Consider the following 216,815-nt stretch of genomic DNA (forward strand, 5'->3'; position numbering starts at 1 on the left):
TTAACTCAAATGTCATAAATTAACCTCCCAAAAGCAATGACATCATCATTTGGGCATTTCAGTATATTGATATACATAGTAATCTTTTTCATCCAGACGTCTATATTTGAAGAAAGTAAATTAAAATGTCTCTAAGCAACTGTTCGTCTCTTTATTCTCAGATATACCGATTAGAAATGATCCAAACTAAGATAAAAAAGGAAAAGTTACGTCTTTTTAATTGTCAGACTGAGGGAAAAAAAATTACGCCTAACTGTATAATCTACACTCCTCATTTTGGGAATACATTTCAGCATTTCAGAACTTACCATCCCCACCCCCAAACAGGATTTCAGGATTTTTTTTTTTTTCCAAGTATTACAAGTTCAGACCAGTTTGTGTTGATGTAAGGTCTACAGTCTCTGTAGGCATCCATATTTAGATCCAAATGCCAACTGAACCCAAACAGAGTCCTGGGCCGTGTGTCAGGATTGATTTCTTGTCGTGTGCGGGCAAGTCGAGTGACGTTTAAGCCCGTTAATTAATTTTGGGGATTAGGCTTACAGGCTGAGGGATGCTGGAGAGGAGTCATGCTGGTTCACTGGGCTATACGTGGGACCGGGCGGAAGTTGGAGGTTGCTTTTGTCAGCTACTTTGCCTGATCTCTTCCTGAAACTCGGCTACATTCCTGACTAGCCCACATGGAGGATTATTCATAAGCCCTTAACACAAATTTAAACTCCTGAGAATTTGCAGGGCCGAAGAAGCCGCTGCTACTGTTAGGTCTGTAGTGGATTGTTTATAATTTTATCTACATTGAAGTGTTATTTGTTAGACAGGAAGCGCTTTGCCTGTAGCGTGTAGTTCCGCCTTTCGACCGGATTCCTATTTCATTATGTTAGGTTGTTGTGGTCCGTTTCCGTTGTTTCACCTGGTTCCCTCACATTTGTCATTTTTTTCAGCGGCACAAGTCTTCCTCACTCAACTGCTCCTTACTCCAAGAACAATTGCCCCAGGATTTAAGCTTTCTGTTCTTGCCACTCTCCACTCGATTGTCCTGTTGTTCCCCCGTAGACTGTGGCTCTAATTTGGGTCAGCTTGTAAGTGGTCATTTCACCCTGAGTTAATTAATCAATGGAAAATGGGGAAAAAATGCTCAAGACAACCTGTGGTTTCTATACCAATCTGTTTCTTGTACAATAAGAGTTAAAAGCTGATATAATGTCCCATTAAAACAAACAATCATGTTCAGTTTTAAATTTATTAAAAAATAATGACCGTTTTTGAAGCTGTAGACAGCCTTGTTAGCCTGTCGCCTGAGCACAACCATTACAAAATCTGACTGCTTTTTTGATTGGCAGCTGTGAACAGCGCTAGGTTGTCTCTGACGCTGTTTCAATATTCAAATTCCACCTTCTGAGGAAAATGGAAAACACCATATTAATTTTTCATGCCGAGTGACCAAGCTAACATTGTTCTTTTCTACATTTTATGCATTCAAAAAAAGGAAGTATCACAAATAAAATCAGAAGTTGTGCAGTTCCATGTGTGCTGGTCGTTTCCCCTTTCTCCATTTCATACGTTTGTAGTTTTGGATACAAGCAGTGAGTTTAATATTAACTCTAAAAAGTAAATATAAATTAAATATAATTAAAGTAAATCATATGTAGAATTGAATACAACTATCTACAAACCTGACCACAACTGAAAGGGAAATGATATTAAAAAAAAATGTCCAACTCAAATGTGATTTATATACTTTATATTTGAACTGAAAATACTCATAAGGGGAAAAATATTAAAGTGTGCACAATCTCAAGCTAACATGTTGTAAAAGCACCTTGTAATTCAGAAACAGCATTCAGTCTTAGAGGAGACAGTAGATGTTTATGAAGATCCCACATCTTGACTTGGTCATATTTTCACTCTCTCTCTATCTTGCAGTAGTTTTCCACACTGTGAAGTCGTGAGACATCGACAGCCCACTTCAGCCAACATACTTTCTGCTCTGGACTGTGACTAGGGCATACCTGAACACTGATTTTCCTCTAGCGACGACATTCTCTTGTTTATTTAGACGTACAGTCGAAACCAGGAGTCTACATTGAATAAAAACACACATTTCATAACACAACCGCTTTGGCTGGATGCTTAGGCTTATTGTCCTTTTGGAAGACCCATTTGTGGCCGTGACGTCACTTCCTGACTGATGTCTTTAGATGTTGCTTCAGTATTTCTCACTTTTTTTTTTCTCCTCATGATGCCATCTGTTTTATGAAGTGCACCAGTTCTTCGTTCAGCAAAATAGCCCCACAACATAATGCTGCCAACCCCTATACTTGACAGCCGGAATGGTGTTAGCAGATTTACATCCATTCCCATTTTCCTCCAAATGTAACAACGGTCATTAAGGTCAAACAGTTTCACTTTAGCTTCACCGTACTGCAGAACATGAAAAAGTGAATATATTTGTCACACTGTACATTTGCAAACCGCAATCTGGCTTTTTATGTTTCTTTTAGATTACTAGCTTCCTCCTCAGCCTCCTCAGTCGGTACAGGACACACTTCACTGTTAACGCTGACATTTGCTGATTTCAAAATCTATGCTTTGACATTGTGAGACAGTTTTTTTCTGTTTGTTTTGGTTGGTTTTATAAGATCTTAACACATTCTCCCAGAGATTTGAGAATGTTTTAAACAGGCCCAAACTTTTTCATTGGGAGCTAAAGCTTCTTTTTTTTGTTGTTTTTTTCTCAGTCCTTCTTAATCCAGACTCCAAAAACTACAGGAGCGTTTCGTCTCATGTAAAACATGACCAGCCCTTCCCAGGAACTCCTGCAGCTTTGTCAGTGTTGTTGTTAGCCTCTTGGCAGTGTCGCTGATTAGTTTCAGTTCAGCCTTTTGAATAGTCTTAGAGAAACATCAATGTTATGCAATGTCAACATTGCTGATGACAATTTTTACTGTGATTATTTTATTTTTGTACCCTTTTTTGTGGTAAATCTTTGTATAATTACATATTTTTGATCCAAACCATGGCTTTATTGAATTTATGTGTCTTCATTTAAATTCCCTTTGAGGTCAGTAGTGAATATCAGAAAAAAATATATATATACTAGTGCTTGAAGATTTTTCAGATAGAGCAGCTTCATTCCAGCTAATGTTAGGTTTTTGGAGCAAAAGCTGCATAACATCTTCACACTTTGCCCTGAAGTTATCATTTTACAAATTTCAGTTGAATGTCACATTAATGGTAGACAGAGTTTTTGAAATGATTTATTATAATCACTTTTTTTAATTTTTTTTTTTTTTTTTAAATCACAATAACTTAAAGTCTAGCAGTTGCAAAATGCACACCTTTTGGACCCGGTGTGTCCAGAGAATATTTCCTTTAAGGCAACACATGTATGCATGATGTTGCATCATTTGTTGTACTCTTGCAGAAACCTCGCAACATGCAAACAGCGACCCGCCGCGAAGGCTTTGTTATGCAATAACTGAGACGGTGAGGCGGCCTCTTATTTCTTTAGAAGCCATGGCGTTGCGACCTCTAAAAACCTTCAGCACCGGCTGCATGAAAAGACTGGTGCAGCTTCTTGCGGAGGGAAAGACGGAGTGAGTGAGTAATGGCTGGATCAGTAGTAGTTTCTGTACAGGGTTTCTTATTATCTACCAGAGCCCGCGGGCGGAGTCACGGCGGAGTCATGGACGTGGGCGGGCTTTTTCCTGCGAACACACCAGCGCCGGTGTCCATATATGGGTCTCGACGTCACTCACCGGAGGTCCCATTCACATAAAACCGATCGGCCGGAATCCCCTTGGAGGAAATGTAGGCACAGACTCGCACTGGGCTCGCTGCTCGCCCACTTTCGCATCTAGCTCAGTTGTTTAAGGCAATAACAACAACAACAACAACATCATCAACAACAACAAGAAGTCTTCAAAATGAAGGTCTCCAGCATTGACTGCCGGCGTCTAAAGAAGATCATCAGGAAGGAGTGCGGCAGCTGTCTGATTGTGGACTGTCGACCCTATTTTTCATTCACGAACTCCAGTATCAAAGGGTCCGTCAACGTCAATCTCAACTCTCTGGTGGTCCGGAGGTCCCGGGGAGGGCCTGTGCCTCTGCAGTTCGTCATCCCGGACGAGAGAGCCCTGTTTCGGCTCCGGGAAGGGAGCATATCGGCGATCGTGGCTCTCGATGACCGGACGTCCCACTGGCAGAAGCTGAAAAAGGACAGTGTAGCACAAATAGTAATAAACACCCTGTCGCATCTAGCGAGCGGGGCAAGCATCTGCTTCTTGAAAGGTAAGATTATTATTATTATTATTATTATTATTATTATTATTATTATTATTATTATTATATACCAGTTTGTTTTTGGTTCAGTTTTGCTAATTATAAATAATTTAATTCATGAAATCCAAATTGAGAATCTGAATGAATTTTTCCTCATATTACATGGTTTTGTTGCCTGTTTCAGGCTGAAAGTCGTAACCATTAATAAAGTAACAAGGATATGATATAAATATCCAAGATTTGCTTGACATTATATTATATTATATCATATTATATTATATTATATTATATTATATTATATTATTTTTGTCATAATTGGATGCATGCAATCTTACAAAATCCATGAACTAGCCTACGCGATTCACCCTTAAAATAGCTTCTTCTTTTAAAAAAATAAAAAAATTTTAAAAATTGGTTGACCAACATTTTGGTAACATCACCATCACTTCATTGCTTCATCGAACCGATTTTTCTCTCACTTATTGGAGAAATGAATGTCCTGCGTGCGTCAGTAGAGCGGATGAGTCAGTGCTGGAGAGACGCAGCTTGATGCTGCAGCGACTTTCGTTGGCGGTGAAGATGCCGAACCAACCTCGGTTCCTTCATCGGAACCCAATATTTACTATATACCGTAGTAAAGTGTAGTAGGTTCATCTCAGGTCGTGGCAATGTGATGGGAAGCGCATCCATCTCCGTCTGTCAGGAGGCTGGCGTAAACGGATTACCGGTTCCCTTGGTGAGGGGCTCCTGTAATTAATTACGCGTCTGTAATCAGGTTATAAACTCTCAAATCCCGCGCTAAGACTGTTTCATAAACACTGCCATTTCACAAGAAGTGCGTTCTTGTGTGAGGCCAGAAGTGGTGTTGTAATTATTCTAAGCTTCTTTTCTAAAAATGCATATCCTTTCTCTCTCTGTGTGTGTGTGTTGCTCGCTCAGGAGGATACGTAAACTTCTACTCTCAATACCCTGAACTTTGCACTGAGGTGAAAACCATTGACCAGAGCGGAACTGAAACCGAGAAAAGAGTCAGCAGCCACAGCGAGAAGCTTTCTCACCGCAAACCAGATTATGATCAGGTATGGAAACACCCCTCCACTCCCACACAGCTGCAAACTGTCAGGTTTTTATATATGGCACACACAAAACCACGCTGGTATCAGAGAGGCTTATATTTGACATCAAAGCCACATCGTGATATTTCCTGACCTTCAGTGCTCCTCATTTCTTTATATATATTGCAAAAAAAAAAAGAGAAGCGCAACCCCTCACTGAGGCTTTCATCTGCAACCTTTCCTCTGTCATGTGTACTATAAATAGAAAGCCTGAGAAAGCCTCAGATCTGAATGAACTCCTGTGTCTCTCTGACTGACACGTTATGAGGTTCTACTGCCCTTAATGGCTCCATTCCTCCATTTTCCAACACACTGTTTTTGTCTGTAAATGAACACAATGTGCATTTTCTCAGGGTTTTGGGTGGGTAAAAGCTGATGGATCAAGGCTGGCGGTGGATGTTTTGTCTTCTCTGAGAGGCTGTGTGTTCTTGCCCATTAACACCTGTCTTATGTTTCTGTTTTTGCTGCGCTCTAGGGTAAACCCGTAGAGATCCTTCCTTTCCTCTACCTCGGCAGTGCCTACCACGCTTCCAGACAGGACTATCTCAGCGACCTTCACATCACAGCCTTGCTCAACGTGTCGCGTCGGGACCTGCATCCGACCAGGGGCCACTATGACTACAAGTGGATCCCGGTGGAGGATAGCCCCATGGCCGACATTAGCTCACACTTTCAGGAGGCAATAGAATTCATTGGTGAGTGGCTGGATATTTTCATGACAACACTCTTGGTAGCTAAAATACTTTAATCCCTCAAGTCTGCAAAGATGCTAAATTAGGACGTTGTACAGGTTTAACGGCCACAATATTCAAATCTTAAAAATACCCAGGCTGAGATGCAAAAAGACTTACATACCTATACATAGGCATTGCTATTTTTGAAAGGCATCTTGAAATAAGTCTCCCTCTAGCTCAAGCCTGCTGCCATTCACAACTAGAAAGCTTTGAGAAACCCAGCGGTAATCAGTTTATTGTCATCACAAGCCTTCAATCCCTCACCGATATAACCCAGCCAGACTTCTGTCAGTCAGGATTTCCTCTCTGGCCTTATACCCTTCCGATCTCCTTCCCTCCTCCTCCGTCTGAACGCATAGATGGCTCTCCGATGCCGTCATCAGCTTCGCGGCCAAATCTCTGTGTTGCCGGGTGTGGTCAGTCAGTGTGACAACTAGGTGAACTGTAGCAATGGGGTCAGAATTTGTAGGCTGACTGAGCCACACAGCACAACAAGCTATTATTTGTGATGACTGGGTGGAGGGTACATACTGGGTGACTAATGCACAGTAAGAGAGGGGTTTTTTGTCCGTACGAGATGGAAATTACTGATGGCCCCGCGGCCAGCAGGGCAGCAAAATCTGTTACAGAGGGAAGCACGGCATGTAGGACAGGTAAAGAGGCTGCTGCATAACGCTCCTAGTAGCAGTAGCAAAGATAATACACAATGGGATATTTATAGCTTGGCAGAACCAAAGACACAGCTCATCCACAAGCAGCTAGCCTGACCTGTATTGTCAGTACCGTACATTGTTTGGGGACGTGGTTCTGCGTAAGCCTGGTTGTTACATAAGGTATCAAAAGTGTTCCTGGGAGCAGGTTTAACCTACATTCAAAAGCAGCTTCCGTAATTTATCAGCCATTAGACATGCAGGGTACACAAATAATCACAGCTGTTGGTCTTAAATTACAATCAATCAGCAAATCCCAAATGTGTCTAACTGATGTAACGGTGAGACGGCGGAGGATAATGAATATTGCTGACCCACTGAAGTATGTCCTGTTAATTCAGAGCAAACTTCGGTCATTAAAACACCCACAGATCCTGTCCAGCTCAATTCAGGTTGGTGTCGCTCTCTTAGCAAGAGGGGCTCTCTGGAACAGATAGAAGTGGCCCTCATAGTTCCTGTGACACAGACAGACGTGTAGGTGTGCACAGTGGCTAATGAAACTGCTGTCTGCAACCGTGGGTAGAACAGACTTGCACGCAAGGCGAATGAAAGTACAGACCTGTAGGTGTTTGGAGAATTTCTAAGAATTCTTGAAGCGTTTAAGAAAGGACATTTAGAGAGATAGGTGAAAGTAGATACGTGTGGAGGTGGTAGAATGCACCGGTAAAACCTGTAGGAGCGCGGCACGTATAGGACACACATCTGTGAGTATGGAGGCTGAATGCAGCGCCCCCACATTAGTGCAGGAGCTGGTGTGCTTTGTGACTAACACCAGCAAAAGAAGTTTTCTCCTTGCGCTACGAAGGCTGGTGTCTTTGTTTGACCAGAGTAGCTTTGGATATGTATGCTGAGAAGAAATGTGATAATTATGAGGCTAAACTGTGAGAGTTTTTGCTGTTAGGCCTCCTAACCCTCCTAAAAAAAAACGGATTTCAACAAAGATTTCTTCCTGTCTTTCCTTTTTAGATCAAGTGAAGCAATCAGGAGGGAAGGTACTGGTACACTGCGAAGCAGGCATCTCACGCTCGCCCACCATCTGCATGGCGTACATCATGAGGACCCAGAAACTGAGGCTTAATGAAGCTTTCGAGGTCATCAAGCAGCGGCGCTCCGTCATTTCGCCGAACTTCAGCTTCATGGGCCAGCTGTTGCAGTTCGAGTCCGAGGTCTTGTCCAACGCTCCGGCCATGGGTGCCACGCCCGAACCTGCCACTCCGTGCGTCACAGAGTCAGCCTCGTTTTTTGCCAATGACTTCTCCGCCACTTTCAGCACCAAAAACTTTGAGCCATCCATGTTCACCCTCCCTACCTCTTGCCTGCAGTCCCCAGTACACCACCCGTTGAAACTGAGCCCAATAACTGCACTGCCTTAAAGAAAAAAAAAAGAACTACGATTGCTTGGTAGTATTACTTGAAATTTTAAGAATCAATGCTTTCTGCGTGCCTGATGTTGAAACCAGCAGAGCGGGTAGACGCAGCGGAAATCAGCAAGAGACACAGCGAAGAGTTAAAAATAACAAAGAACTGTGTTCAACTGAAAGGTTTTCCCGTCTTTTGAGCTGCGACGATGAAACAACACAGCACAGTGATTAACTGCAATATACATGCCTTAGGTTAATATTGTGATTCACTTGCCTATTCACAATTACGGTTAGGCATTTAAACCTAATTTATTTAAAAACAATGGTCTGTTTTTTCAATAATGTAGGAAATTAAATGTGTTTAATAAATATTTTCACCACTGAAACGTTGTAATTTTTATGTATTTGAAGCAAGAAGTAAAACCCGATGATCATGTGATTATGTCCACATGAAGTGCTAAAAGGAGAAGCAACAGTGACACCTGCAGAGACTTTGAGCCCAGATAATAAGTCTCATTTTTCTGAATAAAACTCACGCTCCATGTCTTCCCAAATTGTGGTAGTTACACAAGCCACACATTATTTATAAATTAAGGTGAGAATAAATCACAGGTGAAAAGCTGAAAAATGTATTACTATTATCCACAATTATCTTGATGTTGCCTCATGATCAAAGCCCTGCAGCATGAACCGCCACCAAAAGGAAGCTTCTGAGAAAGAAAATAGAAATAAGACAGAATTAAAACGTGACTTCATTTTGTTTTGACAGTGTGGGCAATGCTACATTTTATTAGCTGCGATTATAAAACAAAGAAAAAAATATATTATTTTCAGAAATCCCTATTTTACTGTTTCATATCTAGGAATGACTAAAAGAGTCTCAAAATGTTTTTTTTTTTTTTTACAATACTCAATTTTTATTGTTAGAAGTCGCCTCTTGTATCAAGAAATGACCTGGTACACAAATTGAGCATTTTCTAATTGCATGTCAGGAAATTTGTGAGATTAGTTTTTTGTTGGAGTTATGGATTAGGCTGCAATTATCAATACAAGCTAGGGATAATATATTTGTTTCCAATTAATATGTTTGTACACTAAGCAGAGCCATGTTTGGAAATAGAAATACTATGTGTGCATCAAAAATTTTAGTTTATTTATTACCTCGACACCTAGGCTAATTGTTTCTTGTACAGATTATTTCTATATAACTACTTTCAGCAATTCATAAATAAAAAAGATAAATAGCCTACAAATGGCTGGACATGCAAAAAAAAAAGTTTTACTTTAACTACCACCAAGTTTTAAGGCAGCCATTTTGGATTTTGAGGTCCGCTTGACATTTTGATTTATGGGACATCTTTTTGTTATTTCTGGCTTGAATATCGGAAATGTCCACTTCAAAACAAAAACTAAATGCATAGATAAAAAGGAAAGCGGAGCATGCAGTCCAAATCTTCTTTAAATGACCAAATAAGCAGACAAAGTCAAAGTCTGGTTGCACTAAATGTTTTAAGACAGCTTCTCTAAACTGTGGTACATAAATCTTTCTTGTGACACATCTCATAATTCAAATTCTGAAAACATGATTAATCCGTGACATGGAAAGAATAGTCCCACAGGCTTCGGTGTTTTATTTTAAATTGCGATAAAGAATCACCTTTTTGTTTATGAATTTAGATAACCTATTGAGGAAACTCCTAAAAACACAATGCTCTAAGCAGCTGGTTCAGATAAAACAGCAGGGAAAGGAAGAACTGTAATAATTTTGTTTGGCGCCCAGAGGAGAAGTGTCGGATTGTACCAACTGTTTAAGGAAGGCGATGTGAATACCAATAAAGCATTTTGGAGCCAAATTAGACACGACTGTGTCATAGTTAACATTTTAATACTTAAATAGAAGTCCGTAAACTTTAAGAGGAAGATTTTTCAAAATACACACAATTTATCCGTGCCTTTTTAGCTACGCAGACCCCGTTTTCACTAAATGGTACGAGCCGCTCTATCCCGCCCCCGCCGCCATTTTCCATGTTATTCTCTGTTAGCATACACTCCATCATTATTATTTTTTTTATATATGCAGCAGTTGTTCTATTGTTCCTAATTTCTCGGGTTGTTTTGTTTAGTGTGCGGGGGATATTATTCTCCAGGTGTTATCCAGGGGACGTCCTGTTAAGGCAGCCATGTATATTAAACAGGTAAGCTATCCACCGGGCTTCTGCATGGTGGAGCCTAACTAATCTATAACCATGCTAGCTTAACGGTATGCTAATGCTAGTAAGCGCTGTAAAGATTTCACACGTAATATGGCAATTCTTTTACAAAACCATATAAAGATTCTGAAAATGCTGTTAAAGTCAAGTCAAAGTTTTTTTCGGTAAAGTTAGGTGTCGGTGTGGCCTGTTTTTTTATCTTTAACTGCTGCACGTCTCCATGTCAAGAGGCTAAGCTAACGCCATTAGCCTAATAGTTGGTGTGGATTTTCATACTTTTAGTGCTATGCTTTTTATGCCAGTGGTTACCAGCATTATATTGCACGTAACTCTGCAATGCAAATGAGACATTGATAGTGCTTTACCTGTTATAATCATAATATTATGTTGTTATAAGGCTCTGAATGAAAGCTACCGCCAAGGCTTGTGTCAAATGGCCCAGTCCCGCTTTTAGGATGTGTTTTTGATGCAAAAATCTCCACATACAAAGTTCAGATACTGAGTCTATTCTCCAAGAAGCTTTCCTAAATCTGCCTTTTCCGACACTGGTATACTAATTGCACATTGTCACTATTATACTAAAGGAGATGTTGTTTATCTCCAGGTCATTATCCAGGGGTTCAGAAGTTATAGGGATCAAACTGTTGTGGACCCCTTTAGTCCCAAGCACAATGTGATCGGTGAGTTTGTGCTGTTTTTTTTTTTTTTTTAGTTTCAACTTTTATCCTGCATAGAAGTTTTAATTAGAGATGCAATGTTTATCATATCATGATTTCCACTGGTATGTTATTGTATGCTAGCTGCTGCTGCATGCAATGTTGATTAGGCTTTCATATAAACAACTCAAATAGGTTTAACAATTTCAAAAGAGGTGTACATCAGAACAGATGATTTCATCCAAATGAGCACTTAAAATGATAGGAAGACCATGTATATAGGTTCAAATAATACATAAAATCACTTGGTCTCAAAAGTTTTGATATTTTCCTTGAAACATTCATTACACCTGTAGTTTTTGCCACAGTTGATTTCTTATGTTTTCTCATTAGACATCCGGTAATTGAAACACGGTAGTCAACAAACCGCTATCTGTCATAGAAACAGAAACATATTATGGAAATGTGTCTTTTTTTGTTATGAGTAGGAAATTTCTGTCTGCTAATAATTTATTTGAAAGATATAGGTTAATAATCATTACTATCATCACAATGTTTTGCTAATATTGATTTGTGTGAGTGTTTCCATAGCTCCACTTCACCAACTTTGTTTTGTTTCAGTCGGCAGAAATGGTTCTGGAAAAAGTAACTTCTTCTATGGTACGTACTTCATTACTTATTTAGCTGGATTTCAGTTCATTTCTACAACACGTGTAAAACGATAACGAAGTGACCATAATTTTAAATTGTCTTTTGCAGCTATCCAGTTTGTGCTCAGCGATGAATTCAGCCACCTGCGACCCGAACAGCGCCTGGCCTTGCTTCATGTGAGTTCTAACAACGTTCAGTCTCCTGAGTGGAGCTTGAATTGCTCTATTGCAGGGGTGTCAAAGTCAAATGGACGGAGGGCCAAATAAAAAATTTAGCTACAAGCCGAGGGCCGGACTGATCGAATGTTCATTGAAATTTTTTTAAATGACGCATATAGTCTAGTGAACCTAATTGAACCTACTGAAAACCTAACAAATATATTCCAATATGATCAGATAAATAAAGCAACATTTTCTTATGGCTCTGTCAGTAATCTTTAATTTTCAACAGACACAACTGAAATATTTTTAAAATATAATTGGATTGAAATACAATAAAATAAAGAGCAAAAATCTATTAATCAAAAACAGCACTTTCATCAAGGAGAAGTAACATGCAGTGAAAACAAATATTAAACTTTAACTTTTAAACTTGAACTGAGTAAAAACTCTAAATATGTGATTGCACAGTAATGTTCACTTGTTTGAGGTTGAGGGTGATACTTGGTGGTGTCCCATCTTTTCCACAAGTTCATCAATGTTCGGGGTAAGGTTCTGAGCTGAGGAAATCCTCAGAATTGAGTGAAGGTGTTCAGCAGTAAGTTGACTTCTGTGTGATGTTTTGTTCAGGTTCATCAAAGAAAACAGTTGTTCACACAGGTATGTGCTGCCAAACATAGACAACGTTTGAGCAGCCTGGATGCGCAGCTACACGTGTCGCCGGCGACACATCTAAATTTGCAGTACCGTAATTCCGCCACACGTAGCGCTAAGTGGAAAAGTTCCAACGGTTTCTGAAAGGGGAGACGTTGCACTTTCCAGCAAGTATCGGGTTAATACTGTAACTTCGCAGCTGCAGCTGCAGAGTGTGTAATTAATCCGGGGGGCACTCCTTTAATAGATGGTATATTTCGGCAATAACTTGGTGGATATTGAAAGTTCCGGTTGTTATGGATACATGGGTAAGTACATCATCTCACAGAACATTTAAAGAACTACTTACAGTTCAAATAAGGAAGGTATTTTTTTTCAGACGGGGTGCTGGCTTACTGCGGTCTGCGGGCCGGTTCTAATAATAAATCAAGATCATTCCAGGGGCCGTAAAAAACCTTCTCGCGGGCCGGATGTGGCCCGCGGGCCTTGACTCTGACATATGTGCTCTATTGGAAAAAAAAAACTTTTACAATCTTGAAACAAACAAGGTTGTTTCAAGGTTCAAACCACCTTGAAACGTAAAACGTTAATGGCATGTTTAACGTGCCATTAACGTTAAAATAATGAACTATTCTAACGTTAATGGCAGGATTATCATTGTAAAAGTAAGTTTTTAATATTATTTATTATGTTTTTCCACTTCTGTTACTGCAGGAAGGAACTGGTCCACGTGTCATTTCAGCTTTTGTGGAGATTATATTTGATAACTCCGACAACCGGCTGCCGGTATGAATTGTTAACATTTTCTCTGTTATCTTTCTCTCAACCATTGCTTTTTGAATCTTAACGTGTCAGTGTCATTTATAGTTCTGGAACTACAGAGATAGTGCATAACAAATAATGTTGAGTGACATTTCTAATCTTTGTAAGATGCTTGGGAATTTGGGCTTCAACAGTGTTTTGCTGAAAGTGTTGAAGGTTTTAAGTCATTTGGACAATGATCATAGTGCTCATAAATATGTCTGAAGTATCGTGAACACTGATTATTTTTATTTTTTGGACGATACTGATATTCTTTTTAATGTTGGTTGGAGTATTAGATTGTCTTCTGTACGTATCGCGTTAACAAGATAACAAATTGTGCTCAGGGTAAAAATGTACCAAATTTCTGTAGGTGTGTCACTATACCTTTCTGCTTCCACTATATACACTACTAATAATAATACTAGCTGCTTCTTTAAGTATAGTAGAAATAGGCCTGGGTGATAAATTGTCCCAAAAAGTATGGCGATAAATTATAATAATGTCAATTTGCAACCGTTTTCAACTAATACAATAATAATGATAATGGCTTATTGTATACCCACTCACAGATTGAAAAAAAAACCTTTAGGTTCTAAAGAAAATTTGAACACTGGAACTGGAAAACATTTTAAATATCCGAAATAAACAACCAAAACAACAATCATTTAAATGGTTAATGAAGTTTGACTAACCAAAATTGCGTATCCTTCAATTATTCAGTTTAGACAGGGAAAACAGGCAAAAGTGGGTGGAATTTCAAACTAATTACTTGGCAACTGGGTGTCAAATGTTTGCAGGATTTCTCATCTCTTTAACAACTATTGTCCATAAAATGATCACGCTAATCGCGATTAATTCATTTATTGCTTATTGTGACAGTGTTAAGAAGAAATCTAAAGTTTGTTGAACTGAGTTAGAAACTGCATCCAGCCCAGTTGCATAATACTGTTGTATAAACCGCATAAATCAGCCGTTATGTGGGACCGTCGGCATCACTAGTGAGAAATTTCTCTCCCTCCAGATCGACAAAGAGGAGGTCTCCCTTCGCCGTGTCATCGGCGCGAAGAAGGACCAGTACTTCTTGGACAAGAAGATGGTGACGTGCGTATTGTTGCGGCTTGACCGTCCGTGTACTTGTAAAAAGTCCCACAGAAAACCGTCCCACTCTGCCTCCTTTCTAAGTTTCCTGCCCGTTTCTCATTGCAGTAAGAATGACGTCATGAACCTTCTGGAGAGTGCCGGCTTCTCTCGCAGTAACCCATACTACATTGTCAAGCAGGGAAAGGTGAGAAAACTATGATTTTGTTTCTTTTTTAAACATTTTTTTAAATTCGTCAGTGTGAAATGATGCTGCTGTGATGAGAGATGAACAGGAGGCTCCTACAGAATTTTCCTCGCCTCCTTAAGCCAATATTGATTTGTAATCTTTGTCATTTTTCAGAATACAGATTTGATGAGATAAATTAACTTTAGGCATTTCCATCTTTGTTGCATCATTTAGTTAGTTTATAAATCCCTGAAAGCTTAGCATCACAATACATTAAACATACAACATGTTGATACAACAACATGTTGTTGTTGTATCAACCTTCTGGAACTCTCAGGTCTTCTGGTTCTGGTTCTGCTCTGCATCACCAGAACCAAACATGGAGAGGCAGCATTCACCTTCTATGCACCACAAATCTGGAACAAACTTCCAGAAAATTGTAGAACAGCTGAAACACTGACTTCCTTTCAACCTAGACTAAAATCCCACCTGTTTAGAGTTGCTTTTGTACCATAATAAATGACTAATACTTTGATGTGTAATGACGGCTTGACAAAATGCAATGTTTCTGTTGTTGACTGTGTCTTCTATGACTTTGTATTTTTTGGGGGGGGGTAAGGGTTCGTTTTAAACTGCTTTGTTGCTGAAATGTTCTGTACAAATAAATTTGACTGACTTGATTGATTTTAATTCTTCTCGCAGATCAACCAAATGGCCACAGCGCCCGATTCTCAGCGACTGAAGCTTCTGAGAGAGGTGGCAGGAACGCGAGTCTACGACGAACGAAAGGAGGAGAGTATTTCTCTCATGAAGGAGACGGGTAAAAAGCTATAAAACCTACATAGTTTTAGTAAACTTGAAAAGAAGAAGTCATGGACCATGTCGAGTTATAACCCTAAAGCGTAAGGCAATAATAAACCTGCAACATCTTGAGAGGGTTGCTAGTATTTTGCAGATTTTCATCTGGATAATAATTTAATACAACATTCTACTACAGCTGTTTTGATTTCTCAGATTTTTGCTGCAGCGATTATCAGTGAACATCATGTACTGTTAAACTAAACTTTAGTTGACATTTTTGCACAACAACCCGGCTTGTGTGTTTTTCCCAGAGGGAAAGCGAGAGAAGATCAATGAGCTGCTGAAGTACATCGAGGAGCGTCTGCATACCCTGGAGGATGAGAAGGAGGAGCTGGCTCAGTACCAGAAGTGGGACAAGATGAGGAGAGCTCTGGAGTACACCATTTACAACCAGGAGCTGAACGAAACTCGCGCCAAACTAGATGAGGTGATGAATTTGCACAAGTCAATTTCTTACCAAGACATACTGGTGTAAATGTATAGATCAAATAGTGAAAAATGTCACTATATAGAGCTGGAAACCTCTTTGTTTTTATTGTTTCTTGAATTCAGTGGTTTTTATTTTTATTCCTTGGCCGTCTTTAGTTGTCCACCAAGAGAGAGACCTGTGGAGACAAATCCAGACAACTGCGTGACGCTCAGCAAGACGCTCGGGACAAAGTAGAGGTAAAGCTGAAAAATAAACTGATATATATGCATAATCCTTGTGTGTTCTTATCAACACGGAGGACTGATCCTGCCAAAATTGCCGATAAATATTGAAATAAATAAATGACTTGATAAAGTAATTAATGCTGCAATGTTGGTTTCAAATAATAAAAACTTTCCCAACTTATTTGATTATGACGTGTGACATGAATATTTGTTTTAGCATTTTTAACATGATTTCATTTATATTTTGAATAACACATCAGGGACTAAAAGACAAGCAAATATCCCGAAAGAAGCCTGGGTGTGGCATTTGTGCTTTCTCTGTCAAATTCAAATTTTATTTTCCATTTCATTTCCAGTCTTAGCGTTTTATTAATTAGTTTACTTTTATTTATCGTTTTCTCTTTTTCTAATGTCCTGTATTTAGTTAGTTTGTTTTTTTAATTTATTTTTGGCAGGATTAGACCTCCATATTTTGAAGGTGTTCAGATATTGAAAGACACTTGTTAAAAATATTTTTAACAAACATTTTGTTTAGTTGAAACAATAAATCAATGAATTCATTGCAAGACAATTTTGATATAAACATATTTTATTGTTAGAATAAAATTGATCATAAAAAAGTACTACTTTTTCTTTTCATTGTATATAAATATATATATATATATATATATTTTTTTTTTTTTGGGCAGTAGAAAAATACATATGCTTGGGTTTTTATTCTACATCACATCTCATTTTTATTTAGTCTTAGTTTTGATGCACTGAGATAAATAACTAGTTTATTTCTAGATAACTAAATAATATTCTGTCTGCAGTAATGATGTCTTGTGGAGCTGAATTGTCACTTAATGAGTCAACAAGTGAAAATTCCTCTAAAACGAATCTCACAGCCCTTTAATCTATTCTCGTTTCTTTTCTTTTTTTTTTTGCAGGAGACGGAGCGCGTTGTGCGCGAGCTGAAGTCCAAGGTCTCTGCCATGAAGGAGGAGAGAGAGCAACTGTCGTCGGAGCGCCAGGAGCAGATCAAGCAGAGGACCAAGCTCGAGCTGAAGGCCAAGGACCTGCAGGATGAGCTGGCAGGCAACAGTGAACAGAGGGTACGGAAGCCTCCGATCTGCGTCACACGAAAACACGTGACGGTGCACCAACACCCCTCGTGTTCATCCGCACCACTGTGGGAAAGCAGGGAGGGCTGTCTTCGCTTAAACTGGTTCTTAACTGGAAAGACAGTTTCTTACTTGTGAATTTCTGTTCAACCTGTTGTATTGAGCTGCTGAAATGTTAAGAAAAGAGGAAACTGAACAGTTGAAACGGGCTTCCTATGCAGCCTGGAAAACTCTGGAAAAATGTGGAATTAGTTTCAAGTGTTTTCCAGGTCTGAATGAAATGGTAAATGAAAAATATTTTAATTTCTAAACTTCATTTTCTATCCCTTTCAGTCCATCTTTTCATTGGTCTTACATAATTTATCCATTCATTTTGTTTGACTGTTATCTTTTTACTATTAACCTTTTTTCATCTGTTTGTTTCTGTTCATCCATCCATGTTTTCACCCATTCTTCTTTTTTCTCCCCTATATTCTATGTGCTGAATCTTTCAAATTCCTTCAGTGAATTTGAACCAGTTGACTATAAATTAAAATGCCACTTGAGGAGTTTGAGTGAATTGTATCAACAGACATAACATTTTACTTAAATGCAAAATTTATATATATATATATTTATTTGTAGTTTTTTTTTTTTTACAGTTTTGGCTTAATTGCTTCTCTGAATATGTATTTATTTTAGTAAGGAGCCTTTTTTGTTTGCATTCTCCAGTTAACGATTAATCCGTTACTAAATTGATTGATTATTTCAGTGATCAATTAATCGCCATTAATTGGGATTAAAGCCAATTAATCATTTCAGTCCGAGTCTATTTTTCAAACTTCATATGGGAAAAACCGACCGTGGGCATTGCTGAAGCAAAATGAGTAATCAGCAGAATCACTATAGCAGGCCCACTATACATTTCTTTTGGGATTTTATTTTGTCTGCACAGTTGGCACGGATCACTCTCCATATGGCCTTGCGTAAAGTGGCCGACAGGCATAGAAGAAAATGTTTGTTTGTTTTTTATTTTGGTTTGGAGCTTCATGCTGGCAGCCGGTGTTTGGATTGATCCTATCTGGCTATGACGAGCACAACACCTTGTCTAAAGTGGAGAAAAATAAAAGGCTTCACCAGCTTTTGATATATTTTTTAAAATATTGACAAAATGAGTGGAAAACCAGGGTGATTTTTATTTTTTTTTTACCTATTTTGACCAGGAAAAAGAATAATCAGCGATCTATGCAAAAGCAGTATACCAAAAGAGGGAAGTTTGTCTTGCTATAATCAGTTTGTTCTGGCAGAAACGGCTGCTGAAGGAGCGACAGAAGCTGCTGGAGAAGATCGAGGAGAAGCAGAAGGAGCTCCAGGAGACCGAACCCAAATTCAACATGGTGAAGGAAAAGGAGGAGCGGGGCATCTCTAGGTAGGGATGACTCATCGCTACGCAGCTGACGACCAAGCAGAACGCCATGAGTCAGTCAGCACTCTGTGAAACCACGGTTTACATTAGTTGGAATGTTTTTAAGTACAAGAAACTTTGGAAAGCAGGTTTCACGTGAAATAAAACTCTTAACATTTAAGTTAAACCAACACTTTTTGAGGTTTAATAATATTTAATTTGACCAATATTGTCCTTATTGTTTAAGCTGACAACTAATGCTTCCCCCCACTCCAGACTGGCTCAAGCTACCCAAGAGAGGACTGACCTGTATGCCAAGCAGGGCCGCGGCAGTCAGTTCACCTCCAAAGAGGAGAGGGATAAGTGGATCAAGAAGGAGTTGAAGTCGCTGGACCAGGCCATAAATGACAAAAAGAGGCAGATTGCAGCCATCCACAAAGACCTGGAGGACACGGAGATGAACAAGGAGAAGAACCTGGAGCAGTATAACGTAAGACCTCAAAACTGAACACTGAAGTTGCTGCTCTAACAGGCTTATTTCTGTGGTGTCTCATAATAATTCCCCGTCTCTATATGTGCCTTGAATCAGATTGAGTATAAATGACATTTCTTTCGTGTGAGCTTCCAACAAGAGAGTTTGTGTGAGCATTGTTCATTTTGTGTCTTCTAGAAACTTGATCAAGATTTAAATGAGGTGAAGACCCGGGTTGAAGAGCTGGACAAAAAATATTATGAAGTGAAGAACAAGAAAGATGAACTCCAAAGTGAAAGAAAGTAAGAATTGTTGCAATTTTAGTCTTGGTGTGATAGTTTTCTGAAAGTGAATCTAAACCCTTTTCACATCAGCCTCTGTATGAATCAACGAATCAACATAAAGTTAAAAAAATGTCTATAATGCTCTGACAATCTAAACTGGGAATAGCTTTATTATTTGCTTCTGTCTTGGCACATTCAGCAGCAGTCTTCCCTAAATTAACTTCTTGCTTTTCGGATTATGTATTTTCTTCTTATGGAGCAGTTTGTTGTAGTGCTACGCTAATGTTGGTATGTTTCTTCTCTGCAAATGTAATTGTTCTGCAGAGGTTGAAGCCATAGATCGAATATTGTTGCACATTTGCAATGCAAACATAGCCTGATAAGCCCTGATTCTTAGAGAAGTAACATAGCATGCCTGATGTTTAACCCATATCCAGCAATATTTCAAACAAGATACTAAATCAATTAAAAAAATCAAAATTATGCAAAATATTTTTGCTAAATTTTCTGATTCCCACAAGCTCAACTTTGGGTCTGTGCTTTTGTCCAGGTATACAACAAGTAAACTAAGAAGCATTTATTTATTAAACGAACAATTAACAGTTTTTGTTTCAATATGTCCTGATTTAATTTACAAACTGACATGCCACAGTGAACACACATTCATCATGTTTTCCATGAATCTCTAGCAATCACTCAGTTTTTTCAATTCTCGCCGAACGCTTTGCCTCTCGAGCCTCGCTGCCGCAGTCGGGCCCGGATCTCTCTAGCGACATAAGCGTAACAGTGTGCGACTGTGTGTCTCTGTCCAGCTACCTGTGGCGGGAGGAGAACGCAGAGCAACAGGCCCTGGCAGCCAAGCGAGAGGACTTGGAGAAGAAGCAGCAGCTCCTCCGAGCTGCTACAGGCAAGGTCTGTGTCTCTCTGCAGGACTTTGTAATCACTGACTTGCGTAACAGAAAACCAGGACGGCCTACACAGTCTGTAGACGAGGAGGAGAGAAACTCGTTTTCTTCCAGGCCACTTACATTCGCACGTTTAGCTATTTCCTTGGCGCGAAACTTGTCACGCTGCAAATCTATTCAAGTAATCTGTCCACATATCCACTTACTCGAATAGAGTAAGAAATTGGCGAGTGTTGATGATTTCCAAGTAAAGTGCTTCGGCGAGCCCAGCTGAACGCTGTCAAGAATTCACTTTGTGACTCAGCCCGCTTGTCAGGATAGGTATGTCAAGCGAAATCATTCGTCTGCCTCACCACTCGCACCTTATGACGGCTCGCTAAATTTACATGTGACTCACTCGTCTCTGCCTCATCCAGCCGTTCCTTCTGGGCATATACATCAATCAAATATCACCTCTGAATAATATCAGCCGAGATGAAAGGCGGCCGCTTGCAGCTTCGCGGACAAATGTCATACATTTATTTATTTTCTCATTTGTCCCAGCTGATTCAGTCCGTTTCCTGCGTTTGATGGACTCGCCCTTATCTGTCCCCCTTCTCTCTAGCTTTTTAGATTAGCGGTTTTTGTTTCCCTCTATATTGAAATTGACATTTTCTTTATCTGTTTTCGTCACGGCCTCACTCCACATTGCAGGCGTTTCTGGTGCCAGATGCACAAAAACAATTACTGTGAAGTATATTTGGTGTTATCGACGTTGAATTTATTTGCTGTGTCAACTTTTTGTTTTATTGTTTTGAAATCTTTCATACGTCTTTAATCTTTCCTCTTCTTCCTCCTGCAGGCCATTCTGAACGGTATCGACAGCATAAACAAAGTATTGGAGCATTTTAGGAGGAAGGGGATTAACCAGCATGTCATCAATGGTTACCATGGCATTGTCATGAATAATTTTGAGTGCGAGCCAGCTTTTTACACCTGCGTGGAAGTGACAGCAGGGACACGGTGAGAAATTTATTTCTTTTTTTTTTTCCTCTTACAAAATGCCCAGCCTGAAATCCTTACATATTCATCTTAAGCAAGGGTTTGCAAACTTTTTGTTACATGGGCCAAAATCAGCTCAATAATTCTCCTGGGTTAAATAATATAATTTTTAAAAACTAAAACAACCAAAAGTGGATAATTTTTTAAAAATGTACTCATGTATAGTAAACTAAGCTCAAACTATTTTAATCAAACAAATAAAGTAATCAGATTTTTTTTTGGTGGGAACAGGTTCATAGATTCAAAAATTCATATGGTTTTTGCACATTGTCCTCTTTAATTGAAAGGTGTTCAATTTGCTCATTGCTTTGGAAGGATTTGGACTTAAAGAAAATTGAAAAATATTTTGTATGTTCTCATGTAGGTCAGTTTTCATTTAGCCAAGCGTTAATGCAGCAGCAGAAAGCAGATTTGGCTGCACCAAGGTGTACTTAAAAGATTGAGTCAATGAATAGACGTGGTTCTAGTTGCTATAATGGCAGGGAGAAACCAGAAAGCTGGGAAAAGATGATCCCTTTGTGTTGCATCGAGTATTTTTGCAAGTAGATTTTTATTTAAAAGTTGTAGTTTTGTCCTAATTTATCTAATTTATTTTTAAATAGCGGTGAGGGGCCTCATTTTGAGTACCTTTGATCTAAAGGATTCATAGTTCATCATAGCGTTAATGAGTAGGTGTGTTAACAATCTGCTTAATGTGAAAATTACCTTTAACTAGTTCACATAACTTCAATAAAATCAACAGGAAATGGAGTACTGAAGCAGAGTTTGTGTTTTCTGGTGTGTTGCCCAATATACTCTTGGTAAACACTCTCAGTGTGACGAACCTAAACCCTTACAAACAGCTGACATGTTGTAGGAGGACAGCCTTCTTCATTCACAGAATAAATCAAAAGGAAGAGCTTGACATTTAGCGTCTCTTTGCTGCGATCATCTGTTCCAAGCATAAAAAGTAATAAATTTACTGTTTGATCACTTCTTTTTAGTGGTGCCTCTTGGGAGTAATTCTTTCCGTTAGAACAACTGTTTATGTCTGTTTAAATGGCGCCATCTGCGTGAGAAAACAGGCTTTTATGTGTCGAGCGGCAGAGCGGAGTATGCGTGTTGCTGCCTTGAAAAACACGGCACCGTTTGAAAGGATATAATCAGCTTTTCCAGGGGTACAAGTTGTGTTGCCAAGCAGCATTTTTACAACGAAGCGATAATCCGCCAAAGACAAACTCTCCTTACCTTTTATGCTAAGTGTATAAAAATCAAATGAGTTGTTGATTGCGTGTAAACCTCCTGTGGTCTGCTCTAGATAACAATCATGCTCTGTTAGAGCTTGGAGAAAACGAAGAGGTGAATATTTCTTGTAACTTGCTGAGGCGGATGATCCCAGGATTAGCCACCTCATGCTTTGACTGCTCCGATTTCAGTTTTTTTGGTAATGAAGGAAACATTGAAGACTACATAAAACTATAAAATTTTTCAGAAATGTAGCATGCTCTGTCCCATTTATAATCTTTTTACTAATTTTATAAAAGGTACGAAATGTTTTGAAATATTAAATAAAATATACGCTCAAATAAATTTGCATTCATTTCTTCCTCTGTTTCCAACATATTGTCATAACCCCTGGAACGTACAAGAAGTGTCATCTGAATCTTTTTGGATCATTTTGAAATGGCTTCTTTTATGTATTTGATCTTTTTTTATTGACAGATAGATGTAATTTAGCCAGGTGTTTTAGTAAAACAATCAACTCGTATCTTCCAGACTGTTTTACCACATTGTGGAAACGGACGAAGTGAGCACAAAAATCCTCATGGAGTTTAACAAAATGAACTTACCCGGAGAAGTGACCTTCCTTCCACTCAGCAAGCTGGACGTCAGAGACACCGCCTACCCAGAAACCAATGTAAGAACCTTGGTTTATTTCCTTTATTTCCAACTGTTAAAGCTGCAGTATCTAACTTATACAAAAAATGTTTATTTAAATTTTTTTATTACATACTCAGTAAAAGTGTGACAAGATAATATGACATGGATAATCAGACAAAAAAAATGACCCACCTCTTGTGATGTTAATCAACCTTGTGTACACGCTGCTCAATGTGCTAATGGCTGAGAATTAACTTAGCGTTGCAGGAAAACTATCTGCTGTCGTTAGTGGCTATGCTAACTAGTCTGAGCATTCTCAGCAGGCTAAGTTCCTGGGAACTCGCTGTATCTTAGCAAAGAGCAAGCAGGAGTGTGAGAGCAGCGTGTACACGCGCATGATTGACAATTCTAAGACCCTCCTCTTGGCTCTGATTGGTTGTCTCTTACTGAGCAGTGTATTTCTGCAGATGGCACTAGGCCCACAGGGAGAAAGCAGAAAAGCTTAATTTTTAGTTTTTTCACTGATTGTCTCATCATATACTGTCAGGAAATAGTGACAGTTTTAAAAAATTAGTTAAAAAAGAAAGTTACATATTCCAGCTTTAATGCAGTTTCTGCTAAGGGCTCGGCAGTACTTCAGGTTTTATCTATACTTTGACATTTTTATTCAGAATATGAGTCTCTTTTAGTTCATGTTCCTTCTTCTCTGTCTTCAGGACGCCATCCCTATGATCAGCAAGCTGCGCTACAGTCCAAACTTTGACAAGGCCTTTAAGCACGTGTTTGGGAAGACGTTGATTTGTCGCAGCATGGAGGTTTCCACCCAGCTGGCCCGAGCTTTCACCATGGACTGTATAACTCTAGAGGGTAGGCCAACCTTTGCTGTGACGTTTCATAACGCTGAAAGCTCCGTATCTGCTTAAAATTTACACAAAGGATAATATGCGAGCCACGCTTTATGCTTAACTTGTCGTGTTTTATAAATAGGAGACCAGGTGAGCCACAGAGGAGCGCTGACGGGAGGTTACTATGACACCAGGAAGTCTCGCCTGGAGCTGCAGAAGGACATGAGGAAGGCCGAGGAGGAGCTGGCCGAGCTGGAGGCCAAGCTCAACGAGAACCTGCGGAGGAACATCGAACATATCCTTCTCATTAAAACATTCAGAGTGACTTCACCAGGGGGATTTAACAAGGTTTTGTTTTTTTCGTCTGAGCCACCCTTTCACTTAAAAGAAAGTTTAACACAAAATGTTTGCACGGATAACTTTACGTGGACATTTTTACAGAAAATGTTGGCCAAGGACCGGATGAGTTTACTGGAAAATGAGTCACCTAGTTTATGTAAAATGATCACTTGAGCAAACAGATAATATCCCCCACATACAGATGTATTGATTATAGTAAAGTGACTCATGCTGGAGTCTTCACAAAAAGGAAGGAGTCAGTAGGATTGGACGCAGTGTTTGTGATTTTAAATGTACCTATGACTAAAACCAAATGGAGAGGAAAGTTGTCTGACATTTAAAATCATAGACCTATTGTTTGTTAGGTCTGCCAGTTCCAGCAACAGTTCTCTAAAAAAGAACCATCTGCTTTCTGTAAGGCTGATGGCCAGACAAAACCTTATTTAGCTGATTCATAATTTTCTCATTTTTCCACAAGAAATAAAGTATGTTGTTTTTTTATGTTTATTGGAGAATCTATAAAATTGGGTACGATATACTTTCTGCACATACTTTCCTGCTCGAGATTATCATAAGCTCAGATTGCCTAGTCTTTCCCCATGTATAATATCTCTTGAAGTGACAAGAACAGAGCAGCTGGAACATTCCACTGCTGCACTTTTGTTTCTAAAACTGGAAACTTCTTCTATTCTTTTGTTTCAATCTACTTTGCTAAGAAAACACACAGGAAGTCTTTACAGTGTCAGTTTGTAGAGCCTGTTATGGCCAGAAATGTCCTTAGCTTTAGACTTTCAATGATTTGTTTGAGTCTTTCTTTTAGCAACATTAATATGTTTGGATATAATGCAAGTTTGGATTTATTTTTTGATTTCTCTCTAATCCACATGGGGTCAAAATTATACGCACGACCTCAAATGTAAAGGTGTTTGTTGAATTGAAATTGGTTTTCTGACACAAACCCGATTTTTGAGCTAAACCTTCACATTGGCCAAGCTTAGCGGTTCTGGAGCCGGATTATTGACCTGCTGCAACATCCAATTATGTGAATCTGAGCTGAAGTATGGCGAGGGTGGATCTAGCTATTGATTATTTTAGGAACTGATTATCCTGTCTGTTATTCTGACAATTAGTCAGATGAAAAAATGTGGACATTTTTACCACATTTGAACCAAAATAAAAATGCCACTTGAGAAGTTCTGGGTAGAACATTTACAAGTTTTAGAGACGTTTTCTTTGTTCCAAAAACGTTAAAGGTAGTATTATGTAAGATCGACCTTTTTGAGCTTTACATATAATGTTATTCCCTCAACAAAAACATGCCTGCAGTGTTGCCTTGATTATTTCATGCATGTTTTAGAGAGATTCTTTAATCTCCCACGGCAACCATTCAGCTGTGCAAAACACCTAGGTGGACCTAGCCCTGCCTTCAAGGACAAAGGTGATATATATTTTGTTTTAATTACTGCTCTGAGTGTGTTCTTTCAGCAAATGGCCTTTTTTCTGAGTCTGTATGCTCAAGTTAACGATTAATCAGTTACTAAATTAGTTGGCTATTATTTCAACAATTGTTTAGTCATGAGTCATCCGATTAATCGTGTCAGCCCTGGTTTTAACGTGGAAATCCGGAACAGTCGTAGGAATCCGGGAACACAGGGCGGTCCCACACGGCCGAGCCTCCGTTTTGGACGTGGGTTAAATCCATTGTGGGGGTGTAGCTGCCCGAGAGCCAGCGGGAGGAGAGCTTCAGCAGGTCATGAAGGATTAGTGTATATTGGGTCATGTCTGCCAAAGCCATGACTCACTTCACAACAGCACATGAAAGGCATAACAAGCCGATCAGGTGGGATTTGAAACGTGCGTGTGCGGTATAATGGTCACTTTCTCCGCTGCTAAGATTTGAAAATGCGTGCAACGTTTAAAGCCTCACACCGACGTGCGAATGCAAATAGAGGGAAAAATCTACTGTAGATTTTCAGATGTGTGTGTACTTGTGTGTGAGCAAGCAAGAGGAGCAGGATCTCGTCTTTCATCCCTGTAATGAGTCACTAAAAAGCCGCTCTGCTTGGCTGCCCTGTAGAGGAGTACGAGCTGATGCACTTCGCTCCCTTTCCTGTTTTCATTTATCTCTCTAACGTCCCATTAGAGCTCGACGCTTCCCGGTGCATTTACATGTCATGCTAACCTCATGATAATGGAACCTGATTAGCATCTATATTCTCTCATATGAGCTAAACCACAAATGTTTTAAAGCTTGTTCTAGTTACTTCATCTTTTTTTCTTTCCATTTTAGTTTAATCGACAGATTAATTGGCCTAAGTGTTTTTAAACTGCAGAGGTCCAGAAGATCAATAAACCTGCCTGTTAATTCAGGATAATGAGGATGAGGAGCTGCTCTTTCTAGTTTTCTGCCTTGACATCAGAACCGATAACATCTTTCTCCCCAAGCCTGGTCACATTATTAAAGCCGATGGCTTGCGCCAAAACGCCTCCAAGCTGCCCTGCAATAAACTCTGTTCCCTGCTGAGCAATCTCCAGGCTCTCACAATTGCTTTTGCAATTTTCTCTTTTTCCCTTTTTTTTTGTTTTTCTGCAATCAGTCTCAGATTTTGTGGTGCTTCTTTCGAAATATTTTTCAAGACATTTTGGGATATTTGCCCCCATTTGACTCCTGGTCGATCACTTGGCTATAACCTGACTTCAAGTAACGGTGAGGAAGCAGTGTAGTTAAAGGAAGAAATACCGCCACCTGCGGGTGAGAGTTGGCAGTCACTTTTGACCATTTTTGCGTAAAATGTAAAAAACGTACAATTGTGGATTAGCACAGGAAAAAATACATGGGCTTGTTGATTTTATTTGAATTTTTGCCATCGCAAAATCGAGAAAAACAGGAGGTGCTGAACAGATCAGGAGTCTCACTGGCCAAATGAACGCTGTTCCATTAAAACAAAGTTAGCGTGATTTTTTGGGGGACTTTTTTTTTGTTTCAAATTTTACATCACTCCTGGTTATATTTGTATTTACTTATATTAAACACTTTGGATGAAGAAGCTTGTCAAGAAATAAGCAGTTTCCCCTTAGATTTCAGTTTCTATTTACACCAGCCCTGTTCAGTCGGCTTTTATCAAGATCTTGTGAATGTCGAGCGGATTTTAGATGGCTCCAAAAGCAGGAAATGGACTGTATAGCACAGGGCATTCTGGGTAATAAATACAATCAAAACAAACATGTACATCTAGCACTTGTGAGAGAAATGGGTCTCGCCAGTCACTTCTAAATCTAAACTAAAATCTGACTCTACTACATTTTTGTTTGTATTTTAGAAAGAAGGACATTGTGCTCATGTCTTCTTCATAGGTTTTTATCTCGTTTCCTTCAGTGCTTCTTGGTGCAGCGCCACCACAGGCGAGGGAGGAAACAGACTTTCCAAGGTTTTTGTTCATTTGATACAGCGCAGCCCAAGCAGAAATATAAACATAAAAACATTACCACTATGCAAAGGATAGCTGTTTAGCATATTTTGGTTTTCTCACTAAATATCAGTTTTATATTCTTCTTAATATATGTTGCACTGATTATTATTTGAAGAAGTATTTTATACACTCTTAAAGTGCACAGAAACAAAAAACTAATTAACAAAAATATGTCCTTTAAGACAACGATAACCATGTAGATGCAGCTGTTTGTGATGAGGCAACAGGACGTAGTTGTGTAAGTCCTTAATGGCCGCTCCACGTATCAACAACGAGATCGACCAGCTGATGAACCAGATGCAGCAGATCGAGACGCAGCAGAGGAAGTTCAAGGCCTCCAGGGACAGCATCCTGTCAGAGATGAAGATGCTGAAGGAGAAGAGGCAGCAGTCTGAGAAGACCTTCATGCCCAAGGTCAGACATCTTCTCTGACTGGTGTTTACTGTTGACTAGACCATTAAGTTGTCCAGGTTACCATTAAGTCCAGGTTTCTACAGTCTTAAAAGGATTGGACACATTTTTAGCTTTTTCTGTGTTTGGAAAAGTTTGGAAAAACTATGAATGAATAGAATAACTATTATTTTTGACTGTTCTCAATGAGTCTAAAAGTGGCTCTTTTAAAAATAATTTTTTTTTTAATATTTTCAAAAAAATTAAACTGTCATGGCTTTAGAAATTAGCTTGAGCTCTTCTTTTCTCACGATAGGATCATTCTACTGTTGTTGCGACAAAACAAGCTTAATATGCTAAGATTGTACAAGAAAATTAAGTTGTCAAGCACACACAGTCGATGTCACAAGAAGATGAAGGCATAAACTTTTTCCCAAAAAATTTTAGGCGTTGCATTTGAGTCTTCGAGGTTCATACATATGCATTCAGTTTTTTTGTCGCTTGGGTGACACAATAGTTTTTATCTCCAGGTTTCAGGAGTTTCATACCGTTTGACTTATACTAAATACTAAACCATGTGAAAAACTGTAAAAGCATCTCCTTAAGCATTTGTACCTCAAAGTATAAAATAGACAAAAATGAAATTTGAGCGTCACAGTTGTGAATTTTGAAATATCCATCAGTTAGAATGCTGAAAACATTTGCTTGGCATGTGAGAACATTTGTTCTTTCTCTTCAGCAACGTAGTCTCCAGAGCCTGGAGGCCAGCCTCCACGCCATGGAGTCCACCAGGGAGTCGCTGAAGGCCGAGCTCGGCACCGATCTCCTCTCCCAGCTCAGCCTGGAGGACCAGAGGCGTGTCGACGACCTCAACGACGAGATCCGTCAGCTACAGCAGGTCAGGAGAAACGCCAAGAAGCTCCTAATCGTCCTCTGAATTATCCGCTGGCTGAAAATGACATGGAAAAATCCTTGTGAAGTGATTGGCTGGAGTTATTTAAAACCACATTTAATGTCAGCTTGTGGGATTACTGTGAAAACCGATTTTACATTTGATACATTTTAAAATGTATCAGAATTTTAAAAAAAGCCAAACAAAATTTATGAATTCGGGTTCCTACAATCTTGAAAAGAACAAAATTAGATTTTTTTTTTTTTTTTTTTAATTGTGCGAAATTTTGAAAAAATACTTTGAGCTGCCACACTTTAAATACATAGATTTATTTTATTTTTTTTATTTGTGTGTTTTTAGTTTGATTAGGCAGATAACCAAAACTTAAGAAACTTGTTTCATCGTCATTAAGGACGGTTGGGGTTGTTCAATAAATCCAGTGGAAAAACGAATCATCTCCTCAATCATCTCCTGAATTACTCCAGACGAAATAATTCAATTCAAAAATACTTTGTTGATATCAAAGGGAAATTAAATCTTGTTTCATTTCATATTAATTCAAGTTTCTTGAAGAGCATTTTGGATAATTCAGTCTTGTTTAGATATATTTATTTTTTTAACAGTCTTTAATTTAGCTGAAATAAAGACATTTGAGTCTGGGAAAGCTAACAAAGTGAACCTCGTTAGCTGACAACGTCCTGTCGTTTCACCCACAGACTCTGGTTTGATCGCAGCAATTTTAAAAAGATGACTTTAAGATCTTAAACATGACACAATAATTGAATCCCAGTGCTTATTGGGCCAATTTGCAGTTGTTATCTTTGCCGCTGTGAGAGCGCTTCCGACTCTGGAATCAAAAGGCGCGTTTAAAATGTAATTGTTAAAGGGAAAATGAGGAGCGCCTCTTCACGCGGACGTGGCTCACAATAAACATCTGCTGCCTCCATTGTATCGTTTTCCACCATTGTCCTCGAGAAGACTGCAGCTGTGGTCCGTTTCCATCTCACTGAGCTCCTCTCCTCTCATCATCGCATAGCAATTCCACCTTCTCTGTGTAACCTCTTCTTTTAGTGATGAATAGCCCTGTTGGATAAATGATATCACACTGTCATATCACTCACAGTTTTGAATAGAGGAACTATTTTAATCATAGCTCCTACCAGGACTTGATTTAGTGCTTCTGTGGTGTTTGTTTTTGTAATGCAGGAGAATAGTCAACATTATTCGTCTTGAATTGACCAGTTAATGACTGATGGATGTGCTTTGATCTCTTTTGTTTCCTCACAGGACAACAGGCAGCTGTTAAACGAGAGGATCAAGCTGGAGGGAATCATGACCCGAGTAGAAACGTATCTCAACGAGAACCTGAGGAAGCGTCTTGATCAAGTCGAGCAGGTGACCATGCTTTGAAAAAACCAAAAAAGAAATTTCTTCATTGAATTTCTTGAATTATTCTTAGGAATCCAAAGCAGAGAAATCTTGAAATACATTTTGAAATTGTAATAATGATATAGGAGCTGAATGAGCTGCGTGAGACAGAGGGCGGCACGGTTCTCACGGCGACCACGTCTGAGCTCGACGGCATCAACAAACGAGTTAAAGACACTTTGGCTCGATCAGATGGTAGGTCTGAGACGAAAAAGTGAGTTTGTAGGATCTAATTGTGTTTTGTGGAGCTTTTTTATAGTTATTTTTGTGGTTAGTATCCAGCTAATTTAAACCCCCCCCCCCCCCCAACTTTTTAGAAATTAATTTCATTTTGTGAATTTGATTTTGTAAAGAAAAACACATTCAGGGCCGTTTAGCCATAGAAAAAGTCATCAAAACACAATTACACAAAATAATTATGATAATATTTAGACCCAAAACTAAAAACAAGATACAAATTAATTTTTTTATGTTTTTATCTTAGCTTGTTTTTGACTTTCCAAAAGTTTCATATTTTTTTATTTATATATACTGTATGTATATACAAAAAAGCTAAAAAAAAATGTGACTCAAATGATCTAATTCCTGCTGGATTATTTGGTTATCCACAGAGCTTTACAAAAGTATTCACACCCCTTGAAATTCACTTCAGCTTTGAATGAATTTTGTACGACTGTTTTGTGACAGACCGAGTGTCAAACTTCAGGCCCGCCGCAGCTCTTGAGGGCCACTAGCAAAAGTGTTATTTTGCTAAAGCTGTATTTTCAGATATTTTACTGCTCAGAAATGATCATGTATACACTGTTAAGTAATGTATACCTGACTGTTTATGTAGGCAGGGAAAAGATAAGTAATATATACAGTTATTAATAGATAATCCAATTAATTGTTTGTGTACTACTTCTTAAAATCAATCGAAATTGAATTGGATTATGAGGTTTTTGACAATACTCAGCCCCACTGCAATCACTGGAAGTCAACTACCGTATTTTCCGCACTATAAGGCGCACCTAAAAACCTTCAATTTTCTCAAAAGCCAAGAGTGCGCCTTATAATCCGGTGCGCCTTATATATGGACCAATACTGAGCCACAACAGGTCTCGCAACTACGGTAAGCAGCCGCCGACTTCATTTTCCCCCGTAGGAGAAGAAGTGCGCGGTGCACGCTGGGTTTTGTGTAAAGACCCCAAAATGGCTCCTATTAAGAGGCATGCTTACGACGCAGAGTTTAAACTCAAGGCGATCAGTGACGTTTGATTTACCGTAACAGTATCAGACTGTTTTTTACAGTTCCCCTCCACTATATGTTATACCTTGCTGTTGTTAAAAGATAAACTGTGTCACGAAAATACTACGTCACTGACGTTACCTCGGGGAAAATAATAAAACAGCTGTTTATTCATTTTGGAAATGAATGGAGTTTTCAGAACGCTGGATTGTAATATATTAATAAAGTTTGACTGACCTATATGACTATTTTGTTGACATTCCCTTTAACGCAGTTCCATCTAATGGATGCATAACGTAACCCCAGCCTCTACTGTAGCGTCTATTCTATGCGCCTTATAATGCGGTGCGCCTTATATATGAAAAAAGTTTTAAAATAGGCCATTCATTGAAGGTGCGCCTTATAGTGCGGAAAATACAGTAATTAATAGACAGTACCTCTGTAGGTGGCATCTATTCAGCTGGTCTGTTGAAAGAGACATAAATGAAGTCAATGTAGGCGACATGTCGAGGTTGGCGCCCTCTTCAGGTGAGACCAAAGTTGAACTTTTGGGCTACATGCATGACATTATGTGTCAAGCATCTTCGTGAGAAATTGCAGTGTTTTTCATTTGGAACAGAAAAGCTGGTCAGAGCTGATAGATGGATGGAGCCAAAAACAGAACAACCCGGTTTAGATAAAACTATGTTCATTTGTTAGAATGGTCCAATCAGGTTGCAACATAATAAACCGAAAATGTTCAAGAGCTATAAATACTTCTCCCAGTACTTATCTGGAGAGTTAATTATCAGACTAAAGCATCGTTTTCCCGTTCCCAGACCTGGACGGTCTCGTCGACAAGACGGAAGCAGAGATCAAGGAGCACATAAAGAGCATGGAGCGGTGGAAGAACATCGAGAAGGAGCAGAACGACGCCATCAACCACGACACCAAGGAGCTGGAGAAAATGACCAACAGGCAGGGCATGCTGCTCAAGAAGAAGGAGGAGTGCATGAAGAAGATCAGAGAACTGGGCTCCCTGCCTCAGGAAGCCTTTGAGAAGTACCAGACCCTCACACTCAAACAGGTACACACACACAGACACACACACTTACCAGCATGTTCCCTGTGTTATGCTTTTGCATGTGCCTGTTCATTCCTTCTGTTTTCCACTAACTTTATTCGCTCTTGATGGAGTATTTCTGGTGTCTATATTTAAAAACTACGTGGTTTTTTTAGTTACTTAGAATTGCAACATTTAAAAATTAAAGTGGCAATAAATTAATTTCCATTCATGACAATAGAGATGTTGCTAACTTAGAAAAAAAATTAATTTTAAATCTGAGTTTATTTAAACTGTTGTTTATCTCCAGTTTCAAGTGAGAAAATGCATCATGAGCTGCTATTTAGAGTCCAATTATTGTCTCAGATTTTTTGTTTTTTCTTTCTTGGGTGTTTTGTCAATTCAAGGCACCATTAGGTACCTTGAATTTCTTTTTATAGTGCAACTTTTTGTCTCTAAAGAAATATTCTTGTAAGTTTGAATCCGAATTTTTGTCTGAAGAATTTTTTTTCCTTCCAGCAGAAAAAAAGGCTCCCAGGCTTAAAAAATGAAGCAGAAACTTTGCTTTTTAAAATGGAGGGAAAAATCTATATTTTTATCTAAGCGCTCTTTAAAAAGTCACTATATTGGTGTTAAAATACAATTTATCTTTCAACATGTTCTCTTTAATATGTAAAACAGATTCATCTTAATAAATTGGAACAATTTGTTTTTGCAAAATGCTGCTGGTAGCAAAAGGAAACGACTTAAAATTGTTGTTTTGAGCTGTTACCTGTGACACAACCCTGGTTCACCACTTGAATTTGGGAGGAAGTTTTTATCTGAATGAGTCACAGCAGAGCTGATTGGCTGAGAGTCGGCACTGGGCAGAAAATGAGTGGGAAAGAAAAACTTTGAAAAACCCACAGAAAACCTGACCATTGTTAAAGGTTACAAGAAAGATAAAGGTTTCAACAACACACTTTAATGGCATTACTAGGATTTAAAATATTAGACCGACATAAAGTATACACTTATATTTAACTAGAACTAACTTGTAATACTGGTGCTTTAAATTGTAGTAATGGGATGAAGGATCATATTAGCTGGTTTGAAACCAAAGCCTTTTAAACCTCGATGCAGTTGCCAGCCCAATTCTTAGAGTAATATTTAACGGTAATCAAGCGGGTGCACTAAAACACTTTTAGCGCATTCCCAAATCAGACGAGGGAATCAGCGGCTAGAGCCGTGTTTCCTTTGGAATAAAGTTGAGGACCATCACCTACCAGCTGCCCACGCAGCAGTGACTCAGACTCAAGTGCTCCGTCTAATTTTTGCTCTCAGCCAGTCGCCTCTGGGAGCAAAGGCTGTGGGATGAGTGAACTTGGCTGCATCTTTCATAAGTGTCTGAGTTTGTGTGTGTGTGTCTTTAGCCCCCCTTCCTCTTTAACAAAGCCGAGAATAGCTTCACACTTTCTCATAAACACTTCATCTAGTTAATGTTGCTCCACAGGCAGGGTGCAGGCAGGACGGTACTGCTGATGGTTCAAGTGGAGGTGAAAGCTGCTTGTGTTGCTTTGGCCATTAGTGATTTTAAAGGATAAACGCGTTGCTGGAGAGCTTGTTATACCCGTGTGGAAATATGAAACTAAAAGCTGTCGATGTCCACCTAATGGGGCTGAATTTGTGTTTTACTGTAAACTTGATGTAAATTAAATTACAGCAAGATGTGTGTGCATCCTTAAAAAGTCTTAAATTAATCAAGACTTGAAATATTGTAAATTTGTCTGAAAAAAGGGATATGGTCTTAAATAAAATACAGCACGTCTTAAGTTTTGTAGTGGCAGGACTATTTAATCTCGTATTAAATGACTTACTTTTCTGTGAAGGATAAAGTCTAAGGCAGGGGTCTCAAACTCCAGTCCTCGAGGGCCGCAGTCCTGCAACGTTTAGATGTGCCTCTGCTGCACCACCTGAATAGAATAATTAGGTCATTAAGGCTCTGGAGAACTGATCTACACAAGGAGGAGGTCATTAAGCCATTTCATTCCAGAGTTTTGTACCTATGGCACATCTAAAAACTGTAGGACAGCGGCCCTCGAGTCCTGGAGTTTGAGACCCCTGGTCTAAGTTGTGTTACATTGAGGCTACTGGTAACTAGTTACTAATACACCCTTGCCAGCTAGCTAGCTTTTTTGCATCTATTAAGTGCAAATTTATCGCTGATTGGCTGGACAACATTAATCTTCGCCACAGGCTAACGTCTGTTGCTAACCCATAAGATGCTCGCTGCGTAAAAAAACCCAACTACTTGGATTAAAACTGTAGAGACAAATATGCATTGTGAGAAGCGCAAAACTGCTGCTAAGAGCCACAAACAGACCTCAGAAATGTCCGCCTTGATCTTCTGGCTAGCTCACCAGAAAATGTCGGGGCTGCTGCTACTAGCACTAGTTTAGGAGCAGCATTTGAAGTCGCACGTTTAGTGGATTTTAAACCCCAGTCTTCCCTGTTTAAGAATTTTACATCAGCAAATTTGTTACAAAGAAGGGAAATACAACTGAGAAGGAGCATGAAACCAAAAGAGAATGAAGAGCCACAGATGCAGTATAATGACAAGTAGGGTAAGAAATTTAAAGGAAAGGAATAGTTTCCCATTCTTTTGTTGCATTACAAGTTTTAAATTTCATTCATAGTGGTCTTAAAATGTCTTAAATTTGATTGGGTGAGACTTGCAGAAGCCATGTACTTATGTTGTTTATTTTCCCACCTCTTCGCCATGTAAATTGATAAGTGAAATGAGGCAGAGCCTAAATGAATCAATCATCACCCCCCACCCCCTGCAAATCTGTACCGTAGCACGCCTCGAGCAGCTGCTAATGAAGACATGATGTAACGTTTTGTTTTGTTTCTGCTCCAACAGCTCTTCAGGAAGCTGGAGCAGTGCAACACGGAGCTGAAGAAGTACAGCCACGTCAACAAGAAGGCCCTGGATCAGTTCGTCAACTTCTCCGAGCAGAAGGAGAAGCTAATCAAGCGTCAGGACGAGCTGGATCGTGGCTACAAATCCATCATGGAGCTCATGAACGTGTTGGAGCTGCGCAAATACGAGGCCATCCAGCTCACCTTTAAGCAGGTGTGAGCAGATCGCAAAGTCGCGGACGAAAACCACTTAGCGCCACAAGAAAGCATGATAATGGCCCCGATGCTTTCCTTTCAGGTGTCGAAAAACTTCAGCGAGGTTTTTCAGAAACTCGTCCCGGGAGGCAAAGCCACGCTGGTGATGAAGAAGGGCGACGCCGAAGGCAGCCAGTCCCAGGACGAGGGAGAGGGGGGAGAAGGCAGCGAGAGGGGATCCGGATCCCAGAGCAGCGTTCCTTCGGTGGACCAGTTCACAGGAGTCGGCATCAGAGTAAGGAGCAGTCGTTTCATTCTGCTGTACTGAGAGCAAACATATCGGGTAATGGTAATCTGAGCTAAAACCTCCTGATTGTGAACAGAAAGCGTCTGGAAATGTCGACACAGGGAGTCTGTGTATCCTCATTAAGTCTTAAAATGTCTTGAATTCATGTATATAAAATTGAGGCCTTAAAAGTCTTAAATTAATTTACAAAAAGGTAAGTTTGTCTTAGATATGTTAATCACAGATCTTACGATGGGAGGGCTATTTAAATCTTGTACATTCCTTTTTTCCCCCCCTTGTGGCAATCGTTTCTTCACTGTGTTCTGTGACTCAAGGCGGTTGAGATTAGTGGTAACTACTGCTATTTAGCAAGGTATATTAGCATCTATATTAGCAGTAACCAAGGCGTCTGGTTCCTGCAGTGGAAACAGAGGGAGGAGAAAAACTAGCTAGCTAGCAAGCAAAAACAAAAGCTAACTAGCTGAAAGGTCTTTTGCATCTCTCATAATTTAAGCCTAATTTATCGCCATACGATGCTACATTTATTCTGTGCAAAAAAACTTGGGGGTTTAAGGTTGTCTCTTTATTTCATTTATGACACGATACAGATCTTAAATTTAATTCATAATGAACTCTTAATTTAATTTTAGAAGTATTAAATTTAAGGTAGTGAAACCTGCAGAAACCCTGTGATATGTAGGTTTTGTATAAATGTATAAAAGCTTTCTGAGTGTATCTGCATGGTTTTTGCTGGGGAAACAAAAACCCATCCCTCATCACGGCTCCGTCTCCTCAAAGCAGAACCAAGGTGAAGTGATTCATGCAGTGAGTAATGCGCGGCTCTCTTCATGCTAAATTTATCCCGATCCATATGAAAGCCGTCACAACGGCTCCGGTTCTTTGTCTGGGCCCACAGAAACAGATTAATGTTCATTAAGACGGGAAGCATCAGGTGAGATCGGTGGGTTTGTGTGTCTACCTTGCAGGTGTCGTTCACGGGGAAGCAGGGGGAGATGAGGGAGATGCAGCAGCTGTCCGGAGGTCAGAAGTCTCTGGTGGCTCTGGCTCTGATTTTTGCCATCCAGAAGTGTGACCCGGCTCCTTTCTACTTGTTCGATGAGATCGACCAGGCCCTCGACGCCCAGCACAGGAAGGCTGTGTCAGGTAAACAAGCGACATCATCTGCTATGATGCCCATTAGGGATGGGGAAATATTGCATTTATTATCTGGAAATATATACAGTACAGACCCAAAGTTTGGACACACCTTTCTAATTCAATGGGTTTTCTTTATTTTCATGACTATTTATAAGGCAATAAATCCCACTTATTAACCTGACAGGGCACATCTATGAAGTGAAAACCATTTCAGGTGACGACCTCTTGAAGCTCATCAAGAAAATGCAGAGTGTGAGCAAAGCAGTAATCCCAGCAAGAGGTTGCTACTTTGAAGAAACTAGAATAAAAGGGGTATTTTCAGTTGTTTTACACTTTTTTGTTTAGTGCATATTTCCACATGTGTTGTTCATAGTTTTGATGCCTTCAGTGTGAATCTACAATGTCAATAGTCATGAAAATAAAGGAATCTCATTGAATTAAAAGGTGTGTCCAAACTTTTGGTCTGTACTATATATATATTTTTTTTTTCTGCCCCGCAAGGGGTTTTTTTTTTTTTTTTTTTTGTGGGCTCTATTGTCCCTTTTTCAAAGTAGGCTGACAGGAAAGGGGGGAAGACATGCGGTAAATGTCGTCGGGTCCGGGAGTCGAACCCGCGACAGCCGCTTTGAGGCCACGTTGCCTCTGAATGTGGGTCGCGCTAACCCCTCCGCCACCACGGCACGCCTGGAAATATATATATAAAATGTAGTTTTATATATGTAGTTAGTGATTTGTGCACAGAAAAAACTGACAGTTAGTGAGATTTTTACTTTTCTTTTTTTCCCTTTTGGTCCCATTAGATTATTACCACTGAGTATTTGGGTTGTACTAAGTGGAAAAAAATTATGATATTTTGAGAGTAAAGTTGTATGAAAAAAGTTTAAATAATAAGAAAATAAAGTTAGAATATTATAACATGATTCTAGTTTCTAATTTTATGACTATTTATGCTAAGAAAATTGTTTATATTTTCTTAGCCTGGCCCTAACACTATGTTGTAAATTATCAATATTTCTAAAAAAAAAAAAATGAAAAAATGATTGAATGCAGGGGTTGTTTGTTGTTTAGCAAAGTATTTTATTTATAGTTTAGATTAGTATAGTTTTAATTTACATAGTTTATTTAACAACTCAGTTTTATTCTTTGTTTGAGGCTTTGACTTCAATTAAAAGAAATGTTTTCTCTGATGTAAATTCTTAGAGGCAGAGATGATAAACTGGTGACACCAATGGGATTGCTGTGTAAAGAAAGCGAATATTTGGATTAATCAGAACCATTAACTTTCAGCACCTAAAAACAGTTTCTGGTATCTAGAAAATTTGTGGGAACTCTCAAAGATTGTATTTGATCTCTTTCTATATGCAGCGTCTAGCATAGATACAGTAATATTTATAATACAAACAACTGGAAAGATGCACATCAGGCCTCGTTTTATATCTTTCACAGACATGATTGTGGAGCTGGCCGGCCACGCTCAGTTCATCACCACCACCTTCAGGCCGGAGCTGCTGGAGTCGGCAGACAAGTTCTACGGAGTCAAATTCAGGAACAAGGTGAGGCGCTCCTCTCTGCTGGAAGATGGTTATTTTCTTTTAAGCAAATTATTTCATTTAATTATTCATAAAGGTTGCTTTCTGATTCTCTTAAACATATTAAATCTGTAATTTCAAGACTCCTTGAATTTCATGTTAGCTAAATAACCTAAAAAAGGTGGTGAAGACTCTTCAAACAAAGCAGACAGCTCAAGGGGAGATTAAATTTATATATATATGTATGTATATATATATATATATATATATATATATATATATATATATATATATATATATATATATATATATATATATATATATACAGTACAGTCCAAAAGTTTGGACACACCTTTTAATTCAATGAGTTTCCTTTATTTTCATGACTATTGACATTGCAGATCCACACTGAAGGCATCAAAACTATGAATAACACATGTGGAAATATGCACTAAACAAAAAAGTGTAAAACAACTGAAAATAGCCCTTATATTCTAGTTTCTTCAAAGTAGCAACCTTTTGCTGTGATTACTGCTTTGCACACACTCTGCATTTTCTTGATGAGCTTCAAGAGGTCGTCACCTGAAATGGTTTTCACTTCATAGGTCAACCTGCCCTGTCAGGTTAATAAGTGGGATTTATTGCCTTATAAATAGTCATGAAAATAAAGAAAACCCATTGAATTAGAAAGGTGTGTCCAAACTTTTGGTCTGTACTGTACATATATATATATATATAAGTAAATCGGATCATTTCTATACTCTGGTTGAATTTAAGACTTTGTTACCTCTGTTTTTCACTTCAGCAGAAGCTACAATTTCCCAAAGTCGGAGTTCATAGAGCTCATGTCCTAAAAGACAAAGCAAAACAAATTTTGCTTTTCAAGAACATAATAATAAAAAAAAACTCTACCGGGTTTCTAAAGGTTCTTAAAAAGCCATAATGTCTTAAATTTAATAATCTCAATTTAGTAAAGTCTTAAGTATTTTATACGAGGACACTATAATTACACATACTATCTTCTTTAATTTGTGCAAAACTAGGATTTTAATAGTTGTCTGAAATCCAACAAGGATAAATGCTGTAATAATGGGTCACCGAGTTGGTGTTAAAGTTACATTGAATTAGCTTAATTCACCAAGTAATTTGGTCTTAAAAGTACTTTAATAACACTTGCAAAAACCTTTTTTTAAAAAAAAAAAACAACACACATTTTCTTGTAACTTGAACTGAAACAAAAGCTATAAAGCTGCTTTCATCCAATCAGAGGCTTCTATCTCACTCTGTCTACTTTAATCATTTTTCCACAAAAGTCCAGCGAGTTCAGCAGAACTTCTCTATAAACAAGGTTTTCCATCTGTTCTTTACCGACCTGCTCTGCCAGAGAGACTCTTCAGCGTTTAATGTTTCATAACCTGAATTATTGGTGCTTCGTCAGAGTGGCATTGATTGGTTGTGAAGTGTCTCCGTGTCTTTGTGTTTTAAGGTGAGTCACATCGATGTGATCACAGCGGAGCAGGCCAAAGACTTTGTGGAGGACGACACCACCCATGGTTAACGCGCTCTGCCTCCGACGTCGAGGGCCACACACACACACACACACCGAAATAATCCACCATGTCTGCAGACTGTTGTTTTTACTTTTGTTGGAGATTAAACTCCGAAAATCTTTCGCTTCTCACAGTTGGAGTTTAGACGTGTTAAAATCCCGAAATGCATAAATGAGGACGAGGAGAGACGAATAAAAGGAATCTGAGTGAGGGGCGTTTCTGTTTGTCCGATCCCTGAACCCAAATTTCACACCCGACCTCCAACTTCCTAAAGTTCAGTTACTCTTTACACAGAGAGCTCTTTGAGTTTGTGTTGCTGTGACACATTTTCAAACACTGAAGCTGACGTTGGATGAGGTAGAGACAGTAAACGGCTCCTCTTTTGTACATACGAATCTGTTTTGATACGACTTGAGTTAAAATGTTGCTTTTAAGATTTGTGAGACATGCGTTTGTGAGAAGACAGGGCGAAGGGGAGGGGGGCTCAGCTTGTTTTCGGTGAGCTATTGAACAGCAGCGTTCATATATATTCTTATTTTCTAAATTTCTGTAACATATGCCACTTGTACTCTTGAAACAATGATTGTTAGTGTTTAGATTGTTATACCTTCCCCTGATAAGGTATCACTGTATTGTGTAACTTCTTGCTTTAGGTCAGTGGAATAAAAGTTTATATTCCTCTTTGTCTAATTTCCCCGTCTGGACTGAAGTTATCCACCTGAGTTGATGTTTAAGCAGGTTGAGGGTTTGGGTAAAGCAGCCTGTTAATACCGCACTAAGTCCAAGTTTTCATATTTTTATTTGGAAATAAACTTCTCATTAGTTGTACTTTTATTTCCCAGTCTGATTTTGAAATGTTCTGTTTTTTACGTTATTGAAAAAGCTTATAAAAATAATAAAAGGTTTTAAAACAAGTTCATTGTTTTGTTAGTTTTCCTCTAAGACCACAAGGTGGCGCTGCAGCTAACGCCTGACCTCAAGACAGTGGATGAGATTTTTTTTTTTTTTTTAATTTGGAAGGTTTTTTTTCTAAAAAAAAGCATTTTGGCATAAGAAACGTGACTATTTTAGTAATTCAGTTTTAAAAGCGACAATATATAGATTTGTTTGTGATATTTTAGATGAGGTTTATTTTTGAATGTGATCCCAAATTCAGTTTCTCAACTTTAATTTGATTTAACTGTTTATTTTTTTTTCACACTGTTAAATCTTTATTAGTAGCCAGATATGTGCTGTGAATGTAAAATAACTTTGGTGGTAAATTGTATATATTGTAAATGCATTGCAAAGCAAAAAACCATTTTCAAGTCAAGATTTTACCATAAATGTTTAGACCATAACTTGCTTTTCACTTTTTTTTGCTCTTAGTGAAAATTGAAAAATTGATTACCTATTAGCAATAATCGTTAAAATTAACATTCAGAAAGAAGTTTATAATGTGAATTTATTTACTTATTTAAATCAGGGGTTCTCAAAGTGGGGGTTGAGTCCCTGATTTGGGTCATAGTAGAGGGGTCACAAAATGATTTAAAGTGATGCGACCTCTGGCGTCTCTATAGGGTCAACAGGGACAAAATTAAATAAATATGAAGTAATTAAATGACTCGCTAAATCATGTACAGTAATATATCTTTTTTTATTCATTGTTGTAAAAGAAATTTACTTAAAAATACCAACAGTTATGCAACAATATTTTTATTTTTAAATAAATAGTGGGAAATGTATATTTTAAGGTTGTCGCCCAGTTTGGCGCTGTGAATTTAGGAGTCGCACATGTACTAAATTGACTTTTGAAAGATGTTCTCATTTATTCAGATGCTCCTCTATTAGCTACTCACTAAAACATGCTGAAAGTCCTAACTTGCCTTTCCCAGTCAGTTTCCCTTCACATAATCTTTTTAACTTCAGAGCCAGCGTCTGGCGCACATTTCGCTGGCCTTGCAGTGACGTTATGTTTTGATATTTAGGTCCATTCTCCTGCGTGTTCAAAGCGTACCAGTGGAGCTCCTTTCATTCTCGTGTAACATCACCCTGTACTGGCAGCCTCTCTGAAAGCCTGTGACCTCCAGCGACGGCCTCCAGGGTCACTGCTGTAATACCACAGACCTCCGAATCATCCTGGCCGGCGGCGCGGCGAGGCGCCAAGGAGTCGGTCTAACCTTTAAGAGCAGAGTACACGACGGTTCAGTGTTCAGAAGCTGTGCCGCATCGTGGAGCCCTTTCTGATTGATGCAGGACGCATTTTGCTCTCTATTATTTTTAGTTTTAGACTGATGAGTACGTTTTTTATTTTTCTCAAGAGAGTGTAATAAAGAATCGACCCTCAGGGGGCGCTCAAGAACTAGAATGTAGATAAAAACCATAGAGTAGCTCCTAAAATAAAAGTTAGCGGAAGCTAGCATAAAGAGCGCTGCTAGAACTTTACATGGTACCAGGAGTGGTACTATACTGTGGTACTATTTTGTACCATTTCTAAACATGTGCTGTGTAAACAAAGTTATTAATGTGGGATAAAACTGTATGCTATTTTTTAAAACTTTGCGCCTTGTCAATGCATCAAACCTTGCTCTTTTCTTCAACTAAAACTAAAACTCATTCGCTCCACATGTGTAAAAAATAAAATAAAAATAAAAACAACCACACCTTTCTCACCAGCCAGCTGTTGTCACACTTCTGATTTCACTCCTATATTTCTTTGTTGTTTTATGCTTTTCTAAAACATTTGAAATGTAAATTAACCAAATTCTATGGCATGTTTAAATAAATGGAAACTCCTTATCCATGTCCATCACATTAACATTAGGAAGCCTGATGTTTCAAGAGGTTGTAGCTTGTAAATATTTTATCTGCATTAGCTGACAATAACTATTAGGTTATGATTAGGTGATTAGGGCCAACAGAAAAGCAGATTTCATTATATTAAAATAACTGCATAATAGAGTTGTGGCAGTTCATGCAAATATTTTATTATTAACCTGTACAGCAGTCCCCGTAAAGAACATTATGTGGCTCAGTTGGCATAGCGACTAATGAACAAACCAATGCAATTATTAGTCTGTTGGTAAAATGCTACAGCATTCATAATGAAAATAAGTTGATTTCAGTTCACTTTTGATTTTGAAGAAAAATAATAAATAAATCTGACAAATTCTCTATTATTATTACAAAAGAGGATTAGACAGAGCCACTGGGGAATAAAGAGGTATGGGCTTGGTCCGAATTGACTTTCTGTTTGAGCCCAATGGAAAAGGCTCATGGTTTGCTAACTAGATGCTAAGAAGCAAGAATGTCACATTTGATGGTGGAGTTGGACCAGAGCAAACAGGAAAACGGCAGCATCATTTATATGGTAAAGAATAACCTGCAGGAAACAACTGGAGACCAGTATGGTGGAAACTAGTGAAGGACAGAAGAGTCTTGTAGCAAACTGACAGGTATATTACTGGGAGGGTGAATGAGAGACATGACAACCGGGTGTGATTAATTAGGACGATGAATTGCTGCTGCATAGTCCTCCTTTCATTTCCCCCATGAGGCTCTTTTAAACAGAGCTTATTAGAAAGGCGAAAACCCAAGAGAAAAGAAACGTTCAATGACTAGAGGAAAACAGAAACAGTCAAAACACAACAGCAAAAGTTAATATTATTGCAGTGACCAAGCAGCCATATCTACCATGGTTGACGCCTGTGCAGGATATTTGATACTAATGGTGAAGTTTGTATCTATATCCACGGCATACCTGCCACGTTTTGGATTTGAGAAAACTGGGACCAACGTAAGAAGGGGGACTGATACCGGATATAACACGGGAGCATGACGTATGTTCTGATACGCCGTTTTTTTACCCGTAAAAAGCGGTAGTTTCCCGGCCAAATGGACAGGAAATGACGGCGACACACTCAGAGTACAACCACAGGTATCATTCTGCTCTATTTGCCTTTATTTCACAGTAACGAGTCGCGTCTGATCTGTCTACGGGGCGCGCGCTCTAACCTCTGCGCCTCGCGACGCTCCCAAACACAGAGCATTGATCGGCAGCGTTCAAGAAAACCAATAAAAATAACTTTGGCTTTGTCAACTGGACCAAGACTGAAGTTCAGTCAGAATTTCGGCAGCAGCTTGTCGATACGGTAAGAAATGTAAACATTTCAAACTTTCCCCGCCATTTCTGAGCCCTCTTGGACCTACAGCGCTCTGGATGTTGACATGGACTGAAAGGGTGATCCTCGGCTGTAAACTCCCCGTTGCACTTTTATTTTGATATCAGAATGTTAAGCACAGCAATGAATAGATAACTCCAAACCATAATCAAGATGCTGATCGTCGGAGCGGCATAAAACTGTCCCGCTTTAAGCAGCGGCGAGTTAATTTGTTGTCTAGCAGGTGCTGATTAATGGCCGCGGGGAAAAGGAGGGGGAGGCGTGTGAAAGGCCTGGCTCTTTTCTTGCACTCCACGGTGGTCCATCTGTGTGGCAGGCCTGAAACGCTAGCTGATTATATTTTTATTCCCCATCAGATCGCTCCCAGAACCATCTGTCTGTTTTAAGGTTCTGTCAGGCGATCGGAGAAGGTCTGTCCTCCTCCATCTGGCTCTTTCTCCACAACACAGACATGAGACTGTGACCCATGCAAACACAGATCCAGATCCAGATCCAGAAGCTGATTTGGGGTGTTGTGGTGCTCCGAGCTGTGTGTGTCCCAATGTTTTGCTCCAACAACAAGAGAATAGTCGGCAGCAGTTAGTGTTTGTGAACAATCTGAGCATTTAGAAACTCTCAGGTTTCTGTAAAATGTCTGGAATAAACTCAGAAAATCTAACAGAACCCCTACAGAATGCCTACTAATAGGAGTGCATCGATTATAGTTTCCTGGCAGATTTGCGATTGTAAAAGAGCTTGATCTGCAGATTCTGATTTTGACTGATACAGATGGTTTTCCTCTCAAATGTTGCTAAATATAGCAATAAAATAACTGGATTGGCAACAGTGAAGTGACTGTTGTTAACTGCGAACGGACATGAGCTGGTGGGCCGGTCCATCAGTCAAACCTCTTTCACACAGAGCACAAGAAGACAGTGGTTTACTTGTAGACTTTGCACATGTAAGTATCAGCCAATCACCAATCTCCCAAAATTAAGGAAATTGGGGCTGACCTATCAATGACCCCTACTTACTTAATTGCATTTTAATTACATATTATTGCAATGTGTTGCTCCTTTTTCTAATTTATTGGTAATTATCACAAGGGTAATATAACATTTTTCACATTGCCCCTGGCTTCCAACACCTTTAGCATCTTGGGTAGTGTAATCTGTGCCAGACTTTATAGCGCTGTCATAAAGATGGGATTACAATTATTGCATTACCAACAGTCCAATATTTAGTTGCAATATTAACATTGTGCACACTGATATTGCAGTGATAATGCAGTATACTGAGGATCTAACGTTCAGCATCTAACTTCTAACAATCTTTTAAAGCAACTTGAATTGCTTGGATTCACACCAGCGCTGTTTGGTTCGCTTCAATCCAACTCTAGCTGCCAAAAGGTTAAGTTCATTTGTGCAAGGTGTGAATGTGAAATCGATCTCTGATGTGGAGAGTGAGCTCTGGACCGCCTACAAGCTTAAGTCTTGGTTTGGTTCAAGTGAAGTCTGGTGTGAAGTCTGGAGACGGCTCCAAAAGCAGAAAATATTACAGTGCTGGGCATTCTGGGTAAATACGACCTAAACAAATGTGAGAGTCTAGTGTTAGTGGAAGAAATGGCTCATGGTCTTTAACAAGGGCAAAAGAGAAACCATGCAGCTGTAAGCATTTTTGTTTACATTTTGTAAAGAAGAAAGTTGGGTTTATCTCTTCTTCAGAGGTTTTTGTGTCGTTTTCTTCAGTGGTTCTTGGTACAGCGCCACCACAGGTGAGGAGGGGGACAGGTTTTCCAAATGGTTTGGTTCATTTGACACAGTGCCGTGTGAAATAACCTCACACTGCACTGTGAGTGTGAGGTTAAAATGTTTGGTCCCCAATCAAACCGAGTCTACCAGACTGTGAACCTAAGTAAAAATAAAACAACAAAAAAACAAAATAGCACTGTTAACAAGATCTGCCATCAATATGTTGGTTGACGCTTCCTTTTGGGGAAAATGCTTTATGGCTTTATTCATATAGGACATGAAAAATTATAGTGTCGCCATTGTGATGAACAGTTTTGATGTTTGCCCCCATCCACATAAAGAACTATTAAGAAATTTAAATGTAAAATTTGAGCAATATAAGATCATTTTTATTTAAGTTAACCATTTAATGTTTATCTAATTAAATATTTCTTGCAAGAATTTTTTATTTGCTTTCCAGTTTACTTTTAACAAATTAGTTCAAAAAGTTGTCAAACATAATTTTCGGAAACATCATACTCCTCCCATCCTCCCATTACACTAAAGTAATTATTATTATTATCGCAAATTAAAAACAAATAAGGAATTTTATATACATTCTCTTTCCTTGCATTTACTTTAGACAATTTAACCACAACAAGCTGTTTATTGTTTTTTACTAGACCCCTCACTGCGTTATTGGTTTCTGGTGTTTGGACCCTTTGGCTGCGTAAAATGTGAGCGTGTTAACAAACTCCCCTGATCTCAGCTGTTTAGCGCTTCCCCGGGATCCACAGGCGGCCTGCTGCTGCTGGTGTCGGTGTCGTTTGGGTCTTTAAGACGTCTCGGACATCATAAACTCACTTCTACTTTGGGCTTCTGAAAATGGACCCTCTGCTCCGCATGAAGTCTGCTATACGATTGGACGGAGGCGACGTGGCGCGGTTGGCGTGGCTGTGTGTTTATTTTAGTCCATCAATAAAATAATGTAGCACCGTTCCCGCTGCGAAGGCTGGAATTTAAAGGCAGTGGTTGTCTTTGTCGGCTCCTTTTTTTTTCTTTTTAAATGCATGGTCTGTGAGGTCAGATGTTATATCGGTGCTCGGCCAAATTGTCAAAGTCTGGCCCGTGTATATAAACTGTGAGGTTTCAAATCTTGCTCCTGGGTGTCCGTGGTTGAGTTTGGGGGATGTTTGGTTTACAATGACTCTGCGAACCTGAAGTTTAGATGCGGACTGGCACCTGAATAATGCCAATGTTGGACTGAACGAAGTTAAAAGTCATACATACAACCTCAAATATGTACACACACCTTCACTGATATTTTTTTAAATGTTCTGTAGCAAGTTAGTTCTTATCCACTCTTGTTTTGAAGCCTTCTTGCATAATACTGGCAGAATATTTGGTTACGCTCACTCAGGGGCGGAACCAATCGTTGGCCACCACTGCCGAGCGATTAGTTGTTTCCATAGGAAGGTAATTCACCAGCAAAGCACACCTCTGGAACAAATAGTTCCCCTCCAAAGCTGCTGTTGGCAGCAATGACCATATTAATATGCTCCTTTATTTATTAATAGCAAGACCTTCAAGAAAATATTTGCACTGTCCCTGCCCCCTCCAAATGTGTTTTGTACGCACATGTACAGTAGAGTGAAAAATTATTTCAGTACTTTAAATTTGAAAAGTGATATTTTTCGCAACAGAGACGGCTTGCTCGGCGAACGTCTCTATATTTCTGCATTTGAATTCAAAGCGTCACATGGAGCAGGGAGTACGCCGTACTGAAGTGTTCCACCCAGATTCTTTTTCCTTTTTGGAAGGGATCGTCTCGAATAACCAAGAAAACAAGTTTATTAAATGTATTAAAGCCAAATAAGTAATAATGTTTTGTTTTTTATTTATCTTTTTATTTGTTTGCTGGCACATAAACTTGACACGTTCCAGATTTTCTGCTTTTGGACAACGAACTCTAAAAGATTTCAACCTAAGGTTCCCAGTAATTATCTTGTAAGAGAAGACATTTTTCCAGGCTTAATTAATCTGAATTCACTTAATCTGTAGGTTAACTTCGCTGTAGCCGACTTAGCTTCACTACAAGATTTAGACAAACAGACTGGTTGTAGCATTCGGGCCGCTGACTGGTTTTACACATCGGCTTAAATCTTTTTGCGAATGGAGCATCCCCCCCTCACGCGAAGGCTCAGCTCCACGCAGGGAGACATTCTCAGCTGCAGCGGGAGAATTTGCTGCAAACCGATCGCTTGGAAAGAGAGCTGAGTACAGATTTACTTCAGCTCAAACAGTGGTGCTCATCTGTTTCCTTTCACAGACATTGTGTTGGGATCCTAGTTAAATGCAAAATACACTGTTGGTGAAAATCTACACATGCCAGTTTGGAGGCACGTAGAGGAAGTCGTTTCCTGCAGATGTACAAAAAAAACATCTTTTAGTTATTTGATATGGCACCTCTTCATCAATGGAAACGTCTCACAGGTATTTTAGATGGTTGTGTTTATAGCGCCCCCTACATTCTTTGGCATCACTGGCATAGATCTGATCTGAAAATTAATTTGTCTTTCACTGCAGGATAGCTTATCTTTTGCTGCATTCTTGAACAGTACCTACAAAATGTGTGTAAAACTCTCAATATTCAGCTAATGTAAAAAAAAAAAAAAACGAACAAAATTTCACAATTGCTGTTTCCATTAAATAAGAAATTCAATTAAAATCATGTGTGAATAAATTTGTTCATGCTATGTGTCATTTAAAAAGACTGCAGGCCTGAACGATCAGCTGCAGAACTGTTGGATTTGTATCCAATTTAGTACCACAAACTGAAGTGGCTCACATCAGATTGTTTTTTGAGGGGGTGAAAGGATCGGAATTGGGACGTTCAGGAACGGCTTTGAGAAAGTCGGATAGAGGTTGCATTTGGGCAAAAAGAATCGGATTTGGGTCGCATTTGACCGTTGTGTGAATGTAGCCTAAGAGTGATCAAATATCCAACTTTGTAAGGACGTTAGACTAGATATTAGTCTAACAGTTTCAGCGTATTTGGAGCTAAGAGATCATTTGGATCTCTTATTTTAAGCATTTCACATAAACAAGTGATCTCTGGATTCCATTGTAACAACATCTTTAAGTCTGTGACTCGGTGTCGCACACTTTATCGCCGCCCCGGCTCTTTACGAGGCCTCTGGTTGCCACTCTTCATCGTCAAATTTGACTTCTCATCACTAGGTTTTTTTAACCGCAGCTGTCCACACCGAATTCGACAAATTGCATTTCAGCGTGCTCTCAGTTCACACAGTTAACTCGGCTAATCTTAGGCGCTTCGGCGACTCAAGGGAAATGTGGTTTTATTTTGACACTTTTAGAACTGCGAGAATAGATTCACTCGGGTAATCACGGCGCTCAAAACCACATGTGAAGATCGTGCCGACACATCCGGAGGTTTTGTAAGACTTGTGAAAGCTGAGTAGAAGCACCAGGGAAGGTGTTCTCAAAAAGATTTACCAGACAGTCCTGAAAGCTTTCATACAGGATGTGATTCTGTAGATAGATTTTTAACACTTTATTGTCATGTCTCTTGGACTTTAAAGTTGTAATTTAAACGTCAGTATCAAGCTTTGACTGGTGTTGTTTCAGAAGATTTGCTGCACAAACGGTTTAAATGAAACTCTTGTGCTTAACGCCGAGTTATCCAGACTGCCACCGTTATAGAAACCACTTCATGCTACAGTGGTATCTGCTTTCTCGCAATGCCAAAAATAAGCAAAGGGGGAGGATGGAGGATTGTTATGTAGAGTTGTCACATGAACGCAGACACATGCTCACGCAATGGGTAGCTGCGGCCGGTTGTCGGCAGAGATTGTTGGAGGTTCTCTTCCTCCAACTTTGCAGTTTGTTGTTTGAGGCATCAGAGTGAGGCTGCAGAATTTGAAAGTTTTATTTAGACGTATGCGACGCATGTACCACGTCTGCAGTGTCAAGAGGAGATCTGTTGTTTTTGCTTTTCTCTGCTTGTCACGGTCATGTATGAAGTAAATTTATGTAACACAAGGATAAGCATGATTGCTCATCTTTACTTGGAGATGCACAATTTATGCAGGCAACAGTAAAACCAAGCTGTTGGCCCAACTTCCCATTTCTACACTACAAAATATGACATGTCTCAACTCAAAAACATAAATGAAAAATACTCTTTACCAAATTACATTATCGACTGAATTTGAATGTAACTGGGTTCAAATTGGAAGGTATGAAAGTGCATTTAAATACATTTCTACGACTGAACTGGTCAGAATATGTACTTTTGCACATAAAAACAAATTGAATCTGAGCATGTCACTTTCAGACTTCTGAAACATATTTTTAAGTAAAAGTAGTTCATTTTCCTGGAAATAGGCATGAAATCTTTCTTGGCTCCCTGAAAGGTTTTACTTAAATGCTCATTAGAAACATACCTGCATTGTTGCCTGGATGATTTTATTCATGTTTGAGAAATCCTTTAATCTCCCACGGCAACCAATCAGGAGGCCTGTCACAAAGCTCCGCCTACCTACCCAAAGTAAGTACGCGAAGCTGCAGTTTCCGTGCTGGGCTTCTGCTTCACAGATCGACTATCCCTCTCAGCTCCTCCAGACTAGTGGCAGCAGCAGTGAGCAAACACCTGGAGGCAAGGGCGTAGGTTTGGTCTAAGTTTTGGTGGGACCTTACAACTTACTGAACAACCCACCACCCCCGCACCGACCATTTTTGACCAGTGGAGAGGGGGGGGGGGGGGCACCACATTGGCTTAATACCCTCCTCCCCACTCCCTATGTGAAAAAATATTACATAATTAACAGACCTATTCTACCTCACATTCAGTGCTGACCTAAACACCGGACTTTACAACAAATGCGTTGCGTGATAGATATCTAACTTATGGGTCCACTCACTGTACTTACAGCCGAGGTAACGAAATAACTTCTAATGTCCGTCGTCCTTTTCTTTTTTGGTGGCGACATGGTCTCGGAGACTCATAATAAGACTCATCCATGGTTACTTTCAGCACCATGGACCAAGCTTCCGTTCCGCGTGTGGCCAGCTGGCCGCCGCCTGTTGCAGCTAATCAAAGAACGTAGATCCACGTTCTTTGAGCCAATAGCGGCATGGGTCGTCATAGTTCATAACAGCAAATTTTAAAATGAATGCTACCACTGCGTAGTATATTGAAATATTAAACTAATTTATTTATTTTGTTTTTGTTAAAAAATACATATGTTTTTTTTTTTTATTAATATGGCAAAAATTGGTCGGGACTATTTTATATCCCTTGAATATTGGTCGTGACATGTCACGACCGTCCATACCCAAACCTACGCCCATGCCTGGAGGAACTGGTGAGCTCCTCATAGGAATTACCTCCCAGTTCAATGCTCCTAGGAAAGGTTGTAAACAGGATCATGGAGAAGCATTGTTGTAATGACTCCTGGGAAAAAAACAGGAGCTTCTTAGAGAGACAGAGGTCAATTTCAAGGCATTAAATTTCCTTTTAATTATGTTTGATATATGCAGCATTTTCATAGCAACCCGTATTTGGGTCTTATGCAAATGTTGACCGGATCAAAGTAATTTTAATGTAGCTGCAGATCATGATCTCTAGATTTCTCCCTCATCCTCAGTTCTTCCATCTCACACATGGATCAGAACCACACACAATAGAAATAAAGTGGAATATAAAATCTTCAGTACAAATCAATCAAATTCTACTTGAATTTGATTGATTTTATGATTATTATTATTATCAGCATTTTATGATTATTTTGTCGTCATAATCTGTTGAAGTGACCAAAGCAATAAGCTGAACCCTACAACTAACAGCAGTGGTTTGTATTTGTGGATTTCAAAAGGCAGCTAAATGGAAACAGTACAGCAGTATCACAACACTGCTGCCAAAATCTATTTCTTGTCCAGTCAAAATAAACATTTACCGACCCAAGTCCCTCATGGACCCTCCTCTACCCCACACCCCCCCCCGTGTCCTCTCTGTGTTGTGTATTAGGAGGTGCTTATGCGTTCCTACTTTGTGTATTCCTTCAGTAATGCTGACCTATTATCAGTCCTGCTCTACAATGCTGTTTGGGTCATAGCTGTGATCCCTCAGACCGGTCGGGCCATTACAAAATGTGAATAATCTGACACTGGGTTCCAGGGCAGGAAACTGGAAACCTCCAATGATTCAGCAACCAAATTGATCCCGACACGGCCGAGTGACTGATGGCATTCCCAGAAGCCCGGCGCATCCCTTCGCCAGTCGCCCTCTGCCAGGCTGCGTGTAGGATAGCCGAGGTGATAATTAGCGGTGGCTGCAGGGACTTTCTTGTCCCTGTTGTTGTGCCACATGGAGCAGGGACTCCCAGTTGGTCTCTGATAACTCAGCCTGCCCCTTCTCGAACCCCCCACCCCCCGTTCGCCATCCCCCTGAGCCCACCTCCCTGTTATTTCCTCTTCACTCAGTCAACCATTAGTTTGCCCCTTGAAGAGGAACTACTCTCACTTGCCAAACTTCTTAAGAACACGTTGAGTGAGGAAAAGTGTGGCGCGTTCTTTGTTAAAGGGGCAGACGTGAAGGGGGACTCTGCTGCTTCTTCGCAGCTGTCGATCAGACGTAGCTGAGGTCTCTGTGTCCGTCTCCTCCCAGCTACTGACATCCGTCCGTCCACAGAGGAAAAGATTAAACGGAGCAGGCCGGAGGAAGTGGCCTTGACCGGATTTGCTGTGTTTGGGTCGTGGAAGGTCTTCTGCAGCGAGTTTGAGGCGGAAAGGCTGCAGGTGGTGCTACCGAGGCCTCCGTGGGACAAGAAGCATCGACGGTGTTAAAAATGCTGGGAAAAGGGCATGGCGGTGGCGCATATGTCCCTGAGATGAACGAAGCACTGCAGAGGTAAGAGGAAATTACATCAACCTAAAAACAGGAAGGTCTCAAAATGTCTGCATGAAAGAAGAAAAAAAGCAAAGTGACCTTCATTTATTTAAATTTGTGTCCCAAAGTCGGGAGTTTCCTCGTATTTTCAAATTGGACGAGGAATTTTACAGGGAGATGAGCTAAAGATCTAATATTTGGTCCTAACTGTGTATTTATTAATTTATTTTTTACCAAAGGGCAACTATAAAACTTTCCTTTGGCATTCATCAAGTCAAACTTTCTCTTTAAGAAAAATTAAAAAATTTAAGACAAAATTGAAGAAATATTTGATAAATTTCATGAAATTGCAGAAGCTTCTCTTACATGCATCTGTTTGTAAAAAAAAATAACAGAATTGTAGTTTTTTAAAAGCAAGAAATACTTTTCTGCACCTGCATTTTCCTCTTAGCCAAACAGAATTTGTAAATAAATGGGCAAATTTTAAGTTGCTAGACAACACTAAAATATTAAGTCTTCATTAGAAAAGAAATTTAAAAATTTTTGTGAAACACACAGTAAACCCCCACTTTTCATTTTTCTTTAGATGCAATTATATTTTCCTGACTAACAATGACTCCTCTAATACCTCAATTAAAACTTATGGAACATTTTGAGTAAAAAGTGTCTTAGGCAAACTGTACTTGTAGAAATGATTTAGTTCATCTGCACTGCTGAAATCCACCAGATTATTCTAGAAATGGAGTCAAAATCCACATTTAGCAAACCTGCGTTGCATTTATTTAGTATTTAGCTTTTTCATATTTATTCTGGAAACTTCTGCAGTTCAAAATAACAGCAAATATTGGTACCTCAAGTTGGCAGCGTTTTACAGAGCCTCGTTGTTCACCAAACATGTGAGGTTTTCAGGCGTTTCTTTTGCCTGGCGCCAAGCAGCACCTACTAATACAAAAAATCTCCTGTTTTCATGTGAGAATTTGTGAGATTTTGCTTGGTTTCTTCCAAATAGAATCTCTAAGAAGCTAATTCAGGACGTGCAATCAATACTAAATAAGTAAAAGAAAAAAAAAAACACTTGTTAAATTTATGATGCACTTCCTAGAACCAAAGTAAAACATTTAATTTCTTTAATTTTAGAAGCTCTGTGTTGGTTTAAGACTTTTATTGCTCTCTCCATCCTACCACATTTTGTATTTTTATCATATTGATGGTGCGTTTAGACAGTTTGTCAGTATTTAGATTTATTTTTTGTTTTGACTTTACAGTTTCTACATCACATACTTGTTCCTCAAGAGCTTTAAAATCTACAGAAAGTGAGTTCCTTGAACGCCTAACTTTATTTAGAATGATTAAAGCTTTTTAGAATGACGTTATGTAAAACACATTAAATTAAGATTCATGGACAAGGACATAAACAACTCCCCCCCCCAAAAATTAAGATGATAGAGATTACCTGAAGTCAAATGTAGATATTAAATCACTAGAGTATGTTTAAAAAAAAGGTAAATATTACAATTTTATTGATTCTCTGAATATTATGGAAAAACAGAAATATGCACCTTGTTTATTTTCTAAACACTTGTCGGTTTTTGCAGCTACACAATGTAATATTTACTGTGAAGATTTTCAGAAAATATAAATTCATGCTCTAAAACTTTTTATAATTCATTCAAGTACAAACAGAAAGCAACCAGATTTTCCTCCTGCCTGACTTTGACCAATAAAGACGTATTTTTTCCTCAGCTCATACGTTGTTTTGTTTAATGTCTCAGATGTAACAGCTCCGGGGACGATTAGGCAGGGCTTGTTTTGTCTTTCATTTGGTGCTGATATGTCTGAGTTGTTTGTGGTAGCAGGATTAGTGAAGCATGATCAACATGTTTTGGCACATCTTTTTCCCATTAGTGCTCGTACCTCCACTTGCTTCGCTCGTCTTACCGCTCCGTCTCAGCTGCCGGCCGTATATCACTGAGACACGGCGAGTTTGGCCAAATATTACCTGCACTGACCCTGCAGGCCTTTCTCAGTGCATTGCCACAAGAACGTTTTCTGTCTAATTAACTCAATTTCACACTTTGTGTTTTATTAGTTAATTTTTTCCCCTATTTTTGTCTTGCTTTTGTGTTAGAAAACAAAAGCAGGGTTACATTTCAAGTCATGCATGACTGTTTTTCTATGATGTATTTTCTTTTTGGGGCCTAATTAGTTTTTTTGTGTGTAACTTTCTAAAAGAATCTGAACTTTTGTGTCTAGATTCACAGGATTTACTTTGGGACATTTAGGATCACATATCAGCTGTCAAGCCTTGCACAAGAATCAGATTAGCTGGGCTTCCATTACATATGTGTGCAAAATTTTGTCGATATTCTACTAGTTTAAAAAAACAACAAAAAAAACACAATTTCGCAATTGCGGTGTTTCCGTTAAATAAGAAAAGCGATTCTAATCACACGTGAAGAATTTTGTTAATGCGTTAAGCCATTAAAAAATGTTCTGTGCCATCATCCTCCTACCACTTCCTGTCGTCTTCTTCAGTTTTGCAGCCAGTGGCATCATCAGACCATTTGTCACGTGACTCGTAGAAAAAGTGCTTCTATTGCAGTTTTGAAAAATGCACTAATTTCAATTCTAATTTTGATGTACGGGCTTTCAATAAAGACACAGTAAAGTCAGGATGGAGAGGCCGGGTCTAACTGGTGACAACTGAGAAGATTTTTCAAGTTGAGTTTTGTAGTGAAATGATCTTGGTAAATGTCCGAAATTGTATTCGTTGTGATAATTCAAACACCGTAGAGATTCAGTTTACATATGTCAGCTAATAGCAACTTTCATGCATTTTCCTTTCTCTAATGTTTCTTTTAAATATTAGAGGAACAAACTGAAAAGTAAGATTTGAAACAAAAGAAAGCACAAGTTTTACACATGTTGCCCCTTTGCTTACTTCCCTTTTTTGTGCATATTTGTCACACTTACACGTTTCAGAACATCAAACTAATCTAAATATTGATCAAAGACAACACGAGTAAACACAAAATGCAGTTTTTAAATGAAGGTGTTCATTATTATGGGAGAAAATAATTGAAACCTACATGGAAAAGAGATTGCCTACTAAACATATTAACTGGTTGGGTCTCCCTTAGCAACAGCAACTGCCAAAAAGTGTTTATGAAAACTTGCAACGAGTCTTTTCCAGCTGTGGAGGAATTTTGGCCTGCTCATCTTTGCAGAATTGTTTTAATTCATTCAGAGTGGAGGGTTTTTTCAGCTTAACATCACAGATGGTCGAATTTTCTCCTTCAGGATATTTTGATAGACAGGCACCTTATATTTCAGCTGTTGCTGCAATCTTTACCTTCTTTTTCTATTCTCTTTACTTATTTGAAACAAGTAACAAGGCAGCTCAGTGCCAGGCCTGAACAACACAAGACATGCTGTCATCACTAGTTAATTAGCGTTAGCATTCATGACAGGCTCTGGTGTAATGAATCAGCTGTGGAATAGCAGAGTACAAGAGGGAGGGTCTGAGCAGCGTGTACATGAGGATAATTCACAGTTCACTGATTGGTTGCTTCAGACTGAGCGGTGTATTTCTTCAGATACCACTAGAAGGCAGATAAGCTCAATTATTATTTTTTTGTTGACAGATTTTTTTGTCTCATACAATATAACAGTTTTGATAAATACTGTGGCTTTCACTCCTTGCAGATAAATTATGCATTTTTATAATGGGATACATTATAAATATCTATAAGGGGTGTATCAGGTGTATCAGCAGAAAATAAGTGACTGCATAGTAAATGTACAACATATGAAACTAACAGGCTACAGGTATTAAATATAACATACTCAGATTAAAAGAAATGTTCAACTCAACTGGGGTAATTAAAAAAAAAAACTGAGAAATGAAAAAACACCAAATCACAGTGGGGATGCAAACACTTAACCATGATTGTGATCTGAAATCTTAAATCCACGCTGATCCTGGGACTGGATGTTACCAGAGGAGGTGATTGATTCACCTGCACTCAGAGGAATCACACTTTTACTGTTGGGCCATCTGTAAGTAACCTTAAAGTCATCTCCTTCCCTTAGCCTCCACCTTAAGCAAGTGTTCATTGCTGTGTTGACACATGGCAGCAACTGTGGATAATCCCAATGTTAAACGGCTGACAGTTGCGTGGCACAAGGAGGGGCCCTCTGTGGCCTCGTCTTGTTCAGGTCGGGGTTCACTTTCAGTCGGGGGTTAGACCGCCTGACGTAAATCAGCAGCAGCCAGAGACATCAACTCAATGGCCTCCGTATGAACTTAACCATGAAAACCACGGATGAATAGGAAGTCTGTGACAAAAAGCATCAAGTTTTGCCAAATACTACCAATTGTGAAATCTCTTTTTTTTCTTAGACATGCAATAATCATCCCCACACTTGCTCTGTTTTGGGGTTTCTGGCATGATTTAAAGGAAAAGCTCTTGTTTTGACATTTTCCCCCTAACATTCAGCATTACATTAACATTAAGCTCATTAATTAAACAACGGCTTGTTTAACAATGATAAACACATTACATAATTCCCTTTGTACCTACAGGACCATGCGGCAGAAAAACACGATGGATTTTTCTTTGTTTTTTTGCTTTTCCAAGACAGAAAAAAGTGAAATATGACGTTAAAATGTTAAGGAAAAACTATACAATTGGTTTTGCGATTTCCATCAAAAAATATTGGCAACAGATTTCCCAACAGGGTTGGTTTGCGTTAGGATGCTGATTCAAAGCATTCGCACACAGAATGTTTGAAAACTAAGAGCTTTATAAGTTTGCTATAAGTTTGATTTCCTTTTTCACAAAATAGATGGCAACTGATACGTTTTTATTCTCATCATTTCTCTGAGTGCAACCAAAAATACTCATCCCTCAGTTTGCTGTTTCTCCAATTAACTCGTACATACTGTTATTAATCGAATAGTACAATCACATATTTTCTGATTTTCTGAATACATTTAATCTCTTCCGTTGAACTTCCTCTGAATGTTTCTTATTCTGGGAGCACAATCAAGGTGTTTTATGATTAGAGATGGACAGAAATCAGCAAGCTTAAGTATCTTTATTCCCTCGTATTGACACAAAAACAAAGTAGTGACAAACGAGAGCCTTCACATATATGTATATTTACCGATGAGATTAACACCTTACTTTGACTGTACACCATTTAATCCTGATATTGTCAACAGTTTCAGGATTCCCTTCCAAGGCCTTTATTAACGAAACCGTGATGTGACGGAGCTGACATGTAGGTCCTCCGTAACGAAGCCGGGTTGACTGTATTTATATACTGAGTGAACATATATTGTGTTAATTAATCACATTTTTTCCAAAGCAGTCAGAAACACAACATCCACAAGTGTATTTTAAGTGTAACTCCGGTTTTCACGTTGCTTTTGAGATCACAGAACCAGTACCTGAACCAGCATCACGAAGAGCAATAATCACGTTAATAACGCTGTTAGAGTAGAGGATGATTCTTTGTTGCACTTTAACTCAAAATGTACAGTGAGCAGGCATCTTCTTTTATTTATGACTTATTCAACAGAAGTCATGGCTTAGATTAAGGTTTTCCAAATCAGAAAGTTAAGTGAGTGAATACCTGAATATACTTTAAATACTTTAAAATAAGAGTCTGCATTTCAGCTATTTTATACAGTGACTTGTAAAAGTATTCACAAACTTGGAGGTTTTCCATATTTTGTCACATTACAACCACAAACATAAATGGATTTAATTGTAAGTTAATGTGAAAGACCAACACAAAGGGAAGTAGAAAGAAAATTATACATGATTAAAACATTTTTTTTACAAATAAAAAAACTGAAAAGTGCAATGTGCAAAAGTGTTCAGCCTCCTTTTCTCTGAGTGCCTTCAAAAGTTGCCAGATGACTGAGCTGTGTGTAATCTAATCTCAGTACAAATCCAGCTGCTCTGTGACGCCTCAGAGATTAAGAGAGAACAGCTTCATGAAGTCCAAGGAGCCCAGCAGGCAGGTCAGGGAGAAAGTTATGGACAAGTTTAAAGCAAGCTTAGGCTATAAAAGATTTCCTGAGCTTGGAACACCTCACTGTTCAATCCATCATCTGGAAATGGAAATAGTATGGAACAAATGTAAACCTACTAAGACGAGGCCGTCCACCTAAACTTACAAGCTGAACAAGGAGAGCTCTGATCTCAAAGCAAAGAGCCCACAGAGACTCTGGACCAGATGCAGAGATTCACAGCTCAAATATTAGTCGTGCACTGCACTACTATGATCTTTATGGAAGAAGGGAAAGAAGACAATCATTTTTAAAAGAAAAGAGTAAGAAGTCCCGTTTACAGTTTGCCAGAAGCCATGTTGGAGACACAACAAACTTGTGATCAGACGAGACCAAGATTGAACTTTTTGACCAAAATTCAAAACGCTGCGCATCACTCTGAGCACTCCATCCACAAATTCCAACAAAATATATTTGCTTTAATTTTTCATTTGTTTTTAATGTGACAAAATATGTTAAGGTTCAAGGGATGTTAGTACTCCTGCAAGCCACTGCACCTAATTCACCCTCCCTGACAAGCGTGGTTCTGCAGTAACCACCTTTTGCCTCAAATTTGAAATGTAATTTCTGACCAATCAAAGATGGTCGCTACCATCACGTTCTGGTATTTTATTATACAGAATTTAAGTCCACAGATTTACTTTTACATGACACAAGTAGCTGGTCTTCAAATGATTTTTAGTACTAGTACATCTAAAAAAAATGTTGGAATGTTGCATAAGAAATATGTGCAATATTTCTTGCCAGTCATCTCAGAAAGTGAAACTTATATAGAATCATCACACATAAAGTGTATTTCAATTCTTTGTTTATTGTAATTTTGATAATTATGGCCTACAGATAATGAAAACCCAAAATTCAGTGTCTCAGAAAATTTTAATATTATGAAAAGCATCAGTTTTGAAAACTCATGGTGTCGCACCCTAATCATGGTGTTTTGAGCTAACGAACTCAAAACACGTACAGAGGTTTCTTAAGCGGTCTCTCTCTGGGTCAGTAGGCTATACCATCATGTTGAAGACTGCTGGCTGGGCAAAAGTCCAGAAGAGAGTCATAGACACCCGTCACAGGGAGGGGAAACCACAAAAGCTCATTGCTCCGGACCCTGGTTGTTAATAGAGGGCTGTATCCAAGCGTGTTAACAAAAGGCAAGGAAGGAAGAAGAGCAGTAGGAAAAGGAAGAACTGCAGCCTTGAGAGGATCATCAAGGCAAACCCATTGCAGAGGAGCTACTGTGCAGACGACTACCAGATGAGGCTAAATGTCTCTTTCCCCATGTCAGGCCACTCCTGAACCAGAGAAGCCAGAGGTGTTTTTTTTTTTTTCTGGGCTGAGGAGTAAATTAAGGTCCTAGACTCTGGAGGAAGAGTGGAGAGGCACCGACTACCCGTTGCTTTAAACTCAGTGTGAAGTTTCCACATCGTCTGCTGGTGTTGGTCCATTGTTTTCTGAAGTCAACAGTCAATGTAACCGCCTACCAGGAAATTCTAGAGCGCTCCAAACCTGCCCCCCTCTGCTAACAAGCAGTATGGAGATGCTGATTTTATTTTCCTGGCACCTGCCCACTGCCAAAGGTATCAAAAGCTGCTTCAAAGACCTTGGTGTTCCTGTTCTTGATTGGTCAGCAAATTCCCTAAACCCTACAGAAAATCTACGGGCTGTTGACAAGACGAAGACGAGAGACTCCAGACCCAACAAGAGAGATGATCTGAAGGCATCTATAAAAGCAACCTGGGCTTCCAGTACACCTACGCAGTACCACATACATATCGGCACGATGCCACAGCACATTCACGCAGTAATTCATGCTAAAGTAGGCCCAACCAAGTATTGAGTGCTTAGGAATGAACATACTCTTCAGAAGCCTGACATTTGTGCCTGAAACATCTGTTATTGATCGGTCTAATGTCTGAGACACTTAACTTTACCTAATAACAGAAATGTGCTGTTGACACCTATTAAGGAAGAATTATTTATTAAAACTTTGAACAAAACGTTTGGCTCGTCTCTTCCTTAACACAGCCGGGTTCTTCTCGGCGAGCAGCGGCCAGCTGTAAAACGAAACTAAACAAGGCGTGTTGACGTCACAGCTCACAGAGTTTAATTCATACAAAACCACACATGCATCAGTTAACAAAGCTGCAGAGATACAGAGATATGCATTTATCACAAAATAACAACAGACAAAGACAAACACGAAACACAAAGACAGACAAAGGCGCTCACGTGGAGAAAAGATGGAAAAAACTCAAACTCTCTTTCTCTTTACACGTCATCTTATACAAAGGGGTGTTTCCGTATTTTAATTTATGCAACGAAGGCGTTCCGTAGTTCAACCAATCAGAGACCTGTTTCGGCCCCCCATAGAAACTTGGAAACTCCCCTCATTGCAGCTCAGATGTCTGGTTTTTATCTAAGTCAGAGGGCGGACCACTTCGTGCTCATCTCTGTCTGGCACGGGCGATCTCGGGCGGAAGAGTCCCTGTTTTGAGATTTCCCAGATAATTCTAACGTCTATCCCCCACATTCCAGCGCCGTTTCCATGGAGATGCTAATTTTATGGCCCTTGTATAGGCGCCTGCTTGTCTCGATCAGGCCATCTCAAAGGGTCACACAAAGCCTGTTTTTCCAATAAGAGTGCTTAATATTCCTTTACACATGTTGTAAGTATTTTAGCACTTAAATAATCATTTTCCTTAACACACCCCAGTTAATTATAAAACAAGTTGTAGTGACTCAGCAGTAAGTAAATGACCAAATATGAACAACACTGAGAGAGATTTCAGCGATTCTTGGCTTCAGCTCTGGCTGGGCCCCAAACAGCGTTGTGCCAGCTTTGCTGCTTTCTTTGCTAGCTTTGCAAAATGCTCAGGGTTCTTCTCCCTGACCTTGAACTAGTTTGACAGATTTAAAAGCAAGTCGTCGTGGGTGCAAATGACAGAAAGAGAGGAAAAGTTTAGAAATAGCCCACTTCAATTTTTGTTTCAGTTGTTTAATTACGTGTGGACTCTTTGCTCGAAGGCAGTACAATTAACCCCATGCTTGACGTCATGAGTCATAAGTGAGTCAGGTGCTTGTTATAGGACTGTCAGCATTGCTGCTGCTGCTGCTGAGCTCTTTTCTTTTGCCAAGGTAAACACGAGTAGGCGGACTCCACATTGAAATCTGCCATTTTACTGTTATTTGTTTGAGATAAAGACGGCGTTTCTTTTCATATTTCAGGGACTCGGTGTAAAACTAACTTTTTTTGCTCCCCCAGAATTACTCAAGGGTTCCTCCGAAACATGAAGACATGTTGCATAATTTTCTAGTTCTTGAAGCACATTATCGCCTTTTGTTGGGGTGTTTTAAAATCTTGCTTATGGTGTTATCGTTTGCGTTAAAACAAAAACAAAATGCTGTGTAAACCCCTTTATAGATTAATTACAAATGCACTTCTCCACCATTGTGTGTCAGTGTGAGCGTGCATTTGAACAAGGTCATGCGTCACACATACAGATCAATATGTGACGTATGTGACCAATGAACTTGCAGTATGTACTGAATGCATGTTGCCCCAAAGGTGTGACAGTAGGAGGGTATGGGTTTCCAGATAACACGCTCTTCCAATCACCCCCCTGGCACCAACAGCTGAGCCTGGGGAAGGCTAGAATAAGTGGGGCTGGTGGGGGACTGGGGCACGTTTTCCAATCTAAAAAGCATTTTCCTTTCTCACGTAAGTTGAAAATATTGAGTAAAGTGCAGGAATTCAAACTTACAGTTCTTCAATCAGAAAACTATTCAACTTATTTGCATTTGCTTTTGCAAAAAGTGACACAAGAGATTTAGACATCTTGCTTTGTGACAAGTGACAGATGGTTCCTCCCTTTTTCATTTATTTTTAGATGTATTGTCATTCTCTTTTTTAGGGTGTTTTACACCAGATATTCCCATAGACTAGGTCTGATTGGGAACCAAAGCTGCAACATTTGTAACATTTTCAGCTGGTGCAGTTCACTTTCACACTGCACTGTGTCAACATATCCAAGTGTTTTGAAAAACTTGTTCCTGCACCAAGGGCCACTTAACGACAGGAAAACCTCTGAAGAAGACAGGAGAGCAACTTTCTTTGTCACAAAACGTAAACAAAAATGGTATAGCGACAGACTTTAGCACTTGTAGGATTTCTCTTTTGTTTTTGGTAAAAGACCACGAGCCATTTCACTCGAAAGCTCTAGACTCTTGTGTTTGTTTTAGTTGCATTTACCCAGAATGCCCTGAACTTAACGTCACTTCCTGCTTTTGGGATGGTCTCTGGTCCACTATTCATTTGATTTCATTTCAACCGAACCGAGGTGGACCAGAATTAAATTGTTTTGGTCCGCCTAAGTAGATTGCGCATTCCCACCTCCCCAAATAAACCGGACTGAACAGGACTGGTGTGAATGCACTCTAAAAATGTATCTTTCTATCTATCTTTTTGGGTTGTAAAGCACAATTACTTTTGAAACGTTTGTATAACTGTTTATATAATGGGAAGCTGGGGTATATATGGCAGCATTTAGACTCAGTTGGTGGCTCTTTTACTCTTTTTCTTTAATTCTCATCTGTGAGAAGGGGGAACATGAGGCTGTTCTCGGTCTGGTACGTGCCGCTCTGCGTAGAGAGCCAGGTGGGTGATATATAAATTATCAGAGCTGCCACATCTCCAGCTCATCCCCCTGTCTGACTGGCGTTGCTCACACCTAAAATGGGTCTTAAAATCAGGGGATGTGGGAGGGGGGAGTCTTAGTTAGGGCTGATATATAACTTAACAACTCAGCAATTGTAACAGAGTCTGTAGCGGTGGTAATGGATAGCAATGTGTGATATTCAGTGTGCAGTAGTGGAGCTCGATTGTGCGATGAGCCTCTGCCAAGCAGAGGAAGCAGCAGCACAGCTGACAGTTTGAGGGCTTATTGACAGCTGGGAACCGTCTGCTTCATGGCCAATGTCAAGATAAATGAAGGTTGTGGCTTCTGTGTGGAAAGGTGGACGCATGGTGCCACATTTTTTTAGCGGCCCTTTTTACAAACATGGTACACTTGAAAAAGCATATTTCTAGTAATTATGTCTCCTATTGACAAATGAGTTGAACAAGTTTTCTGTAATATAATATTGTGATATTTAGAGTTACTCAAAACATACACGGCTGTTAAAAATATTTACTCCCTCACAGATTCACACCCTCAAATGTTCAGGTGGAGCCCATGAGCAAAGTAGATGAAAATGTCTGGACCTAACTGTGAAATAGTTTTAACCCCCTGAGGCTTTTGTTTTTGCTTTGTCCTATGAACCATTCAGAGGTGAATGGTTTGGCTTGAGATCAGGACCCGCTCTAAAACCCAAGTGCACTTGAGCTTAAGCTCACAAACAGATGGTCAGAAAAAGCAACATTTATCTTGATGAAGCGAAGCAGCCCCAGACCATCACACTCCTACCACCATGTTTCACTGTGGGTTTTTATTTTCTGAACTACTGTGTTAGTTTTAAGCCAGATTTGACGAGATGCATGCTTTCTAAGAAGCTCCACTTTGGTCTCTTCTGGCCACAGAACGTTTTCCCAGTTTTGGCAAAAGTGTTTTGTGGGTTTTTTTTTGCCAATTGTGTTCAGTTTGGGAAGCTTTAACAGGAACTCTCCTGTCGATCCTGTTGTTTCCTGATCTCTCTCTTATTATTGAGTCACGAACACTGACTTTATCTAAGGCACCACATTGCTTTGATGTTGTCCTTGGTTCTCTTTTTTTCTTGCTCTCATGGATGAGTTGTGAATGCTCTCTTGGAGTAGATTTGTATGACTTGCTACTCCCCTAAAAGTCAGCCACTGTTTTGTAGTGTTTTCATTGTGGATGATAACTCACTGTGGCTCACTGTGGTCCCAAATTCTCTCAAATGGCTCAGGAACATTTTTCACATGTTGGTCAACATGTTGGTTTTCCATTAGTTCTTCATTTCTTTTCAGAGCATATTGTGGGTTTTTTTTTTGCCATATTTGATCCCACTTTGTGTTGCTCAGCAGGTTATATTGAAGAGTGCATTTGCACCAGCCCTGTTCAGTGTGCTTTAATCAAACTCCAGTTCGTTTGTCTAGAAGGTCTGGTTCATTTGGGGAAGTGTGAATGCACTATTGAACTCTGATACGGAACAAAAAACCAAAGTCTTGAAGTCTTGCATGGTTCAAAACCATATGTGAATGCAAGTGGAGAGGAAACCGCTCCAAAAGTAGGAAGTGCAGTAGCACAGGGCCTTCTGGGTAAATACAATGTAAATGTACGCGAGGTTCTAGCGTCAGCGTTAGAAATGGCTCGTGTTGTTTTACCAAAGACAAAAGAGAAATCCTTGAACCGCTTAAATCTGACACTACTTCATTTTTGTAGTGTTTACATTTCATGAAGAAGGAAGTTGTGCTCAGTGTCTTCTTCAGAGGTTTTTGTGTCATTTGCTGTCGTGGTTTTTGGTGCAACACTGCCATTGGGGAGGGGAGTGACAGATTTTTCAAACGTTTTGGATCGTTAGACACAGTGCAGTGTGAAAGGGAACCACACCAGCTGAAAATGTCTACTAGACTACTTCTTCTAAATGACTTTTTTTGTTCTCCACAGAAAATCCAGAGCAGACACTATCACGTTGATGAACATTAAACAATGAATACCAAAATACCGGTAATAAAGTGATTCTGTCCCACTTAGACAACAACTACATTGCTGTAGTTGTTGTCTACAACTACAACAATGTAGTTGTTGATAATAATTTGTGTAGTTTTGCGTTCTGGCAGTAGGAGAAAACCACTCGATCTGTCTTTTAGGAAAACTTGTGCAGCTGTGAATAAAGCTGTGATTCGTCCCCCCCAATGTTTATAGTCTTGTAGGAAACTTGTTTGCAGAATCTCCGCTTATAACAAGCCATATCCAATGGTGTGTTTTTATTTTCATTGTCATGCATTTAAAAAGTTCATGTAATACATTTTAAAGATGGTAAAAGGAAGTTAAAGGATGTAAAATAAAATGGCAGCAAAATATGACTGGAGTTAAAGGTTTTAACTCCCAAATCTCAACATGTAGAACTGTGAGTGAGAAACGTGGGGGAACTTGGTGTCGTATTTCTGACGCCTCAGTTCGCCTCGTGTGCTGCCAGTTTGAAGCATTCATTTTGGAGTTTGATAAATTTTTCTTTTCTCTCTCGCTCTCTGTCTCTCTTTTTTTTAAAGGGGACATTCTGCATTTTTAAAAAAGACAGAGCCTTTATTGACAAATTTGTTTCTATGATTAAATTGGGGAATGAAAAGATCTTTTTGATATCAGCGGAAATAGTTATGGACACCAATAATGTAATTTTAAGTTTTTGTTTGAGTTTTAATATTTGCTTGGTTACTTTTAGTGATTGTGCTGATGTTTTTTTTTTTGTTTGTTTGTTTTTAAATATAAATCTCAGTGAGGTTTTTATGTTTGTCCTTCTTTTGCCAGCTTACTAAGTCAGCCTTAGTAACAACTTCAGATCACTTTCAGACATTAAGGTGTTCAGGAATAGCAGTTGGTGATATATAACGTGCACGTGCGAGAAATCCAGCAGATTACAGTTGCAAATTGTTGACATTGGTGAAGATTCTGCTTTCACTAAATGAACTAAAAGACATTTTGCATCACGCACAGAAAAGCTACAAGTGTGAGAAGCGTGATTTTTGAACTTTTGTTTTATGTTCTTTGCCTATTAAGAAATTATACAAATACTGTTTATATCATCCAAATCCAGTCCAAAGTGTTGTATGTAAAAACATTTACATGTCAGTCAAAATTAAACGGCTTATGGCATCTCTATACAAATATGCTCCATTTATTTAATCCATATGACTACATTTAATAAACATTTTTCTAGTTTTAAACCATTTCTATCCTTTTCTCTGGTTTACGTCCCTCACATGTAACATGTAAAGAAGTGACGTTGAGCTCATGAGTTAATGTTGAGTTGGTCGTTTGGTTGGTGATGATTTCCTCTTCGGTTTGAAGCTGTCATTGTCCTGAAGAGTGGGATGCTCAGAGTGAGACGCAGGGTTTCGTGGATATTACAGGATTCAGCGATGAGTCATGTGAAGGTGTGTGGGCCAGTCTGTCAGCGTAAGCCTTACACAACAGACACTTTCTAAAACTGGGTTAAGTTATGCGTCGTACCTGTGCTTATGTAACAAATCTACCGTTATTTTATTATGACACGGTCGCCATCTTGGCTGCAGAGATTTAGGGGTTTTTGTAGGTGATGTGTGATGTTGTGAATGAGCAGCAGCAGGAAATCCTGATTCAACATTATCATTATTCGTTATGATTAAAATGTATCACCTCTCTCTAACTATGATGTGTTGTTTTTTTCTAGGTGGTAACACAAATACCAGCTAACACTTAGTGTTAATGACCAGAAAACCTATTTGATTTTTTAAACATGATTTCTTATCATTCTTATGAATACTTTCTGTATTAATTTGACTTTTAAAGGCAATGGGAAAAGCCAGTTTTAGCATTGGAAAAAATGTTTTTGCTTCAGGAATAAGAACAAGGTAATGGTCTTGCAGGGCTTTCCTCAGTGTACTTTAAGCCTGGCGGGCCACCAGGTTTCACTTGTGCCCCCACCAGGCTTAGCATAGTTAATTTATTTTAGTTTATTTTATGATTGCCTTTTTTTAAAAGACTTTATAGTTGGTGTTTAGGTATTAATCATCCAGCTTCCAATACTATCAAGTGATATTTTAAAATTTCCTGTCACATATAAACATGTTTTACCTCAAAAACACGACTGGCGGCTGGATGACTGCCCTAGCGCTCCGAGCACCGGGCTTAGCAAGTTTTCTGGGGGAAACTCTGGTCTTGCCTTTAGTTAGCATTTCTGATGTGACTTTTTTCCGAATAACATGAAATAGATACTAATGAGCAGGTTTAAGTCAAAATAACATTGGATGTTTTTGTCATAAGAAAGGTATCGTTATTTTCTTGAGCTCACAAGAGGACCACTGGAGGATCTTGACATGACGTATAGGAATGATCAACAACAGTAATGCGGTGATCTAGTTTTGATCTAGTAATTTCTTTTGTACACATTTCTTGTCATCAAAAACATCCTACAGCGCTCGCTTCACAACTTGGATACATAATGCATGCAGCTCATGCACATCACTTTTCTTGTAAGCAAATATGTAAAAGTATATTTTTTTCTAAAGTTGCACATTACATCTTTAAGCATAGAAGCGAAACAATACCGTGGCATGACAGCAAAAATAAAATTCTCCACCCTGAAAGAGTTGGATACTGTACATTTCACACCCCTTATCCCACTACACATGCACTATACTATACATAAGCTGTCACACTACATGGACCTGAGAAGACGTCCAGGAAGTATTCTCCATGTTTATATCAACCTAAGACACAATTTTAGATATTCCAAGAACCAGAACCGGGGTGATGGCACCTCGACAGTAAATAAGATAACTCTCTGCACTTCAAGATGTAATTTCCTGCGCTATGCGATGGCAGAAACAATAACCTGCTATTACTGGCTCCTGCTATCAGCCACTCTACCAACGCCATCGTCAGGTGTCAGGGATGGATGATGAAGATGATGTCCATGAGGGTGGGAGAGGAAAACAAAACAATGAGGGTGAATCACACAAAGTAGCAAGGCAGTGCTGACACAGATGCACAAACAGGAGGAACCTCTAGGCCAAGGCAGACGTGTGTGTTTGGTTAGAGAAGAGATTAGAAATCAGAGACAACAAGGAAGCCTAAAATAACCAGTGTGTTGACGACGGAGGACCTGGAGGGCTCCTGTTTGTCAGCGGCAGGTTAAAATCCATTCCAAAGAGTTTCCTGACAAATTAACTCCCTCCTAATCGATTGCACCACAGGGAGACCGGGCTTGGGAGGGGATTGCGGTCATGACAGGCCACTTCCTGATTGTAAATGTGCAGGTGCTGCCATCCACAGTAGGGTTTTAATTGTGTCTCTTGCCCCTGTGGGTTTAGTTGGGATGTAACTTCCGGCATGACAAACAAAGAGCTCAGCACTGAGAAAAGTTACATTGCAGGCATATTTTCACGTGTGAGTCTGTTAGAGCTCAGGGACAGCTGTCAGTGACTCATCATCGCACAGTTAGGAGGGCAGTAACCTTCCCGGCAAAAAGCAGCCTTCACCAGGCTGAAGATAAAACTTCCTTCTGTCTGACAACCACTTTAAATGTCCATAAAAGTTGATATCCAAAGAATAAAGTCAATCAGTCACTGAAAGAGGATGCAGCTCGGAGATCCCACATGTTCTTCAAGTTAAAAGACGACGGCATAAACCTTCTTTTATAGAGTACAACTCTGACTAGGCTCCTAGGGAATCCCCTGATGGCCTTCACACAGGGCATATCCAACCCATTCTGCTCACTGGCTTTCAAAGGGATTTCTCATTCCCTCTATTTTTCATCCAATCATTTAAGAGCGTTTACGGAGCAGCTGCCGGAAAAGTTGTGAAGTTCCCTTGCCCGTGGTGTTTGGACTCGTTGGAAATTAATTGTTATTTGAGCGGCCTGCGATGCCAGCACCTCCGTGGGATGAGACACGTCGAGCCATATGGTCTGCTGAGGCTCTACTTTTTCACTTTAGTGTGTGATTGAGCGTTTTCCTTTAATGTGTTCTCCATGTGACGGGCTTATCCCTGAGCTGGCCTGGCATCTGTAGCGCTTTGCCCTGTGGCATGTCTCCTCACAAACATCTGAGACAGCCATGCAAATCCATTTTCATCAGTGAAAAACATTACAGAAGGACGTTTTAAATTATGTCTTAGTTGTTGACACTCAGTCTGTCCTGGATTTCAGCACAAACTTACAAAAGGGAAGCAGCCATTTGTAAACATTGACATTTATGTTGACGATGATTGTTATTATTATTACTATTGTTGTTATATTTTAGTATCTTGATCATTTTTTTAGTCCAGCAAAATCTCCACTGAACTAATACTTGCCATTGTGTTAATGGTTTACATGCATGAATATAGGCAATATTTCTTATATTTCTTAGACTATTATGATTGAAATAAAGCAAGGTTCGCTAATAACACTGCAATAAAAGGTATTGTAGAGTACTGTGTTCTCTTTATAACTTTGCAATTTTGTGTTTTTGTTTAGCACCTGCTGCTACAATATGCTAGACACATAAACTTGATTGATTGATTTTGCAGTCAGTGTTGGGTAGTAGCTGCTTATATTTACCTGAGTAATGTTTTTTTTTGGGGGGGGGAATCAACTTCTTGGAGTATTTTTACTACGCTTTACTTTTACTTGAGTAATACACTATGAAGTATCGCTACTCTTGCCTAAAAAATATCTGGATACTCCACTGTAAGTAACTACACTGAATGAAGAGCAAATAAGTCTTAACCAAAACGTCACCAGACACAGACGCATAATTGCAGGTTTTGTTAAAACTTTTTTTTTTTTAATGTTGCCTAATTTTGTTTTTTTCTAAGTATGTTATTTTTTTTGTTTTTTCTTTTCCAGATAGCTTTATGTTTTGGGCCATCTGGTGATGGGATTATTAAATATTGAATGTTTGACGTTTTGATCAGTTACTCCATACTTCAGTAGACTTTTTACCAAATACCTTTTTACTCATGAGTAAAAATATGTTGAAGTGCTTCCCTTACTTTAGTATAATTTTTGGATACGTTACCAAGCTCTGATTACAGACTACTTTATTCTCTAAAACTATAATCCTAACTAGATAGTGTATGTTGAACACACCCTGTTGCAGCTGTATGCAGGGCTGGATTTACAAGGATGTACATTTTATTAATGCAAATTGCAGTAATTTAATGGGTAGTCCTGCACATCAGCAGGTGTAAACTGATATATGGTAGGTTTAATGTCTATCCAATAACTCCATGTTGTTCCCAAAATATTTTACAATAACTTCATAACTTTCAAATATTCAAGTATTGTTTATATTCATAAAAATCTAGAAATGTTTACACAACTCACCTGATATGGGCCTGTGACTTTTAAATAAAGTACAATGTCAGCAAAACTCACATTCAATAAAAAAAAAAATGAAGACATAAAAAATCTGTGTTACCCCCAAATGTTGTGGCCATGTCTTTCTGCCCCTGTCAGCCTTTTCCAACATCTGTGTGTTCTGCTTGTGCTGTTCAGTAACAGATGAGGCAAAGCTACATCTGTCCTGGATGGAGGAAATGTTATCCATGTCTGTCCACATCCGGAAGCTCCAAAAGCAAATTTTTACGGTGCGAATAAGACAGCTAAACCTTCAAAGTTTTCTAAGACTCAGTAGAGACAGGAAAACATCGAGAGCCAAATCCTCCTGGCAATTTCTACTGATTTATTTTTTTAATACAGTTTTAACCCACAGTTCACATTTTTTAAAAGAACATAGAAAATCTTTTGACAACCTTCTTTTATTCATTATGCTAATGAGTCGATAACAATACATTTTGTTACCCAGTGATTCTTATCGACCCAACTAACCACTGCCTGTTATTTCTATTGTTTGTGTATTCTTTTAGTTTACACATTATTTGGCTATATAGGTGGATTCAAAATGTGCCTGTTAACATAGTAGACACACACTCACGCGCACACACACATTTTACTTTAGTTTTTCAGATGGATCTCCATTTTTCTGGTATATTAGGTACCCAGTCTTGATTTCCAGTGTTTAGCTTGTTTCTAATCCAGAAAGAGAATATTTATGAATTTTCCAGAATAGGTTTACAAAGACAACAATTTCTAGTAAAGAAATTAAGCAAACAGAATCACATACCATTATATCTGTAATTTTTAAAATTTTATCAAATGTATTCATCATGATTTGTCTAATGTGTTTTGCATTAGATCAGGTTTTTTTTTCTCGTTTCTCTCTTTTGTCATAGTTAAATAAACAACTAACCAAACTAAGTGTTCTGTGAGGAAGTAAAAGTGACTCTGCATCAGGTCAGGTGACATCATTTGTTGCATAAGAAAATATAATTTCTTACTAAACTATATTAATCTATGTCTTTCTAAACGTTTTTTTAAAAAAAGGGGGCAGCAGAGTGAGAACGATGGGAGGAAGGAGCAGAGCGGAGCTGCGATTGGTTGACAAGTCGCTAAAGTGGGACCAGTCTGTAGGGTGTGATCGGTATTTGTGAAGTTGACAGTATGACAGATGGGGAAGAAGGAAAAAAAAAAAGAAGCAATGCCTGCTTTAACCAGAGATGAGTGTGAGGTAAGAGCAGAAAGAGAGAGAGGCTGAGTTCAAGCGGAGCAGAGCTGAGGGGGTTGTGGGAATCGTTGCTACGTCACCTTGTGCACCAATATAGCTCAGATGTTGCTGACCACGATGCAGGAAGACTTCACTTCGATGCTCTCTGTCCTGCTGACGCTCTGGAGGAACGTGAATGGCCGTGCCTTTGGAAATGTGGACTCTAATCTCATTGAAAATTAGAAGAGAAACTTTAAATGTGTCTCTGTGCAGCAGTCGGTGGTGTTGTAAAAAACAAAAAAAAAGAGGGCGAGAGAACTTTGCTGTCTACACCCGTGCAGCGGCTATAAATAACTGTTTCGGGGCAGCAGGCAAAATGGTTGGTCAGCCTCGTCTGACTCCAGCCAACGCCACTTCTCATCTTACTTCACCTCTAAGTCTTGTGACAGGTCCTGAATTCCCCAACTCACAAATATTTCTTTGATTTACCGTACACGTTTTTCAATTTGTTTTAAATGAAACTTTGCTGAGCTCGAGTTTGAAGCTTTCTTTAATTGTATTTATAATTATCAACACCATGGTTTCAGGTCATCATCTTCCCTCTCTGTAAACTCTGATAAGTCAGACACATCTGTGATGTCACTTTGTGCAGTCGGGTGGAGTAGCAGGGGGCCCCGCTCTCAGCACCCAGTTTGACACTCGGCGTCAGCAGATCCCAGGTAGCGCAGGGGCTTTTCTTAGCTCATGTGCTTACATTAAAACCAACTGCAAAACACTTGATAGGCCATGAAAAAGGGGACAAGAGCTGATAAACTATTAAATTGTTGGTGGTGACAAAGCTTTAGCTGCTGTAGTTTATAAAAAATATTTCCCTTTTTACCCCCACTAAAACATCTGTACCCTATAAATACCAGTTTTCCTTAAGTTTCCCCCCAAAATTGTATTTTTTGTATTGGTTTAAACTCTCACCATGACTGAATAACATGAGACAAGTCAAGCTTCCCTGTTGTTCTGTTGCACAATTTCTAACACCAGGTGGCATTTCTTCTCTGCTTGATCAGAAACAACCAATCAGAGCCATTAGGCGGGTCTTATCGCTGTCAATCATGATTGTGTGGACGCTGCTCAATTTGCTAACTGCCGAGAAACAACTTAATGTAGCATGGCCGCTGTTATCGGTAGCTGTGCTAACTAGCCTGAGCATTCACAACAGGCTTTATTGTGGGGAACTACCTGTAAACAGGCATGATTGACAGCACAAAGACCCTCCTCCTGGCTCTGATTGGTTGTTTCTGACAGAGCGGTGCATTTCTGTAGATGCCAGTATCACAGAGAGAAGGCACAGGAGATTCACTGTCTCATGTTATACTGTCAGTATGTTGAACATTTGAACAATTATGTAAAAAATAGATTTTTTTTAAAAATATAAAAGTTGCATGCTGCGGCTTTAAATTTGACTCAGGACAACCGTAATTGGCCAGCTGTGTGTAATTTAACCTCAGTCTAAGTCCAGCTGTTCCGCGAAGGCCTCCGATGTTGAGCACAGCAGAGAGGCCTGAGAGGAAGCGGTTTGAAGGAGGTTCAGAGAGTCGGGTCAAACCTACCGAGACATGGCTGGTTGATTAAACTGACAAAACTGAGCAAGAAGACCATGAATTGGAGACGCAGCCATGAGACTCGTGATATGTCTGGAGATTTTCACCAGACGAAGCTGGTGGGAGCTAATTTTAATGATGGATTTAGCCAAAAATAGAAAAATCTTTTTTAAAAAAACCCTCCTGAGACGCAAACTGCAGCTCTACAAAGTGTTGAGTCAGAGGCAGCAGAATGCAAATGCACGGTTCAGTTTTATTTGAACAGAAAAGCATTTATCACTTTACTTCCTCTTCCCAATTATGTTTTATGTTATGCCGAGGTGAGTAGAAAATTTTACTCAGCTAAGAGTAGCACTACTTCAACGTATTTTTACTCAAGTAAAACGTAGTTGTTCAAGAAAGGACTCAAATAAGAATAAAAAAGTATTTGGTAAAAAGTAGCTCAAGTGCTCATCAAAATATCAATTATTTGATATTTAAAAATGACATCATCAGACGGATCAAAATTAAGTTATGTGGGAATTTTGGTATTTTAAGGAGCAAAATAAAAATACTTAATATAAATAACATACTTACTAAATCAGACAAAAGAAACATTTTTCCAAATTAATGTTTCTCAATATGAAACTTGAGGAATTTTAACAAAAAGCTGGTGAATTTTTGGTTAAAGCGAGTTTGTTCTTCACCGAATCCACAATATCCAGAAAGTTTACTCTTGTAAGAGTAGCGATACTTCATAACAAAGTTATGAAGTATCGCTAAAAGTACATCTTCTAAAAGTGCTAAAATTCCCCCCATAGATTTACCTTTGAGGTTTCATGTGAATCGGTTATGTTGTAATTTGAAACATTTCTCAATATAAAAGCTGGACTTGCAGAGAAAAGAAAAACATTTTTATCAAGTAAATAAAAACGGTTGTTAAATTTATTACTAATTTAATCATTCCCTTCGGTTTGTGGTGCGAAATCTTTTTATTTCTCAGCTGATGCTTCAAATAGCTGTTTGATTCTGCAGTGGGCGCCATGTCAGCGGGACGTTCAGGATTACTGGCCGATTTCCTGCTCTGCCGTAAATCTGTTGAAATACTCCTGGTTAGGATGCAGCTGTCCAGTCAGAAGTTTCCTCCTCTGACCTAAACGCTTCGCTGTGACCTCAAAATCTCGTGGCGCACCTTCGCAAAAACAACTGGAACGAGATCACATGGAGAGACAATTTGCAGCTGGATTTATGCTTTTCGTTGATGCTATTGTGAGTCGTCAGCTTTCGTGTTTTACGCCGGACTTGGCGTCTGATGCTTCTTTTCTTATTCTCATTTGATTTGGTTCCATGTGAAAAATCTCACAGACCTAAATGTATCCTCCGACGTTTACTCCTGATCCTCTCGGCATAAATCTGAGCGACTCGTCATCAGTTAAAACACGGTGTGAATCAAAGTGACGGCTCTGACTCGGTGGGCATTGTGAGGGCCCAGATCCCATGTCCCTGGGGCCCAGATGCCTCGCCCGCTGGTATGGTGCCATAAAATAAAAGCTGCCCCCTGTGCCAAATGTGGAGCGAGGGAAGCTGAGCCTGCTTCCCAGCCCACACCAACCTCCCTGCTGTTGGATGTGTTGACTTCGCAGCCGGTGTCTGTTTCTTAAAAAGTTAAATCAAGATGTTAGGACCTTTTTGGACCTTGTTATGGTGTTTTCTTTTTTTTTTAAATGCCGTTTCTTATCCGTTTCTGTCGACACAGGCTGATTTATGTGAGAAAAATGTAAATAAGCAATCAGAGAAGATAAGTTTTAAGCCTCTTTTTTCTCTTATTGTGTTTTTTTTACAACACCAAAGCATTTTGTTTTTCTTCAACGATCGCTGCCCACAAATGTAAACACAAGTCTGAGATATTCAATGAGTGTTGCATTCTTTAAAAAAGGAGCATAGCCCCCCCGCAGACTGATGCGTACCCATGGATCTCTGGCGCCATCTGCTGGCCATCATAAAACCAGAAGGACTTGTTAGATGTTTGGGTTTGAGATCAGTGTTGTTTCTGTTTAATCCGTTTCTATGGTTCTCAAAGTTTTCGTGACAAAACAGAATAGGTCAAATTTGACTTTATCTATAGAAAAAATGAAGAAATAAAATTCAACTGAGAAATGTTTGATGGATTTTTAAAAAACATTTTCTCTCTGCTATTGTGAAAGAAAAGATATAAATCTTTTTTGTTGTTTTGATGGTGTTTGTGGCTTTTAAATGAAGCAATAAAGTAGAAACTAAACTTCAGTAAAAAATAAATTGCTTCGTCATCTGAAATTTTTAGAAATAAAACGGAAAAGTTATGGTTCATTGAGCATTTGGGAGCCCCCTCCCAACATATTTCTAACCCTTGTGATGTTATGATTGTATGGACTCGGTTTCATCCAGAAATGTAATTGCAAATATTATTGCTAATATCACAGTGACCGTATTGTTTTCCTGTTGCATGTCATTGTGTTCATCGTTGCTATACTGAGAAGGACAACTCTCCATTAGATTATCGGTGCAGAAAAGGTCCGATTATCAGAAACGTAGAGGAAAATCATGGACTGAGTTTTATTTCAGCTAAGAAAATAACATTTTGTTTACACCATACTAAAAGTTTACTTCTTTTTTTTAGTTTTACTGAATAAATGTGAGCAAGTGTGAGCAAAAGGTTTTATGTCCTTTTGTTTGGAATTATTTTCTAAAACAAAGGAACAAATTAGGAAAGACCTGGATCTTCCTCAAACTTTAAACATAAGGCTGACTGCTCAATGTACCTTCCCCTTCTAATTTACTTATTTACACTCATATTTAATCAAGTTTCATTAGTTGCTGAGCTCCCTTGTCAATTTGATGGCTCTGTGCTTCTTTCTTTATTGTTTTCTCAGGCAGCTTTCTCCAGATTTCTTCTTTGTCTTTGTTTTTACACCTCATTGCAACCTTAAAACCAAGGTACTCTTCCTCGTTGTCGCCATTCTTCTCTTTCTATTCCCTCCTCTCCTCCTGTCTCAGGTTCTCAACATGTATAAGCTGTCAAACGCGTCGATTCGCCGTCGTTATTGCTCAGACCGGTCTCACGCCTTCCTTAGGAAACATTTTTTAGCTCTGGCATTAAGGAGGAAATATCTCCCAACACCAATGACCATGTGGCAGCAGGATTACGAAGTCGAGACAGACTCACCTTGTGAGAACGTAGCGGAGGCCGGAGTGTTACTATCTGTAGCCTGGTGCTCTTGTACCTTCTCATGTGTTGTCTTGTCATCAAGGAGGCAAAGATTTGTTGACTATATTATGAGAACACAAGTTCGCGTCGTTAGATTGGAAGACTGGGAAGTTCTGCGGACCAGACGAACCACACATTTCGCTGTTTCGAGTGGCGCATTTGTTGTTTCGGATCCGCTTGTTAAGTCTTTGAGGACTGCTTTTCGGATTAGACGTTTGGTTAAAGTTGTTTACCAGCGACATGGATCATGAACTCTGGCAAACTGCAGAGAGAAACAGATGCACCAGTCCAAGGAAAAAGACGTAAGACATTTTTCTTTTCTTTTTTTGCCGTATTACAAGTGCAACTAGGAGCTTTTAGTCGATATTAAGAAATTGCTGACTCTAATCAAGCTCCAATATCTTGCAGAAAAGTTACTTGTAAGTTAGTTTTCCCTTCTTTTAAGAGTTCTAAGATATTTGCACTAGAAACTGGACCAAAATTACTTGGTAAATGTTTTGTGTTTTTGAAATGCATGTTTTCAGTCCAACATCCAGTTGTAGTTTTGAAACATTAACTCCTGCAACTACCCACCACCTAAAAGCTTCCACAGCTGCTCCACCAGGCTGAATGGTACCACAGTTATCGCCCAGCATCAAATGACTGATAGATACACAGTTAAGCAATTCCACGCATTCATGAGTAGCAAATACTGGAAGTAAAATCAGTTTTCTTGCTCATCAATAGTGGATTTCTTTGCCAGTTGGATTGTAGGATTTCTTCATACTTGCTGCATTTTCCAGGAGATTCAGTTTGTTTATGTTTATCTGGTTGATTTGAAATTGTACCTGAATTTTTAGGCTCTCTTATTGCTTCCTTGCTCTTTGTATGGAGCGTACTAACCATCTAACTCAGTTTTTTTTTAAAGAAAGCTGAGTTAGAATCTCTGGAGCGCTGTTTGTATAGATATAATCAAAATCAATAATTTAGCCTGTAGCAAGGGAAAATATGAATGTGAACATTTGTAAGTGAATGAATAACACATTTAAAATTTTACTTTGCAAAACTAACCCACATTTTTTTTAATTTAGTCTCTCGTAACAGACTAAATAACCGAAATCATTGTTGTTCATTTTACAAAACATTTTTCTGTCATATTCTTTTACCACGTCTTTCATTCATGTAGAAATGTTGCCGTTTCAAACTAAATGTTTTAGTTGGAAAGCTAAATGTTTAGCTTGCTAATGCCTCAAGGTTAATATTTAGTTTACAAACAAATATTTAGCTCCAAACTAAATATTTAGCCGCAAACAAAGGTATTTAGTTTGAAACTAAATATTTAGTTTAAAATTATATATTTTAGGTCAGATGATGTCAACCTAAATGTTTAGTGTTTTATCTAAATATTTAGTTTGAAACTGACATTTGTAAGCGAATGAATAACACATTTAAAATTTTACTTTGCAAAACTAACCCACATTTTTTTTAATTTCATCTCTCGTAACAGACTAAATAACCGAAATCATTGCTGTTCATTTGACAACCATTATCACATAAAATGTCCACGTCAGTCAGTTTCAATTCTCTCTTAAATGTTGTGTTTCATAAACCTTAAATGATACTTAACAGATTTAATAAAGGACAAAGCAGATGGTGAAACAGATAAACATTATTCTCTGATTCTGGCAAAAATAAAAAGCCTCCCCTAAGTGCTGATTGGGCGTAAAGATAATAGATTGTCCATCTCGGTTAGCAGAAGTGCAAGGCTAAAAATAAATTCATGTTTACTAAATGAGAAATGAGAAATTTTAGATTGGAAAAAATAAGTGCCTTCATTGGATTTTTACGTTTTACTTCATTCAATCCAAAATGAAAAGTTATTAAACCGGAAACCTTTATTTTTTTTATTTTTATCATGCATGAAAGTTTACAACATATTTGTGAAACTGTAAATCCTAAACAGGACCAGATATCTGCACTTTATTAAAGAATTAAGAGCAAACCAACATTTATTTTTCATTCCAAAGAAGGATGAATAAAATTCAGTCTGAAAATCAAGAATTAACAAACAATCAATTAGCTTGTTTAACTAATAAATCAATAAATGACAACAATGTTAATATTTTCCACCTGAAGTCAGAATTACGATTTTAGCGCATTAGCCAATCAGATGTGTTTCAAGGTTTTATTGGGACAAATCTACATTTACTCATAGACACACTGAAGAAGCGGACATTCGCTCCAGTGGAAATCCTCTTCATTCCTGTAACCACGTGTGAGTGCAGCTCTGTGTCGGCGGGACTGAAGGTCAGACGTAATCCAGGGGCATTTACTGCTTTCCGTCACCTTGAACCTGAAGGGCGACTCTCATTGAGCTTTACTGCCTCTGTGGAAGCAGCAATACCCAAAGGCCAAATAGTTTAGCTCCCCGTCCCTACACACACACACACACACACGCTCAACACTTGTGACTTTTCATCGCAAGAGCCTCTGGCTGTCCGTTTAACACAGGAAAGCTCCGTCTCGCCTCAGGGTAAGGACCGCTGGCTGGGATGTTATTCTAGTGTACATGTGTGAGCATTAGTGGCCGTGTCAAAGGGCACGGGGCGGGGGGAGAGGGGCCCATCCGTCTCAGATGCTGGGCAGATGTCAGAGCATGAAGGAGCCCCGGAGAGCGCAGTGTCAGAGGTGAGGCTCGGAACGCCGTCCGGTGGCTTCTCAGAGGTTTGTGTGTGTTTTGTCGTCTGCGGCGGCGTGTCGGAGATTTAGGCAGATCTGCTCGCTGTTCCGCTGGATGTTTCAGTGAAATTCGATGCTTCGGCCCGAACTGCACCAAATCCCGCCTCTAATTTGTTACTTCCTGCCAGTGAGGCTCCGCTGGGCGATGGGGTCGGTGCGTTGGGTTGATTTGCCGGCGGAGCTCTGATTGATCGGTGCCAAAATGAACGAGTTAAACTGGGCAAAGGGAAAGTTTTCTGTTTTAATTGTTTTGTTGTTGTTAATTCGTAATTTCTGAATATTTCTTTAGGACATAGGAAACTGTTACAGATAAATGTTTCTCCTGTTTTTATTTTTACTTCCTCCACTGCGCTACATCTGTCTTATATGTGGCAGCAGCTGCGTGTAGCTGGACTTAAACACTGAGACGCTGCACTTTATAATGCAGCGTATTGTAAAGAAAACATTCTTTTAGCCATAATTAATATATAAAATCATAAAGCAGCATGTTTTTTTCTATATTATTATTGTTTTTATTATTATTTCTGTGAGGGGGAAATTGTTTTCTGTTTATTAGGAGAGTAAAGGCATTTTATGTGATAACACACTTTTAATTCTTTAGGTGGAGCTTTTCTGAAACTGGGTTTGTGTGCAGAAGGTTTAAATGGACACATTTAGAGTCAATTGTAATATTTGTCTATGGCCAGACTGTGAGAAAAGAAAAATGATGAAATTTACCTAAATTTTCAAGTCCAGTCCTTTGGATGGAAGTCAGAATATATGAAAATAAAAACTTTATTCTCATTCTGGTACATCGACTCTGACTAATTTTCTTTTATTCTGAGCAGACAAACAGAGAGGAAGCTCCACTCTGATCTCCTTCCAAAGGGAAAGTTGGTTAAATGTATTTCTGGATAACTGCAGTGAGGTTTCCTGACAACTCATGTTCTCTAAATTTAGCTTTCTGGCTTTGCAAAGTCTTATTTTTGCATTAAATAACAATTAAGCAAAACTGACAAGAGGGGGAAAAAACTCATAAGGTTGTAAAGGAGCCCAGCTGTAGCGTAATTTGTGGTGTGGGGTGTTGCGCGTTGCTATTAATGTTATGTCAACTTGGGGATAAAGTTTGGATTTCTTTAAAGTTTTTTTTATATTCATATATATAAGGAAGTGTTATTCCTGCTTTGTGTTCATTTGGGTCAGTGATTAGCTGCTGATCAGTAAATACTGAGGTGAACAAATGACTTTGACAGACTACAAGTTGAAGTTATGTTGCAGATCATATTCCTGTTGGACCGTTTTCCATCTGATTGGCTTCTGAGCATATTCACCGCTTGCAAGATGAGTAGATTTCTGACTGCAGCATTATGGGAATTTTTTTTTTCTTGCCCCTTCTGTTGACTGATGATTGAATAGGCCAGGCATCTGCAACCTTTGACCACCTGCAACCTTTACCGCCAGCTAAAGAAAACTTTAGAGCCCCAAATTTTACATGAGCTTTGGAAAATAGCCAACTTTTATTTATTTTTTGTCTTATCCACTACATGAGGTTTGTTGTCTTTCTTAAAGAACCACCATTTCGTTTCTGTTTATTAGGATTTAAAACAAAGAAAAGCGTAAAACTTTTAGCAAAAAAAGAGAGAATGGATACATTTTTTTTGCAGGACGTTGACTGTGGAAAACGGTGCAAGACAGAGAGCTGATTCTGGTTGCAGATCTGATGTTTAGGCTGCTGTTAACGCTAACGTGTAGCAATTATACACAATAATTTCTAGGTGAGATTGGAACATTTCTGTCTTCCTGCATCTCTTTAATAGAACAAAATACGTAGTTTTCAAAGGGAAAAAAAGCAACAAATAACAGAAAGTCCTTTAAGTGAGCCAACAAGCTGATTCCAGACCAGAGTGAGGAAATCTGATCTTTCTTTAGCGGCTTTTCTGGAAGCTGGCTGTTCAAAGGAAGATGTGAAATCTTGAATTTCTTTCTCTTTCGTTTTCTTTTCTCTCCAAAGGTTTCCCTTCAAGTTATTATTAGATATTAGAACTTAAGAATTAGGCTGCAAACCTCTTTATTTAAAATCCAGAAAGGTCATAAGATGCTTGATTAAAAATGACATTTGTAATCATCTCAGATGATATTCTGAACGACTAATTTCTCATACATAAAGGATCCCCATCAGTGCAATAGTTAGCTTATTATCTTTGATTTAATCAACTTAGTTTAGTCTATTTTCCATTAATTAAACAATTAGGAGCAGGCTGCTTAATTAATAACAAATATCACCCTTAAATACATTTATTACCAGTTGGTTGCTTCATTTATTTGTGTTGTTTTTGCTGTCAGTTCTACTTATTTCTGGGTAAAATATGTTCCTGCTGCAGCTTACCTCAATTTCCTAATCATCTGGCTAATCTGGGTGACAGAGTAAACATGTGAAAATGATAAAATATACTTTGCGGTCGAGGTAAACATGTTTAAAATGCGTGTCGCCTCAGCATGTTCTCTCGGGAGCAGAAACTGAATCATGCAGTGTGACAAAAATGTTCCCTCCCTGTTCCACATCCACCAGACCACCGGTGTTTCTGGTTTTTAAACTCTTCCCTTCCACACCTGGTGGTTGTGTATTTGACACCTATATTCCCCGATCGTCATTGCAAGATTAGCCTGAAGTGTCTCGCACGCCGTGCCAGCTGCTCAAGAGGCCATATTAGTCTTTTAAGGACACGGTGTGTCGGGGCGGCTGTGTGGGCGACTCCTGTATTTATAGCTTTGAGTCACTGGATGGAATGGTGTAAGTGTATCTCTCTCCATCAGCATGCTTGTTCACTTAAGAGGCCAAACCATTAGAAAAACCTTTCACAACTAATAAGTACAATAAACACACAATTAAGTTATTTACATTCAGTGCAAAAACAGACGTTTTTTATTTATTTATTTCTCACTTCCTGACATGATTTCAAACCAAACGTTCCTGGTTTTGGTCCACTAGGATCAACACGGTAAATTATCTTTTGCTAAAAATAAATTGGGGAATTGTTTTTTTTGTTTGTATTTTTTTTTTTCCTTAGAATTTTTGCTTCCATTAAATTCCAAGATTTACACAATTTCTTTAATATTTTGAAGCAAAAGAAAAAGCTAATTAAGCTGCGTAGCTTGGGTCACAAAATGTTGGTGTACCAGGGCTTTGCGACCACTAAAGCATTTTATTTCTTTTTGCCTTTAAGTCACTTTGTAACTAATTTAACAGCATAACTAAGGTCTCTATCCATTTCAAAGACCCGTTTGTGCTCAACCTTAAGATTCTGAGTGTTTTAGATCGAATGAGCTATGAATTATAACTACATTTTGAGATGTCTTCAATATTTCCTCATAGGCCTGTCGCGATAAACCGTAAATCGATTAATCGTACGATAAAAAAAACCTATCGACGTCATTTAATTTATCGTCCATATCGTCTCTGCTTGTATTTTTCTCTTTCTATTGATGACGCTGGATGTGTAGGCTCAACTCCGGCGCTATCCACTGACCCCTCCCTTCCTCATTTTTTAGGAAGGGAAAAATGAGAAGGGAGGAGGAGGGGACTATTACGTCAGGTAGTCAGCGCGCACATCATTTTGTACTGCTGCAGCTTTAGAGCCCCGTGAGGAGTTAGCAAGGTAAAGAAACACTATCTCATATTGGGGGAGGAGGGACTCGAAATGGAACTCGTTTCAAAGCCGAACGCAACTGCCGCAGTGTGGGAGTATTTTGGATTCAAACCAAATGACCGAGGCGAACCGCTGAACCTTTGCGAGCCGGTATGTCGCATTTGTCATAAAATAGTAGCAACTAAGGGTAGCAATACAACCAACTTGTACGTGCACCTAAAGCACAACCATCCAGTAAAGTTTTTCCAGCTGAGGAGGAAAAGTACAACCGGTGGCCCGTCTTCGTCTTCAAGTTCGCGACAGTCCACCGTCATTGAAACATTTCATCGACAGGAAGCATACAAAAAGGACGGCGCAAAGTGGTGCGCGCTCACAGACAGCGTAGTTCGCTTAATTGCTAAAGAGATGCTCCCATTTAATATTGTTGAAAAGCCGGCATTTCGAAAAATGTTGCAAACTTTTGATAGACGGTACGAAATCCCCGGAAAAACATACATATCACAAACGGCAATTCCACAACTTTACAGCAGTATTAAAGAGGACATACTGAAGGAGATAAAAGACATTTCATTTTACTCTGCTACGTCGAATATGTGGTCAAGTTCAAATATGACTCCTTATATGAGCTTGACCATTCACTATATAGCTGCTGACTGGACCCTGCACTCTAAATGTTTAGAGACCAGGTATGTCCCAGATAACCATACTGCTAACACCCTGGGAGAAAACCTGAAATCTGCTTTAGCAGACTGGGGACTGGATGAGGACAAGCTGGTCTGCATTACAACAGACAATGGCCCTAACATTGTCGCTGCAATAAGAAATCTTGGCTGGCCATGGCTCAACTGCTTTGGCCACAACCTCCACCTTGCTGTTTCCCATGGTCTAGACAGTGACAAAGAACGTACAGCACGTGCCATAGGACTCTGTAAAAGTTTGGTCAACACTTTCAACCTGAGCTTCTTTAAAAAGAGAGATCTGAGGAAGGCACAGAATGAAGCTAATCTCCCTCAGCACAATCTCATTCTGGTGAGTTTTTAAATTCATTTATTCAAAATATTCAGAGCCATGTTTATTTATTTTTTATTTTTGTAGCATGTAGACCTGTAGAATCTAATTAAGACTGTTGTCTGGCAATAATTTTACATATAACAACACAAATTGTTAAGGAGAATTAGTATCATTTCTTTAAACAAGTTGAAATAAATTAACTAATAAAAAATAGTATGGTTCTAATATAGTATTAATGTCTTTTGCTAGAGCCATTTTGGTGTTATTTCTACTTGTCAGCACAAGGGGTGTAATATTTTACTCGTCACTGGTGAAGCTTTGCCTTAAATGAGTAACATAATAATTCTATATGTTTTTCTAATAAAAACCTTTTCAATATTCCACAGGATGTTGTCACACGATGGGGCACTAAACAGAAGATGATCGAGAGGGTGTTGGAGCAACTCCCAGCCATCAGACGAGTCCTGGTACAAGACAGAAAGCACAGCCATCTCACTCCAACCTGGCAGGATGTTGCGGTGTTGGAGTCCATCAATGCAGCTTTGAAGCCACTGGCTGACTTTACAGATGTCCTTTCAGGAGAAACATACGTCACAGTGTCCTCTGTTAAGCCTGTGCTAGAACTGATTAAAGGCGACCTTCTCTCTCCAGGCCCTGATGACAGCACAATGACTGCCACTATTAAACAAAACGTATGCAAGATACTGACTGAAAAATATAGCTCACCTGGCATCCAAAATCTCCTGATAAAGGCCACCATCTTGGATCCAAGGTACCGTGGCAGCATGGAGGAGGCAGGGTCATTGGATGATGTCAAACATCAGCTGGTGCAAGAGCTACTGGACTTAAAAGGGCCAGAAGTAAGGGAAGAAGGTGCAAGTGGTGAGGGTTCCAGCCAAGCTGCTGGAGGAAACAAACATGAATCTACAGCTGACCCACCCACCAAGAAGAAGAGGCTAAGTGACCTTCTTCAAAACAGAAGAGCTGAACTCACAGTTCAGACACAAGCTACATATCCAAAAAGAGAACAGGCTGATGCAGAACTGACAAAGTTCCTTCAAGAAGATGCTATTGATGCCTCTTGTGATCCCTTGATGTGGTGGTGTGACAATCAAAGAAGATATCCTTTGATGGCAAACTTGGCTAAAAAATACATGTGCATTTGTGCAACAAGCACCAGTTCAGAGAGAATGTTTAGCACAGCTGGAAACATTGCTACTCCTGAGAGATCTTGCCTTAAGCCACACAAACTCAACATGTTGGTATTTCTTGCTCGGAATCTCTGACTAAAGTAGCTACAGATATGCCTAAAGATTGTTGAGGCATCTGGTCTTATTTAAAAATGTGCTTGTTTCTTTGCACTATTTGTTTGTAAAATGGCAGTTTTCCCCATCTTTATTTAAATCTAATGATATACAGACTTCATAATCTGTATTGTTTTGGTTGAATGTAGTTTTTATTTCCACTGTGGTTTTATCTTGTGCTTAGTTTTTATTCAAGTGCATTTTTTGTTAGAGACCGAGAGTCCATTTAATTTTTATTTCTGCTTGTTTTATTTTATTAACCAGTTCCAGTGTTGAGTGTTCTTTTGAAAATAAAGGATATACATCTTTGGCAAGAAATCGCATGCATTATTTTGTCATTTCCATTAAATCAGTGTAAAAAGGTCTTCAGACAATACTATCGTCTATCGCAATAGTTTTTTGAGACAATTAATCGTTCAGCAAAATTTGATATCGTGACAGGCCTATTTCCTCATAATGCTCTTTCTTAATGTTGCCATCTATATTGTAAAGAGCAACAGCATCTCTACTGGCAAAACCTCCACTGAACATGATGCTGCCACCACCGTGCTTCATACTTCCCTCCTTTTCCTCTAAACGTAACAATGGTTATTATGTCTTGACTGCGATTTAAACTTTAATTTATTCAGACCACCACGTTAAAATTCAAGGTCTTTGTACCAGTACTTTTTAAGGATGCCTGTTACATACGAAGTGTGATTTATTTATTTATTTATCCCAATAATACACACAGTAACTGTATTTAATAATATCTTCAAATTTATTTATATTTGTTGATGCTCTCATTGAATCAATAATGTAGAAAATAGTAAAAAAATAAATAAATAAATAAAACTGTCAGTTTTGGGGTTGTCAAACGTCATTTGTCTTAATATATTGAATATGTAGATTTAGTTTTGAATGTTTTCTGCGTAAAATACTTCTTTGCTGTTTGACACAATGAGGCGTACAGCTAGGTTTAGAGTTGATGCATTGAGCCGAGCGCGAGGGGGCGCACACCAAACTCGCCGTCCACGCGCGTCTGGGAGTTTTGTCTTTATTCAACCTTGCATGATGGGTCCAGATAAATGTGTAAATATCTGACTTTACTCCAGTCTGTTTGCAGCTCAGAGAGTGTCGTGTGTATCCATGGCTCTTCCTCTTCCTGTTGATTAATGAGGAATCAGGCTCGTTCTTCGTCCTCTGTTCCTCTTCAGTGTATGCATGATTATTATAATACCGTCCAGAATGCTGATATGTTTATACATTACACTAGTTCTTACGAAAGACAAATCGTCTTCTATTTACCACGACGACAACAGCCGCTCCGACCGTCTTGTAAAGTTCATGGTTCAGATGAAAACGCAAATGTTTGCATTCAGTTCAGTGCAGGTGTTAAGGATTCTGTAATCTGAAATGCAAAACAAGCCTACAAGGTTTCACTGAGTGTCAGTTTTCCACCTCAGAGGTGTGATTTTTAAGGCCTGGGCCCGGTTTATGTTTCAGTGCGAGGAGAAGTGATAGTCGCAATATGATGAGTTTATGAAGTGGCAAAGTATTCCCAAGAGCAAATCATAACCAGAGAAGGCAGCCCGAATATATGTAGGGGCTAATAATCCTCTGCCCGTCTCAGAGGCGTGAATTAATATTTGGAAAGAAATATCTCTGCAAAAATCTTCACTATTTAGCAACTTAAATCCACTTCATCTGCTGCACCTTTTCATTCACTTTCAGAAGATTTTGTCCCACCACATTGGTTTAAATTTAGTTTGTCAGTATCTGCATGTGCTATAATTTCAGTGCTTTGTCTCAAACCATGAGACGGGTGTTTTGGCCAGACGAGGCAGTGTCAGGTGCTTCACATTTCTGATGTGGCGTGTGGCTGAGGAGACTAAGTTTAGACAGTGAGTGCATTCACTCCACCTCGTCAGATGCTGAAAAGGTGGAGCAGCTACTCAACCAGTAACAGATGTGTAAAAAAAAAAGTTTTTAAAAAGCCCTAAAATACAGTAGATGCATGTTTAATTGTAGCTGCACACTGAGAATTTTATAAAGATCCGACCTTTTATTTATGGGGGAAAATATGATTTTAACAAAATCCCTAGTGGCACGATTAGTCGCCCTCGGTAATAAAATGCTAACTGTATTTTACTGACAACATCAGTAAAATAAGTAAATAAATTGCTACTTTGGCTAACCATGTGTACGATGGTCTAAGTTGTAACTAAAAGTGCAGCTGCAGCTTCTTAGGTAAGTTGTTTTATTTGTATAGCGCAATTTCAGGAACAAGGCCATTCTCAGCTCATCTTTGCGCCATCTCCCTTCCACATATAATAAAATTGAGTGCAAAAACATCTCAGTTTAATCTGTTAGTTTTTATACTCTGAGCCCTAAAGTCAAATTTTCGTGTATAACTCAAATCCTCAGGCAGCAAGTTTGTAACTAAGGGAGACACTAAGACTAAAAAGGCAATTTGCAAAAGTAAAACTATGCAATTTTTGACCATGCAATTGTTAAACTCATACAGACTAGAAATTTATACAGTGAAATGGACACAGTGATTTTCCCTCATCATTGTTAGCACCTACTTACTCACACCCACAGCAGTCACTTATAACCCACCTTGAGGGAAAGTGTTCTGTTGCTTTCTGCAAGAAATATTCACATTTCGACCGGGAGAAATCCAGCGCAAATCTTTTGTTCTCTCCCAAATGGTGCTCTGTGAATGACATCAAGTTGAGCTGAGATTCATTCCTCAGGTAAACAAAGTTTTGTTCAGTTCACAGTTCTTAAATCTAAGATGAACCTACGAACTAGAGCAGCTGCTACTTGTCTTTCTCTTGTGATCACTTCCCTGCTCTTATATTTGCATTAAAAGTTATACCTTTTTATATATTTATACATATAATTTTGGGACATTTTATGCGTTTTCAAGATTGCAGAGTAGGAAATTTTGCATTTATAATGTATTTTATGAAGTTTTTAAATAATGTAATTTATGGAAGTCAGATGAAAACATATGCAAATTTGTTTTTGACTATTTCCTAAGTTTTATTTGTTTCCCTACTTTAAAACCTGTCAAACTTTTTATTGAAAATAATCACCAAGCATCTTTTACAATACCTGTAAGCAAAAAGTTACAGTTGAGTTAATTTCTCAGGCAAGTCCCATCATGGCACGAAAAGGAAACATACCTGTCAAGTTTCCCGCTTTGTCCGGGAAACTACCGTATCTTACCACTCCTGAATTAGTATTTTCCCCTATTATAACATACCGTATTATAACATACCACGCATAATTCCAAATCCAAAACTTGACAGGTATGAAAGCAACTGCATTTGTCTTGTGCAATCCATAACGTCTGTGTTGTTTTCCCACCATGTAGCATAATAGCACCTCCGTTGGACAACACAGAGAAGAAGGGCCTTCCGGTGGGTGCCCAGCTGCCAGGCAATGTGCAAGCTGGACCTCAGCTGCCGAACCAGCTCTTCCTGACTCCAGCAAGCCTTCAGCTCGCTCAGCTCCAGGCCCAGCTCACCCTCCATCGCCTCAAACTGGCTCAGGGAGGAAACACGGCCAACGCCGCCAGCATTCTCAACCAGTTGATTTCCAATGTCAACATGTCTCAGCCCCTGTTGAATCAATTAAGGAGTTCGTCTTTGGTCGGGAACCCACAGGGGGCCTTCCCCACTGGGGTGATTGGTTTCCCCTCCTCAAATTCAGCCGTTGGGTCGTTGGTGGGTGGGGCATTCAACCAAAACTCAGGGAATGTGCGACTGGATCATCCTTGTGGAGGGGGTGGGAAGAGTCAACAAGGTGGGGAATACGGAAAAACTCCTGGATCAGCTTACTCTTCTGACACCGACAGACGTCTTCAGTACAGCTTATCTGGAGGAACATCTGCTGACGAACAGTACGCTGGGATTAAATCTCAGGCCAAGAACATGAGCAATGTTGGCTTTCACAGAGATTTCTACGGGCATGAATTGCAGGGACAACCAGTTGGGTTTAGTTCCAATGAGCAAATGAACTCCACCGCACATAAGGAGCAATGGAAAGGCCATAATAACTTAAACCAAACTGGAAAGGTGAACATGGCTTCAAACCCTCCCACAGCATGGCCTTCAGCTGGGCAGCCCATTTGGAACAGAACAGAACTGTACAACCCAGAAGAGCCGACCCCCGAGCCCAAGCTGAACTGTAGCGGGGTTTCCTCTTTCGGCATGCAGGGCTTCGGAAGCTACCAGACCCTGCATGGGGGCGAGGAAACCCTGCCGTCAGGTACCAGGACACTCCAGACCAATCAAGTCAATGATTTTTATGGCATCACACCTTCCCAGCTGCCACATCAGTGCAGCATCTGTGAAAAAAAGGTCTACAACCTCAAGGTGAGCATCTCCGAGTGTGAATGTTTTATTTGCGTGTAGGGCCACTAGATGGCACTGTGATTTTTAGAACGTCATCAAAAGCACCCGCACTTTTGACCTTTCACTTCCACTTTATTGTACATAGTAACCCGTCTCCCATGAACAAAACACATAAATTACTCATCAGAAATTGTGTTGAACTGAACAGGTTCATTACGTTTGCGTCCAGGCGTTTTGGAGGCTAACAGAAATCCAGTTTTTCCACAGACAACACTGCGTTACATTTTGCATTGATTCTACGTTTCTTAGAAAACCGATTAAATAAAAAGGAAACAAATGCCTTCATTATTGCTTTACATTTTCAACCAGATAATTTGTCTGTTTATGTTTTGTTAGAATGTGTCATGTCAAAAATTATTTTCACACCTCTCAACAATCATTGCCATGACAACAACCAAACCTCCATGTTGGCCGGCCATTTTGTTTTTGCTTGTTTCCACTGGTGTCTTGATGATTTATGTGTGATGATCTGCTCCAAGTCTATGAGGAGAGAAGGCCTCCTGGCCATCACTCTAATCTTAGCTTCCCTTACAGATTCTCTATCAGATTCAAATCAGGGTTTTGACTAGGCCACTCTAAGATGTCAATGAAATATGTTTGAACATCAAACTAACTTGAGTGAATTTCAGTGAACTTGATGCACTGTTTGGTAACCAGAATCAACTGAAGTGTATGTATCACTGGATTTAAATAAGTTTTGGGGAAAGTGTCTTGTAACAGCATGTGTTATAAATAAACTAAATTAAATTGAATTGAAGGCAAATAATTTTGGGCTTATCTGTAAACAACTCAGGGATAAAAATAATATTTTTTTAAAAAATCCTGATATGTTTGCAGCTATAATTTACAGCTTTAAGGAGCTTTCCTCCCAGCCACGAAGGACAAGCAGTGCCCGTCCAGTGAGCCAAAGCAGTTAAAGACTATGTTTGGACACAGCATGACGTTTATGTGTTTTCAGGACTGGGACCAGCATGTGAAGGGGAAACTGCATCTGCAGAATCGAACTTTGTACGCCACCGACAGGTGAGTTAATAGCTACTTTGAAGTTCTTGTGCTTCTTCCTCAACCTGAAACTCGTGTTCACTTGCCTTTCGTTCTTTTATTTTTAGTGTAAGACCAAAAACTATAAGTGTAAACATGATTTTTGTCATAGACTTTGTCTTAGCCTCTTGGACATAGTCAACACAACTGCATTCTGACTGTTTGGGGCATCTTTTCCTCCTCGTCTTTGCTCCGTAAACAGCTGTCTTAATCTTTCTAGGGTTATGATCTCTGTCACAAGATATGAGTGAGCAAGGCAGGGGAGAGGCAGCTAAAATCAGCCTTCTGTGATTGTTGCAGCTCAGCGGCAGCGGCATCGGCCGGAGCCCCTCAGTACGCCGTCGGCAGGCCGTGTGATGGAGGTCTGAACCCAGGAGGGACGAACCCCTCAGTCTGCTCCACCGCAAGTCAGGGTAGGGTAGAATTCATTCATCAACACCTCCAACTAAGCGTTATTTACTACTGATATGTAATGTAGTAATGTTTTTTCTGTCTGCTAAAGAATGTGAAGGAGACTATTTCAAGAGGCATGCAATAGTGTATGGTAGTTTATTGCTTGTCATGATGGAACTTGAACTGTTCACGTCTGCTGTTTTGCAAAAATCGTTTTCAAACCTAAGAACGCTTTCGATAGCTGAGATATGCTCATGTGAGAGCAAAGAGCTAACAAAATGGCTGTTTTTTTTTCTGTACAAGAAAAACAAAATCTCCTGTTAGCTTTAACAGCGTTACAGAGAAGGACCGCGGTTCTCCACACTTTATTACGTCCTATTTGTCACATCGAGTACCAGAGTGTGGTCCAGACAGCATGAAAGACAACTTGTGCCAAACTATTACTGTTGACAATATCCAAGGGACATGACTTTGAGCAGTCTCAGTTTCACTCAGACAGCACATGATACCTGAGCCTGGTTTACGTCGAGGCTACAAATCAGTAACTAAAGCGTATTGTGAACAACTTTTTCTAGTAATTTGGACATATAGTACCTAGCAAAAATATTCCCTTTCCTTTAAATCTTTTTTTTTTTTTTACGTCTTTATCAGGTTACTAAAGAAAATTTTTATGTGTAGTAAATTGGAACTGTATGTGCTACAGAAAATAGTGTACATAGATGAAGGTAAAATGAAGTATAGTTTTAAAAAACCTGCCACAGGGCGTGCCGCGGTGGCGTAGTGGTTAGCGCGACCCATATTGGGAGGCCTTGAGTCCTCGACGCAGCCGTCGCGGGTTCGACTCCCGGACCCGACAACATTTGCCGCATGTCTTCCCCCCTCTCCTTCCCCATTTCTTGTCAGCCTACTGTCATCTAAGGGACACTAGAGCCCACAAAAAGACCCCCTGGAGGGATAAAAAAAAAAACTGCCACAGTAAACTCTAAACAGGAGTCATGTATTTGAATTTAGCCTCCTTTATCCTGACATCCATAAATAAAAGGCAATCAAACAAATTCCCTTGATAACTCACCAAATTAGTAGACTTACTAAAGTAATCCAAGTTTAAATCTACCTGTGCTGTTAAGACCTCAGAGGTAAAGATGTGCAATACCATATATTTCGGTTTGGTATTAATCTGATATCAACTATATACAGTACCAGTACCAATACTTTTTATTTAAGTTTGACATATCATTAAACTTCTGATCTCTATGTGCATTTTAGTTTTTACTTTTTCTTCTCAAACAAATGACATTATTTGGACAAAAGTCATAGGTGTATACTTCAATAAAATACTTTAATAACAAAATAAAATGACAAACGGTAATAAGAAAGCAAAAAAAAAAATCATTTGAGATCCAATCAAATCCAAATCTTTTGAAGAAGAGTTGAAAAATTCTAATAGAAAAATATGCATTTCAAGATGTAATCTGAAACTTAAGTATCAATATCTTGGATCTCCGCTCAGAGTTTTGTTGGAGAATATTAGTGAACAAACAGCATCATGCAGACCAACAGACCAGCAGATCAGGTCGGGGAGAATGCGCTACAACCACATTTTTACAGTTTTTCTCCTCTAGTTTAGATATAAATACTAAATCAATACTCCTTCCTACTCCAGACACAGTAGCTAAAAACTTCTGAATTGAAAAACTCACATTCCTGTTAGAAAATGAAGACTAATGATTCAATCTGAGTTATTAAAAAGATGATTTTTAAAATTATTTAACTATATTGTCATAAAATGTGACTTTTCATTCTCTTTCCTGCTGTCCTTTATGACATCTATAACACGTGTCGTTTGAACAGATGTGTCGTCAGGAACCAAAGCATCATACCTGCCAGCAGGAGCCATGACGACGTATCCCACAGCAGACGCAGCGTTTACCCTCCACCAGCCGGAGTCAAAGGTCAGACAAAGGTTCTGCATTGTATTTACTTAGAAATGATTCCAGTTTGCGCTGAATGTCTGAATATATGTTTCAACAGGTTTTAAAGTTATAAATGAACAACTGTTACTCACCTTTACCGTGTCATCTTTGACCAAGAGAAGGACCCGTTTTAATGTTTTAACCATTGTTTTTCCTCGTGTTTATATTATTGGATGTCGTTGTATTATGTTTTCATGTTTCTTAAAATACATTTTGCTTTTGTGTGAACGGACTATGTTTGAAACAATTAATGGACCCTTTTTTTTCTTGTTAATATCTTCTGGGAGGCAACAACACTGAGCTTGTTGAATTTCATGGGGTGTTTTTTGTCTTTCCCGTGTTGAAAAGTATCACTAATTTAATATTGTTGGCAGTGAAATATAAACTTAAAGAAAATGCTCTACTGAGATTAAAAAGAAGTGTTAGGGGATCACTCTGGCGCCAGGGGTTTTATAAAAATGCATTAATTTTTTTACTTGAGATGTTTTTTCTTTCCCCTTACTGCAAAAATTCACTCAAATTAAGTTTATCTAATTTTTTCAGCGTGAGATTATGTAACTGCTAGAACATGAATTTTTGCTTTTTTTTTAAGCAGTGGCGAGGTATTATTTCACACCTCCAGTATTTGTTATTCAGTCACATTATTTGTGCTTCAAATGACTTTAATCGACTCTTACATTAACTAAATGCATTATGTACATATTTTAAAAGAAAGAAAAAAATTGGCTAACTTTTTTTCTTTTCCACACGATTGAAGCCTCTTCAAAACGAACAAAATTAGTGTTTTATAGTTTCATGCGAAACAAAACTGAAAGTTGCGTTTAAAATAAGCACCAGTCCAAAATTAACATTGTGAATTACCTTTTGAACCTCCTCTGGGTTGGTCCAGTTCCTGCTAATCATTTTGTGAGGATTTTCTGTCTTTCCTAAACTGAAAGACAGAAATTTCAGCAGACGTGAATGTAAGTCACGACATTTTATACGCCTCCGTATTATTCCCTGGGAACAGAGTTGCAGAGGCACGCCTGGCAGTCAGTCGGTCTCTCCTCTAGAACAGGAGACCGGGAAACAGCATCTGTTGATAGACGTTCATCACACAGGCAGACGTCTCGAAAAGCACGCAGCGGATGATAAGTGAGGTGAAAGGAGCCCAAAATTACCCCGTGTAACTTGCAGACAGGGTGAATTGGAGCGCAGCATGAAGCTGTCCACAGTGTGTGGACTGGAACAGGCATGCAGTGACAGGCTGTTTATTTTTTACAAAAACACACACAAGTATCGTTCGGTACAGCAAATTCATTCATCACTTTTAGATTTAGATTTCTTGAAAATTGTGAAACATTAATGTATTTATTCTTTATTTATAAAAACGTATTTTTACTCTTCTTTAGTTCAGGCTATTGTAGTTGGTGGATACCGTGTGCAAAAAAAATACAAAAGGTTTTTTTCAAACTTTTTGTATGGGTACAAGCAAATAATGAACTTTTAATTTAACCATTTAAGAAGTTTTAGATATCAACTGAACTTCTTGTTGCTACCATGTTGGTTGTGGTCACTTTTGTTGAGGGAGATAGGGCTCACCACCCAGAGCAAAATTTCATCCAAGGGTGTAATGAGTTAAAAAAATAATTAATCTCTGTTGGTTTTACTCCAAGCAAGTTTTCTGTTGATTATTTGCATGTCAGTTCAGTAGGGATTGAACCTGCTGTGTTGTGCAGAGTGTAAGCATGGCAGAATGTGTGTGTCCCTACATCATTACTGGGTAATGACGTTTCATATAATGCAACGCATTGGGTCTGACCAGACAGAGCTATGATTTAGTGCAAACATAATGCACTGAAAAATCAAACAAAACAAAAACTGTGTTCACTCGGACTTCCACTGCATTTGTTTCGCATCAAATGCAGTCATTTTCAATCATTTTGAGTATGGTTCCAATGAGGCTTGTTTGTCAGTAAATTTTAAGATGGAATTTACATATACTTTATATATATATATATATATATTGCTCAAAAAAATAAAGGGAACACTTAAACAGGTGTTTAACACTTAAAGTGTTCCCTTTATTTTTTTGAGCAGTATATATATATATATATATATATATAGAGAGAGAGAGAGAGAGAGAGAGAGAGAGAGAGAGAGAGAGAGAGAGAGAGAGAAATCTATCTATCTATCTATCTATCTATCTATCTATCTATCTATCTATCTATGTAAATATATTCTGATATAATTTGATGTTTTCATTAGATGTAATGCAGCTTTGTACAGGATCATATATTAATAACTGCAGAAATGCACCAGATTTGGCCAGTGGTTAACTTCCATCTGTGGTCCAGAAGAGTTACGTTATAAAAAAATGGTATCTAATATCAACTCAACATAATTTTTTTATTCTATTTCATTGGATGAAAGCAATAGTAATACATGAAGTTAAAAAAAGTTTGGGACTTGCCAAATGCTTTGCATGAGCTGTAAAGTCCTAAAAATAAATAAGTAAATGACTGTCTAAATCTGATCTACAATCAGATTCAACCATATTCAAATTAATTAAACCACAGCATCCTTTATTATTAGCTCTTTACATCTTTGACAAAACCTCTTGTGACATAATATATCATCTTATTGATCACATGGTCTTTTTTTTTATTCATAAAAGATTTTACTGTATCAGTGTAAAAATATTTACAAGCTGCGCTTCAAGAGCTAATGTTAGTCCCAATAAAAACACACCTGCTTGAGCCGGACATGTGCGGGTTTTATTGTCTAGAAAGCCGTGTTCTGAACAAAGAGCTTGCACACATACAACTTTGTCAAATATGTGCATCAAACTTTAAAGCTAACGTCAATTTTTTTGTGCAAAAAAAGTTTCTGCCATGTCTGCACTGACATTCAAGAACACGGTTGACGTTTCTTTGCGCTGCAGAGTCTGTCGGTCTGTGGTGAAGTAACACGGTAGCTTTGTTGCTTCTTGCAAAAGAACAGCGATAAACACTGGATTACAGCTAACCACTGTTTGGAAGAGCAACCTGGAGGCCTTTGAGTCGCACCCTCGTACCGCAGTATAAAGTTTCAGACCAGTGAGGGACTGGTAAAGCGATCCGAGGAGCTGGCATGAGAGCCGTGTGTGTAGGAACGCAAAGGAGAAACTGTAAAACCGAAGAGGCTTTCTCCCTTCATCAACCAACATGTTGGAGGCCGCTTGGGGCAAATAAACCGGAACATCCCAAGGAGGCGTTTCAGCTGGTTTTTATGAAGCAAAACAGCTTTAAAGAAAGAAATTTAAAATTCCATGTCGCTACAGTCTAAACCAGGGGTGTCCATGCGCCCATGGAGCGGTTTTGTGCCGTCCATGACTGCAGTTTAACAATAATCCATTTTTATTTGTAATCAGGGCAAAAATTATTACCAAGAAATTAAAATCTTTATATCATGAACATAAATGATACACTTTCATATCATTTACTTTGATGTGAAAGTATCTGATCTGGTATTTGATAGGAAAGTATCAAAGTAATTTGATACTGAATACTTTGAATTTAGAAATACAGAGTAATTGTTGTTAAATAATAACCATGTTTTTTTTTTTGTTCCATTTCTTTTTAATTTCGTGATAAATATAACTTTTATTCCACCCAAATCTGCATTAAATAATTTCACTGAACTTGGCTGAACAGAGCGAACATGCTCAAAGAGAGAGATTCTGGTAAAACAAAAATACTAACATCCAGTCGAACCAAAACGAATTTGCTAGCTGAGTAGCTTTCTTTTAGTGAAAACATGCCAAACCCTTTTTAACTTTTGGATCTACAATAATTCACACGTATTTTCTGACTGCTTTGCCCCACAGTCTGTCCTAGCTGGTGGCTGATCACACTGGGTCAGGTTTTACTGGAGTTTTTCCTCTCCACAGTCGCTAAATATATGCACAGTATGAAGGATTTCTGCCCACAGCTGAAACTCTTCCATCGCTTTGAACAATAAACTGAATTTGACTGCATTGTTTGATAACAAAAAACAAATTGGAATGTATGAACTTGAATTGCAATCTGTCTGTAAAAAGAAAATTGCAATACAAGTTATATTCCTTTGGCCTGTGTGACATAACGTTTGGCTACTGCTAGCTTAAACAATACCACAGAAAGTGTTGAAAGAAGGTTTCGGAAACAGCTAACCGCTTAGCACACCACAGCAGGTAGATATTTAATCGCTGTATTGTTGGTTTCAGCTTATTCTAAGGAGGCCATGACACCGACGGAGCAAGAAGCAACACGGCTTAACCGTAATGGTTTATGGGAGCAGCTACTGTTTGAATGCTAAGTCAACAAACGCTGTAGTTGCTCTGATCAAACTCCTCCAGCTTATAAAGACTTTTGTTCTCTCTTTTGTACCTAACCAGCCTATTCCTGGATGTGTTTATTGAGCTCAGCCCGTACTGACCTTTGTGTTCAGAGCTGGCGAACTCCGCTAATAGAATTATCACTCGTCCATCCGATGCTGTTAATATCATAACAGTTTCAGCCGGCCAGGGGTGGGGGACACTAAGTCACCCCACAAACTTTCAATAATCGTGGGTCGTCCGTTCGACCGTCTGGTGGAAGCCCAAACAACAATATGGTCTCCTTTTGAGTTTTTAAATCATAAAACGATGTTAGTGTTGTTTAATGAGAATAAATAAATAAATAAATAAAAACTCTGTACTGAGTTTAGCATGTCAGGTTTTTAACAGTAGCTGGATGACATCAAACTGAGTCAGTCTGATGCTCAGAAAACGCAGTGCTCCGACATTATGGATGACTTTTGAGAGAACAAGGGCGTCCTTATGGAGTCCCATTGGACTCTCCACACTTGAGCAAAGTAAAGTCTGTGTTATTGTTGGGTATTCCTTGAACAAATTCCCTGTAAAACCCGAGACCCTGGCGTCTGACCCAAAGTGGGATTAAGCCCACCGCCTGTCCCGCACATGGAGCTGTCTGTCAGATGGCGGGTAGCAGGGGGAGCCGAGGAAACTGCCGCCGCAGCACAATGGTGGGTGCTTATCACAGTATTTGTAGTTTTAACGTTGCAGAATTTATTGGGTTGAAGATGTGGCAATTAGTGACGCATTTAAAAACTATGAAATAGTGTTTGTTGTCTATGAAAACAGCTAAAGGCTAAAGGGCTCCTAACTTTGTAGTATTGGGTAAAGAAAACATGCAAATATGCTGGAGCTAGCAAGATGGCTAATTTTCATCTTTTGTCCCCTATCGTGACATTTAGTAATAAACACAAACAAAATTCTTGAAAGCAAATGTTTTCATGTTTTACCTTCCTGATGAAAGTGGAAAATAGTACAGAAACGACTGAGGCAGAAGGCCTCACAAGGCTCTAAACCAAAAGGTCTCACACGCTTAGTGTGTAATTGAAAGTATATTTCTGTAAAAGGAAAACTTTTAAATTTCCTGTATTTGTTCTCTGTTCATATTGGAGGCAGCACAGATACACAGTATGCTGCAAAATATTCAGAACCCTTGAATTTTTTACATTTGTCGTAAAATAACCACAAACCTCAAAGTGATATATATATATTTTTTTGTTTTGTTCTGTTTTGTTTTGTTTTGTCAGGTCTCAAAGAGTTGAGTAAACTTTGGTTTCTGCGTTAGCTCTTGAAAAACCTGAAGGAAGAAAAGGGCAGGAGTGGGAACTGTTTCCCAGGGTGCTTTTTAGAATTTGCAACCAATGAAAATATTTAAACTGTCATTCAGTCAAGTCAAATTTTTTCTCTCATGCTCCCTTTAGTGATAATGTGATTATATTTTGTTGCCACCTCCACATTTACAAAAAATAACAATTTCCAAATCGTTTTAGACATGATCATAAACGTTCAATAAACGATGTGTAGCACATGACCAGCCACTGCTCTGTGACGCCCACAACTAACAGCTGTCGTTGTCAACTGATTTTCTCACCTGAGCTGTGGACTTCTGCAGCTCCTCCAAAGTCGCCCTTGGCTGTGTGTCTTGATTAATGCTCTCCATTCCCCGCCAGTCCGTTTAGGTGAACCGCCGTGCCTCGGTAGGTTTGCAGCCGAGTGTCAAATGTGAGAAATGTCTGGGTCCCGTCAACTGACAACTCTCTAAATCCAAACAAGAAACCTTCATTATCACCACAGCGCTGCTGCCAGGGGGGCTAATAATAAATGGGATCATGCGGTTTAATGTTGCACATAGTTAGACAGCCAGGTTTTCCACGCTATGCTTGACTTTTAAATCCTGCATTTTACTTAGACATTAGCTTTCATCTGTTTTAGCGCTATCTGAAACTAAGATGGCTTCAAAAGGCCTTGAAACACCGGGGACCAAAGTCAAAATAAGAGATGACTTTAATAAGACCAGGAAGTTTCCCATCACACGGACAGAGTAGTTTCACTCGCTGTTCCCCATTATTATGAGGCAGAGCAAACTTCATATTTTTCTGTGTATAATGCCTAAGAGTTGCAATAAATCTTGTAAAAACTCTCATCTGTATAATGTGTGCTCAACTACCTGAAAAACCTAGAAAACTAGGAATGTAGCTCTGTTAAATGTGCAGGACTTTATTTACAGACGCTCATCAGACTTGATCACTGGTCCGAGTGTTCAACACACGTCTGTTTGTTTTGTGCTTTTAGCCGTTTCCACCCAGGAAGGCCTCGGCCGGCCGCGTCGTTCACATCTGCAACCTGCCTGAGGGCAGCTGCACGGAGAATGACGTCATCAACCTGGGAATACCGTTCGGGAAGGTCACCAACTACATCCTGATGCGCTCAACCCATCAGGTACAACATGTACTTACTTTTGTGTTTGTAGTTATTTACATTTTAATTCACAGTTCTTCATCTGTATGGCTCAGATTCAATGCAGCTCCTTTGCTGATGTGTCCCCAAATCAGGTAACTCCAGTTAATGCTCTGTTCAGATAAAATTGTCTGTACAAAGTACAAGATTTTCTTCTCCTCATAATAATCTAAGATAAAGGGAAATCTGGGTTAAGCCAAGCTTTTGACTTTAGTGAGAAGTAGAATGAGATGTTAGATAAATATGTAACAATCATATAATTTAACCCTGACTCTGAAAATCAGCATGTGATTTTCAGATTAAAAGAAGGCAAATTTATTTTAAATATGTATTAGAGAATATCTTTATGTCTATATATCTTTATGTACCCAACCATCTATTTTTTACTTTGAGTTGGTCACTTAATGACATACTATCATACAACAACAGAATGTCTTCAGTCAGAGACTTCTTCAGATTTGCTGTAACGCAGACCGCTGCAGAAGATTCTTCCTCCCCAGAGCAAACTCTTTGAAGGCTTACAACAACATTTAACTTTCTTGTTGGATCAACTCAGTATTTTTGAACTGAATAATTATTGTGTCTCATTGTAAAACTTCTAGAGAATTAAGGTTAAAGTCTCTGTGCAGCTGTCAGCAGGCGTTCGTTAACTGAGAAGTTGTGAGCATGGCTTTCTTTCGACAGCTTGCCTCTAAGGTCCCAGTTGTTGCAGCAACTTTAATTGCCATGACCTCCCAGTCATAATATAATAGTGCGGTTTGGGCCAATAACTTGATTAAGAAGTAAAATATTTATGAGGTTATGTCAACACTTGATTTTCAGATGATTCTTTTTTTCCAAAATTATTTTTGGATTTGTTTTTAAATGCCTTGCATTTTATAGTGGTAGTTTTTAGGCTCTTTTTTTTTTTTTTTTTTTTTTTTTTTTTGTCGCTCTTGAAAGTTTTGCACTGTTTTTTTGGGGAAACCGTGGAACATATTAAAATGACTTCCAGCTTTTTAAACGGTCACTTTCAAGCCGTAACTATTTAAAACGTTGCTATGCCTTGATATACCACCAGATTGTCACTCTCGTTGTTGTCGTTTCTTTTAATGGAAGCTCTCTCTGCTCCTTAACTAGGCCTTTCTGGAGATGGCGTATGTTGAGGCAGCTCAGGCCATGGTTCAATACTACCAACTGACTCCTGCCACAATTAACGGTCAGAAACTCCTCATACGGATGTCTAAGAGGTACAAGGAGCTGCAGCTCAAGGTAAAGTAACGACAAAGGAGCAACCGACATTCACGATGTGTTAGTCGGCCACTAAGCCTGAATCATTTTTTTCTTTGCAGAAACCCGGTAAAGATGTTCAGTCAATCATCCAGGATATTACCTCACAGCGTGAACGGGATAAAATGCAAGAACTTGAACAGTAAGGAAACTGTTGCGTTGTAGTCCTTGAATTTTAAAAAAGTAAAAAATTTACAGAGATGTGTTTCTCTTTATTGTTTCTTGTCAGCTACCTTCCAGACAGAGCACGGTCTCGCAGCCCCATCAGCCGCTCTCTGAGTCCTCATTCCCACAGTCCCAGTTTTACGTCGTGCAGCTCTGCCCACAGCCCGCCGGCGGCCCCGTGCCGGGGTCAGGACAGGGGCAGCAATGGCCTGAGCCCTCACCGGGGCTCCAGAGACTGGCCGTCGCACCTGAGACGAGGGGAGGACGAGAGGGAGCGGGACGATCCCTGGAGGAACGGTGGCATGGACGACAAACGACCAAACGGGAGGACGGCCGACCGACGGAAGAGCTACCACAAACACTTGGGTCACTTGAGGTCTGCAGACGAACGCGGAAGTGGCGAAACGACAACAACGAGGAGCAGCAGAGACTGGCACCCACGGGACAGCCCTCTGAGCTCGTCTCTCAACTCTTACAGGAGCATGGACGAAGATTTCAACAGGGCATCTCACTATCGGCATGACGCAAAGCCGAGGAGGAGGGACGGCGACCACCCCGTTCGGTCAAGACACTCTGAGTTTGAGACGACGGACGAGCCGCGGTGTCGAACGCCGGAGGACAAGAGGCGGAGCAAAAACCCGAGCAGGAGGAACACCGAGAAACAGGAGAGAGAAACTGTTCCCGAAAATACTGTGAGTGCTTTTTGCTTCTGCGTCGGCGGATAATTACATCCATCTCATCTTTTGAGCAATAAAATGTTTTCTCCTTTCAGGACGCCACATCCAAAGAAAAATCTGTTTTGCCACAACAAAGCAACAAGTCAAAAGAGGCGGCTGAAAATGACAAAGACAGAGAAACTGTGAGTAAACTTGAAATAATCAGGATTTTGATTATTTCAAACAGTTTGATTATTTCAATAATCAAACTGTTGATTATTGACCTGCGATACATGCTTCAAAACTAAATACTTGAATTGTCTAAGACATACATAAATTGTGATAAATATGTTCATCATGAGTGGATGTAAACTTTTGATACAAAAACTCAAATGAATTATATTTACTGTTAAAACCAATACCTTAACAGAATTACTAACTGTAATTTTATTCATAATTTTAAATTATACATACATGCATATTATATAATTAATACATTATGAATGGTATATAATTAAAAAATGGATTTGGTAATAACGTTTTGAGTAACATCAGTGGTATTGACATCAAAAACATATGCGTACACAAACTAATGTACACGTTCTTCTTTATATCTAAACACACTATTATTATACAAAACATTTTCTTACTGTGTCTATATGGATCTATATTTTTTTTCTTTTCTTTTTTACCTGTTAATGGGAGTAATATGTATTTTTTTTCTTTTATATGGCTCAAAATTAAGCAATAACAGTAAAACAAATACTAAAACGAAGCGTGGAACAAAGTTCAGAATGTATTTTTAAGGAGTCAAACTTTGGAACATCTATATAAGATCTGAAACATGTCAAATGTTTCATTACAGTAAACGGTAGACGACTATCTGTATTCAACATTCAGGCGTATCAAATGTGTCGGTATTTTAAACGTCTTCGTTGTCTGCAGCTTTATGTCAAATGTGTCTGTACCTTGTTGTGTGCTTGTGAAACGTTTCCTTCATCTGTGTCGCCAGGAGAATGTGCTGGAAAGTGCCGAAGACACGGATGAAGAATGTTGGTATCCTAAAAACATGGAGGAGCTGGTCACGGTGGATGAAGTGGGAGGGGAGGACGACTGCATCCTTGAGCCAGATCTCTCTGAGCTCGAGGAGTTTACTTCCTGTCACAAAGAGCCGACAGCAGAACGATCACAGCAGAAGCACACGTCTCCATCGGCTCCAGCAGTGGAGGAGCACAAAGAGTCCGACGAGAAACCTGAACGGGAGGACTCCTTTGAGGAGACGAGGGGCGAGGCATCAGCATCCGAAGCTGAGAAAGCAGAGGATCAAATCGCTGCACCAAGTACTGAAACCGAGAAAGTGAATTTAGAAACTACAGAGCAAAAAGTGGCAGACATCAGTGGCTTCCCGAGTGAGGAGTTTAAAGCAGCGCTAGAGGAGACGTGCTTGGAGAGCGCCAAGCTTCCCAACAACACGACGCCGGACGAGCCAATGGAAAATCATATCTGTTTGCCAGAGGACAGCAGAAGCCAGGAAGAAAGGCAGACTCCAGATAAAATCCATCTGGAAGTTCAGCTGAAGGATGGCAGTCTGAAAAGAGGTACTTCTCAACAATATGTGAGGTCTTTTTTTTTAATCTTCTCCAAAGGTGACTTTCAAAAATATGTTACATTGATAGCATTTTTTATTTTCCGTAATCATGCAGCAACATGTTTTATATCTGTTAGAGGCTTAGAGACACTTAACCAATAGAAGTTAAATGTCACTAATCAAGTTTTACGTTGCGACTATACCGGAAACCTTTCCAAAAATAGTAATCGAACCGTAGCGCAGAGCATTCTGGGTAAATACAACCACAACAAATGCAAGAGTCTAGTGCTAGTGGGAGAAATGGCTCGTTGTCTTTTCTTGAAAAAAAAAGAGATATATTACAGCCATGAAAATATGACACTACTCCATTTTTGTTTACATTTTGTAAAGAAGGAAGTTGAGCTCAGTGTCTTCTTCAGAAGTTTTTGTGCCTTTTCCTTCAAGTGGTTCTTGGTGCAGCGCCACCACAGGCGAGGAGGTTAAGCAAGTTTTTCAATTGGTTTAGATTGTTTGACACAGTGCAGTGTGAAAGCGAACCTGGGAAGTGGAACAAATGTAGCAGAGCCTACCGGACTGTCAGGTGTGAAAACGTCCTTAAAGTTCTGTTTTTCGGTTTTGGGGGGTATTGCTCTGAGATGTTTGAGCAGTTGATTAACAGCTTGTTTATATTCAGATGTATTTTTTTATAATTTGCCTCCGCATTTTGAAGCTCGACTTGCATCTCGGTTTCGATTGAGGATTCCAAATTTCCTCCATTGCCTCAGATTTGAATCAGGAGTCTTTACATTTCAGACTTTCTGTACTATGAACCACTGTGTGTTAGAGGAAATACTAGCAGAATAAGTATTTTTAAAAAATCACCCTATGTGCCCAATTCTTCCCTCCAAAAATCTATAATTGAACTACTGAAAAATGAACTGTGGAAAAAAATAAATAAATTACTGACTTTTACATCAATAATAAGTGTATGTAAAACCAGAAAACAAAACTATAGCATTTACTATTTTTTTTCTTTTGGTTTTTTCTTTTGTTCCAAAGGGAACAAAACACTATGAATAAGTAAATTTAAAGACGTTCCTTGACAACAACTTTCTTATTGCTGAGATGTCTTTCACAGAGATTGAAGCCCCCTCATCATCTCTAGAGCAAGACAAAGCTGTCAGTGAACACAGCATTCCTTTGGGTAAGCACATTACACTTTAACATAGTAACTAAAGCTTTATTAACATCACAAAACACTGTAAACTGTTGCCATGTGGCCAGTTATGTGATGCAGTCTCAGCAGCAGCTACATCAGTCCTGTTTCATATTTCAGAGGCTGGATTATACACATGCTTATGTCTCCCATCCAGAACTCTTCTCAGGTGTTTGAGATCTGACTTAAGCGTCACAAAATGTCACTTTTATTTGTCACATTTAAAGTTGTTTTAAACTTTTGAATACTTTGTCTGACTACAAAGTTGGTACTTTTTTTCTCGAAGATTACAACTCTCCCTTATATAAATGGCCTGTTCTCTTGTCTTTTCCATGTTGAAGAGCGGCTGATTAAAAAGGTTGTATGTGTAACGTCACTTTTACATCCCAGTAGAATATAATGTCACGAATTACTAATTAAGAGTTCAATAAAACACTTAAAGTAACTTGGTAGGTGACATGGGAATTGGAAAAAAAAAATAGAAGCTACACTTATTTTACAGAAATCTTCAGGGGGTGTCAATAGTTATGGCACCTGTGATTTGTAAAAGAAAAAAACCCCCCAAAAAACATATTCTGCTATGCAATGTTTTTCACCTCCAAGCAATTGGATTCCGATTGAATGTGTCCATGACAAATTAAAGTGAGATCATGCTACTTCTTTGAAAACAAAGATTCTTAAAGGTTTTTTCACATGTTTATAAGGAGTGTTAATATGAATGACTTTGTAAAAATTTATAAGAATTACAAGAAAACAAACACAAAAACACAATTCTGATCTATAAAATTCAATTCACATACTGATCTAAAGCCTGTCAGGGATCATCACATTAAATATTTTACTCTAGTTCAGTGCAAAGTCATGCCACCTTTAGGGACAGAGAACGACAGCAGCATTCTTTTAACAGAACAGTGACGGGTGCCTTATTTCTGCTGAAACAGTTTTTAAAAAAAGAATAAATCGTACAAGCACATTAGACCTGAATGTGGAAGACTGTACGACAACACTTTTTAAAATGTTGTTGTCACAAACATCATGCAAGGAGAGTGACAAAAAAGAAAACTTTTTGCAAATCCTATGTGAGGTTCCTTGCTTTTCCTGGCCAAGACCCATGGGTCATGTGTTGTTCTGGTTCTGGGTGGTGTTGGACTGTTGCATTCTCTCTCTCTGACAGGAGTGGAGTTCATTGAGCCAAGAACAGGCTTCTACTGCAAACTGTGTGGATTGTTCTACAGCAGCGAGGACACTGCAAAAACGACTCACTGCCGCAGCACCGTACACTACAGAAACCTGCAGGTACATCTCTCAAACTGCAAATATATATACAGTATATATATACAGTACAGACCAAAAGTTTGGACACACCTTTCTAATTCAATGGGTTTTCTTTATTTTCATGACTATTTATAAGGCAAGAAATCCCACTTATTAACCTGACAGGGCAGGTTGACCTATGAAGTGAAAACCATTTCAGGTGACGACCTCTTGAAGCTCATCAAGAAAATGCAGAGTGTGTGCAAAGCAGTAATCACAGCAAAAGGTTGCTACTTTGAAGAAACTAGAATATAAGGGGTATTTTCAGTTGTTTTACACTTTTTTGTTTAGTGCATATTTCCACATGTGTTATTCATAGTTTTGATGCCTTAAGTTTGAATCTACAATGTCAATAGTCATGAAAATAAAGGAAACATTGAATTAAAGGTGTGTCCAAACTTTTGGTCTGTACTGTGTATATATATATACATATATATATATATATATATATATATATGGTTTGATTCCCGGCTCAGGGTCTTTCTGCAGTTTGCATGTTCTCCCTGTGCATGGGTGGGTTCTCTCCGGGTACTCCACAGTCCAAAAACATGACTGTCAGGTAAATTGGTCTCTCCAAATTCTCCCTAGGTGTGTGTGTGCATGGTTGTTTGTCCTGTCTGTCTCTGTGTTGCCCTGCTATAGACTGGGTGTCGCCTCTCACCCAGGCCTCTCACCCAGGCGGGGTCACCTCTCACCTAGAGAGGTGACCCCGCCTCTCGCCCGGAACGTTAGCTGGAGATAGGCTCTAGGGACAAGGGTTTAAGAAAATGGATGGATGGATATGTATATATATGGAAATAAAATATGGAGTATTTACATATATAGTTCATATATTTCAAAATTTTCCCTTCATACCTATCCGAGCAGGATGGGTAGGGTGTTGATGACATTCAGTTGCACGTCTGGCGAACAACAGAAACAAAAGCATGCTAATGTCCTTGTTGGTTCTGTTGAACCTGTTTGGTTTAACAGCCGAACCTTCATCAGTCAGAAAAAACATAAAATCCAGGGCTGTGTGATGTAGAGCAAATGCTATGCTATTGTGGTGTACGAATGCTGGAATTTGAAGTTTGGTCATGTGGTTTTATTTTCACAGAAATACCTGTCCCAGCTGGCAGAGAACGGCCTGTCGTGCGCGCTGGATGAGCCCTCCGTGGCTCACTGACACCAGCTTGACCCTTGACCCGCAACAGTACACAGCAGGGGGAAGATCTGTGAACATGTGGAGTTTGTGTAGAGCTAAAGAAAGAGGGGGAGAGAAAAAAACATGGATAATGTGACAAACAGAAGCTTGAATTTATTTTTTGGACTGTTATGGTAGTTTTTATTTTCTGTTTAAATTATACTAAAATGTCTTGAATTCTTCAATTTTGTACATACTCGAAGTGAATTGTAAAGGAGGTTTACACTGTGGACTGCTTTTAATGAACTACTGTCTTCCCAGAGTGCTTATGCAAGTTTTTCTGGGGAAACCCCCCCCCCAAAACAAAAAAACAAACAAACAATATATATATTTATTTATTTTTGTTTTGCTGCAAAATGTTCATCAGGAAATATACTATTTTCTGTTTTAAGTTAAATCTAATTATTATTATTATTATTATTATTATTATTATTATAAATAAATAAAACAGTTATTTAAGGCTTTTGGCAGATATTCTGGTAGCGGTCATTTAAAACGTCCATGACACGGAGCTCATGACCCGGGTTTGGATCAGGACGTCCTTAGAGTGACCTCTAAACCAGAAGCAGGTTTGCAGTAAATGTCCATATTTGGTGTGTTGGCTTTGTTTCTTCGTTCTAAGTGCCACTTTTGTCCAAATCAAATTGTTTCTCAAGGTTGTTTGCATTTTCTCCATTCATTTGTGTTACAGCCTGAGCTCTCAGGGGCAAAATGGTTTTTTTTTTCTTTACTCTCAGTTAAAAGAACAGTAGAACACGTTCTCAGGCTTGTTATACTTATCAAAACCAGTTTGTTGTATAAATAACATTTATATATTTACATCTACAGCTGGAATTGAATGTGGCTGACTGCAAATCTTTCAGGTAAACTCGCATCACTATAGTTTCCAATGATGAAATTATGGAAATGTTTTATGTTTCAATAAATCTTTGCTAACGTCTTTGCTTCCTAAGACAATCCCAGGCTAATGTGCCATATTATATGTCTACAGCAGCACAAACATTAAACTTGACCATGCATTTTTTTTATGTTGATGTTCTGTAACAGGAGTATCAAGCCAGAATCTGTTATTCTCTGGATGTGGATCTTGTGAAATCGGTAATAGTATTGTTTACAGGGACTGTTTCCACACATTTGTGATGCAAAAGGAAAACATTGCAAATGTCTAAAACTATGTCAACCATTATAAAATGCAAACAATCTAATTAATCCCATCACATGGCTTCTGGTTTTGTATTTGATATCCGTAAAAAAAACAATATTGCAGCCAATTTCCTTCAGAATGAGTAAATCGAGTCCAATTCTGTGTCATTTAAACTAAGTATAACTAGAGCTTTTGTTCTAAGGTCTCGGAATTATAATTAATACATGTCACTGTTCAGATTTTTATTTGTAAACAATTGAAAGCAAGTGCATTCTTTTCCTTCTGATTCAAAATAATGCTCTACTTTTTTCTGCTCTGTCACATCTTTTACTATTTGTTTTAGTTCTGTTGTGGGACTACAGCATAATAGATCATCCAATGCAGATTTAATATAAATCTTGATATCTCCCTATTCATGTGAGCTTCCTCACTTTTATTTTTGTCAACAGGAGCTTGTGTGTTAGTTGTAATTTTCTAGAAATTTCCAGATTGTTCCAGAAATGCTCCAGGGATTGCATCCATGTGGACAAAGTGAACAATGATTCAGACATTTATAAACACAACCTACACTGACAGTATTACTGTAATCATAGGCTGAAATATTTGCACTGTCTTGGTAAAACTATGAATCTACAAGATTTTGTTTTTAAAATATAAGTTGTTTTCCTTGCATGTACACCAGCTGAAATGGATTTACTTTCCATAAGTGTAGTGTTGTGCTGTTCCACAAGGGCTTTTTGTTTTTCTTGATGTATTTAAGTCTGCAGGTTTACATTTATTAGAGGTTGCTTTGAAAAATGTTATATTAATTCAAAAACATTGAATAATTAGAGTTTTATTCTGTCTATTGTTGCCTGATATCAGGTTGTTTATGCTTGTAACACCATTTTGCATTAAAAATTTTTTTTTAATAGTAGCATAGCTATTTATATCACTATTTTCTATGCAAAAATATGGATTTAGTAGCTGTATTAAACGGTGACATCTATCCAAGACACAACGTACATACTCTGCTGTACGACAGGGGGCAGCACTTCACAGTCAACACGACCTCATGGATCTACATGGAACTTTCTAGAAGGAAATTCTCTGTTGCGCTCTGATTGGCTCCCCTGAAACAGCCCCCTCCTCTGGACCAATCAGATGAGAAAAACACAAGCCCGAGCGACTGCGTTGCTGGGTAAGTAAAACAAAAACAACAGCCTTCGCGTCAGAGTTTAAAGCTTCAAGGTGCGAAACGGTAGGTGTTTTATAATCTTGTTATTGAGTAAAAACATTTGAGTGGGCGCATTTGTACATTCAAAACTTCGGCATTGTTAGAAAGCCGAGAGCTTCGTCCATTTAGCTGCTGACCGTTAGATGTTATCTTTAACTAACGTGTAGGCTTCGAGGTAAGATAAGTTAACGGCGTAACAGAACGGTTACTCTAGACGTGTACTGCATTTCCTAGCTATGTGGAATAAGTCACCCTGTTTACGGGAAATTAAAACCAGGGAAGTGCATTGCAATATTAACACGATCGTTTTTAACTGCGTTAGCCTTTGTTTGTCAACAGTACGTCTTTGAATGAAAATGGTTGAAGGGGGTGGTGGCCGGGGTTGTGTTGCGACACGTCTGGGCAAACCGTCGCTGCACGTCTGCAGCCAAATATGTAATTTTCATTTATTTTTCCTCCCTTTTCTGCAGTTATCTTCGGCGATTCTTGTTTTTGCACGGTTCCGCTGCAAAGGCTCTTTTCTACTGTAAACTATGGCAGCTGACTGCGAGGCTTGGCTGAACGCAAACCCTGTTGGTAAGTGTGAAAACCTCAAACGCTTAATCAGCCGGGACCGATGTAGAGTAGTGGGACTTTTAAAAAAAAAAATGTATGTGGAAGTGGGTGATTTTCGTGTTTCCTCTCGCTGCACCCTGAACTGAGTCCGTTTTTCTACACACATTTTTGTAGCTGAGTGCATAGTAAATAAACGTCATTTCACCTAAACGGGATGTAGTTCTTTTCAGGGGACTGCATATGGAGAGCTGCAAATGAAATGTGCGTCTGAACAAACGATTTAATTTGAAAGAGCAAAAAATAGAAAAAAAAAAATTAAGATGGCGTCTAAAAAGCCGTCATTTATAAACGGCGGTCAACCGAAATATCAACAAATGCGTAATTTGTTATTTTTAGATATTGCAATAAAGCGTTAAATAAACAGCATTTTGAAGAATGCTTAGATTTTTTTTAGAGGTTACAATTAAGATGTCAGGCAAAAGGTCATATTTGTTACTATAGAAACTGACATTTTTCACCATTTAAAAACAGTGAGAGGATATTCTACATTGAAGCAAATACACCATTAATAGAATTTTAAAAATCAAACTTATTCGGTTTTCAATATAATCATTAATCTGTGTTTTACCGTGTCAATTTCAGAAAATGTATTTATTATTATAATTGATTATATCACAAGTAGTAACAAATTGAGTTTGTGCTCATTTGACCAATATGTTGATTTTCGGTATACAGATTAAAACGTTAAGTACTTTTGATTTGAAACGAAATAATTTGTCACCTTCTGTTGGGTCAAAAAGTCAACGTTAAACATTATTCCGGACATGTTTTCAAGTAGAAATCTGAAAAGGCAAACCAAAATATCAAATGAAAAAACTGTTTTTGTGCGGAGTGAAAGTACCGGCTGATGGTAACAAACGCACACCGACTCGTTCTTCTGTGTCTTAACAGAGGCCGTGGACCTCAGCGACTCCTTCATTTCTGCCGAGGAAGACAATGGGGGATCCGGCGTCTCCAACAAGAACGTCATCAACGAGATCAACGGTAACTGGGTGTCTTCGTCCAGCAGCAACATCCAGGAGGCTCGCCTAAAGGCAAAGGCCAAGCGGAGGCTGCGGAAAAACTCCTCCAGGGACTCGGGCAGGGGGGACTCCCTCAGTGACAACGGGGAAGTAGTGAGGGGAACCTCCATGGCGCCGACGAGTCCCAAGAGCAAGCTGCTCGACCGAAAGTCCCGCATGGGGAAGGGCAGAGGCCTGCCAAAAAAAGGTGATATCATGACGCTTCCTCAATATTTCTTCTGTCTGTACTTTTGGTTGCATCAGGAATCCACCTTTCCCACTGGGTCAGAGGGACTCACTGCTTCCTGCTGTAGCCCTTCCAGCGCCGATCCACAAACCAATTAGCCGGTTGATCTTGAGCGGCTCAAATCCTTAAAACGAGCCTCCTTTCGTGTCCCGCGTGCATCCGAGCTTTTATGGAATTTTCCGCTGCAGGTCTGATGCAGAACCCAGTCAGCATCACTGCAAAAACACAAAATCTTACCAAGTATCTGCAATATGGCAGATTATTTCACTTACAGCTAGTATTTCTTCTCATCAGTATAAAGGAATTTTTGACTTAAAACAAGCTCCTATGTCTTGCTGAAAAGTTACTTGTTAGTTTTGTCTATTTGTACTAGAGACTAGACCAAAAACACTTGTGATTTGTGTCGCGTAGCATCAGCTTTATTTTTTTCTGATTGGAATCTGCAGAATTTATTAGTCTACAATTACTACCTGAGTATGTTTGTCTAAAAAGAAAACAGAAATTACTGTCATTCTAGCACATCTGAATGCGTCGCTAAAGAGAGACAACCTCTTGCCCAGAGCAAAACGTTTTGCCTCTCTTTAGTGATGTAACTCATTTAGCCTCTCCTTCAGACTGCAGTTGGGTTTGCCCACTTGCCTTCTTCCCATGGGCCGCAGACTAAGGGGCATGTCCAGTTTTTCTTGGCACCGAGTCTGTCCTGTCTTGGTTACACAACAGTTCTCTCGCATCAGCGAAGCCGTGCAATTTGAGCTCTGGGCTGTTCTGCATTTGAACTGTATTACATTTTAGTTGAGGTGAGAGACGTTTAGTGTGGGCGTGCTGCTTTCTTTCTTTTTCTTTTAGTAAAACAGACGAGAAAGCAAGCCGTTTTTACACAGAAGTGGGACGGATTCTCGACTAATGTGGGATGAGCTAAATATAGTGCTCTACCCACAAAGTGGGTGGAACTAATGGGGGGTTTAAAGGATGCTTTCAAGCTGCTTTGGTGTTCTTAAACTGTCTGCAATCTGCTGGGGGCTCACCCTTCAATTGTTTTTTGTCTGTTTGTTTGCGCCCACACTAAATATGTAGCCTGATCTCCATGTTGGCAGCAACTGCAATGATGCTTGTTTTTTGTCTTTTATGTACAGTACTGAATTCAATTGGAAATATGTGATCCGTTAAAAAAAAAAAGCTGTGACTGAAGGTGGTTGTGGCTACTGCTAACTAGCTGCTAATATACCCTAGCTAGCTAGTTAGCTTTTTTGTGTCCATCATGAGCCGTTGCCTGTTTGTCGTTGCCACCGGCTCACTTCTATTGCCAACCCATACGATGCTGCGGGTCTTAAATTTTGTCATCGCTGGTCTTAAAAAGTCTTAAATTTGTGCTGGTGGAACCTGCAGAAAATGTTTCGGCTCATGTTTCCGCTGACGAACATACCGGAGACATTAAAGCTGCAGTTTCTCACCTTCTTTTATTTATTTTCCCCTTGTTAAGTGAACATGAGCAGATGTCAGGGCAGTACCTTTATCTCTGACATTTACCTGCAGGTGGAGCGGGAGGAAAGGGTGTGTGGGGAAGATCAGGTGAAGTTTACGAACCGGTGGAGGTGGACAAGAAAGACCCTAACTTTGACGAAGATCAGGTAATTACATTTGCATTTAGGACAATCGTTTAGCGGCGTATTCACTCGGATTTGAACTACACTTGGGGTTTTGGAAGTAGTTACTTTGTAAAATATTCTCTGTTTTTGCTGTTCTGCTCACAAGCAAAACAAGCTAAAATTAGCCGGTTGTTTAGTTGTTAATAACAGGTTTAAAGGTAAAATTTTGAAGTTTGTGGTGCAGGTTTGGCATTTGTTCAGCTAACACAAGAAAATGGAAAGTAATTGTCCTTTTCTTTTTCGACAGGAAAACTGTGTGTACGAGACTGTGGTGCCTCCGCTGGATGAGAGGGACTTCGAGAAGACGGTCACCCCCATAGTGCAAGAGTACTTTGAACACGGAGATACAAACGAAGTAGCGGTAAGTGCTCCAAAGTGTAGAAAGCAGGCCTTGAGAAAGTAGCTCAAACTAAATTTCTTTTCCCATTTTTGTCAGGAGCTGCTTGCGGACCTGAACCTGGGCCCCATGCGGAGCGAGGTCCCGTCGCTCGCCGTGTCTCTGGCCCTGGAGGCCAAGGCCAGCCAGCGGGAGCTCACCTCCAGGCTGCTGGTGGACCTGTGCGGAAGCGTTCTCTCCCACAGCGACATGGAGTCCTCTTTCGACAAGCTGCTCAGAGATCTGCCTGATCTGGTCCTGGATACACCTGGAGCGCCTCAAGTGAGTTTCCAAAACCTCCGACTGAAGTGTGTGTTGCTGAGGGTTGACATTGTTCGCTTTTTGAAAGTGTGTGTGTCTGTTTTTAGTGAAGTTTCAAGCAGGGTTTAGGTGTTGGAGATCACCCAAAGCCATGATGACACATTTTGCTGGACTATACTTTGTCCCAGAAATATAAACAATTACGTTGTTGTTTTTAAGACTAATTTTAAGTACTAGATTGACAATTTCATAATAATGCAAGTTTGCTTCCAGTAAACCTTTAATTATGTACAGAACACTTCACACTGCAACTGGAAGATATTTTAAATATCCAAAACAAAACACAACTAAAAACAATAAACACCACACACAAATCAAAACCACAAATAAAATGGATTCTGATGTCTCTGTGGACAAAATTGCCTTTCAAAGAATATTATTCATCAGAAAGGAGTTTTTAATCGTTCATACAATTAATCATTTAATTGCGACAAGCTTAATCACTCCTCTGAAGCAACCAACTCGTATATAACGGTGCACAAAAGACAGCCGTACAAGTTGAGTTCACAGTTTGCAGCAAGCCATGTTAATAATTGTTTGGTAACTATTACTACTTTATGTCCATCCCACGTTACACAATCCGTTCTTTTCAAGGCTTCTAGTTTCGTTTCTGAAGGAGGAGTTTTACCTCTGCTGGTGGTTTGGCAGAGGGGAATAACGCTGCGGTTTTATCTGTTGGCTTGCAAGAGAAGAGCCACTGTGTGCGTCTGTGAGCTCTTTCCTTTTCAGTCTGCACACACATGAAATCCTTTTGCATTGTCTATCGTTTCTTGTAAAATGCAAACTCAGCAACAAAAAAAAACCAAAAAAAACATGGCCCACTCCCCTCCTTACACGGTCTGATTTAACTGACCAGTTGTCTGCCCTCTCTCTCTTTTTCTGTCTCTTGCCCCTCGGTGGGTTTGGTGGGGCTTTATGACGGCCCTTCCCCCACACCTCTGTATACGCCGCACTTTCACTCGGGGGTTCTCTCAGTTTCGCACGCGCTCGGTCTGGCCGCTGCGACGCGCCGCGTTGTAATGTAGCTGCCTCTGATCTGGAAGAGAAACAATGAGCGCATGCTTTGTGGAGGCCAAAACAGCAAAGCCGGCTCTTTCCTTTCCCAAAACCGTGCGGCCCACGCTACTGTAAACAAAGACGCATGTCCCCCCCGAGGCCACCGTTGTTATGTCAGTGTTTGTTTGGGATGCTTGCACTTCATTACAGCTGTGGCAAGGTACTTGTGTTTTTGCAGCAAACATGAAATCATCTCATTTACTCAGTTGGTTTCTAATTCAGGGTGTCTGTACATCCTCAGTCTTGACTTTGGCTAAAAGTAAATTCAAGACTGATGAACTAAATGTCTTCAGTTCATTTTAAAAACTAAGTTTGCCTTTAATATTTCAATCACAGGTTTTAAATTTTTGTCTTGACAGGACTATTTAATCTCGTATTTTCTACGTTTATTTACGTAAATTTATTGCCATTTCTGTGGATGTGTAGCTCTTAAATTTGAGTCGGTGAAACCTGCACAAATTCTGTAATATACTGGAGAGAAAAAGGTTTTAAGAAAGAAATGTTGAAATTTTTATTGCACAAATCTAGTGTTGTTTAACGATTTTAAAATGTACATTCTTATTTATGTTCTCCTTTCAGTTGGTCGGCCAGTTCATTGCTCGGGCTGTTAGCGACCAGATATTGTCCAAAAGCTACATCGACGGCTACAAAGGCAAAGTTGATTGTGAACATGCAAGGTACGCAACGTTTATGGAAGCACTTCTATTTGTCTTCTATTGTCCGTTTACTACTCCATGCTGAAAATGTGACCCAATTTAGCAGATTATTGCCTTGGTGAGTCAAACCATAAAGTTCTCACTGCAAACAGGGAGCTGAAATGGCATTTTCAGTTGTACTAGCTAAAAATTGACACTCATAATGGGTTATTTAAAGTGTTAGGTAAGATTAAGTGCATCAAAAACGACTGTTGAGCAAATAGCTGAGCAAACTGCAGTATAGATGTGGAAAAATGTACATTTTCGCTGCAGAGACAGTTTGATGGATTGGTGGATATGACTTTATGAGCCTAAGTATGGATCTGAGTAAATATTTAGTTCAGAAACTTTCAAGTGTTTCTATCCTGTTAGTTTGAAGCATCAGTTAATACACCCTCTCCCCCAAAGATTGTCACTTTTAAGTTCAAAACGTTAGGCTGGCAGTGTGAAATTGGTCTATTCCAAGATTCGAGACATTGGTTCAGAATCCAAACGCAGGCACTTCCAAAAGTATCCGAATTGAGTTCAATAAAATTAAATATTAATAGAAACATTTGAAGAGACTCGATTGACTTGACTTGAAATTCCTGTAAACCACACAAATTGACTTGCTTTATCAAATCTGCAGAGCGGCGCTAGATCGAGCAGCCGTGCTGCTGAAGATGAGTATGGGTGGCCTTCGCATCGACAACCATTGGGGTACGGGCGGAGGCCAGCGACCCGTCATACAACTCATCAAAGAGGTAGAGTACAATCTAGTGATTGCACTTCACTAGACAGAGAAGTGTAGTCTTTGCTTTCTAGTAAAGTGAAGATTGCCCTTGAAAACATGGGAACTTTTGACATTCATTAAAATGTATTCATTGAAATACAGTATCACAATTCCAGGCTTTTAAAAAAATTATTATTATAAATATGCAACCAAAACATAAATCATATTTAGCTAAAACTGAACAGGTTTCGTTCTGGATCCTCCGTTTTAAGATGAACCTGCTGCTGAAGGAGTACAGCCTGTCTGGAGACGGCAAGGAGGCGGAGAGATGCCTACGAGACCTGGAGGTCCCGCATTTCCACCACGAGTTTGTCTATGAGGTACGCGCAGCTTCTCACCTGCCTCCCTACTGTAGGAGCTGCTGCATATTTTCAGGTGCGTTTTCTGAAAACCTGTGGCGCTCTCGGCAGGCCATCGTGATGGTGTTGGAGTCCCGAGGGGAGAAAACATTCAAAATGGTGCTGCAGCTACTCAAGTCGCTCTCTCTGTCTTCCATCATCACTGAGGACCAAATGCGAAGGGTAGGGAGCCACCTGCTGTTTGAATCAGGCACTGCAAGTGAAACTCATTCCATCCTGAAGATGATTGTTTTATGTTTTATTTCTTTCCCCTTCCAGGGCTACGAACGAGTTTACATGGACATCGATGAGATAAACATCGACGTTCCTCTTGCGTATTTTATCCTGGAGCAATTTGTGGAGAAGAGCTTTCACATGGGAGTCATTGGTGTAAAATTAAGAGACCAGTGTCCGCACCGGTGAGTACTCTTTAATTTCACACAAATGTCTGCAGAGGTCCGACGGTGTTTTCCCACTGCGCTCATCGACGCTCTCTGTGATCTGTTTGTCAGGAACCGAAAGAGGTTCGTCAGCGAGGGAGACGGCGGAGTTGTGAAATTTGAACGGTACTGATTAGGCCTTTCGATGAGCCAGAATACCTGAAAAGAAGTGGAAGAAAAAAAAAAACTTACCTTTTTACTTGCATTCTTTTTTTTGTTTTTGAATGGTGAAGTAAAATGTTCTCCCTTCCAACGGTCTAATTCTGGGTAAAAAGAAAAGCTGCACTTTTGATTTAAACTGAAGTAGACCACTTTACTTCAAAGTGTTTCTATACAAACATTTACATAAGCTATCCCTTAAAGTGCCACACCTCTCAGTGTCAGTCATTCCATGTTGTTTTGTACAGTTATTTTTCCTTTTCTGTTTTACTGCTACTCCTTTTGTTTTCCAAAAGCAGTGTTTGTACCAAGATAACTAATTTGTGATAAGAGCTTTATGAATCTGTGGAAGAAATAAAAAATAAATAAATAAAGGGAGGGTGTTAGTTCAATGTCATAACGGGTGTAAAACTGGCTGCTGTTTTTATATGCTGTGCTTCACTTCTGCGCTGTGCTAGAACACATCAAAACAAAGAAACATCCATCATATAACGTAACATAATGGTTTATTTTTGTACTTGGGCAGCAACGTATGGCAAAAATTTCTTTGTTTATTGATTAAATAATTATAAAATATTTGGGTTTTTTTCCTATCATTGTCACTATTAAAATAATCTCTACATGTTGCACAATTCCTCAGATCAGCCGCCGCTACCAACAAACTTGTTATGAGCCTGCTGTCTCCCTACCGCAGGAGCTGCTGCATATTTTCAGTTGCGTTTTCTGAAAACCTGTGGCGCTCTCGGCAGGCCGTCGTGATGGTGTTGGAGTCCCGAGGCGAGAAAACATTCAAGATGGTGCTGACTTGCTTAAACGCAGACGCTTACTTAAAAGCAAAAAGTATAACTTAAGTTTGTTCCACTGATTTCTCGCCAATGTTTGAGTCATTGGACTTGTGCTCTCTATCAAAAAGTCGTGTATTTTATTTTTTGTGTGGCTTCAAGTCTTCAGCTGGGCATCTGCTGTCCTTGCTCCTTCATTGCCAGTTCCTGCTGCTTGACGGCCTCTTGCGCCTCCATCTGCATCTTCTCCAGTTTCTCCAGGGTGACTGATTTGAGTGGGAGCAGCTTTGGCTTGCACAGAACCATGGTTGGGACGTCTTCCATGTAGAGCTGTCCTGTAGATGCAGCACAAAAAAAAAAGCCTCTGAAAGTTATTTTTCGAAAAATAACCTGGGTTTATTATTTAATTGCTAAACATCCATTTCACATGTTTGCTCTATGCTTTATTCTGAAAAGTCAGAGAAGTTCCTCCCTGATTATGTTCATTACAGACACAGCAACACAGAATGTGCAAACATTTTCATGCTATTATCGGGATTTTTTTTATGTGATCGATCAACGCAAAAGAATACTTTGGAGTGGGGAGGGGTGGTAAATGAAACTCCAAAAAGTCCCATGCATATCTATTCACATACTCTTAGTCCTGATGTCTCTACTTAAAGTGGGATGTTATAATTATTCCGACCAAGAGGTCCAAGGAAAGACTGATGACTTGTGGAAGATGATCAGATGAGACAAATCAGGGTTCGTACACTTTTCCCACAATCAACATTTCCATGGTATGTTTTGAAACTTTCTCAGAATCACTTTGGAGATAAAAGCAATACAAGTGAACGAAAAATTCACTATTACTTGTCATTTATTACTGTTATTGATAATCACTTATGATAGTACCAACATTCTACAGCAGGGAAAACACAAAGTGAAATATAACAAAATCTATGTTATGAAATGTCTCTCAAACATGCACTATACACTTGAATAGTCTGAGAACAGAACATTAATTTAACAAAGAAAATCCCCAGATTCCAATAATGTTGTTTAACGTATAAAATATAAGCCAACCTTTATTTCAATCAAATCTTAGAGCCATTATGAATATTCAATACATTGAAACAGTCTTGTGTCATGGTAAATAACCTTTATGGTTCAAACTAAATACTTTAACATAATATACAAACACAGTTACAAAAAGAATCTCTAAAAAGCGTTCTTGCTAAGTTTTCTGTCATTTAGCAAATAGAAATAATTTTGGTAGTTAACTGATCTATAACAAGAAAATTTGACTTTAGTGAAAAAAAGGTCTATTACTTCTTTCAAATGTAAATAACGTTTTCCTAACTTTAGGCTTTTAATCAAACGTTACATTATTAGAAAACTAATAACAGTTTTAATATCAAGCACTTTCAAGGACTTTATTTGTCCTTGAAATATTTGTGACGCAGTAGAGGTTTAACTTTCAGTGGAAACAGAAACCCATTTTTAGCTTCTTTTTTTATATATATAGCAAAAATGATTTTTGGTTAAAAAACAAAAGATTAGCCTTTTCAGATTCTTATTTGCAAACCATTTAGAAGATCTTGTATTATTTTCCTTTAACCTCAGCGCTGTACACAGTTATGTCTTGCTGGATCACAGAAAATCCCAATAAAATCCATTGAGATTTTTCATAACTTGGCAAATTATGAGGAGGTCCAGAGGGTACGAATAGTTTAGCAAAGATTTCTATTCCTAGTTCAAATATCTTAACTGGTTAAATGAGCGCAGATACTGATAATAAGAAGGGAGCACAGAGGAATCTTTGACTAGTAATGCGAGGGTTTGCTGGTTTCTCAACAGTCCACAAGTCACAATGAGCATCCACAAACACGCTTTTGTAACTACTGCTGTCCAGATGCAAACCTTGCTTAGGCAGAACTTCTCTCAATGTTGACTTGACCTCGGGCATCGCTGTGTCTTGTGGGCGCGTGCTGAAAGGTAAAAAAATATATATATGTATTTTTCTTTTTACTTTAAAACATACCTGTTATCATCTAGCGGACTCATAAAATCATCAATTCAACACTACTTCACGTACACGTCACCATTTATACACAATTGTGGTGATAACATTCTGCAGAAGCTGACATGTGTGAGCATAAACCCTTCCATGTTGACTTTTCTTAAGCATTTTTATGTACATATCAATATTTAAATGGCACATTTGAGGGAAAAAAACCCCAAAAAACAGTTCGAACATTTCTCGAACCTGTCACGTTTAACCACAGACGTGAATTATTGCGAATTAGCACAACGCTAATCCCATGTAGCATGTTAGCGACGATACATTTACTTGGGCCCGGATACGTTAAGGGACATTTCCCTTTAAAGAGGCTCCTGGCGAGGTTTAGCTGACTGTCTAATCAGACTTAAAAAACGTTACCAGCGCATGTTTAAATGCGTTATTGTAATGTTTCCTCATTCTTACCTTTAAGCACCAGATAAAGGTTTGCTGCAGTTGCCAGGCCAACGCGTCCGCAGAGTCACGTGACGTTCTTCTGCGTTGACTTCGTTAACTCGGCGCTTTAGCAGCACCTAGAGGCGGCTCGGAGAATTGAAGCTGAACTGAAAGGTTAAAACGGAACAGTTGTACTTTGTTAGACAGATTATTTAACGAAAAAACGGTCCAAAAAATGCAATTAAATATAATCCTGTTTACATTTTGTTCTCTAATAATACTAACGCTAATAGCGTTTCTACTGCTGCTTCCAGTAATAATAGAACACGCCTTTGTCCTGCTTGCTCTGCAGGCTTTTATCTCAATGTTTGTGTCCAAGGGTGAGCAAGGGCGTGTTATCTTCGGTTTAACGCATAGAGGCCGATGTTGCAACATCCCTCAGAAACTGGTTTTCACTGATAAGTTTCAATGCTTTGCTTGCCTGTTTGTAAGAGCAAGATTCTGCAAGAAGCAGTCAGTCCATAACACAGATTCTGTAGGTTAATGATTGCAGCTTCTAATAGTGATACTAAGGCTGCTCTTCAACTGCTTCAGTTGTGTTTGCAGAAACCTGCAGCAGGAGACTGATCCTGATGTATTAATATCCATCTGCGTAAAGAGTCAGAGTTGGATTTTTCTCACTTTCTCAGGTGACAATTCTGTGTGAAAACAACATGTAGATTTGAAGATGGACACCACCAGCTGGTAAAAAAATTTACATTTACTTTCACTGCAGACACATTAATCTAAATCACAAAAACAGGGCTAAAATACTACAAAAATATTAAAAATACAAAACAAAAACAATACAAAAATATTGTACAATTCATAAAAACGTCCAATGTCCAACTTGGTACGCTGTTGCTACTGCAAACATCATCATTATCAGATAAATCATTTGTTATGATATGGCTCGTGTATTTCACTGTTTTGAAAAGGTCTGACACTTGTTGTGCTATGTGAAGAGATAAGAAAGTTTATCATTTGATCTTCCTAAAGTTATAGAAATCATAACAACCCTGTTGTTAGGTTTAAACAGAATGCCGTACAGGGCAGCTTAACTAGCATTAGGAGAGGAACGCCACGTCATCAGCTTGCGCAGTTAACAAGACAATCACCCACTGTGCGTCAAGCCAAAGAAAGATCAACCAAAAAAAAAAGGAAACGAGTAAGAGCAGAAATGGTATTGGAAGTCTACAGAAAATTTTCAATGGTCAGTTTTTTCTTTAAATTCAAACAGTTTTCTTTAACGCACACATTTATAGATTAGTCCTGCACCTAGTTTCAAAACGTAGCCTAAAAGGTTGTTGTTGTTAAGTTCTCTTGAAATCTGTTCAGAATAATCTGTTCAGTCTTAGATAATGACAACTGGCCTATTATCTCCAATATTTTATATCTTGTCGGTTTTGTCTTTTGGCATGTGCATTGACATAACCAATAACATGGACTGAGGTAATATGTTACAAATCCACTCAAACATAGAATAAACCTGTTGATTCTAACACTGGCCTCCTTCAGATGATCTGCTGACCAAATGTTAATCTTTCACTCTTTACATGATTAAAAATACACTTAAGCTTATCTTGAATTAATTAAATAGATAATTATTCAATTCATTAATTAATTAATTTCCAATTTATTTATTTTAAAAAAGTACATCATTGTTGTTGGTTTGTGCAATGATCAGAATGTGCAGGTAGCTGGAATAGGAAGGAAACTCAGACCACTGTGATGGTCACTGTCTCGTTTTGAGGGGCTCTGAACTGTTTCAGGGTCAGAAGGAGTAACTTGGTCCGCCAGATGGGTTTTGGGTTTGTTCCTGGATCTGCTCCCAATGGAAGACACCTAGAGAAATCACCATAGGGAAGCATCCAGGAGGGATCTTGCTTGATCTTGGATCCACTTCAATTTAATTTTTTTTCAATATGTAGGAGCAGCTACTCTATTTCCATCCTTGTAAAAGAGACTTTGGTCTCAGTTTTTTGTTGTTGTTTGTTTTGTTGTTGTTGTTGTTGTTTTTAATTTTATTATTATTATTTTTTGACTGGTTAGCTTATGAAGTTTAATAGCAAAAGTAAATACATTTGAATGTCTGAAAAGTAAAAAGTTGTAAAAAAAAAAAAAAGTCTTTAAGAGGGATGGCAAATCTCAGAAGCAGCAAATGCTTTGCTGCAAAAAAAAAAAAAAAAAAAGTCAACAGAATTGCAGGAAATGTGTTGAGAGATGCAAATTAACTTGGAGAAGTCAAACATAAGGCTACCAGGAAACAATTGTCCTGTGGAGCAGACATGTTTGTTGACGAAAATATGATGTCTGTATCTTTTAATATACAAGGCAACGCTCCACTGCATAAATGAAGTATTACAATGCATGGCTAACTAGTGGTGTGGAAGATGAAACAATGGCCTATCCCCTATAAGGACTTTTGGTTTCTTCTTAAACAGATTTAAGAAAGAAATCTCCTTAGACACAGTCTGGGAGGCTTAAGGGTGCTTATTGAAAAAAAAGGGTGCGTATATATGTCACTTTCTTTGTCAGAAATGTTTATGCACCAATTTTATGGTGTTTATTTGTTATTCTCACTTTGAGAGTTCACAACAAACACGTGAGATGGTCCAATTTAGGTGTGCAATAATTCCGCACACTCATAGTTCACTACAAATTATGCGCATAAATTTATTTTCCTGGAGAAAAAAAACCCCTCACTTTTGTTTCTTAAATATTCAGCAATATTTTAATTTCACCAAGAGCACTGGGCTTTTCAATAATAAATTAAATCTTATAAAATACAACTTCGCTCATGATCTTGAAAACATGTTCATTTTAATACAGTGATTTGGATTTCTTAGATATTGGATCAGGGTTTCCTTCAGTGTATTATAAGCCTGGCGGGCCACCAGGCTTGGTATTGTTAATTTATCTTAGTTTTTTTTTTTAATTGTTGCCTTTTTTTAAAACACTTTATAGTTGGTGTTTAGGCATTAATCTTCCAGTCTTCCAATAATGCATAACTACATTTTAAAATTTCCTGTCAAGTTTAAGCATTTTGTGACTGGCGGCTGGATGACAGTCCTAGCACCCCGAGCACCGGGCTTAGCAAGTTTTCTGGGGGAAACCCTGTGCGTGGTAAGTATTTTAGTTGCTACAAACAGAAAATGCAACATTTCCTTATTGGTACAATATGCATTAAGTAAACATTGTGTTCAGTAATATATGATTTTTCACAAGTCTTTTTATTCTCATCAACCGTGTTGATAAATGTTATACCAATTTTATTATCTTATTTTAAAAAGCTGAATATTTGGGTGCATTTGAAGGTCTCGTGATAACATTGGTTCGGCGTAAGGATGACGCAGTTCTGTGATCGGCCGAGGAGGGAGGGGAGCGGAGCAGCAGTGTAGGAAAAGAGGAGGAAGCAGCTAGGATGGCGGAGTCACACCTCTGAAGGTAAACCACTTATTTTACCACAATAACAATAAACGTTTCCATCCTTCCAGCTCAGCTTGGCCGCACTCGTTAGGTGCTAATCTCGCCCTCCTTTTACGAACCTCTGTTTAGCGCTAATGTGTCATTTTTTTTTTGGGTGGCGAATACGAGCGCACTCTTTTGTTCAGCTTCGGAATGGCCGCTGTTTTTTCAGAGTGTTTTCTTTTTTCCCCCCTCTTTTCTTCCTACTTATTTTCTTTAAGGAATCGGTGCTCGGATACGGTGTTGATGCTAGTTCGCATATAGCCATTTAGGTGAGGGCTAGGATTCGGTGTCTCTGCTACCACCACCGGATGCTCTACGACTTGGGTGTCCGCTGTCTGCGCTCACAGCTGGCGGTAGCAGAGATTTCCCCTCTCGGGCGAACTCGCTCTGCGCCCGACAGCCGCTCCGCTCGGGCCTACGCTAAAGAACCACTTAGCTCGAGAGCAGGCTAACCGCTTAGTGTGCAGGGCTAACGTTTCAGACTCGTTGTAACTTGAACATACGTGTGTTTTTGGGGTCATATTGTCACCGGGTGTGATTGTACTGTTCGTCTGTGTAGGAAGGTTGTCGTTGAAGTCCAGCTGGCGGGTTGGGCTACATTGCTCGCTAGCTAACGCCAGCTAACGGTTAGCGGTCTGGCACAACTGACGTTTGCTTTGCTGTTGACGTTTAGCTTCGTTGTGGTTATTTCCTGCCGTGTTGCCAGTGGTTTTGGTAATAGCAGATTTTCTCACGTATTCATTTTCTTTTTCGTCGTTTTCTATGCATTATGGTTTATTCCCCGTGTCTGGTTGGTGAGATGGTATGTTTAACAACACAGCTAAATGAGTGTGGTGAATTGCAACGTAACGTGTAGCATTATTATAGCTCTTAGCGAATTATTACTCTTGTTTCCGTGAGACTACAGCCAACTCTAGTGTCTTTACCTCGCTGTCCTGTTGGGTAAATGATTTAATCTCTAAAGGCGACTTGACTTCTCGACCTGGTAGCTACCGATTTGTCGGTAATCTTTTTCCAAGAATTGCTCATAGAAACAGCTGCCACATCACCTCTGTTTTCCTCCTTTTCTCCCGGGGGCCTGATTATTTCTGGTATCATTGTGACACTCATGGACAGCGGGTGCTGTTGGGTTTCGGGGTTTCATACCTCCAGATCCAGTAACACATAGCCGCACTCAAGATTGTCTGCCTGGCATGTTTAATGTAAATCCAGATTTACGTTGTTTCATTTTTGTGTTGTTTTGGTGCGCGTCTCGTCTGATCACAAAGACAGTAAAACGGATACCAGCAGAGTTGGAGTTGTCTCTAAATGCACTGACATTAGCTGATGGGCCCAAGATATCCTTAATGGAAACTTCATTAGTGTGTGTGGGGAAGTCAAAGTGGCCCTTTATGGTGGTTCTGCGGTAGTGTTGATGGACACACATTAGCTTTTTTTCTTTGAAAAGCTGTATTTGACTTCAAGCCTGATATCTACATCGACTAAGTGGCTTTTCCTACATATTATGAGATACAAGTGCCTGCAAATCTTGTTACTGCTGGATTATTTAAATCTTCATAAGGCGTCGTTCAATATCTTTGGCCAAAAAAAAAACAAAACATTGTATCCTTACACACCTACTGATCCGCCCATACTATTCTGTTTTTGCCCTTTGATTAAAGGGAACATAATTGATCAATCAATTAGCTACAGATCAGTTATGATTGGTTAACGGAGCGCCATATGCTAACAAATAATTATTTGTCTATTATCCTACTTGGTATAAACTAGGGGATTTCACCATCCTCCTGTCAACCAGCAAGTTTAATGAAACATATTTAAGGACATTTGCTTTGAAGCGTATCTTGGTAGAATCCTGTAATTTCTTCATTTTTTACGTAATTCAAATCTACCGTTGTCAAAGAATTTGCTGAACATTCTCAAAGGAAATCAGAAATTGGTATTGGTCAGGCAGAAGTCTGACCGGTACATCTCTGTAGTTGTTTGTGCAACTTATTTCTACTCAGCATAGCAAAGTTGTAGATTAATTTTTTTTCTGCTGTTACTATCCCTTGCCCTCTTCATAGATCATGTTGTTGTTCAGATTTGATGGCTAAATCTCTAAACTCATTCTCGGAGGTGGCGCTGAAGCAATGTCAACACTATTTGGGCCATGTTTGCTTAGCAGCAGTAAGCTGAGGTTATCCTAAGTACACTTAAATTAAAAGATTTTCTTGACCTGTTGTGGAAAAGTACTCCCTTGAACAGGTTTGGTAGCTTTTCAAACGTCCAAAATCTGTTATTAAAGGTCCAACGTAAGATGATAGATGTTGGAACTTATGGCAAGTTTGAGAGTTGCCATCCCAACATTGACTTTAGCCATCTTAAAATTTTTTTGTAGTTCTCTAGATCAGTGGTTCTCAAACTTTTTTCAGTGATGTACCCCCTTAAGAATATATTTTTAGTCAAGTACCCCCTGACATAGGCAAAACATTTTTGGAATTAAAAAGGAGTACAGTGCTGTAAAATCACTGTCTGATTTATTAAAGCCAAACAACTTATATCAGTGAACCTGACAAATACATCCATATTGCAAACATTGCATGGTTAAACAAAAAAGAAAAACAGAAGACGGTGACCACCAGGAAGGTATAAAACCAGTCAAACCGTTTTATTTTAAAGGATATTGAAACTAAATACTGAATATAAAATTCAGTGCATGAACACACATTTATATTTTATCGAACTTTTTACAAAATAATTTTTCCCAAGACTTATTATGAGGAACCTACTGATTTTTTAAAGATATTTTGAAAAGCTTCACGTACCTCCTGTAGTACCTCCACGTACCCCCAGGGGTACGCGTACCCCCATTTGAGAACCACTGCTCTAGATGGCATTATTTCCAAAATGCTTCTTTTAATGAACCTTTAAAATGTTGTGATTGTTTTGGATAACACAGAAAACAGACTATTTATATACAGAGGAAGTGGAGGTAATCTTTCTATATGAAACTGGGGCCTTAACTAATGATTATTTTTACAAAAATATTTTATCATTTACTTTGACGATTAATTGATTAATCAGATACAAAAATTGGCACCTTCTGCAAATTTTTCATTTAATCTCAATCTTTGATGTAGAAATACAGCTAAAGATGAAAATGCACAACCAATGCGGACACGGGTCTGCCGCTGCGAAGAATTAAACTTAACTCACTCTGCAGTTTTAACAAATGGAGCTGGAAGATGTGACCCTCCTCAGCAGCGCTCTGAAGGAGAGCAGCAGACGTAACATCTGTCCGTTTCGGGAAACAAAACCACACACAAAAAAAATAAAATAAAATAAAATCCTTGTAAAAGCGCAGGCCCGGACAGCACAGGGTAAAAAGCTTGCAGAGTTCAATTGATCGGTTTGGATCCGACAGATCCAACTGACTGATGAACCGGCGCAGATTTCTCTATAGATGCAACCAGGAGGAATTTGTGAGGCACTGTACGTTCAGACCGCAGCAGGGGAAGTGCTTGTAATTTAAGTGGAGTCGTTTCATTTAATTTATTATAAGTTATTGGCACCACAGTCAATGGTTTGTGTCACCATGGAGAAAAATTTAGAAAAAGTGCTTTATGTGTGATGGGATCTGGATTCACGGTTCAGCTATGTGAATATTAACTGAACCACATAAAAATGCGGCTAAATAGCCGGGTAAAATTGACGGGTAAAAATAGTACATGACCGATTTTTTTTAAATGAGGGAGAACAAAAAAGTCTAGCGCGACCTCTGATTTGGTTTCAGGTCAAATGAATTTAAATTAATAGAAAATTATAACCTTTTAACAGAACCCCACTGAATATATATCTGTACCAGACATTATTGAGACGTTCCTGGAGTGCCCTTTGGCTTTAACGCACCATCTTTTTAGGGCATTTATTAGCTACTTGGACAAAACATTAGTGCACAAGTCTAAAGATAAAGGACAGACAGACCAAGTCTGCAACCATAAAAGGAAGTGGCTTGCACAGCTACGTTTACATGGTTGCAGCGTTTGGTCTGGCCTGGTTATTCTCACTAAAAGTTACTGACAACTTCGCATGCAGGTATGTTTCCAACAGCCAACTCTCGATTTCACTGAGTTTATTTATGGCAAGAAAAAACAAAAGCAATGGACCGTTTTTCTAATTATTGTTTTTGCAGGATACACTGTGTTGTGTATTGCCATGTAAGGGGTACATCTATCGACTGAACGTTTCTTTCACCCAAAAGGTCATATGACCTAGTGTGGTGTGGACTTTGTGCTTTGAAGGCCTCTTTTAAAGATTACTCTCAGCAGTCTCAACCTTTTCTCTTAGCTCAGATAGATCACAGGCCAAACCTGTTTCTCTCTCTTGTTTTTTTGGGCGGGGGGGTTGCAACAGTTTAGGTGGTTATGGTGCTGGAGACCTTAACTCAGCCATCAAGGCGCAGCAGACTAAAGGAGAGACTAAACGGAGACAGAGCAGAAGAGAGAAACCGTTTTTTTGTAAAGTAGATGTCCATAAGGATGTGTTCCGTCTCACTTTGGAGAGAATCTTGGTGAAATTGTTTTGTTGATTGGAATTAAGCTGTTTTTTCTTGGTCAGATCCAAAGAGGTCTTAATTTGTCATTTATCTGCATATTTAAAACAAAACCAAAAATTGATACTATTTGTTCTATTTAATGTAACTTAAGTGGTGTATTCAACCATCTGGAGATTCACTTTCAGTGCAGTTTTATATTGTGGGTGATGTATTATCAGGATTTAGTTGAGTATATGACAAAATTAATTGTATTGTGGATTTAAAAGGGAGTAAAGTGTAATGACTTCCTCACATGGAAACCCTTGCTACTAACAGCAGATAAAACAGACAAAAATCCTGCTAGCTACAAAATTGAAGAGATTGTTTCTGTTTGGTGATCAACTTCCGTTTTAGCTGATTGAGTTGTTGCTTTCCGCTTTGTGACATCATTTTGCGCCCCATACTACAACAGTTTATTTTCTGACATTTTCCACCCGTCTAATTTTCTACGGGAGCTGGAATCTCTCTGACCAACCGTCACCGTTTACATTTCAAAAGGTTTACCAAATGTGTTGGGCAGTTTCAGGATACGTTTACACGAGACTGCTGGAAACTGCTGGCATTTTTGGATGTTGATTGTAGAAAAGTTCCACATTTAAACGAGATGTAATATTGAAAGTTGTACTAGAATAAGGTATTTTTAATGACTGAGCCATCTAGTTTGCCATTCTTTCTTCCAAATAGACACAGTGGTTTCCACAATTGTTTCAAAGTCCTGCTACTGATAATGATTTGATACTGATGTGTTAAAATATTAAGTTTGCTTTATTTAAAACCAATACCAAAGTATAACTTCACAAGATGCTCAATATTGGTTATATGACTGTTTTAAATATTTTTTTATATAAGAGTTGTCATAAAATTTCTTTATTGTTCTGGTAATATTATGACATTCTGATGTACAACTTCTGATGTTGTTATGGCCTTAGAATAATATGTTGGGTTTTTTTCTCGCATTATGACTTAATTCTCATGATATGAATTTATTGTCATATTATTATTATTATTATTGCATTATTTTGACTTCCTGTCGTATGACTTTATTTTGTTAACATTCCGACTTTTTCACATACTATTACAACTTTATTCTCATAATTTTCAGAGTTTATTTTCATTTTATGATGACTCGTATTATTTTAACGTATTGCCATATGGCTTTATTCTCATAAAAAGTTTTTTCTTGCAATATTATGACATTGTTCTTGTAATATTTTCACTTTACTTTTGTAATTGTATTTAATTTTTTACTTCACTCAGTAACGGCGGCCATACTGAAGGGTGTTGTTAGTGAGTGCATTCGCTCGACCTGAACGCGAAAAAAATATTGGCTTTTTTTTTTTTTAAGACAACCCAAAGTAGGGCAGATCTTTTAATGAATAACTAATATCAGCTGGCAGTTCAGTTGAAGCTGGTCATATTTTAGGCAGTGGTTTGCTTCTGTAAAATCTACCAGAAAGGTTAGAGATCATCAATCAGGCACAGATGCATTTGTACTGAATCTGATATGTTAGGGATGTTTATAAAACAGCATTGCATTAACATAGTATATGTTTTTCTCCAACAGTGTTTTTCGGAGGGATTAAAGAATCGTCGGTGCGTCCTGCAACCTGAAGCAACTTCAAACTAAGGAACCTGGGATTGTGTGCAGTTTAAAGACTCAAGCATGTGTCCCGTGGATGCCACAGGTCACTTGCTTCACAGGCTAATTTCTCCCATTCCACTTTAGCAAAGGAGCATCTAAAAGGCAGAAAATAAAACTTTGGGTCTGGAGGCCGTTATTCCGAGGGTAATTGTAAATGTGTCGGCCTACATGGGGATGTTTATTTCGAAAGCTACCTTGACTGTGTGCGTCCCTTTGTTTCTTAATAAGTAACCTAGCAAGAGAGCGAGTCCCATGCACATCTCTGCTGGGTTGCTGATAGTGTCAACATGAGTAGTACTTTAGGCAAAGACAAAGATTCAAAAGAAAAGGACCCCAAAGGCGGTCCGGCTGGAAAAGAAAGGGAAAAAGAGGCCAAGACTTTATCCAGCTTAGTCAAAGATGGTGGTAAAGAAACAAAGACCAAAGGGAAAGACGCCAAAGAAGGAAAGAAGGACACGAGCAGCTCGACGCCGGGTGTTGCCTTCTCTGTTGACAACACGATAAAGCGGCCAAACCCAGCACAAGGTACACGCAAGAAATCCAGCAACGCGGAGGTCATCAAGGAGCTCAATAAATGTCGGGAGGAGAACTCTACGAGACTGGATCTGTCCAAGCGGTCCATTCACATGCTGCCCACTGCTATTAAGGAGTTGACTCAGTTGACAGAACTCTATTTATACAGCAACAAGCTGCAGAGCCTACCGGCGGAGCTGGGCTGTCTGTCGGAGCTGGTCACTTTAGCCCTCAGCGAGAACTCCCTTACCAGTCTGCCCGACTCCCTGGACTCACTGAAGATGCTCCGGATGCTCGACCTCCGGCACAACAAGCTCCGAGAGATACCGCCCGTCGTCTACCGGCTGACGTCTTTGACCACGCTGTACCTGCGCTTCAACCGCATCACCACGGTGGAGAAGGACATCCGCAACCTGTCCAAGCTCACCATGCTGAGCATCCGGGAGAACAAGATTAAACAGCTACCAGCAGAAATAGGTAGGTGTGACCGATGGGAAAGGACGGGGGGAAAAAAACAACTCTGGATTTCAGACTCTTTAACATATGTAGACATGTGTGCCATAAATTTTGACTTCATTTCTTTTAAAGGAACAACAATCTGTCAATTTGAGTGACGTAAAGTGTTGAATTATGAAATAAAAATGTTTTTATCATGAATTTTACCTAAATCTTTCTGGCTATATTATTCAGCAGTGTTTTTTGTTGTTCTTTTTATCCTGTGAATCTGGATAACATAATTGTATGACGGTGCATTAGGGCCAGTCTAAGTCATAAGAATAAACTCAGAATTTTACGACAAGTAGTCATTATATTAGCAACAAAGACATAATATTACCAGAAGAAAGTCATACAATTACAAGAAAGAGGTTCTTAAAGGGAGAAAAGCTTCAGTAGAATTTTCAACATCTGACATGACAGTCATCTATTCTATGATTCTTTCTTCCAAATAGACACAGTAGTTTGCACAATCGTTTCAAAGTCCTGCTACTGATTGTCATTTGCTGCTGATGTGACATTACTCTTTTTAAATTTAAAAAAATTATTTTTCCTGTAGGAGTTATGAAATGACTACTTCCTTCTACTAATATTACAACTTTTTCAACCTTATTGTCACATGACTCTATTCTTCTGGAATTATTGCGACTTTATTGTCATAACATTGACTTTTTGTTGTACGACTTATTGTCATATTATGAGCTTATTCTTGTATGATTACGACTATATTGTCATAGCATTTAGACTTACTGTTGTACAAATTTATTATCGTAACATTATGTCTTCTCGTTATTAACTTTTTTTTTTCTTAGCCCTTCCCTAACACTCTGTCGTGTGATTGCGATTTTTGCCGTTGTATTGTTGGCAGTGTCTGATTCGACCTCCCATGTTTGTGGATTTTTCTGCAGGGGAGCTCTGCAACCTCATTACTCTGGATGTTGCCCATAATCAGTTGGAACATCTACCAAAGGAGATTGGAAATTGCACACAAATAACCAACCTTGACCTGCAGCACAACGAGCTCTTGGACCTCCCAGAGACTATAGGTAAGTAAGTGTGGCACTTGGGTACATTTTAGACTTTTATTTAATGCAAGATATAATTTATTCTGTGTATGTTTTTTTATTTATTATTATTATTTTTACAAATACAAGTCTTAATAAAGCGTTTGTTGGCTTTTTCAGGCAATTTGGCAAGCATAAATCGTTTAGGACTGCGATATAACCGATTGTCAGCCATCCCCAAGTCATTAGCCAAATGTCGAGAGCTGGAGGAGCTTAACCTCGAAAACAACAACATTTCAGTATTGCCAGAGGTAAGACAGGTAGAGGTTTTTACCCCTAAAATGAATATGAAAGTGTTGCTCCAACCGTGTTGAGAGGATGTCTACGTATGGATATATATTAAAGCCTTAGCTACTCTGCTGCTACATGTCTTCATCAGTTTCTTTGCGTTTTACTGCTGCGTCATCTAATTTTTCTGTGTTCTTGTATGGCAGGGCCTGCTGTCGAGTTTGCTAAATTTGACGAGTCTCACACTGGCGAGGAACTGCTTCCAGTCGTACCCTGTGGGCGGACCCTCCCAGTTCTCCACCATTTACACCCTCAACATGGAGCACAACCGTATCAACAAGATCCCATTCGGTATCTTCTCCAGGGCCAAAGTGTTGAGCAAGCTTAACATGAAGGTATCTTGGTCTTTCCGCTCAACTTTAGTTGTGAGATTTATTTAAAGAAAAAACACAATGTCAATAATGTTGCAGTGTTAGTTTGTAACAGACTTTTTCTGATATTTATATTTCATACTAGATAATGGGAATGATCATTATTACTTATAGTCATTAGAAGAAAAAGACACAACAATTCTGTGGTTCCACACAATAGAACTTAGTAAAAATGACTTCTAAAACTCCTGATTTTATACTTTATCACATTTATTAGTGTATTCTGTTAGCAGCACCTGCCTGCTAATTTGTCTCCTAAATTATATTAACTGTGTTTTTTTTAAGCTTTGATTTTATTTGAGAAATTTCTTGCTTTTCAACATTGAAGTTTGTAAAAATCGTAGAATTGAATGTGTATGTTAATTTCCTCTTATCTGATTAAAAACGTCTCCATGATTCAGAGCCTTTAGCTGCAACAGGAGACTAAACCTGAAGCATTTCATAGAAATTGGATCAATATTTCTTGTTTTGACATTAAGCAGTTTACAATTTGTTCATTTCAAATTTACATTTTTATAACTGGACTACTTATATTGTCTTTTAATTTACCAGTATTGCCTAAAAACTAATACAATAAATAAATAACAGTAGACTTTGATGTAGTTTTTTGATAGAGAATATTATTGCATCTTTATCCAGTAATTGTAGCTTCTCTTTTCATTTTCCAAAACACTAGGGGGCAGTGTGCACCCTAATAATAGTGTGTAATAGAGTACAGTGATTTACTGATTGCTAAATGCTCAATTCAGAGCAGCAGTATTGAGCTTCCACATCCATCATATAGCTCTAAATGAAGCCTTTTAGATTGACTACATACGCAGAGATAGGAAAGATCTGCAATATTGTGCCCTGGCATTATATATTGTTCCCTCAAAATTGATAAAATAATAAATGTTCTTGACATGTTCAACTTTTTTTTTCTTTTAAACAAAGTAAATTATATTAGCCTCTAAGACAGGGGTGGGCAATCCTGGTCCTCGAGGGCCGGTGTCCTGCAAATCTTAGATGTCTCCCTGGTCCAACACACTTGAATCCAATAACTGAATCACCTCCTAAGTGCAGTCAGGTTCTCCAGAGTCCTGCTAATGACCTCATTATTTGACTCAGGTGTGCTGAAGTAGAGATGCATCTAAAAGTTGCAGGAGACCGGCCCTCGAGGCCTGGAGTTGCCCACCCCTGCTCTAAGATAATTCTTCAAAACCTTGGGATAAAATTCAAGGTTGATTAGATTTTGCATTTTGGGAAAAAACACGTATTTAACAGTTTGATTGTTATATGAAGAAAAACTTTCTTTTAACCTATGAAAATGAAGATTGTATGAAAATTACTCTAACATGTTTTGCGCGTGGTTTTATTTTGTAAAAAATATTTCACTTGAAAGCATTTCCTTTTAGCTGCAGGTAGCATATATGCTAAAATATTTGAGTCTGCACATCTTCTTCCCTGCTGTTCTTTTGCATTTTGTATGGGTATTAAACAAAATATCCTTTCCTCCCACAGGACAACCAGCTAACGGCGCTGCCGTTGGATTTCGGTACATGGACTAGCATGGTTGAACTTAACCTGGCCACTAATCAGCTAAATAAAATCCCAGAAGACATCTGTGGGCTTATGTCTCTAGAGGTGCGTCTGAAACTTGAACTTGTCCTGTAAGCTATAAATTATGCACCCTATAATCAAGTGGAATTTTACAGTATTTTGCTAATGATGTATTTCAACAACTGTGACATTTGTCCTCAGTTTTTCACCTCCAGGAGTCAAGTTAAAGTTTTCATTGTTCAAACTTGAAACAATTTTTGAATATACAGTTAAAACCAGAAGCTTGCATGCACTGAATAAAAAGACAAAAAAATGTCATAAATCTGTGTATGAATCTCGATTAAAATTCAGTAATAACAGGGGTGTCAAACTCTTGTCTAAAACAAGAGGTGTTTGGTCTGATTTATCTTCAGACTGAGAGAAAAAACAGGTGCATCAGTCATACATACGTATGTAAACATCTGGTTCCAACTGTATGCTTAGTCTCAGGCAAAGATATTCACACCTCTTGAACATTTTCCTAATTTCTCATGTTGCAACCACAGATTTCAATGGATTTTATGCGATTTAACAAACTGGTGCAGGAAAGTAATGTGAAAGAAGAATAAATACAAACAAAATGTGTGGTGTGCATTTGTAGTTGGCCTCAAAACTTTGTTCTTGATTAAGATTAATTTGTAATAACCATAGAAATGTGTTCCAGACTGTCACCTAATGTCGATTGTCCATTTGAATTCCCTTCCTTGTCTTGTAGGTATTAATACTTTCCAATAATCTTCTGAAGAAGCTACCGCACGGTATTGGAAGTTTGAGAAAGTTACGAGAACTTGACTTGGAGGAAAACAAGCTAGAGTGTCTACCACATGAAATCGCTTACCTTAAAGATTTACAGGTAACTTTTTCAGATTTACCTTTTTTTCACCCTCGTTTCATTTACTTTGCAGTAAGTTTTTGGCTTATTTATGTAAACACTACTAGATACAAAGCAATTAAAATCAACACATTGTTGACTATTGTTGAGAATAAATAATTCAGTGTTTTCCTTCTATCTCTTTTAGCTAGTTGCTAAGCTAAACTTAAAGGAAATCGCATATAAGGAAATACAAATGAGTTCTGGGTTAAGGGATTGACACATTAGGTAACGCTCTCTTTGGGGCGTAGCTCAGAGAGACAAAGGGAATGAGAAACTTCTTGTGGGATGCCGTATTTTCAGCTAGCCCTTATGGATAGCATGAATTATGGACCAGCTGTATTTTGGTATTAATAAATGGAATTCATGAATTCAACTCACTGACTCTTCTTCAACCTCATACATCACGAACTTAGCATGGAGAACGAATAATTCTCCACACCATCAATACCTGATGTGTCTTGAGAACACTCACAGTTTTTGAAGGCGCTGGTGTGTTGAGGTTAGAGCTCTGTGGGGGTCGCACCATCTGCTGCAGCACTGCTTGTGCTTTTCACGGAAGGTAGAAAACACATACACATACAGGCATGACTCTGCCTGTATGTGTAGGCTGGTTGCCATGATCCAGAATAAATGTGGAGCAGTTTGGACTACACTGCACGGCAGATGCATTGGAAAGGCATTTCTATCTGGTTTCAGTCATTTCCAGTTTAAACTCTTCCACAAGTCACGTTTTAATGTATATAGTTTGTAATTTTCTTTGTGACTGTAACGTTAAAGACTGGCCTCTCAATGTGCTTTGTAGTGTTTCAAATACATTAATCTGGTCAACTAACAATAGAGACAAATCAAGTAAATACTTATGCTTGTAGGTGACTCTGAAGGTATTGAGTAAGCACATCAATCAAAATCACTTTAAGGGATATAAACAGGTAATGGTTAGAATGTTTCGCAGCATTTGTGTTCAAAGATGCATGATCAAGTATAACCTCTGGAGTTTGTGTACCGTTAACCGCTTTTGAAGTTTGGATGGAACAGATTGCTGAAGCCATCTGTATCTCTGCTTTGCTGTCCTTTTGGTACAAATTTGAATTAATGAAGAAAGTTTTCTAAATTAAAGGTTTGTAAGAGATGCAACTTTTCATACAGTTACATGAAACTAAATAAGCTGCAAAGTATGATTGCTTTGATGAAATTAGTTTTATTTCAGAAAAATAATGGCTTGTATCGTGTGTCCACATCCTTAAAAAGTCTGAAATTCAGATATCTAAAATTAAGGCCTTAAAATGCCATAAATTCATTAGAAAATATGTTATGTGTTCTTAAATACATTATAAACATGTCTGAACTTTTGTTGCGGCCGGAGTGTTCTTGTGTAGTAGTAAAATGTAGTTTAATTTTCTTTTGGGACATTTCTGTCAGGCAAAAGTCTGTCTGCATTACGCTCTCTGACTCAAGAGCGTAGACTACCGCTAGCCAGTTGCTAATAAACCCTTGCTAGCTAGCTTGCTTGCGCATGTCTTTGTAAATGTAAATTATGTCAAGATGGGTGAAAGATGTTTGTCTTTGCCAATGGCTCACTTCTGTTGCCAACCTGTATGACGCAACGTTGTACGACGCCGCTTTTCTGTTGTGTTGCAAGTCTTAAAAATACTTACATTTGATTTGGTGATACCTGCACAAACCCTGCAGGTGTGAAAACACTGGTTACTCACTGGTTCTGGCTGGTATGGTATGGCGTTTAAACCATAACCCTCTGGGAATAATGGTAATGGCTTTAACTCTGTTACAATTTCCATAACGAAGAGTGTTGTCACAGTTTGGTAGTGCTCACATATAATGTGTGTACGAACAGAAAGACGACAGATTTTTGAGTTTCCAGCCATCTGATCACCAACCATGTCCATCTGAAAATCAGCTGGTTGACAGTTTCTTAATAATAGTTCAATCAGTACCGAGCTTTACTGCAGTGGTCAAAATTGATTTGTAAATCTTTCCACATTGATATGTTTTTTGTGCTGACATTGCATCGCTGCTTAAATGTCTTTTTTTTTTTCTTTCAGAAATTGGTGTTGACTAATAATCAGCTGACTACGCTACCAAGAGGCATTGGTCACCTCACCAACCTGACTCACCTTGGTTTGGGAGAGAACCTGCTGCAACACCTTCCTGAGGAAATCGGTCAGTGTCTAACATTACTGCGAACATGTTATAAATCTTAAAACATTGTGAAACAATTAGGCAACCTCTTAAGACACACCACAAGTTCAGCTTTGTGATATTTTCGGCAAACATTAGGTCAATAAGGCCAAACTGTGATCCAGAATTTTCAGGGTCAATGTTTTAGAGTTAAGTATCCAATATGTTATTAAACAGGAAAGCCCGTGCATCCTTAAAAAGTCTTAATTTAAATATGTTAATCATAAGTCTTAAATTTTGTCGCGGCAGGACTATTTTATCTCGTATGTTCTATGTTTTTTATTTTTCTAGCGGGAGTTTTCTGTGAAGCAAGGTTTCAGTCAAACATACACATGTTCATTACAATGCCACTTGAGGCGGTTGATTATACCACTAACTAGCTGCTAATAAGACTTTGCTAGCTAGCTAGCTTTTTTGCATCAATCATTGGTAAATGTAAATGATGTCAGGTTGGCTGGACGACGTTCGTCTTTTCCATTGACTCACTTCTGTTGCTGACCAGTTACGTGCGTAAACAAGCTTAGCATTACTACATAACAGAGATTTTCTTTAGTACATTTCTGTTGGAATACAACTCTTAAATATCATTCATAATGGTCTTTAAAAGTCTTAAATTTGAGTTAGTGAAACCTGAAGAAACTGTGTATTGCTAAATAATTCAGGGTGACTGCACATCCTTAAAAAGCCTTAAATTCATTTATATGAAATTAAGGCCTTAAATGCCTTAAAGTAATTGAAAACAATAAGTTGACCACAGTAACACAGTCGTAAAGTTTGTTGTGGCAGGACTATTTATTTGATATTTTGTATGAAATCTGAGTATATTGTATGAGTTGCGCGTCCTGTCACTAAAGGTGACAATTGTGGCTACCACTAACTAGCTGCTAATACGCTCTTGCTAGCTAGCTTTGTGTTTTTTTTTTTCTTTACATCTATTTGTCTCCAGTTGTCTTCGTCATTGGCTCGCTTCAGTTGCCAACCCATGCGTCTTATTTGCGATTTTTCTTTGGTACATCTCTGTCGTGACACAGGTCTTATATTTTATTCATAGTGGTCTTAGAGTCTGACATTTGAGTTGATGAAACTTGCAGAAATCCCACCATCACTGCCCTTCGTTTGCTCCCAGGCACACTGGAGAATCTGGAGGAACTGTACCTCAACGACAACCCCCACCTGCACAGCCTCCCGTTTGAGCTGGCTCTCTGCAGCAAGCTGTCCATCATGAGCATCGAGAACTGTCCCCTCACCCACCTGCCGGCCCAGATCGTTGCGGGAGGCCCTTCTTTCATCATCCAGTTCCTAAAGATGCAGGGACCATACCGTGCCATGGTCTGAGCCAAGAGCAGCTCCAAAACCCTTCGGCTTTACTCCGCACCCCTTCCCCTGCCTGCCCTCCCATTATGTGCATCATACACTGTAAAGAAAAACAAACTCGCTACAATCAGTGTTGGGGGCGAGGGAGGGGAGTGAGAGGCGCACATTAACATCGGGGGAGGGAGGCGCTCAAGGGTTGCATTTTGTTCTCAGTCCTCTGGCAGAAATGGAAGCAAAACCTTTGGAGACTTTTGTGTTCCTCCGGAGTCGGTCCCGGTCATTTATGACGCCCTCTGTTCCCCTCAGCCACCAAAAACCCACTCAACTTTTCATTCCGAATCGTGAAACGAGAAAATTCCCCCTCTCCTCGACGTGTTTTGCCAAAACTGAAGGTATATAAAGTTTAATATATCGAGTGACTGTGAGCTCTGAGGCAAGTCCTTCCGCTTTTTAAATCATAATCCCCATTGCCAATATATTTACAGTAATTACAGCATCTAATATGTGAGCAAGGTTACAATTGTATGCAAAAACACAAAAAGCAAGTCTTTGGAACTTCTCATTTACTGCTGCTGCTGCTGTAATTTTAAACTCTGTCATCTTATACTTTTGCTTTTTTTTTTTTTACGTAATCTTTCCTGGTCATAACTTATGTTAATTGTTTCTTGACCCAAAAGAACAAAGGTCTAATGTTTTTTTCTTCTGTTTGTTTTAAAAACTGTGCCTATGTTTAGAGTGATCCGGTGGCTCATTTCTAAACACGATTCTCCATGACATACAAAGACATAAATTATTTCAATAGTGTTTTTATTACTACTGTTTTTAGTAATTTTTTTTTCTTTGTTTATGGGTTATTGTTTTTTTTAAGTGTACCCGTTGCATCATTCTGTCATGCAAGCGATATCAGTTGTAAAATATGAAGATCGTTTTTAACAAATAGCAGCAGTAGGTGTTCAGCATTGAGCTAGTCTTTGTATACATATGATAAATGCCAATTCTACATGTCTGCAGAGAGGGTGAGGCGAGGGTGGGTCTATGGGGGGCATCTTGGGACTTTTCGTTGCCCCCCACCCCAATGAGGAGCATCGGAGGCAGCTCCTGCTAGGTATTGGGAGGGAGGAAGGGGTTGAGGGCTCATGAAATATAAATAGGCGTTGGGGATAAATAATAGATGTTTTATACATTTATACAATTTCTGGTTGTTGCCTTGGGTGAAATTTTTAGTTCATGTTTACTTGTTTGATATCTCCAGTGTTGAACTTAATGGCCGTCATCCAGTTGATCACCGACCAACATATCAAGCGTTATTGAAAAAAAAAAATTTTTCTGAGTCTCTGGAGCAACTTGGCGAGTGTCGGAGCTTCACAACGATTTGATAATAAAACATTGACAGGTAATTCCTCCGTGACACTTCTTTTTTTCTTTTTTTTTCCTCTCTGAAACTTTTTTCTTTTTGTTTAACAGGGTGTCATGATCTTAAACACACAACTGAAACTACTCCCTTGACTTGTATCCATTTCTGATTATTTAAAGATATATCATTTGTGCCACACTGTCCCAGCAATGCTGCTGCTTTCATGCACTTTTTTTTGTTTTTTTAAGATATTGGCATCCTTTGTATTGAAGCGGGCACACAAAAAGACCCTCTCTCTGACCTTGGGGGCATTCTCTTCTTTCTTTTTTTTAAACAGTTTATCATGTAAATTTGTATCAATCAAATATAAATGTTGAGTTTGGCAGTCTCAGAATTTACAAGTAACTTTGGTGAAATTTAACCCTGTCGATTTTATTAAAGAAGCTTTCTTTTGTCTTGGTCTGTAAAAGTATTTTTAAAAACTTCCATATTCTGCTTTCGTCATTGCTTGAAAAATGGCTTCTTGCAAGTTAAAAGGAACGTTGTTCATTTTTAAATAAATTTTGATTGTTTTCTTTTCTAAACGATTAAATGTATATTAAGTTAGTAATTTTTTTTTTCTTCCGTTTTTCAAGTGACTGTACATTAAAAAAAAAAAGTCCCTACAAAAGGTCATTATCTGGATACGTTTTTCCTCCCCGGTTCATCGAGTCGTAATTCGATTTTTCGTGTTGGGAGGTTCGGGTCCACTTTCCTCGAGCTCCTCGACTGGTTGCGTCAAATCTGTGGAAAGGAAAAACAATGAGACGCTGCTTCTAATTTACCAGCAGAACCTGTTGCTGCTCTTCATTGACTCAAACAAACACAGATCAGGCCGGCGGAGGAGACGGGACAAAACATCCGATACCGAGGAACCGGCCGCTTTGAATTGTTCTTTTTTCTTTTTTTTTTTCTACGTCGGGCCTCGGTGGGTTACACAGATCAAATTGTTCGGACATGAAGCAACACAACAAAAGGTGCATATTTGAGCTCAAACGCAGTTCTAATACAAGACTGCCGGGGGGCGGGGGGAAGACGGAACCGTTGTAAAAAGGGCTTTCTGTGTTCACGCTCAACAACACCAGAGGCATTGCATTCCTGGGTTTTATATAAAAGCTTTGGGAGTTTCTTCTCTCTTTGTGTGTATTTTACTTTACGCTGTGTGTGGGGCGGGGAGGGGAAGATGCCTTCAAGTACTCAACAGTGAGATGTGCATTAGGTGTGCAGCGTGACTGCTGCGACCCGTTTTTACATTCTCTTTATCTTTTCACCTTTCTTTTGTTATTTTTCCGCGTCATGTCGCAACACGCCGGCGCACGCAGACCCGGGACGGCTGGAGAGGAGTCGGATTGATCGAGTCATTTGTCCGACAGTAGAACGTAGTTCACCGGTCTGTCCAAAATGAGTTGAGTGTGTTTTTCCTTTTCCTACTGAATCAGTCATTTTGCTCATTCTGCTTTGCTTCTGGTTCCTGCACCGTGCAACTTCGTGATTCCTCGCCTGGTTCCTTTGTACAGGCAACAAAGCATGTGGGAACACACCTGACATGGTCCGTCCGTCTGTCCGGGTTACAATCAGGCCTTGTTGCTTAGTGGCTATTTGGTGTTGCCTGCAAATGCTCCCTTTTTGTATATCGCAAAGGGTCTGGAAGCATTGTGTGCCAATGCTTTTCCTACTTAATCTGCATTGACGAGCAGCCTTAATGGTCTTTTTTTATGTGTTTGGCTAATTCTCGTGTCTATGGCCACTGACTGTACTTGATGACAAGCAACTGGTCGTTACAATGTAAATTAGATTCTAGTTTTCCTCTGTCTTATTTTTTTGTTTTGTTTTTCTTTTACTCTGTACAGTAATCTGTAGACTCGGTATTACAAAATCTGTTATGTGAAGAGTTTTATAAGAAGACAAAGACTGCATTGGAAGATAATGCCAATATGCTCCGAGGTGGATGTGCATTAAGCTTATGTTTCACGCGTCTGTGGCATTAAAGGGGAATTCCACCAAAACTGACTTGCATCGTTGTTTTGTGAGAGGCTATTTTTGTCAACAGATGTTTTTGTTATGGGGCGTTCATTTCAAAAACATCTGCTGGCACTTTTAATAGTCAAATTGATATGTTTTTTTATTTATTTTTTGGACGAAAGGCAGATTTACTTTTACAATAATTCATATTTATTTATATTTATGCAATATTTTCACTATAATGCTTTGCTTCATGCCGTTGTACAATTTGTTTTAGGTGTATTTCAGTGTGAAAAAAGAAAGGCGTGGGGATAGAAAGCTAACAAGGAGAGAGAATACAATAAATGCTTTTTGGGAATCTGTCTACACCTGCGGAAAGACAGGAACAAAACACAACGAAACAGGAAAAACAGCCACAAACAGTTTATATAATGATGTCAGTGAAAGGCACACAGTACTAATGTATTTAATGGCAATCTCTGTTATCTACTTAAAGCAGAGTTTATAAAACTTTAATCAAAAGTACAAACTCAAATTGTAAAATGCCACCATACTGACCACTTTAAAACCAAATCAATATTGAAAATGTATTTTTTATTGGCATGACAAAAAACTTAAAACTCCCAGAGAGAGAAAATAAAAGTCCCCCCTAAAATTTACCTTCAAAGCCAATACAGTTGCAGTGATTAAAATTACATCTCAAAAAATTTGAATGTTGTGAAAAAAAATCCAGTATTTTTATCACTTATTTCAGAAAGTGGGAAAAAAAACTGCAGATTGGACAAATGTCCAGACAACAGTCACTTATGTCCACAAAAGGGCTTTGCTAAAGAAGCTGGTTGTTCAAAGTGCTGTATCCAAACATATTTGGAGAAAGTTGAGTGGAAGGTTAAAGCGTGATGGGAAAAGTGACACCAGCAGTAGGAAGAACCACAGCACTGACACGATTGTCAAGCAAAATCGATTCAAAAAGCTCCGAAAGATTCCACTGAGGTTGGAGTCAGCGCATCAAGAACCGCCATGCACTGACGATCCGACACATGAATGAATTCATTGAGCTAAGGGGGGAAAATAGCACTGGACTGTTGCTCAATGATTCAAGGTTTTCTTTTTTTTTTTTTTTTAATGGTAGAAGTAAAGTTTGAGTTTCTATTGGAAATCAAGGTCCCAGAGTCTGGAGGGAGTGTTGTCAACAGGACCCAGCAATGCAGATGACCTGAAGGCTAAAGCAGCCTGGGTTTCCATTACACCTCAGCAGAGCCATGCCGGGCCGTAATAATGCAGCGATTCATGCAAAGAAAAAAAAAAAAGAGCCCCAACGAAGCATACCAAGAAATTAGCAATAGACGTGAAGTTGATCTGTTATTTAATATTGTCATTTTCTGAGATTATAAATTTCACTTTTTCTTTATTTGTAATGATGATCAAAATTACAATAAATAAATATCGGAAATATTTCAATCTTTGCGATGACTGAAATGACAAAAAAAATATCTAACATTATTTGAGGCGTACCTGCATGTTTACCGACAGTGACGAGTATCAGAAACTTTCCAGGCGAACACCGCCCCCTGCTGGCCAATTGAAATTTCTCTGAAGGTTGACAGGGCGCAGTTCTTCCGGCATAAATAACAGCACGTTTCCTGTCCATTTGATATTTTAATCACCAAGAAGCCCTTTTGAAACTCGTTTAAGAAAACCAGACAGAGAGATTATTTAAATATGTTTTCTGATTCGTGGGCCGTTTGTTCTTATCAATAAAGAGGGACGGCGGGGAGAGGGTGGGAACAAAACAAACTGTTCGACCTTCACTTCCTTCTCCTGTAGCGTTTCTTTATTTCCCCCGGAACTGAGCTGGGTAGCGTGCTGCCGCACTTCAGCGGCTCTGGTTGGAGACGGCAGGTGTCACTGTATCCTTGCGCTTTAGTGTGCGCCTCCACGCGCGTCAACCAGCGCCTCGACACGCGAGTGCTTGTCCACAAACAGCCCGTCACGCGGCGGCTTCTAAACACAGAGAACCGAGAAACATCCTGGGATTCATCAGCCTGAGTTCATCTCCCCACCCCCTCTCGTGTTTAATGTTGTGGGCGACCTGAGCTAAAAGCCTCCCTATCACATTGGTGAAATACTTTCTGGTTTATGGCAGCAGCGGTTCATCAGAGAGGCGGTTGAATTGCTAATAACCCATTAAAAGCTGTGTTTTCAGCCTTGCTCTGAGCGGGGACAGCAGGGGTCGGCGCGGAACACCTCTCAGTTTCCGTGGGAACAGGTGTGTTGTGTGTGTGTGTGACGTCACGTCGTCGCGCCCAAAAAAAAAAAAAAAAGTTGCTGTGAGCGTAAATTTGAAGCAGATATCTTAACACCAGTTAGTTATGACCGAAGACGACAGTCTTAATTCATAAATGTTGACTACATTTAGAATGCGTTAGATACTAATTAATAGAAATTACATTAAATATTAGATGATTTAGCAACTGGACTTCACAATAGTCTACTACTTTTGGTAAGCAATGCTGCAATTGTGAGACCCAGAGTTAGGCCCCAAAGTACTCATACCCTTTGCAGATTTCAATGAAAAAGTGTATAAACATTTTTTTTTTTATCAAAGTCTTTGAATTAAATTGAAATGAGATCAGCATATCTCAAATTATAATACAACTATGATAAAAGAAGTGTCAATTTAAAAAAATATTTACATTTGAATAAAAAGGACATGTTGAATATTACTTTCTTCTACATTCAAGCAGAATTTCTTTGTTATCATCGCAGTAATTACAGCCTTCTATTGGTAACCAGTTTTTTGTTTAGATTTTTTTGCACGTTTCCACCGATATTTTTACGTTTCATAAAATTGACGTTTTTGAATCCTCCACCGATTCTCTGTCCTTATGGAGTCTGTCGGATTCATATTGTGCCGTTCTTTTAGTTTCTGTAAAAGTACAAACCAGCAACAGTTGCTTGGTCAGCTTCCTTAGAATGGCTGACTGATATAAAAACTTACACAACGGAAACCTTCAACCTAAAAAAAAACAAAAGTAAATATACAGTAAACAAAGAAAATGCTCAGGCAGAGATAGTAGTCAGCTAAAAATGTTGTTAGCATAAACAACCTCTTTAACTCTAACTATAATTAAAATGGTAATATTGACTATATCTGTCTATATCTGCTGAGTAGAAAAAACACAAGTGATAGCAAGAACTGCATTCTATTAAAAGGGCGTTTTGCCATTTTGTTAATGAAATGCCTTTTTGCTGTCAGAGCAGACAAGATGATAAAAATCTAAATTAGCTCAAAATAATTACTTTTATAAACCAAGATATTCAGAATACCAATTTGATCACAAAACCCATCAGCAGCGGCAGACCAGGTTCCTCTCCTCTTAGATTAGACCAGCTAACTAAGTGTACAATATGCACAGGCTCACCATACCAACAGTAATTAGCTGGCGACTGAGCACAGGAAGAATATCCAATTGAGTTTTCATATTTACTCAAAGATTTAAAATCAAGATTCAAGCTTACAACATAAACCGGACCCTCCCATTCAGGGCCGGACTTAGGAGGGTGTGGGCCCCTGGGCTTGTGCCAAGGTGCAGGCCCAACTTAATCATTGTTATATATATACTGTATATATATATATATCCCTGATTTCTTGGCCTTTGGGTGGTCAGCGCTTGGCCGTAACTTACTTGTGGAACCGATCCTATTCACAAACCTTATCTACCTACAAGGTCACAAAAATCAGCCACTGTCCACCAGGAGAGAGGCTGATGACAGTCCCAACCACCAACTCTCCATGCAAGATTTACATAAATAAAATTAAGACAGTCTGACTTTATTCATTCACAAAAATACAAAGCATCTTTCGGGGCCCCCGAAGCACTGGGGCCTGGGCTGCAGCCCCATTAAGCCCGTGCTAATTCATTCATATTTACATTAATTCAACATCGTCTTCCTCTTTTGTAAAACCACAGCATAAATATATATTTTCAAGAGAGAAAAAGCCTTTTCTTTTTTTCTATATTTATATTTTAAATGTTTTCGTAAAGAGCAAAGCAAGCCAAAGCAAAAGTCCTTGTTTATGTGCACAAACTTAGCAAATAGAGCTGATTCTGAGCTTATTGTTGCTCTTACTGAGCTTATCTGAGCTCTGGTGCAACAACTGATGCATAAAGTGTTCATGTGAGGCTCTCCACAGTCCACTCTAGAATAGATTGTATTTAATAGCTTTGATTAAAAAAAATAATAAAACAAAACACAAAAGCACACACATGATAAAACCCTAACAGAACAAAAACTCTAAAGCCTTCAAAAATAAACCTCACACTGGAACAAAAAACATGCATGTTGCTTTCTAATTTGATGGCAGTTTTTATCATTTCTTGGGGCGGTAATTTGATTACATCTTTTATAAAACACTGTGAAGACCTTTGTGCCCCCCTGTCATATTTGCAAACATTTTTAGCGGCTGGCAGCATTTCCACACAACACATCTGGCTGACACATGCAGTCCTTACACCCTGTCCTCACACATGTTCTTTGCCATGTCCTCCCATCAGGAGTTATTTCTTCTCTGGAGGAGAAATGGAACACTGTAAAACTTTCCTGCTAAGCATGGCTTCCAGTTTTGAGGACACCCTGACATGAAACGGCAAGCAGCAGTAGATCAGCTTGTCTTCGCCCCTCGGGGATTTATTAGAAAATCCCCGAGGTCTATAAGAGACACTGGGTGGTAATCGTCATGCGCAGACCTAATTTATACTCCGATTATATGACAGCTGTGACTCCATCACTTGTTACGTCTTCATTCTGTGCACAAAGCAAACATTGGCAAATTTGTTTTTCAGGTACATATGATCTTGTTGGACAGCAAAGAGCAAATTAAGACAGCTGTCTCATAAAACAAATATTTGACTTCAAACATCGGGTTTCCCAGAGTTCATGGAATCTCCATCGTAGTGTTTTTAATTACTTCAAACACTGAGAATATTATGTCCTTTTAGAAACGTGACCTGTGGCTTTTCTTTTTTTTTTTTTTTTGTAGCACGTGGTGGTATGTATACTACATCAAGCCCAGGTCTGGAGAGCAGGCTTAACTTTATATTGTACTTTTTTGTGATGTGTTGGATGACTGCTTCTTAACAGGGGCTATATGCATAACAACATTAAAGTCTTTCTATTCTTGCTTTATAACTTTCCAAACACAACAGCAGATCTTGAACACAATAAATGTCTTCCAGACTCCCCAAATCAGTCCGAGGTCTCTCAGGGACCTTCATAGGGTTTTTTGTTGTTGTTGTTGTTGAAGGTCAGAATTGATGGCTGAAGTTTTGGGCTAAGATATAAAAGGCTTGTGTCGATGTTCATGTGGTGTGGATCTGGCTGCTGCTTAGTAACCGTGTAGTTGCAGCTGCGCTACAAGAAATGCCTGCTTTAAATAAGAGGTTTCAGTCCCTTACTGATGATTTTTGCTATGCTGATATGTCTAGATTATTTATTTTGTTTTATCAATTTTAATTCCATTATTGTTCTATTGCAGACTATTCCTGGGCTTCTTGGCCAATGAATCTTATGCTGGATCATTATTGTTCATGTATACTCAGGTCGACATGATAATTGTCATACATTTTTATCTGGCACAGACTTTAAAAAGTTCTTACAGGGGTGGTAGCCCAGAGCCCTAAGTTTTCGGGGGCTCCATAGATTTTTCTTTTTATTTATTTTTTACTTTTTTACCAGTGCATGTTTTGCAAAAAATTGTACTTTACATAAGTACCATTTATATACAGATAAATGTACTTATGTATTGAAGTGAGTTAATACAACTCACCTCAATATCAGATGAGTTGTATTAATATTTGGTCAGTTTTATGAATATAAACAATATTCAAGTATTTGAGAATGATGGAGGTGTGGTAGATTTCTTTGGGAACAACCTGGAGCTATCGGCTAGTTGTATTAAAATCTGCCAAACATCAATTCACACCCACTGATACGGGTATGAATTGATGCCCATATCAATACACAGTTTAAGTCTATGTCTTAAACTACTGTAAGTTGCATTTGTAAAAAAATAAAAATAAAAAAAGTTCTGTTGTGGCTAAGGCACCTAAACTGGCTCCAGGCCAGGGGTCCACATCCTTGCAAATTGGTCCCAGATTTTTATTATTTATTTCTCTAAGGTTTAGTTCTTTTGTAGGGTGTCCTTTTGAGGCATCTTGGTAGATGCAGGACATAAAGTTGCTTATAGATATTTTATGTTCTTAATATTTGAGTACACCAAAAGCTTCTCATATTCAATTTATTCATTTACTACAAGTAGCATATTTCAAGAAATCCTGAGAAATAAAGTTAATATTCTTCCCAAAAGATTCATTTTCCCTATTTTATTTTATTTTTTTTATTAGCGTCACGCACATGTGAATCTGGTCATTTGCTTCAGTCTCCACATGTCATGTATTTAAATGTTGTTGTTTTTTTGTTTTTTTTTTAACACTAACTCGAGGAAATATGTTGCTTGCTCTCCAGTCATTTAAATCGCCTCTCCAGCTGATGCTGCTGTCGTCAGACACACGCGGCGTGGCAGCGTGCCAGTATTGACACTCCCACGGACGCGCGCGCGCGGTGACCCGGCGAGCGGGACACTTTTTGCAGCGTGCGGGCTATAAGGAGAGGGAGTGGCGCTCTGGAGAGCAGTGAGGAGAGGAACTCCACACGCAGACAGCGACACGGCAGCGCCCGGGATAACGTGATTAGCGCTCTATTAAGTCCGCTGCCGAGCGCAACTAGATGCAGCGCAGAGACCATAGAGAGTGGAGGGAGAAGAGGCGCAGGGGAAACGCTTCATCCGGCACATGGATCTTCTTTGCCTCCTCTTGATTTGCCCAAAGAAGTTCCCCGGTCGCACTATTTTAGTGCCCTGGCACTGGAGAGCCGCTGTCATCGCTCCTTGTTTTAGGTAGGACTGTTTATCGTTATATTTACCTCGAGTTTATCCACACAGTGGTGCCAGGCTACAAATCGGAGTTAATTGTATTAGGAGCACTGATGAAGAGAGGACACAATTCTAACAATATGATTAAATAATACACATTTTTTTTCCTTCTTGTTTTATTTTCAGATAAAGTGTCGTCTTTTAAAGTATCCCTCACAATGAGGAGGAAAAATCTGGGAAAGTCTCACAGGAGTGATTCAGTCTCTTCTCCTCTCAGCTCTCCTGGGAACCACTAGTTCTTTCCTTCCTGGCGGATGATATTTGTAACCTCAGGTGAACTCTTAAAGGAAGTGGGCCAAACCGCCACCATGGCGGACAGCAATAGCACCAACCAGAGCTTACCTAGCTTGGCCCCTTACAGCCTACGGATAGCCCTGCCACTGCTCGTGGGCTTCATGATCCTGCTCATAGTGTTCGGTAACGTCCTGGTGGTCATTGCTGTGTTTACAAGCCGGGCTTTGCGAGCCCCACAGAACTTGTTCCTGGTTTCCCTGGCCTCGGCGGACATTCTGGTGGCCACCCTCGTGATGCCCTTCTCCCTGGCCAACGAACTCATGGGATATTGGTACTTCGGCGATGTATGGTGTGAGATTTACCTCGCGCTCGATGTTCTTTTCTGCACCGCGTCCATCACCCATCTGTGCGCGATCAGCTTAGACCGCTACTGGTCCATCACACAGGCCATCGAGTACAACCTGAAGAGGACGCCTCGCCGCATCAAGTGCATCATCTTTATAGTTTGGGTTATTGCTGCAGTTATCTCATTCCCGCCACTTATCACAATGGAGAAAAACAACAACGAGGCATACCCCGAGTGCAAGATCAATGACCAAAAATGGTACGTCATCTCCTCCTGCATCGGATCCTTCTTCCTACCGTGCGTCATCATGGTACTGGTCTACGTACGGATCTACCAAATCGCCAAAAAAAGGACACGGGCGCCACCCGGAGACCGGAAGCCAAATGCCGTTTTGAAGTCACCTAATACTCCTCCTGCAAATGGGAAGGAGAATGGCGCAGGCGACGACAAGGACCGCCTCTGTCACGAGAAACTGAACGGTGAACAGGCCATAGAGCTCCAGGGAGTTGGAGGACACAGGAAGGCAGAGGAGGCAAAAGGCGAGATCAATGGAGTGGACCTCGAGGACTCATCGTCCTCTGACCATAAAGTGAATAATCCATGCTCCATTAGAAAGAAAACAAACAAGGGGAAACCCAGATTGAGTCAAATCAAACCAGGGGATTCCAACGTCCAAAAGCAAGAGTCGAACACCAAAGGCAGCCGCTGGAAAGGTCGTCAAAATCGTGAGAAACGTTTCACCTTCGTCTTGGCAGTGGTCATTGGTGTCTTTGTCATTTGTTGGTTTCCTTTTTTCTTTACTTACATGCTGAAAACTCTTTGCATATCCTGCAACGTGCCTGCAACCTTGTTCAAGTTCTTCTTCTGGTTCGGCTACTGCAACAGTGCCCTGAACCCTTTGATATATACTGTTTTCAACAACGACTTCAGGAGGTCGTTCAAAAAGATACTGTGCAAGAGGGACACCAGGAGATACGTATGACTCCAGCTTTGCATCCTTGTATATTATATATATATATATATATATATATATATATATATATATATATATATATATAGGGATATATATATATATATTGTGCATCCATTGTAAAACAGTATGCCCATTGTGCATGAACCTGCAATCTGTGATCGCTCAGGAAGGTGTTTATCTGCAGACTCTTCCTTCCCTTTGAATGCATCCACCTGTCACAGCTTTATCACCACGATGGAGATCACAGAGAAAACCACAGTAAGATCATATTTTTATTGTATCTGCTTTTTTTTTTTTTTTTTTAAAAAAAGAGGCAAACATAGTGAAGTTATTGATATGTGTTGGATTTGTATGTCATAACTAAATGATTTGTCTGAGTATTTGTCTATATTGGTTTTCATGGAAACAGTATTGTACTATTTTGTATGATATGGTGATATTGATTGCAACAAAAATTATGCTGGTGGACTTGTGCTAAAGTGCAGCTTCTAAAGAATAAATAAAGCCCATTTTGTCAGAGATGATTTAAAAAAAACCTAGAGGAAAGATTGGAGTGATGATTTCATATCATTTTGGATCTTGTCAGCGCACGTTCAAACAATAAAAAAAAAAACTCTGGAGGTTATAGGGAAGGGGTAAAAGGACAGAGTACAGAAAATGAAAAGCTAGGATTTGGTTTGTATCAGAATGAATTTCATATTATTTTGGGTCTTCAATGACTTATTTTAACAGATTTTTATTTCCAGCCTAGATTATACAATCTATAATCTGACTGATTATACAACAAACTGCAGCAATTTCAGCTAAGTGCACAAGATGGAGTACTCTAGGTTTTGTCACCGTTAATGTTTGATTAATTGTTTCTCATTCACCAGCCTTATGTTTCTTCTGACGTGATGCTGGCAGCACTTATCTCACTGCCGCTTCAGACAGAAATGTTAGAGCTCATTTAAACTGGTTAGTTTCCTGCCTTGTTTTTAAACATGGTCTAAAAGCGAAGAGGTGGGGGTCACTTCCAGAAGCCACATTCCAGTCACATCCATTCTAGGACAGGATTTGATGTGAACTTGGGCGCAATGTTTTGTTGGATGATGCACCTGTGCCTAAGTTACAATTTAGAAAACTTGAAGCCGGTCCTCATTGTTCCTTATTCCACTAATGCACCGTGCTTTGGTGCAGTGTTGTTACGACTGGAGCACTCACTTTGGTCCAAACATGCTTCATGTTGTCAAAGTCAACTATATCAGCCTTTGGCTCATCTAAATATAAAACAATCCATCAGTGAAGCTAACATTAAGTTTCTGAAAATGCCCCAACCGTAACCCAGATGAAAATGTGTGGACTGTTCTTCAGAAAATGGGTTAGTTTCAGAAACCCAACCATAGGCTTACCTGAACTCTATCAATTCTGCTAAAATGAGGATCGAATGCTGAGCCAGACAATGCCAGAACACATTCTGGTGTGCGTTTCTTGCTTCTGCGCAATCTTTATATCAATTGGATGGAGAGTCTATTTATCCCCTCAAATACAGTTTTGAGGAAAGTTTTATGTTCGTTATCTAGCAACAATGAAAGTTCAGCAGGGACTTTCTGACCATAGAACACTGCACCTGCTGCCAAACATGGTGGTGGAAGGATCATGCTGTGGGGCTGTGTCCCTGCCAGTAACACTGGCCAAGATTTTGGGAGTACAAAAAATGATGCCTTTCTTCAACTTGACCTCAAATCAACAGCTACGTGGATGAAACCTGGACAGTAACAGGTTTTCCAACAACAAAGTGGAAAACTTTGTTGTTTTCCAGTTTCCACAGTTTTTACATTCCAAACTGTTATTGGAATGTAAAGAGCAGACCAACATCCAGTTTCTGCATCAGCCCAGACCTCTACCCTGCTGAAAATGTACGGACCGTGCTCTGAAACAAGGCATCATGCACAAAACAAAGCTGTCTTAATTCATCCTTTCCATTTTGGCAAAAAAAAAAGAGTTTCCTGGAATTATTTTTGGAAGAATCCATTTAGATAAATCTTAGGGTCGGTGCATGTAAACACTGGAAACACAATAGGTTTACAGATTTACCCCTTATTTTATAAATGTATTTTTTATGCTGACTTTGGGTGTATGCTGACTTGAGCTGCATCTTTCTGCCACACTCCTGGTAGAAGCTGATAAACCCTGATGTATACTTCACTGTCCTGCAGGGAGCTGCTGGTTCAAAAGGAGAACTGCAGACTTGCCGGTCTGTTTAATCTGACCTTTTGCCGAACAAGGCGATCGGCACTTAAGGAGCCTTAAAAGAACGTGTGCAAATGTTGCTGTGCTTTCCGGATTAATCCTGTTTATGACTAGATGAAGGTCTCTTATCTCAGACTTCTCAGTACTACACGACTTTTAAAAAGATTATTTCATAGTTAGACAGATGGCATCTTAAGGAGTTTAATAGTGCAATTCAAAGAAGTTGCGGTTCATTTGCCACTTTGTGTTCCTCATCATGACCCAGTCAAACTCAAACCTGCTCAACAGGTCTGTCTCCAGCACCTTCCTCCTCTATGCTTCCTCTGTCAAAAAGTCCAACAGCCATCCTTTATTTATTTAATTCAAAGAACAGATACTGCATCTCCCCTGCAGAGGAGTCATATGACAGCAATAGGCAAATGTTTCCACCATGATAGGGGGTAACCCAACACATGATAGGGACAAAAGTTAAAAGATTTTTCAACTTTCTCGTGTTATGCCCCTGTTTCTTTATATCATAGGATTCCTTTTTGACGGTCGAGCGAGGAAAACCTCACGAAACTAAACGGTCCCACTGAGAGATTACCGGCGGCTCGCTCTGACGAACGCAACGCACACACAAACTGAAACGCGCGCAGTGTTTCCCTGCACGTTTGTGCAATGAGAAAGTACAGGGCGGGGGTGGTGGAGTGGGAGGGTTGGTGTGTGAGAACGTGCAAGAGTACTCACTGCACATGTAAACAGAGGGGCTGAGCTCCCTCTGCGCGGACACGTTTGCAGTCGTGCTCATGGAGAAAGGTCGGTTTGATGGATGTGGGAATTTCGCAGGGAGACTTTAGGATGTTGTTTTTATGAACTCGCCGGGGGGTGAGAGGGGACAAAATCTAATGTAAGGGTTGCTAATTGTGCAGTGACAATAAGGTTCCAAGATCTATCATATAGAAACTATAGCTTCAGCACATTTTATTTTTGCTATACTCCACTCTGGAATAGACGCCGAAGAAGATTGAAGACAACTAACTAACTTATGGGTGAACAGTGTCTTGCTTGCATGAGAATTTGTGCAGCTGGAACCTTTTATCATTATGCTTCATCACAACCCCCATGCTTCCTAGTGCAAAGTAGAACATAGTGGTGAAGGAAAAGGATACGTGATGTTCAACTTTTGTTATATATATAAAAGAATCCCTGAATATTGAGGAGTGCTTCTGTATTCAGCCCCTTTGTAGCACCAACTTGTGAAGAAAATTCAGCTGCGTGTCTTCTAGGCCATGTCTTGCACATATAAAAAGGATTTTGCTCATTTTTCTTTGAAAAATGGCTCAAGCTTAGTGAGACTGCGTGGAGAAACTTACCGGTACTTACCCTCATTTCTTAAAATCTCAATTGGATTTAGGCTTGTACTTTGGCCGGGCCCTTCTTATATTTGCATGGATTTAGCTCTGGCTCTATGTTTTCAGTGCAGTTCAGAGGGAGACCAACACAGCTACGCAGATAAGCGTTGAAGCAGTTTTCAACGCTTATGGGATGAAAAAGAGTTCGTACAATTAGGCACAAACAAAAGCTCAGCCGGTAGCTTTGTCTAGGAGAGACACGGAGTTAATATGGAGCTAAAGCAGTCTCAATATTCACAAGCTCACAGGATGATTCGCAGGTGAACAGAACAAAATTCACACATGTATTTCTGATGCAGAAACAAATGTATCTTGATTTACAACCTGCTTGTGAGTCAAGCAGGTTGGGAACTTGGTTGCATTTCTGTGTGAATTTTGAGAATCTCCCTGATTTGGCTCAACCCACAAATGTCCTTTTTTTACAAGGAGGGAATGATCTGCAACTATTCAGATAGCTTTCTTGTTTCAGCCAATCATAAGCAGGCATCCCATGTGAGTTTATGATTTATGTATAAATCAATCAGTGGAGTTCAGACAATTTTATACCTCAACATGGCTTCTGTGTGACAGACTGGCGACCTGTCCTGGGTGACCCCGCCTCTCACGAGGAACGTTAGCTGGAGATCGGCACCAGCAGCCCTCCCGACCCCACTAGTGACAAGGATGTTAGAAAATGGATGGATGGATGAATGGATGGCTTCTGGCACTGACAGCGGAGGAGAAAGAGAAATATCTCAATTAAGATATTTAGCTACTTTTCCCCATGTTATGAGAAGTTGTTTAATTTATTTGGTATTTGGTTTTATTATTCAGCTATCAACACGGGCTAGCAAGCTAAGTGAGTGGGATAAATCCTGTCAAACACTACACATTATTAACAAGAAATTCAGCTAGAGAAAGACACCAGTGACCAGCCTGATGCTATTAGCATGCAGAAGCCTTAGCGTACCACACAAGTTTAGCTCACTCACTAGCTAGCTTAGCTCACCTGCTTATCTTGATAGTTTGTGATAATAGTTTAATAATTAAACAACTTATCATAACATGGGGGAAAGCAGCTAAATAGGCTAAGTTGGATCTTTTACTTGTTGCGAGAAGCCATGTTGAGGCCTGGACTGTTTGTACTTCATATGGCAACAGCACTCTATGAATGGGTTAATTTGATTGGCTTAAATCATACCCTCACTGGGGCTGATTGAGGGTTTCTATGATTGGCTAATACAAGGAAGACATCTGATTATATGCAGATCATAGCCTGTGTAAAAAAATAGACATTTGTGGGCTAAGCTAAGTCAGAGTGGTTTTAAAATTCACACACACATGCAGCCACGTTCACACACCAGAAGCAGGTTGTAAATAAAGATACATTTGTGTGTGCATCAGAAATAAATGTGTGCAATAGCTTGAGGCAAAAGTTGGACGTTCAGAAATTCATGATTGGTGGCGAATGGGTTTAGCAAGCAGCCTTTGTGTGGATGAACTTTACTCTGTGTTGAAAAAGCTTCAAACTCTTAGAACTTCCTAGGTTAATACATAATCTGTTATTCACATGCATGAGGAGATTTATGTCAAGATTTTGAATATTTCATTTAAACGTTCAGACTATTCTGATTTCTCACTGAGCCCACTCCCCCCTTTTTCAGCTCTCTGCAACTTAACTCTAATGCATGAATAATCTAGTTTAACGCTATGCTAATGTTGCGGCTAGAGCAAAGATCTCTATTTGTTTCATCATTATGGAGTTGTTCTTGATGATGACTCCTCTTTAAAGAGCATATTTATAAGTTTGTCTTTAAACTGTAAATGTCCTTTTCTACCTTTATGAATTCTTCATGTGCAGTGAGACCGGGCTTCCTTTTTGGACTTTCTAGAAATTCTTCATGCTTGTCTCTCAAACAAAGCATACACCCTGGAAAAAAGCAACATTTTGACAGCAGATAGTAAATTCATTGGGCTGCCATTCTAATTTTTGAAATGCAACACATCCCTTTTTAAAGTCGAAGAACTGTATTTTACTATACTACATTATGCAAAACAAAAGATATGCATCATGATACTCAGGCTGTCAGGTTTACTTAATGAACAGCAGATACTTTCACCAAAACATTTAAAATTTTTTAATGATATGGAGCACTTTTTTAAACAAGTAACATATGCAGTATAAAATGAATACAATGACTGGCTTTATACCCACTGCCAATATTAAGGCATTTCCAAGAATCCAGCCATCTATGATTCAATGTTGTGTGTTCAGTCATTGTAAGCATGTGGGTTGCTCCCACATGAAAACGAGTTAATTTTCTAAACTACAGAAAAGTTATTGTTAGAGAAGCTCAACTGTGAAAAATTGGACTGATGTTGATATGCGATAGTAATACTGCTGTTATGTTATATTTACCAATGTTTTACTCTATCTTTTTTTAATCCGATTACTCGATTAATCGTAAGAATACTCGATAGATTACTCGATTACTAAAATATTTGTTTCCAACAGCCCTAAACCTTTCTACCCTCACAACTTCTGCTCACTGGATTGTCTGCTGAGTCATTGGACTGTTGTGTGTAAAAATCGAAATATATCAGCAACTTCTCAAATACTCTGACCAGCCCGTTTCTCAGCAACAATCATGCAACATTCAAAGTCATGTAAATCATTTTTTTCTTCCTGGAGACTGTATTTGTGCCTCAGGAGGTCGTCTTCACCACGTCCTGATGATGAGGTGATAAAGTGACCGGTGAAACTAAGAGAAGGACTGGATTTTTCGAAAAATTGACTTTTTGAGTGTTAAATCATGTTATAATGTCAATCACTTATGAAAAACATACCTGGCGTGTTGCTTTGATTCTTTTGTGAAACCCTTAAATCTTCCATGGTAACCATTCAGAGCTGCCTAAACTTTTCATCGTCCAATGCACCGCTCATTTACCCAAAGCTCTGCCTCTCCAGCCAAACTCACGCCTCACAGAGAAACCCTCACCCTGTCCTCCCCTCTCCTCTCCTCCAGACTAGCAGCAGCAGCGATTATCAAACACCTGGTGGAACTGGGAGTCTAACTGATCTTGTCCAAGACGCTTAAGAAAGGCTGTAAACAGCATTATGGAGAAGCATTGTTGTGACGACATGCTGAAGAGGAAGTGTTGGAAAGGGTCAGAGCTTCTTCAAGTGGCCAATTTCAAGGCGTCAGACATGGCTACGGTGCAAAGTCAATTTCCTTTTAAGTATTTTTTTTATATATACAACCTTTTCATGACAGCTTTTATAGGACATGGTGCTATAAAGTGGCATTATGTGCCTGGGAAATACCGTCCCTTTTATCCTGCAATCTATGGATACTCTGTTTCTCAGTTTTCTCAATATTGTTTCCATTGTGGTGAATTACACCTTTAAAGTTAAATGTGAGGAAAGTCTCCAGTTTTCCATGATGGATGGATGATTTATGTAACAAGTCCTATCACAATTTGCCAAACAATCTCCTCCATGTGCAACGATATTGTAAGAAATACCAAAACAAAACCTGCAAGCTTCCTTCTTAGACAATTATTATTATTATTCCTCCTCCAGTGGCACACTTTCAACTAAGTTTGTTGTGGTAAAAAAAAAAGAACTTGAGCTTATAATTAGTAAGAGGCATTAAAAACAAACCAAAAATGCTATGCCTGATGCTCTTCCCATTACTTACAGTTTGTTTTATTTGATGCCACAGTTACTTTGAATAAAGTCTCTTAAACTGCAGATTTGACCTGACCCATTCCGTTTTTTAAATTTACTTTTCTGGCTCCCATTTTTCCCCCCATCTGACTCGTGCACATCAACATCCTGCAGTGATCATATTAGGCGGATGTGGTTGCTGACAGCCTATTGGAAGAAGCCAGCTGTTAAAAGCCTGCAGAACCCCCTACCCCGCCTCCTTCTTTCTCCCTCTATCCCCATACACACACAACCACACACGCACGCACACACACAAACATGTAGCCTCTGGGAATCAGGGCACGGATCATCAGGTTAGAGTGCACATCCGTCTCCAAGCCTCCATGCCTTGGACGGTGGCTAAGTGTAGTTACCACTCAGCGAGACGAGGACAAAATGTCAGCAGGCTCAAAAAATGATGCAGGACAAACAAACATTTCCAGTTGGAGGAGGCATGTGGGGATGACGTTGTCCTGACTTGGAGATGAGTGCCTGTAAGTGACTGTGGGAGGGTGGGCGTGTCTGTACTTTGTACATGTGCTGTGGTTGGCAGAGGTGAGCAGGTCATGATCACAATCAAGACACCCACTGAGGCTCCCACGTAGTGCTCCCTTGTGTACGCTTTATTTATTTATTTATTTTTTCAGAACGACATCCGCCTGTTGGAGGTGGCAGCAATATGCATGATTATGCCCACTGATGAGTCACAGTTGTTTGCTCCTACTTTTGTTTTATCACCGGCTTTATGCTGCTTCACAGCAGGTCCGCAATTCTTGTCAGTGAAATGAAACTTCCGAGAACAGTTGGCAGAGTTGGACTCTGGCTGTCGGCTCCTCCTTGCACGTTTCGGCGGCGGCGCTTCGAACCGAGTGCCACTCTAATTAATGGAAGTCTTTTGAGCTGTTCTCCCTCTGGGCCTTCGCGGCGCAACTCTGGGCAGTGGATATTTCCCAGGAAAATAATTTGTCTGGGCAAATTTATTTTACAGGAACTCATTATGATTGAGAGAAATCAGCTCTTGTCTCGGAGACCACAAAGCATTACGAGACGTGATGATTAGACCTTTGAGGTAATTTGCTCCAGTTGAACGGAAGAGAAGATGCACGATTTTAAACTGACCCGACCCGCATGAAGATGTTTGCAAGCTAAATAGGCAATTGACCTGTTTTGTATGCAAGTATTAGCGATAGCAGTACCAAAATCTCCATCAGAAAAATTAAGACAAACCAGTCCATTAATTAGATCACATTTATTATCACTGGCGGGAATCTAAAGTTTTCTTTTTATATAGGCACCAGCCATAAATGCTTTTCAAACTTTAAAATGGAGGGTTAGAATTAGAGTTGGAAGGTTGGGTTGTAATTAGGGGTGAAAGGAGAGTTGGATTCCATAATTGCTATAGGATGATTTCTAATAAACAGAAATCTTCAGCAGGAAAATATCAGGCTTCAGGAAAAACGTCTTGAAGGGAGACAGAAACAAAATTCAAGAGAAAGCATAGTCTCTGTGGAAAGTTTGATGAACAGTAAAGAAAAATGGTAATTTTAAGTACTAAAATGATTCTACTTACCTGCCATTTACTGCTATTTTCTTGTGCCAAATGAATCCGAATTCTCAAGAAGCTTTCCAAGAACAATCACAGGCATAAAAAAACATTCCTTAGAAAATCACTTAAGTCTAACGTTAATCAAACTACGCTGAAACTTCCAGTTCAAACACTTAGGCAATCTTTTTAGAATATCAGCACAAGATGCTGGTGCATTGTTTAGACTGTGGCTAAACTTCATGTTTTGCAGATTTTAATTTGTTTCCATGTGGCCACACTGAGAGGTAATAACTGACCACATGACAGAAAAATTCAAGCAGGACTTTCCTAGCACCATTGTGATGCTAGATGGAACTGAACTTAAGCTCGAAAAGCCCAGCTGGTTGAGTCAAGTGTACTCTGATTACACATCCTGCACTCTCAAAGGTCTTGTTGGAATACATCCCTGTGGATCCTTCATATTTATCTCTACATCGTTCTTGGGAGCCATTTCAGACAAGGAAATCACTGTTCAAAGAGGACTATTAGATGTGCTACCAAAAAGTTACTATACTGTGAGGAGCTAAACCATGGAGACGGTGTAATGTTTGATAAAGGATTTTTAATAGAGGAAGAAATAACAAGATTCAAGAAGTTTGGAATTGTTGAAACTAAAACTGAACGAAGACTTGCACCCATGCATTAATCAAATCTGGTGTTGCTGCTGCTTTTTTACAGGATTTATTCCATTTGTTATTAATAAAGCAGTTTAAAATTCATGATAACAGATGTAGAATACTTACTACCTGATATAACTGTGGACTCCCAATAGGTTGTGGTTCGTGTGCAGTTTGCCCAAACACAGCTGGGACTGTTGGCGAGGGACAATATTGGGCCGGAGTTTAATGAGCGCAGGTACTGCAGATGTCTGTCTGCAGTACCTGTGTCTTCCTGAAAAAATGCTACCAATTACTCCTTTGAAATAAAAAAATGTGACCTACAGCGGAACATTCTGTTTAATAAAAGGAATGTGCACAATTGTACATGTTCTTCTTTTCTGTTCTGTCTTGGAAAAATAAAAACACTTACTGTACACTTATTGTAGGAAATCTTCCAACATTAAGGATTAAATTTTTCTGATAAGCAAAACGGCATTTAGAAAATATTTTTCTAGGCATATCTCATATAAAACATTGCGCATGCTATTTAAATTATATGCTAAAAACCGGTTGTCCTGAAAGTCGGCTGCGCAATGTCGCTTCTTCCTGTCCACAGTTCAGGAAGGATCTTTGAACCTCTGGGCATGTCCCACTGTTGTGGCCGATATGTTCAAGCGGACTCACTGGGGACTTCCTCGAGCCCATCAACCAGTCAATCTGACTGTTTCATAATGACTGCCAACACATGGGCACACTCTGCAGAGGAACTGTGACAATATCCCCCAAAATGTTAGGAATAGTTTAGTAATGACTGTCTGAAGAAATTAAGAATCTTGCAAGATGTAAATTTTATTTTCCTATGTCAATTTTGATTAAATTAAGATTTATTCAATATCTGGAGGTTAACCCTTTCATGCATGAATTATGATCCTTTGTGTCAGAATTTTTTTTCCATTTTTTAAAATTCTTTTCTTAAAGCATAAAAACGGTAGGAATTTTTTTTGTAAAAATATATATATATTTTTTTTATGTGATCAATTGTAATTTTGTCCAAATACAAAGTTGTTATTTGAAAAATACATCAGTAGTATTGTTCCTTAGGGGTTATCTGATGTCACAATATTTCTTTTACTTGCAAGAGTCGTCTACAGTAGAAGGAGGGACCGGGTCGGTTCTCATGCTTTTTTGTCTGTCGGCCACATTGTATTTAACAAAAATAATTTCTTGCATTTGCAGCTGATGGCCAGTAGTTGATGGTATATTTTATGATGCATTAGTGTCCACTTCAGTGGTCTGTGTGCATTTATAACATAAAAATCCACAGGAAGCACAAGAAAATGGCTTTTAGATAGCTGTCCACTGTAGTGACCACCATGCATTAAAGGGTTAAATGACTTGATAAAATCAACATTAACTTTGGAAAATCACAAGAGAAGCTTGTGTTAGGATCCAGTCAGATGACATCAGGAGAGGTTGCTATAATAAAGAAAATAGCTAAACATTTCATTTTTCATAAACCTCCACAGTTATTTTTGTCTCACTTGCCAAAAAGCAACATTTTACCAAATAGGACATGCATAAGCAGGGTCCACGGTAATGACTGTGAGGATAGTTTCTATGCATGGTTTCTTTGTAAAACAGCAACTTTAGGCATGCGGTTCAGATATTCATACACACCCTGACACCCTCTGGGTGCAAAACACTTAAAACTTTAATTTCTCTGTTTTCACCAGCAAATAATTTCACAGACTTGATGTAAGACTTGGAAAATGTGTCGTCTTTGACCCCAAGCTTAAAAATCAATATTATCTTATGAACATCGTAGCACACATAACAAACTGCAATAACTGATTTCTACGTAACTCATTTACCAAAACCCCAAAATATGTTTGCTCAATTAGATCAATATAATAATCCATATTATGTTAATTTCAGAACATGATATGCAACATTTCTTATCTCATGTGCAAAGTCTGTCTGCAGCTGGAATATGTGGTGTAATGCTACACTCATACACGGGTTAGCATCGTCTGCTATGAGCTAACGGCTAACTGAGGCTAAACTTTATCTACTAACAACAAAGTATGTAAATATAGTCAGTAGTAAAATGTATTTGCCAGCTTTCTAACATTTAGTAAACAAACTTACAACAATAAAGAGAAGTTTATGTGTAAACTCATAAATGAATAGCAAAACATAAATGAGCCAAAGACTTGTACTGCTCCAGCGTGACAAGGAGCAGTACAAGGAGTATTGTACTGTATTGTATTGTAGTGCTCCTTGTACAAGGAGCAGTACAAGGAGTACAAGGAGTACTCCTTGTACTCCTACAAAGAGTAGGAGCAACAAGTAGTAGGCTTGTTGCTCCTTCAATAAGAAGGTCCTTCACTATGACGTACCTTCTTCCATCACTATGGAGGGACCTTCTTCCATAGTGAAGGAAGGAGGTCCTTCACTAAGACGGACCTTCGTCCGTCATAGTGAAGACGGTCTTCACTATGGCTCACTAGCGCCAGTCTCCTCCTAGTGTTTACATTTGGTTACTACATCTACACAGGGCAACCCTGCCATAGACAGACTTCTTGCTGCAGTGCAAAGCTATAGTGCTACCAACTGAGCCACTGCAGATATGACCATAAATAGTATACATACCTTTGACATATAACAGACACATTTCAATCCATCACAGACGTGCACACAGGGGTGTAACACAAGAAAGTTGAAAAATCTTTAAACTTTTGTCCCTATCATGTGTTGGGTTACCCCCAATGGTGGAAACATTTGCCTTTTGCCGTTCCCAGTGTGTCGAACCCATAAGTCATATACATCTTTATTCAGTAAATCACTTTTGGGGTGGGTGGATGTTCAGCTGACAAATCGGTTGTATAATTCCAAAACCTTGATGACTCTATGCCAGAAAGAAACAATGTAGTTTGTTTTACCCCTCCAGGGGGTCTTTTGTGGGCTCTAGAGTCCCTTTTTACAAAGTAGGCTGACAGGAAAGGGGGAAGGAGAGGAGGGAAGACATGCGGTAAACGTCGCCGGGTCCGGGAGTCAAACCCACGACAGCCGCATCGAGGACTTGAGGCCTCCAAATGTGGGTCTCGCTAACCACTACGCCACCACGGCACGCCCCAGAATCAATGTAGTTTTGAAGTTAAAGGGGAATCAAAAACCCAGTACCGATGGGCATTTGTAAAATATTTTTTCCCTGCAAAATATAGCTTCTTAGAGAATCACTTAATTTAGCTCATTCTTTTAGTGAACATCATAAAGAGCTATGGAAAAATACAGAAAAAAATCAAAACAACTGCATTTAAATGAACTTCACAAACTGTTAGATTTACAAATAGGAGCAACAGACACAAATAAAATGAACAATCAGTTCCTGAATACAGTCGCGTAGAATAGTTAAGACATTTATATTGGATGACTGATAGAGGGTCAAATCCATCCATCTCTGCAGTAACACCATCTGCCCAAACAGGGTTTGCCGTTGAATTTTCCAGATGAACACTGTACACAACACCTGTCACACATCAATCTTAAACTGACAAGCTGATTGGTCAGATTGGTGACCTGGCAGAGTGATTTAAAAAAACATTAAGGGAAGAGTATTTAAGCAAGGCGGAGCACAGAAACCTCTCCGGGGCACGGCTAACCCCGCAGTACACCAAACACTTTGTAATTATCATAGGCCAGAGAAACAAACAGTTGAGTGCTCCCTCACCATTATTTCAGCTCTTTGTCATGAAAACTCTCCGTCTCGCTGAAAGTGAGTGACAGCAGAGAAGAATGTCTGCGCTCTGACATGGGAACAGTAAAGTGAGCGCGAGGCAGAAAGGACAGTGTTAGTGGGTTGCTATAGAGCCTGTAATGACTATCTTGTGAGTGCTGATGGACGGGCCGGTGGGTGTTTGAAGGAGATTATACCTAAGCACTGCGCTGCAGCTCTTAAGGACTGAGACTTAATGAAAGCAGCTGGTTCATGAATTTGGCCAAGTGTTGGTGAGTTTCAATGCGATTTTTTTTTTATCTCCTCTGAAAGGGAGAGTGCTGCTTGATACTTCAAATTCAGACTATGTTCATTTTCAAAGTCAGTCACTTAGGAACACATAAACCGGGATGAATAATCCTATATCCACTCACTGTTTTAGACGTAGCTCTTTATTGGATGAACCCAGACTCCAAATGGATTACCTGAATCATTAAAACACGTAACAGTTTCGATTGGCAACAGCAAGCAACCCCACGTCATTGTTCTGGGGTTTGTCGTCGTGTCTGTGTGGTAATTTTCTACTTAGGTTTAAGGTGTAGCATCTCACCTTTGGAGGGCAGAGCTGAGCAGGTGCCACCTGGTGCATCTGTACTCAGTCAGGACTCATCAGTGCTGCACCCAAAGCTTTGAAGAGTTTTGACACCGAGGCATGACGTACACCTGAGAAGCTGTCGTACTTAATCTGCTGGCCAACCGTATGAATCGAGCGCCAACTCCCTGAGCGACTGTGGCTCTATGGTAGAGTAGTCGTCTTGCGATCGGAAGGTTGTAGGTTCGATTCCAGCTTCCTCCTGCCACATGTCGATGTGCCTCTGGGCAAGGCACTTAACCCCAAATTGCCTACCGATCTGCGTATCGGTGTTATAAATGTGTGCGTGTTTGTGAGTGCGACTGGGTGAATGTGACTCTAGTGTAAAGCGCTTTGAGTGGTCAAAAATGACTGGAAAAGCGCTATATAAGTTCAGTCCATTTACCATCCCTGTTTCGAAACTCCTTCGTTCACTTCGGCCAAGCAATCTCAGGAGTCTCAGTGTTGTCTGGCTCATCACTATCAAGATCACAAACAATACAGTTATTTTCGTCATATCAAGGTTTAGTTTCTTGGTTCACAAACAATGCAGAATAAAGGCCTGGCAGTAGGTGAAACACCTTTCATGGACACCAAGATGCATGATAAATTGATAAATATGAGTAAACAAAGTGTTTTCCTGCAGTGCATAATGTGGAGACAAAGTGTTTCTTTATGTACTAACTTGTGCTGATTCTAACATACTAAAATTCATGGTAGGTTTGACCTGAACGAACTGACTAAAGGTCAAACTCCTAAACGTTTGTGTTTTGGAGCGTGTACAGTATTGCGTTTAGGTTATTGCTCCTTTTATACACTTTTATAAAAACGTCTTTTCTTCTGATAAACTATACAGGACATACCACAATAAAGTAAAGTTTGTACAATTTTCTAAACCTTTCATCTTGATTTCATTTTTGTATCCCACTTTTAAAGAGAGTGTCTACGTACACAGTTGAGAGCCCTGTCACAAAAAGAAAAGCAACACAAAAGTAAGAATGCATGTTTTCCAAGGATTGTGCGATGCGAAGTTCTGGGGAATGCATGAAATTTAATCAAGCTTTTATAAAAGACAAATCAGGGCCACCTGCTCAGCTCTGCCCTTCAAAGGTGAGATGCTACACCTTCAACTCCAAGTAGAAAATTACCGCACAGACACAACAACAAACCCCGGAAGAATGACGTGGGGTTGCTTGCCATTGCTTGCCGTTTTAATGATTCAGGTGATCCATTCGGAGTCTGGGTTCATCCAATAAAGAGCTACGTCTAAAACAGTGAGTGCATATAGGATTATTCATCCCGAATTACGTGTTTCTAAGTGAGTGACTTTGAAAATGAACACAGCCTAAATCTGAAGTATCAAGCAGCGTTTGGGCAGAATAAAAGTCGATACGGGGCGTGCTGTAGTGGCGCAGGGGCTTAGCACGCCCCACATTTGGAGGACTTAGTCCTCGACGCGGACGTCGCGGGTTCGACTCCCGGTCCCGGCGACCTTTGCCGCATGTCCTCGTCCTCCTTCCTGTCTGCCTACTGTCGCAAAAAATACGAGCCACTAGCGCCGCAAAAACTCTTCGGAGAACAAAAAACAAAAGTCGTCACAGCAACAAGAAATTTTGATCAATTGCATTTTGTATTCTCTGCGAGCCTCCAGTCGCTTATGAAGTGTTCACTCATAGGTTCATTTTAAGGGCAGCGTGGCCTCGTACTGCCGAGCAGATATGACGCCAGATTGTGAGAGCATGCTGACCAGCATTCGTCGCATCTTTGTGGTGCCGATTCACAAACAAAATTAGGTTTGTTAAATTCGCCTCATGAATTTAAACGATCAAAACAATTTTCGTCATTCAACTTTCAATCTAGCAAGAAAAAATAAACACTCCACTAAAACAAATAGTGCTGCTGCATTAATGTTATCATGTGACGTCAGCAAAGTACGCAAATGGCTCGATTATTGTTAGGCCCCAACTGTGCATGTAGATTTTCTGTAATTTTCAGTCTTCTGCTGCAAGACATGACATCGAATGACGAGCAGAAAATCAGCAATTTGTGGAAACAATCAAACATTTCATTCATGTACAGGTGAAGTTAATGTAACTCACACAGTATCACGCACTTGGACCTCGCTCTAACTCCGCGTTCATCCCATATTTCCATATTGGAACTTACAATAAATAAAGCACATAACGGTTGTCATTTCAGACCCAGGGACGCATGAATAATTCAGCAGCGCGTTGTTTTGTGTGCGGTTTAAACCTTTTATGTGAAACTAAAAGCAGAAGTAGACGCTCGCAAATGCCAGACAAAAGGATCACATTATAGTTAATTATCTGCATCATGGAAAATTGGAAGAGGTGTGTCAGTGAGCCCGAATCCAAATGATGCAGATTATCTCATATCTGGGTGTTATCGAGACATTGATCCTATTTGTACCGTGGGAGACAGATGGGAGGAAACGCTAGAAGAAATGTAATAAGGAGGGAGTCGAAAAGGGAGAAGAAATAGACAGACTGGAACAGGGAGTGTTAGGCAAAAAGTACAAAGTAAAGTCCTGGGAAGATCTGCTATTGTGACAACAAACAGCCAATTAAGATCAGAGTCAAATATTCACAAGTAGATGTCTGTTGCATGCTCTAAGCAAAGCGGCTGTGAGAAGTGAATACATTTCATCTATATGCTAAATCCTGCTCTGTTTGCACAAGAACATCCTCCGGTAGTACAAGCTTTAGTGATACCTGAATATTACCAACCTCTGTGCAAATTAAAGCAGTATCTCTTTTGTCTTCTTCATGAAGGTGATGTGATTCTGTCTCTTCCCAGCAATGAGAATAATTCTATTTCACTCAGACACATCTTTCATATCAATGGCACTGGTAAATTAGTCTGAGGTCCAGGCATGGAAAATGGACTGGATAGACCATATTTATGGGGGAATTGGTTTATGCGGCCGCCAAACACAAACAGACAAAAAAACCACCGGCATTGTCTCTGGAACATTCCCAGCAAATCAGAGGGCGGTTGAACAAGAAGTGTATACATTAAACACAGGCGAAGCTGAGTGAATGTGGGTCTGGAACCCACTGCGACGCTGTGCAAAACCGAAAGAGTCAAAACAAAAACAGCCAAAAGTGGCTTTTATGTAAAAAAAAAAATAAAAAAAATGGTTACAAATCTATGTATGTCCAGTTTGCCATATTGATATATCAAAGAAAGAGACAAAAATACTTAAAAAGTTTTTGAAAAATAGTTGCATAATCATTTACCCAAAAATAAGTACTTAAATCCCACCGTTAGAGTTGGAGTTCCACAGGGAGGAGTGCTTAAACCAGTGCTCTTCCTAAACCATTTCAATGGATTGCAAAGCTACCCATCACATTTTTGCTTTCAAATAAAAGCAAAGCAGAGGTTGTTGTCGTTAAGCATCACCACCTAAAAATAACAAATTAGTTTGTGAGTCATTTATCTTGGTGATAAACTTTAATGGAGAGAAATGTAATGAAGACCCCTTTTGTCCCTCTGTATCACTTTGTTAAATTTAGGCACATTCTGTCTAAAAGGGACAACGGAAAACTTTTTCATACATTTAAAAGTGAAGCCATGCAATTTATTATTATTTAATATTTGCAAAATAAAAATGTTTTGCATCTTATTTTCTGGATACATCTATGAGTCTTTCCCAGAGACTGGAACTTGTGAATGTCTTCTGAAACTCTTGAATGGGCTTCGAAAGGCTGTGTCTCTTAGTACACAGTCTTACCCTTTCCTACCACACGTTTTTCTTCCTCTAAGCTTTCCATTGAAATATTTGTATATAGAACTTCATGTCATTTTATCAGTCACTTCTGTGACTTGGGCTCCTTGTGGCGGGCGGTCAGCGATTGTCAGCAGATTGTCCATGACAATCACTTAACATGGACAAAATCAATAAAAATGCCTGACTGAATTCTATCAGTCTCTGTGCAATGAGTCCATATAATGTATGACTTGGACTTTTAAAATAAAAAACTTTTAATTGCTGATATTCTAAAGTTAAGAGGCACCTGAATTAAAAAAAAAAAAGTTATATATTTTGTGTTCTGGATGGTTAATGCTTTCACTCAGATTAACACACAATTATGTGCAGGAAAAATAAAAGTGCCTGTGGGTGTTTTGCAAGCACATCAATGGACTTTAATGCCTAACTACAATTGTTCCCAACACTGAAGAGAAAGTCTGCTCATTATATTGCTTCACACGGAATAAATTTCAGGTTTTTAAAGCGCTGTTAAAAACTCCTTAAAGCACGGCTGTTTAGCAGAGAACTAATAATTACACAAAACTTTATCATCGTAACAAATCGGTCCAGCTGCAGCCCAGTGAATGTCTCCAGAGGAAGTAATCGCTGCTTCCTAATCCTTTCTTAGATGATATATATCTGGAAGGTTTTTAACCATTCCAATGAATTCGTAGCGTCCCTGCCTACAAAAAGGTCAGCCTTAAAATTGATCTTTTTGCATGTCTGCTGGAACCCACACCGCGGCAAAGCTACTACAAATCGTTTTCTTTCTTTGTGTGTTTTGCTGTCCATCCGCTAATATATTGTTTAAATGTAGCAAAAGGATTTGTATTATAAAGTATTTAAACCTAAGCAGAAAGTCTTTTTCGGATCTGCTCTGAATGCTCCCCTTTGGCCTCCCGTCCATCTGTTTCTTCCCCTCTCGTCCCATGTGGCTACGTTTTGAGAAAACTCCCAAAAGCACAGATTCTCTTTCAGACTTCTGTTTTAATTTTGTTTTGTTTTGTAAATCCCTTTCTCTAATTTAGTGATCCTATCAGAGTAGAGCTGGAAGGGTGCTTAAAACAGGCAGAGTGTGAAAAATGAGACGAGAGGCAAATAAAAGCGGTAACACATGGGCGGCGGAGCGCGCTCGGCCGTGAATACCGATGGGATGATCATTTGCCTTTCGGTTGTGCGTGAAAAAGCCAGCCGGGTTGGGCTGAAGTGGGGAAAGAAACGAGAAGCGAAGATGGGAGCCGAGCTTCGGGGACCGTGACATCTGGCACGATCTCGCACTCTTTGCTCGGCACGTTTTTTTTTTTAGTCCTTGTTTATTTCTGGGGGAATTGCTCAGCCCAGAGGGGAGTCGTCCGCGGGAAATACAGACATCAATCTCCCATAACATGAAGGAAGGATTGAAATACATCAAAGTGGTGCTCTCAGCACCACAAATGATGGGTTGGACTACGGCCACACAGGGCTGTGAAAAATAATAAAAAAGATCTGCTCTGCTTTTGATTCTTTTTGTCACTCTTGTTTCAGATCATCTAATCAATTTTAATGCCACACATAACATAAACCGAATAAATGCATAATCCATCCATTATCTAATACGCTCATCCATGCAGAGTGGCGAGGAGGTTTCCTATTAATGCAAAATGTATTTTTCAAACGATGATTGCACTTACGCAAAGAAAAAAAAAAAGTGAAACGTAATGGGCTCGTAAACCTAATAACAGGAGGAAAATTGGCAAAGTGTTCTTGACAGAATCAAATTTAAATTCAGCTGAGCTACATTAAGCAGTAATTGAGCGTCGTTAAGGCCACACCGCATCATCTCAACCGGATTGAAGTCCGGACTTTAAAGAGTCCACTTCGGTACTTTCTTTTTTTTATTTTTTATTTCAGATAGATTCAGAGATGGGTTTTTCTGGTGGGCTTGCTATTAATGTTCTGCTTTCTGGGAGAGCAGAATTTATGGTTCTGTCAATTAAGTTGCAAACCAGCTCGGAAAGGGCAGGAGCTTCTTAAAGAGACAGAAGCCAATCTCAAATTGTGAAGACAAAATACTTCTGTTATGTTATGTTTGATATTTCTAGCTGAAGGTAACAGTAACTGGATTGTGCCATGTAGTGCCTTGAAAATATGTGATACTGCCCCTTTAAATATGATCTTGGAATCACTTTGGTAGGCTGGTCACTTCTGGGAAGGGTCAAGGCTGTTTATGTCCATTTGTATATAATGGACAGCCATTAATTGAATTATAGATTCTATTAATGACTGATAGACAAAACTGATAGATGAAAGGGACCGTTCTTGGATTTCTTCAGATCAGGACGTGGGCTGTCGTTTTTCTAGAAATTTTAGGCCTACTTCCTGTTATCAAACAGGTTCTGATAAAGTGATTTATAATTTTACAAGTCTCTGTGGAATATAGAAAACTCAAATAAAGTCTAATTCTTGTTTTTTAAAAACATAATTATCATAAAATGCATTCTCAGTGCTCACTCTCGTGTTTTCAGTGCTTTAGAAACACTTTAACTTGAGAAGCTGGTCAGCATCAGATGTTTCTGTTCTGGCTCTCAGTCATTCTTACTCATTCTTGACATCCTGGCAGCTATGGAAATCTATTTCTTGCAACTTTGCACCTTGATAAAACCGTCACCGAACATCATCAGCTCAATCGTTGCGGCTGCTGTCAGAATGAGTCTGAGCAGGTGGCGAGCTGCTGCTCTGCGGACCTCAACATTTTGTCAGCTGAGTGTTTGGCTGCAGCTTGTGGGGTTTTTGGTGTGTTTGTGTTTGTTGCATCCAACATGGAGTGGGTCCAGAGTTCCACAGTAGTCAGTCCTCACAAGATTTTCTAACCTTCCTGAGGGGATTAAACGATAAACAGTCAAACTCATCTTGGAACTGCGCACCCCTTCGACTCTCTCCTCCGCTCGTATGTATGGTCATTATTTTTCCGCTTACGTATTTCACCCTCTGCTCTTCCTGCTTCCCACTCTTTATTACCATAAGACCACTTCCCGTGGCTTTTAAATGTCTTAGCTCAACATCCTCTTTTCCCGTTATCACCGTTAATCTTTTTCTCCTCCTATTCACTTTACTGGTTTTTATGTTTTTCCATATTCTCCCATCATTTTCTTTCTTTCTTGAATGGAATAGGAATGTTCCCGTCCTGATTGAGGCTTTTTAAAATGATTTATGGCTGAACTCTGAGCATGATTCCTGTTGTCGTCTGGTCTGACAGCTACATCCGTAGAGCTAACCAGGAAAACCAAACGTGAACATGCTAGTGTTAGCCTCTGCTATGCAGCTTTAGCATCAACAGGAGCTACTTTATGGCCTTTGTTTATTTCCTCTTTGGTGATTCTGAATTAAATTCACTGTCACAACCTAAACTACGTCTCATTCATGTGTCATTTTTAAAACTTTCCCTAAATTCAGAAGTTTAAATACACTTCCTCAGTATTTGGCAGAATTGCCTTTAGCTTACTGCTTTACATGCATCTAATAGCAAATAGTTTGGTGGAAGTTGGGCCCATTCCTTCAGGCTGAACTGGTTTGGTTGGGTTTGTAGGCCCCTTTTAAGGTCTTTCCATGAGTCTTTTATGGGACTGAGATCAAAATTTTGTGGAGGACCCTCCAATACATTGACATTTTTGTCTTAAAGCCACGTTGTACCAGTTTTTTTGGTATGCTTAGGGTTATTTTATTTCTTCTCTGTAGATAACAACACTATCTGATCAGCTTCATCCAGTATCTCAACAAGGTCTTTGCTTTTGTCTTGGGGGCCAGTTAGCGCATTTTTACCAAAACATGTTCATCTCTGAGACACAAACCCCCTATTTGGACAACTGGATGTGATCACTGTGGAACTGTATGCAAACGTTAACCAGCTGTTGCTTTACAATATACTAACTGCCTCTGTTTAACTCTTTTTTTTTGTTTTGTTTTGATTTGTTTTCAAGAAGTATCCAGTCATGACATCCTCATCATCATCATCTGGTGGTGTGCAACAATTGGTTTGGTTTGGCTATGAATTATAATCAGTGCCAAAGGTAATTGCGATCTAACATATTAATTTTGTTAGTAATTATCCAAGTCAGGACGCCATCTGATTATCATGAAATAATAGCCAAATAGTTTTCAGTCTCATTTATTATTTCATTGATATTTTTGGAAATATTCAATACAAGAGGGAATCTGAAAATAAAAATCTGTTTGGAAGAAAACAGGTTCTGGTTATATAAATACAGGACAGAAACATAGCTGATATTTTATATATAAGATCTATGTATGATTGATTGATCAGGCTTACTTAGTTTATATAAAATACCAAATGTAAGTTTTAAAAATGTACATACTTTTAATCTCTTTTGTGTTTCTTTAGAATCATTTTTGTAATCCTGTGCAACCTCAAAAAAAAGACAAACTTTGCCCGATTTAATGTCGGTGAAAAAAAATTATTCTTATGATTTCAATTTTATACAGTTTTTGTTTCAACGTTTCATTAATTTACTGCAGTTTTGAGCTGGGACTGAAAACAAGTGAGTTGTAACTGGACATCCCTAGTTTGTTGATTTTTTCCCTCTTCCTTTTCCTGCCCTCCTCCTCCTTTCCCTCTTCTTGAATCTGGTGACCTCCACTCCCCTGTGGCCGTTTGACTAAGTGGGAACTTGTATCAGAAATATGAAAACAACAAGCCAGACACAAGACAAGCGGGGGGATGAAACTGCTGCCCAGAGATAAGAGACCAGCTAGAGTCGCTCCTCATCACGCACACGCGGTAAGATGCATGTGTGGCAGCAAGCAGGTAATTGCGGCTCTGTTTTGGCGGACAGGAATTACACCAGAGGGGGATTCAATTTCAGGGACCTCCCTAAGGCTCTGCATGCGTCCTTCCATTACACTGTTATTTTGCAGGGGGGATGATGAACTTATCATCGTGATGTGACACTTGGGAGATGCAATACAAACAGGATGATAATGATGAACTTATCATCGTGATGTGACACTTGGGAGATGCAATACAAACAGGAACATTCACAAGCAGTATATATGATTACAGAAATTTTCACTCCACTAAATGCTTTGCAGGAGGAAACTCGGGCAGCAAAGGGTGGAAGGGATGAGAGCTGTTTGGGTTTTTTTTCTTCTTCTTGCTACATGGGAGGGAATAGAAAAGAATAGAAATACCTGGAAATGGACAATAATCGAAAACCTTGCCAGTTGATCAGAGTGCAGCCTCTCCTGATGCAACATGTTGCGAAACGCCTCAAGAGTGTGATTGCTCTTTAACGAGCGCGTGCGACTCAGAGGAGTGTAAGCCGGTGAGTGTGGCTGTATCACGGCGGTTTTCTTGAATAATGTAAAAATAATTATTCGGTTTTAGTTACAGTATCGGGTTGAAGCGAAACAGACCCAAACTATCAGAGCTTAAAGATGTTTCGACAGCTTGTCTCTTGTTGCTCAATCACCTTGATGGACTTTTAATATCTGAATTAAAACAAAAACAATTTTCCAGTTGACGTTATCTGAATTAAACAGTGTCGATTTCAGAACATAAAAAAATAAATAGTCAAATTCAGAGAAAATTTGAAGAATGTTGAAATCCAATCAAAAGGAGGCTTCAACAAAGCTCATACTTCTTCTTCCTCCTCTCACTGTTTATCACCCAAAGGTGCTTTTTTAAAGCACATTCTTTGGAAGAAACATTATACATGTAACTTTTTCACATGTTTACATCTTAAACCACAAATTTCAATGTTGGTAGACCGACACAAAGTCGTTCCCGTCTTCCTACCTACCGTTTTCTCTTTTGTCTACCGATACTGATGCTTTTTATTAATTAAGTTTGTTATATCATCAAACTTCTGGTTATTGGGTGTTTTTCTGGTTTTTCCTTTGAATTATTTTAATTCAAACCAAGGAGAGAATTTGGACAAAGTTCATAGGTGTCTAGAAAATACACAATAAACAGAACCAATATGAAATACAAATTTGTGTAAATTTTTTCCTACATAAATAAGGTGCAAAAATTTCTTGAGAAAAATTACAGTACAAAATAAACTAAATTTCAAGAGGGAATCTGATTCAACAGTTTCAATTATGCCAGTATTGATCCGATACCGATACTTTCGATACTATCAATACTTTGGCTCAATCTGCCCTCCGCTAGTGGTCGTTATATAAGTCTCACCGATCACACAAAGTTTCCGGTGAGAGGAATAAAGGCTTGCAAACAGCAGTCTAACAAGCAAAAGAATAAGGACAAAAGCAGCCTCCTTGTTAGCGGAGGCAGCCGTGACCAGAAATACCTGGGGAACAAGTAAACCTCGGAGGATCAGGCAGTTTTATGGAGCGTGGCATCTCTGGAAAAAGCCTGTGGTGATGTTTGATTGGAAAAAGATGACAGTGTTTGCATGGAAGAACGCCGGTCCCTCATGAAACAACGGGTGAGTATGTGACAAACAGAGATCCGGCATTATTATCGGCAATATTTATTGAGTGAATGTCACTCTGCTGGCAGGTGTATGTGTGCACATTCATGTTTGCATTGACTTCACGCAGTCTTTTCCCGTCAGGAGTGACTGCATGTGGATTGTTTTTGTGTTGTGTGGGTTTATTGGGTCCATATTTTAGAAGATCTGCTGTGTGACAGTACAGGTAAAATGGCAAAAAAAAACACAATTTAGTGCCACATAGGCCTGTCGCGATAAACGATAAATCAATTAATCATAGATAAATTAAAACTATCGACGTCATTTCAATTATCGGCATTATCGTCTCTTCCGGCCCTTTTCTCTTTCTGTTAATAACACTCAATGGAAAAAAGGCTAAACTCCGGTGCTCTCCACTGACACTCCCTTCCTCATTTCCTTAGTATAAAGCCCAGGCACACAACACGATCTTAGAGCTGCCAGCCGATTGTCGGCCCATTTTCAAAACCTGACAGACCAAACATTAGCCGACAGAAATCCTAGGTATAACGGTTTGATCGGGTTCGTTCCTGCCGTGTGGTGTCCAACAATGGGCACAAAATAATGGCTACAAGTTCAGTTAACTAATTTAAAACCAGGCATTAATCAATGCTTTACTACAATCTACCTGCAATGCATGTGGCTAGTGTCAGCGTAAAGTCCTGACTGAATGAAAATCATTATAACCTGTTTACGTCACGTTAACGAAGAACAGCTGAAAAGTTACCGGGTTTATCAACTGCGGTAGCAATTTCACTCCAACTCCTCTCCTTGTCATTTCTATATTCTTTGCACGTTGAATAAACATTAATGTTGTTTCCACATATCGTCTCCAATGTCCGCTGGACTTCGGGTTGCGCCGTGTCAGCTGTTTGGGATTCCCCTCAGTAATTTCCCCTCAGAAAGCAAGAGGAGAATCCGCGCTTTCTGATTGGCTACCTGTCACATTCAACAGGCTGCATTAAAGCTCCCAGGCGGGGAAAAACCCTGATTTAGATCGGAGCGGCAACGACGATCTACCGTAACACACCACACAATCTTAGAAAGACCAACGTTTTAAGATTGTTGTAAGGGGAAAAATAGGAGCAAAAAATCATGTAGTGTGAACTATTGCATCAGGTAGTCGATGTGCCCATCTTCTCTATTTAAATCTAATTATTACTGAAGGGCAACATAATATACAGACTTCATAATCTGCACTCTTTTGGTTGAATGCAGTATTTATTTCCACTTTGGCTTTATGTTGTTTAGTTTTTTTTCAAGTGAGTTTTTTGTTAATGGAGACTTAGAATCCATTTTATTTTGTTTTTGGTTGTTTTGTTTATTTTGTTTATCAGTTCCAGTGTTTAGTGTTCTTTTGAAAATAAAGTGTATCTATCTTTGGCAGGAAATCGCCTGCATTATTACATCATTTCCATTAAATCAGTGTAAAAAAGTCTTCAAACAATATTATCGTTTATCGCAATAATTTTTGAGACAATTAATCGTTCAGCAAAATTTGTTATTGTGACAGGCCTAGTGCCAACAATACCAAAACACGTATGAATTTACTCAACATTTGCAGGTGTTATGTCTGGCTCATTTCCAGTACTTCTCGCCTTCTTTTAAATCCTGCAGTCTGCTTTTGTGCCCGACACAAACAACGTCAACCCTACTATGACTCTGATTGAATTTGTTTGCTTGTTCAGAAAATCACCAAATTAATCAACTGAGTGTTAATATAATATGCACAGGTCTATTTACAAGTGGATACTTGTCTCAACCAAAGGCGTCTCAATCAGCCTTTGATTTGTACAATGAAAGCTGAATAGCTTGTTTTACTCAATTAATACGTGTAATACGTGTGTGTTTTCTATAGGGGCGCTTGCAGACAGTGTTGACCTGTGGGTCATGTTTTGTGTTTTAAAATTTAAGTACATCTGGCATGATTTGGAGGAGTGTAAAAAAACCCCAGACTGATCAGATCAGCCTAAATACGGGCTTGTTTAAGACTGAAAATTGTGCTTTTAAGCTCGTTAGATTTCCATACAGGTGAGTTTTAGTTGGCAACGACGATACCTAAGGAGATAAAGCATGTCCTGTTGAATCGTAACAACTGCTTTACTTAAAGGCCAAAACATTTGGCATCCATCCATCCATTTTCCACCCTTGTCCCTAAAAGGGTCTGGAGGTGCCGGTGTCCATCTCCAGCTACGTTCCGGGCGAGAGGCGGGGTTCACCCTGGACAGGTCACTAGTCTGTTGCAGGGCAACACAGAGACAGACAGGACAAACAATTATGCACACACATTCACACCTAGGGAGAATTTAGAGAGACCAATTAACCTGGTAAGAGGTAAGAGACACAGCTTAATACCAATCGAGGGTCAGGTTTGCAAAAAATATTTGTTTTATTTGTATTTTAATAATAAATAATTCTCCATGATCAATGGAAAACGCTTTACTGGCAGTATGTATCTCAGGTCTGGAGTCCTTCAGGTCAGAAGGTCTCCTTACCATCACCCTAATCTGTAACTCTCTCCACAAATTCATTTATTACTTCTACTCAGAAGAAACATGTTGACCAATAAAAATATAACTTTAAGCCTGAAACTGCAGGCTGAACTTTAGGCTCCTTGGTCGCCTTAAGAGTTTTATTGTTTTATGTTTTTGGGAAAGAACTGAACATATTTCCTCTGATCACTTCTCAGATGGTTCTGTTTAACAACCATCCGGCACATCAGGTAGATTACATTTCATGAATCTTTAAACTCTGGCAGCTTGGGTATTTAACGTGCAAGGACAGTTTGAGCTGAACATTGCCTCAAGGTGACGTTCAGCTCAAACCTTGGAGGGAAGCATCTAAACATATTTTCTCAATACTGCAAGAGAACACATTTTAAAAACCGAATGTAATTTGGTTTCATCTGTTATTTTTAATCGTTTTTGTGTCGGTGGCCTGTCAGGACGGGAAGCAAAGAGAGAGAGAGGCATGGAAGGGTTTTGATTACAACTGGTTCTGCAGAAAAACATGTTTTGCCAGCGTGATGGAGTTTATTGGAAGTGTTTATTTTATTAATGGCAGTAATTTGCTGGTCATGGTTACAGTGTTTCAGGCTACAAGCGCGCAGCCTCTTAATACGACCCACAACCCGGGTTCAGCGCCGCATTTAGACGTTATTACCGAACACCGTGTGCTCTGTGCTGCGAATCATCATCACATCAGCCACTGCCGCTCTGCTCTCTTGTTTGGTTGATTTTTTTTTTTTTTTTTTTCCAAAGATGAGTAAATATCTAATTTGCACAAATGTTTTTGTCACGCAATACTTTGACTTCCGCAATAACCGTTTGCTGCATGATGCATTGTTCTTCATCCTGCCGAATGAGACATTTTTCATTGTTAGAGTTTTTGCTTGCTGCTCCCTTCATCCGAGCTCAACCTCTCGAAGTGTACGAAGGTGATATTAATAAAAACAACTTATGTAAAATTAAAAAAAGAAAATAATAAAAGAAACACACCGTATGAATCACTCAAAGGAGTGAAGGAGAACATTTCCTCCCACAGCTTTATGTAGATGGCTTTTTGTTTTATCATTTTTAAGGCATTTTTATTTTTATTATAATTTTCACAAAGAAAATTAAACTGAGAGCAGAAAACAAACAAACAAGGGCTCTGGTGTAAGGCTGAAACAATTAATCGGATTACTTGTGATGAATCCACTATTGAAATAATCCTTTACTAATTTAATAATCGATTAATCATTAACTGGAGTATGAATACTCAAAAAGGTAAACTGCTGAAAGAACAACATATTCAGAGCAGTAGTTAAGCTCAAATTGTACAAGAATATGTACATTTTGCATTCAGGGTTTTAAAAAGTTGCCTTCGTCTGTAAACATGTTAAACCAAAAACTCTTCAAGTAGCGTAATTTAGCTTCACTCATTTCAAATTATGCAAGGAAAGGAGTGAGGGCGTGCCGTGGTGGCGTAGTGGTTAGCGCGACCCACATTTGGAGGCCTTGAGTCACCGTTGCGGGTTCGACTCCCGGACCCGACGACATTTGCCGCATGTCTTCCCCCCTTTCCTTCCCCGTTTCCTGTCAGCCTACTGTCACATAAGGGACAGTAGAGCCCACAAAAGATCCCCTAGAGGGGTAAAAAGAAAAGGAGTGAATTTTTTGTTTCTTAGCATCTTCAAATGTATTTCTAAAATTGCATTAAAAAAAACTCTTAAACGACAAATCTGGAGACTGTACAAATTTCTTTTATCCGATTAATCGATTGTCAGAATAAACAACTGATTAATCGATAACTGAAATAATTGTTAGTTGCAGCTCTGCTCTGGTGTTGAACAACCCAAAAACAGACAGCCGGCCATGTCTCTTGCTCTTCAGTATTTGTTGTCGATGTTTTTTCAGTGCCGTTTTAATGTGCTGGTTGCACCACACCATTTTTCAGCCTTTGTTTAAACAGTCGGGTTGGCGGAGGACGCCTGGTTATGTAAAGCAGCTTCCCAGTGGATGCCACATTTATGCCAGAGAGCTGGTAGAGCTTTAACTGGCCAGCTGCAGAGGTTGGCATCACCACTCATTTATTATGCATCACTTAGTTAAAAGGAAAATGCTTTCAACCTTTAGACAACGCATTCAAGGGGTGGAGAATTTTCCTGCAGGGCCTCATTAGTGTTTTACATATACAGTATGCTTAAAAAAACAACAAAAAAGGACTTTACATGGAAAAGACCTAAATAAACTGTAAGTCAGACAGTTTTGCACGCCATATTACAAATGATGGCGAGTTCCCCGACTGTTTTGAACGGGCACAAAACGTGTGGTGGAGGGTCATCATCATGGTGGCGACATATCTGGGTGCTGCACAGGCCTGTCACAATAAACAATAAATCAACTGATCGCATGGTAAATTAAAACAAGCTCAATAATTTTCATTTGCCTGATTTATCGTTTTTCTCTTTTACCAAAAACTGAATGGTAAAAATCTTCAGTCTGGTGTTTTAGTCTCAACTATCCCTTTTCTGAAAGATAATTTTGTTTACAATGACTTCATAATTTATTTCATTTGTTTTCTGTTGTTTCCTTTATTTACTTTGGATATTTAAAATGTCTTCCAGTTCCAGTGTTTAAATGTTCATTAGCATTTAATGTTTATTGATCTTTGAGAATATGTTGTTTTTAGCCTTATCTCAGTTTTGATGGAACTGATGATACTTTTTACCATTTACTGATTATATCTGCTGTGTTTTGTAATTTCTGCAAGATGTGTTTTTTCCATCAAAGAACTTTCCAGATAACGCTTAGATGTTTCCACAGCTGTGATAGCAGAAGAGACCTGAAGACATCTTGAGTAAAATTCTTGATCTGGAAATTGTCTTAAAGGACTGACGTGTGAAATGTAGATGTACCCTTGATTGACCCTGCACCCATGACTAACTGACCAAGAAGAATTAAAAGTTTCTCCTGCTCTCTCTGCTGCCATAAATCATCCCCTCCAAGAGGTGAGGGATAGTTCATGAGGTGGTGGTCAGGATTGTCTCTGTGGTGCATCTGGAATAGAGATAAGATCAGACTTTGGGTGGGTCTTTGTCTTGCTGTGACTATATTGATGTGATGTGTGTCGTTCAGGGCTCGTCTCAGTGAGATGGGTCTTCGAACGATTTTGCCTTCCAATAAAGAACCTTAAAGACAAAGATTAATCTTTCTCTACTTATTGAAACAGATTCTCATTCCTTAATTAAAAAAAATTCTACAACAATTATTATCCCATTACTACTAACATATTACCTGAAAATGGTCTCAAAAAAACAATGTTATCGTTTATCACAACAGGTTGTGGGGCAATTTATCGTCCAGCAAAATGTGTTATTGTGACAGGCCCAGTGCTGTGTGGAGGAGACTGGCTCCCAGTTTTGGAGAGGAACACACACCTCCAAATTGTACATAGGTTAGTCGATGAAACAATGTTGCTTGTTTTCACCTTTTGTATCATTCGCAAAATGTTTTGTCATATCTTCGAAGAGAAACCCTGGCATTGTGTTGAGCGACGTGTGCACAACCTGTAGATTCTTAGTAACCAAGGAGATGATAATCTACTTCATCACTTATTATATTGGGGTTATGACTGACTTGAAACCCACACCGCTCTGTGAGTCAGCTCCCAAGGTTTCCAGATGTTTCTGCTGAAGTAGCCTCTCACGGTCTTTACTCCGCATCGACACGAGTCAGTCTTTGGCATCTGTGACCTTGATCGAGAACTCAATGTTCACTTTCAAATAACAGAATAATCGTTTTTTCCCCTGAGGTCACAAGATGCAATTACTTTGAGGGGGGGGGGGGGGGGGGGGGGGGGGGGATAAAAACAAACTTCATCAATCTGACAGCAAACTTTGCCTACCTGTCATAACAGTAATAATGAGGCTAAAAATAACTTTCTCTGTCATTGTTGTGACTCGTTTTCTGTGTCAGCTGCTTTAACACTGGGCATCGGTGGAAATGACCTGAGAACAGTTTTACTGTTTGCTGATGGTTGTGACATAGTTTAGTTTAGATGCTCCAGATTTGATTTTATGGCTCGGTTTTGAGTGTACATCCATTAGACTTTGGTCAGAGGCGTCTTATCTAGCAGCGCTAGCCCTCAGGTGCAGGTCGGTAAATAAGGAAAGGGGACTGCGAGGGAAGTACAGAAAAAAGCAAACCTTTACTGACTTCTAAAACCTCTACATAGAGTGTTTTAAAACATTTATTTTATATATCTGTATGACTTAGAAAAAACAAAATCGTTGATCACTAGGTGATTAAAAATTAAGTAGTAAACAGTTCTCCTTGCAGGATGACACTCTGATTCATGTTAGCACATTTTTTTGATCGTCACAATGTAACTGAGCCAAATTATCCTGGCTTAGTTAATCTTTTCTAATGTTTAGATTTTTTTTTTTTTTATAAATTTACAAAAATGTCTAAAAACGTGTTTTTACTTGTCTTCATGGATTATTTTGTATAGTTTTTTTCACAATCTTCACAAGAGACTCGTCAAGTTACTTTTAGAAGATACATGAACAAATCTGTTAAGAGCTGTACATACTTATATTTGTAGGAATGACGGCTATAGACATCCCTGTCCATATTCCCAAAAATTGCACACATATTCAGAAACAAGGAGGTTTAAAAACGGAATAAAGCATTCAGCAGCCAACAAGGCGTAAGAATAAGTAAAAAGACAAAAATGTCTTGTTTCATTGGACCGTCCCTCCACTTACGTACAAAGAACGACGACTGGATTTCAGATCCAGAATATCAGCTGCAGAAATGCTCACTGCGGTCTGAAGCATTAACAAATCAGCAGGTTGTGATTGATCCTCTTCAGAGGAAGCCTCACTCTACTGCTCACCTTGTCGACATAATTAACTCTATATCCTCTCAGTGCCGACGTGATTTCCCCCACGCTTTCCAGCAAAAAAAAAGAGAAGGAAAGTTATACTGAAAAGAGAAATAAAATATGTTTATCAAAAATGCTTAAACTCCCTATTTTATGTAATTCCTGGGCACCTAATTGGGAATGCATCATGAACTCGTGCCTTCATTTTCAGACTAATGTTATCCCTCAGACCGAATTTATTCTGTTTTGATGAGAGGCTTTTTCACCACTCGTACATCAGAGCTGGGGAATGAGAGCGGCGAAGTGAGCAGGAACATTCCTGCTGCTCCGCGCTTTTCCCTCACAGCTGGGAGTCAAGTTTCCCTGAAGTCACTGAAGAGACATTCAAAGATGGCTAACCTAATAACAGCAGAGCTGTGAGAACTGCCGTTTGTCAACTGCGGAGTATTTCATTACCACTGGACACTTGTCTGCTGTTGGCATAACTCATACGCATGCGACCCAAACCTGCCAGCCGACACTAATGAGAGAAATGTAGACGGATGTGCCGAGAGCCCGAGCAGGAAAGTCCTTTATTGGCACGTCAACCGTTTTCTGCAGACGTCTGAAAGGAATGACGTCCGGTGAATTTATTGTATTTGACACTTTTGTCCTCACATTCTCTAATCAATTGATTAACAGTTTTATTTTCTCCATTTTGCAGGAATATTTATCTTCGGTTTTGCTGGAAAAAATGGACACATCCACTGTTACTGGTGTCCATTTCATTTATCTTCTAATTGTTCAGAGTTGCGATGCTCCGCGCGACTCTGCCTCCTGCTCTACAGACACCGGTGGACTGTGCGATTCCTGAGAGGTCGCCTCCTCCTTTTGCCCATCGATTTTCTCCAACAGCTTGTGGTCTAATTGCCCTTATCAAAAGCACGATCTGCTAAATGATGACTGCCTTTAATCGCCCGCTCCCTTGCCAGCAGCTACTGACATTTACTACAATTAATTAATGCGCAGACAACAGGGAGTTGGGTTTCTGTTTTGGCTAAAAGGACCGTTTTAGTTACATAACAAACCCCCAAGTCTCAAAGATGGGTTGGAAAATGATTCCTCCTCCAAGTTATATTTATACTATAAGTTATATTTTAACTTATATTAAAAATAAGTGTGTAACTTTGACCGAAAGCCAGTACACTCTGGTCCTGAAACTGGAATGCTAATCCCAGATTAGCTGCTAAACTCCCAGACTGATTTATAAAATCTCTGCAGAGGGAGAAATCACACACAATAGTGCCTGGAAGATGTATGCTTCCTCATTTATTTCCAAGAATTATTCTAAAAAAACAAACAAATACAATCTAGCTGCAAATCACAAACAGTTGTCCTTTGGAAGAGCCCACCCAGTGTCACAATGGGAGAGGGCAGAATCGACTTTTTTGAACACACCTGGAGTGTTGCCTTGATGAATTCATGCATGTTTGAGAAATTCTTGAATCTCCTGATCCCAAAACACTTAGTCATACAAAGCTGAGGTCCCTCCCCACATATGAGCAAAATCTATTGAAGACAGTGAACAAGGAAAGCTTTTATCAAAACCTTAAAATCGACACTTCTATTAAAGGTGACATTCTTAAAGTTGTTCTCTAGCACTCTGAAAAACGATGCTGACACTGTTGGACTGAAACTACAAAACAAATGAGTGATGTTTGTAAAAACCTATACTTTTAAGTCACACCACAGTGGGAAGTTTCTGATTTTTTTTTTTTTGTTTAAGTAGTGATTAATGCATCACCACAAGTATTCTTGAAAATGACATTTTCAGCTTCCTGCCTGTATTTTTCCTGCCGCTATTTGTTCCACCAAACTCCTTTTACAGGTTTGCCACTGTTTACAAGTCTCATGGCTTGGTGCTCATTACATGCTCTGCGTTCACCGCGCTCTCCGAGAGTTTTACGGCCCTCTTTACGTCAAACATACGTTCCTGGCGGGACCAGAACGTTCACCTCCCTGGGCCGTCTGTATAAAATGCCAATTTACAATTCACATCTGTCTCTCCTCGGCTTGTGTAACTGACACAAATGTCGTGACCAAGCTTCCTTTCTGGGACTTGCAACTCCAAATTGAACACAGATGTTATAGTCGGACTGCCAAATGCAACACAGATGCTGTCAGAGTTTGATTGCCTGCTAAAAGAAGCAATCACATGCCACAATGCGTCTTATATCCCTCCAAGCAACCGTCGCCCTGCTCTGCCAAACAACGGAGAGAGCTGGGCCGTTCAACAGGAGGAAGCAAACGGTTCAGTCGGAAATGATTGAAAATTGTGATCAAAATGCAACGTAAGAAAAAAATGCAAAATGAGGTTTAATAGTTTGAAAAATCAGAACAGGAATGTGATGCATCATGTGCAGTGCCTTGCAGAGGTATTAAATTGGGGCTTTGATGCAAAATTGACTTTTTTTTTTACATCATTTGCTCCCTCATCAAAAACATACCTGTAGTGGTGTTTTGATTCTTTCATGCATATTTGAGGAGTCCAAGGATCTCCCATGGCAACCATTCTGGGGTGCCTAAAAGCTAAAAGCGCTGCCTTGGAGCTGCTGTCTCAGAACGCCCCTCTCTCACCACTTCCCCACTCAGCTCCTTCAGACTAGTGGCAGCAGGAATTAGCCGGAACTGGAGTTCTGCTGAGCTCATCAGAGAAACCACTTCTCAGTCCAACGCTAAAACAACGGATGTAAACGGCATTATGGAGAAATAATGTTGTGATGGCGTGCTGAAGGGGGCGTGTCAGAAAGAGTAGGAGCTTCTTAAAGAGACAGAAGCCCAATTTCAGGGCACTAAATTATGAAGTGAAATTTCTTTGTCATGTTTGATATATATATAGCACTTTTATAACAACTAAAGGTAACATATTTACTAGATTATGCTATAAAATGATTCTATGTGGCTGGAAAACATGTCCCTTCTGCATTTCAGTGACTGCTGGACATCTGCTAAAAACAAGTTGTATTTTTATGAGTCTTATGCCATATATAAATTTTCTGAGGAACATAAAATTAAAATGTAGAACTTTGGGTTTTTATAATCATCAAAATCAGCAGAAAAAGACAAGAAACACTTCACTGTGTGTGTAGTGAAACTATACCATCTGCAAGTCTCAGTTTCTCGATTATAATTGAAATTTTCAGTGGTATTCTGTAATTCGCCGTGATGCACCTGTACGGCTCAAAACAGGGAAAATGTTGCCACGGCGTCAAGTGAGGCCGTTGCCTGTAACTGTCCATTTGATGTTTTGCAGCCAAATTGTGGTCTTTGATGTTGCAGTGGTCCACTTTAAAACATACTTGGTTTGAAAGCTCTCGGTGCGCAGTAGGAGGGAAGAAACAAGTAAAATTATGATTAACCTTGAATCATTCAATTTCTCTCCATTGATGTTTTCTACTTGTTTTTGCAATTTCACCAGAAAACAGAAGGAAAGAAATGTGTGTTTTTTTTTCCAGAGCCAGAGAAGCCCAGGTAAATGAAGAAACCCTTCATGTGTGCTGGGTAAATACAAGCAATGCCAGTCCAACAACGTTTTTACAATGTGAAACCTTTAAGTTGACGGGATGCAGTTTGATTTTTGGGGTTGAATCTTGGTCTAACCTCACAGCATCCAAGCAACAATTACAACTGTGAAAACATGAAATCCAGAAATCTTTGGTTTGCTTTAAATTTATGACAGAAAACAGCATCTTTATGAGTAAATTATAGATACTGTGTTAATAAAACACGTTTCTCATCAAGATGAAGCTGTGGGAAGGCAACAGTTTTTGTTGTCTGTCATTTTGACTGGCACGGTCCAAAAAAAAATCCCGTCAAACTTTTTTTACCCATCCATTTATAGAATGATAACGATGACATTGAGTTGAATTTCAAATTCATTTTGTTTAGTTAATATTCAGCAAGCTGAATCCACATCGTGCCATCAAGCAGATGAATATGTGTAACTTTGTCTCCACAGTCCAGTCACATTTATTTGTACGGCACATTTCTGCAACAATGTTAGTTGTTAAATGTAACACAGCGACCAATTATGAAACAAGCAATAAACATTGTGTTGGTCAAATGCCACCAACAGAATCCTCCAACAAATACACATCAAATATATTCTGATCAATGTTCCCCTTAGTTCTGATCAAAAGCAGAACTAAACCGGTGGGTATTTAGCGCTGATTTAAAGAAACTCAGTGTTTCAGCTGTTTTGCAGTTTTCTGGAAGTTTGTTCCAGATTTGTGGTGCATAGAAGCTGAATGCTGCTCATCCATGACCTGAGAGGTCTGGAAGGTTGATACAACAACAGCAGATCTTTAATGTATTGTGGTGCTAAGCCGTTCAGTGATTAATAAACTACCAACAGTATCTTAAAGTTTATTCTTCCTGGTTTTAGTCAGAACGTGAGCAGCAGCGTTCTGGATCAGCTGCAGCTGGAGGATTAATATTTCAGGCAGACCTGTGAAGACACTGTTGCCGTAATCGATACGACTAAAGATGACTTTTTCTGCACTTTGCTGGGACATTAGTCCTCAAATCCTAGAAATGTTCTTCAGGTGATAAAAGTCTGACTTTGTAACTGTCTTTTTGTGACGCTGAAGATTCAGTCAGAGTTCATCACTCCACTCAAATATCAGGAATGATCAACACTTTCTATTTATAATAACTGAAACTATGTGTGACTGTAGATCGTTCTTCTTTAGGCCTGTCTGCAGTGATCAAAACCACAGACTGTGGCTCTAATAAATACAATAAATAATTAAATGAAACTATTATAAATAATTTGCCTGCTGTGGCTTAAACGCAGTTTCACAACTTCTTCCTGGTCTGCATGGGCTTACATGAAATTAATGAAATTTCTCGAGGTTTTTCATGTTGTTCTAGTGGATGAACTTGCGCTCTGCTGCCACACTTGGGACTGGAATTACAAGCACCACTTCAACCAAAGTTTTGAAATCAGGAAACAATTCTCTAACTGCAGTGATCCAGAAGTTGGCGTTACTCTTTGAACGAGGGGTTTCCTAATCCTTCAAGCACTTGCCTCAACTGGAAGAAATCCCACAGGGCAATCTGCTTATCTTGTTCCAGCAAGGGGTTTGCCACTGCCAAAACACACAGGCTGGTTGCATGTTGCTTTGACTCTTAGCACTTCACAAAGTCAAGCAGCTGGTCTGGTGGTTGAACTCAAACATCTGCAGAGAGACCCACAGTAATCAGTTCACAGGCACTTCGCTTCAAGAACCTGTTTGACCCAAAACCACACACAAAGCAGCAGAAATTAAAAAGTTTATTTATCTATAAGTCAGAAACTTTTTTACAAAGAAAAATTGTAAAACTTGAGGAAAAAAAGATGCTTTTAGCAAAAGTAGTTTCTTATTAATTAACCCTCAAAATTACCTCCTATTCTTTAGAATAAACAGTTGTTTAATTTGTGTGCAATGTGATGACATATTTAGCATTACAGCTTTTGTGCTTGTCGCAGATAATGCAACGAGGACAGACTGGCGGCGACGCTCACAGTGATCCGCATGTAGCCTACTAATGTAGAAAAACCTTTTTTTTTCTTCCATGATGGCTAATATTGATCTCATGGGAGAAGGGATAGCGCATTAGAGTGGAGGGATCAGAGAGGCTCGGAAAACAACGTGAGGTAGGAGGGTGGGAGGGGATGCTCCTAACAGGTAAAGCAAAGGGAGTATGGATGCTTCTCACATACAGATGGGTGTCTGTTCTCACTCCCTTCGCTCTGCAGGACTCCAAATGGGCTGATTGGTGCATTAGGAGGTTGTTGTGGTCAGAAAGGATCGGTGGCTCTTGAGGTGAAGATCAAAGGAGAAGTACATCAACCACCCGGGGTCGGTGCGATCTGGGGCTTGGCCTTGTGTGCAGGATGGATACGTGGCAGGAATCTTAATTCTGCGACGGAGAAAATATGTTAGCAACTTTTGAAGCAAAGTGCCTCTTTGTGAAGAAGGAGGAGGAGGAGGAGGAGGAACTAGTTCCCAATTTGGCTTGATTTTGTTGTTAAAACCAGTTACATCCTCTGTAGTTTTAACAGTACAGACCCATTTGATAAATCACATCAAAATGTTTATTTCAGTAAATTAATTCACTAAATAAAACCCATTATATAGATTAACTACAAAGACTGACGTTTTTGAGACTTATAAACTACATTACAGACTGACGTTTTTGAGACTTCACTTTTGTTATGATTTTACACTTATATATTAAGATTAAAATATTCAATCAGACCAATAAAAAACTATTTTTAAAGAAATCTGTACTGAAAAGTATATTTAATTCTTGCTTAAAAGTTAGTTTCAAAATGCCATTTTAATCTGAAAAAAAAAAAAAAGCCTTATCGGCACAATTTCTAATTTATTGAATATGATTGTATGCTGAATTCAGACTAAAGTTTAGGACCAAGGTTTTGTTCCCAGATTTGTTGTGTGAAGTCTTTCAGTCTGTTTTGATTATTTGAATGAATGACGTCCAAAAGAAAAAAAAAATAAACCTATTAATGATTTAATCCCCAAAGTGTAAATTAGCTTTGTAAGGACACATGCAGCTCGAGAGGAGATGAAACACAATATTTTGTTCACAAGAAAAAGATTTTAGCGATACCCCCTTATCTTTTTCCATGAATACAATAAAGAAAAAAATATATATATATACATACAGTACAGACCAAAGGTTTGGACACACCTTTCTAATTCAATGGGTTTTCTTTATTTTCATGACTATTTATAAGGCAATAAATCCCACTTATTAACCTAACAGGGCAGGTTGACCTATGAAGTGAAAACCATTTCAGGTGACGACCTCTTGAAGCTCATCAAGAAAATGCAGAGTGTGTGCAAAGCAGTAATCACAGCAAAAGGTTGCTACTTTGAAGAAACTAGAATATAAGGGCTATTTTCAGTTGTTTTACACTTTTTTGTTTAGTGCATATTTCCACATGTGTTATTCATAGTTTTGATGCCTTCAGTGTGAATCTACAATGTCAATAGTCATGAAAATAAAGGAAACTCATTGAATTAAAAGGTGTGTTCAAACTTTTGGTCTGTACTGTATATATATATAAAACTACAATTTAAAGAATTTGTAGTCCAGGCGTGACTCATCCTTTTTGAATTTTCACAATAAGAATAAAAGTTTCATAAAACCGTGCTTCCAAATAATCTCTGTGCAGTACAAAAATAATCCAGCTCAGGCTTGACAGTACTGAACAGCTAAATAAGCTAAAAAATATTCAATAGTATATAGCAATATTTAATATTTGTATCCAGAGGTGATCAAAGGCAGTATAGCTTTAAAGAAACCTGTGAAATAGTTTTTTCGTTTTTCCCAAAAAGAAGCGACGCAGCAGATGCTAACTTTAGCATCCAGCCTTTATAAATGCATGTTTAAAAGGAAATCTGCTGCGTCAGGAGGATGTTCAGTAGTTTAGGATTAGCAGATCTTTTCTCTAGAGGGAGAATTGAGGACTGCTTTGCTCTGCCGTCTCAAAAATGTGACACCGTAAACGTTTGCAGATCAACAAACATTAATTCCAGGATACATTTTTCACACATTTGCTGAGCTTTGTCATCTGCTTTGTTTTGTTTTATGTTGAATTGTGCACTTTGCTTTCAGTTCCTGTTGTTCTTTTTTAATCGTTTCCTGTCCATCTGCAGCTCAGCTTTGCCTGAATCGCAAAGTGTAAAAAGAAACATTAGTTCTCACATGTGGAGCATTTGTTTGGACTAATAAAGTGATGTTCTTCCCAAAACAAAGCGGAAATAATCGCACTGATATAATTAGAGGCTCACATATTACAGTCCTGTTTGTGAAGCTTTCTCTATTGCTCTGGCCTTATTGTCATGTGGAAGTGTTGCGCAAAAAAAGAGAAAAGAATATATGGAGATAAGCTTTTAGATTAACTATTATTACAGTTACAAAGCCTAATATGTGAGCCATAATAGTGCAGCCTAAAATCATAAAATCAGTTTGTCAAAAAACATTTAAAATTAAACACCACGTGAAAGGATGAAGTCCTGTTGGTTGTCATTTCTGCTTCATCCTCCTACTGCATTTGTTTATAAGGATGGGAGCAGAAAATATTCATATGGAATGATTTTCACATTTTGTCCAGCTATAACCATGAAATTAAATTCATTCATTTTGCTGCAATCACAGTCAAATCTCATGTTTCTCTCTGCTTCACACACCTAGAAACTGATTCTAGTTTTTTTAGTTTTTTTGTAAAATGGCCCAAACTCAGTGAGACTGGGCGAACAGCATCTGTGGACAGCACTTTTAAGGTCTTGCCAGTAAGGGTGGGCATTTATCGTACCGTTTATCATTTATCGTCACACATTTCTCAGCATAAGATTCTGATTTATTGTTGTCACACAAAATTTAAATAAGTGACGCTTTAAAAAAAACAATGCAGTCCATATTGTGAGGATTGTTTTTTTTTTTTTACTATTTTCTACACTGTTCAATTAAGGTATCAATAAATATAAATAAAATATGTTTAAATGCAGTTATTGTGTGCAGAATAGCGACACAATACAGTTACTAAAAAAAGTATTAATAAATAGTTTGTATCGGCTCATTTATCGTCATCACAAAATATCGTGATAAATCTTTAGGTTCACTCCTACTTGCCAAAGATTCTCACTCAGATTCGGCTTCTAGTTTTTATTGAACCACTCAAACACATAAATATGCTCTGATCTAAACTATCCTGTTGTACCTCTGGTTGGAGGTTTAAGGTCAGAGGCAAACCTCTGTCCTATTTTTCTGATTTAGTTTCTTTGTTGTGTTAGGGATTTAACTTAATCTTTCCAACCACCAACTCTTCTAGAGGAAGTACTTCCCGCTGCATCATTTCCTCCTTTTCCTTTCATCCAGCTTCATATTTCTTAGGCTGCACATCGCTAAGCCCTTCATAGCTCATCTTGTCTTTGTCTCCTCCACCTAAAATGCTTTCTGAGGAGTTGTGGAAACATTTAATAAAATATGACATCGCTCCTTCAGAGGCATCGTTTCAAAGCAGCTTTAATGAAATACGACACGCCCGACAGATAATCCGTCAGCGTTTTTGTCTCTCTCACATGACCAATAACAGTGTTTGTGACAGGTTGCACATTGACTTTTAATTGGATTTACAACACGCTGTACGGCGTGTTCCTTTGCTTCCACGCACAATGAGACAAGTTTTTATGAAGGAAACGCCACCACATCCTCTTCTGCAACTCCTCCTAAAGGCTTGTTTTTATTTCTTTTTTGTCCTTACTTCTCCCCCAGATGCATTTTTACAAGATTAAATACTATTCAAGAGGTTGTGCCGAGACAAAATTACAGGTAAGGGGGGCAGGAAGATGGAGGAGCGGAGCGAGACACAGGCACAAAATAAATCACACCGTAGGAGCCTCAGGCGTCAGGGTGATTCACTTGGTGATGCTGAAGTGCTGATGCAAGTCGAACACGCTGGCGTCACGAGTTTAACATTTTAACACCCGACATGTTTCATCTGATCTTCATTAAATATGGTACTACCAACCCATGGATGCTCTGTGAGATGAGAAATGGTTCCTACCTCAACGTCATAATTGAAGTGCATTAACTTCTTATCAAGTGAAGTATTCTTCCTTTCATTCCTTAATAATTAGCATGTGAGGGCATTGTTTTTATGTCTTTAGATGGAAATTAAGTTTTATTTTGTCAAGGCGTTTTGAAATTAGGAAAAACTCAGCGGGAGTCTCCTCAAATTGAATGTTGGCGGATCAGCGACGGTCCTGAACTTGCACAAGAGCAGCGTCAATAGCCATGTTCGAACAAACACAATCTTCTGCAAATAAGAATTTATTGGAGCCACAAACAAAAAAAAGGCAGAATATACCTAGAAATGTTTGCCTGCGACAAATCTGCTGCCAAAAATAATTGCGTTTAGATCTGACCATGTCTCAAAAGCTGTCTGAACTGCGCTCGAGATGGAGAGAAAAAAATCATTTTGATAAGCGTTTTATGTCAGGCAAATACAATTCAAAACGAGCATGATATAAAAGTATTTGATTTGGTTATAAGAACAAAAATATTGCTTTATGCTGACTGAGAGAGCGAGACAATATCCTGGAAGTAATGGAGTGAGCAAAAAGTAATAACACTGGATCAAATTTTATTACCTTACATCAAAGTTTTACCTATAAAGAAAATTAGTGGCAGTATTATATACTGCCTCCCATTAAAACAACTCAGTTCCTCCTTTGAAATACAAAAACGATTTGAAGAAAACTTGTTACAGATGCAAGAGATAAAAGAAAAATGAAGTGTAATATTTTACAATATTGACCTTATTCTAATCTAACTTTTGTACTTTCTGCTAAAAACAATAAAGTTAGTTTTACTCAAAAGGTGGCATAGAGGATTGATAATAAGGATTTAGTATTTGTGTTTTTTGTTAATTAAATAAATTACCACTAATTCTCATCAAGATTATTTTGATCAAACTAAAGATCTAAGGTCTAAGTTAATTCAAAAACACAGGAAAGCCTTCAAACAAAACGGTAAATTCACCGCTTTTGATCACCAATGAAGAAAGCTGATCTTCGTTTATTCATGAGAAAAAACTTTCTTTTTTCTCATGAAAAAAAAGAAAATTAATATCATTTGCAAGTTGAAAAGGTTTTGTTTATAGATGTAAACCTAAAGTGAATCACAGCTTCTGAGAATGAATAAAGTTGAAAATATAATCTAAAAAGAGATTTAAGATCTACATACAGTCAAAATCAGAAATAACAGCCACATTTCAAATGATGCTGTAGTAATGTAGATGAAAGATTATTGGTAAAGCACAAAATAAGTGCTTTGATCAATATACACGTTTTAGACACTGTGATGATCACTCAAAAAATATGAGAGCACATTTTACTTACTTTTTTGATTAATCTCGTATAATGAATCACAGAGATCTTGTTCAGCCAAGGTTTTTCAACCCCTACTGACTCTGTAAAATTTATTTTTCAGTACCATCCCAAGACTGAACAATAGTTTGGGTGAAAATCAGAAGAAACGTCAACATTTTAGAGACGTTGTATTAGTATAGCACGTGGTCCTGCAGAGCCAAACTTTTGTGAAAGACCCTTTCTATATCTCATAATTGTCTCTCATTGAAAATAATCACAGCTGAAAAAACTAAAGGATCATTACTGAATTCCCAAAGGCCTAATTATCTCAACTCCACATTAGGCCAGATAGGAGTAAAAACAAAACTTTTTCACCGGGGTTGAATAATGGCTAAACACAAACATCATGGATTTTTGATGTAGATTTTAATGCATCACTCAATGAGCCACATAAAGCAGGAACACTAAACTCTTCTGGGGTGTTGGATGATAATTTCTGTTTTGCGACTGAAAGAAGTTTAATCAAAAAAATATTACAGCAAACACTTTAAGTCTGTTGTAGAGTTTGGTGGTGAAAATGATTCCCCAGGTGAGAAACATCTAGAGTGCTTTAAAAGATTTTTTCCCCTGTCATCTTAAGACATTTCAATCTTCATCCACAATATTTCTCCTTCAAATCAAATCAGAGAAAAGAAAAAAACGATCAGATAAGAGGTGAAAAATAAAAGGCGTATAACCTTCTACACCACAGTGGAGTCTGGGGCGTTTTAAGAGAAGTCAGCTGGACTTTATTTTTCTCAAACCTGCTTCACTCTCCGTCTAAAAAGCGTCATTTCTGCTCTGACTGTTCAGATTTTTATTTCAATGAAATACATTAAAGATTGATATTTTCTGTTGTGTTAGATTACAGTCTGTAGTTGTGATTTTATCTGCACAAAGAGCCTTAAGTGGTAAAATAGAATAAAAAACAACAGTTATGTACCTATATTTTTGTTTCACACCTGTGGCATTACAGACACATGAATCAATAAATTTATTTTGACATCTGCATTAATTCTAAAAGTCACATTATGAATAAAACTAATTAATAAAATGTGTTAAATTCAACTTGTAAGTGCTATGGCATGACACCAATCAAACTTATACTTTGCGTTAATTTATTCAGACAAAATATGGGAAAAGTGTCGTTTGGTAATTCAAATATTCTCATAGTTTTCATATTCATTATTCAGTACTTTTAATTCATGAGTCTGTAGCACCAGTCCTCGTGAATTAAGATTGAATCTCTGAATTTTTTTAAAGTAAAATTAGAGACAACTACTTACAGTTTTACAACGTGCATTCATATTTTCAAGGGAAAAAAATTAAGAAAGCCCACAGAACTTCAAATCAAAAGGGTCCTTTATTCTCAAAAAGAATAATTTTCCCTGAGTTGTAAAAAATAAAATATATAAAGTTCAATATATGGAGCAAAAATTGTCTTTTGTGACATGAATGGTCTGTATAATCCTAGTATAAAACCCCTAATGGGCTCTTTCCAGCTACAGCTATGACGTCACATCAGCATGAGCGAAATGCGGCTTTCTTGCTTCCGCTTTGAGTTACCATGACAGCTAGAAAAGACTAAATTGTATTTCAGAAGCAAATAAAGCAATACTATGAACATTGCTGTCTTCCTAATATAATGGGATTTTAAGTTGTCATGGGTTTCCCAGCGATCCTGAATTTAGAAGAAGGTGGCTTGTAAATAAGTTAAAGCTAATTCACTCCAGATCAGCTTCTTCGGCCTAAAACTACCGGGGGAGACGGATGGTAAATGAAGGAACCGTCCCTGTGTTATTTCCATGGAATCACTTCTGTATTCAGCCTGAAAGAGAGTTTATGGGAACCAGAGAGCAGACCAGAGCCAGACAGCCGAGCTACTGATCCGCCTGAACACACTGCTGTAAACACCGTCCTGCTTCACAAGAATCATGTAAAACTAATAAAGAGAAATAACACGGAGACCTTAAGGAACACGGCCATATTTTTCTAAAAGCAACAACTTTGAACCTGAACAGTCAGCTGAACTAGAACTCCGACACCAGAGCTGCTCTACTGTTAAGCTATGGGCTCGTTGTGCTTCAGAAGCAAAAAGCCTGAACCGTAAAATCCCCGTTACTTGGTCTCTGACACTAACGACAATAAACCACGTAATATACTTGAGCATAAGGTAAAATTGTCCTTTAGAATGGATGAAAAATGTTTAGATACTTAAATAGCAAATTTTTACAAGAAAAATGTCAGAGAATATTGCCTACTAGCATAAGCTAAAGCTAATGTTAGCCACAAATTAAAGAAAGTAAAACTCACCTTGGTATCTGTTAATGTATAAGGAGGCGTACATCGTAAAGCCTTTCTCCAGCTTACTTGTTGGTGCTTTGGATTGATGTTCATCATTAATTGTTACTTTGGACAAGCCCTGCAAGCACCATTTTCAAAATACCATTTTCAATAGACGCTTATTCCCGAACGCGGAAGCTGAAAGCAAAGAGCCCAAAGAGCCAGAGTACGTAAACAAGAGGTTTTTTCTACTTCTGGTACTTTTAGACCTCTCTGTAACCACAGCGCCACATGCTGACAAAAACGAGAATTACAACCAGTACATGAAATGAAAGCAAAACAGGGTTTACAAAATCTATATTTACAGGTACCCATTTTTCACCTGGTAACAATTATTTCACATAATTGTTATGTTTGGGTACCCAACAATTTGGGTACCCAAACATTGTTATGTTTAACAATGTTTGGGTTGCTTTCCAGGTGAGAAAGATTTATGAAGAGCTACTTACCTAAACTTGTCCATATCTATGAGCGAAGCATTAATTAATAAGGTAAAAATAACCCGGTGAGACCTTAAGTTTCACTCATGAGTAGAGACAATCAAATCTCATTGTCAGAGAACTACGAGTGGCTAAGTCTTTATCATGTCTATTAGATGCTTCATAACTGGTTCTTAGAGAGACAAGGCAGCATTAAAGCCCTAAAAGTGTCGAGTTTGATTTAGCTGTAGACATTTCTAAGCTCTGCTTGAATTATACAGCTGGTTTCACCAACTCTTTTTAAGACAATTATTAATTAAAATTAAGACTTGTATCACAGCAGAAATGTACAAAAAATAGCATATTATAATGATAGATGTAAAAAAGTTAGCTAGCTAGCCAAGCTTTGTTAGCAGCTACTTTCCTGCAGTTTCAACCGCCTCGAGTCACAGAAGGCAATGATGATATATCTGTGGGCGACTCAAACTTTTGACAGCCAAAAAAGTCCTACGAGAAAGAAAGTCGAGATACAACACAGCAAATGAAATAGCAGGGTACTGCCAAGACAAAATGTAATACCTGTGATTAACATATTTAAGGCCAACTTACATTTTGTAAATGAAGTTAAAGATTTTCCAAGGATGCACAGACACCCTGCAATGATTGACCTTTTCAACAAGAAGCATTGATAAGTATTATGAATAGTTGGAAAATAATTTCATACCCACTGTTAAGTTTAATAGGTAATCTCTGAATTACCTATTACCTAAAAGAGTAGGTTAAACTTTTCCATGTACTACAAGCAATAAAAGTAATTTTATCCAGTTAATAGCCATCAAGGTGATGCCACTATCACCATGCCTTCTTGCGGGATCTTTTAAAAAGGCAGTTTTTGGCTGCAAATTCGGCAGATCAGTGAGAAATCTCGAATGTGACATTCACATGTACCACACAGAAAGCCTTTGTGCGAGGTGATGCCAAACCCATCATTAATGTTATTAACCTTTAACCTTCAGGTTCAGGAACGTGCTACATTGTCCGTCTCACAGGCTTCATACTGAACATGCAGAATACATAGCTCAGATAATCTCTTCTATTTACCGTGTTGCCTCCTGTTTGAATATGACTCAGGCGAGAATGGCCTCCTTCCTTCTTCCTCCCTCAGAGTGGGAAAATTGAATTTGCAGGAATAAAGAATGGTGTTAATACTCTGATGAATCAAAGTTAGCCTCAAAGTAAATGTGCAGAAAGGTAACCAGAGCCTTTTACTGCGCGTCTCTGCCTGGTGAGGCACTTTCTTAGTTTTTTTTTTTTTTTTTCTCTATGGTGATGGCAGATGGTTTCCATGACAGCAATGCACTTTGGAGCTGTAAATGAGGAGCTTGCATATGAACTTTTAATATCCAACGCCCAACCATCCCTCGCTCTGAGGTAGTGAACTTTTTTTGATTGCATTTGTCACAGTGTAGAGGAGGAAGAGAATCGATTCATTTAAATTTGTTTGTGATGATTCGCTTCAGTTTCATTAGAATCTGCGCCTGCATTTAGTAAATTACTTCTCATTGAATTTTCCATATTGTTTATGTACATTTGAGGATGTTGCACCTTGTGACCCTTAGCAATCCTTTTAGGTCAGCCATTTCCATTTATCATCATACATTAAAATTTTTCATTTACAATTGGATAAAGACGATAAAGATAAAGAAGTTACATAGCAATAATAGGATGACTGACATCTACTGGTTATACTAAACACTTAAAACAACCTTACTGGTGGAGGCCTGGAGCACAGCACGAAGACAGTAAAAAATTATTTCTGGAAACTTAAAAAATTGCAACAATAATTCAAAAATGTTTATAAATTTTAAATGTATGCAATTTTTTCCTCAATTCCACCCTTTTCAGAACACTAACAGAAAGAAAACTTCATGTTTGAGAAATCCTTGAATCTCCTATGGCAGCCATTCAAGGGCGCCTTAGCGCCTGCTCATACAATGACCCACCTATTTACCCCAAGGCCCCTCAGAGCATTCCTCCCACACACAGCTCCTCCAGACTAGCGGCAGTAGGAATTAGCGGACATCTGGGGGAGCTGCAAATCTGTTGAACTTATCATACAAACTACAACAATTGACTGTAAACAGCATTATGGAGAAGCATCGTTGTGACAATGTGTTGGAAAGGGTAAGAAGTTCTTAAAGAGATAGAAGCTACTTTCAAGGCATCAGATATGGTTACGATGCAAAATCAAATTTCTTTTAAATTGTGTTTGATATATGCACCATTTTCATAACATCTGAAGATAATATAGTTACTTGACTGTTCACAAATGGCATATGTGCCTGGAAAATACATATTACCTCTCCCTTTAAAGCAACTTTTCTTGACCCAGAACATTTTCTTCAGCAGATTTTGAGGTGTACTTTGCCTTTCTTGTCGGCCAATACAATCTCTTGGCGGGAAAATGTCGGCTTGGGGACTCAGAGAAATGAGATACTGGGAAAAAAAGAGATTTTTTTTTCAGGAAAACCATTTACCAGAGGAATGAGGGGAGCAAGAAAATGAAAAAGAATTGGAGAGATAAAATGTGCTTCAGTGACTGATCGAAACACCGCGAGGGTGAGAAGAAGGACCTTCGCTTTGTCATCAAATACAATATTGATACCTACGGCAAAAATGTTCAACATCGAAAAGACAGCCTGCTGAAAGAATAGCTTAAACTTACAATAGGAGTGGTCTGTTTTAAAGTCTTACAAGAAAGAGAACAGGTTCAACAAAATGGAAAAGGCTCTCAGAGACTCAATATACGTGGGAATAAATATGAAGGTAAAGCTTGAAAGCTAATCGTCACCACATTAAGTAATCATCATCCATGTCTGCTGGTTACATGACTCTGTCTGTCTGCAGTAGCTGTCATTAAACCCTCCCAACAGGTGTCTGGGTGAGTGATTATAATCTGAGCAAACAGGACAAGATTAATGGTGCGAAAGGGCACAGAAAGGATGCAAAGGTGTTGGTGCCACAGTGTCAATGAAAAGGTTCTGAACGCAACAGAAGTTACAGATTTTCACATGTGGTTGAGTGACCTGTGGGGACAGAGTATGGGTTTCTGATTGTATTATTTCTTAGGAACAAATTAGGAAGCACCGGGAGGTTGGCAATACCACAATGGATCTGAAAAGTGCAGAGACGGCGGTTAATGCCATGTTTTTGTAACATGTTAATGACACCATGGCAAATCATTTCAAAATCTTTTTCACTTTTGCTGGGATATTGTGACACACTAAAGTGTAGTCACATTAAGTATTTGTACTGGTTTAAATGAGAGAAAATGCCACTGGGGACAAGCTTGTTAAAGTTGTAGTTTCACCCCTTTGCCAGAAGGTGGCGCATTGCTCCGTGAGACAGAAAGGCGAGGTCATCAGCCACCCCTCCGTTATTTCTATGTGCTTTAGAGGTAAATAATGGGTTAAAACCACATGGAAGGGGTTGTTAAGTGCGTATAAGAAAAACAATTAAATGTTGGTGCATAAGCTGCGTTTTTAACTGTATGAGAAGACTGAAAACAAAGTCAGGGCAAAGCCGCGGGCGCCATTTTGATTTCGTTTTATACTTATTTCAAGCTACTGATTAATTATACAAGCTCTGTTTTGTATACTTACATTGTGTAGTAGTGTTAATATGTCTTTGGGGGTGAGCAACATGTGTTTACTGGTTTTAAAGATGAACATCAAAAATATTAAAATGTTAACAGCTAAAGCTAATGTTGAACGTTAACAGCTGTGAGCAGCTGAAATGAGTAGTTTCAGCACTGTGTTAAAAACAGTCCAGCTGTGAGTATTAAAGGGATATCCTGGTTAAAAGTGGAACAAAATTGTACAAAAAGGAAATGTATTGATGACACATTTTTTTGTATGTGAAGAAGAGTTATGCTGCAGCTTGAAAACACATTTGGACCTAAACTATCCAGTGGTTAGTAACAGGTTAAATAAATCATTGTCCTACAATGTTTGGGGAGATTCTAGCCAGGCCTGCTTTTTAAAAATTTTTTGGAAGAGATTATTTCTACTGTCGACCTCATTTCTTAGTAGACAAAGGTGGAGAATACAGCCTAGGGCTATCTGCTGGCAAATATGTTTTCATGCTAGTTTCTCTTGACCTTGCACAAGTGTTTATGATGGATGGATATTTTGTATACCTCTCCAGACTGATTTCTTTGGTGAATGGCAAACAGCCTGTACTTGTATAACTAGGGTGACCATATTTTACTTTGGGAAAACCAGGACAACCTGGGGGTTGGGGGGGAGTGCGCGCTCTAAAAGCGGGGAAACTCCATACATTTGCGCTTTGGCATGTTGTTGGCGTACTGACAGCCACGCTATGTATCTTCTGATTAAGAACAGGGCTGCCCACACTGACGCGGCTCAGGGATTACGTGACACGCAGCTCCTAGTGCCTGTAAATTTAATGGTCCAATGAAGGAAATTTAAAAAAACAGGACATTTCGGAAATGTCACAAGAAATCTGTGACTTTAGCCGAAGAGCTTTCGCCCCTGGCTGCTTTCGTTGGCACCTTTATTTGCCACAGACACATAAGTGCCTGCCTTTCACGTCAAACACTCCGCCTCAAAGGGATCACGACCTTGACGAAAGCACGGGAATCTTTTCTTTAATTCCTCCGTAAACGTACACTTTCGTTTAGGCATTTTTGCCGTAGAATCGGCGGACACACATGTGCTATCGCCTGTCACACTTAAGGTTTAACTAGTCTAGCGGCCGGTGTACAAGTCAACTCAGCTATCTTTACTTTTCCCACACACACTCGCACACATAATGCAACGTGATTGGATTTGGGGAGAAGGGCGTGACTAATTTGCCATACAAAGAAACCTGGAATGGAGTAGTGGAACTGAGTGGCAATGTAATCACAATGCACTGTAAACTATGTAATGTGTTTTGAGGCAGTTGACCAAAATCCCGGATGATTTTTAAATTCCCCCCGGACATCTTTTTAGGTCTGAAAAGTAGGACATGTCCGGTGAAAAAGAGGACGTCTGGTCACCCTAGTATAGCACTTTATAAGGTCAAGAGGTCTTCAAAGCACCTAACACCACATTCAATCATTCACCCATTCACACACACCAGCAGGAGTACCAGAGGAAGTGTCTTGTCCAACGATGGACTCAACAATGGGGACAGACGGGGTGGGTGTTTGAACCGGCAACCCACCAGTTACAGGAGAAACTGTCTTTATACAATGAGACAATATTGATATTTTTTAAAGTGGCTTTTAAAACAATGAAAATGTTAAATAAGAGTAGCTAAAGCTCATGTTTTAATACTAAACCCCCTTAGAAAACTACTATTAGATCAAATAAAAAGGTGTTTAAACAAAATATTTTCAAGGGTCTGCATACTAATCATTTTTAAACTATATTTCATATTCACCTTTTTAGAGCACAGAAACCTTTTGACAAGAGTAGTATGTACACTTTTGTGATCATAGTTCATGCGGACAGACGCCTTTATCCATCTTCGTCAGACAGGGAACAGAATGAGACAAAAGCAGTTGCAGCAAACTTCATTAAAACGCTTCATCATTGTTCTCTTCCACAAACCTCCAGATTTGACAGCGGAGGTTCAACTCCGCCTGATTTGTCCAAATCAATAAGTGAGTTTAAAGATGTCTGTGTTCAGCCTGGAGCTCATTGCACGGGTCGGTATTATTTACTAGCCTCAGGCTGCTCACTCCTTCGTCCCCTTCCTCCTCCTCTTCCTCCTCCTACCTCTCCTCTTCATCCTGTTCCAGTAGAGATTTTCATACAAATTCACCACCGCAACGTATGACCTGCTCCCACTCAATGTCACCAACAGACGGTAACCGGCTAACACGCCCAAATTAAACCTGCTGTTGTTAAAATGTCTACATCGCACCGACGCATGCTGCATTATTTTACATTTCCGCTGCGTTTGCAACGTTTTGATGAAAAGCCCTGGAATCTTAAGTGTTTGTTTTATTTCTTTTTTTTTTTCAAACAACACAGGAGGGCAGATGAAATGGAAATTAAATTGATTGGTTATAGACACAAAGCTCTGCCTGATATTAACGATATCCCATGGGAATTCAACACAGTGCAGTACATGAAGAACAACAGAATTAGGACTCACAGGAAGCGGGAAGGCAGTCAGCGTGTTGTACAACTCGGACACTTTATGCATAAATTCAGCTGAACTAATTACCTGAATGACACAAAGCGGCGCTCGTTCTACTCTATTTGGATAATGACGTTAATTTCATTGTGTACTGTTCACATTATATTGCTAAAATTAAACACCTGAAAGCTTTTGAATGTGATCTTTTTTATTTGTATTGGTATCACTGACATTGCTTCAAATTTCAACCCTCCCTCCTGTCATCAGCATATCAGAATGGAAAAAGTAGCTCTTGTGATTTATTTGATTCCAGTAATAGCTCGACTGGATGCAGGCACTAATGACTAACCTGAGGAAACAGCTGGTCCAGAACAAATCATTTCATATAGCCCGGTCAGCCTATTGTGTAACTAAAGATGCAGGACTGTAAGTAAATACAGGCCCAGAATTGCTTTTCTGCCTGCCTGATACCAGCTTACAAAGACTAATCTCCAGCTTTGACATGTGTAGATTTTTTGTGCACATCAAAAGATTTTGAAGGAAGAGCTGTGATGAAAGTTACACAACTGTCAAAATGATGGTTGACTAGTAGTAGTACCTAGTCCTAACTATTTTCTGATTCCTTCAGCTAATAATTAGGTTAACATTTCGGTTTTTTTATATACGAGCACTGAACTTCCTGCCAAAGATGTTCAGGCAAATACTATCCAAAAGACAGAAATATGACAGTAACTTCCTGTCTTTAGATTGTAGTGTTACTGAAAAAACAGATTAAATCTGCAGGGGGCAAAAACTTGTTCATGGCAGTGTACATTAAATGTTTTAGTCTATTGATAATTAGGATATACAGTATATCAAGGATTTAAGGAAAAAATTAATTTAAAGAAATATTACAACAGCCTTGCAGCATATGCCGCTTCATTCATTAGATATGATTTTTCATTAGTTTCTTTCATCTTTACAAAGTTGTTTTACTTTTTTTTTATTAATTAATGTATTTTTTAACAACTGTTAGAATACGGAAAGTTAATTTGTTATAATTTAATTACGTGATTTATAGTTACCTTAAGTGTCTGTGATCAACGTCTGCTTCCCAGTTTAAGCTGCAGCTCAATGTTTTCCCTGTAAATGAGTCAAATCAAATGAGACAGCATAATTTTTAATTTAGGAACTTGATGAGTAAAACGTCATCTGTTTATGGCCCTGAAAAATCGATCAATTTCACTTTATCAGACACACAACCAGAAACAAGACGATTCATTGTCAACTTTGTAAAAATAAAAAAATGTAAACGCGGAAGAGTTTTGCTGGAGGAGAAGGTTGTGGTTTTGCCTCCTTTCCGTTTACCAGTATCTGTTTAACCAGTGAACGTCAGACCACAGAACTCACTGCTGTTGGAGGGGGCCTAGATTATTCTGCCTCTGCCAAATGAGGCAGAACGGGGCTAATTCTATTTGAGCTTCACTTCTTGAGTCAACTTTACAGCACAATTAGAGAAGGCTGGAGGAGAGAACAACTGGGAGCGGGAGGGAGACACCAATGTGACCTTTTACCAACACAAGGAAGAAATGCTGAATATCAGCTTCTCGTTTGATTAGACGAGGCTTGGCACTATAAAAATGGGTCTCTTTTTTGTTTTAGTGTAGTCCCATTCAGATTCTCACAATAAAAAGTGGTGGCATAATTACTGGAAACCCAGAGGGGAAAAAAAGAACTCTGATCCGTCTAAAAACCTGCATCTCGGTTCGGTTGAAGTGAACTCTGGTTTAGTTTGGATGCGTACGGGAGGCAAGCAGACAGAGGCCCGCGCCAAAAGCAGGAAGCGGACTATGACGCACTGCATTCTGGGCAAACAAAAGCAAAAACAAACTTGTGTGTTCAGTACTAATATAAGAAATGGCTTGTGGTGTTTGCCAAAGACAAGAGAAATCCTACAACTACTAAAATCTGATGCTGCTCCGTTTTTATTAGCATTTTATAAAGAAGGAAGTTGCACTCATGTTTTCTTCTGAGGTTTATGTGTCGCTTCCTTCAGTGGTTCTTGGTGCAGCGCCACCACAGGCGAGGAGGGAACAGGTTTTTCAAAGGGCTTGGTTAGTTTAATAGTGTGAAAGTGAATCATACCAGCTGAAAACAAAACAAATGTTGAAATTTTGTGTTGAATCTACCGGACTATCATGCGTATGTGCGGCTATTTGTTCATCCTTTCTGGAAAAGGTTTCTGAAAACTGCCTTATGGAGAGCAAAACCATTTCCTAATGCAACAAAACCCTATTTTTAGGCTTATTCTGGAAACGGCATCCTGGTATATCCCATGATTGGGACTTTCTTTCTAAAACTACAAACTTTCCACTTACTTCAATAAACTTAGGTTAATGGCAACAGCTGCGAAGTCATGCAGTGTCAACCAAACAGCTACCCGGTTCTAAACATGTGAGACGACAACAAACCAGGAGCGCCCTCAGAGACTTTGGAGGAGTATGTTAAAAGTATTTTCCACTGTTACAGACGTTCCCACAGATTGCTGCTCTGACCCCCACAGGGATGATCAACAGCTCCCCTCTCCTTTACAAAAAGGAGCAGAGTGGAGAAATGCTTCCTAAATCCATCTGTCAGTATATTTCAGTGCCTGGTGCTGGTCTTCACTGGCTTATTCAGCTGTTCTTTTAGTGAATCTTCTCTTTTAGTGGGTTATTTCACATGGAAGGGGATGTAAACAAGTTTAAGTAAAACTCAGCTGGAGTTTGGAGTAAAGCCAACAAAAAGTTTAAAAGTACAGCACAAACGGGCGTGCTGTGGTGGCGCAGGGGTTAAGCACAACCCACATATAGGGGCCTTAGTCCTTGACGCGGCTGTCGCGGGTTCGATTCCCGGCCTGGCGACCTTTGCCGCATGTCTTCCCCCTTCTCTCATTGCCCTCTTTCCTGTCAATTCACTGTCAAATAAAGGTCACTAGAGCCAATAAAATCTTTAAAAAAAATAAAAATTAAAATTAAAAAAAGTACAGCACAAACCCTAACCAGACAGTAGTCGGCCCCTCTGGACTCTTTCTGATGAATTACACACGATTATTGTTCATCCTTGGTTCTAGCAGGGCTCCAACGTCTGGACTTTGCAGCAACATTACCAAGTTTCTATATTATGGTGTAATAAGTGGAAATATCTGCAAAGCTACAAAGGCTTAAGAGATTTCGCCAGTTAAACTCAATCTGTCTCTCGCTAAATAAAATTGAAGGAATAAATTCATCTCAAAAAAGAAAAGATTGTCTTTCATGTTGCGTTGCACGATTTCTTATTGAACATAAGAGGAGGGTAATGAGCAAAACAACTAGAAAATCAACCATGAAACCAAATCTAAGTAACAAGAAGCAACTGGAAGAAAACACTAACCAGGCCTGGATCCTGACACGAATCCTGCTTTAGACTTTACACTCGATCCTACTGCTGTTTTTCTTGGTCTTCATGATTCTCTTTGTTCAAAATAGTTTCATAATAAACAAATCAGCTGGACTCTGTTCTGTCCAATTCAGCGATGGACTTCATTTAGGGGTACATGAATAAGAGAGGATGAATATTAACCCTTATCACACATCTTAGATTTTTATTTGCAATGAATTAAAAATATATTTTACCCTTCTGCTTCACGATTATGACCATGAGTAGGTCTGAATAGTTCTCCAAGGTACTTTATGCATGCATAATGTTAATATAGTCGTTCTTGAAAACAGCAACTTAAGGAGCTTTAAAAGGAATGCATTTAGAGAACAGAAGAAATTTCATTAAAGTAGTTTACGCTGAGCGATGAACACGACTGCATCATCACATACCAACCAGTGTCAAATAAATATCTTCCATTTGACAAAACATTTTAAAATGTTTTTTTTTCCCCCTCAACTTTTGAAATACAAAAAGGTTGTTTCAAGGTAAAACGTTCTACGAAATGGATTTCATGACTGAGACATTGATCTGAATGAGGCTATTAAACAGATCCTATTAAACAGAATTAAAATCGTACAAAAGATGCAAACAAGTACAAATACCAATGCACTTCATATTTTATGTAAATTCAAAGTTTAGATTATAAACTTTTCCAGCTCAAGAAATGGCATTTCTTTATAGTTAAATTGACTCATACAAGTGATGTTACCACAAAGAGAGAAGATCTTAGCAATAAGTCGTAAAACATGCTTAATGCCAGTATACACAAAGTAGTTTAGGAGCACTTTACAGAATATTCTGCTTTTGGAAAATAAATAGTACTTTATGGATTAAATTGTAGAAACAGACGTTTTGCTTTTCTTCCCCAAACCATCATTTAGTGACCTCCCGTCTTTTCAACATCACTTCTTCATCACAGGTAAGATGCAGAAAACAGTAAATGTGAGGATTAGAAACAATGTTTCAGCCTCCTCGGTTTGCTTCACTGAAAGCCTGCGTCGTTGGGCCTTGCTGTGAAATGGTTTTCCAGTAGAAGTAAGTGGTTTGAATAATAATCATAGAGACTTCAGTTGCCTGGTTACTCTCACATAAAATCTGAATTTCTTTCTTTCTTTCTTTTTTGGGTGGAGGGGAAAGGAAACAGATTTTTGATCCCCAGGAATTTGTGCCTCCCAGTAGTTTGATTCTTCCAGTTAAGCTCAAAAGCTGGAAAAGAAAAACAACTCAAAGAGGGATAATAACTTGTTTTAAATGTATTGAAACAAAGCATCTGCTTCGATTTTATGTTTATGGAACAAAGATTTTATTTTCAAATCCTCAAAAAAATCCTTTTCTGGACTTTATGCCTGATCAAATCTTACACTTAAATCATTTCTTTGAACTTTACTATCTCATCAATCCTCTGCATTTTGTCATAAACGAATTCGTTAATGAAGCACACAAAATGATAAATGAAATCATAGAAAGTAAAAAGCATGCATAAATCATAATTGTCCATTTAATTGACTTTCAAGGCATATAAGCCAGTTTAAAATGTACATTTCTGAAGCAAGAGGAGCCAGTTGAGTCAAACCCACAAAGTTTTATGTCTTGTCAATAAAACATAGTTAAAAACCTTCAGCTTATTGGAAACATTGCATCAGAAAATTCTGTGAAAAACAAAAAACAGAGACTTAATTTCTGCTATTTTAACTTCCCTTCAATGTTAAATTCAGAATAGAGTTCAAGATTCTCCTTTTCACATATCACCTTCTTGGAATAAAGTTATTTTTCCCAAATGAGTCTCCTGTCTCACTTTGCAGGAGACTCAGATCTTTTGGCCGTTATTTTAGGGAGGTCATGATATGATGATCCTACATCAGAGATCTGATTGGTCCATATGCTCCTGATGGAGCGATTCGCTCTCAGACCACAGGTTTACTGGTGGATAAATACATTTTTTTTTAAATAGAAGGGGATATAGTCATCTCTGCTGTGGAACCGGATCTTAAACTTCAGTTTGCCTTCATCCCCAAAATGATTTGCAAAGCAAACAACATCTTTACTTTGGAAATTATGACATTTAAGATAGTTTTTTGTTGTTGTTGTTCTTTCTAAATTGATACATGCTGTTGTTGTAAAATCCAATTCTTCGCAGCCGCAGTCAAAGCAATTCAGTGCCTGAATCAGTGAAGTAGAGTCATGTAGAGGAAGAGATGAACGAAGCACTCTGGGGGCGTTCTCTGGCATTACCTCGAATGTAATTAACATTTTAGGAAGCCGTGGGGTGTCAAACATCTCCACCTCTTGTTGATGAAGAAAATGTAGATTAACAAGGTTCAATATTAGCCGAAGCATCACTTCTCTTAAAACATGTGATTACAGTCTGGTTAGTTGTACTACAATAACAGACATTGTCAGCTTTTTGGCTTTGTTATTGATTTGAGCTTATTGCATAAATGAGAAAACACAGTGGTTATGAAATCAAAGTCAAAAGGATTTTCTTTCCACATATAATCAAGACTTTACACTTTTGTTTCCACTGAATATTCAGACTGGGTTGACATTAGCAGAATTTTGTTGGTGAGTTTTAAATATGTTAACTTATTAAAATTGTGTATAAATAAATAAGATACAAACAAAAGAAAACCCCAGAATCACCACCATGCAGTTGTGAGCCTCTATCAAACGTCAAGATGGATGTGGAATAAAATAATTATTCACAGTGTGTTTACTTTTATTAGAAGTTTATTTAATATTAATCTTACAATGTTTAATCAGTTTATTATGTCTCACTCAGTCTTACAGAGTCATTGTTTCTCTTTTTAGCCTTCACAGTTTGCCTCAGTGTGTCAGAAGCTTAGCAACAGGCGATAAGTAAATAGTTGTCATACCTTGCGGAGGGACAAGACCAGACCGACGGCGGAGCAATTATTATTAGGCACAGAATATTCTGTTTGAAACCCATTTTTAACTGAAGGTTGCATTTTTCTCTCTGTGTGTATTAATCTGATTAGCTCCTTGGGAATGTTGGTGATGACACTCTGTCTGTGGGAGAAGGACGGTATACAGTACATATAGAGAGGTGATTCCTTTGTCTAGTTAGATCTCTTCTGAGCTCTCCATCTGTGCAGATGTAAAATAAAGCTGTGTTTTGTTCTTTCTCTTTAACAAGGTTTGGACTTTGTTAATTTTTCTCGCTCCACATGGATTTTCGGTCTAAGAGTGCCCTGACCGAGAAAATTAAATCAAATTTATGAAAAAGACACAGCGTAAAAGTGCCTTCTGTAATCAAAAGTTTTAGAAGAAGCATAAAGCAAATTAGTTAAACTCAGTTTAACTCTAAAGCTCTACCGTGTGACATCTCAAAGCTCTTTAAAGGAGAAAAAGGTCCAATTCATACTAATTATCAGAAGATGTATGACCAAAATAATCCAGTTAACACAAATACAATACAATATTGACAAATTCAGATTCAGCTATACGCATTACAAGCAAGTTGTGAATTTAGTTTTTTTATTTAACTTTTTTTTTTTTAACAGAGTAATTTGGTTGCAAAAACACTTTCATTAAATGAAACATGTTCCACATCAGTGTCAAATAAAATACAAGATACAACTGTGTTGGGAGAAACTTGAACCTTGCGCTGCTGTAGCCATGCTAAAGGTGGTGAGAATAAGTGGCTCAACATCGTCCCCACTGGTCCTCAACACAGGCACGCCGCAGGGCTGTGTGCTCGGCCCAGCTCTCTTCACCCTGTTTACACACGACTGCGTGGCCATCCACCCCACCAACACAGTCGTGAAGTACGCGGACGACACAACAGTAGTGGGTCTCATTTCAGACAACAACGAGACCCACTACAGAGAGGAGATTCTGCAGCTCACTCAGTGGTGTTCAGCCAACAACTTGGTGCTGAACACAGGGAAGACCAAGGAGGTCATTGTGGACTACAGAAGGTCCAGGAAGACGGATCACACTCCCCTTCTCATAGATGGAGAAGTGGTGGAACGTGTGGACAACATCAAGTTCCTGGGCCTCCACATCACGTCTGACCTCTCCTGGAACACAAACACCTCCCACCTGGTGAAGAAAGCACAACAAAGGCTCTTCTTCCTCAGGAAACTGAGACGGGCTGGACTTTCCTCACGGCTGCTCGTGAACTTTTACAGGGCGATGATCGAGAGCATCCTCTGCCTCAACATGACTGTGTGGTATGGTAGCTGCACAGCATTGGAGAGGAAACAACTGACACGGGTGGTGAGAACAGCACAAGGCATTGTGGGATGCCCCCTCCCAGACCTGGACTCCATTTACACAGACCGGGTCAAGAAGAGAGCTGGATCCATAGCGATGGATTCCAGCCACCCGGGCCACAGACTGTTTGTGCCGCTGCCATCAGGCAAGCGGTACAGGAATATATGGACTACAACAAATAGACTGAGAAACAGTTTCTTCCCCACAGCCGTCAGAGCCATTACTCCCTGCCGCCCCCCCCTCCCACACATATCATAACCTCGCAGTCACACATACATATCCCCCACCCCCACACAGCCATATTGTTCTGCACTTTGCACTGTCACATTATCTGTACTTTGCCATAATTGGACCTGCTGCTACTTCTTTGGTGTGGTTGAGTGCCTTTAGTTCCTTTAGTTAATTTAGTTGTATATATTGTTATTATTATTATTGTGTGTTTGCTTATTTATACTGTATATATTTGACCTTTTGCACGGGAGCTGCAATGGAAATTTCGTTGAATTCTGTTCAATGACAATAAATGCTATCTATCTATCTATCTATCTAAAGTGTTTTAGCGTTCTACAATCAGACAAAATGGTTCCTCAGCTTTTCTGCTTTCATTTTACTTGACAACAAAATACTGTAGAGGGCTGACGAACCACAGTAAAACAAACTTAACACACCACAACCATTACTGTAAACAGTTTCAAACTTATTCTGTTTTTCAAGTTGAACAATACAATAAAATATTTATTCCCCTCAGTGCACTTTTGGTTTCAAACTAAATAAAATCAACAAGTGAAAATTAGATAAAGAATACGCTCTCCTCTGTTTGGCTGGTGCCACTAAGTCACATGACGGTGCAACAACAGCAGTTGCGCTGCTCCAGTAGAGGGTGGAGCAGCGCTGCGCCGCCGTGTGGTGTGACAGCGCAGCGCTGCTCTGACAGAGATCAGACTTTGATGAATCCGCTGTCATGCACAGCGGTCAGTGCAGGCGTGAGAGAGAAAGAGCTTGAGTATAGATCTTTTTACATGACTATCGTTCAATATCAATACCAGCGTTGGTATCGATATTAGGATCGATCCGCCCACCTCTACTAGGAAGGCCGCACCACATCAGCGACTAAACGAATCCTAGCTGACTGTAGCATTTGGAAATCTCTCTGTATGTAAGTCGCACCTAATGCCAGCTTGGGTAATGTTCTTCCTGCCACTCTTTGGCTACAATCTGTCAAACCGCCCCACATCGTTACGCCGGTGAAAGATTTCTTATCATAAAAGCTAATTTAAAAAGCAACCCCTCCTCTTCGTCTTCTTACTACAGTTTCCAATTTGCCAATTTAGCTTTCTCAGCCTGCAATGTAACAAGCTAGACAAGATGAAAATTGAACTGAATTTTGTTCTCTCGTTCTCAAAGTGCTCTGTCACCGTGAAGCCGGCCTGCAACTATTATCCTGCTTTCAGCACCTTTTCACCGAAGAAGTCAGAAACCCATGGCGGCCTTGAGAACAAACACATCCCACAACTCTCAGCAAGACGGTCCATCACATCCTTCTCCTTATGTCTGCAAACGCGCGGATGCCGACGGTGCCGGTTGTCGCATCCTTTTTGCTTCACAAACTGAAACCGTAAGCACCATCTGTGTCTGGATGGTGGCGGCCAGGTGGGGGGATTTCCTTGTAAATGTTATTCTGCTGGCCGCGGACCATCGGGGGCTTGGCGTGGAAGGTTTGGCTGAGGTATGCGTGCTGCTCTGGGAGATTAGGCACCATCTGCAGGCTGTCAGTCGTCCTCCTCTTTGGGTGAGTCAGTGAGAATAAGTACAGGGATCAAACTTGTCGGATTTGTTAGTACGGCGTAAAAATATAAACTGAAATGCGAGGGGCGACCGTGCAAGGCAATGAAAGCACTTCAAAGATCTATAACATCTTCAAAAAGTTAATTTAGTTAATTTGACATTTAACTATATAGATTCATCACCAACAGGGATTAGTATTCATTTTTGATAATTAGGGCCTGTAACTAATGAAAATCAGAATACATGTTTGACAGAATATTGGAATTTTTTTAAATGTATTATTATTCATCCATCATCTTTAAATATAGATAGGGTCGCATTGGGGTGGTGTCTATCTCCAGCTGCCACTTGACACAAGGTGGTGTACACCCTAGCTCTTCCTCAGAGCTAGGGTGTAGCTCTGAGGAAGAGCTACACCCTAGGCATGTTAAGATATGGAGTCATTTAGACCCCACAAGTTTTTTACTCTGTGCGCAGTCTGGCAGGGTGTGCACTTTCACAAAGTTTTGTTTTTCAGTGGTTTTGGAAATTAACTATCTATCTGATGGGATAACCCCCTGCTTCCCTGCCGTCTGACCTTGACATTTTCCGCGCTCCTCCTGAACGTTGCGCTAAGACCGCAAGATGGCTAGAGAGGTTGTCAGGGCTACACAGACACACACACACCTAAGAACAATTTAGAAAGACCCGTTAACCTAAGAGTCATGTGTTTGGACTGTGGGAGTACCCAGAGAAATCCCACACAGGCACAGGGAGAACATGCAAACTCCATGCAGAAAGACTCCCCCAGCCGCCAGGACCTTCTTTCTGCTAACCACCTATTGTTATTGTTATGAAATATCTTAAAATTATTTGAGCTGGGAAAAGACATAAAACCATGTTATGTTAAAAATAAACCGTTTGCCTTTGCCTGGAAAAGAGCATACACTTGTTCTATCCTTCGTTTATTCCAGAGTCTAGACTCTCGGGTATTAAGAGATGATTGCTTTCTGGAGGTGGGGACTCTGTTGAGGTTTTAAATTTTGCCCAGTCGCTAACGTTTCCTTCAGACATATGTAATGCACCAGTTCAATGCTATGAAGTTTACTTGTGACAAAATGACTTTCTACTCATTTTGCAACGTGAGTAGAAACTAAATGCTGCTCTGATAGAACATCAGTGGAGGGGATTCCTCAAAGGTATGGAAAAAATAAAACTTTGTATGAAAATATACAGACGTTTTCCTTCTTCGTTTCCTAAAGGCCTAAAACCTCATAATACCTAAACTAAAAAGGTCTTTATATTGATTCATATTCAAATGCCATTCTCTGTCCTTGATTTGCCTCCCCCTTACAGAGACGACCAATTTAACTCTCATGCATAGGTTCTATAATAAAAATATTCAGAGTGTATAGATGAATGCTTTTCTCGTTCTTATGATCACACCTGGTGGGAGAAAACGGTCCTGTCATTTTGTGCTACCAATCATTTCAAGAGGCAGGACTCGCATAATTACACCTGTCAAACAGATTTCACACAGAATGCAAAGTGCATTTTTGGAAGTGGCATGGATGCAAGTAAACGAAAAGTCCCAATTAGATGCAAATTCACAGTTGGCAATTTGAATTGACAGAGTGAGAAAATGTCTGCATAAATAGAAAACGTTTTCCAGTTGGAAGGGAGGGAGGAAGAAAAATCTGGTGAAGAATGGAGCTTTATAACTCAGACGCAGTGAAGAGGAGAAAGAATAGAGGCCGAAGGACATTTAGCTTCTAGGAAATTCAGTCAGAGTCAGAAGTGACCTCTTTAGGGTTTAGCAAATGGATAGTTCACAACTGATGTGAGGCAAACGTTTTAAAGCATAATAAAACTTTTTCTTTTTTTAGCAATCATCGACAGTTACCTAGTGTTTATTATTAGGCAAGTTTATTCCCTGAACGAAAAGGAATAAAGAACAGAGCGCTGGTGATCCCACGTGAGAGAGCGGGATGAATAAAGCGCAAGAGGACTGTGATGGAAAGGCCAATATGTAGGGACAAATAAGGAATCATTTTTCAGATGGACCCTCAGATGGCACCAGCACCAAATCACTTTAATGGCCAAGAGCCAAGTATACAGTCATGATCAGCAATGAAAGCGACGCATCACCCAAAGCGGTGGCTAACTCCGGAGAACACAACAAAGCAGTGAAATTGTCTCAGTAGCCTGAGCGGGGAACAAAGTTTGGAAGAGGAGCAGAGGAGTAGGCTGGAGAACAGGTTTCATAACGCCAGGGGCGACAAAGAGATGTTTTACAGTCTCTCTTGAAGAGAGCTTGGCATCAAACCTCTAATGCTGAGTGTTCGGCTTGGCAGGACCGTATCCATGCTGTGCAGCTTTGGCAATGCTACACTGGAGAACATGGAGAAAAAAACAAAAACATGTCTCCAACAGAAAAATGAAAAGTTCAGATTTGAAAAGCAAAACTTAGAGGTGTAAAAGTCAGGAAGGAGGAATATGGGAACATTTTTGACCACACTTTGATTGAGGATGCATGTAAAATTAGAGAAATACAAAAACAAAGACATTAACCAGGTCAATGACTGAAGAGAAAAACAAGAGAAAAAACATTTACTTTGAATACAGAAGTCATCTAGATTGAGTTAGTGGGACACTTAAATTTATAAAATGAAAAAATTTGATAAATACGTTACGTCACACGCACAGAAGACATTATTATGTACAGTTCTTCTCCAATTGTATGACCGTGGCACTATCACAAACTCAATATGGAGGGAAGTCATGAACCCAGATCATCTACAAACAAACAGAGATGCAGAATGTTCCCTCATCTTCCTCAAACACATAATGGCCCAAATATGAAAAACAAGTCGGCTCTGGAACAACACAACAACCCAATCTGTTGGCAGAAGCAAAAGAAGTAATGGAGACCGACTATTCTTAACCTCGGCTCCACTTAGAGAGCCATTTCAGCAGCTGCAGGAACAGAGACAAACACAGGGACACGAACGCAGAACTTAAACAGATACGTGATGATTAACGAGTCGGTAATGGCAGGTGGTTGATGGACTGGTCCCATTATTCCTCCCATCATCTGCGGCTGGCTGCTTGTGTTACAGTCGCAGCGGAGGCAGGTGTTTTTGGGTTCAATCCAAGACCCCTTTTGGTTCACCCATAAACAAGAACTGAAATGGCTTGTTTGTTTTACCAATCTAAAATAAATAAATGAAATAATCAAAACAGCTGTGGATATTTTTGCCAAACCTCCTACAGATAACAGATGCTGTAAATTGTAACCATAATGCCCGATTTGTGCAACATAGCAAAGTGTTAGTTCTCTAAATGTCTCATTTCAGTGGTTTGTACTTCTCATTGAGCTTGTGTATGTTTTCATTATCACTACAGCTTGAACTTCTTGTTTGTTCCAGACAGTCTGTTATCAGTTCAGACAATGGGCAAATGCTTACAACACCTCTATTACCTCACATGAAGAATACTGTAGGTTCGGACCTCGTTCAGGGTCGCTCGAGTTCTCAGCTCTCATTATCAAGCCAACATTAGGAGACCCTAAGTTAATATAAGTGTGTCCATCAGTGGCGTGTTGGTCCAGTGATGGACTTGGAGGATTAAGCAGACTGAATCCCAACTCTCGCCAGCGACCGCCTTTCGTTCCCCTTTAACCTTTACTAGGGTTTAATGAGTCTTTTGTCTTTTCAGTCAAATGTCAGCCAGCCTCCAGTACAAGACGCTGAAGAAACAACAGTCCTGATCTCCAATGGCAAGTCTTAATGCTGCTAGTTGTAAAAAGCAGGAAAATGCAGGGTGAGGCACAACTATCCCATCAAATGATTGGACGTCCGTGTAACCAAAAAAAGCGCCAGTGACCAGATTTTTCCAAGCTGTTTGAAACAGAGTAATGACATGCGTCCCTCTCCAGCCTGTTTTTGTACAGTCCGTCACCAAGGTTTCTCGTCACTTGGTCACCTGCTGGATGAGCAGTTTGGACTCTGAGTAGATGCTTTGTTTGTGCTAGGACGGTGCTGATCTTTTGTTTAGAAGGTTGTGTAAAGATGGATTGTGGATTGTGAGCTCTCTCAAAATTTGTTAAATTGTTGTGCTGTTATTTGTATTTTCTGCTTTAGCTCCTATTTCTACCTTGATCTTAATGCCTTTTTCTCTTTGTTGAGCGTGGCATTAATGTTGGAAGTGACCGCCACACTGGTCTCTTTGGCAAAGGGCTCTCTACAGTTTCTTATGTGGTTGAAATAGTCCATTACTCTCACCAGTCTCAAAGTCACCACTCCTCATCTTCCTCATTTTCTTAGTGTCTCTGTGTCCTTTTCACCTCAGGCATGTAAAAAGCCCGGACTTAATGAGCTGTACGAATCTTATGTTCAACAAGTCTAGCATTTTATAGTCTTTTGCAACACTTTTGACTCACTGGGTTAGTGTGGAATGGAAAACAGACAATCACAATTGAAGTCTCTGA

At 39.2% G+C, this 216,815-nt stretch overlaps 7 protein-coding genes and 1 long non-coding RNA gene across 11 annotated transcripts; 7 read left to right on the forward strand and 1 right to left on the reverse strand.

Moving 5' to 3' along the window:
* The first annotated feature begins 3,785 nt into the window (after positions 1 to 3,785).
* dusp5 (dual specificity phosphatase 5) lies at positions 3,786 to 8,587 on the forward strand. Its single transcript, XM_028018780.1, has 4 exons — positions 3,786 to 4,290; positions 5,221 to 5,360; positions 5,872 to 6,091; positions 7,807 to 8,587. The coding sequence occupies exons 1-4, from the start codon at positions 3,927 to 3,929 to the stop codon at positions 8,211 to 8,213; spliced, it is 1,131 nt and encodes a 376-aa protein (XP_027874581.1). The 5' UTR covers positions 3,786 to 3,926; the 3' UTR covers positions 8,214 to 8,587.
* A 1,614-nt stretch (positions 8,588 to 10,201) lies between these two features.
* On the forward strand, positions 10,202 to 41,336 carry smc3 (structural maintenance of chromosomes 3). The gene is made up of 29 exons (XM_028017830.1): positions 10,202 to 10,396; positions 11,016 to 11,091; positions 11,689 to 11,727; positions 11,827 to 11,894; positions 13,245 to 13,316; positions 14,356 to 14,435; positions 14,541 to 14,619; positions 15,304 to 15,421; positions 15,714 to 15,889; positions 16,048 to 16,128; positions 17,049 to 17,213; positions 18,509 to 18,630; positions 18,883 to 19,096; positions 19,277 to 19,380; positions 20,175 to 20,274; positions 21,109 to 21,269; positions 23,064 to 23,205; positions 23,885 to 24,035; positions 24,156 to 24,308; positions 28,085 to 28,236; positions 28,952 to 29,110; positions 30,392 to 30,499; positions 30,619 to 30,727; positions 32,579 to 32,826; positions 35,705 to 35,917; positions 36,002 to 36,193; positions 37,171 to 37,348; positions 38,789 to 38,895; positions 40,358 to 41,336. The coding sequence occupies exons 1-29, from the start codon at positions 10,382 to 10,384 to the stop codon at positions 40,427 to 40,429; spliced, it is 3,654 nt and encodes a 1,217-aa protein (XP_027873631.1). The 5' UTR covers positions 10,202 to 10,381; the 3' UTR covers positions 40,430 to 41,336.
* An 11,474-nt stretch (positions 41,337 to 52,810) lies between these two features.
* rbm20 (RNA binding motif protein 20) lies at positions 52,811 to 109,216 on the forward strand. Of its 3 annotated transcripts, XM_028017795.1 has the most exons (15): positions 52,811 to 53,221; positions 89,364 to 90,366; positions 91,364 to 91,428; positions 91,747 to 91,859; positions 93,691 to 93,791; positions 100,459 to 100,605; positions 101,743 to 101,874; positions 101,955 to 102,034; positions 102,122 to 102,433; positions 102,536 to 102,749; positions 102,830 to 102,916; positions 103,726 to 104,311; positions 105,419 to 105,484; positions 106,671 to 106,792; positions 107,907 to 109,216. In XM_028017795.1, the coding sequence occupies exons 1-15, from the start codon at positions 53,160 to 53,162 to the stop codon at positions 107,973 to 107,975; spliced, it is 3,159 nt and encodes a 1,052-aa protein (XP_027873596.1). In that variant the 5' UTR covers positions 52,811 to 53,159; the 3' UTR covers positions 107,976 to 109,216. The 3 variants fall into 3 exon arrangements, with proteins under 3 accessions (XP_027873596.1, XP_027873594.1, XP_027873595.1); XM_028017793.1 differs by having other exon boundaries at positions 102,122 to 102,749; XM_028017794.1 differs by lacking the exon at positions 52,811 to 53,221 and adding an exon at positions 79,824 to 80,007 and having other exon boundaries at positions 102,122 to 102,749.
* LOC114144709 (zinc finger BED domain-containing protein 1-like) lies at positions 83,413 to 86,123 on the forward strand. The gene is made up of 2 exons (XM_028017796.1): positions 83,413 to 84,713; positions 85,082 to 86,123. The coding sequence occupies exons 1-2, from the start codon at positions 83,736 to 83,738 to the stop codon at positions 85,979 to 85,981; spliced, it is 1,878 nt and encodes a 625-aa protein (XP_027873597.1). The 5' UTR covers positions 83,413 to 83,735; the 3' UTR covers positions 85,982 to 86,123.
* A 1,043-nt stretch (positions 109,217 to 110,259) lies between the features above and the next one.
* On the forward strand, positions 110,260 to 118,416 carry pdcd4b (programmed cell death 4b). 2 transcript variants are annotated; one of them, XM_028017797.1, is made up of 12 exons: positions 110,260 to 110,377; positions 110,824 to 110,929; positions 111,860 to 112,177; positions 113,750 to 113,844; positions 114,110 to 114,223; positions 114,299 to 114,520; positions 116,195 to 116,292; positions 116,939 to 117,053; positions 117,295 to 117,402; positions 117,493 to 117,603; positions 117,700 to 117,839; positions 117,933 to 118,416. In XM_028017797.1, exons 2-12 carry the CDS (start codon positions 110,887 to 110,889, stop codon positions 117,991 to 117,993), a joined length of 1,425 nt encoding a protein of 474 aa, XP_027873598.1. In that variant the 5' UTR covers positions 110,260 to 110,377; positions 110,824 to 110,886; the 3' UTR covers positions 117,994 to 118,416. The 2 variants fall into 2 exon arrangements, with proteins under 2 accessions (XP_027873598.1, XP_027873599.1); XM_028017798.1 differs by having other exon boundaries at positions 110,295 to 110,317.
* A 192-nt stretch (positions 118,417 to 118,608) lies between these two features.
* LOC114144712 (uncharacterized) lies at positions 118,609 to 121,390 on the reverse strand. Its single transcript, XR_003595529.1, has 3 exons — positions 121,269 to 121,390; positions 120,704 to 120,771; positions 118,609 to 119,136 (listed from the first exon to the last, which is right to left on the reverse strand). It is a non-coding gene; the product is annotated as an uncharacterized LOC114144712 (long non-coding RNA).
* A 3,199-nt stretch (positions 121,391 to 124,589) lies between these two features.
* Positions 124,590 to 143,062, forward strand: shoc2 (SHOC2 leucine rich repeat scaffold protein). Its single transcript, XM_028018075.1, has 9 exons — positions 124,590 to 124,724; positions 130,889 to 131,956; positions 132,883 to 133,020; positions 133,159 to 133,289; positions 133,473 to 133,661; positions 135,198 to 135,320; positions 135,991 to 136,128; positions 138,210 to 138,327; positions 139,472 to 143,062. Exons 2-9 carry the CDS (start codon positions 131,254 to 131,256, stop codon positions 139,678 to 139,680), a joined length of 1,749 nt encoding a protein of 582 aa, XP_027873876.1. The 5' UTR covers positions 124,590 to 124,724; positions 130,889 to 131,253; the 3' UTR covers positions 139,681 to 143,062.
* A 6,513-nt stretch (positions 143,063 to 149,575) lies between these two features.
* adra2a (adrenoceptor alpha 2A) lies at positions 149,576 to 151,858 on the forward strand. Its single transcript, XM_028016270.1, has 2 exons — positions 149,576 to 149,972; positions 150,135 to 151,858. Exon 2 carries the CDS (start codon positions 150,263 to 150,265, stop codon positions 151,568 to 151,570), a length of 1,308 nt encoding a protein of 435 aa, XP_027872071.1. The 5' UTR covers positions 149,576 to 149,972; positions 150,135 to 150,262; the 3' UTR covers positions 151,571 to 151,858.
* The last annotated feature ends 64,957 nt before the right edge of the window (positions 151,859 to 216,815 follow it).

This window comes from Xiphophorus couchianus, chromosome 5, assembly GCF_001444195.1.
Source record: "Xiphophorus couchianus chromosome 5, X_couchianus-1.0, whole genome shotgun sequence".
In the NCBI taxonomy this organism is placed as follows: Eukaryota; Metazoa; Chordata; class Actinopteri; order Cyprinodontiformes; family Poeciliidae; genus Xiphophorus; species Xiphophorus couchianus.

Bases quoted from the DNA above. Each gene is read 5' to 3' on its own strand.
- dusp5 (XM_028018780.1), top strand. From the start codon at position 3,927: ATGAAGGTCTCCAGCATTGACTGCCGGCGTCTAAAGAAGATCATCAGG. The intron at 4,291-5,220 runs GTAAGATTATTA...TTGCTCGCTCAG, and splicing joins AAGCATCTGCTTCTTGAAAG to GAGGATACGTAAACTTCTAC. The intron at 6,092-7,806 runs GTGAGTGGCTGG...TTTCCTTTTTAG, and splicing joins GGAGGCAATAGAATTCATTG to ATCAAGTGAAGCAATCAGGA.
- smc3 (XM_028017830.1), top strand. The intron at 15,422-15,713 runs GTAAAAAGCTAT...TGTTTTTCCCAG, and splicing joins TTCTCTCATGAAGGAGACGG to AGGGAAAGCGAGAGAAGATC. The intron at 19,381-20,174 runs GTAAGAATTGTT...GTCTCTGTCCAG, and splicing joins GAACTCCAAAGTGAAAGAAA to CTACCTGTGGCGGGAGGAGA.
- rbm20 (XM_028017793.1), top strand. From the start codon at position 53,160: ATGCTGGGAAAAGGGCATGGCGGTGGCGCATATGTCCCTGAGATGAAC. The intron at 102,917-103,725 runs GTGAGTAAACTT...CTGTGTCGCCAG, and splicing joins ATGACAAAGACAGAGAAACT to GAGAATGTGCTGGAAAGTGC. The intron at 104,312-105,418 runs GTACTTCTCAAC...TGTCTTTCACAG, and splicing joins GGATGGCAGTCTGAAAAGAG to AGATTGAAGCCCCCTCATCA.
- LOC114144709 (XM_028017796.1), top strand. From the start codon at position 83,736: ATGGAACTCGTTTCAAAGCCGAACGCAACTGCCGCAGTGTGGGAGTAT. The intron at 84,714-85,081 runs GTGAGTTTTTAA...AATATTCCACAG, and splicing joins CTCAGCACAATCTCATTCTG to GATGTTGTCACACGATGGGG.
- pdcd4b (XM_028017797.1), top strand. From the start codon at position 110,887: ATGGCAGCTGACTGCGAGGCTTGGCTGAACGCAAACCCTGTTG. The intron at 110,930-111,859 runs GTAAGTGTGAAA...GTGTCTTAACAG, and splicing joins GCTGAACGCAAACCCTGTTG to AGGCCGTGGACCTCAGCGAC. The intron at 116,293-116,938 runs GTACGCAACGTT...TCAAATCTGCAG, and splicing joins GTTGATTGTGAACATGCAAG to AGCGGCGCTAGATCGAGCAG.
- shoc2 (XM_028018075.1), top strand. From the start codon at position 131,254: ATGAGTAGTACTTTAGGCAAAGACAAAGATTCAAAAGAAAAGGACCCC. The intron at 133,021-133,158 runs GTAAGTAAGTGT...TGGCTTTTTCAG, and splicing joins GGACCTCCCAGAGACTATAG to GCAATTTGGCAAGCATAAAT. The intron at 133,290-133,472 runs GTAAGACAGGTA...CTTGTATGGCAG, and splicing joins ACATTTCAGTATTGCCAGAG to GGCCTGCTGTCGAGTTTGCT.
- adra2a (XM_028016270.1), top strand. From the start codon at position 150,263: ATGATATTTGTAACCTCAGGTGAACTCTTAAAGGAAGTGGGCCAAACC.